We start from the raw sequence: 288358 nt of genomic DNA, 5'->3' as shown, positions 1-288358 counted from the left end.
GATTAGAGGGTTAGAGCTTTTATCCCTACCTCCACCCCTACCTCTGGGGAGAGGAATGGGGCTGGAGATCGAGTTCAATCACCAATGGCTATTGATTTGAGCAGTCATGTGCATATAATGAAACCTCCATTAAAAACCCTAAGTAATGGGGTTCAGAGAGCCTCCTGGTTCTGGCAGAGTGGTATGCCAGGAGAGGACATGGAAGCTCCACCCTACCTTCACCCTGCCTTCACCCTACCTCCCTCCATACTTTGATCTATGCATCTCCCCCATTTGGCTGTTTCTGAGTTATGTCCTTTATAATAAACTAGTAGTAGTAAATAAATCATTTTCCTAAGTTCTGTAAGTCATTCAAGTGAATATTGTATCTGAGGGTAGGAGTGTGATAAACTCCAAATTGACAGGCAGAAGTACAGGTAGCCTGGGAACCCCACCTGTAGCTGAAGTCTGAAGTGGGGGCAGCCTTAGGGGACTGAGAGCCCTTAATGTGTGGGGTCTGTGCTAACTCTGGGTAGTGTCAGAACGGAAATGAACTGTTGGACTCCCACCTGGTGTTATAGAATTGGAGTAGTGGTTGGTGTTGCAGTGATGTACATCATGTCAGAAAAAGCCACATAATTATCTTACCCTAAATTAACACAGAAGCTATGGAGAGTAAATCATATATCAGGAAAATAATATAGCTTTAAAATCTTAATATGGTAACTTTTCAATGATCTTTTTAGTAAGTTAAACTATTTTAGAATTTTTTCCTAATTTCTGATTCCACATTTATTAGTATATTATGCTTAGATATATTAGTTTTAAAGTACCAATCCTATATTCAAAGTAAGATATTTTAAAAATATTCACCACCCTCAAAATGTTCCATGATATCATGTAAGACATTTACTAACACAGCATCTATAGTTTATCTGCCAAGAATTCTTTATATAAATAGTTGGTAATAACTCCCAAGAAAGGCGATTGCCGCTTAGAATATTGCACCAGCAGAAATGAATGAGTAGCACATTTTTAGATGCTGCTATCCACACATTATCTGTGGGAGGTCAAGGAGAGTCCCGTAGTTTTTTCTTTACACACCATTTACTTCTTAACAGCACACTGACAACATGTGAACAGCAAGAGAGAATTTGAAGACTCAGTGCTTCAAAAAAACAAACAAAAAAAATTTGATACTGCAACTTATTCTAGAATCCCAACTCTTAAGGAAAAAAATTATAGGATATTTTCATATAAGTCAATGTCCCTTATCAGAAGCCTTTGTGACTGGATATTTAATAATTCAGAATTTTAAAAAATTTTAGAAATGTTATACATTTTATATCATATTTTACATAATACCTCAGTGGAATCTGCATGAATCAAGTTGTGTCCCCCTAAAATTCATATGTTGAGGCCCCAACTCCCATGCTACTGTATTAGGGATAGAACTTTTAAAGAGCTGATTAAAGTTAAATGAGGTCTGAAGGGTAGAATCCTGTTATGATAGAACTGGTGTACTTGTAAAAGAGGAAGAGCACCAGAGATCTCTCTTTTTCTGCTATGTGAAGACACAGTGAGAAGGCAGCCTCCTGCAAGCCAAGAAATGAGCCCTCAACAGAACTGAATCAGCTGGCAACTTGATCTTGGCTTTCCCAGCCTCCAGAACTGTGAGAAATTGTCTGTTGTTTAAGCCACCCAGTCTGTGGTATTTCATTATAGCAGCCTGAGCAGAACCACAAAAATAAATATATTAATATTTCTCAGTGAAATATATGACTTAAAATTAAGTGTGCTAAACACTATAAATAGACTAGTATTAGTTTATTTACATAACAATAAATTGGTAAGTGAAACAGTGAAATAAATATTAACCAATTTTTTATTTCTAAGAGAAATAATAAAATTATAATTATACACAGGTTAAAACTAAGGTAAAGGTCTATATATAAATATACACACACAAAGATATATATAAATGTGTGTGTATATATATGCACAAACACACATACAAACATTCATTAAATGTTCCTTATTTCTAGTTACTTGAAGATCTTGCATAAGAGGACACATCAGTCATCTATATACAGTAGATATCAGATGATGGGTCAGGAGCAAGATACTCAAGTGATGAAGCCACAGCACCTATCCAAGTCCTTTGAGACACTTCCACCAACTTCACTTCTGGCTATGATGGAGTAACGGTCCAGACTTGCCCTCCTGCTGTAAAGAAATAAAATAAAAGTGGGTAAACTATATTAAACAGCTGTTTTTGAGCATTAGGTAGGATTCACTACAAGACTGTGAGGTGCAAGAGAGCAAAAACAAGTCAGGGAGCCCTCTAATCACCTGTGCTTTCTCCTGGAGGCACCTTTCAGACCTCAGTGCAGGGATGCTAAGCAGGGCATGGCACCTCAGAGAAGTGGTAGTGGCTGGAATTTGTTGAAAGGTATACCAAAGAGGAAGGTGTCATGCAGAAAAAGAGCTCTAAGAATCTAATTTGGGCTTCTCTTGAGTCTTGTGCTGAAGAGTAAGCTGCAAATACATGGAGTGAAATTCCATGAGGTCAAGAAAAGAAAGACCAGGGAGCTATAAGCTGAACAATTCCCAGAGCTCACACAAAGGTCTGAGAATATCTAAACTAGCCTTAAAATAAAGGCTACTCTCAAACCCACTGTGATAGGCTTAAAAAAATAAGCCTTGAAACATTCAAACCTTGAAATGATCGAGCCTAGCACAACAATGGCAAACACTCTTTAAAGGAACCCCAAAAGATACAATTTTACATTCCACCATCCAATGTCATTTACTAGACATTTGGAAAAACAAGGAAATGAGATTCACACCCAAGAGAAAAGGATCAACCAAAAGAAACAGATCTAGAAATGACAGAGATAAGGAAATGAACATTTGGGGCTTTGAAGTAGCTATTAAAAATATGCTCAAATATTTAAAAGAAAATATCAACATAATTAGGAAAACAATAAAAGACATGAAAAATTAACTAGATTAACAGAAGATTAGATACTACAGAAAACAAAATCACTGAATTTAAGGACATAGTAATAAAAACTAAAGTGAAGGACAGAGAAAAAAAGGCCAAAAAAGAAACAAACAGAGCCTCAGTGCCAGTGGGATAATATCAAGCTAATACACAAGGCCTGTCTGGAAAAAAGTCCAGCCATTGTTAATATAATGAGAATAGTCTGCTCAACATCAATATAACCCAGCAGCCAAGGAGAGTGGACTGGAAGGCACATGTGTGAACAATGACGACTTCACTGTATTAGTCAGTGGGGGCAGTAGATGCCATTGACTGAGCATGTGTGCTGTGTGACCATAGCATTCAAAATGACTGAGCGAGTAGAGCAATGAATGTGCACCAAATTTTGTGTTAAGCTTCAACATTCCTCCACGGAAACGATTTGGGTGATTCAGAAGGCTGCAGCTAAGGACAACTGGTGATTGGTAGCTTCATTACAATGCCCCTCACTCATGCATTGTGTCTTATGCAGAGTTTTTTTGCAAAACATCAAATCACCCAGGTGACTCAGCCCTGCTACAGCCCACATTGGGCACCCTGCAACATCTGGCTTTTCCCAGAAGTGAAACCACCTTTGAAAGGGAAGAGATTTGAAACTGTTGATGAGATTCAGGAAAGTACAATGGAGCAGCTGATGGCAATTGGGAGAACTGTGTGAGGTCCCAGGGTGCCCACTTTGAAGAGGACTGAGACATCATTGTTCTATGTACATTGTTTCTCTTATCATTTATCTTCTTCAATAAATGTTTCTATTTTTCATATTATGTGCCTGGATACCTTCTGGACAGACCTCGTATATGTAATTGATATCCCAGAAGTAACAGAAGGACAAAAAAGTATTTGAAGAATTAATGGTTGAAAACTTTACAAAATTAATGAAAGCTCTAAATCCATATGCATTAATTCTCCATCACCTTGTAATATTTTACCACAAGCTTAGCAATTTTGCATCAAGATGCTGATATAGAAATCCTGTCTTGAGTTTCCAGCCTGTCAACCTGCCCCACAGATTTTGGAATTGCCAGCCCCCACAATCATTAATCATGTGAGTCAATTCCTTAAAGTAAATCTTTTCTATATATGTATATATTATATTAAAAGTCATATCTGATTGATTTTGTTATGCTGGAGAACCCTGACTAATACAGTGGCCTTCTGAATATTCACATTGCTTTCAATGTTCAATTTTTGCATATCTTGATTTATGACAAAAGTAGTTCACCTCTCAAATTTCAAATCAATTTTATCAGTGTGTGGTCATGCTTTGCATTGTTTACTCTTTGCAATGTTTTCTATCTGTTCATTCTTTTTAAAAAGATTTTATTTATTTATTTTTAGAAAAAAGGGAATGGAGGGCTAAAAAGAGGGAGAGAAACATTGATGTGTGAGAGAAACACTGATCAGTTGCCTCTCACACTTTCCCCAACCAGGACCAGCCCACAACCCAGGCATGTGCCCTGACCGGGAATCGAACCATCAACCTTTTGCTTTGCTGGATGATGCTCAACCAACTGAGGCCCATTGGTTAGGGCAGTTTTCATTAGTTTTTGCTTGCCACTGCACAGAAAACCTTCCACAATTTGCTACTTTGCTTTTGGTCATATATTGTTTTTGATTTGATATTCTATTTTTCACTAAGACACTGTGATGTGTCTTCTATAATAACATTCCTTACTGCATTATGGATTAAAACAGATAACTCTTTTTCCTCCTTTCCTCTTCTTCCTTGCTACCCACAAGGGCAGCTTTAACTCTTTTCAAAGAGCAAAATTAAACCCAAATTTTAAAATAAAAATGCATGTGGCAGATGTGATACTGATGGGTAAGAGCTCTGAGACACAACTATGGTCAGAACTGTTTTTGCTCCCAAGTGAAATTTCTCCCCGCACTTACAAAAAGCCTCCTCTTTTTCAGAGTTTTTGTGGTGTTGTAATTGCTGAGAAAGGATTGTGGACCTGTACCCACCTCCTGCTGAAATGTCACACATTTGGAAATGTACTTGTCCTTGTTTGACTAAGCAATAAGACAGAATGTTCTCCGGGAAGAGAGCTCTCCTGCCGCCCACTTTGGTTGCACATAGGACATAATAAGGTGATGGTGATCTCATCCTCCTGGCTTGACTTCCTTGGCTGGGCTGCCAGAGCAGTGGCGCTCAGAGCCTCTAGATCCATCAGGCAGAGCTGACTGATGAGCTGGCCTTGGCTCTCACTCCTCTTTGCTGGTCTAGCATTTTAAGCCCTGGACTAGCTGGCACGCAAAAGGAATCCCAACTCAAAACCTGTCAAAGCTTCTCTTGCTCTCTGAGGGCCTCTACTGTCCAAATGTTTGCCCTTGATGAATATGCTTTTTTGGTCCACCAAATCTATGCCACCTATTAATAATATAAAGTGATGCAGGGATCGATGCTAAGGAACCATGCACACCTGAATTCTCTTCTAGAGTGAAATGCATACTCAAAAAATTATACTGGTCAACCAAGCACGTTATATTCAGTTGGGATCTGGCCAAGCTTATGTGCACACCCACATGACCTGCAGCAGACCACACGCAACTTGGTGAGTGCATTTTGCCCACACTAGACTGAGCTCTTAGGCTTTTTGTCTTAGTTTCTGGCCCTATCAAGGAAAAGGAAGCCAGAGCCTGGCCACATTCTTCCCTGTTGAAGGTGAAATGAGGGGATGTGGGAGGCATGGGGGGAGCTGTGAATATCTCCTGTAAGAGCATCCCTGATTTGTATTCTTTGCCATATTATCCCGTAGACTTAACTTCTAGGCCCTGTGGGATGAAAAGTACCCAAAGAGTCAGTGTCAGAACATTTTCCCTAAAACAGACTGATTTCAATCCTTCTGATAAGATTATACTCCCCAGAAACCTGTCTAAGACTCTTCTTGCCCTTGGTCCTGTTCTCAAGGGAAGAGGAAAGGTCACAGAGGAAAGGTCACAGAGCTCCCCACAGGAAAGGGAGCTCTAAGCCTCACACGGCCAACACAGTGGATGTTTTACAAAGTGAGGGTGAACACATCAAAATGGAATAAGACTTCTCACAGTCGCAGTCATCCCCTAACTCGGAATGCAGCACAGAGGATGCTGATCAAGTCATCTGTCTACTTACTACCCTGGAGAAAAAAATAATCTCTTCGGTCTGAGGCTAATGGTGAACTGAAGCAGTGAGAGATGTAAATGTACTATGTGTTGCATTTGGAAACAAGGGATCAAAATAAGTCCCAACTTCTTCTTCACTTGTGTTTCTTTCTCCACTTTGGGATGTGAATCAAAGACATCAAAGATTTTGCCCTGCCAAATATATACCAGACCTGAACACATTCTGTGTAATAGAGGTCACCCTTTAATCAGAAAGCCCTACCTCACAGAGTATTTATTCTCATTCTACACTCTGAATTAAAATCTTGTCCTGATGTACTTGTCTACTTGTGTTGTTTTCAGAAGAGTCTAGACCTGAAATCTAATTATCTTGCACATCAGAGCACTCACACTAATGTTATTTCATCAAGGTCTGCCTTCCTGTATAGACTACACACCCTCATGGCTTAGATCTGTCTTCATTCACATGACTGTAGTCATCTTTTAAAAACTTTTTTATTTTTTTATCTTAGAAAGAGGGGAAGGGGAGATGAGGGAGAGGGAGAGAAACATCGATGTGACAGAGAAACACTGATTGGCTACCTTCTGTATGCACCCCAACTGGGGACCGAACCTGCAACCCAGCCGTGTGCCCTTACCAGGAATTGAATGGTGACCTTTCAGATTGTGGGATGATGCCCAACTGACCGACCTAACCCACACCAGGTAGGGCTTGAGCCACCTTGATGAAATGCTCTAAATTAGTCCTGGAGAGAGTTCATTCTGACATGTAGTCAGAATCAGACCAATTCCCAAGGCTCATCGAAATATACACAGTCACTTGATTGAAATATCACTGATTAGCCACTGTAATCAGTGATTGGTGCTATCACTGATTAGTGTAATACTATCTGTTTATTATCTCCTGACAGTAGCCTGAAACTATGCCCTCTAGAGAGTTAATTTAAAAATCCATTTTTGGTATTTATGCAAGTAAAGGATTAACAGCTTCCATGAATTACAGGTTAAAAAATGAAATGTTTTAATGTCAGCTTTTTACCTAGTGCCAAAAAATGTCAGAATTATCCCAAACCTAATTTGATATTACTAATCCCATTTTACATATGAGGACACTGTACAGAAGAGGTACAAAAAGGTAGCATAAAATGTTCAAGATCACATACATAGTAAAGCTAGCATTTGAACTTAGATAATTTGCTGACAGAAACTGTGTTCTCGACCATTATGTAAAATTGCATCTCACTAATATCCGCCCATATCAAAGCCCTAAGGCCTTCCATTATCTGCCCCCCTGCGCCGCCCCCCACCCCACACCTCTCTGGTCTCATTTACTGCCGTGGTCACTCCACGTCCGTCACACAGGCCTCCCTGCTGCTCCTGTAATATCTGGAATGCACACCCACCTTGGGCCTCTGAAGCTATTCTAGCCACAACCCGCTCTGTCCCTAAGTATCCTTATGACTCTCCTGCTCGTTTCTTTCGGTGTCCATTCAAATGTCACCTCAACCAAGCGGCCTTCCCTGACCTCCCTGTCCGTAAATGAATCCCTCTTGTCCTCTGCCTCCTCACTCTCCATTATCTTACCCCTGAGAGCTGTGCATGTTTACATAGCTCTGTCTAGAAAAAAGATAACTTTTTTCTATGGGTTGATTATCTAAATGTGAAAAAGAAAATAACACTTCTAGAAGATTTAGGAGACTGCCTTTATGATTTGGGACTAGGTAAAGATTTCTTAAGACACAAAGAAGCAGCCATAAATAAAATGATAAACTGGATTATATAAAATCAGAAATTTCTCTTCACCAAAAGACATCATTAAGAGAACGAAAAAGGAAGACACAGAGTGGGAGACGATGTTTGCAATACTTATAACTGACAAAGAATTCTTATCCAGAATGTACAAAGAATACCACAAATCAATATGAGAAAGACAGGTGACCAAACAGAAAAGTGGGCAAGAGACATAGACAGGTACTTCAGAAGAGAAGTCATCAAAATGGTCAATAAGCATATGTTTATTTATTTTTAAATTTACCAAACATGTGGAATCCCCAATTAAGATGCAAGGGTCAGAAAATCCAGAAGTCAAGTGTGGTGAGAATGTTGCCAGAGAATCAAGTATAAATAAGACAGCGTTCGTGTCTACAGGGATCAAATCCTTAAAATACACAACATAATAAAGTGCAAGGCACAAGGTGTAAAGACAAGGTTTAAAGCGCATGGTGGCTACATAGCTTAAATATGACTATAAGAAACAAGGAGGCTTCAGAGGAGGTGACACAGAGTTGTGCCTTGATGAATCATCAGATACATAATGTAAATATTGCATTTATTTATGCAATAAAATATGTACCTCCCTGAAAATAGGTACCTCCCCACTCCAAGGGACCTTGCAGGTGGTGCTCTGGATGGTGGCAAGGGAAGGAGGATATAGGAGGAAGTCAGTCAATTCTGAAAAAGTGGGACCCTTTCAAGGACTGATGAGACAGGGAGCTAAAAACATCAGGGATCACTTTGTAAGCACTCAAAGAGAAAAGTGACCAAAGTAAAATGAATAAGGCACTTCCTCATTCACTCACTTACTCCATCCAGCAGTAGAACAGACCCTGTCCCTGATTTGGCTCTTACTATCTGCCTCTCTCCCCCAACTCTCAGTCAGGCCTTTGCTTGCAAGCCACTGAAATAGATTCCTTTTTGTTGTTTCACATTTTTTTTCAGGGTGCAGGTTTGACCTGATATCCTTACAACTCATTTGGGTTTCATTTCTGCATCTTTAGTGAAGTCACTTTTGTAGGTTGTCAGCCTTTAGCCTCCAGAAGCTTTAGGACATGTAGAATATATGTCACTATTTCAGCTAACTTATTCTGGGCGTGGGACACAAAGTTCTGTTCCTTTAAAAGATTTCCAGTGTGAGGCTTCACAGAAATAACGAAAACCCTGTCAACCAGTGGGCAAGAATTTCAAAGCAGCCCTTTTATCTCTGGTGTGGGGGTGCTGAGGTCCGCCTCCTTGGCTGTCAGTCATTCCAGTTCAAGGCACAGTAGCTTTGCTGTTCTCAGAAAACAGTGAAACTCTCCTAGAGCCATTTGGCAAAGGCGTTAAAAAAATTACCTGACTTTCCAGAGAATGTAAGTCATTTTTGCAAGTGGGTCTTAAATGGAATTTCAGGGACACCTTCCTCAACAACAGAACCAAGCGCAAGTGTGTGATGTTCACTGGCAGGTTTTGCTCCAATTCATTGAAGTTGTAAGGCTTTGGGTGGGTTCTTTTTTCTTTTGGCATTTTCTGAGGAGAGGAATCTCTATAGATCATCTAAAAATAACAACTCCCTTTTTTAACATTTTCTTATAATTTTAATTTTTGATTTTAGAAAGAGGAGGGGAGAGGGAGAGAAACATTGATGTGAGAAAAACATCAACCAGGAATTGAACTGGCAACCTTTCGGTTTTCAGGACTTTGTGAGATGATGCCCAACCAACTGAGCGACATGGGGCAGAGCCCTTCTTTAACATTTCCTACGGTTTTGTGCAGGGCTGTGAGAAATAGGAAAGAATTACAAGACCTAAGGGAGATTTGAATAGGCTTTCTGAGGAACAAGGAAAACTTAAAAAGTTAAAGAAAGTGGATTAAGTTCATCAACAACAGATTAGAAAACACCCCGTGTGAAATATTAGTGGATGGCTGCAATACTAATAGTGGAGTGAACAGCAATTCAACCTTGAATTTCACCACCAGCCTAGGGGCATATTCTTTGGGTGTGTGGAGCCCTAACTGTGTTCTGTGGAGCCCTACGGTTTTCCTAGGGTTCCCCAGAGACAGAGTGCCTCAGGAGTGGAGGTATAAAACCTGGCCATCATCTGAGCCCTCATGTCCCACTTCAACAACAACATGGTCTGTATGTTTATATGTGTTTACAATTGATGTCTGTATGTGTTTTACAATTGATGTTCCCTGTAAAGTTTGTTTGACTATATATATAAAATGTTCAAGAGTGAGGGAGAGAAAAGAAGAGTTTGGAAATTGCTATTATGGACCATTTCTCTCAGCATCATCTAAAAGAATGTCCAATGAACCTCCAGCTCTTCAATAAAGTGCAAGCACCTCAAAACTGCAAGCACCTCCCTTAGACATGGGCATGCAGGACACCTGCCTATGGCCCTGTAAAAAAGGGGCCTCATGTTCTTGAGTGCTGTTCTTGAAATTTTTCTGTGTCTTCCCCAGTACCTGGGACTGGCTGGTTTCAGCAGTGCCATCCAGGTGAAGAACCCCTAGTTCACATGGATCCTGGGCCCTGTTTTTCCACTTCAGAGTACTTTCTGAAATTCTCTCTGGTATGGGTGGTTGACCAGTTGCCCCAAGGAACTCTGGAACTTGTCCCTATGGGTTGTCTGTTCTGTGGCTGGACCCCAGCTCCAGGAGCGCAGCCTGACCAGCAGATTGTTCCACTGGCCAGGGGAGTATTTCTTTCACAGGACTGTTTAAGATTGGGTGCCAGAGCAGTGCTGACACTCTAATTTGGGGTTAGTGACATTCACAATGGACATAAGAAGAAGTCAGGGCAGTGGGCAACTGACAGTCCTCTGCCTTTCTCTGAACTTGAGCTGCATGTGAGGCTCTGAGCCCTAACTCTTGAGTAGGCCTACAGTACCATTTCTGGTCTCCAGCACAAGATCTTCGACAGTGGTAGCAGGAATCCTTCACCTCCAACCCCTTGTTGTTGTACTCAGGACAGTCACCACACTCCTTTTGCAGGCTATGCACCGCATGTCAGGCAGTGCTCTGGGGGGCCAGGCCTATCTACTCCAAGGGCTTTTAAGATCACTGCTGTTCAATGGCAATAGACCCTCTGATCAATGTCTTTTCTTTCCCCTGATTCATATGGTGACATTGTTCTCTCTCAGGTTGGTCTTAAGGCCTGCCAGATTATGGATGGATATTCCTTAAATAAATGGAACTATGCTTTTCCTACTAGGCCAACAGACACCTACTATGCTTATTGCAGGTGGTGGTGTGGAAGGTAGGAATATGTTCAACTTTAACAAAGTTTGGGGCTTAAGTTATCAGAAGGCATAACAGCTTCTCCTGGTGTGCTTTGGAAATCCCTGAGCACTGTGTAAGATGCTCAGCTACCCTGCTAAAGAGACCGTGTGAGGAGGCCAATTGGAAAGGGAAAGACCTGAGAATACGCAGGGAGAGCAAGAGCCCAGCTGAATCTAGCTTCCTGCTGTCCTTGGCAAGGGGCTGTACTTGTGAATGAAGCATCTTGAATGTTCCAGCCTCATCCACAGCTGCATAAGGGTCCTGTGTGACATCCACCTAAGTCCCAGTCAACCCTATGGAATCAAGAGAAACAACAAAAAGGTACCAAGCCACTAAGTTAACTGATAACCAAACCAGAACTCAACAGGTGAGAATGGGTCTTGGCATCAAGCAAGGATGAGAGAATGTTGGGTAGGGGATGTGCAGAGAGTACCATTAGTAAACCCCAGATCTACAATCACAAAGCAGGGCTCAGAGCATGGATGGGTAGTCAGGGTACAACAGGAGGCATCCATATCTGTTACAACTGTGCCCATGCTTGTTAGTGACTTCGCCATCCCTTTCCACTCTCTGGCATGCTCACTCTGTCAGTTCACACTTGATCAAGAGAGCTGAGGCATCAAAGAAGTTCAGTGTGACATCTATCTATAGCTGGCCAGGCAGTAAAGCAAGGTGACCATTCAGCTGGCAAGAAGCTAAGGACAGGAAGCCAATACCTGATTAGATGTTGTAACAGAAATGGCCGAAGCTGATTACAGTAAGTCCTCTGCTCCCTGATCAAGGGCACAGATTTTATCCCAGTTAATTTGGCTTTATTCCATGGCCACAGAATAAACCTTTAACCCAGCCAGCTGTCCAAATTGGATTCCCTCCATATATCTTGGAAAAGAGGATGAAACACCATGTCCAATTCATAGCTTTTCTTGGGGAAACGCTGTGTTGTGAGTGAGCCCATCTGTAACAGTAGCATCTTCAGAAAAATAGCTAAGTTTAATAGTCATTCACTCCTCTCGTTCCTCCCCATATTCCAGCCTAAATTTGTTCCTTGGTTTGAGGTTCCTATGTATGTTAAAGGGATCACCCATCTCTACTTAGTCCCTCAAGTTTAAATTTTGACATCATTATGAAGTCTCTCTTCCTTCCATCCACTACACCCAATCTACATCTTGATATCACTTCTTCAGTGTTCCTTAACTCACTCTCTTTATTCCCACAGTCCTACTTTAAGTACACATAACTTAAATAGAAGTTTCCAGGGGCTTCTTAACTGATATTGCTGCTTCTATTCTCCCCCCCCAATCTATCTGTTGCATCTCTGCAAGAATAATCTTCCTAAAAGATGTTTTGATCATGCCATTTTTCAGCTCACAATCCTTCAGTGGTTCTTGAAGTTCCTGCAACAGAACTGCAAACGCAAATGCTTTGAGTTGACTTAAGTGTAAGATGCGACTGAATGTTTAGGGAGCTGTGTAGACCTGCTGGCAAGTGGAGAGAATGGACCCTGTTAAAGGAATTTGCATTTCATATTTTTAGAACTACTGTTCTGACCAAATGAACCACAAAATTTCACAAAATAAAGACCAGATTCTTCATTCCAATAGTCAAAGCTTTCCATTATTAGAAGTAGGTTTTCAAAACTACTTTTCTAGACCCATGTTTTCATTGTTAAAGTGTGGTGTAGAGATGGCACGGATATGGCACATGACCATTACTCTTCCATCTCTGGTCCATGATAGAACTGCCACTGGCTGTGGTCCTCTTCCCTATTGGATTCAGATACAGCCTCAGGATCCTCCTCAACACAGTGCTCTAGAGAGCCAGGTGGGCTTAGTCTTCCGGTTAAAACCTAGTTGCCATTGTGTGTAGCTCATTTCTGACCAACTCCTCCTACATTCACTGTATTGTACTTATCATGCAGACCAGAGCATTTCAGCATATTTGAAATAAACAGCTTATTTTAGCTGTTTTTCTCTGGCTGACATTCTGGACTACCTCATAGGCTCTAGGCTCAAACCCCTTTTTAGGTGAGTTGCCTTACCAGTCACTATAGGTCCTGGCAGGAGACTGATTCTGATCCTGGCAGTTTGCTCCAGAGAGAGTATTGGATGAGAAAACCATCTTAGCAAAAGCAGATTTCTTGGGGAGTCACTGATTCCTACACCCCACCCCAACCCTTGCAATGACAAATGCTCTCAAAAGACCAGATCCATGGTGACACTGTTGCTTTAGCAGGACTCACTCACAGCACAGCTGGCCCACTGTATTCAGACTGTAGGTTTTTAACAATGTTTACATAGGTTCAAGCCCTCTAGAAGCATCATAGCTTAGGCTGCCTGTTGGATTTGGCTCAGTGGTGTATGTGGCTTGTGGGAGATGTTTATACTACGGTGCCTACATCAGACTGCATCCAAGATTTCTCCTTTGAGGAGTTTATTTCATTTTGTAACCATCTCTTTACTTTTTTTCTATTTAATTGGGGCCTGCATTTTCCAAAGAGTCCAGTTTTCCTCTTTGTTTGGCAAGATGCTTATACTTTCTTCTGAAGCAAAAGACTATTCTTTGTCCTAAAAGAGAGAGTAAGACAGATTCTTATCACATCACACAGGCCAACTCAAAATCCCAAGGGAGGGGAAGGAGTAGAACCATCTATTCTACAACATACTCAATGGACCTCATGAACCACATGCACCATGACCTTGGCCCACTGAGTATGTTATACCTGTTTAGAGTTCTAGTTTTTTCTTTTATCTTGAGTTTTATTTTTGTCTTGACTTTTTAAACTTCGGAATAAACTCTCCTATGGACTGAATGCTTGTGCCCCCCCAAATTCATGCACTGAAGCCTTAATGTTCAATGTGACAGTATTTGGAGAAGGGGCCTTTAGGAGGCCTTGGATCATGAGGGTAGGGTGCTCAAGAATGGTCTTAGTCCCTTACAAGGAGAGTCACAAGGGACATGATCTCTCTCTACCATGTAAGGACACAGCAAGAAGATGACCATCTGAAAGGCAGAAAGAGGGTTCTCACCAGACATGGGATCTGTCAGCACCTTCATTTTGGACTTTCCAGCCTCCAGAACTGTGAGCAATAAATATCTGTTGTTTATAAGCCATCCAGTCTATGGTAATTTGTTAAAGTAGCCCAAGCTAATTAAGTTACCCCCCCCACACACACACACAAGTATTGGTTGTATTTGAAGAAAATGAAACAGGTAAATCCATGCTAAAGACATGTGCCAAAGCACCTCCCAGAGAGAGTGATCATTTCTATCAATTGCATCTCTACAAGGGGTGGCGGGAGACACCATACAGTGAGAATCCCCTAGCAGAATGGGAATGTGTCAAAGTTGGGTTTCTATCTTTAATAATGACAAAGATACCAGTGGGACTGTGTTTGTAACTGAGGTGGCTACATGTGGAGAAGGCAGAACCTGATGGCTCCTGTGGGGAAATGAGCCCTCAAACCACCCATGTTTCACCAAAAACTTGCTCCTCGCTGGGAATTTGCCTCAGCCATGGTGGGGGAAGCCCATCTGGTCCCTCCCAGGCTCAGGGGACACACACTGCTCCCAGGGCCTGCAGCAGAGGGGGTCTGTTAGCCTTGAGGTCCCCAGTGCATGAGGAAACTCATGAAGGATTTTAAAATGAAATTTTATTTTCATCAACTGTTTTCCCCAATTTAATTTATGTGATTATTATTTTTGTGGAGAAGAAATATAATTTTACCAGTGAGAGATACAATGTCATTCTTACCACAACCTCCCCGCTCCTCAACTGTCTGTTCAGTCGCCAATAGGATGTCACCAGATCATGTGACGCACCACCCAGTAAGGAGTCTTGTTGGAAACAGCCTCCCAGCTGAGTATCAGAGGACTAAGGATGACTATTTGACTGGTAAGGGGAGACAGGAACCTTGGATATTACCAAAATGTTTGCGAAAAAAAAAAATTAGTAGGTATGTTGAAAAACGGACAAAATTATGTCCCTTTCCTGATCATCACAGGGCATTTAGGGTTCTTTCATAGTTAAAATTGTATTAGGAAATAGGAGTACTCAGGAAGACTAAAAAAAATCACAAGAGAGCATGAAGAATTCATTAGGGAAAAGCATAGAGAGAAGGCTGTAACAAATAAGAGCATATACAATTTCTCTCACAGTATCAGTGGTCAATCTCTTGATACGTCAACCATTCTCAAAGCCACCTATTATTTTCATCATCCCAGAATCTACTTCTTAAGAAAATTCAGGTTTTTCATTATTGTCTTATATATAAAGTCAACTGTACATCTTCTGTGTTCTGTCTTGTCCTCTTCCAACCAAATGCTGCTGGAGATGGCAGCCCAGGATATAGGGTGTTTGATGTTCTCTGAGTTACCAGGAGTTCTGGCCTGTAAATAAATCATAAATGTACCACATCATTCATGAATTATGCATTTTCTCTTGTGCTTTCTATAGAACACTATGCATCAAAATTGAGTCCAACGTATTCAAATCTTAGGTGGTTTCAGATCATTAAAATAGCTGGTTATTCAGCCTTGTAGAAAGGTTTTCTTAAAAAAAAATCTATGCCTCTATAAAAATTCTTACCAGCTGGAAGAAGTACAGTCCTTCCTACATGTACCAAAGCCACAGAGAACACGAGGGGCTTAGAGAGGTAGAGTCCTAATATAATGGGGTATATACTTTAATTTTTTAGGTTAAAAATAGTGCTTTCTCATAATGTGCACCCTTTTCAGTCTTTGGGTTTATAGCCCAATTCTATGGGCTAAAAAGATGTTTTCTCCTTTTCCACAAATGGAACACAGGCTGCCCCAAACTTACTAAGTCCCCAACTTATTAAATTCCAAAGCTTCCTTCAGAAGTTGTTTGGTTGGAACAAATTAGATGCATATTCCTCAAGAAACATGAGGAGTAGTTCTGTCTCCAGAAGAGCTCACACACTATTAACCCATAAGTACCAGAAAGATGGACCTGATGCTAACTTAGAACATGATGAACAAATACAAGCATACTTCTGTGGAAAACCATGTTTTGTATTTGAACTTGGGATGGGAAGAACAGATCTCTTGACATTGCTTCTTTGTTCCTGTCTTCCTCAGATGTTATATCACATATGTCTGAGGCTGTTGCAGCCAGGCCAGGACTTGGAAGAGTGGGGAACCACCAGGGAGAAGGTCAGTATATTTAGGTGCATCCACATGGAGGGGTCATTCTTAATTCTAGGCGTCTTCAAACTCAAAATTATGTTTCATACATATGTGCACATACAAACATATTTTCTAGCAAGATAGGCTTTCCCTTTCATTAGATTCTTAAAAGGATCTCAGATCCTGAAACTAAAACAAATTTAAGAACCACTGCTCTAGTGGATATAAACAATGAACGGGACGAGACCTCTTGCCAGCACATGCCCTCAGCACTATTCCTCCATTTTGGGCAACCTCCCAAGACATTTAGAGTAAGTGAGAAGTTCTGCTCTCTGGGCTCCACTAACATCTTATTTTTAAATAAAAGTTATTTTCCTTTCTGAAACACTAGGAAACAGGACCTTCTGTTCTGGACACAGTTTTTAATAGTTTTTTCTGTCTGTAAAAAAGTGAAAGCAAACTCAGAATTGAAATTTATATCAACTACCCCCCACCCTCTCTCTCAAGGCATAAGTCATAGGAGGTTTGATAAGGGAGAACTCAGATAAGACCCACCTGTATTTCAGTGGAACATGTTCTAGAGAATTCTGTGATATATGTGTCATGGTGGTTTGGTGTTGGAGTGTGTCTGTTCTGCCAGTGAGAGTCTGAGGTCTGGAGGGTGGGGAAAAGGTGGAACTGAGAAAGCAGGCACTTCAGGTAGCCTGAATCTGTGCTGCAGAACTGGAGACTCAAACTGTTCATTCATTCACTCATTCATTCTGTTTAGTTACTGAGCACCTATAATATGTGGAAAATTATGCTGGTTCCTGAGGGGTGGTAAGAAGAGAAGATCTGATCCTCTTTTTTAAGAAACAATGTTATAGAAAGATAGACATGCAAACAATTACAAATTAAATGTAATTGCCACAGAGTAGGTGTGTACATTCAAGCAAGGGAAGCAAGAAAATAAAAAAAAAACACTTAATTCAGTTGCATTGGTGTGGTGGTCATAGTGTGAGATTCTATTCTGAAAGAAGATAAATCAAAGCCAGGAATATGCCAGTTTTAGTGCCAGGGCAAAATTCTAGGGTTGACCAGATCACTTCTAGGGTGAGCTAGAGAATTATGCTTGGGAAAGTAAATAAAGATTTTCTCATATTTTTTGCTCTGGACTTTTGTAGGAATTATGTTTGCTAATATCAGGGTTGGGTATAAATCAGAGGACTTTTTAAAAGCTAACAATTACTGAGCACCTGCTATATGAGCTAAGTACCACACATAGATTTAATCTTACAACAGCTTCATAAAGCAATTACTATCACTGCCCTCTGGATTAAGAAGCAGAACCAATAGGATGTAAGCTCTCCCTCTCTGTATATAACCTGTGTGTGACTATTGGCTTATTGAGGAGGTCTCCCCTGATAAACTTGGCATTGTGGAAAGACAAATTTGTGCAAGTAATTCTTTTCAGGGATATTTCCTTGCTAATGAAAGTCTGATTAGCTGGTGCCTTGGCCCCATTTGGGGTTAAATTTTTGAATCTCAACCCTGACTTAGCCCCTTACCCATTCTATTGACTGAGAGATAAATATCTTAACTTACTGGCCTCAGTTTCCTTTTCAGTGAAATGAGGGGTGAAAATAGTGCCCTGCTTGCTGATATAATGTGAGGATTAAATGAGATAGTGTAGCCTTGGCCATGTGGTTCAGTTGGTCGGAACGCTGTTCCATGCACTGAAAGGTTGGTGTTTTGATTCCCAGTCATGGCACATGCCTGGGTTGTGAGCTTGCTCCCCAACTGGGACAGAGCCAATCGATGTTTCTTTCTTGCATTGCTGTTTCTCTCTCTCTCTTCCTTCCTTGCTCTCTAAAAATAAAATAAAATAAGTGAATGAGAGAGTGTAAATTAAGTGCCTGGCATAGCTATCCTTACAAGGCACTTAGCACTGTGCATAGAGTAAGTGCTTCCTAAAGATGAGGTATCATCACCTCATTGTTATTTAGTGCTTATTGACATCTCTAGAAAACCCTTTGCTGACTGAAAACTGAAAACAAATGATCTCTATCTGCTAACTCAAAAATTCTGCAAATCTATGGCAGACATATTTCCATGACTCCAATACCAGAAATTTATGTGCTGTCAGAGATTCCCTTTAGAAGGAAATATTTTCTTGGGCTGCAGCCTGTGCCTTTCCACTGCTAATGGAATAATTTCATAAGCATTTGCATGTCAGGCAGCATCGCCCCTTAGAAGGCTCGTTGTACAATATGTTGTTTGTGTTCCAAGAGGGCAGGCTCAGGGATACCCTGATTGTGTCCAGGAGGTTTGGGGTATTTGTACGGTACTATGTCATCATCATTAAATCAGGAAACTTTCAACCAGGACAAAAAAATTCAAATCCTTCTTGGCATACACTTGTAATCTGCACACCTCGGTCCTGACCCTTCTGTGGATCTCCCTGGGCGTCCAGCTCACTCACAGGGATTGGCAGCACCCTGCCCCACCCACAACTCTCTGCTGCCTGCACCATTCCTGGCATCTGCATTTCTTGTTGGAATGATTCTCTCTTACTTAAGTGTCCCTCTTTTATCCATACAATTTTCCAAAAAGAAATAAATTATCTAATTATTATATAATAATATATTATGAATATTTATAATTATTAATTATAATATGGATATCATAATATGAATTCTAGTTATTATAAACTCTCACCTTGATTTTTCACAGCCCAAGTAAGGACCATAAACAAACTCCCTCCCTTGTGACAGTTTTTAGAACGTGTTTCCCCAAAATATGGCACCTTGACAGGCAGAATGTTTAAAGCTGAAGGAATCTGAGAAGCGATATACATAGGAAAGACTTTCCTCACTTTCCCCTGAAGCAGGATATAAAACTTTTTATGAGGAATGCTCTCCCTAAGTCCAGAGAAAAGCAACAAACTTCACTGTTTTCCCAAGTTTACTAGACTTTGCTCACACTTCTTCATTCTGTCACATTTTCCCACAACTCTCCACTCTTTGTTAAACATAGCATAAAACACTCAGGTTTGACCACTTCTTTGGGTCTTTGTTTCCTCATGGAGGTTTTCATGTCATGTAAAAATTATGTTAAATAAATTGACATGCTTTCCCTTTGTAAAACTGCCTTTTGTTATAGGTGTCTGATGCAGACCCCAGCTTGTGGGGTCTGCCACATTGTGAATGAGGCATGAGAAATTCACACAGACTACTGAGTCCTGTGGCGGAAGAGGGATGGTGCAGCTTCTCTCTCAAGAGGAGAACTCCCCAGACCCTTCCCTTAACAAGCTTTTATTGCTTTTCTGGGCACATTACAGGATAGTCCTCATTTACTATGCATAGGTTCACCTTAGGTGGTTACCTTTTGCAGAAAACAAAGGAGAGGATGCTGCTAATCACATCACAGAAAAAGGATATTTGCAAATACAAAGGGAAAAGTGGTTGAACTGGTTACACTCACCCTTGGAAGGTTTAGCATAGATTTTAGAAAGTTACTTTAAGCACTTGCTGCCTCAATTCAGGGTGAGGGAATTTTAGCAAAAGCAAGCCTCATAGCAGTGTAGGTACAATGCAGGCCTAATTCCCCATGGGAGAACCTATCCATGGGCATGGGTCCTGTCTGAGCCCACGACATGCAGAACAGTCCCCTATAGGTGTCCCAACCAAGAATTTAGAAAGCTACAGAATAAAGATATTTTTCCTCTCCTACACTTGCTTTTCTCACATTCCTGAGATATCTTAGAAATTTATCTGCAACCAGTTCATTGTCTTCTACACTGAACACAATTCCTCATCAAAACTTTTCAGGTCTAAGATGTTTCATAATTCTAACATGTTTCATAATTTAGAATTGCCAGGCTTTTGGAAAGGTAACATGGGACACAGGCTGTACTTTAAGTAACATACCCAGCAGGATCTGGGGAAGTACCCCATAATCAAACACATGTGTACTTTAGTATCAGAACATAAGAATAGTCAACCAAGAGTCAGGTGATCTTGTATCATATCTGGTCATATTTTACAACTGCGTGAGTTGTCCACAAATGTATAAGAAAACATTTTCTTTCAGAGATTTGGACTTTGAAATTGTAGTTATAGGATTATGGGCTTGCAATAACAATTTGGTTCATAAACTAACTTTGCAAGAGAAAGAATTCTTCCATTTTATGATTCTTTCCAAACAAATGGTGTCCCTATGGCCTTGCACTAAGCCACTGGGGAAGTAGCAGAGGAAGGTGGTTGTACAGACTGATTGACTTGATTGGTAACCTTGGAATAAACAGACTGAACATGCTCCACTCAGCCCTGTTTATTTTGCTCTGGGGAGGGAGCCAGTACTCTGCCTTATTAGGACTCGGCCCTCTGCCTAACTTAGTCATGATCCGAATTTCAACCTCAGAATTTATTTATTTTTATTATTATTATTATTAATGAAGATGATATTTTGATCTTCACTTGCCACCCTTTGTTTTGTTTCTCAATTGGTTAAGAATTCAGGTGAGAAGAGACTTGACCCTTCAGAGATTACAGTATTTGGTCCTTGCCTGGAAGTGCTGATATATTAAAACACTGGAATTTTGGTTGAGAACAACATACCTGTGGGGAGGATTAGGGGGATGCCCTGACCTAGTACTCTGGGGCCTAGATTTAGATGTGCAGGTGAGGCCTTTGACTTTGGTGGTTTGTAAAGGTTTCTTTAACCACAATAGCAGGGGCTAGTGGTCTTAAGGAAGCCACAGGTGTTTACTATATTTTGCCGTGTATAATGTATACCTTTTTTTGCCCAGAATTTTTTGGGAAAAAATAAAGATGTGCATTATACATAGGTATGATGATTACATACCATGGGTAATAATCCCTGTGTATAATGCACACAAAAATGTGGTTGTGCATTATACACAGCAAAATACAGTAATCTTTGCTCTAAGAGGTCCAGGTGGGATATCGGGTACATGTATCCCCAGCCCAGACTGAACACTTCCACATTACACTGTCCTAGGCTTGTGCTTTGGGCATACTTCTCCATAGCTCAATGCATCTCTTTCTTATTTGCTTATATACGAGGATTTGCCTATCTCAGGTATACGTTGGTCCTTTAAGACCTAGCATCCTTGTGTCCCAGTGTTTTGCGTGGTGCCTGACATTTAGTAAACACTCAATAAACATTGTTGAATGAATGAAGAAACACTGTATGCAGCTTCTAAAAAAAAAAAGGCTTTTTACCCTGGCCACATACACCATGTAGTTCAATCTTCATAAGCTGAGACCCTGTAGGGCAAAGGAGACCGGAGCACCCAGACTGGGTGTTGTAATCTAATTTTATTGCCTACTGCTTTGGCCCTAGGAACAGAGAGATTAAAATAATATTATTGAAAGAGAAGAGGGAAAGAGAGGCAGAGAAGGAGGAAGGAAGACCAGGTCATTGACTTTCAGGACTAAATACACATCTACCTGTCGAGAAGCACTTTCTCTCCTTCCTCACAGCTAAGGCAGAATAGAAAAATGATTATTTTGAATTATTCAAAATGATGTCCAGCCCATCAAATGTTATTTTTAAAAGGAAGAATGTAGAATGTGGAAGAGAGGCTGAGAACGTGTAAGAGTGTGTATGAGAGAGAAGTGAGCAAGCCTGTAAGTGAGGAGGGCAGCTTGCATGAGAAAAACAGAAACTGAGTGTGTGTGAGAGATGGAGACAGGAACACGAAGGAAGGGGGGCAGGAAGGAAAGTGGGGAGGAATGGAGAAAGGAAAAGACCTAATTCATATAGTACCTAGTATTAAAACAAGAGTTTTCTCATTATCAGTAGGAGCAGTAGAAGCTCTCAAAACAGAACAGAACAAAACAAACAGAACAAAACAAAGCAACAACTTCATAAAGTTTAAAACACAAACATCCCAGCTGCCTTTGGATGTAAGATGTGGCACACTAGAGTCACCAGGGAGCCATGGCAATAAGATATTCTTGGGCCACTGGCAGTTTTCCCCATAGACCTTGACCAAGAGGCCTTGTGCCTCAGGGCAACTTGAGGTTCAGAACATGTTTCTTGAATTAATTAATTAATTAAAATTAATTGGGACGACATTGGTTAATAAAATTATATAGGTTTCAGGTGTACAGTTCTAGAATACATTATCTCTATATTATGTTATGTGTTTACCATCCCAAGTCAAGGCTCCTTTCATCACCATTTATTCCCCCTTTACCCACTTTTTACCTTCTTTGCCCTTCCCCATCCCACTTTCCCTCTGATAATCACCATACTGTTGTCTGTGCCTAAGAGTTGTTTTTTTTTCTTAATCCCCTTACATTTTTTACCCAGCCCCTACAACACCCCCCACCCTCTGATAGCTGTCAGTTTATTCTCCGTATCTATGAGTCTGTTTCTTTTTTGTTTGTCAGTTTATTTTGTTTCTTACATTTCACATATAAGTGAAATACATAGTACTTGTCTTTCTCTGGTTGACTTATTTCACTTAGCATAATGTTCTCCAGGTCCATCCATGCTGTTGCAAAAGGTAAGGTTTCCGTCTGGTTTTTTGTTTTTTTTTTTATAGCCCATTTCTACGGTGTAAATGTACCATAGCTTTTTACCCACTCACCTACTGATGGGCACTTGTGGCTGCTTCCAAATTTGGCTGTTGTAAATACGGGTGCATATATTCTTTCAGATAAGTGTTTCAGGCTTCTTCAGATATATTTTCAGAAGTGGAATTTCTGGGTCAGTTCCATTATTGATTTTTGAGGTAACTCCACACTGCTTTCCACAGTGGCTGCACAAATTTGCATTCCACCAACAATGCACAAGGGTTCCCTTTTCTCCACATCCTCACCAGCACTTTTTTGTTGAATTACTGATCATAGCCATTCCAACAGGTGTGAGGTAATAGCTCATTGCAGTTTTAATATGCATGTCTCTGATGATTAGTGACATTGAACATCTTCTCATATGTCCATTGACCATCTGTATGTCTTCTTTGGAGAAGTGTCTATTCAGGTGTTTTGCCTATTTTTAAATTGGATTGGGGTTTTTTTGGTGTTGAGTTTTATGAATTCTTTACAAATTTTGGATATTACCCCTTATTAGATGTATCACTGGTAAATATATTCTCCCATTCTGTGGGTTGTCTTTTCATTTTGTTGATTGTTTCCTTCAGTATGTGAAATCCTTGAATTTCTTTAAGTCTCCTTCTGGACTAGCACTAGCCTAGGCTAGCAATGTCATCTGGGAAGGATACAGCAAGCTTGCACTAGATTCATGCCTTTGTGGACATCCTGGGATGTTGAGCCAGGCCTTAGTGCCAGAGGACAGCTTGGTGAGCAGATGTTTCTTTCATGGGGTCATATGTGACTGGTCCACTGGAGTGACCCTGACAAGCTGATTTAGAGAAGCTCTGATTTTAATATAAAAAGGGTCCCCACACACACTTGGGGTAGCCTACCCACTAGTTTTGCTCTTTTTGATCATGTTATTCTGAAGAAAGAAGTGGAGTCTACCTAAGTAGTTAGGAAGGGAATTATTGAAATAAGTGGAGACTTCTGGTCAAGATTGTAGCATGGGTAAACACAGCTTGCCTTCTTGAAAAACCACAACCAAACTATAGAATAGCTATCACTCAGAACTGTCAAAAATCTAGTTGAATGGAAATCTGACAACTACGGAATTAAAGAAACCACATCCACCCAGACTGGAAGAAGGGGCAGAAATGTGGAACAAGTTGTCCCATATCCACGTGTGGATAAAAATTTGAGAGGGATATCTAGGGAGAAAGGAGTCCTAGCTCTACACTGTGTCCCCCAGCCCAGTGTTCCAGTGCCAGGAAGATAGGTCCCCATAAATTCTGGCTGTAAAAACCAACAGGAATTGAGTCAGTGGAAGAAATTTCTGAAGTCCCAAGCAGTCCCTCTTAAAGAACCCCCTCCTCCCCACACAGACTTAATCAGACTCACTCTCTCTGAGCTCCAGCACTGGAATAGCAATTTGAAAGGCACCAGTGGCATAAAGTAAGAAACCTAAGTATCTGGCATCAAAGCTGGAGCTGGGGGACAGCTTTCTCCCAGACAGAAGGGCAGGCAGAGACCATTGTCCCTTTTCTGAACTCTCCCCCAACAGAGCCACAGAGCTAGCAGGCTAGTGCCATATCCGACTCCATCAACTTGGATAGTACTTTTTTCTGGTCCTGGGGGAGCCCAAAGACTATCCCAACCAACTTATAGCCCACCAAAAGTGTTCTCCCATATGAATACCTGGTTTTGGCTCATGCTTCACAGCTTCCTAAATCCTCTCAAAGAAGCAACAGCCAGCCTCATTGAACCCCCAGGCCCTGTACCTCTTGCTAAGTGTCCACAGGCCCAGCACTAGCAGCAGCCAGTGTAGATTCACAGCTTGGCTTAGTCTGGAAATCTCCAAGTGTAGCACAAGTAGCAGCAATCTCAGGTTGCTTTATAGCTCAGGCAGAATGACCCCAGGGAAAACACAAGTGGGGGCTGACTTTGACCTGAAGCACCCAGGAAACTGCAGGGCCTGGGTACCCAGTGCATAGTTACAGACCATGTTAGAGTGCGGCCACCCTGCCCCCACACAGCTGATCCTCCACAGAGGGCAGAGGTTGGTGGTCAGTGGTCACAGCCAGTCCTTGCAGCTGACTGGCCTGGGTAAATTAGGTTCCTCCCATTGACCTGCCAATGATAATCAAGGCTCAACTACAAGAGGTGTGTGCACTCAGCCCATGTGAAAGGTGCACCTTGAGTACCCAGCTTGAGTGATAAGGGAGGCTCTGCCACTAGACCCTACAAGACACTTACTAGATTAAGCCATACTATCAAGACAGGGAGTCGTAGCAGCTCTACTTAATACATAGAAACAAACACAGGGAGGCTGCCAAAATGAGAAGACAAAGAAACATGGCCCTAATGAAAAATCATATCAAAACTCCAGAAAAAGAGCTACACACAATGGTGATAAGCAATCTATCAGATGTGGAGTCCAAAATACTGATTATAAGGATGCCTAAGGAATTTAGTGAGGACCTCAACAGCATAAAAAAGATCCAGTCAGAAATGAAGGATATACTAATGGAAATAAAGAACAATTTACAGGGAAACAACAATAGAGAGAATGAAGCTGAGAATCAAACCAATGAGGTGGGACATAAGGAAGCAAAAAACAGACAACCAGAACAACAGGAAGTACAAAAAAAAACTCAAAAAAAAAAAAAAAGAAAGAAAGAAAAACAAGGATAGTGTAAGCAGCCTCTGGGACAACTTCAAGCATTCCAACATTTGCATTGAGAAAGAGCAATAAATTGGAAATTATTTTGAGAAAATAATGAAAGAAAACTTCCCTAATTTGATGAAGAAAATAGACATGCAAGTCCAGGAAGCAGAGAATTCAAAACAAGATGGATGCAAAGAGGCCCACTCCAAGATACATCATAATTAAAGTGTCAAAAGTTAAAGGTAGAGAATCTTAAAAGCATCAAGAGAAAAGTAGTTAGTCACATACAAGGGAGTTCCCATAAGACTGTCAGCTGATTTCTCAAAAGAAACTTTGCAGGGTAGATGGGGCTGGCAAGAAATAGTCACTTGAACTATAGTCAAGATTACTCTACCTAGCAAAACTATCATTTAGAATCAAAGGGCAGAAAAAGAGCTTCCAAGACAAGAAAAAAAATGAAGGAGTTCATCATCACCAAACCATTATTATATGAAATGTTAAAGGGGCTTATTTAAGAAAAAGATCAAAACTATGAACAATAACATTATGGGAAAAATACAAATCTATCAATAATTGAATCTAAAAAACAAAGTAAGCAAACAAGAAGAACAGAGACAGAATTATGGTTACAGAGAGCATTTTGATGGTTACCAGATGGGAGGAAGGCATGTGGGAATGGATGAAGATGTGAGGAGATTAAGAAGGACAAATAGCTAGTTACAGAATAGCCATGGGGATATAAAGTACAGTATAGGAAATGGAGTAGCCAAAGAACTTATACACATGATTCATGGACACGAACAATGGTGTGGGGACTTCCTCAGGGAGTGGGGGGTCCTGGGTAGAAGGGGGCAGAGGGGTAAAAATTAGGATAACTGTAATAGCATAATTGATAAAATATAATTTAAAAAATAAAATAAAAAATTAAAGAAGAAATAAATAGACTACATTTCCCAGAGGACATTGTAAGACTCTAAATGTATATACCCAGTTTGGGGCAAAAGGAATGCTGGAATTTTGCAGAGAAAATACTTGAATTGTGGAGTACTGTGTATGTTAGATTAATCTTGGCCAGAGTGCAATTGCTTTGGAATATAACATGAGAGCAGAATCAAGAAATTTCCCTAAAAATGGAGACAATGATTCTGCTTCACTCAATAAAACTATGCCCTCAATGAGTAGGAACTGGGAACAGTAAAAGATGGAAGAAAATAAATAAAAAAGAGGCTTTGGGTCAAGAGGATGTTGTAGGTTGGTAAATGCAGTACTCACATTTTCCCACAACCACATCAAAGTTAGAAATAGACTAGAATAACCATCATTGAGGCCACCTGATATCTAGCTAGACTTATTCAAACTCACTTCCTCTGAGTTCCAGCCTTGGGGCAGCAACTCAAATGCACCAGAGACACACAGGGAGGAACTGAATTATCTGGCATTAAGGCAAGAACTGGGGGCAGTTTTCTCTCAGACAGAAGTGCTGACAGAGGCACTTCTATTTAGTTCTTCTCTTTAGTTCCATTCTTTTGATGAGACCTTCACCCACAGAGCTGGCAGGCAGCCCCACATGTGACTGTCCATCAACCTGGCTAATACCATTTGCCCCACCCTGGTGATTACCTGAGACCCCTCCTCACCCAGCTTGTAGGCTTGCCCAACCTGTTTCTAGTGGCTTTTTCGTACAAATGGCTCAAGTTTCAGACTTTCTTAAAATCTCTCAAACAAGCAGCATCTAGCCTTAGACAGCCTTGCACTTCTCACTAAGTGGGCCCAGGCCATGCACTAGTGGCATCTGGCCTTGGTTCACAGCACATGTATCAGCCACATGAAGATCCCTTTGCAGCTCATGCTGGTGGCCCTGGGCCAAAAACAGGTCATGACTGACATTGGTCTGCACCTCCTGGGAGGCCCCAGAGCCAGTGTGTCCAGTGGACAGCTTCAGACCATGTTGAAGCACAACCCAAGCACCTCTACAAGCAACACACTTAAGGGTCAGACTCAGCGGGCACTCACTGAAGTAAGTCCTGCTCCATGGGATGAGCCCCTGCACAGCTAATTCTTCATGGCAGTCACAGCCAGTCTTTACAGCCAGTTGTCCTGGAGGTAAATCCCTTCACTAATGTACCAATAGCAATCAGTGCTCAACTATAAGAGGAGGGTGTACTCAGCCTACACAGGAGGGTGGACCTGGGGTGCCCAGCTTGGGTGTTAAGGGAGGCCATGCCACTGGGCCTTACAGGACATCTACTAGCCTGGGAAACATAGCAGCAGCTCTACCTAATACATAGAAACAAGCACAGGGGCCAACCAAAACGAAGAGACAAAACAGCATGTGCTAAATGAAAGAACAGAACAAAACTCCAGAAAAAAGAACTAAACAAAATGGAGACAAGCAATCTACTAGATGCAGGGTTCATTGGTCATAGGATGATCAATGAAGTTAGGGGAAGAGTAGATGAACTTAGAATTTCAAACAGCATGAAAAAGGACATAGAAACCATAAAAAGAGAAACAGAAATGAAGGATACAGTAGCTAAAATGAAGAATAATTTATGGGGAACCAACAGTAGAGAAATGAAGCCAAATTAGCAATTTGAAATAGAAGGAAGCAAAAACACCCAACAGAACAAAAGAGAAAAAGGGACTCAGCCCTGGCTGGTGTAGCTCAGTAGATTGAGCATAGGCTGCAAACCAAAGTGTCGCAGGTTCAATTCCCAGTCAGGGCACATACCTGGGTTGCAGGCCATAGCCCCCAGCAACCACACATTGATGTTTCTCTCTCTCTCTCTCTCTTTCTCCCTCCCTTCCCTATCTAAAAATGGATGAATAAAATCTTTAAAAAAAACTTATAAAAAAAAGGAACTCAAAAAACTGAGGATAATGTAAGGAGCCTCTTTATCCTCACCTGAGGATATGGTTATTGATTTTAAAGAGAGATGCAGGGAGGGAGAGAAGAGGGGAGAAAAACATTGATGTGAGAGAGAAACACTGATCAGTTGCACCTCATATATGCCCTGATCAGGGACTGAATTCACAACCTAAGCATGTGTCCTGACTGAATATTGAACCCTGCAGTCTTTCAGTTTATAGGATGATGTTCCAACCAACTGAGCCACACTTGCCAGGGCAAAAATCTATTTGAAAAAATAATGACAAAGAAATTCCCTAACTTGGTGAAGGAAATAGAAGTAAAAATCCAGGAAATTCAGAGTCCCAAAAAGATGAATCCAAAGAGACCCACACCAAGATACATCATAATTAAAATGTCAAAGGTTAAAGACAAAGAGAAAATCTTAGAAGCAGCAAGAGAAAGGCAGTTAGTTACCTATAAGCAAGCTCCTATAAGACTGTCAGCTGATTTCTCAAAAGAAACTTTTTTGGCCAGGAGGGACTGGCAAGAAATATTCAAAGTTATGAAAAACAAGGACCTATAATCTAGATTACAGAAAAGCTATCATTTAGAATCAAAGGACAAATAAAGTAGTTCCCACACAAGAAAAAGTTAGAGTTCATTACCACCAAACCAGTATAATATAAAATGCTAGATGATCTTCTTTAACAAAAAGAACAATAAAATGACAATAATTAAATCTAAAAAATAATAAAAGATCAAGGAGAACAGAAACAAACTCACAGATACAGAGAATATCTTGACAGTTGCCAGAAGGGAGGGGGTTTACAGGGATGGGTGAAAAAAGTGAATGCATTAAGAAGTATAAATTGATTCTTACAGAATAGTCATGGGGATGTAAAATACAGCATAGGGAATATAATCAATGATATTCTAATAACTATGTATGGTGTCAGATGAGTATGAGATTTCAGGATGATCACTTAGTAAGTTATATAATGTCTAGTCCCTGGGGTGTACATCTGAAACTAATATAGTATTGTATGTCAACTGTAATTGAAATTTTTTTAAAGATTAATAAAAGGAATAATTAGGGATTAGTGGAGAACAAAACATGACACTATTTTGTGAAAACAGGTTGTTAGGATGAAGAGGAAATTGAAATTGTGAGCTTTGGTGGTTTTGCTATAAGAAGATGAATAACCCTGAGCCTGACAATGTCTTCAGAGTGTCTGTGCCTACACTGAGATCATAACTTACAAGGAATCTCAAACTTAAGAAGTGGGAGGGCTTGTTGAAAATGTAGATTACTGGGTTCTGGTTCCTTGGTTCTGATTTGTAGTCTTACCTGAGGCCCAAGCACCTGCATTTAAACTTGCTCCAAGGCTGATTCTGATACAGATGGTCCATGGACCACACTCTGGGAAACAGATAAAGACAAAATTCTTTTTTAATGATTAAAAGAGAAACATGTTACAAATGCAAACACAAGCACTTCCTCCAAGTCACAAGGTTAAATTCCAGGCCCCTACAGAGCCCACTTTTCTATCCATCCCTGCAAACTGAGGTCTTGACCCTCTCCTTTTATGGGGTTTCCCAAGCACACAGCTGTTTAGATGGTAAGGAGGGCCTTGTATGAATCTGAAAGCTATTTTCTTTTATGCAAACAGTTCTTCTAGAACACTGTGTAACTTTTTTTCCATGAAGTGGTAGGAAATAGGGGAATGTGGTAGTCCTTTTTCTGGGTTCAGAAAAGAAGAGAGCAGTTGTCCAGCACTTGAGTCTAAGTTTAATTTTTGTACATGCACTGCAGCTTTTAAAAAAACATAAAAAAATGCTTTTGCAAGCAGTTGAAATGCAATTACTTATACTAGCATTTGCCATGTAATAAATTAAAATGAGCAAGGAGCCCTGGCCGAGTAGATCAGTTGGTTGGAGTATTGTTCCGTAGACCAAAAAATAGTGGTTTTGATTCCCAGTCAGGTACAAGTTTGGTCACCCCAGTCAGGGTGCAAATGGGAGGCAACCAATTGAACCAAATTGATTTCTCACTCACACTGATGTTTCTCTCTCTCTTTCAAATCAATTTTAAAAATAAAATAAAATGATCAAGGAAATATCTACCATAATTGATTGTAAAAGGCTACTCAAGTGGCTGCAGAACATACAAACAGCCCTTTTCCAATTTTAAGAGGGTGGGCGATAGTCAACCTGCCTATACAACTGCTCAGAGTATTTTTATAAGAGTAAAGTCCATTTTCTTTTTCTTTTTTTTTGTCAAAAGTCATTGCCTTTGCTATTTCATATTTATATGCCCAAAGAAATACATGGGTTTGAAGTTTATTTAATTCAACAGTTTCTTCCTGTTGTCTCAGAATTTCACCTGAAATCTAAAGCTGAGAACAATAGCTAAGGAGTACTATAAGTTCTAAAGAGAGAGATGTTGGACATACCTACTTAGGCTTTTTACAAGTGGCCAAAAGTGATTGTGTGACTCTCAGCATTTTACCCACCTTTAGCTTGTCTAAGGGAAGGCTAGAAATTTGGTGGAAGAAAGAGGCTTTCTTTGAAGAGAGTTGTTAGTTAGGAGAGTGGGCTCTGGACTGTTCCTCTACCCCAAGCCAAGTTAAGAAGGCATCCAGAGAATGCCCTGGAGCTGGGGATGTGGTGTCTGCCACTAGAGGAAAGGGCAGCTCAACTAGTCCTCAGCTAGATGCTCACTGAGGTGCAACAGTTCTCCTGCCAGAGCCAGGAGTCTGCATGTGAGCACAAGAGTTTAGGTGTAGACATGGTGACGACAGAGGCTGCCCTGGATGGCCCCCAATGGACTGACCTAGGTTTTAGTGGGGATGGGAGTGTGGGAAGTAAGCCTGTACACTATGTTCCAGGGGATCAGGTGGGTACCAGGGACAGACACTGGGCACAGGAGAATTGCATGGGAATTACCCAAAGAGTGCATTAGACAGAGTGGAAGTCTGGATGTGGTCATGGACAATGTCCTTCGAAGTACCTGCAAATGTTCCTCACAAGAAAAAACAAATCAGCCTTTGAGCTTTTTCAAGGAGAGAGAAGGCATTCAATGGTCAAGAGAGGTGTTCAAACAACAGGCTAAATCCTCACATTTTGCCCCTTTTCCTATCACCCTCTTTCCTTTCACCCCTTTCTCCCAGTGTGGAAGAGTCAATAAAATCCTGGAGGACAGGAGGGGATGTGGAGTCAGAACAGACCACAGCCTCCTCTTGGTTCCAGAGTTTGAGCATATGTTAGGCATGAGCAAGGAAAGGGAAGGTTTGAACCAGAAGAGAGAGCAAAAGTCTAACATGATTGGTCAGATTTTCTAATTACTGAAAATAAGAGCATTCTAATACTTGGGGTGGTAAAGCCAAGGATCTGCATGAGATATTGTCTGTGGGCAGGCAAGGGATGTTTGATGTTAGTAATAGAGGAAAAACAAAACAAAACAAAAATGTGTTTCTGATTGAATACTCCTGAGTCCTGCCCATTATTAAACCACATACCTTTGCAATGTGCATGGACGGCAAAGAATAGAAACATGAGTAAGGTTATTGCTGTCAAAAAATAACTTGAACAAGTGTATCAGGATTCCTTATTGAGACAGAATATGTCATTTGTTCACTGTGACTGTTCAGCCTCCCCAGGCTAAGAAGAAAGCTGGGCTCACTGGCTCTTTTCCCTCAAGAAGTTTGTGTTTCAGGGTAGAAAGCAAAATTACAGGAAGACAACCTGCCCTTCTAGCTTTTGTGAAAAGCTTTATAATTTTTTGAAAATATTAGGCATCCAGTAAAAAAAGGCAGAAGAAAAGAAATATATTTGAGGGCCAAGAGAGGGGGAAATTTTCCCTAAATGAAAAGGAAATAAAATTCAGCTGGATCCTAGGGCAGCTGGCACCTGCCCCTCCTTCCAACAGCAAGCTCCATAAATAGGAGGACAGGGCTTGGAGTGGACGATGGATAGAGGGCATATCCCAGATGTTGGGTTCCCTTCAAGGAACTATGAAGGCTTGTATAATGAGACCAAATGATGGGCTAGAAACTAGAGGCTCATAACTCTCACTATCTGGCTCAGTGGTACTATTTAGGTGCCTTAAATTCTCATTCATCCCTAGGGAAGATTGAATTCTCCAATAATCTGGAGGTATTTGGACATGGAATCAGGTGTATTGTTTTTTTTAATTGACATTCATTGGCCATCTGAATTTGTAGTTGAAACTTCATATCCACTCCATGAGTAAAGAAACAAGCCAAACTGTGCCTTGATAAATGCCAAAAGAGAGATATATGTTAAGTTCAAAGGAAAGTTTCCTAACAAATCACTGCAGGGAGAGGATAGGATTTGAGATAAACTTTGCATGATACACAGGATTCCAAATCACAGCAAGGGTGGAGGGATGAGTGTAAGGCATCAGTGTCAGCAAACACATGGAGATGAAAAAGTCCAAGAGAAACTGTACAGAAACACTTTACTGAAGGAGGGGTGGGAAACTGGAGGTTGCTGCTGGAATCCAGGTGAAAGGTCATGAAGGGCCATTGCAGGAAAGGCTGTGCTAGTCATCGAGGTGGTGGATCTTAGACTCGTGTGGGTGTGAGACAAGAGAAGCCTTTAGGCATCAAGCCCAGCTGACAGGAAATATTGTAATGCTATTATAGAAAGGGGAAAGAGTGGAAGAGGAGCTAGTTTACAGTGGACAAGTTCTAAACCTATTCTAGTTTAACCTGGTATATGGATTTACAGCTCAGTAGCAATGTCGGGCGAGATTCAGGAGGGCCTTAACGCAAAGTTGCCTGTCTCTCTTAGAGAATGTCTCAATGATTTGAAGATGGGGATGGGGGGCTGAGCTGTGGCAACGAGGCAAGGAAAACTGCAGTGTGGAGAAGGGGGGAAAAAAAGTGTGGTTCGGTCCAGATAGTGGACCAGAAAAGAGCAGGCTTTAAAGAATGTTCTGGTTTCCCTGGGACTTACCCTCATTTTCCGCAGTGTTCTCTTTAGCCCTGGGCCCATGTGTCTTTCCCAGCACCTTTCAGGCTTCCTGTCCCATGGACTTTTCTCAAAAAATGGGATGAATACACACCTGAGACCCCAGTATACTTCCTGAGTTTGGAGAAGCTCTGCCTCTTTTGACTTGGTGGACCTGGGTAGTGTTTCTTTAACCTACTTGGTCTCAGTTTTATTACCCCCTCCCCAATTGTTTTAATAATAAAATACAAATAAAAATGAAATTAGTAAGGTTTTTCTTGTACAGAAGAAATGAGATAATGCACAATAAGCACCCTACAGGGTAACTGATAAACATCAAACCCTCAGCAAACATTGCCCCCTTCCTTCTCTTGTGCCCTGCACCTGTCCGTAATACTTGCGGGCAGAGATGAGGGCCTTTCAGAGGAGCAGCCCTGAATTCCACCAGAAGGATGGATGGAGACCTACAGCACTACTCAGCTCCATTGGTGGCAGCTCCACCCTGTTGAGTTGCTCAGGCTAAACCTTGAAGTCATCATAGATGCCTCTCTCACTCTCACATCCTACACACATCCCTTGGCAAGTCCTTTTGGCCTTGGGGTTTACTGTCAAAATGTATTCGGAACCTGACAGCTTCTCAATGCCTTTGCAATAGCTACACACCCATCCACCAGAATCTCTGCCCTGGACAATTGCGGTAGCCTCCTACTTGCTCTCACAGCCTCTCCTCTTGCCCATTGTCCCCAGACTATTTTCCACACAGCAGCTGCAATGATCCTTGTAAAATATAAATCAGATCACATTCCTCTTCTGCTCAAAACTCCCCAGAGACACGTCACCTCACTGAAGATCAAATCTGAACGCTCGACTGTGGTTGATGTCAACTCAGCTCTGGCTCCGCTCTGGCATCATTTCCTGCCTCTCTCCGGTCCCTCTGACCTCCATGCGGTGTCTGGACAGGCCTGGCTCTTGCATTACCCACCCTTTGAATGTTCTTTTGCGATATCGTACAGTTCCCTTCAAGTCTCTCTGGGATATCTCCCAATCTCTTCTTTTTTTTTTAAAGGAAAAAAAGTCTTCGGATCTTATTTCATCAGAAAACTCCTTCTCTCTCCCCCTTAGACAAAGAGCAACCTCTCCCTAGCCCTTTACTCTGGTTTATTTTATCCTTCATAGCATTTATCATCACCTGCATTATCCATTCACTCATTTAGTTGTTTTTTAAAAGTCTCTTTCCACTAGATCATTAGCTCTATGAGACAGAGTTCCATTCCCCCCCACTCTACTTCTGTATTCCCAGTACCTAGATGAACATGGTGCCTCGTTTCTTTTCACCAAGAAAAACACCTCTGGACATGCCTCTCAAAAAGCCCTTCCAGGAAGGCTCCCACCCTAGTTTTTCCACAAGGCATGTTGATTTATTTCCACCACGTGGCAGTTGATTAGTGTCTTCTCAGACAACTTGAAAGTTGTCTAAACCGGCTGGCCCTAGTCTCTGTTGCAGGGCGGGTATCCCCCACTATTTGAAAGTTTGCTTTCCACCAATTTGCTTTAAGAGAAGACCTACATTAATACCTCATTTTGGTAACTAAAAGAAATCCAAAGCAGATTTTTGCTTTTACAAAAGGTGGGGAAAGGTGAAAATAGCAGTCAACTTTGTTTTGCAGTTAGCTGTTGGGGAAGCAGGGTACATGGGGGTGCAGGGTGGTGTGGGGAGCTGGGGGCAGTGCTGGTGTCTTCACCAAACTCCTTCCCAGGAACCACACTCAGCACCTCAGCATCAGTCTCTGCGGCTTTGAACTCTGTTTGAGCGTTTGTGCTATTTTGTGCATCCATTAGCAAGACACACCCCAGGATGTCAGAAAAGCCCGAGAGAGCTCATAAGGGTGTTATGCTTAGCATGAAACTGGACATAATTAAGCATATTTGGGGTAATTTGGTAGCTTATATTCTGGATCTGGGAACCCTAAAAATATTTCATATACATTCATGGTAATTGCTTTTTCACCTTTTTGCCATTTGAGGTTATGAATGTTTTCATAGGAATGCTCTGCTTTCAGACAGCACCAGCAACGTGCACCTACCTCTTTCATTCCAGTCCTTTATGATTGTCAATTTCTATTTTATTTGTCTGTTTACTCTTTTCATGCATCTCCTCACTAGAATGTGAGGACTGAGAGGACTGGAGCTGGTCACCTTCACTCAGGTCATGCACTTTGACATAGTGGCTCACACGCAGGAAACTCTTAATAAACTACTGTTAGCTGAATGATGAGTGAATGCATGTGAATGTAGTGGGAAAGGGAAAACTGCTGTTTCAAACAATCAAAAGAAAGTCTGGCTGTAGATGCTTCCAGCTTCTTAAGAGGTGGTGTATTTCTTAAGGGAGAATAGACTTTTATTCTGCTCCCTTCCAAGTTGAGGAGATTGGTGTGCCAAAGACTTTGATCTCATTCAAGGAAATATTCATTTCTCAGCTTCTGTGGGTACTCTGCACTACTGAAGGGCAGACATCCCAAGAGAATGGCCTTTTGTTTAGAAAAGCACCCTATTGAGGTCAAGGATTTACTAAGGGAGGCTTTCATGAGTTCACAGCAGTGAAGTGGAGAATAAAACTGTTCTACATTAAAATGAGTTGTGTATTAGCTTGCTAGGGCTGCCATAACATAATAAAACAGACTGGGTGGCTTAAATAACAGAAATCTATTTTCTCACAGTTCTGGAGGTCAGGAGTCCAAGATCAAGGTGTTGGCAGGATTGTTTTCTTCTGAGGCCTCTCGCGTTGGCTTGTTAGTTTGCTAGCTTTTCCCTCTGTCTTCCCATGGTCTTTCCTCTATGTGTGTCTGGGTCCTAATCTCCTCTACTTATAAGGACACCATTAATATTGGATTAGGGCCCACTTTAATGACCTTACTTTAACTTAATTACCCCTTTAAAGACCCAGTCTCTTCCCTGGCTGGTATGTCTCTGTGGATTGAGTACTGACCTGAGAATCAAAGCGTCACCAGTCCAATTCCCAGTCTAGGGCACATGTCTGGGTTGCACACTAGATCCCAGTAGGGGGCGTTCGAGAGGCAACCACATATGGATGTGTCTCTCTTTTTCTCCCTACCTTCCCCTTTAAAAATAATAAAAAAAAATCTTTAAAAAAAAGACCCTGTCTCCTTCTGTGACTGGCTAATTTTACTTAGCATGATGTCCTCAGGTTCATCTGCATGAACCTGGATTTGGCAGTTATACAGTGTAGGATTTCCATCTTTTTCAAGGCTGAACACACACACACACACACACACACACACACACACACCATTTGCTGTATTCATTCATTCATCAGTGGACAGATAGGTTCTGTGTCTATTTTGGCTATTGTGAGTAGTGCTGTAATGAACCTTGGAGAACAGACACCTCCTGAAGGTCCTGATACCAGTTCCTCTGGATATATACCCGGAAGTGGGATTGCTGGATCCTATGACAGTTCTATTTTTAATTGTTTTGAGGAACCTCCATAATGTTTTTCATAACAATTTCCACCAACAACATGAAAGGGTTTCAATTTCCTCACATCCTTAACATCCTTGTTTGTTTGTTGTCTTCTTTTTTTGGTGTTGTCTTTTGTTTTTTCTTTGATAATAGCCATCCTCACAGGTGTGAGGTGATACCTCATTTTGACCTCACTTATGTAAAGTATCTAAAATAGAGTCATAGATGCAGAGTGTAGAATGGTCATTACCAGGGGCTAGGGGAGGAGAAAATTTGGAGTTGTTCGATGGATATAAAGTGTCAGTTATTAAGATGAGTGAGTTCTAGAGACCTGCTGTACAACACACCGCCTATAACTAGCAGTACTCCGATGTGCACTGAAAACTGTTAAGGGGGTAGATCCAACTTATGTGCTTGCTACACACACACAGAAGGAGGGGAGCAGGAGGAAACTTTTGGAGGTGATTGGTATGTTTATTACCTTAATTGTGGTGATAGTTTCATGTGTGCATTCATATGTTGAAACCCATCAAACGGTATACATTAAATATGTATACAGTTTTTGTATATCAGTTGCACTTTGGTAAAATGTGAAATGTCTCTAAATATAGTCACATTCACAGGTACCAGGAAATTAGAATTTCAACATGTGAATTTTTGAGGTGAACACAATCCAGCCCATAAGAAACAGGTATCAGATAGAGGATGGGAAGCTGAGAATAGCAGATGGAGGATGGGACACAGAAGCCCCACCCATGGAGGGAGACCAGGGATCCTGTGGAGGGAGATAGACAAGGCGGTAGAGCCTGCTAGGTGTCTGCCCTTCTTCCAGAGGAATGCAGTTGGGCTGGGCATATGGCCACCCAGATAAAAGCTGCACTTTCTAGTCACACTGTGGCTAGGTGTGGACATGGACTACGCAATGTGAGTTCAAGTGAGGGATAGAATGTCTGTACTTAGAAACAATCTAATCACCTTGCATTTCCACTCTGTCTGTTACCTGTGAATGGGAACAGGGAGTCGTCTGCAGCTCAGCTCTGACTGTGCAGCCAAGGACAAGGCCCTGGGGGAGGCAGGGAGACAAATGCAAGGAGCTTGGGTACCTACGTGACCATGCAGAGTCATCCTAGCCATCCGACTATTCCCCTCAAGGCTGTTATGTGAGAGTGAAACAAATGTGTGCATTGTTAGGCCCTGTATTGGGGGTGACTGTATTATCACAGTCCTGCCATTACCCTAACTAATCCAGACAGCAAAATATCTTCCATGGCCCCATGGTTAAGGTTTTAAAAAAAAACCTCTTGTTATGAAAATTTGTAACTTAAAAATAGCAAAATGATATAATTAACTCACTGTAAACATCTAGTTTTATTTATTTATTTATTTTATTTTTTTATCCTCACCTGAGGAATGCTTATTAATTTTACAGAGGGGGAAGGGAGGAAGGAAAAGTGAAACACACCCACCAGCTGTCTTTCGTACTTACTTTGAGCATGGACACAACCCACAACCCAGGCATGTGCCCTGACTGGGAATTGAACTACAACCTTTTGGTTTGCTAGACAAAGCCCAACCTCCTGAGCACACTGGCCAGAGTGTAACCACCTACTTTTAGATTTTAGTAACTTTTAACCACATTTACTTCATCTGTTTTTTTTTTACTTCATCTGCTTTTTTTTACTTCATCTGTTTTTTTTAAAGATTTTTATTTATTTATTTAGAGAGCGGGGAAGAGAGGGAGAAGTAGAGGGAAAGAAACATCAATGTGTGGTTGCCTCTCATGTGAACCCCACTGGGGACCTGGCCCGCAACCCCGGCATGTGCCCTGACTAGGACTCAAACCAGTGACCCTTTGGTTCACAGCCTGCACTCATTCCACTGAGCTATACCAGTCAGGGCCATCTGTTTTTCTTTTTGTTTTTGTTTGGTTTTTTAATTTTAATAAGAGGCATATTTTATTTTGAATTATTTGCTAAACTGCTCAGCATTGTGAAACTATTGATTGTTTCAGACTTTGATAGATGTCGGCTACATGTGAACTTCTTTCACTGATGGAAAAAAATCAGAGAAATATGTGCTGTTTTCCTTTTGTAAGGTGTCAGTACATGAAGAAAAGAGAAGAGAAGAGAAGGGAAGGAAGGGGAGGTGAGGGGAGGGGAGGGGTGGGGAGGGAGGGGGAGGGAGGGGAGGGGAGGGGAGGGGGAGGGGGATCATAGGAAGTGGAATGTGAAGTGGATTGAGAGTTTAGTGGGACCAGGAAATCTGAGCAAAGAGTGAGCACAGCAATGGAAGCAGCTTGGCTTTGCAGAAATCTTGGGAAAATCACTGAATTTTCCACAGAATGTAGGATAGGGACTCATCAGTTTTTATTTAAACATTAACTATATAAACACTAAATATACAAGCAACTCCATAGACTAGAGGGCTTAGGGACATAAAGATGACAGTCAATATGTGTTTACACATACATACATGAAGAAATGGATGGAAGAATGAACCTAGTTCTGTGCTACTAAGTAACATGTCAGCTGTGGTATTTAAACCCCAGAGGGCCATCCTGGACCAGGAGGAAAGCAAAACAAATGGGTGTCACCTGTCTGATTCCTCTAAGTTTCTGACCCTTAATCTAGAATATTAACGGTACCCCTTCACCTGCCCTATACTGAACCTTCATTTGCCTTTGCCTTTGCCACTACTAACTCTCAGTGTGTCTCCGCCGCTCTCACAATGGTGAAGGGGGATGCTGTGCAAGAGGCTGACTTTCCACCTGCAGTGAGGTATTTAATTTGCTTTATTTGGCCATTTTTCTTTTCCTCCCAGTAAAGAGTACATAAATCCACTCTGAGCTCTGAGGAGCAATCCCACCAAACCATGAATATTTTGATCTCTTGATCCCTTTCCAAATGAAAATGTGCATCATGTTTCCTAATACGAAAAAGTCAATATGAAATGTCCAAATGTAAGGACCATGTGTTTAAGAGGCAGACAGGGGCCATGTAAGAGGGATACTGGTTTTTAAATATTTTCTTCATGGTTTTCAGCCTTCCCTAATTGGGGTACAAATCCACGTTTAGATAATCTGTTTTGTCTGATATAGGGAACTGTTCCACATGGCAGTGGTGGACGTAGCTCAGCCCCTGATTCGGAAAGGATATTTGCAAATATCCTTATCTTTGAAGTAATTAGCAACATCTTCTCCTTTGTTATCTATAAAAGGTAAGCACCTAAAGTGAACCATAGTAAATAAGGACCATTGTAATGTACCCAGAGAAGCAATAAAAGCCTGTCCAGGCAGGGGTCGGGGCCCTCTCTCTCACTTAGAGAGTGACCATGCCATCCCTTTTCTCCACAGGACTTCTGTAGTCAGTGTGAATTTTTTGTCACAGCCACAACCCATGGACCACACTGGCTGGAGTCTGCATCAGTCCGATTTTGAAATATTAAACCTATTTCCTCCTCCTATAAAAAACCTCATTTCGGAGATAATACTCCATCTGCACATGAATGTCAAGGTGGAGTGCCAAGGCTTGTGATCAAGTTTCCCAATAAGCCTGAACAAATTGCCCTAGTTAAAATTAGTGAAGAAGCCCTAGCCAGGTGGCTCAGTTGGTTGGAGTGTCATCCCATACACCAAAAGATTGTGGGTTATGTCCCTGGTCAGGGCACATACTTAGGTTGTGGGTCTAGTCCCCTGTTGGGGCACATATAGGACGAAACCAATCAAAGTTTCTCTCTCTCTCTCTCTCTCTTTAAAATCAATAAACATATCCTCAGCTGAGGATTTTTCAAAATAATAATTAAATTAAATTAAATTAGTAAGGAAAACCAGAAATTTAAATGGTTATTATGTTGTCACAATGCCCATAAATTGGATTGGGAAACTGTACGGAAATACAAGAATACTTTTAGTCTGGCAACAATTTATAGTGTCATATGTGGCAGGAAATTTCTCAAATTTGGTTATTCAAATATCATTTCTATTTTAGCCAGTCTGTAGATCCTGTGTAGAGGATCAGATTGTGCAGATAAAATTCTTAGCAGAATTGCTGGAAAAAGGACCCTTCCAAGATTATCTGATTCTACAGAGGTCTGTGTCTTTCATTGTTCTTGACTAATTTGCAGGTATGCAGAAATTGCAGCTAACTTGTGGAAGGCTGACAGTGATGCAACTAATTCCCATTCTTAGAAATACAAACAAATGTTGTCTAATGAAGGCGCACCAATTTCCAGTCTATGTAAGAGGCCAGTTTTGCATCAGTCAGCAAATTCAATTCAGGATTCCTGATTGCTTAGATACACGTTTTTCCTTTGGAATTTCCTCTGAATCAGTTTTTACTTCTTAACTGGCTTCTTCAATAAATATTGGGTGAAGTAAAAAAAAATCTTTGACACATTTATTTTATATTTGTATGAGTCACAATTTTGAAAAATCATCTTTTAGCATCCTGATTCTCCAGCCACTTAGTCTATCCCAAAAGTAGGGTTGGGGGGCGGGGCAAGGAGAGAACCTGAAGTTTCTGAGTATTTACCCAGAAGTGACTAGTTGAGTGAGCTACTAATCAGGGCAAGATAATGCTTACCCTCACTCCTGCACATAGAGGCACTAGATTTGGGTTTATTTCAGTACAGAGTTAAAAAAACACATTACATGTTTGCACAGGCAAATTTGAGGACTGCTGTCATTTTCTCTCTTTTTTTATCCTACATTTTAACAAGTTCACTTATATAGCTAATAAAAAAGGTATTAACAGATGTTGTGATGGCCTTAGAGAAACAGGATAGAAAGACAAATGCCATTGGATGTCTCTCCCCCTCACCTCCCAGCACTTATCTCTTTACCTGTTCTCATGTTAATTCTATTCTTCCAAGCTCTCTTTTCTACAAGTTTTGACTTACTGGCTGCTAGCACCTCAGTATCTCTTACTCATATCCTTTGTGGAAAAAAACAAAGGCGACATTAGCATAAGTCTTTTTTTCAAAACTGTCGACAGGAGGAGTGTTCTCACTTGGGAAGGAGGGTGGAAATTTTTAAAGGGCTTCAGCAGGCAGGGTCAGCTGAAGTTCAGCTGGTTTCAAGAATATTTGTTCAAAGATGGTTCTCAGGAAAGGGAGGAATTATTCTAACTAATTAGTGGCCACTGTTTGGACAATTTGAATTTACCAAGAGCAGTGGGAGGAATCATGAGGGGCTGAGCTCCTGTGCAGATGAGGATGCAAAGCTACATCGGACAAGGACACGGAGGGTCCCAGTGGAAATGCTTCAGTCCTCGAACCACAGAGGCCCTCCCCCCACATGCAGCTGGCTAAATCCTAGGAAAGGGTTTGTATCTATCTGAGTTGGTACATGTGCCTATCCCTGAACCACTCATAATGGTCAGAAACAGGGTCAACAGCAAAGAGCTGTTCTTGAGCCAACCTAAAGGCTAGAGCAGGGAGAGGAGCAGCTCTTGAAAGAGAGTAGCCTAGACTCGGCCCATGAGAGTATCACGGTGAGCAGGGAAGCCCCCACCCTTTCTTTCCATTTGTGTCCAGAAAATCCCCTTTTTTCTCCTTCCAGGTAAACAGCTCAACCTTGCCTTTAGGGGAGGACCACTCAGAGGACTCTTTGCCTAATGAGTGTGAAGAGCAAACCCAGTAGGAGAGGAGAAAGCTTCTTCCTAGAGTATCCCCCAACTAGAACCGCTGAGAGGCTGTTTTATTGTATTAAAGACAGAAACTGACACAGCCCTAATGCCCAGATTCCTTTTTCTGAAGTCCTTAGAACTTTGTAAATGATCTCTATGGTCACTTAGGGAAGATAAGCAGGTTTGATTGTAATAAACATCTGAGTATTGGCTGTGCTCTGTACCTCTTCATTCTTTTCAGTATCTTATTTTTGGCAACAAAACCCCTTTCAAGTATCCAATGCCCATTACCCCTTTTTCTTATAAAAATAAAACAGGTCTGTCCAGTGAAAAAAATAAATTACTGGTGAAAATATTAAGATTCAGAGGAAGGGGTACTTCCAGCCAAGATGGAAGTACAGGTAGACACACTTTGCCTCCTTGCACAACCAAAAGAAGGACAACAAAACATGTAAAAACAAAATATAACCAGGACTGCCAGAAAATTAAAACTGTATGGAAGTCTGACAACCAAGGAGTTAAAGAAGAAACATTCATCCAGACTGGAGGGAGGGGCGGAAACAGGTGGCCAGGGTGGAGAGGACTTACCACATAGCAGTGGCTGGCAGAGCAGGTGGTCCCACATTTTTGTGGGGATAAACCAGGAGGAACAATTGGGGAGCGAGACAGACCATGCAACCCAGGGTTCCAGCACAGGGAAATAAAGCCTTTAAACCTTTTACTGAAAAAATCTGTGGAGGTTGAGGCAGCAGGAGAAACTCCTGGCCTCACAGGAGAGTTCATTGGAGAGACCCACAGGGTCCTAGGACATACACACACCTACCCACCTGGGAATCAGCACCAGAAGGGTGCAACTTGCTTGTGGGTAGTAGGGGAAGTGACTGAAAGTGGGCTGAGAGCTGAGGAAGTTGCATTGTTCCCTCTCTGACCCCTCCCCAAGAATGCAACAAGGTGGGTTGCCTTGCCCTAGCAAATACCTAAGTCTCTGCCCCTTACTCCATAACAGTCTAATCAGTGCTCCCTTGTATGTAACTACCGGCTTTTCTCTTATGGTTTTTAGGATTCTCTCCTTGTCTTTATGCCTTGTCATTTTAATTATGATGTTTCAATGTAGGCCTCGTTGGGTCCAACTTGTTTGGGACACTCTAGGCTTCCTGGATTTGTGTGATGTTTTCCTTCACCAGATTAGGGAAGAGTTCAGTCATTATTTCTTCAAATAGGTTCTCAATCCCTCGCTCGCTCTCTTCTCTTTCTGGTATTCCCATGATGTAGATATTGTTACACGTCATGTAGTCCAAAATGTTTCTTAAGCTCTCCTCATCTTTAAAATTCTTTTTTCTTTTTGCTGCTCTGCCTGGGTGTTTTTTCCTACGGTGTCTTCCAAAACATTGATTTGATCTTCCGCTTCATCTAACCTACTGTTTATTACTTCCAGTGTAGTATTTATTTCAGACATTGCATTCTTTCTTACTTACTCATCCTTTTTATGGTCACTATGTCTCTTTTCATGTTGTTGAGTATCCTTATAATTGTTACTATAAACTCTCTATCTGATCAATTCCTTTCTTCATCTAATTCTTCTGGAGAATTCTCTTGTTCTTTCATTTGGGATCGATTTGTTTGTCTTTCCATTTTGGCTGCTTCTTTGTATTTTCTGCCTCAGCTGTTAATCAGTCATAAAACAGATTAGTTGTTGATCTAATCAAGCTGTGATCAGCAGCCTGGCTTAAGGTATCACACAGTGGGGCAGAGTAATTCACTATTGCTACCCCTCAGGCTGATGCCACTTAGAGAGGAGTGCTCTGCCTGAGAAAAATGGCTTCTATAGTGCAGGGACTCAGCACAGGGATCCTGGTAGCTCATTCTTCAGTTCTCTCCCCAGAGCCACCAGCCCCAGACTCTCCTCAAGCATTTCTAGTCCATAATGCCCTCCCTCTACCAGAGCCCAGGTTATGTGGCTGCAAATGAAATTGTGTTTGGCCCCTTAAGAGGCTCTCTGCATCTCCAGCTATCTCTCTCTGGCAGAAACCCTGCTGCTTTTCACAGCTAGATGTTATCTGGGTTCCTTTCCCACTCAGGTGCTGTAGGCTAGGGAACCCAGCTTGGGGTTTAGACCCCACACTTCTCAGGGGGAAATCCCTGGATGCTGAAATATCCCACTGGAACTTTAGCTTCTGCCTGTGGGAGCCCAGTCAGCCCTCTTACACCTCCTCTGCACTGCAGACATGTCTTGTTGTGGTTAAGTGGTTTCTTTGGTCTGTCCTTGGTTATAAGGCTTCTCTCCAGCTAGAGTTCAGTTGATTATTCTTGATTTTCTCTACAATTTAGTTGTAATTCCAGATTGGTCCTGGGAGGAGGTTAGTGTAGCTTCTACTTACTCCTCCACCATCTTAGATCTGAATTTCTTCTTTTCATTTTCTGAGTGCAGATTCTATCTGAATTGATGACTGAACCAAGGTAAGCAAAACTTTAATAATTGCGATGTCTTACCTGTCTACATTAAAGTTGTGTATTTTTTCTGTAGTCATGACTTCTGTCTTTTTGATGTTCAAATGCAGACCTCTGTTATGTTTCTCTCTCGTAATGAAGCCAACTCATATGGATATACAAAAAGCCTTGTTGGGATGTACTGTTTAATTAAGAGTCAGCAGGTCTGTAAGACCTCAATCCTTTCTCCAAATTTCACTTTTATTAAAAGGTCTCTGTGGAAACCATCTTTCAAAACTTCTTGCAGCAAAATAATTTCAGAGCAAGTGGCCCTTACACCCATGTCAGTAAGTGTGGCATTGAGGGCGGCAGCTGCTGTGTAGGTGAGCCCAGCTGACTCTCAGAGGAGCAGCCAGGCCACCACTCAGACAACCATGACCACAGCTGGAGCAGCCAGGATGCCAAAGAACGTGAGCCAGAGAAGAGCAAGCCTGGATGAAATGCGGACGGAGGAGCCTGCAGATGCTTCACGCCACTCTTACAGTGTGCGGCCAATGAATTAGTGACTGGGACAGAAGCCTACTTGTGCACATGTCTTTGGTCCCCACATGCTTTTGGTCCTGCCATTCCCTGCCACTACTCCTCACAGCCCTGGGGCCTGAAACTTCCAGCCTCTCCAGAGGCAGCAGTCTCGGACTCTTGTTTGCTTCCTAGATGCCACACCCCTTACTGTTCAGAAATTGAAAACTTATTTGAAAACATAATGGAGAACTTCCCTGATCTGGCAAAGGAAATTGACTTCCAAGAAGTCCAGGAGGCTCAGAGAGTCCCAAAGAAGTTGGGCCCAAGGGAGCATGTACCAAGGCACATCATAATTACATTAGCCAAGATTAAAGATTAGGAGAGAATCTTAAAGGCAGCAAGAGAAAAAGAGACAGTTACCTTCAAAGGAATTCCCATAAGACTATCAGGTGATTTCCCAAAAGAAACTGTGCAGGTAAGAAGGGGCTGGAAAGAAATATTCAAAGTCACAAAAGACAAAGACCTACTTTCAAGATGACTCTATCCAGCAAAGCTATCATTTAGAATGGAAGGGCAGATAAAGTGCTTCCCAGATAAGGTCAAGTTAAAGGAGTTCATAATCACCTAGCCCTCATTATATGAAATGTTAAAGGGACTTATCTAAGAAAAAGAAGATAAAAAATACAAACAGTAAAATGACAACAAACTCACAACTATCAACAATTGAACCTAAAAAAAAACCCCAAACCAAAAACAAACTAAGCAAACAACTAGAACAGGAACAGAACCACAGAAATAGAGATCACATGGACGGTTATCAGCAGGGAGGGGGTGGGGAGAGAATGAGGAGAAAGGTACAGGGAATAAGCATAAATGGTAGGTACAAAATAGACAGGGGGAGGTAAAGAATAGTATGGGAAATGGAGAAGCCAAAGAAATTATATGTATGACTCACAGATATCAACTAAGGTGGGGGAATGATGGTGGGAGGCAGGTAGCAGGTAGAGAGGAATAAAGGGGAGAAAAAAATGAGAACTTAATAGCATAATCAATGAAGTATACTTTTAAAAAGATTGAGAGGAAGGAAGTATCTGTCCTTATTTTTTATATTTTGCAAGAACAACGAGTTTGTTATATATTATGGTTTAAAGTCAAAATCTCCAGAATTTGAACCCTGACTTCCCACTTAACTTGCTCCATCACTGTGGACAAATACTCAACCTCAGTAAGTCCCAGTTTCCTTATTTGGAAAATGAAAAGTAACACCTACCTGTATGTGTGTAAATAGCATATCATTGAATCTGAAATATATTAAAATTCAATAATGATCAGTTTTTCATGATAATGAAGACGATGATAATTATGAAGGTACCAAAAGATACTCACCTATATGTTTTCACCCCCTAGTACTACTTTTAAAATAGAATTTCAGGGTTAGTGGGGAACTCACAGGAGACATCAGCCAGTGGGCAAACCTCTCTAAAGATACCTCAATTGCTCCAGGGCCAGAAAAAAAGAGAGCAAAGTGGGAATCAATGTGTTGAGCAGAGTAAATTTTTTCCCTGAACAAGGGGGCAAGAAATCCAGGGAGCCAGGGACAAAGGCATTCTCATTTTAGAGAGTTGGGTTCAGGCTTTGTCTTTTAGGGTGTGTGTGTTCATCTACGTGTACATGGATATATGTATGTTCATAAGATGTGATGATTAAACTGTACGTGACATCAGGAAATAACATTGACACTGATTACAGATGCTGGTGAATTACCAATGTATAAAGGGGAAATGAAATTTGGCTTGCCTATGAAAAAGCAATACTAATTACAGTCATTTACATGAGCCCCTCGCCATTTGTGCTTAATTACCACAATCACAGTCATGTGTATCATTAAATATGGGCCTAGTTAACTTTTATTTAAATTGTCTTGACTGAGTCATCATCTCTGCTCTGCTAAGATACATGTTCAGAGACACATTGCTTAAAGTCTCCCCAAATTGAGAGGCTATCAGGAGGGACCTGATTCCATGGAGTTGCAGAATAGACTGCAAGGTTGTATTGACAGTTACTCCAGTTTGAGAAGATAGCTACAGACCACATCAAAGCACCACCACCCTGCCCCTGCACAGTTGATTCTCCATGGAGGGCAGAAGTTGGTGGTCAGTGGTCATAGTCCTTACATCTGACTGGTCTGGGTAAATCCCTCCCATTGACCTGTCAACAGCAACTAATCTCAACTACAAGAGGAGTGTGTACTCAGCCCACACGAAGGGCTCACCTCAAGTACCCAGCTTGGGTGATAGGAAGAACGTGCTGTTGTACCCTACAGGACACCTACTACACTAGGCCACACTACCAAGACAGGGAGACATAGAAGCTCTGCCTAATACATAGAAACAAACACAGGGAGGCTGCCAAAATGAGAAGACAAAGAAACATGGCCCTAATGAAAAAACCTTATGGAAACCCCAGACAAAGAGCTAAGCACAATGGAGATAAGCAACCTATTAGATGCAGAGTTCAAAAGACTGGTTATAAGGATGCTCAAGGAACTTAGTAAGGACCTTAACAGCATAAAAATATCTAGTCAGAAATGAAGGATATGCTAACTGAAATAAAGAACAATCTGCAAGGAAAGAACAGTAGAATGGATGAAGCCAAGAATCAAATCATTGATTTGGAACATAAGGAAGCAAGAAACAGCCAACCAGAACAACAAAAAGAAAAGAGAATCAAAAAAAAAATGAGGACAGTATAAGCTTCTGGGACAAATTCAAGAAGTCCAACATTCACATCATATGGGTATGAGAAGGAAAAGGGAAAAAGCAAGAAATTGGAAATCTATTTCAGAAAATAATGAAAGAAAACTCCCCCAGTTTGGTGAAGGAAACAGACATGCAAGTCCAGGAAGCACAGAGAGTCCCAAACAAGATGGATGCAAAGAGGCCCACTCCAAGACACATCATAGTTAAAATGCCAAAGGTTAAAGATAAAGACAGAATCTTGAAAGCAGCAAGAGAAAAGTAGTTAGTCCCTTACAGGGGAGTATCCATAAGACTGTCAGCTGATTTCTCAAAAGAAACTTTGCAGGCTAGATGGAATTGGCAAGAAGTATTCAAAGTCATGAAAAGCAGGTACCTACATCCAAGATTGCTCTGCCCAGCAAAGCTACCATTTAGTATTGAAGGGCAGATAAAGAGCTTCCCAGATAAGAAGAAAACTAAAGGAGTTCATCATCACCAAACCATTATTATATGAAATGTTAAGGCGACTTATTTAAGAAAAAGAAGAAGATCAAAACTACGAACAATAAAATGGCAAAAAATACAAATCTATCAAAAATTGAATCTAAAAAACAAAGTAAGGAAACAAGAACAGAAACAGAAGCATGGATATGGAGAGTGTTTTGATGATTGCCAGGTGGGAGGAAGGTATGTGGAAATGGATGAAGAGGTGAGGGGATTAAGAAGGACAAATAGGTAGTTACAGAATAGCTGTGGGGATGTAAAGTACAGGATAGGAAATGGAGTAGCCAAAGAACTTATACACATGATCCATGGACCTGAACAGTGGGTGAGAATTGCCAGAGAGAGTGGAGGGTGCTGGGTAGAGGGGGGCAAAGGGGGAAAAATTGGGACAACTGTAATAGCATAAACAATAAAAATGTAATTAAAAGTAATAAATAATAGTTAAGGGATCCATGGTTTAAAAGCATCCTTGCTTAATGATAATTTATTTCAAGTTAACTCGACATGCAAGTCAATCAACATCCCCAGAATACAACATTTTCATTTCCATAAGACTTTAGCACCTTGTCAGCTTAGCAAGAGAAGAAGGGACAGAACTGTAGTGTTGTGGTTGACAAAGGAATAGAAGCCTCAGGGGTTTAGTTGCTTCATGACTGTCACACATTGAGACTGGCAGATTTCAATGTCCCTCCTCCACAGGTCCTACTTGCTGCAGTGAGTTTGGGTTTTGCAGTTTTTCTGTTGAGAGACCTTAAAAGGACTGGAATTTGGTTCCTCAGTGACTCCAATTTCCCCTGTAATAAAGAATGGTAATTTTAAAGATAAATCATTTGGTTATCATCCTTGGAGATTAATTGGGTAATTAATTTTAGCTAAGTGCTCTGAAATATAAAGTGCATGATACGTCTTAAGGATTGATGGCCCTGTGCCCTCGTTAGGCCTGGAGGACAGAAATCTGATTATAAATGCCATGGTTAGGGCTGCCTCTCACTGAGCTGCACCAACCCCCTTAGAGAACTCACTGTGAAGGCAGATGATAGTCGGGGTCATTTTCACTCCCAAGACTGAAACTCTGAACACTAGAAGAGCGAATTCATCTCCCTGGTGGCTCCACTGCAGGATGTCCACGCACCATGTTGATTTTCTGGGCGAGGCATCACTTTTGGGGTGGTGATGAGGCAAATGGCTTTTTATATAAATGGAACCCTTGGCCAACACAAGGATCTCAGAGACGATGGTGCAGCTGAAGCCTGTGCTTCCTTTCTGTAGCTGCTGGCTTTTGAACATATCGACAACTAAATTTTTTTTTCAGTTTGGAATTTTTTTTAATATGTTTTATTGATTATGCTATTACAGTTGTCCCATTTCCCCCTTCACTCCCCTCCACCCTGTACACCCTCTACCACCCACATCCCCCCCTTTAGTTCATGTCCATGTGTCATACTTATAAGTTCTTTAGCTTCTACATTTCTCATATTATTCTTACCCTCCCCCTGTCTATTTTCAACCTACCATTTATGTACTTATTTTCTGTACTTTTTCCCCCTCTCTCCTTCTCCCACTCCCTTGTTGCTAACCCTCCATGTGATCTCCATTTCTGTGGTTCTGTTCCTGTTCTAGTTGTTTGCTTAGTTTCTTTTGGTTTTGCTTTAGGTGTGATTGTTAATAATTGTGAGTTTTCTGTCCTTTTACTATACATGTTTTTTTAATCTTCTTTTCTTAGATAAGTCCCTTTAACATTTCATAAAATAAGGGCTTGGTGATGATTTACTCCTTTTACCTGACCTTATCTGAGAAGCACTTTATCTGCCCTTCCATTCTAAATGAACACTTTGCTGGATAGAGCAATGTTGGATGTAAGTCCTTCCCTTTCATGACTTGGAATACTTCTTTCCAGCCCCTTCTTGTCTGCAAGGTCTCTTTTGAGAAATCAGCTGACAGTCTGATGGGAACTCCTTTGCAGATTACTGTCCCCTTATCTCTTGCTGCTTCTAGGATTTTCTCCTTCATTTTTACCTTGGCTAATGTCATTATGATGTGCCTTGGTGTGTTTCTTCTTGGGTCCAACTTCTTTGGGACTCTCTGAGCTTCCTGGACTTCCTGGAAGTCTATTTCCTTTGCCAGAATGGGGAAGTTCTCCTTTATTATTTGTTCAAATACATTTTCAATCTGTTGCTCTTCCAGTTCCCCTTCTGGTACCCCTATAATTCGGATGTTGGAACATTTAAAGACGTCCCGGAGGTTCCTAAGCTTCTCCTCGTTTTTTTTTTTTGAATTCTTGTTTCTCCATTCTTTCCTGCTTGGTTGTTTCTTTCTTCCTTCTGGTCCACTCTATTGTTTTGAGTCCCAGTTTCCCTCCCATCACTATTGGTTCCCTGTGCATTTTCCTTCATTTCTTTTATGGTAACCTGCATTTGTTCATCTAATTTGTGCCCCAAATCAACCAATTCTGTGAGCTTCCTGATCACCAATGTTTTGAACTGTGCTTCTGATAGATTGGCTATCTCTCGGTTGCTTAAGAGGATGAGTTTTGGGGCACTGATTTGTTCTTCTGTTTGAGCCATCTCTCTCTCCCTCTTTTTATTTTATTTTTATTATTTTTTTGGTCTGGTCGCTCCTGTTATGGTAAGGGGTGGAGCCTTAGGTGTTCCCCGGGGCTGGGGACCCCAGTAGCTAGACTGTGACGTTGTATATGGGGGCGGGGGCGGGGGCGGGAGGGAACAATGGTGGTAGCTCCGGCCTCCATGGGACCTCAGTCCCTTCTCTGGGATCCTAGGTTGTGCGCTCTGCCCTGCTCCACAATTGCTGCCTCACTGGGTCTGCCAGCTGCCGCTTGTGTACTCAGGGTCCACCCGCTGCCATCTTGCATGCCCCAGGTGCCTTACACACCTCCAGTTGCCTTATGCACCCACTGCTCTCTGCTCTCCGTGCCGCGACCTGCACCTGGCTGCTCGTCTCCGCCCCTCATACCAGTCTGGATAAACAGGTCTACTTCAACTTCTTGGCTGTCCGACTTCCGTTCAGATAAATTCTCTATCAGTTCTGGGTGTTATTCTATCTTTAAATTGTTGTTGTTCCAATCTTGGTTGTGTGTGGAGGTACGGTGCGTCCACCTATCCCTCCATCTTGGCTGGAAGTCCGACAACTAACATTTTTTAAAGAGGGCAAGAAGGTGACAGGATTGTTAGTGATTAAAAGCATGAACTTTGAAGTCATCCAGCCTGGGTTTGAATCTGGCGTAACTTTTCACTATCTACATGTTCATAGCTTTAACTATTACTTCTATGTAGATAGCTCCTAAATTTAACTTAGATTTATTGTTTAAAAGTGACTATGCTAGAATCTTTACAGGACTTGGTGACTGGAGTAGACTAGGCCAAAAAGCTGTGTCTATATTCTAATCCCCAGAATCTATAAATATTAGCTTATGTAGCAGAAACAAACACACACAACTTACATGGCAAATGGTGAGATGACTTGAAGGAGGTGCTTCTCCAGGATTATCCATGTGGGCTCTGAATCCAGTGACATGTCCTTATAAGAATCAGTCAGAGGACTGAGGGTGATTTGACAGAGAGGAGGAGGATGTGACCAGAAAGGCAAAAGTTGCAACAATGTGGCCACAAACCGGAGAAACCCTAGAGCCACCAGAGGCTGAAAGAAGCAAGAGACAGATTCTCCCCTATAGTCTTTGAAGGAACACAGCTATATTGACACCTTAATTTCAGACTTCTGACCTGCAGAACTATGAGAGCATAAATGTGTTATTTTAAGCCACCCAGTTGGTGGTAATTTATTACAGCAGCCACAGGAGTCTGATACATGGCTAACTGGGTGCCCATAGGGTAGTAAGTCACAGTACAGGGCCTGACATAGTTGCCAGTTTCTGGCATAGCCCTTCACCAAGAGTGAAGACAGAAGTGCAGGTCTAAGGAAGAAGTTGATGAATGCTGTTTGGGACATGCTGACTGCTAGAATGCACCATGTCTTCTGGGTCGCTCCCCTATATCCTGCTCAGTACAGCACTCACTGCTCTTTACCTGGGCTAGCTTGTTTTTGCAGTGAGGAACCTTGAGACTCCTTCCAGGACAAAGGGCAGGCTTGCTTGCTGTTTGCAATAAAATAGCAGGTTCCTCAAGTCCAGCATCCCCTTTCTGTTACACAATCCACTGCCTATGAGGCATCTCATCTGGGCCTCCATTTTACCCACGTGGGCCTTGGGTACTGATGTAAGGGTACAGATGTCAACATGCTGATGCTCATGCTACTTGCTGTGCTGTGAGTACCTGGGACCTTTGTCTCTGAACCACAAGCCTTGTTTCTATTGCCTGCCCCCATATAACAGTAATAGGCTCACTTCTGGCTTGAAAGCAGGGTAAAATCAACCTCAACCAGATCTGAGTCGAGGGTCTTTGGGGTCCTTCTGGAAACACACAATAGGAATTGAGTAAATGAGTCTGCAGCTCACCAGGGACTTTTGGGCTAAAGATAACAGATTTGGAAATCATCATATGAAAAAGTCCTAGTCAAAGCTATGAATTTGAATCATGTCACCCCGGAAAATTTTATAAAGTGGGAAGGAAAAGGAAGAGAGGGGGAGGTAAGGAAAGAAACCTGAGGAACACTGGTGTTTATGGGGCAAAGAGAAGGAAAACTCAAAAAGTAGATGAAAATGATGCAAATATTTTCCTACCTAGTCTCCGAATCTCAGTAATCCTTCACTTATTATCTTCGATTCCTCTCCCTTCTCCTGCATCTGCTTGGTTGTTTCTAGTTAAACCTTGAATCACACTTTTTCTCACACCCATCTCTTCTTTCTATTCCAAGCTGATGTTCTAGCTTAGACTCCACATCTATTGCATAAATTCTTTTCAATAACCTCCTAATTGCTCTCCTTGCTTCTGTTATACCACACAGTCTGTCCTACACATTACTGCCAGATTACTTTTCTGAAAATATCACTTGGGTTGACTCACTCTCCCTGGTTAGAAATAGTGCGTAGTTCCCAGTATATCTGGGGTTCCTATTTCTTCTATACCCATTGACTCTGACTCTTATCACAGAACAAGAACTGGCATTAGGAGGGATAAAATTTAATTGTGAGAGAGAAGCAGCAAAAGAATCGGGGTGGGGAGAAAAATGAAAAGGACACTCTAGGCTCTGAGGAGTTGTCTTTGTCCAGTATTGGATGAGTCTTGTTCAGGGCTGAGTAAGCTATAGGCTGCAGGCCAAATCCAGCCAGCTGCCTGTTAGTGTAAATAAAGTTTTATTGGAACACAGCCACTTCTGTCATTTGCATTTTTTTTCTGTGGCTGCTTTTGTGCTGCAACAGCAGGGTTGAGTAGTTGTGGCATCGACTATCTGACCTGTAAAAGTCTACAGTATTTACATCTGGCCCTTTATAGAAACAGTTTGCCAATTCCTGGTCTAGTTACAGTTGCAATATGGGAGATATGAGAACTCAAGGAATGTAGAAAAGGATATTTTAAGAAGTGATGCTAAGGGTCACCAACCAGATGGATTCTTGCAGATGGCCTTTGAAAGGTTTCAGTAAAGATGTGAATTACTTTTAATGCTGGCCAGTTTCACTATGTGGTTTCAGAGATGGAGCCACAAGGCCATCCCAACGAAACACTCTTTGTGTACTAATCCCTTGGCATCTTTACTTACACCATTAATCTCCCTTCTGAAACGTCTCCTCACATTCCACACCTGCGTGATTCCTTTAAATTCCTTCCCTCAGACTCCAGCTCAGGTTCTGTCTCTTTGCCTCCCTTGTCCTTTACTGAACATAGTACATTCATCTTGTGTGCCAATAGCCGCATTTGATCAGAGCTCCCTCACTCAGACTTACAGACTGCTGTGTGTTTTTAGTTAATCTTTTCATGGTATGGAGCTACCTCCCTACAGATCACAAGCTTACTGAAGCCAAGGACTGTATCTTCTATATTTTTTCATCACTTTCACAGCTTCTGGCAAAGGGATTCGAAAAAAAAATGTGTTTGATACATTTGCTTATAAATAATGAAATCATCAGAAATACTAGAAAACAGATTATCTAACTTTCAAGCCCTACAGAAATGCTATGCCCAACATTTTTACACAGTGTGGGTCAGTTTTTAAGCCACTGGATTATTGTGTAAGATTCCCGACTAACAATGAGAATGTGAGGGTGACTGGGCTCTGATCTGTGTCACCTTGCCGATAGCCAGGTGTGAAGTGGTGGCCTTAACTCCTTGCCCCTCCCTGAGCAATGCTCCCTAAAGCCCCAGCTCAGAAAGGCCGTCTTCTCAGACAGGAGGACAGTTTGCTGGCCATGTGGTTGGTGCATCTGTGATCTTGGTCAAGTGTGGACTAATGTCCTAATTTTCTGTTTTAGGAAACATGTTTCCAGTAGTTGTTCCATATACTTCTTTCTTATTTAAAAAACTTTAAAAAAGGTTTTATTCATTTACTTTTAGAGAGAAGAGAAGGAAGGGAGAAAGAGAAGGAGAGAAATATCAACTCAAGAAACACTGATTGGTTGCCTTTCAGATGCGCCTGAATGGGAACTGAATCTGCAACCTGGGATGTGCCCTGACCAGGAATTGGACTGGCAATCTTTTACTCTACAGGACAACACTCAACCAAGTGAGCCACACTGGTCAGAGCTAAAAATACTTTTTATTTGAAGAATAACACACATGTATAAAAGTACATATACCATAAATTACAGTACATTGAATATTACAAACTGAAAACATCTGTGTAACCAGCTCTCAGATCAAGAAACGGAATGTTATCCACACCAAGAAATCCACACTGTGCTCTCTTTCAGTCACTGGCTCCCCGTCAGTCCAAGGGGCCCGCTCTGCTGCCATGTAACAGCATCGACTAGTTTTGCCACGTGTTGTACCTCATATAAATGAAATCATACGATCTGAGTGTTTGTACCTGGCTTCTTTTGTTCATGAGATTCACCTGAGGTGTCGAGAGCAGTTGTAGGCTATTTTTTCCCATTGCTTTGTAGTGAATAAATAAAATGTGGCACATGTATGCAATAGAATGCTATCCATTTCATTTCCATTAACAACATCTTACACTGGAAATCTCAAAAGCTCAGCTGTTGAAAGTGAAGTCCAATGCTGCAACGAACACAGCATTATTCTCAACTCTTTAATTTCACAGAAGCTTAATGGCATCAACGTCTTGCTCAGGATAATGTTACAGGCATTCTATCAGATTCTGAGCCAGGAAAACCTGTTTTGCTTCACGTCTGTTACTGTTTTTCTAACAGAAAATAGTCTCTCAAATTCCATTGTTAAGCATCATTGTTGAATTTGGAACTGTATTTGCACAGCAACATCTTTTCAGAATAAAAATAGAGCAACCAAAAAAGTCAGCATGTGCATTAAAGTAAGTTGATTTATTACCTCTAAAGATTTTCCTCCCTTCATGCTTTCCATAGCTGTAAAAAACATCTTACTTTTAATGACAAAGACTATACTGTATTTAGTTTACTCTGATGTGTTTTTCCTTCCACTGACACACACACTCAGAGACATACACAGACACACACACACAGCTCACTCTCACTGGCCAGAGGGTTTTAGTTTCAGCAGGTTAAACTTCATTGAGACAGTTGATCCTGCAGGAATTAATACTGTTTGGAATAAATTCAAAACCCATATTATAGGAAAATTCACAATGTCATGGTACTGCTCCATAAAAGTGCCTGCATAAAAGTATACTTCTTAAAATTCAGATGCATTGAGGTATAATTTATGTCTAATACAGTTCTATGAATTCCAGCAAACACCTACACTCTTGTAACCACTACTACAATCAATATACAGAATACTCATCATCCCTAAGAGCTTCTCACACACCTTGGTAGTCAACTCCTACTCCCAAATCCACTCTCTGGCAACCGCCTGTCTCATAAAGGTGCGTAAAATGGTTTTTTTCCCCTCCTTCATGGGACACAGAAAAGCAGAGCAGAGGCTCATTCCTTGCTACTTCTGCAGCCTTCGCCCGCAGGGCTTCCCCTGCCCCAGGCCCCCCACCTCATCCTGTGCCTTGTCCTCTCCGCGCTGCTACCCACAATGTTACCCCAGTGTTCCTTTTACCTAGAACCCTCTTCGCTTCCTTCCCCACTTAGTCAATTCCCACTGGTCTTTGAGATCTCAACACCAAGGGGTGTGAGAAACTCTTAGGTCTTAACACCATTTCCTCAGAGAAAGCTTTCCTGACTGGTCCCAATCCTTCCATGTTGCATTGTGCATGTGCGAAGCAGCAATTTGACATTGGTTTAGTATTATTTGATTAGTGTCTATCTTCCCATTAAACTGTGAGCTTCATGATGGCAGGGACTCTGCTGGGCTTTCTCATGGTCCTATTCTGAGCATACAGCTCAGCAGTAGGGACTCAGTGAAGACTAAGTAGATGAATACATACTTTGAAGCTAGCACTGTTCTAAATGTTTAACTTTGATTCTTCCAGGGGTGATAAAGTAAATATCATTCTTTCTGTTTAACAATCATAATGGTCTCAAAAACCATAACTTTTTTGCTGTTCCTCCTTCCAAAGTGTGGAGCCTCGTTCTTCTCTCATTGAATGTAAGGTGACTCAGTTACTCACTTCGAATGAATAGAATAAGCAGAAGTGACAGGATCGGAGAAGACATTGCACTTTCTGCTTGCTTTCTCTAGAGTCACTTGCTATGGAGGAAGCCAGCTGCCATGTTGCGCAGATGCCTCAGCAGCACTACAGAGAGGCCCATGTACGAGGAACCGAGGCCTCCTGTCAACAGCCATGTGATTGAGTGAAGCAGATCCTTTCACCCCAGTCAAGTTGTAACCGAAAACAGGTCTGGCTGCCTGCTGCTACGTGAGCCAATGCTCGAGAGACAGGTGCTGATATAAAGGAACGTGGTTTATTTGCAGATGCTGGCCACCTGGAAGATGGGGGCTCATGTCTCAAAGCCCATCTCCACCTCTCAGTGGAGGCAGAGGTTTTTATAAGGAAGGAGAGGGGAACAGAACAAAGAGATCAAGGGAGGGGGTTGAAAAGTTCTCCGCATGCAGATGAGCACAGTCCATTCGGATAAGGGAAGTGATGGTCCAGCCCATGTCTTCCTGCTTAGACACCCTGGCTTCACCTTATTCCCGGCTTCAGGTCATCCTGGCTTCATGGATGAAGGTCAGCAGATCTCTTGGAACTGGGATGCTTGAAGGTCAGGATCTGTATCTTTTGAAACTAGTTCCTAGGATTCTTAAACAAACATGCTGTTCATCCATCCGCCACATATTAGTCAGAGTCAGCACTGAGTCTGAAACAGACACAATGCCAGAAGAATGGTGGGGTGGGTTACAATTTCCTACCGTCACAATTTTCCACTGTTACAGCCTTCACATTACCGCAGTCCTGACCAACACCTTGACTGTAACCTTGTGAAAGACCCTAAGCCGGAACCACCCAGTTTAACCACTCCCTGATTCCTGGCTCACAGAAACCATGTGAGAGAATAAATGTTTGCCATTTTGAGCTACTAAGTTTGAGGGTAATTTGTTATGCAGCAATAGACAACTAAAATAACTGATGAGGGAAGTAAAGTAAAGCAAGTTTAAGTAGGTCGTTAAAGGTCACACAACTAGCATGTGGCACATCCAAGATCCACACGCAGGTCCATGTGGCTCTGAAGCCCCCGTCTCCGTCCCATCTGCCTCCTGAGGTTGCTCGGTGTGGCCAGTGCGGAGCCATTTGACTGTGTGGTCACAGTGTCTCTGCAGACCGGTTCACGTTACAGCATCAGGAGGTTGCTTTCCAGGTTTCCAAAGAAGCTGCTGACTGGAAGAATATCTAAAAGAATGATGAATAAAAAGGAAATTCTAATGAAGAAGTTGAAGGGTACTGTACTATTTAAAGAATTTCTGTGAAGACGTTTTGAAGATGAGACTGAAGCAAGTTTGTTAAAAATTAGAAAAGAGGTAAGTTAAAGTAACTTTTTTCCTTAGCTATATTATGGGTGTTGTAAAACAGTTTTCATAGAGTGTGAATGAATTATAGTAGATTGCTTGATTTTTATATATATTTGTGTTTAATGTTATTTATTATATATCTCTAGTATATGTATTTATTTAAATACTTATATTTAGTACTTATGAAGGAATAATCAAAATTCACTGTTTCCCTGTGATTTATTTCTTAGTTACCATTTCCAAGGCCCAAACTGAGGCAAAGACTTCTTAAATGACACAGAAAGCGCCAATCTTAAAATACAACCTTAATTAGTCATTGTAAGCTAATTATATGCATGCTTAGTGGTCTTCCAGTCTATGTTGATTAGACCTAATTATCTCCATCCCATCATCCTGGAATGACTCATTTCCCATTTTCTCTCTCTGCCTCCCATTTTCCTAACCAAATTAATAAAACATTCCTTTCATCTAATCACTCCACTAATCTTTATTTTCTTTCCTTATGAAAGCATAGCCTCTAGTTCCCTTCTCATGCAAGGACATTGCTGAGCCATGGCAAGTGCTGGAAGCATCTCTCTTGGTGATTCCACCTTTAAGTCTTCCGAGGGGGACTAATTGAAGAATCTCCAGTGGCACAGCACATAGAACACTTTGGTTCTCTCAATGACTCTGCTTTTTCAGAGTCTTCACTGACCCTGGAGCTGGGAAAAATGTATACTACCAAGAAACAGCACTTGGGTCTCTGGCCAAATGAAGCCCATTCTAGTGAATGCTTTCAAGGCCAATGTTTACAATTCATCTCCTGTCCTTTTCAGTCCTTCCCCTCGGAGGGCAGCTCCCTGTGTGTGCTGTGAGGCCTTGGCCTCTCTTCTGCCTCCCTTTTCGCGGCCTGCTTCTTGGTTGTGGGGCGAGTGGAGACTGGGGGACAGAGTTCAGCCATGCGAGCATGTGAGTGCTGGCACACTGGAGGTGACAGCGAGGACACTGTCCAGTTTCAGTTGGTCCTTGCTGCTACTATACCCGACACTGGCCATAAAAAGGTGGCAGTGTCTGTGGCAGGGATGGAGTTTTAGGGGGCCCAATAAGTAACTCCCCTGCCCCCTGAAAGGCAGACACTGGAGTCAGGCAGAGGGAGACAGAAACACCACAGTAACTCCTGGTAAGGCCGGCAGGGCTTAGAGAGCTACATGCAGCCGGCAGTTCAGTGCAACACCTCTGAATCACTCAGACCCACCCAGGCCTGGTTTCCAACACGACTGACTCTTGTCACAGGCCTACAGGTTTGAAGCTGACCATACTTCCTTTCTCTTAACCAAGAGAAGGAAGGGGAGTGCTGAGCCAGATTCATCCAGTTCCTCCACCCAAACGCACCAGTAGGGTAAGCCCCTTCACCTGCCTGGGGGACGGGGAGTGAGACAGAAAGATCAGAGGAATCTCAATCAAGTAGGTCAGAAACAACCCATTAGCACTTAAATATGTACACATATTTGTATATGATTTTATAAGCATAGTGAAAAATAGGAAAGGATACCTGGTAGGTGTTTCTTAGGATCACTGGTTTGGGGTGCAGACTGGGGACTGGGGTATAGTGTGAAAGGAGTGAGGTGATAAGCAAAAGAGGAAAAGAAAACAAGTCACTAAGCACAGTATGATGCGATCACTACATGTACAGAAACCTGGCGATGTCTGTGGCAGAGATGGGTTTAGAGGACTGTGTGTGTTTGTGTGTTTGCTATTGCATTAAGGGCTGATAGTCACAATTCTTCAATCTGCATTGAATGGTTAATACTTTGCCAATTAAGGGGACACCAAATAATTGGTTCATAAGTGTACTTTTGGAATGTGCACTCAGGTTAACCATACCACGGGGACTCATTTCTCTTGCTGCAGCAGGGGCTTCTGTATAGTTGGGGCACAGATCATGGAGTTCATCATAGTGAGAGCCCCCCTGGGGGGTTCATGGAGTGCACCCAATCACTAGCTAGGTGTGCTTAATCTGGGCGTGAGAACTTTGGTTGCAATGATCAGGGGAGATAAGAATGTCCCTCTTTTACTTGATGCTAAATACATCCAAAGGAGCTGTTGTGAATGACAGAGACTGCAGGAATTAGGCATATTTTATCATAATGTTAAGCTAAGAGAAATGTGATTAGATCATATTACAGCATCATCAATACATGGGGCTATAGACTGGGAAATAAAATTTCCTGCTGAAAGCTACCCTTTAAAACGAACAAATAATTGTTCAGAAAAGAGACATCAGTCACCTGGAAGAAACAGAATGGCTTCCAGGCTGGTGGAAGTTGGCAGTGATTTGGTATTTTAAGAAGAAACTGTCCATCTGAGTTGAGGTAGCATTGGCAACAAACAGAAATAGAGTCATTGAGGCACATGTTGGCTGGGTCTATGCAATCACCACTCAGGAAAAGGGAGCCTTAGTCATTCTTTAGGTTGGTCTAGTCCTATTTATTCATGGATCCATTGAACTTTATTGTGAGCCTACTAGGCCAGGCACTATGCTACATGCTGGAAAATGGAAATGAATAAATCAAGTCCTCATGAAGTTTGCATTCAGTGGGGAAGTCAGCCAATAAACACACACACACACACACACACAGTCTAATAACATGAGGTCAGTGCTCAAAAAAGCTTAACAGGGTAGAGGAGATAGAATGAATGAGGGAACTCATTGGTAGTAAACATTGCATTATTTCAAATTGAAAGGTCAAGAAGGGTATTTCTGAGGGGGTGATATTAAAACAGAGATACATGAATGAAGTGAGGAGTGAGCTACCTACAGATCAGAGGGGAAGAGAATTCTGAGCAGCCAGAACAGCAAGTGGAAAGCTCAGAGGCTGGAATGAACTTGTATGTGCTCGAGGAACAGAAAGGCTGCTAGGTCTGTGCTCATTAGTTAGTGCTGTTTGTCAAATGTTCTGGTTGTTTCTCCTTCCAAACACAAGGTAGGACCACACTACCTGGTTCCTCTGTTGATGGGTAGGCCATGTGATTAGCTGTGGATGGTGAGTCATGAGCAGAAATGATGTGCACCATTAATGGAGACCCCCAATGAAGGACCCTCTAGAGCACTTTCCTTTTCTGTTTCTGGCACGGTGATTGAAATGCTCTGGGCAGTGGCTGCTCCGTCAGCCTCACTCCGAGAGTGAGAAAGAAAGCCGTGTGGGAACAGCATCCTCAGCTGATCCCTAACAGACATGAATGTGAGCAAGAAATAAATTCGAGTGCCAAGCCTCTGAGACTTGGAGTTGTTACCGCACTGTGGCATAGCCTGTCCTGACTGATAGTGTAACCGGTGGGGAGAAAGCTGGAGGCACAGTGGGAGGAGATGGCATCTAAGGGACAGGCAGAGAACAGACTGTGCAGAGCCTTGTAGGCAACAATGAATGTGGATTTCATTTTCTGCGAATGAAAAACCTCTGGAGGACTTTGAGCAGGAACGTGACATGATTTGCATATGAAAAAAATCAGTCAGTCATGTACAGGCAAGTCCTTTTTATGGGAAACATATACTGAGGTATTTAGGGATAAAGTGTAAGGTCTACAAGTTACTTTCATATAGTTCCATAAAATGTGTGCTCCGTGTGTGTGCGTGCACATGCACGACGGGGGTAAAATGGTAATTGGCGTACCTAGATGAGGGGAATGTAGGTGTACATTGCACTCTTTTTCAAATTTTCAGAGAGTTCAAATTTTTTAAAAATACACAGTTGGGAGAAAATCACTTTAGAGAACTACAGAGGAAGGGAAGCAAACAGGGCCATTAGGAGGCTGCTGTGAGAAGGGAAGTGGTTTGGGCTGGAGAGGCCATGTGAGAACCGGGTGCATTTGAAATCTGTGTTGTGTGTGGAGCTGGCAGGCTTTGCTGCTAGACTGGCTATGCGATGTGAAGGGAAGAGAGGAGTCAAGGTGTCTCCTAGGTTTTTGTCCTGAGCAAGCGTGAGGTTGTTGATACCATTAACTGAGATGGAATCGCAGGGGAAGGCCTCGGTTTAGGGGATGGGAAATAGCAATTTTGTTTTGGAAACATCGATGGTGAACATCCCAGTGGAGACTGGGTTGGCAGTTGGACAAATGAGTTAGGAGTTCAAAGAGGTTGGCTGGAAGTGCACAACTTGGAATTATCAGCATGTGGTGGCACCCAAGTCATGGAGCGGCACAGAATCCCTTGTGAAGCAAGTGTTGGTGGGGAAGCGGATCAGGACTGAGCACCTGGCAGATGAGAAGGGCAGGACCACAAAGTTATTTTTCTCTTCAGATTGCATGCTTGCTGAGCAACCACTTGGTTATTACTTGACTTCACATATAAGTCACCCATAAAGGAAAGCTTGCTCAGATGAAGCTGGGATATTCTAGTTCCCAGGACAGTTCTCATAGTAAATAATTAAACTGATCACACAAGTTCGGCTGGAGTCAGTCCGAGACAGATCTGTCTCCAATGTGCTGACAAAATCTGATCTGGCACTCTTCATTAGCTCCCAGTAGCCTGCTAAGGAAGAATGTTTCCAGAGCTGATGAGAAAACCAAAAGCCAGGTGTAGCTAATAGAATATTCTGTTTTGGTTATAAACCTTTTCTTTTGTTAAAGTTCTATTATTGGTTTGTTGCTGTGTCTCTCATGCAGTTTTTCTTCTGTGCTTTTTCATTGTGGACACTAGCACAGATGGCCCCCTTTCCTCCTCTTTGCCTGCCTCCACCCTCCTCCCCACCCTTCCCTCCAGCCATCCTCCCCACCTCACTGTTGTTTGTGCATTTCCTTATATCAGAATCCCTATTACTTTATCACTACTTGGGGAGTATTCTAGATGTTTGCTCTAATATCTAAAAAATTTCATTTCAGTGTGGATAGTATTCAAAGGGTTTAAAAATCAAAATGACAAAGTATACATTGATAATTGACCTTCCCATGTGTTTCCCCCCATTGTCCCTGTCCACTTTGTGTATCCATCTAAAGTTTGGGTTGTTACCAATCTCTTGCTGTCACAAAGATGCAATGAATATAGGGTTGGGCAAAAGTAGGTTTATAGTTGTTCATATGGAAAATAATACAAAAATGAATAAATAGTAATATAAGAATAAATGGTTTCACAAACTCTCAACTATAAACCTGCTTTTGCCATACCCTGTTTACTTGGTTTCTGAGCTGTAGTTTTTGTGTCTGCTGTGCTGTGACGATGGGAAACACATACTATATTCCTTTTGGGAGGGTTGAGTAGTTTCTGATAAAAGTTCAGGCTCAAACTAACTGCATTCCTCTCCCCTTTCCTTTTAGTCTGAAACATGGACACCATGACAATTCCAGTAAAACGTGATTATGAATACACAGCTGCTCTAGCTAAAGCTAAATTTAGGGATGTTGAGGTTCAAGTATTTAATGTCTACTGTTTTGGGGATAAAAAGGGCTTGTGCTGACCCAATAGGGGAAAAAGGAGGTTCATAAAAGTTATTGGAAAATATGTGTTTATGAGAGGTGGCTTGGGATGTAACTTAAAAACTCGGCTAAGTAGTTAATGCATACAGTTGTCCTTGTTCCCCTCTCGTGGTCTAGCAGGTTGTATTTTCCAGAGACAGATACCCAGGAGAACAGATTAAAGATAACAGTTTTACTCTGCAAGCACTTCTAAATACTTGGAATAAACACAGCACTGTCTTAGGTGTTACAGAAAATTGCTAAAAGTAGAAGACACTGCCTTATCCACGGGTATTGCTTGCATTTATAAACCTTTAAAATAAAATAAAAACATTTAAACTTCCCATTAGAAATAATTCTTAAATTATTGTTACTATTGAATTCTGGCTATGCACCAAATACAAGAAAAAAAAAACACCAAACCAGTAAATATATTAGTTTTACAAGTTCTTAGGGACCAGGAGAAAATTAAAGTTTGAATTCATATCCTTTCTGGATTTAACTTTTAACTACAGAAATGAAAATATGTTCACAATGCACAAAGTCGTATTTTTGGTAGCATATATTTAATGGCATATGGATGGTGAGAATCCAGGGTTTCCACGTGAAATGGAAATAAACAAGGACCATATAAAACTAACAACCAATTTATGTTTTTTGAGAAAGGAAATAGAGATTTTGTACTCATTGCTTTAGAAATTATGAGTAGGAAAACTAAATTATTTTAAATGAAGCAAATATTTCATATTATAAACAATTAAAATAGGATGGCATTTGAAGACCGCATCCAAATCTGAGATTAAATGATTCTATGAACTAAATACAGAAAGGAGAGGCAGTAGGTGTACTTCTAAAGACTTTCTAAACTGTGCTTTTTCCTACCTTGACTGGACTGACTTGAGAATCAGTGGTAATACACCTGCTTTACTTTATGGCTTGAGCTGGATTATCTGTTTTATAAAGAAATCCCATCTCATAGCTCCTCTTCTGAATCTTGATCATGAATTTTCTGAGGCTGTCTCTTAATACTAATTACCAAATCAATGGTTAAAATTTTTGTCAAACACTGAAGAACTGAAGTTAGTACCTGGTATTTACCAGATACTGATTCCAAACCTGTCTGACTGCTCACCAGGGGCTGATTGGCTTGCAGTGCACGGAGAGTTCTAATATATATTTGTGGAAAGCTGTGATTTCCTTTCTTAGACTTATACAGGATTTGGGGAATGCTTAAAAGTGCATTAGCTATTATCACACTAACTAGGGTTGCTTCTGAGCGCTGGCTTTTTTTGGCATAGTTGAGGAGATAGTAATGTAACAAGATCTCAAAATTACCACCAACTGGTAAAACACAACCTGCTGGTATAGATGAGAAGCAGTAACTCTGGGAAGAGCTCACCTCCAGTGACTTACATCTCTCTGGTAACATATTCCCTATTCCAGAAATTTTTGTGATCGATACATTTTCATAAGAAATTTCTATTCTAGTATTTTCTGTTGTTGAATCAGTAGTAGGATCACTCCCAATAAATGGATCATGGTCATCAATCATCCTGGGTTTGTTTGCAGATAAACATCTCAGTGTTTCGTCTGCCTGGTATGTATCTGTTGGTGTCACTTTTGGTGTTGAACATGAAATACATGTTTCTAATTCTACACTTGGAACGACCACATTTGAATATACTTTTAAATATGTTTGAATTTTTGCCAGTTCATCTTTGTTCTTTACATCTATGCCTTGATATGGCCTTTGTATCGAGTCATTAACAAGTTCTGATGACTGATTACTTTCTCTGTTTTTATAAATAAGAGGATTTGATGTATAGTTTTGGTCACTGATCTGTGTCATGTAATTTAGATCAAGGTCTTTAAATAACTGCCGAAGCATTTTAAATGCTCCATGTAAAGCATCTTCATGTTGTTGAACAAGACCCTGCACTGGTCCACAAAGAACTATACAGTGTGGTATAAATGAACATGTGCTAATCAAGCCAAAATGAGCATACCGTTTGGATCTAAGTACAAGGGGCTTACAAAATTTTACCACAGCAGTATTCAAGACTTCATGACGTGAAGAGGCTTGTGGCAGTACAAAGGGAGAAAGACCGGTGATCCTCTGAATAAGAGAAATTTCTTCAGATGATAAACATTCCACCACTGATATGCCATTCAATTCTGCATAATAAATAACCAAGTCTGGTTGTTTCACACTAGATAGGAGGAGTTTTACATTCTGAGTCTGTAAATATTTCATTATTGCTTTTGTTCTTTCTACAATCCAAAACTGAGATGTCTGAAACTGTGCCTCTGAATTTAGAATAAACTCTGATCCTGAAGTTGAAAAGACGGGCTGAATGGTTTCTGTTGCTAGCACTATTCTTATGTCCCCACCTGCTGGACAGTACACAGAAAAGTCTCTGTGAAGCACAAGCCCAGCTACGATCCTGGAATCTGCAACTGGAAGGCCAGTGACACCAATGTTCAACTCTACGAAATAGTCATCCACTAACTCAAATACTTCTTCAAACCCACTTCCACAAGCCATACACTTGAAAAAGTAGTCACACATCAATTCTGAAATAAAGCTGTGGTTATTTCTTCCCACTTTTCCACAAAAGTATGCTTCTAAGAGCAACTGGAAAGAGCTCCTACACAACATTCTCTCTTCAGTGGATGAAGAAAAGATGGACAAAAAGTGTCTACTTAAGTAGTGGTCTATAACATAGTCTAATACTTGTGTTTGAAACGTTAGAAGAGCTTGGGAAATATATTTCCACTGACAACAATTTTTCCAATGCCTTTCATGGGTTTGAATATTTTTGGAAATGAAAGAGTCTTTTCCTTTGTCTGTGACTGCATGAAGTTCTCTGAGCAAATGGCAAAGAAAGATAATAAATGTCTTAGCACCATCTCCTGTTTTTCTTAGATGACTGGAAACACATGCCACCATCACCCTGTACAAAATAGAAATAAAACAACTCAGATTTTCAGTGGGCTGCCTTCCTACATCTAGATCAAGTTGAAACCACGTTTTTACAAGTATGAGCATAAAATGAGAATACGGCCCCTTTGCTATGTCCTTAGTTTTCTCTTTTCCAAGTTAGTATTTTGTTCTATTTCAAGATTCTAGGTGCAGGGGGAGGAGTAAGAAATATTCTTAAAAGTTGATACAATTTGATGATACAGTGTTCCCTAGGGCTGCGCTCTAACCCTGCACATACACTGGTCTCATCCAAAGTCAGTGTTTTCCACGAACACCGCCTCACGGGCACTAAGTTCGGGGAGATAGCCTGGGGTGACCGTCTATAGTACGCCCAAAAGGGCTGGAGTGTGGAACGCGGGTACCTGGCCATGGGATGGTCTAAGTGCAGCACCTCCAGAAGGCGACTTCCATCCCTGCTGAGCAGCACCTCGCCGGTGGGCTTCGTACACAGAATTTGCCGACCCTCAGGCCCCAAGCAGCTGCTCATGATAGTTTCCAACACCTCCGCGACCTGCAACGCCGCCTTCACAGACCCTGCAGCCGCCATAGCCCACCGGTTTCGAGCCCGAGCAGGTCGCTCCCAGCAGCAGACGACGACTTGCCAGGGGCGGAGCACTGTGCAACCGGAAGTGGAAAAGGCTGGGACGAGCCGGAAGTCGGGGCAGCTCGGCTTCCCGGTTGGACGAGGCTGCCGCCCATCCACTCACTCGTCAGAAAAGCGCAGCTGTGCTGCCAGTCGCGGGTAGCGGCCCTATAGTTTACGAAGATAGAATAGGGTCAGAGGGTTCCCGGGGAATTGCCCCTGGAGCGGAAACTGCAGTCCCTTCCCAGATCCCTATTTCCCCAAGTGGCTTGGCTTCAGCTGCCACCAAATCCCTCCGTGTCCCCAGGCTTGCTTCCAAAGTCTGCACGATAGTGGAGCCTGTATAAAAAAGAGGGAATGGGTACCGCGGGGAGAACTCGGCTGGTACCTACCCTCGACCAAAGCTTCTTGTCGTTTAGCAGCAAAACCTCTGCGTTGGACTCAACACATATTCTGTCCACTCTCCGTCAGTTGTCCTTCCACTCACGATAGCAGTTTGGGGATGTGAGACAGATAGCGAGAGCTGTAGGCTTTGTGCTCTTCGTAGTGGTCTTTGCCACATTTCCTGAGCTCAGATATCAATGAAATAGCGGCCACAAGAGTTTACTTGAACTTCAGCAGAGGTGACGTGTGAAGATGTGGCAACACTGATGGTCAACAGCACGTTTTAAAAATAGGCCATTATTGGAGAGGGAATTTCAGGGGAAAAGGGGAAGGGTTTACAGGAACGAGTATAAAGGACACATGGATAAAAACTAGGGGCGGGTGGAAACGGGAGGGAGGAGGGGAGGGCTGGGTGGGTGGGTTGGGATGGGAGTAAAAGATAGAAAATTGTACTGCAACAACAATTTAAATAAAATAAAAAAAATAAAAAAAGACCATTATTGGATACAATCTAACAGCAGGAAAAAAAAAAACCCTACCCTGTTAGGCAGAAAAAACATACTGTTTCATGTATTAAAAAAAAACACTCTCAAAAGATGCAATAGTCAGGAACATGGGCTTAAGATTTGGATATAGATTTGCTCTGCCATTTATCTGTGACACTCTGCAAGTAACCATTTTTGTCTCCAGTTCTCTCACCTTAAAAAATAGGAAATAATAGCTATGTAAATGAAAATTCTCAAGGTTTGAGGAGGGTGACATGGTTTACAAAGTTTTTTTGTTGTTGTTTGCATGGTGCCCCACATATATTAAGCACTGAACAGTCTAATTTTCAGGTCATCCACATGTCACTAATGTATGGGCCCCAAATCTGTGGGATATTCTGCAAGGGGCAGGGGTTGATTAGCATAATAGCACAACACAGGACACCTATGAAGAATGTGGTTAATATTAGGAAATTACCATGTAGATGTTAATCATTGACTTTGAACAGTGAAGGGCAATTTTCCTTATCCCTTATTCCTATGCTATAATCTGTAAACTCTTCCCTCCCTTTCCCCAATTGAAGAAGCAACTGAGTATTAGCCAGAAGCAACTGGACCTTGAGGAGAGAGCAAGAAAGGGAGAGGAGGAGGATGAAGAAAGCTGGAGAGGAATAATTTCTTGGAACTCACCTGATGTTGACTCAGTATAAACATATAGGTGTTCTGAAGGGGAAAAAACTTTTTCAAATGGGCCTTGTACATGTGTTTGTTTAACAGAAATGATTCCCACCCCCACCCCCCAGGGTTCTTCCCATCACAAAGGGGCTACATACTCAATATAGATTAGAGCAGAAGGTTATTCCAAACATTTAAAAGTGGTACGATCAGAGTTTCATTTAAGGGTACAGTGGAAAGAGAATGGACATTGCAATCCGAGTTGGACTCAAACTTGTGCTCACTATCAATCTTACTCAATGATGCTTTTGGAATCATTTAACTTCTCTGAGCCTCATATTCATCATCTATACATTTGGGCTAACTTCCACCTATCTTATTATTAGTACTCAAGAAGAATTAATATAAAGTACCAAGTACATTAGGGATTCTAACTGTTAAACTCCTTCCAAGCCCCAGTCCTTCAGAACAACGTTCACCAAAAATTTTAATTTAAAAATTAGTACTAAGTACTTTGGTCACTATATGTTATATTCAAAGTCATTTGATCACAATTTTCTTTTTAAAAATTTTATTTAGAATGCCTACTTGTAGAAGTTAGCATAATTTTACAGATCATTAGAAAAATTCAATTTTTCATCTCTGCAAACATAATAGGTTAGGAATAATAGATTAGAAAGGTAATACATTACAAAACAGTAGTCTATGACTATCTGTACATTTACGATGCACCTTAAGGAAAAGAAATTGACAGTGTGCTGTACTTACACTGTACATGTAACATACTTTTATTCTATTGTACAAAACTGACCAGTGGTAGTGTTTGACTTTATAAATGGCCATCAATCAGAATATTTCACTTTAGCATGCTAAAAAGTGAAAAAAATTTCAACTGACATTCTGTGGCTCATCAGTTCAAATGTTTTGTGGCATTTTTCTTTAAATTTCAATATTGTATATTGTAATACTAAAATAACTTTACATGATAAATGCAGAAATATAATATTCTGATATTTTAGAAAGTAATTCACATTCATTTTGTCATGGGTTTCTTGCAGATCTTCTAACTACATTAATCATATTGGGAAGACACTGGTCCTATGAAATTTTAACAGTCCATCTTCAATTAAATACTGTAACAAAACAAACAGTATGTTAAGAGTAACAAAAAGTAAATCAAATATACTAAATTCACACTATAGGTAAACAAAATGCAGCCAAATTATATAATAGTGGCAGACCACACATTTTTAAAGAATCTCTTTTTCCATGTAGTCAAAATAAGACAGAAGCTGAAATGTAAACTTAGTGATTTGTGTACACCTTCCCCCATCAGCTCAAATTGGAAAATTTGGTACAAATGTTAATTTTAATATTTTAGTTCTGACATTTAACATAATTCAAAATAATCTGCAGAGTCATGTATGGCTCATCAATAATGCCATTATTACCTATCAAACAAAATAAACCCCAAAATATTCATTGCTCACTAGAAATGCTAAACACTGGAAAAAATGGAATTTTATACATTTGTTTTCTTAAATATTTGACTAAGATATTCTTCAAAAAGTTAAAACTGCCTTTCAAAGAATTTTGTGTGTTTATGGCACAAGTTGACACCCAAAACAGTGTGAATTCCATCAAAAAGGCACTGTTTACAATACTCAGAATAATCTGACAAAGGGCTACTTTAATGATGTTTGAGGATGAAGAATATATTTGAAATAGGTAAACAGACAACCCTTATAAAAGTACAGCATTACCATCGAAATATATTTAGCTATATAAAAGGAAATAAGATGACAAAGAGAAATGACCCTTTATGACGTTTAAGTCTATAAACACTTTGAATCATATTGTACAGTTCTGTAACACAAAATGAGTAAAAGTATTTCTTAAAGGCACAAAAGCGTGAATACTACTAAATGAGGGTTATATTTTACAAGGCCAACTTTTTCAGTGGAATGGTGACAAAGATTACACTATATCTTCATAAGTGATACAAAAAACCGCTGATGTGAAATACAAGTAAAATATCTATTGCTGAAACTTATTTCACATGCCCTATTTATTGTCTTTTCCTGGCCAGCTACATCTCACTAAATAGTGAATGACTGAAGGCATAGTACATTCAACAACCAAAATAGAAAAGCACATGCCAATAATTCTTACTTAAATTTTCATGTGAAAAAAATAAAATTTTTGATTAAATGAAAAATAAAAGAAATAGGGTTTTAAGTCATACAGTTCTCAGACAACTGAGAACTATATATCACATTTATTATGAATCCATTTGTGAAGGAAGATTAATTTCAGAGAACATTCAAAGTCAATTACATATATGGCTAACTACAAAGTTAATTATGTGTTTTAAAGGATTCACATACTAAGCCTGGTATAAGCACTGATCTAAAACTAAGCCACCAATTCCTGAGTTTTGTGTTCAGTTTGCAGAAAGCAACTCATACAAATAAAAGCATAAGAAGACAACTAGATTAGATACATGCTTTTAGTGTAACAGTCGTTAAGTAACCCTGCTCTTTCTTATGAATTAGTTTTTGACTCTTTGGGTAATAAGAACCCATAACATCTGCCCTAAAAGGAAAATTAAAAAAAAACAAATTAAAGAAAACAACTACCTTCCCAGTCTTAGAAGATACCTATTCAAATAAACACTATTTAGACCAAATGTAAATAACCCACAAGTGGGTAAGGCTAAAACCTCAAAAAGGGGTTACCAACAAAATTTTCAGGGTTTAATGATGAAATGATTTTGTGATCGGCCAATCAAATTATATATAATATAAATTAATACTAATTAAAACATAAAAAAGATCAAATTGTACAATATTTACAAAATGTATATCAGTGAATAGGCAGTTGAGCATAACATTGGTAGCAGAATGTGAGTACAAAAATCATATCAACAAGTATGAAACACAAACAGAAATCTCCACTTGTTCTAGTGTAGCCATGTTATATCTATACTTATACTGGACATAGATACATCTTATTTATGTTTTAATCAATTTAAAAAATGTTTCATATGTACATATGGAATACAGCATTGTTTTGCCAAAAATACATGGGAAGTGGCTCTTCATAAAACCTAAGAATAATTAAGATAGCTATATTGGTTAGGGAGAAAAAGCAGGCTTTTTATCATTTTCAATTTTCATAATTTAGCAACCATCCTTTTACCTTTATATTTACCATGACATTAAACAGCTGATTGTAATTTTACTAGTGTCTGACAGTCTCTTCTTAGTCAAAGGCAAATGTAGACAGAGCAATTATTCTGACCTAATTTTCATTAATAACCATTTCAAAATCTATCCTTTTGGGATTCTAAGATATATATCTTAGAACAACATGTTCCTAAGCTTACCTTACATTTGCAAAAATTGCTTTTGAGGGCTACATTTATGTAAAAACATAAAGTAAAAATATTAAAGTAAAAAAGTTTAGGAAAAATTTTGCCTGTGACTGAACAAAAGGAATCTTTAAAGAGTTAGGGTTTTGCAACAGAGGTTACCAAGACCAAGGAGGAGAATAAAAAACTAAACTTCAGAACTTGATGATCTTATCTTCTTAGATGCTCAACTTACTGCACATGTTAAAGAAACCAATTTTACTGTACACATAAATGCCACCACACAAAGTGTCTTTTCTTACCACCTTTCTCCTATTTAGCTTTTGAAGTAAAATGTTGGTTTTAATTTCTTCTATTCTACTTATTCATGGAACACACTAGAGTCTAAATGAATGCTAAAATGAGTTTTTCATAATGAAAAGACATGAATTATTAGCATTACATATGTCCTATAAATATTTCTAAAATTTGGCCTGTGTTATTGGACCGAGTTAAAAAAATAAGAAATAAGGACAGCAATCAATTTTGACCACAGTTTTATCAACCAAGTGCTTAAGGTGCTGTTATATAGGTATAACAAAGATATAATCAACAGATCCAAGTAGCTGCATACCAGTTTTATATTGATATACACATATACCTTTGTACCTATATCTATAAATATTAAATTTGAGGGTGTTAAAAAAAAATCTTGTATAAACTTTAAGAAAAGCAATTTGCCACCTTGTATCTGTCAATATATCAATTTTGACCATACTTTTTTTCTTGCCGTTTCTAAGACAATTGAGCCGGCTGCATTGGAAAAGATTTTTTTTTAACAGTATAGTCTACTGAACTATTTAATATGTGTATTATCCCATCATTTCCCATTTTATAATTTCTTATTGATAGAAGTTTGTGCCTCTTATGTAGAAAATAGTTCATCATACATATATTTATAATATTGGTAACATTTTTCTTATGAACATTAGTACTACATCTCAGAACATACTATAGAATACAGACTTCTTACTATCAGGTATACATAAGACACATTGTGTATACATGTGGATTTATCATACTCACATGTAGACACATTCTCACAAAAGTTGGAAATGTTGTGGCACTTAACACATAGCTTACTTTAATAACCAAATAGAATAGCTCTTGCATCAGGTTAAGGATAAAAGGTATGAAAGGTCAAAACCTCTGCATTTGTCTCTAAGGTTTCGTTTCAGAATGATGTTTAATAAAGACCAAATCAACTCGAACATTGGTCCCAGGCCGGATCTGATCATTCCAGTCCATTGATTCAACTGTGAAGAACTATTTAAACATGAAATTTATTATGATTTGGAGCAAAATCAGGAGAAAAATGATGAAGTAGTCTTTTTGTTGCAGAAAATAATCCGTTGCAGGTGCACTTGAAACTAAATGATTTCGAAGAGCCATAATATTTCTACAAAAATAAGCAACAATAAATTTTTAAATTATTTGTCAAAAATTTTAGTACAGAACTTATAATTTGATCTATGGCCCACAACACTTAATTACAGTAACAAAAGGAACTAGCTCAATCAGTTACTACTACTTGAACAGGGAGCTGATTATGCTACATGGAGCTATTGTTAGGTCTTTTCTAACTCTATATTCCACATTATACCAAATATATTACTTAATGATGTGCATAAACATAATCATTAAAGTTTGATGATTTGAAATATATCACCTTTATTATTACAGTAATTTTAAAACAAAAATTTGCTTCTTAGTTGTTTCACTAAGATTTTTTATTTTAAGGGAGACAGAGGTGGAACTGGAGAAAAATTATAAATTACCCAGGAAAACAGAACTAGAAATAACATTTTTTATGAATCTGTGTGTGAAGGAAGATTAATTCCAGACAGAGACATGACTTGAGGTGGTGAACACACAATACAATATACAAATAGATTTATTATAGAATTGTACACCTTAAACCGGTATAATTTTATTATCCAATGTAACACCAATAAATTCAATAAAAATAAGTAAGTAAATAAAATGGGTTAATATGGGTTTTATAAAAGTTATTTGTGAAGTACTTGGAACAGTGCCTTGCACACTGTAAGCAACTCTATAAATGTTTATGATTATGAAACAAAATTTAACATCTGATACAGCAATGGGAGGCAATCAATCGGATGCTAGCCATCCATTGCTAGCCTTAGCAATGGCACAGGGTAAGCATCCTTTTCCCACCAAGGAACCCTCATAGACATTAATGTACTTCAGTTGCTGGATCATGGGGAGGGTGTTGGGGGGAAAGGTCTGGGACTGTTAGTGGAGCACTTGAAGGTCTCAGAGTAGTGGCTCTTTACCCACCGTTATGAAAAGATTTCAATATTTCAACAACTGGTACATCACAATTAAATATTAGCCATGAACAAAGGTGACTGCAGAGGCCTTTGTTGATGAATGTTCTCAGAAACCACCCCACTCCCACATCCAGCCCAGCTATAATACATTCCTAGTATACTACAGTAGTAAGATAAAGAGATTCCAATTTCACCCTCACAGCTGAGAGCAACCTCCCCACTTCCCCAGTATTTTAGCACTGAAAGGATTTCATACATTTGTCATCAAGTGACAGAAGCCAAGGCTCTATTTTAACGTAGCAATGATATTACAAATGTAAAGTTTGCACATGATTTCCTAAGCAACAGGATCCTTAACTACTCCTCTGACTCAAAGGAACAGTCACTGTCAGTATATATTACCTTTTAATTTCTTCCTGTGTTTGTTTTATAGATTCGATGGAATTCTGAATGTCTCCCAGTTCTATCCCTTTCTTTCTTCTTGTACTTGGTTTTACTGATTGAGCTAAAAGAACAGTTAGAAAAATGTGGTGAAAACAGTGACCATGTTTAATTATAAAAAAATCGACATTTCAACTTAATGATTCTCATGTAATACAAATTTTCCCAGGCATCATTTTTACGATTTAAAGATTAACATAATAATATGAATACTCTGCATTTTTGAAGTTTCAATCATATCCTTCCAAAACTAGAACACTATAGATATATTTAAAGTAACCATGAATTAGTTAAATTTTGGATGGTATCAGTTTTATTTTTTAACTAATTAAAACAGACAAAAATAGTTCATTGAAATAGATACTATTAATTTGGGAAAGGTAGTACCCTCTTCAGTCTCTTGCCCATTTCCCTACATCTGGGGAAGTCAGCTTTTTGAGCCACATTTTCAGTTTTATGTTCATTGTCAATGTTATCTTTATTCCCCTAGTCACCTAGACTTTAGGGTGTCCAACCTGTGAGCCATAAGCGACATGTGAGGGAGTTTTTGCTTATCTGTGGTGGCAGATATCACAAAAATTATTCACGGACCTTTTTTTTTTTTTCATAATTTTGCATCAGTTCTCATTTGTGTTTGTTTATTTAATGTGTGGTCCAAGATGACTCTTGTTCTTGCAGTGTGGCCCAGAGACACCAAAAGGCTGGTCATCCCTGCACCTTTCCAACTGCTTTTGATATCTCATCTACAAATTTTTATTGTTATCCTGCAAATTATATTGTTGTTTTTTTTCCCCTCGTGTAGCTTCTCCTTTCTTTCTGTTTTTGTTCAGATATCAACCTCTCTCCAGGTCTCAATTTTCTCATTTGTAAAATAGGACTAATAACATACAAACTTCATATGGTTGTAGTAAGGTATGTTTAAGTTCCAGTTTGGCACACATTAAATACTCAATAAATGTCAGGTAATATAGTGGAGGGATAAGAGAGTGAAGTAAAGAGCCAAAATATCTGCCTATATTACATACACATTGCCTTATGGGATATATGGCTTTAGGCAGGTCAACCTGTGCCTTAGTTTCCTTCTTACTAAAACGGGAATAACAGTGTAACAAATATTGCCTTCTAGCACATGGGTGCCATGTAAATCCTGCTTTTAAACCTTTATTCAGTTTATTTCTCTTTATTCCAGTAGCTTATCCACTACCTGCATTTCTCAAGCCTAGAACGTTGTACTGTAACTCATTATAAATTCATCAGAGTCCTTCTAAGAACACTCCCTCAGACTTAATTCAGCTACCTTGCCTTTCAACTCTTAGCTACTTTCCTTCTACTGATTTCCTGGCATTTATCATTTATTCACCTCTAGCATTCTGTAAAAATGAGCTCTCCAGTGTAGTGTGAGCTTAGAGACTATGCCTTTAAAGAAAAACTTTTTCTCCAAGTGTCTCAGATTTTACCTTAATCCTTTCTTGATTATATCTCAATGTAGTTCAACACGGTTTACACATTATCTGACTTGAACAGGATGGCACACTAGTTAATTTGGTTCCTAATTTTGATACAGTTACATTTTAACTTGTCTGTGATTTCTGAATACTACAATAATTTATTCTGAGAATGATAAACTTTTTTAAAGCCTGGAACTAAGCTCAAAGCTCAAAAAACACTTCATGCATTGAATCTACAAAGCCATCAACAACTTTTCAGAAGCTAACAAAGTATAAGAGCCACACTACAGTGTGGTTCTTGATTTGCACATTTCCCCTTTTTTCATACCCTGTGCCTTACCTGTGGCTTGGTTTTGCAATTGATCTATAATCTAAAATAGGGATTTTTTTTTGGCACGCCATTCCTGCCCCCACCAAAACTTTTACATATCTTCTTAAGTCAACATAAAAAACCAACTTTCATCTATCAAGCATAACATAGTAATATCCTTTAAAAATTTACATTCCTTTAGTGAATAATCTGCAATAATATTTTTACCTTCACTTCCAGATGAGTCCTGGATATCAGGTTCTGGGGATGAATAGCCTTTTGCCACTTTCTTCTGTTGTCTGGTTGGCTTATGTTTCATTTTGGGGACACTAACCTGAAAAAAAAAATTATGCTATTATGTAAACCTGACCTTTATAATTAAAGACCAATGTACAACTGTCAAAACTATCTGTTCAAAAGCATAATACATAGACATAAAAACAAAGATGAAATAGTCTAATTAAATTTAATAAATAAGATAAAATACATATATAGTCAAAGTATTTTATTTAACTTTAACAGAAGATATTAATTTGGCACAAATACCAAATGAAGATTGTATGTTTTTTATATTGTTTCCCTCTCACTCCTGATCCCTGTCCATTCAGCCTCCCCACCCCTACTAAGTAGATATTCACTGCTAGTTGTTTATATATCCTTCAAGAGACATTTTAATGTAAACACAAATATATAGAACTCCCCTTTTCTAACTGTATGAGAGTATCTCTAGTTGAAGGTTAAATAATAGTGTTTTTTTAATCATACTTACACCTTATTCCTAACATTATAAAATTTCCACTGAATGATGTTGGGTTTCCAACAAAATTATCTCCTTTTATTAATATCTGGATAATGTAGAAGGCATCTAATAGTAAATTACACTATTATTTTGCAGAGCATGATTTAAACTTACTAAAAGCATTTGAGCACATGAACAAAAGCATATCAAACCATCAACTAGGACTAAATTTTCCACAGAATAATAAATTTTATACTTTATTTTATAAATAAACTTGCAATTTTGGAAATATATCTTACATTTAAAAATGTAAGAAAACTAGAATCAAAAGGGCAACGTAAACTTACATGCTTAGAAAAACAGGAAACCAGTGGTCATATGCCTTTAATTCTGTTCTTACCTATTTTCTGTTCTTCACAGGAACTACCTCTAATTACCTAGTCCTTGAAATAATTTTGTAAAATATCATTCATGTGCTTAAAATAAAAATGTAATTTTTATAATTTTATTATAGAAAATAAATAATTAGGCAGGCTATGTATTTAGCCTACACTGTGTCCTCCTTCTCATGTGATGGAGACTTAAAATTCTGTAACATTTAGAATCCAAATCCACACCCTTAAAGTAGGTTCATACTGAAGATTGGTGACTGATGAGAAACTATTTCAAATGATAAGAGGAGTCAGCAATCTAACTTTTGATATATAGAAATTTATTGTGATCATAAATTCTACGTTTATGAGTAAATACAGATGCCCTGTGTGCCTCTATCTAATTAGTGTTGTTAAAGAAACAAAACTTAAGTATTTTTTGAATTTCTCAATTGTGACATGTATAGGTATATACATATAGGTTTTGCCACTTAATAATTTTTAAGTGTACAATTCAGTAGTATTAGGTACATTCACAATTTCTCCTTCCCTCAGTCTGTAGTAAGCTCCCATCTTTCTATGAATTTGCCTATCTTATATTAGATACCATATGTAGAATCATACAATATTTGTGTTTCTGTTTTCAATTTTTTTTGTAGTTGAACTGGAGTCACATGTCAAATCTATATTTAGCTTTTGAGGAACCACCAAATTATTTTTCACAGGAGTGGCACCATTTTATATTCCTGCCAGTAGTATATGGAGGGTTCTAATTTCTCCACATCCTTATCAACACTTATTTTCATTTTAAAATGATTACCATTTTAGTGGTGTGAAACAGTACCTGACCCCATTGTGGTTTTGATTTGTATTTCCCTCATGACTAATAATGAGCATCATTTCATGTGCTGTTGGCCTTCTCTATATCTTCTTTGAAGAAATGTCTATTCGAATCTTTTGCTTATTTTAAATTGTGTTGTCTTTTGTTGCTAAGCAGTTCCTTATATATCCTGGATACTAAACCCTTATCAGAAAAATGATTTGCAAATATTCTGTAGGTTGTCTTTCACTTTGATAATGTCCTTTGAGGCACAAAAGTATTGAGTTTTGATGAAGTCCCATTTATCTATTTTTTTGTTGTTCTGTGCGTTTTTAGTAACATATGTAAGAATCCATTGTCAAAAACAAGATCATGAAGATCTGCCCTATTTTCTTTTAAGAGGTTTATGGTTTTAGTTCTTATTTTAGGTTGTAGATCCACTTGAAGTTAATTTGTGTGTATGGCATGGGGTCCAACTTCTTCCTTTTGCATGTGGTAATCCAAATGTCCTAACACCATCTGTGAAAGAGACTATTCATTTCTCACTGAGCAGACTTGGCATCTTTGTCAGAAATCAACTGATCATAGCTTTGGGTTTATATCTAGATTCTCAGATCTATTCTGTTGGTTTATATGTCTGTCTGTAGGTCAGTACACACTGTTTTGATCACTGAAGTGTAGAAAACTTTCAAACTAGAAGTATGAGTCTCCCAACTTTGTTCTTCTTCAAGATTGTTTTGGCTATGAGGGCCCCTTGTAATTACATATTAATTTGAGGACTGGCTTCTCCATTTTGGCAAAAAGAGAGCTGTTGTAATTTTTATATAGAGAGCATTGAATCTGCAGATTTCTTTGGCTAGTACTGACATCTAAGCAATACTTAGTTTTCCTACCTAAGAACATAGAGTGTCTTTCCATTTATGTAGTTCTTCTTTATTTTCTTCAGCAACATTTGATAATTTTCAGTGTACAAGTCTTTTGCCTCCTTGGTTAAATTTATTACTAGGTATTTTATTCTTTTAGGTGATACTGTAAATTAAACTGCTTTCTGAATTTCCTTTTGGAATTGTCCAGTGCAGGTTACAGAGAAACAACTGATTTCTATATTCATCTTACACCCTGCAACTTTGCTAAATTTGTTCATCTAATAGCTTTCTTATATGGATACTTTGCGAATTCTACATATAGAATCATATCATCTGTGAATAAAGGCACTGTTATTTCTTTATTTCCAATTTGGATGCCTTTTTTCTTTCTTGTCTAATTTCTATGGCTAAAACTTACAGCACAAAGTAGCAGTGGTTAAAGTGGGCATGCCTGTTCCATTTCTGATCTTAGGGAAAAAGTTTTTAGTCTTTCACTGTTGAGTATTCTGATATATATTTTAGGGCGTTGCATTTTGTTAAATGGTTTTTCTATTGCAAGTGAAATGAGCATGTGATATATCCCCTCATTCTATTAATATGATGTATTATACTGATTAATTTTCTGATTATTTGAAATAAGCCAGGTGGTGAGAGACAAATACCATATGATCTCGCCTTTAACTGGAACATAATCAACAAAAGAAAAAAGCAAACAAAATAATCAGAGTCAAGAACAATCTAATAATAGCCAGAGGGGAAGGGGGAAAGGACAGTAGGGGAGAAGGGTTTTCAGGAACTACTATAAAGGACACATGGAGAAAACCAAGGGGGAGGGTGGAAGCAAGGGAGGGAGGTGGGTTTGGAGTGGGTGGGGGAAAGGGGTAGGGAGAAAATACAGACAACTATAATTGAACAATAAAATAATTTAAATTAAAAAATAATTTCCTGCCCTGGCTGGCGTAGCTCAGTGGATTGAGCGCGGGCTGCGAACCAAAGTGTCGCAGGTTCGATTCCCAGCCAGGGTACATGCCTGGGTTGCACGCCATGACCCCCAGCAACTGCACATTGATGTTTCTCTCTCTCTCCCCTTCTCCCTCCCTTCCCTCTCTAAAAATAAATAAATAAAATCTTTAAAAAATAATTTTCTTATATTAAGCCATATTTGCATTCCTCAGATAAATCCCACTTGGTCATGGTATATAATCTTTTTAATATGTTACTGGATTTGGTTTGATAGTACCTTGTGGAGGATTTTTAATATTTATATTATAAGTGGTTTTGGTCATCTGTAATTTTCTTTTTTTGTGATATTTCTATATGGCTTTGCTATTAGGGTAATGTTGGGCTAATAGAATGAGTTAAGAGGTGGGTTAGTAGAGGATATAAAGTTTCCTATCTCTTCTATTTTTTGGAAGAATTTAAGAAGGATTGGTGTGTGTGTTTTTTTAAAATGTTTGTAGAATTTACCAGTGAAGCCATCTGGGACTGGGCTTTACTTTGTTTGGAGGGTTCCCCCCACCCGCCCCCAAGGTTTTATTTATTTATTTTTAGAGAGAGGGAGAAAGAGAGGGAAACGTTGATGTGCAAGAGAAACATCAATAAGTTGCCTCTTGCGTACCAACTGGGGACGTGGCCCACAACCATGTGCCCCAATGGGGAACCAAATGGCCAACCTTTTGGTTTGCTGGGTGATGCCAAACCCAATGAGCTATATCAGTCAGGGCTGTTTTGAGGTTTTTTGATTAGTGATTCAATTTTTTAACTTGTTATAGGTCTGTTGAAAATTTCTATATCTTTTTGAGCCAGTTTATGTAACAGAGGTGTTTTTACGAATTTGTCCATTTCATCTCTGTTAATTTGTTGGTATGAAATCATTCACATTATTCTCTCATAATCCTTTTTATTTCTATAAGGTCAGTTATAATGGCCCCACTTTCATTTCTGATTTTAGTTATTTGTGTCTTCATTCTTTTTTTTCTTAGTCTAGCTAAAGGCCTGTCAATTTTGTTGACCTTTTCAAAGAAACAACTTTTAGCTTTATTCATTCTCTCGTGTTTTTACTATGCTCTAGTTTGCTTACCTCTGTTCTAAATTTCATTCTGCTAGCTTTGAGTGTAGTTTTCTCCACCCCCCCCGCCCCCGCTCCCAGCCCCCAGTTTCCCATTATTACATTAAGATATTAGCTTCAGCTCTTTCTTTTTTGAATGTAGGCATTCATAGCTATATATTTCACTTGGAGCACTGCCTTTGCTGCATCTTGTAAGTTTTGGTGGGTTATGTTTTTGTTTTCATTCATTTAAGTGTTTCCTAATTTCACTTCTGATTTCTAATGTGATTAATTGGTTAGGATGTGCCAATTTCCACATATTTGTAAATTTCTCTCTTTTCCTTCTGTTATTGATTTCTAGCTTCATTTCACTGTGGCTAAAAATACTTTGGATGTTTCAATCTATTGAAAATGTACTGAGACATGTAATATAGCTTAACATATGGTCTATACTGGAGAATGTTTCATGTGCACTTGACAAGAGTGTATATTCTGCTGTTGTTGGGTAGACTATTCTACATATGTCTGGTAGGCCTAGGTGATTTATTACATGGGTCAAGCCATCTATTTTCTTGTTGATCTTCTTCTGTCTACAGTGATCCCTCACCTATCTCGGGAGTTATGTTTCAGAGACCCCTGTGATAGGTGGAAATCTGCAAAGTAGCAGCATTATATTTATTTTATTATTTATATATATTTTAAGGCTTTATAAACCCTTCCCACACTCCTATAAACCTTTCCCACTCTCTTATTAGCCTTTCCCACACTCTTATAAATACTTCATATGCTCTTAAACACTTTCTACACTCTTAAACCTACATAATTTTAACAACATATAAAATTCTATATGGATGAAGTATACAGTCATCCCTCGCTATATCGTGGCTCACTTATTGCTGCTTCACTCTATCGCAGTTCTTAAAAAACCTGTGATACAGTGAAGCTGCAATAAGTGAACCGCGATATAGCGAGGGACAATTGTAGATGTTCTATTCATTAATGACAGTATTATATTAAATGATGTATCCATTGCTATAGAATGGTCTATTTCTCCCTTTATTCTGTCAATGTTTGAATCACATATTTTGGGGCTTCATTAATTTGTACATATATAGTTATATGTTCTTGAAAAATTGACTCTTTTATCAATAAATAACATCCTTCTTTGTCTCTTGTAACAGTTTTTGACTTAAAGTTCATTTTGTCTAATATTAGTATAGACATCCCAGCTTGTCTTTGGTTACTATTTGTATGGAATAACTTTTTCCATCCTTTCATTTTACTCTATTTATGTCTTTCAACCAACAATGATTCTCTCGTAGATAGCATAAAATTGGATATTTATCTTAATGCAATTTTCTAGTGTTTTTTGAGTGGAGAATTGAATGTATTTACATTTAATGAAATTACTGATTATAAAAGACCTACTTCTGCCACTTCACTGTTTTCTGTACATCTTATACCTTTTTTGTTCCTCATTTCCTCCATTTCTACCTTCTTTTGTGTTTAGTAGACTGTCTTGTATAGAATCGTTTTAATTCTCATTTCCTTTGTATATGTTTTAGATATGTTCTTTTGATCACCATGAGGATGATATTTACATCTAAATTTATAATAATGTAGCTAGAATTGATACCAGCTTAATTTCAATAGCACATAAAAACTTAGTTTCTATATAGCTCATCTTCCAACCCTTTACATTGTTGTCACAAATTGTATCTTTATACACTGTATGCCCAATAACAGACCTGTAATTATTATTCATTCATTTCTTTCAAATACTGTTAAGAAATAAAGAGTAAAGTTACAAATCCAAACTACAATAACACTGGCTTTTCTACTTCCCGTCTATTTATCTTTACTGAAAATCTTCATTTTTCATATGGCTTTCAGTGTCATTTCAATATGAAGAATTTTCTTTAGCACTTCTTAATTAGGATGCCCAAAAAGCCCATTTAGTTTTTTCTATAAAACAAAAAGACACATTTCTCACTTCCACCAATAACTTTATTGAGCATGTTGACTATCTCCTGCATGGTATTAACACTGATTGTCCTCAATGTTTCGATTTGATTGCTATCAACTTCAACCAGTCTACCTGACTGTGGAGCATCGTCTAGCAAAAAATCTCCAGCATGAAACTTCACAAGTTGCTTTTGACATGTTTGGTCACAGCACCTTTTCCATATACTGCACAAATGTTTCTTTTTTGCATTTCAGTTGCATTTTCACCTTTCTTGAAATAATAAAGCATAATATGCTGAAAATGTTACTCATTTTCTTCCATCTTTAATATTAAAATGGCAACATAAGAATTCACTAATTTTGGTATTTTTTAAAAATTCACGCTGTTATGACAGCTGTCACAGTACAATCTAACCAAATTGTTTTAAATGAAGTTCAAGACAATTAAGCACTATTAGAGCCATCATACAGAAAACACCAAATGAACCTTTGGCTAACCCAATACAACAGGTCTAGTGGCACTGAACTCTCTCAGCTTTTGTTTATCTGGAAATATCTTAATTTCTCCCCCATTTCTGAAGGACAGTTTTGCCAGGCAGAGAATTCTTGGGTGAGAAGATTTTTCTTCCAAAATTTTAAATGTGTCATTTCATGCCTTCTGGCTTCCATGGTTTCTGGTAAGAAATTGCCTATTACTCCTATTGAGGATCCTTCATATGTGACAAGTTGCTTCTCCCTGACCTTTCAAGATTCTCTTTGGCTTTTAACAGTTTGCTTATTATGTCTTGGTGTGGGTCTCTTTGAATTTATCCTATTTGGAATTTCTGGCATTCTGTGGACTTGTAGATTGGTATCTTTTATCAAATTTGGAAATTTGGAGGACTTCTTTCTTCAAATATTCCTTTGCTTGTTTCTCTTCCATCTATTTCTGTGACTCCCTTAAATGAACATGATGACTCACTTGATGGTAACCCATAGGTCCCTTAGGCTCTGTTTACTTTTCTTCATTCTTCTCTTTTTCTTCTTCAGATTACATAATTTCAGTTGTTCTCTTCTAAATTCACTGATTCTGCTAATAAATACTTCCAATGAATTTTTCATTTCTATTATTGTATTTTTACACTTCAGAATTTTTTTAGTTTCTTTGTACAATTTCTCTTTATTGATATTCTGATTTTTTAAATACATGTTTTTCTTGATTTCTTTTAGTTATTTGTTTCTATTTCCTTGAACTCTTTGAGGGTATTAATGATAGTTATTTTAAAGTCTTTTTCTGGAGGGGTCAATGATGGCAACAGAGTAGTGGGCAGCTCCGTTCATCTGCTCTCAGACACGGACCAGATTTGAAGTCAGAACAGAGTGGAGAGTAAGTGAAGCATCTGGGAGAGAGAGCATGGGTGGAGGAAAGCCCGTAGGAGTACTCAGGCACCTGCACACCTGTGGGGCACCTGCTGCCCTATGGCAAGGGCTTTTAGGTAGAGTGGGAGCTGAAAACCTGGGCTTTCTAGACAGACTGCTACTGCCACCCAGTCCAGCACTGCTGTCTGCACAGAGTAGAGGCAGCTGTAGAACAGCTCTGGACCCACAAGTTACCAGGGTGGTGAGAGAAGGAGGTGGCCAGCCCTGACTGAGAGACTGTGAATTTTGGGGAGAAGAGCGCGAGGAGAACAGGATCCCCAGGACCCATGCTATACCATGGGGGCCATAGAGAAACTCTTTTAAAAGGGGAGCTAAGAACAAAAAACTCACAAGCAGAGAAAATACTGAATGGAAGGACCCGACCTAACATGGCTCACAAGCAGAGGGCAGAGCAGAGTGGAGAATTTAGGCTGAAACTCCTGAGAGAGAACAGCAGGCTTAGGTCTGAAAGGCAGGAGCTGAATGCCTGAGATTTGCTCCCGTCAGCCAGAGCCTTTCACAGACAAGTAAACCCGACACCCAACTGCAGGATTACAGGCTCAGCAGAGTGGTGAGGTCTGGCCCAGTAGTTTCCTGCTGATGTGTACGTTTCCTCAGTGGGAAGAAGAAAAAGGCCCTGCGCCAGACACTACATGCTTGCTACACAGTTCCTCGGGCCCCGATTTACTAAACCCAGAGGAGTAGAGAAAATAGAGACAGGTGCAACACACTATCTTCTCTCCTGGAAAGCAGTTTAACGTTCATTTTATATCCTTCAAGTTTGGGCATAATATGGCACCAGATTTTATAATATAGTTAATTTCAAATCTCATATATTGCTCTTCCCTTCCCTACTCCATACTACCTCCTTCCTCCACCTTCATATATTTCTTTTAAATTCTATACTCTCTTGCTACAACTTGTTTCTAAACCACACTATTAGTAATGCTCCCTGTTGCAGCCTCCCCAAACCATTTGTGATTGTCATCAGCCATCTCACATTCCTTCTCCCATTCTTAAAATACCCTTATTCTTTCTACACCTTTATCAATCTTTGTTCACAGATAGTGGATAAGGTGGTGGTTATTATAGTTCTTCAATCTTATTTTTAGATGCTGAGTATCTTTGCATTTTAAATCTCACATTTCACTGTCCCCTTCTCCTACTCTATTTTGCTTTCCTTCTGTCCCTTTTTTTGTTTTAAATGGTGATTTTTCCCTGTCTTAGTCAGGATTCCATCCCTCAGTTTTAGTATTCCTTCTCCCTCTGTCCTCTCAAAATAACTTGTCTTTCCTCTAGACACATCTTAAGTTCTTCGGTCTTTCCTTGTTCCCTCTTATTTCTATTCCATCTGTATAAATCTTATCTCATTGGTTGTTGCTATCTCTGTGGTCAGATTTTTCTGCAATTAGGGTCATATATTTTTTTTATTATTTTATTTACATATATATTTTGATTGTTTTTTTCACACTAAATATGTACAAGTATATATATTTTCTTTAAATTTTGGTTTTAACCTAATACTGTATGCTTCTCCTCTCTTATTCCATTCACCTTCCTTTCTCCCTTTTGTAGTTATGAAGTAAATTTTATTTTCTTTCCCACTGTGCCTTGTCTCTATTCCCTACTCTTATTATTTGCCCCTTCCTCTACCCTCACAAAATCTCTTTTCTTTTAGCCATCTCATATTTGTTTTTCCTTTCTTATAATAGTCTCAATCTCTTTACACCTGATTAACATTGGCACATTGGCTGTTGATAGTGTAATTGTGGGTGGGGGATATCTTTGCAGGTGTGGATTCATTTCCTGGACTGTTTGATTTTTGTTCTGGCAGCACCTGTATAACAGGATGCAAGATGTGGAGGGAGGAGTGACTCTCAGTCTTTAGCCAGAGGGAAGAACCCACCAAAACCCAATTACAACCATATAAATGGCATAAAGGACAGCACAGGAGCATCAAGCTCAAGAGACCAAGGAGATTGCACCACTGAATCCCACAGGTCTTCTACCACAGAAGATCACATCATGAAGACAGGGAGTCAAAGCAGATAAATCTTACAAGCAGAAAAAAATAAGAAGAGTCATCTAAAATGGGGAGACAAAGAAACAACCCTCAATTGAAAGGAAAGGCTTTGTACCAGAAAGACGGCTAAATGAAATTGAGGCAACCAAACTATCAGATCTCAAGTTCAAAATAATGGTTGTAGGGCACTCAAGGAGCTCAGTGAGAACTTCAAAGAACACCAGGGAAGCTTCACAGAACTTCTTGCAAACTACACCAGCATGAAAAGGACATAGAAATGATCAGTAAGAGACAGTAGAAAATAAAAAATATAATATATGAAATGAAGAACACAGTAGAAGGAATTAAAAATAGGTTAGATGAACAAGAGGATCAAATCAGTGAGCTGGAGGACAAAGTAGAAAAAATACCCAGGCAGAGCAAAAAAATGAAAAAAAAAAAGACTAAAAAAAAAGAGGGGTTAAGGGAGCTGCAGGACAACATGAAACATAATAACATCCATATAATAGGGATGCCAGGAGAAGAGGAGGAACAAAGGATATAAACCTGTTTGAAAAAGTTATGATAGAAAACTTCCCTCTCTTGATGAGAGAAAATGTCATGCAAATCCAGTAATCACAGATGGTCCGAATCAAGATGAACCCAAAGCCCACTCCAAGCCACACCATACTTAAATTGGCAAAATTCTAAGACACAGAGAGAACCTTAAAGGTAGCAAGGGAGAAACAGGTAGTAACATACAAGGGAGCTCCAATAAGGTTAGCAGCTGATTTCTCAACAGAAATACTACAAGCCAGAAAGGAATGGCAAGAAATATTCCAAGTAATAAAAAGTGACAGCCTGCATCCAAGACTACTAACTCAGCAAGGCTCTTGTTTAAAATGGAAGGCAAAATAAGAAGCTTCCTAGACAAAAGAAGGCTAAAAGAATACAACTCCACCAAACCAGCCTTGCAAAACATGCTAAAGGGACTGCTTTAAGAAAATGGAGAAAAAGAGTGAGAGAGGAACAAAGGTACAAAGGAGGTACAATGGCAATGAATAAATACCTATCAATAATAACCTTAAATGTAAATGGATTAAATGCTCCAATCAAAAGAAACAGAGTAGATGAATGGTTAAGAAAACATGACCCACACATATGCTGCCTACAAGAGACCCACCTCAGAACAAAAGACCTACACAGACTGTAAGTGAAGGGTTGGAAAAAAATATTCCAAGCAAATGGACTGCAAAAAGCTTGCAGAGCAATATTTATTTCAGACAATATAGATTTCAAAACAAAGGCCATAAAAAGAGACAGAGAAGGTCACTTCATAATACCAAGGGTAGGATTCATCAAGAAGACATAAACATTGTAAACATATGCACCTAATGCAGGAGCACCCAAATATACAAGGAAAATCTTGGAGGATTTCAAGAAAGATATAGACAGCAACACACTTATAGTAGGGGATTTTAACACCCCACTAACAACAATGGACAGATCTTTGAAACAAAGAATCAATAAGGATACCTTGACAGTGACCAACACCCTAGATCAAATAGACTTAACTAGTATATACAGAACTTTTCATATCAAAGAATCAAAATGTACATTCCTTTCAAATACACATACAACATTTTCAAAGACAGACCACATGATAGGACACAAAACAAGCCACAACAAATTCAACAAAATTGAAATCATATCAAGCATTTCTTGGACCATACAGGCTTGAAACTAAAAACTAGCCTAAATGAAAAACCTCAAAAACAGTGAAACTCATGGACACTGAATAGCATGCTATTAAACAATGAATGGGTTAAGAATGAGATCAAGGAAGAAATCAAGACGTTTCTGGAAACAAATGAAAATGAACACACAATAGCCCAAAACTTAAGGAACATGGTAAAGCCAGTACTGAGAGGGAAGTTCATAGCAATATAGGCCTACCCAAGAAAGAAAAAATTCAAATAACCTAACCCTACAACTATAAGAAATGGAGGAATAACAACAAACAAGCCTGGAGCAAGTAGAAGGAAGGAAGTAATCAAGATCTGAGCAAAATTAAATGACATAGAGACTAAAATAACAATTCAAGGATCAATAAATCCAGGACCTGGTTCTTTGAACAGAGAAAATTGACAAGCCTTTAAGCAGACTGATCCAGAAAAAAAGAGAGAGGACCCACATAAATAAAATCAGAAACAAAAAAGGAGAAATTATAACCAACATCACAGAAATACACAAGATGGTAGAAATTACTACAAACAACTATATGCCATGAAATTTGAAAACCTGGGTGAAATGGACAAGTTTCTAGAAACATAAAATCTTCCATGACTGAATCAGGCAGAAGCAGAAAGCCTGAATAGACTGGTAACAGCTAGTGATACTGAAGCAGTAATCAAAATGCTCTTGACACTCAAAAGCCCTGGGCCAGACAGTTTCACAGGAGAATTTTACAAAACATTTAGGAAACAGCTAACCCCTATCCTGCTCAAACTATTCCAAAAATCCAAGAAGAGGGAAGACTCCCAAACTCTTTTTATGAGGCCAGCATCAGCTGAATTCCAAAACCAGATAAAGACACAATAAAGAAAGAAAACTACAAGCCAATATCACTGATAAACATAGATGCTGAAATCCTGAACAAAATATTGGCAAACTGCATCCAGCAATACATTATAAAAACCATACACCATGATCAAGTGGGATTCATCCCAGGGATCCAAGGATGGTACAATATTTGCAAATCAATAAATGTAATACATCACATAAACAGAAGGTAAGACAAAAATCACACGATCACATCAATAGATGCAGAAAAAGCATTTGATAAGGTACAGCACCTATTTATGATAAAAATACTCAGCAAAGTGGAGGGAGTAGAGGGAGCATACCTCACAATAATAATGGCCAGATACAAGAAACCTATAGCCAACATCATACTCAACAGGCAAAAACAAAGTTTTCCTACTAAGATCAGAAACAAGACCAGGATGTCTGCTTTCATGCCTTCTATTCAACATATTACTGGAAGTCTTGTCACAGCAATTAGGCAAGAAAAAGAAATAAAAGGCATCCAAGTTGGAAAGGAGGAAATAAAACTGTCATTGTTTGCAGATGACATGATAGTGTACACAGAAAACTCTACAGACTCCACCAAAAAACTACTTGACCTAATAAGTGAATTTCACAAAATGGCAGGATAAAAAGTCAATATTCAGAAATCAAAGGCATTTTTGTACACCAACAATGAAATATCAGAAACAGATATTAGGAAAAAAATTCTGTTTATTATAGCAACGAGAAAAATAAAAGTACTTAGGAATAAACTTAACCAAAAGACCTGTATTCAGGTAAAAGACCTGTACTCAGAAAACTACACAACACTGAAGAAAGAAATTAAAGAAGACACAAATAAATGGAAGCATATATTATGTTCATGGAGTGGAAGAATTCACATCATTAAAATGTCCATACTACCCAAAGCAATTTATAGATTCAGTGCAATCGCTCCTAAAATACCAATGATATATTTCACAGATATAGAAGAAATAATTCAAAAATTTATATGGAATGACAAACGACCTTGAATAGCCTCAGCAATTTTGAGAAAGAAGTACAAAGTAAGAGGGATCACAATGCCTGATACCAAAATATATTACAAGGCCACAGTAATCAAAACAGTCTGGTATTGGTATAAGAACAGACACATAGATCAATGGAACAGAATAGAGAGCTCAGAAATAAACCCTGTCTCTACCTATGGTCAATTAATATTTGATGAAGGGGGCTGGCACATAAAAATGGAGTAAAAATATCCTCTTCAGTAAATGGTATTGGCAGATCTGGACAGGTACATGCAAAAGAATGAAACTAGGCCACCAACTTGTACCATACAAAAAAATTCAAGGTGGATAAAAGACTTAAATATAAATAATGACACCATAAAATTCTTAGAGGAGAACACAGACAGGAAAATTTTTGATATCCCACAGAGCAATATTTTCACTGATATGTCCCCTAGGGCAAGGGACATCAAAGAAAGAATAAACAAATGGGACTATATCAAATTAAAAAGCTTCTACACGGCTAAAGAAAACATCAGCAAAATAAAAAGGGAACCAACCATATGGGAAAACTTATTTGCCAATGACACCTTGGACAAGGATTTGATATCCAAAATATAAAAAGAACTCACAGGACTCACATAAGGAAGACAAACAATCTAATTAAAAAGCAGGCAAAGGACCTGAGCAGACACTTCTCCAAGGATATACAGAGGGCCCAGAGACATATGAAAGCATGCTCAGCATCACTAGCCATCAGAGAGATGCAAATTAAAACCACAATGAGATACCATTCTTCAAACCAGTGAGAAAGGCCATCATTACAAATCAATAAACAAATGCTGGTGAGGTTGAGGAGAAAATGGATTCTTCAAATCTCTATGACAGTCCAAGAGTGGCTTAGAGGGTAAACAATCTCTGAATGTACAATAAGACCCCTAGTTTATTGATTACAACCTAATTTCCCTGGTGGTACACAGGCCTAAGTAACACTATCATGAGAAAAAATATTGGGGAAGTTATGGCCTACAACTTCTCCACTGGCTAAGATGTAGTGGAATTGACAATTTGTTTACACCCCTACTGGTGCCACTGTGGAATTCCTTAAAAAACTAAAAATACAACTGCCTACTGATTCAGTGATTCCACTGCTAGCATTATACCCTAAGAATCTTGAAACACCAATTCAAAAGAACCTATGTACCCCTATGTTTATAGCAGTGTTATTTACAGTAGCCAAGTGCTAGAAACAGCCTAAGTGCCCATCAGTAAATGAGTGCATCAGAAAATTTACATTTACACAATGGAATACTATGCAGCAGAAAGAAAGAAGGAACTCCTACTCTTCATGACAGCATGGATGGAACTGGAGAGTTATTATGCTAAGTGAAGTAAGCAAGGCAGTGAGAGACAGATACCATATGATCTCACCTGTAAGTGGAACCTGATAAAGAAAACAAACAAATGAGACAAAAAAAGCAGAAACATGGAAATAAACAGCAAACTGACAGGGACCTGAAGGGAGAGGGGAGGGGGACAATAAGGGAAAGAAGGGGAAAGTGTACAAAGGGCCTATGGACAAGGACAATGGAGAGGGGATTGTTTTTGGGAGCAGGGGTTGGACAGGGCAGGGGACAGCAATGGGGGAAAAATGGGGACAACTGTAACTGAACAATAATTTAAAAATAAAGTCTTCTTCTGGTAAATTTGATGCTTTGATTTGATATGGAATGGTTTCTGTCAATTAGTTTTGTTCCGTTTAATGAATCATACTTTCTTATTTCTTTGTATGCTTTGTAATTCTTTGTTGAAATTTGAACATCTACTTATTATAATATGATAACTCTGGAAATAAAATTTGCCAGGGTTTGCTGTTTTCTGGATTGTTGAATTTGTTTAGTGAATTACCCGAACTAATTTTGAAAATACCTGTAGTCCTTGTTGTGCATCGTACCTGAAGTCTCTGTTCCTTAGCCGTGCTAAACCAGTATTTTGACAGATTTCCTTGAACATTAAGAGCTAAACAAATAAAAGCAGAATACAAAAACAAACAAAAAAAAATACTTTCCTGGTCTTAGCAAACTGACTCTATGCAGGAACACTCCAATGCTAATAACTGGGTTTGCAATGAGACTAGGCATTAGCCTGAGATTAAAGCTTAGAATTTTTTCAGGTCTTTTTCTGAATATAAATATCCTGCCTTGGACATTTGCATGGCTTTATAAATTTCCCCAAACACATGGGGCTTTTCAGTGCTCTAGTTTGCCTAAGGATCTTTCCTCTGCTTTTGTTCCTGGGCCTTACATCATCTATTGTATGTTTCAAAGGTAATCTTCTGCCCTGGGTGTCTGCAGTTTGTTAGTCTGGCTAACAGTACTTCCATGCATTGCTTGCAGCCTCTCTAGCTGAGCTCTGAATTAGATGAACCAGAGATGTGGGCCCTGCATAAATCTTTCAGGTAGCCCCCAGACAGGTTATAATAAATGTATAGAACAATTTGTAAGGTCTGCTCTCCTTCTGGAACCGAGACTCACACTGAGAATGTAGGAAGCCTTCAAATGCTACTGCATCATCAGGAAGGGAATGGGGCCAGGGTACATAAAAATGCCATAAAGCTTTCCTATGGCTTTGAAGTCACCTCTTTCTTGATTCAGTGTCACTTAATTACTACAAACTTCTAAATGCTTTCCAGAATTCTGGGAAATTTGATTCTGACAGTTTCTGCTTGCTTTTTTGGGGGGGAGGGGGGGAGGGGAATAAAAGCTTGGAACTGCCTACTCTGCCATTTGCTGATTCCAAATCTTAAATTTTGAAACCAAATTTAAGTGCTGGTGGCCAAAGATCCTGGTAAGGATGTAAAACATTATATTTCTAGCAGATTTAGATACTTTTTTGTTACATACCATTGGAGTGCGATGTTTCACTTTGGTCTGGATAACACCATCTTTTTCGAACTGTACCATATCATTAAGGGGGTCCCATGGTCGAGTACTACGGAAGTTAAAAAAACACCATTTGTTTAATGACTAAACAAAACACTCAAAAACTTTTTCAAGGGTTCAATTAGATTTTCTTTAGTAATTATAAACAGAGCTGTAAGATTAAGATTAGTCATATATAATATTCTGATCCTCAGCTTATTTTATAGGCTAACTACTATCATGAAGTCAAATTTACAATAAATGGGACATCAAGTTTAAATCTCACACTAATATTTATATATATATATATATAAATAGATATATACATACATAGGCCATACATAGGCCATATATATATATATATATGGCCTATAAAAAACTAACAATAAACATTCCAGAAATAAAGGCAACAAACTAACAAACTATGCTGATAATTACTTACTCTGCAAACTTGTAATGCCATTCTCCCGTGAGTGGATCAAGTTCAAATAACTTGCAAGCCCACTCTTCATTTTTTGTTTTCCGATCTCTGGCAGATTGTCTTTGAGCTTCCTCTAAAATACACTTCTCTTGAGTAGCTTCTGTTTGGTCTTTCGCATTTATGGCTCGAGTTACTCGTTGCCAGAGTCTAAACATGTACAGAAATAGTATAAAAAAGAAACATAAAGTCAAATCTACATTAAATAGGTTTAATTCTCCTTGAGAGAAAATGATACAGAAGTGGGTTTTTGTCATTGACAAAGCTTATACTGAAATGCTCACAAATGAGTGCAGATATAGAAATGTGGTCCTTGAGTAGAGCGACAGAGTGGAGAATAATTCTTGTCTTGGCAAGAGAAATTCATTACATGGGTTTTTAAACACATGGCAATGAGTAGAGCTGGCCCAAGGTAACAGGAATGTAATAAAGGCTCCAGAATTTAAATTCTTAATAAACTCCCCAGATAATTCTTATACATACTGTTTAAGATCCACTGGCATCAAAGATCCAATATCGTAATGCCATGTTTCTCAATCTTGAATGTAGGAATTATCAGGGAACTGTTAAAATCAGAATCTCTGGGAGTAGGCCCAATTTTTTTTTTTAAAATGTCTCTCAGGTGATTTTAATGTGCAGCCAGTGTTGAGGCTGCTGATTTAACAACAACAACAAAAACAACAACAACAACAACAAAAGCCAAAAAAACCCCCCCACAAAAAACCCTGAAGTAAAAATCCTTTCTACTACTAAGGTTTAGTTTTATATCAGATAAACAAAAGCGTAACATGTATACTCCACTAATCTGGGAAGATAGCATGTTGGGACTGAAAGAACAAAGGCTTTGCAATTAGACAGACTTGAGTTGAATCCTAGATCTGCCACTTCTTGGCTAGTGGACTTAAGTTACTTATTCTGTCTAAGACTTGTTTTCCTTATCTTTACAATATGTTAAATTAGGTTCACACCTCAAAAGTTATTGTATGTCTTGGCAAAGCTTTACTCTGAGTGAAGAGCATTATGTGGCTACAGCTGAAACAGAATTTCAGAACTGGTCCATACATATTCTTTCATCTTTGACAACTCAATTTTGAGTGTAATTACACAAACATTTGAATCCAACTAGAGAGAATGACAGTGCATATGGCAGCCTGTAGAAAGGACTTGACTGTATAATGTATATAAAGTACCCAGCACAGTGTCTTTTACACAGATGCTCCCTTCTCCTAACACAAATATAGTAAGAATAAAACTGGACAATGTGTGTGCAAATATATTTGGTTCAAAAGTGTTACACATCTAGCAAAAATTTTATGACTTTAAGAGCAGAAACATGGCCTTAATTATTATCCAACTAATACAAGTCCTCTTGAAGCCTGCATGTCCACTGGCATTATTCATGTACTTTAGAATAATGAAACAAAAGTAGACTTTTGCGCCACATCTTTCAACTAGAGTTCTATATGACTTAGCCAGATTAGAAAACAGCTGCTAAATAAAACCCAAGAATCATTAATTAGTCCCATAATTGTATTCAGATAAACTAGAAATTCTTTTTATTTTATTTTACTAGCCCAGATAAGAATACTAGTGCAGATAAGAATAAAAAGGAAAAAGTTTTGATTTTGAACGGCAAAAATGTAGCATGATTTGTATTAAATTTCTTTGATATTCATATAAACTAAAACAGAACCCTGTCATATCTCACAAAAACTATTTTGCTGAATTAAAATATGACTGAAGGCAGAGAAAAGTGACCACACTTTTGAGGTTTTAAAAAAATACTCAGAGTCATCATAAAATTAGATGAAAAATGGTATACTTACTTCTCTGATTCAAATTCTCCCTGCTCTTCAAATTTTACAGTGTGCCTTATTAATCTCCGTTGCTTAATGTCTGGTGTTGGATTCCAGAAAATCTCTGAATTATCAGTCTTTTTGTCATTAATAAAAACTTCACTATCCTGTATTTAAAAAAATTAAACATTAATGTAGTAAATTCTCTTTATTTACAAGGGTGTTATATAGTTACTACTATAATAATACTACTACTTCCTGATATTTAATCCCACAGCTAAACACATTTTAAAAAACAAATATAACTAGCACTTTTCTAAAAGCCCCAAATCTTTTGTCACTTTTAGAAAAATACTAGGATTAAATATGTAATACTAGAATTTTAAAATTTGGCTGAATATACAGGAAGTTTGTGAGATTTGCAAGTTTTACTTAATATGCAAATTTCAAACATCTATGCAAAGCCTCCCAACCATCTCTGAATTGCCAAAGTGGATCACAGTGTTTGCTGCAACTACAAGGAGATGCAGGTGACTATTTACACATTCAATATATATAGAAAAACATGAAAGAGCCTTGTTCAGGATTAAAAACTTGAGCAAAATGTCAAAATGTCATTTAAGAAAATTTGTATCTTTTTGCCATATGATATTCAGATAGAAGTTAATTTTAAAAATTACAGAAGTATGTGACCTTTAGTTAAGTTTCTAGATCCAGTTTCTTTTTCTTATATTTCTTATAATTTTCTGCTTATTATAATGCATAAAACGCTATATTCAGTGTCCACAGTTAGAATGCTTTTAGGCATTAGCATGATGTGATCCTTTTTATTCATTTAAGCTTCTCTTAACAAAACTCCCTAGTTGTGAATTTAGGTCAACAGAGAAATAACTAAAAGCCATTGCTCTCACATACTACTATAGCCTTCCCATGTTCCTGATAAAGAAATATGATGCTAATTGGAAACACCCCTCCCTTCTAGGTGCCAGGCAGTATAATGCTGTAATAAGAGCATAGCCCTAGAGCCAGAGCCTCACTCCATTGCTTAATTTCAGCAAATTTTGAAACTGTGTCCTCTGTAAAATGGGGACAATAACAGTACCCACCACATACAGTCATTATATTAAATATTAAATGAGTTAATATAAGGAACATTTTTAAACAATACAGTATATATAGTAAGTGATACATAAGTGTTAGCTGGTTTTGCTGATTTAAAGTTTTGGAAATGTAACACATTACCTACAACTAGGTACTGTTAACAGAGCAATACAAAAATGTTTGTTAAGCTGAAGCTTAGGGTAAATAAAATGTGACTTCACCGCTTGATGAAGTTTATAAACTCACCCCATTGATGATTTCACCAATGGAGTGAGTTTATAAAATGTGACTGTTAATTTTTCCCATAGAATAAAATCCTTTTGTTAAGATAAAATATAAAAATACTTACCCAATGGCCTTCCAAAGTAGCTAAGACTTCTTTTCCCAGTTTAAGTTTCCCTGATATTTGGTTAACACAGTCACTACTACCTAGAAATGGCTTTTAAAAGAGAAAATGCTAAATAAACATTTTGCTTTTAACTTATATTTAGATACAGTGTAGGAGAAAAAAACAGAAAAAGTAACTGCATAGTAACAGTGCTGTTGAAGGAAGAAATGGTGAAATATTAACTCAAATTTTAGCTATAAATGTTCAATAAAAAGAAATTTGAGTTTGTTGTTATGGAAAAAATAGGTTTAAAAAAAACAGACTATGTGAAGTTCAAATAAACATATTGAAAACGATCACACTGGTGGAACTGACTGGAGTCCTGTGCTTTCATGTGACTCAGGAGTGCATTCTATCAATGTTGCAATGTATGAAGCAAGAATAACTCAGTAAACCTAAAGGATTTAACTAATCTATGAAAAGAAAGAACACCCCCTCCTTCAAAATAAAACAGTAAAATAATACTCAACCTAAAATCCCTCCAAAAAATAAAATTAGAAGAATAACACTTTGAGTTACTATGCTGTATTACTGAAATTTTTCCTCAGTCACAAAATTTTGGTGCTCCAATCTAATCCTTAAATGTGTCATAAATTACTTAAGACCTCTTTAGTATGATTTTCAAGTATTATTATCACCAAATATTTGCTAAAATGAAAAAAATCAAACAAATGACACTGCATCTAATAATAATACTTAAAAGAGGTCCTTATTAGAGAAAAGTTCCTAATCAGGTGGATATCAACATGGGAGCTAATAATAAATATTAAATAGTTCATAGAAATATTTTTATCTGAACATAATGTACTATCTTATACCAACCACTGAACTGTGAAAGGTCTTAAATTTCCCTTTCACTCTAAGGCAGACAGGATTTTCCAAAGTTTGTCTCATGCATATCTACCCTCCCCGCTCCAGCCCACATGCTCTTCCTCAATGATATCTTGCCATCCTCCACTGAGAAATGGAGTCTACATTCCTTCCCCTTGAATTTGGGTAGGTTTATAACTGGTTAACTAATAGAGGATGGTAGAAGTGATATATGTTGACTTCTGAGGCAAGGTCATGGATGGTAATGCAGCTTCCACTTTGCTCAAAGGACACTTGCACTTGGAACCCTGAGCTGGTAAGTAGTTAGTCTGATGCCTTGAAGCTGCCATGCTGTGAGAAAGCCAGGCTACATGGAAAGGCCATGTATACAGGTGTTCAGATTAGCAGTCCTAGTCTGTTAGTCACCCCAACCAGGCACCAGACATATCACTAAATGATGAGACTTCAGATGATTCCAGGCCTCAAATGAAGAGTCACTGATAGCCTGCAAGTCTTCCTCACTGAGGCCCCAGGCACTATGTAGTAGAGATAAGCCATTACCAATATGTCCTGTCCAAATTTCCAGCCCAAAGAACCCCTAGGGATCAGAAAATGGTTGTTTTCAAACTGAGTTTTAGAGTAAACTGTTAGGCAGAAATAGTAACTAACACAACTCTGTCTTAGTGTGCACTGCTATAGCGCAACCACTGAAAAATTTCTATCCATTTACTTCTTAGATCTCATGCCACCCATTTTATTAATTAAAATTAAAGAATGAAAAATGGCTTTTTATTGATTTGGATCCCCCAAGTGTACCCTTTCATGAATTCTGTGTCCTTATATTTAGTCTTTAATTAAAAACTAAACTGTGTTCTTAGTTTAATATTTATAGCACAGCTCCTCTTTAATTAGGTGATACCTTCTATCATTCTCTACTAACCTTTAGTTTAAATTCAAGTATTGCACTATATCCAGTTTTTTGACATGTAATATTGACTGTTCCACCAAGCTCCAGTGTCATTGTGCCATAAAGAATTCCTAAAGGAAAAAAAAAACAATTTTGATAAAAGGCTGAAGAGAGACACTGGCTAATAACAAGCAGAACTTTAAAATCTAATTTCCTTCTAGGAGAAACTAATAATGCAAGGATCTTTTACCCTTCTCAATAATAATCTATAATATACATATAAAGTTAGTCCTGTATAATTTAAATAGATAATAATTAAGCTACATTATTTGTAGATTCTGTATCTGCAAATTTACATACTCAAATACAGGATCTAGAACAAAAAACACCCCCTTTTTATTACAAAATCTTTTATTACAAAATCATAAGCATGTAATGCTATAACATAACAATATCACACTCAAGTACACCACATGACATTTTAGGTGAAATGTTCAAATTAAAACTATAAATATCGTACCCATATTATTATTACCCTACCAACCAGACTCAAGCAGGCCTTACTTCTGCCGGACCCTGTACATTAGTAATCCCCAAACCACCACCCACAGCATTTTTGAAGTCATTCATGGGCATGGGCATGGGCAGACTTGCGAAATTTTGAGTTGTCCAATGTGCATACTCTCAGCTTAAGTTGAATAAGGTGATATTCTACCTTGTTGTTTCACCTCTCAGATGGTAATAGGTATCCTTTTTGCAGTACAATTAGTGCCATTTTTCACATTTTTGTTGGTGATTTTACTGTTTAAAATGGCCCCAAAATGTAGTACTGAAGTGCTGTCTAGTTCCTAAGCATGGAAGGCTGTGATGTAATGTACCTCATAGAGAAACTATGTGTTAAAGCTCAGTTCTGACATGAGTTATAGTACTGTTGACTGTTAGTTCAACAGTATGTTAATGAATCAATAGTATATATTAAGGCATCTTTAAACAGAAACAAGACTATGGGTTGACTGGTTGATAAAAATGTGACAAGAAGCTCACCAGAAGCGTTTCTCCTAGGATCAATGGTTCAGTATTCATTAATTCAGGGTTTGTGGTGACTTTATAGAAGACAACTACTGCAAATAGCAAGAACCAACTGTATAAGACAAACAAATAAATCCCCCTAGATAGGTTCTTTGGCTAAAAGCTGGGGAAATTCTGAGTTGGACAAAGTTAAAAATTATGTGTGTGTATCTGTTCCTGGGACAAGCTGTTAAGACACTCGTGATATGCAGATGCACAATGTTCATTTCCAAGAGTAGAACAAACTATGCAATGCTTCTCATACTTATTCAGCTACAGAACTCTTATTTTATAAGACTATTTGTGACACCAGTGACTTGGGGAACACATCTTAGAAAATACACAGGGAAAAAATAATCATTATTTCCTATGCTCATTTACAAATGGTTATAATCATTTCTTTTTTCCATGGAATAAGAACAATACTATGAAAAAATTTTCCCCTGTTGCTAGTTGGGTATGGTATTGGGTATAATTTTATTTATTTCCAGTGACACAAAATTCGAAAATATATTTATCAATTCAATTAATAATTTCAGATATTTCACTTCATGTCTATCTCAAGAACCACACATGAAGCTCTAAGAATTATCTAGCCTTAGGCCACAAGTTGGCCATTCTTGTACTTAGTACTAGGTTGATTCATGGTACAGTAGATGGGAGTTGATAAGTCTAGAATTTAGTCTCAGCATTCTTATTAATATCTGGTTTGGCCTTGGATAAGATTCTTAACCCTACCAGTTTTCTCAGCTGTGAAATGAGGTCATATTAAATAAGTTCTATGTTTTCACAAATCTGTTCCTAAAATAGAGGATAATTAGCAAAAACAGTTATTTTTAAGAAATGGGTTGGGAAGGAGGATACAGACAATGACCAACCTGAGTGGATGCCCTATAGCACAATAGTGCAGATTGCAGAATCTTGACTCTACCACATCCTAGGTGTGCAATATCATGCCAAGTAACCTCTTTGTGCCTCATTTTCATTGTTCATAAAATAGGAATAACATAACCTACTTTATAAGGGTTGCTAGAATGACTGAATTTATAAACATAAAGTGCATGGACTAGTTGGGTGTCTGGATTGTTGAAAATTTATTTTAATACCCATATCTGTATCCTAAATAATGGGAGAGGGGAGAATCATAATACACTAAAGAAATTTCTAAATGAGGATGAGAAAAAATTTTAAGGTGATAAACTGAAAAGCAATACATTAAAATTTTAAAAAGAAGTGGTAGTATAAGAAGATGAAAATCACTTTCAAGGATTCTGAAATAATGGGTAGTTTCATCCAATTTTTAAAACCTGAATTTAAGGCAAATGAAATTCCATTACTGTAATTAGTACGTGTCACAAAAAGTCCAGTGTAGATTAATTAATTAACCACAGAAATACTCAGATGACAGCAATAGTATTAAGTATTGGTAAAACAAGGATGCTTTAAAACAAAAGACTGACTTCTTCAATCTCAAAACATAACAAATTATAGCTGTATACATTTATTTAAAAAGAAGGTTTTAGGAATATCTCACTCAAGTATGGAAACTATTTACCTTTACAATGAGCATATGGCATTGTCATTACATAATCTTCACCTCTATTCAAGAAAGTCAATCGTGCTTCTCCATCTAATATTGCAGATAATGAGTTCCCTGAAATAAATGTTTGTTAAATTTCAAAAAATTAATTCAACTAATTCAAAACAAATGAAATATATTTAGGACACCTACAAAATATCTACATGGTATGTCTTAAAAATAAAAATGTCTCAATCTCAATGTGCCCAAACATACATTTGTTATCTTATATCCAGAACATGTTTGATTCATATTTCCATTCTTATAAAATAAGTACTTTTAAAAGTATAGTTTTGTGCCCTGGCCGGGTGGCTCAACTGATTGGAGCATCATTCTGTACACCAAAAGACTAATGGCCTGATTCCCGGTCATGGCACAAGCTTGTGGGCTTGATCCCTGGTTGGGGGATGTACAGGAGACAACAGGTAGATATTTTTCTCTCACATCGATGTCTGCCTGCCTGTCTGTCTCTCTCTCTGTCTCTCTCCCTAAAATCAATAAACATGTCCTCAGGTGAGGATTTAAAAAAAAGTATAATTATATGCTCATTTATGTTAGTCACATGAGGCTCTTAAGAAAAATCCTAAACAGGACATGCAATAAAACACTATTTCACTGTATAGCTTAATTTGCCCATTTTTGAATGAAAACATTTTTTCTTCTGTAAGTCACATTATTTAAGTCCCAAGCTTTTAAGTACTTTTGACATAATAATGTTATAGATACTTAGAAAAATAAAAATATGCATAACCTGTGAAAGTAATGACAAAATTTCAGGGTGTTTTCTTTTAGCCGTTTCTCCCATATGTATTCCTCCCCCATCACCAATTTTATTGCAGTGTAACAAATTATATATAATAAGTGAGCCATTTTAAGTGTTCATTTTGATGGCCTTGACAACTGTATACAGTCATATAACTACCACAACCACAATCAAGACAGAATTTTCCATGACCCCCAAAGATTTCCGCTTGTTCCTTGAGAGGCAATGCTTTCCTCCATCCCCAAGAAAACACTAGTCTGGTTTCTATCATACCTATTCTAGAGTTTTGTATGGATGGCACCACAAAATACGTACTTTATTGTGTTTGACTTCTTTCAATTAGCAAAATGGTTTTTAGATTCATCCATGCTTTTGTGTCAACAGTTTAGGCTATTTTAACAATATTAAAAACTTTAGTTTATCTCTACAGTTATGTAAGCCTTCTTTAATTTTCTTCAGCAATGTTTTGTGGTTTTCAGTGTATAGGTCTCACATCTTTCATTAACTATTTTAATAATAGTTGTTTTTTAAATTTCTTTCTGCAAGTGTTCATTTTGTACAATTGATTTTTGTATTCTAACCTTGTATTCTGCAACCTTACTAAATTTACTTAATAGTTTTAGTAGTTTTTGATATATTTTTAAGAATTTTCTATACAGAGCAGGTATATGGTTTAACTTTTTCCTTTCTAATTTGTATGCCTCTTTAAAAATTTTATTTATTTATTTATTCATTTATTTATCTATTATTAGAGAGAGGAGGAAGGGTAGGGGAGAGGGAGAAAAACACTGATGGGAGGAAGAAACATTAATTGGTAACCTCACATATGTGCCCCGAGCAGGGGATGAACCAGCAACCCAGGCATGTGTCCCAACTGGGAAGCCAACCGGCAACCTTTCCCTTTGCTGGACAACACCCAACTAAGTGGGCCACACCGGTCAGGGCTAACCTGTATGCTTTTGAACTTGCCTACCACACTGGCTAAAACTTCTAATACAACTTAATACAGAAGTAGTGAGTGTGAACATCCTTACCTTTCTCCTGATCTTAGGTAAAAATTATTCAATTACCACCTTAGGAGTATGAAGTTGGCTATATATTTTTCATAAGTACCTTTAATTTAGTCCTAATTTGTTGTGATTTTATTGTGAAGGGGCAATGAATTTTGTAAAATGCTTTTCCTACATTTCTTAAAATGACACAGTTTTCCTTTACTCTATTAATATGAATTACATTGATCTTCAAATGACATGCCTACCTTGTATTCCTGAGATAAACCCCACTTGATTATGATATTCTTTTAATATATTGATGATACTCATACATATTCTTTTTATATATCCTTTTGTGTGTTCAAATATTATCCTTTATAATATTGATTTGTTACTAATTTGTTAGGGATTTTTACAAGTATATTAAAGAGATACTGATTTATAGTTTTCTTCCAATGTCTGGTTTTGGGGAATTGAACAATGCCAGCCTTATAAAATAAGTTGTGAAGTGTATTCTCCTTTCCTATTTTCTGTAAAAGGTTGGATAAAATTTATATTTTCTTCCTTAAATAAATAAACTCAAGGTATCTGGCCCTGAGGATGTCTTTGAAGGAAGATTTTATGTTACTAATTCAATTTCGTACACATTTTTATATTCTTTCTTGAGTCAGTTTTGGAATTTTGTGTTTTTCAAGGGATTTGCCTGTATCATTCTAACCTGTCAAATTTCTTGGCATAAAATTCCATAGTATTTCCTTATCATCACTTCTGACTCTAAAGGAACAACAGTGATTCTGCTCATTTACTTCTGATGTGTATTCTCTTTTTTTAACAATCTAAAACCAACTCTCAGATTCCTAGGATTTTCTGTATCGCCTTCCACTTTCTACACTGATGTACGCCCTTCATTATTTTCTTTCTTCTGCTTACTTTAAATTCAGTTAGCTCTTTTTCTAATTTTGTAAGGTAAAACTCAGATCACTGATTTAGATCTTTGCCCTTTTCTAACTTAAAATTATAAATTTCCCTCTAAACATATTGCTTTTGCTATATCACATGAATTTTAATGTTATATTTTCATTACCATATCATTTAAAATATTTAATTATTTCTCTTGTGATTTCTTCTTTGGCCCATGAATTATTTAGAAATGTGTTATTTAATTTCTAAATATTTGGAATTTATCTTGATATCTCATCATTTATATCTAATTCTATTTCACTGAAGTTGCAGAATATACTCTATATAATTTTAAGTCTTTTGAAATTTATGGAGTTGTTTTGTGGTCAAACACATGGTCTAGACCAGTAAAAACACTATACATGTATTTGAAATAATGTGTATGCTGTAATTGTTGACTGTAATGTTTTAGAAATATCAATTATGGTAAGGTGGTTGATAGTGTTCTTCTTGGTTATAAGCTATTTATGCTATAGTCAGAGTAAGGGTGTGGATGAAAGGAAGGTGCAATGGGAAGGAAATAACAAATATATGTAACCTTCAGAAGAAAGCAATCACCCTTTGAAACAAACAATATAAAATGAGGCAAAAACAAAACAAAACAAAACAAACTCAAATAAAATTAACATTGAGGGAAATAAAAGACATCTTGAAGAAAAATAAAGGCATACATCAAGTTCCTAGATGAAAAACCACAGCCAGATTTCCATGTTACAGACTCACCTATGGTTCTCCACCTTCTCAGGTAACCAAAGATTGCTTTTGGTTGACATATTGTATCTTCCCTATTTTACCATGATTATTTTTTCTTTCAAGTTTAAAATTCTTCAGTTAAAATTTACTTACTGATTTTTCTCCATTTAAAATTAATTTTAAAAACCAAATAAAAACATTTAAGGTTATAGATTTTTTACGGGTGCATAGTTATGGTCATGATTTATTTCAGATTGTCAGTTTTTGGATTAAGATTTCTTACTATAACTTTATTTCTATTCCCCCTTGTATTTAACAAAAGCTTTTACTGGTATGCTTTTGGGTGTAAGGCTAAATGTTATTACTAACTGACAATGGACCAAGTATTCTAATTGCACTTGGATTCTATCTCTCTCTAGTCAAAGACTAAAACAGAAAAACCAACTCCTCAGGTATATTAAGATGAAGAAATACATAATGTACTTATAAAAGGGCTACATAGTGGGCAATCATTATTCTGTTTTTTAATAAATGGAGTTTGTGATAAATTTACACATATGGGGTATATACTTATATAAAATGGGTCATACCACTATTTATGAATGGACAAAAGAAGACACTATAAAAGAAAAGTCTATACCCAGGTAAAGATGATGCCTAAAATGACATAAAAATTCCTTACTGAAAACATCTCAAGACACCACCTAAATAAAAGTTCACTGAAAAATACTACCTTTCAGAAAAGGCTGCCTCTTAAGACAAGAGGAAACTCACCATAGAACTTGGACTTAGCCAGGATACTACCACTAAGGCAAAATCCATCCTTTCGGTTACTAACATAAAAGGCAGATATTGGTGGGTGATGGGACACCTATTGAACACAGGCGAAAACATAGAATATAGTAAGTACATTATTGCAGTATTATCAAAAATTCAAATCTTAAAAGTATACTCTTATTAATAAAGAACAAAAATTTGGTAAGCAAAAATTAAATATTGATTATACTAATCCATCTCTAAGATGTTTCCCAAGGGACCTCACCTCCTGGTATTCACACCATTAAGTTGGGCTCGGCTTACACTGTACCACAGTTGGTTTATGTGGAAGGGATAGTATGTCATTCTGAAATTAGATTATAATGCAGCATCCATCTTGATGTGTTTCTCTCAGATCACTAGCTCTAAGAAGCCAGCTTGCGTATTGTGAACAACCCAATGGAAAAGCCCAAGTGGTGAGCAATTAAGTCCTATTGTCAAAAGCCATGTGATGAGCTTGAAAGTAGAATTCAAGTTCCAGCCTAGTTAAGCCTTCAGAGGACTACAAAACTGGATGACATCTTGAATGCAACCACATTAGAGACCCTGAGCCAGAACCACCCAGCTAAGGAGCCTCCAGATTCCTGAACTTCATTGTATGAGATAATAAATGCTGCTTTAAGCCATTAAGTTTTTGCAGTAATTTGTTATACAGAAACCAGTAACTAACACAGTGGCTATTCTTCACATAAATTATGAATAGGTGTAGGAAACTAACCAAACTTCAACAAGTACGTTACTTTAGAAATCTAATAATAACAATATCTTGTTTTCTGAAATGAGACAAAGCTTAAATCAAACTCTTCTCAAGAATTATAGTGAATTAAAATGTAATAATCATTTTAACATATTAAAAATTAATACAGATAAGTGGTTTCAATCTGGGGGGTATATTAAAATTTCTAAGAAAGAGGAAGATTTTTAAATGCCTCATGGTCTCCTCATCTTCCTTACAGTCCAAGTGATGATTAGTATCATAAGGATCCATTATTATTTTAAGAAAATGTCATATTCCTCAGGTTTGTTAGGATGAGAGGAAGATTAACAATCATGAATACAGATGTTCATAAATTTAAATGAATGAAAGATTAAAAATAAGTATTTTCTGACTATCTACTATGTGTACAATAAAGAGATGTATTATGGAGCTGTATACATTCAAAAAGCTAACAATTCATTGGGGAAATATTCTACAAAAAGTTAATATAAGTGTTAAAATAACAGCTTAATGAACAATCACAAAAAATAATAGAGAAATTTGAGAGGAGAGAAATCACTGGGAGCTGTAGTCATCTGGATCATGAAAGATGAGCAGGTCAGGGCTTATGTAGATGAAGAACAGCTGAGAAGTATTATTGGGATGGGAAAATTCAATTTAAAAATACTACACAAAGAAAGAAGTGTAATATTGAGTTACCTAATTGTGAATGGACAGATTTGACTCAGAAATGAATGTAATTTGAGGTAAATTTTAAAAGATATGGAAGTCCTTGAATGCCACACAAATGGATATAGGTTTGATTTAGGAACTGGAGAAATACTGAAGAATTTTGGCAAATGGGTGGTTGGGGAGGAAAAAATTATTTTTGGTTACAGAATTTTATGACTCTAATAGCAATATTTTTGAATATGGTATTTACTAGTACTCAGTACTAAAAGGAAAAATGATTATTAAATGTTCATTAATAAAGGTTAATCAATAGTGAGTTTACTGACTTAGTATTTTCTATAAAAATATCCCAGTAGCTTCTAAAAGTATCCCAATAATAAGTTTTGTTTCTGTAAAACACATTTCTAATACCTGTTCAGCAATATAAAAGGTTTTGCTGTTTGTCCTGGGATGAATCCACAAACAACGGAAAGTCTCACCAAGTATAGGATTATAAGGTTTCTTCAGTCCCTAGTAAAAAACATGTAAGTTTCAAATTACAAATATGGAAAATTCAAAATAGTTTAAACCGGTCAGGATGGCTTTAGCTGTATCTTGTGGGAGCCACCCTTACAAAGTTTCACAGTAGTGACATGAAATAAAGTTAAATAACTTCAATCACAATATAGGACTAAATGATGAAGTATTTTGCAATTTTGCTAACTCAGGGCCTTGCAATGCAATTATTAATAAATCTAAAGTTAACAAAAAATAGAGAACTCATATACATGAGGCTGAAAAAAGTACCTTTGGCTTTTTATAAAATCCTGACAAATACCATTTCACTACTTTCTTCAAACGGAAATAAGGATTTTCTTCAAGAGCAGTCCTAAAAAACAAAATAGCAAACACAAAAATTTTATAGAATATATGGCGAATTCTCCCTCATATTCATCAAGCCAATAAGTGAATATGAGATATGACTGAAAAGCATTATCCATATTTAAAACAGATGGCAAAATCAACCATGTACATCAATTTGTAAGAATTTTTCATAATCTTGTTACTTTCTTTGCCATTTCTCCTATTCTTTCACAACCTGCCCAGGTCTTTTCTCAAACAGTTTTTGAAAACTCTCCAAACCAAGATTTTTCAAATGGGGTTTTGTAGAAACCCTAGATGTTGCCAAGGCTTCTGTGAGAAATAGTGATTGAAAAAAAAAAAAAGGATTTTGAGATCCATGCATTGTTTAATGCCTAGCATTTGCAACCATGTGCCAGTGGCCAAGCAGCCTCATTAACAATTTTGTAAGAGGTCTTCAGTCCCATAGATCAGAGAAGGGCCATATCCACTTGATTTAGTCTATTCTCATTTGTTGATGTTAATTAGAGAAGGTCAGTGGTAACTGGTGAGTGCTATAGTACATGGAGGGAGGACAACGAGCTGATGTTAGCCTCTCCAGCACAAACCACCTCCCTAAGTATAGGATTGTATGTCTTTTTAAGCCCTTGTAGAAAACACAGAAGTTTCAAATAACAAATATGGAAGATATAAAATAATTTAAAACAATCAAAACGGTTCTTAAACCATTTTTAGCCTTCACTCTCCCTATGTGCTACCAACTGATTTTCCACAGCAAACAAATTCTACCTGTATAACATGTAATCAAAGGATAGTTTTCATTTTAAAGAAAAAAATATCTAGAAGTCTTGACTCAGGTGGCCCCTTGAGATTTTGCTGATGCTGTAAACATTGTAAAACATTGACTGTATACTTCAGAAGTGAATTCTGAGAAGCTAATTTATTATTTGTTTATTTATTTTAAAATTTAACTATTTATTATATACCTTTTAAGAATGTGTGAAGGTCCAAAGTGGTGATTTTTGAAGATAAACTGTAAGATGGAAGAGGCTAGTCCTAAGCTTACTGACGAGTGTGCCGAGTTGAAAGGTTGTACTTTTTGGGAGTACCAACCCTCCAAACACTCTCTTCCTACCTTGACTTAAATTCTCTTACTACAATAGTTTACTTTACATTTCACATACACATGGAACAAACAGTTTAAAACTCAAAGCAATATAAAAAAGTACACATGTCTTGCCATTGTCCCATTTCTCCATAGTCTTCCTACTTATGTCCTGCAGGCAACTTCTTTTAGCTTTGTTTAAATAAAGTTTTCTTTAAGCATGAAGGAAAAACTGTGTAGTCTTTTTCTTAAAAAAGAAAAGTATCAAACTATACACATTCTTCTGTATCTTGCTTTTCACACACACACACACACACACACACACACTGCTGAAGATCCCTCCTTACCTGTTTATAGAGTTTTTCCTTAAGCATGGAAGCACTATACATTATTAACCAGTCAGCTGTGGCTGGACACTTGAGAATCTCATCTTGTACTGCTGGGTTAGCCAAAAAGTTCGTTTAGTTTTTTCCATGCTATGGCTCTAGTAGTGTTTAGCTATCTTTAACTTCATTCAAACAACTTTGTTAGATCATATTGTGACAGCTGTCATATCAGCATGTGGTTTTTTAAAAAGTTACCAGAATTGGTGAATATTGGTAACACTTTTGCACAGCCATTTAAATAATGAAGATAGAAGAAAATATGCAATATTTTTGGCATATTATGCTTTATTATTTCAAGAAAGGTAAAAACATATCTGAAATGCAAGAAAAGATTTGTGCAGTGTATGGAGAAGGTGCTGTGACTGATTAAATGCGTCAAAAGTGGTTTGGAAAGTGTCTAGGTACCACTGACATTTTGGCCAAATAATTCTTTGCTATGGGGCTGTCTTCTGCATTGGAAGATGTTTAGCAGCACCTGTGTTCTCTACCCACTAGAAGCCAACATCAGGCTTGCCAACATACTCAAAATATCCAAATCAGTAAAGTTATTGGTGAAAATGAAAAAATGTGCCTTTTACGGAAAAAACTAAACAGACTTTTTGGCCAACCCAATATGTCATTTGTATATGTGGAGCTATATTTGGACTATAGGAGTGGTGGATCAAAGGACTCAACACATCTATAATTCTGGTAAGTATTCCCAGATTCTCTTCAAAGGTACTTGTAGGGGGGCTGTTTTGCGTGGTGTGGGAATGTAGCTCAGCCTCCATGTGGAAAACCAGTGGGGAGCAAGTCAGCACATAGGACCACGTTCACGGAGAGGATTTCCTGTGGGGAATCAGGCCTGCATTGTACCTAGACTGCTATGAGACTTGCTTTTGCTAAAACTCCCTCACCCTGAATTGAGGCAGCAAGTGCTTACTATAACTTCCTAAGATCTGTGCTAAACCTCCCAAGTATGGAGTATAATCAGTTCAACCACTTTTCCCATTGGTCTGCAACATCCTTCTCTTTGAAGTAATTAGCAGCATTCTTTCCTTTGTTATCTGTAAAAGGTAATCCCCTGCAGCACACCTGTGCATAGTAAATGAGGACCATCTTCAATGTAATGTACCCAGAGAAGCAATAAAAGCCTGTCCAGGCAGGGGTCGGGGCCCTCCCTCTCACTTAGAGAGCGGCCATGCCATCCCTTTTCTCCACAGGATTTCTGTAGCCCGTGTGTATTTGTTCATAGCAGCCACAATATACATAGATCCTGCCGGCCAGGATCCACATCAGGTACTGTGCTCGTTTGCATCACCCAGCAGTGTATGAGTGTCTGCTGCACACAACCTTAGCAATAAAATAGTGTGTGTTACCAGAAAAGTGCAACCTTTTAATTTGGGAAAAATGCACATTTCTCAAGATCTTATTGTGATTCATAGGAATCCATCTCACATTCTGAGAGAAATGACAGATAAAAAGAAATATAATAAAATATAAGTCAGAGATGGGGTATTAAAGCCTTTGGACTTCTGGTCAATGTGATAGATGAAAAAGTACTTTATGTCTGAATCTCATTTTTCTGATTTTATGTGAGGTGTGCATGTTTAGGGACTTTCTATTTCTTCATTTTTAAACTAGTCATTTCCTCCACTCCTTTTCTGTTAGGCTGTTGATTGTTTTCAATCACTTTGTATAAGCACTTTTTATTTTATGGAGATCAACACTTTGTGTATGAATCAATTTGCAAAAATCTCCCACAACTTATCAATGATTTTTGATTCAGTTTATCATTTTTGCAATGTTGCTAATACAACTAATATATTAATAATGCAACCAATAAACAGAATAGAGATTATGTATACAGAATCTAAAAATCAGGCCACAGGGCCAGAATTTAGAATCTTAGAAAACACAGTGCCTTGAAACACCACTGCAGCTGGAATGGCGAAACTTGGAAAGGTATATACAAAATCGCTGTTTTTTACTGCTTGTCCAAACAACTGTTGGGACAGAGATAGACAGTTCCTCTTCCACTTCCTTTCTGCCTGCCTTGTTCAGAATTACACCCAGGATCAGCTGGTAGGAAAAAAAGCAAAAGATGAAAGTGGGGATTTATGTCAAGAGCCAGCAACTGGCAGGCATTCCAGACTGGGTAAGCTGTATATGCCTCACAAGCGTGCTGAGATAGTAAGTATAAACAAAAGCACAAGCCCCAGAATGGGATCTAAACACCAGCTGAAGTGAGGGAGAACAAAGAATGCTAGCTACCTCTCCCTGTGAGAGCACTCAGGCCAGCGAGCACTCAGGGAGCCTATGAGAGCAGTGCTGCCAGGTGTGGAATAGAATTCCTGTCCTCTTCAAGCTTGTGATCTCTCAATTCAACTGAAAACAGTATGCCAAAGTATTAAATATGCTTCTTATTAAGGTCAACTATAGGAATGGTGAAAAGAGTGGTATCTCATTACAGCCCAATTTTGGTCAGGTGTAACCACTGAATAAAACTGAAAAATCTCTAAAACCATGAAGTTATCTTCTATTTTAAGAAATAAGAATCTACTTACTCAGATAAGAAGTCTGCATGATAGTAGTAATCTGAAAGTTTATCCAGGAAAGAACGAGGTTCCAAAATGAATGTAGGCAGAACCACCCTGGATAGGTCCATGCCAGGCCGGACTTGTTTCAGCAGTGTCCAGATAAGGCTTTTGTTTTCTTCAGACACAGTTTCTGTTTGAGAAGCCTCACCTGCCTTTAGCAATTAACAAAAATACTGAAATATTATATTTATTTCAGACACATAAATGTGTAGAAAAGGCAACTAATGTTGAAAGTCTGAACTCTCTTTTTGATCATTCTAAGCAATCTTAAGAAGTGAAAATAGCCCATTAAATAAATAAAGTCTACAGCTATGAAATTTAGGTAAAAATGAAAATGGTAAAAGACATAAAAGTGAATGATATACTCATAAATAAAGAATCCATTACAAAAATATTATACTCCGTTATACTGTTGTTAATTCTGTGCACTAGCAATAATAAGAAAGTGATAAAGTCATGTTTCCTTGCAATTTAGTTTCTATCTGGCAGAGACCTCTAGCAGCATCCTATTTCAAAAGAAAACCTGAAGGAAATGGAGACTTTAAATTTAATAAACTATATTCATATTTCTGAGTACTATGTTTTAATTGTTTATGAATCCTGATATATTTCATATATATGCAACTTTTAAAATAAAATGTCTTACAGAAATCTTTTTTGAAAAATAAATAATAGGCCAAATAAGTAATATATTCAATTTCATTTGAAAATTTTTAAGAATCGGAAACCCCAAATCTCTGAAAATCACAGACTTTTACCTCTCCTAGTTCCTCATGGCTCTGTTCAGTGTAGGTGGTCTCCTTTAAAGGCTCAACAGGCTCAGGTTCTATATATGAGTCATCTTGTCTTTCTGATGTGTCTGTGTCACTTTCTTCACTTTTCCCCATCACCTCATTATCAGATTCATCATGCTCTTGATCATTTTCTTTATCAGATTTATCAGAATACATATCTTGGTCCTTAAAATGCTGTCGTTCTATTTCACTATCATTTAACCTTAAGAAAAAGAATTATTAGAAGGAAGAATAAGAGAGGCTAAGAATATTTAATTTATCAATAAGAATGGATATGAAACATTTACTGAGAATTTACTATGTGCCAGGCATTGTTCTTAGTGTTTTATATAGTTTTAGTTATTTAATGGTCAAAATAACCCTATGAGAGAGGTAATATTATTCTCATGTTACAGATTAGTAAATGGCACAAAGAAGTTAAGTAAAAATCTGGAAAAATGTTAAAAAATATGATACTGAACTCTTTGGCTCTATACCACTTGGGGCTAAAACAGTCCAAAAGCAAAATTTTAGGCTATCTCTTGCTAGATTTTTTCTTTCCACACCAATTTTTTTTTTCCCAATCATCATCACTTGAATCAACCTCACTGTCACTTGTGGTCTGAAGGAAAACTTCAAGTCAAGATCATCAGAGAGTCTTTCAAGTGAACTGAAATGAAGTATGGCTTTCCACTTGTAAAGGTCTCCAAAGTTACTCAAAGTAAGTCCAAGAACAAGATTAGAAAATGTAAAAGGTTAAGTAATTATAGGTATTTACTACTTGACTGATAAGCTTAATCTTGAGAAAAAGGTCCAAGGAGAATTGGAAATGAAAATATTAGCCTAAAGAAATGAACCTGTAATCTAACATTGATAAGTGGCTATAACCAACCCTGTTTACACTAACCCTAAAGTGTTCAGGGTTAATAATCTGAACAAAAAAAGAATATTAAAAACACCTCACAGAAAGAATCAAATTTTTTAATTTAGAAATTTCTTATTTAGGAAAGTATCTGTGGGTTTCACTGAGCATAAAATTTTTATAGGGATGAACCCTAAACTACTTCACAAATGAATACATGATGGCATTATATATAATTGATATTTTAGCAATGATGAAATAGTTATCAGAGCAAAGAAGTCCTATCTGATGCCTATGTTAGGCTCTATTTTTCTAAAATCTTCATTTCTTTGGATTTTAATCAGAGAATTACTAATAGAAATTCATATTTATACACATATCATTTTCCTTCTTTCCCTTAATGATCATATATTTTAAAAAGTAGTCTCAAATTGCTATCTCTCCTTTCTTACCATCTATTGTCTCCTTTACCACTCACAATCTGGTTTACACTCCCCTTTTACACTCCCCTAAGTCCAGTGAATCTGTTTCCTTGAAGGTCACTAAATGATGGCTTAGTTAACAAATCCAATGGCCTCATCTAATCGTCACTTCCTTTGACTTCTCCGCATCATTGGACTTAGATGGTGATCATTTTCCTTGAAATAATCTTAATACTTGGGTTCCATGTATAATTGTAGTTGTATTTTTTAAGCTCTCCGACCCCTCTTATTTCATTCCACTCTTAAATACGTTCATCCTCCTTGCTTCTTATTTATTTTTTCTATCTTTTCTCTCCTTTGGCAAGTTATCCAATTTTTATTTGATCTCCAAACCGATGCATGCAGGAATAAGCTTTAGACCCATGTTTTCAAATGCTTGGCTGATATCATCTATGTCCTGGGACCTCAACATGTACATACATGTATTCTCAACATGTACAATATTTAATAAATTATTGTCCCCCAAACATGGTCCTTTGTTTTACTTTACCATCATCTTCCCTATCACTCAGGCTTAAAGTTTGGTAATCTTCTTTAACTTTACCCACTGCCTGTCCCTTACATCCAAGCAGACTTTAAGTTCCGAAACTAGGCTCCCACCACTCTTATCTCCGAATCTTCAGTTCCCAGCTCATTTTTTGTCATATAGCCAAATAAATATGTTGGTATGTTGATTCTACTTTCATATAAATCTGTTATATTGATCCTCTCCCTGATTCCCTAGAAAGATGCTATGTTTTAATCTTATAAATTCTGATCCTATATTACCCTAAAGCATCTCTCCTTTGGCTGTTTATGTTATTCTTTTCTCCCTAATATTTATAGTTATCCAGAATTTTATAGGTTCCAAATGATAAAAAACAACTCTTCAGAATCACATAGCTAATCAACTATTGTATTAGATACAAATTTAGGATCATTTTAGATTCATCTGCCTATTCACAATGTGGCAAATTATACAGAAAAATGTATGGTATCTTACACAGAAAAGGGGCTTCAAAATTTAATGAATAGGTGAAGCAGATGAATTTTTAAGGTCCCCAAATAAGGGCATTTAAAGGTTACCCAGTATGCAACAAAAACAATGAATAGTTTATAGCTGAAGACAGAGAAAAAAAATTTCAGGAAGAGTGTCCCCCTTCCCCAAACACCCATTTCTATATAAATTGTGCTCCCATCCCCAATCTAATTCCATTCAAACTTTTGTTCTGAGGGTTAAGAAAAAACTCCAGATTATAATTCTGCAAAGAATGGATGTAAAAGGTCAGGAAATATAGGTTTTCAAAGAGTAAAGGAAAAGAGTCAAGTAAAAGGATAAGGAGAAAGAAAATGGTCATCTCAGGTCACATGGAGAAGAATAGCAGTCTAACAACTTTGAGGACACCAACCCAATGCTGACAGTAATACGTGGCTACAGAGCAGAAACTGAACATTGGGACAAGGGAAGAAAAGGGAAAGTCTAATGTTTTCCTACAAAGCAACAAAGAGATCTGAACCTCAGCAAAGTATTGAGTTTCCCTGAAGAAATAGTTTTTAGTTTCCCTTGGAGAAATATTTTTTTTAGTATTAACTACTAGTATTTAGTATTAAATGCTTCAGGGGATAACACCACAATAAGAGACAATTCCAACTTGAAACACAATATAATAGAATTCCACAAATACCAGGAAGAATAAGTCTGGTGGTGGTATAAAAAAAAAAAAGTGCTATAGAATAGCAATAGAAGAGCAGATTATATTATTTCATGGTTAAGAGGCATGAGTCTTCACATACGGTCTGATATTTGAGACTACTCTTTAAGAATACATAGTTTTATGATAAGACAAAAGAGCAAGGAAGACTAGAAATCATTCTTAATGAAGGGAATACCATGCACAAAGACAAGGTAGATAGCATGGTTGCATTTGGGAAATAACAAATAATTTACATTAGCTAGGATCAAGGAAATAACTTTCTATACCTTATCACTGTAACTTAAATCTTAAACCTGGTCTTAGGCCATATAGTAAGAAGACAGCTAAGTTTCAATCCTAGATACACTACAAAAATTCTAAGCTTGCCAGCTAACCTAGTGAACAACATGGTCTCTAAAATAATCACCAAATCAGGGGTAATATCTACTTACTGGAAGTTGTCACCACTGTGGAGATTGTTAGCACGCAGTAAGCCATATAAAGTCACATGTGTGTTCTCTGATGAAATGCTTAGGTCATGTTCCTTTCCTTCCCTGATCATTGTACGTTTCAGAAGACTAGAACATTTCAGAGCCAACTCCAAAGCATCCATCCAGCACCTTCCTAGAAGAACACAGATGCATAAGCAATATAATTCAAGAAACTATAAAAACTAGCATCCATCTAAATTTAACAGCTAGCCTTTAAGCATACTATTATTTCTTTGAGAAAAATGCACTGGAAAAGTTATTTTGAGCATAAAGTTTTATACAAGGATTTTTAATCCAATTTTTCAGTTTATGATGTGATTTTACATACTACAAGTGAGTATTTAGAAACTACTGGTAAATGAAGAAAATATAGTACACATTGGTAAATAGACCTAATGAAAATACATGTATTTTATTTTTAAAATCTTAGAACATTAATATGTAGTATAATTTCAAGGTACCAAAATAGGTACATAAAATATACCGAAGGGGTTATTATGTTTGTACTATAAATAAACTATCTAAAATAATCCTTTGTTGTCAATAGTAGATCTATCCCCAGGTTTGGCATCCATTCTACTTATATGTATGAAAAATTTTAAGTCAGGAAAATGTCTATACAATACTGTCCTATTAGTTAGTAGAAACATTAGTAACCTTATTTTTTAAATTAAAATTTAGAACTATAATTAGCAGAAAAAAATTAGTTCACTTAAAATTCATACATATTTGTTTCAACATCTGCTGAAAATATCAGTCAAATAAAATACTTTCATGACAAAAGCTCATGCCTATGATATTTTAATTTTAAAAATAATTATCTGGTAAAAATAAACTTTGGAAGGTTACCCAATTCCCTAGGCTAGGCTAATCTAAATTATAAGACATAAAAGTGAGGCAGAAATCCATTAAGGTTTTAAAGTTACTTTGTTTTGAAATAAATAAGTTTTGTTCTCCCTGTATTTGCTTCAGGAATTAACTATTAAGTTAATAAGTACAGAAAAACATCTTAGGTTAAAAAAACTTAACAACAGTGGTATGTGTTTTATAAATGTTCATACTTAGTGGTACAAGTAGTATTAAATGTACCTCTCAAACAATAAAACTTAATGAGTTACCACAGAGAACACTAACTAAGTCAAAAAAGATGTTAAAAGGTCAGTGGAGGATTGAGAAGAAAACTCTAGGCTGCTAATTTAACAATTATCCAGTGCTTCCTTCCTATCAGATTCCTCTGTTGTCTACAAAGTTAATGAAATATTTGGTGTTCTAAGCAATTTCTGATTATAACATGCCTGCTGCAAATAGCATATTAAAGACAGTTTTTTTTTCCTGAAGGAAAACACACAGTGGTTTGTTAAATAAACACTTAAAAATGAAACCAAAATCCAATCCATTAAAACCTGTATTTACCATCTGACTCGGAAGTAGCTCGGATGATCAAGTAACTGCTGGGTAAGGGCTGAGTTATAGACCCCACTGCTTCGCCCTTGGGACCCTTAAAACAGCCAAATAAAATAAAAATAAGGAAAATAAATGGCATACAGTATTATGAGATCTCAACTTTGTATTATCCATTATTACTGGTAACGATCTAAGTTAGGCATGGATTATAATTTAAAAGCAAACAAGCTTTAATTTCATGCTTGTTGAGAAAGTCTATGTTGAGTATTAAGGAAAGTCTTCCTCTTCCAACAAATATACCTCCTTACCAAAAACTGAACACCTTATAATAGTTATCATTAAACATTATTTCTGTACTTTGTTCACATATTAAAGGGAAACCTAAATTTTACCATACTAGATAAAATTTTACTTTGAGAATTTCTATCCCACATATACTACTAGAAAAAAATACTTAATTTCTAGAAGCCCACGAAGAAACAGCTAGAAATATATGGTAGTTATAATTTATAAGAAAAAGAAAAAAGACTTTTTATTAGGTCTAGGGAAAAAATAAAGCTCCATTTTATAACCAATGATATACTTGTTTATAAATACCAACTGTAAAAGCTAATTTTACTTAACCAGAAACAAGAAAGAAAAAGGAATTTTATTGTTGTTGGCTGGGGTTATTTGTTTCAGAAGTATATGACACCAAGAGCTCTACAGTAATTAGTATCACCAAGGCTAACCTTAGGTGGACATAGTTCTTATCTAGAAAAGAAAATCCGAGGATTGAGAAGTCCTGGCTGGGTGGCTCAGTTGGTTAGAGCATCCTCCTGATACACCAAGGTTGCAGGTCTGATGTCAGGGCATATATAAGAATAGCCCAATGAATATATGAACAAGTGAAACAACAAATTTCTCTCACTCTCTCTCCCTCTTTCCTTCTCTCTCAAACCAATAAATACAAATTAAAAACAAAATCTGAGAATTGAATTTATAGTATAATTCTGATAGAAAAAATAATTTTTTGGTTGTCAGATGAAAGAAGAAAATGAACTTCAAGAAGTACATAAACATTTAAAAGGAAAGATGCAGGTTAAAAATGAAGAAACAGAAAAATCAATATGATTTTTAAAAATTTCTTAAATTCCTTAGAGTACTAGTAAAGAATAAATGCAATATATAAAAAGTTTTAAAAATAATTTTTTTTCACTTGAGAATCACATTATATATAAACACCACAGGTTATATGGCTTAAAATCTTCCCCTTATGGGAAATATCTAATTGCAGCATGAAACTAACTCTGTAATCCTAAATTTATTTCTGATTCCAGACTACTGAAATAAAGGTAAAAAGTCCAGGTTTTTTCCTAGGTATATGTATATTGCCTAATTGAGGAATACCAAAAGTATTTAAAAGCTGAACTTATTTTTACTTAGCCCTCATCTCAATTAGGTGGTTTTCCTGAAAGGAGTCCTAAACCCTTTATTCAAATGTAACTGACCTTTCAAATAAAACAATGATTACTTTGTAAAAACTTAAACTAGACTAATTTTATTCATTAACATATCTACTATTTGTAGAATTTCTTGGTAGTTAAACAAGGCATTTCTACTTCCATGATTAAGTTTCTGCTATTATAACACAGGAAAGACTACAGTAATGCTTTCTAGGTACAAAGCACAGGTGGCAAACACAATGCCCATGGGCTGAATCCGGCCCTCCACCTTGTTTTATCTGGCCTGGCACCTTGTTTCTACCCAGTGGCAGCAGCAGTGCTAAGCTCCCACTTAACTGTTAAGGAGTAGTTACATTTATATGGCCCTAAAATTACATTTAGCCCTTTGAAGGCAACTGCAGGTTGACGTGCTCCACCCCCTCCCTCCCGTGAAAATGAGTTTGACACCCCTGGATAAAGCATTAGAGCTCCATCTTCAAAGAAAGTTGCATCTCAAGAGTAAGTAGGACTGTGATTAATTACAGGCTTCTTCTTAGCACATATTTACATCACCACAGGAAAACCCCCCAAAATAAATGGCAGCTTCTGTTCTGGGGGATCTTTCAATTTTGATAAAGAGAAAAACACAGTAAACATGATACAATGTCACAAAGCAAGATTATTCATTGCAACTTTTTTTTTTTAAGTACAAACTGAATCCCCATTGCAAAGAGATAATAAGGTACAATATAAATTAGAAAAACATTTTCTGGAGAAAATTTTAAGTTAGCTCTTAAAGGTAAAAAGGACTTTTAGTGTGCATTTCATTGTGAGTAGAGACAGAGGAATAATGCCCTTGAAAACAAAAATAAATTTGCAAGTGTTGGCAGAGAAGAGCAATCATTAGATTAATTGATTTGTCTCTGTTCTACTCAAAGATTGTCATTTCACCTTTTACCTATATAACAAATGCTTACCTTCACGGCCCAAATAGACTGCTCCAAAGGATGAAAAAGTTTGAAACAAAAGCCATCCTTTTTTGATGGCCGCTCAATGATTTCACAGGCATTCAGAAGGACAGTTCCTACCCACTGACCATTTTTTTGGGTTTTATAGATCAGTAGCACCCCTGGTTTCAACACACACCACAACTTGGTCCAGCTCTTTAGAGTACCACGAATCTATAGAAAATGAATTTAAGAAATAAAGCTCTGTTTTTCTCTTTCTGCTCCACAAGATACAAACTAAGTAATGGTAAACAGTATGTTTTAATCTAAAATTTCCAGAAAAATGAACAAGTTAGAATCAATGGATATTTTTTTAAAGCTACTAAATAACAGGCACTGATAAAAAAAACAAAGAAAAAGAAACTCTTACCCTTTGTGGCAGCATGGACAGACCTGAAGATTATTATGCTAAGTGAAATAAGCCAGTTCGTGAAAGACAAATATCTTATGATCTCACTTATATATAGAATCTAATGAACAAAGTAAATTGACAAACACAACAGAGACAGGCATGGATACATGGAACAGAATGACAGCTGTCAGAGGGCAGGGGTTTGGGAGGACTGGATGAAGGAAGGTGAAGGGATTAGCCAAAGAACATACACGCACAACCCATAAACACAGACAACAGTGTGGTGATGTCCAGAGGGAAGGGGGTGGGAGGAAGTGGACAAAGGGGGACATCAGTAATAGTGTCAACAATAAAAATAAAGTTAAAAAAATAGTATGAATATTGCTTCTGAGGATCTTAAATTCTAGCAGGAGAACTGGGTCAATAGTTCCAAAATACTATATACTAAGTAGAATGGTTTTCCTAACCTTCCAGGTCAGGTCAGGGGCTACTAAAATATACTTCCCTGATATCAAGATTTGCCTCTTAGCAGCTAAAATAAATTATCAGCCAGGGGGATGTGTTGGGAAGATTTGGGGAGTTGGTTGGAAAATCCCATGTCAAAAGACAAGAGTAGGTTTAGCCCTGAAAAACCCAAGTAAGATCTGTAGCTTAATGTCTTTGAAGCAGAGCCAGAATTAGAAGGTGTTTTCAGCACAACATTGAAGAAGACCCTAGCATTACTTGAAACCATCACTAAGTTCTTCCTATGTTAGTAAGAGAACTTCAATGACAGATCTCATAAAGATTTCAGGTTGGAGACTGTACCAACTCTTTGGGAAAGTGAAAAGCTTTCAGGGCTGGGGTAATTTTTAGGTCAATGCCAGGTACCAAAACTTCTTCTTGTGTGTCGGGGTCTTTACAAGATAATACTTAAAGTTGGCCTTAGCCTAAAAAATTACTACCAAACATTCTTCAGATAAGAACGAGAAAGAGGATAGAGTGACAGAGATGATAAAAAAAAAGAAATAAAACTAAGTGGGAATAAATAGACGCCAAAAAAGGTAAGGTACAGGAACAGCGACATGTACATTTCTCTGAACACTAATTCTTTTCAAATGATAATTTTAGTATTAACTTTGTCTCAAATCTTCTCAATAATGTATATACCAAGTCTACAATAATGCTAAATGATAATTTAAAAAGAAAGCAAAAAATTACTTTACAGCATATTGATTAGTCTAATGTCATACAAATCAAAAAGCCTTTTTAAAAGAACTGCTATGCATATTTGATGTTGTGTCAAGAGAGACAACATTAAGGTTCCTTCTCATTAAGACTGGAACAGAGAACCTCTGGGGTACAATTAATAGTCTGTCAGTGAAAAACAATCATGCTAGTAGTTATTTATGTCTTGTAGGCTTTAGTGCACTCTGGGCTCTCCTATTCCAGTAGGTAAAGATTCAATACAAACTGACCTTCAACCAATCAGCCATAACAATAACAGAAGGATCTGTGATTGTACTGAGTAACTCCTTTGTGGCTCTTTTCTTTTCCTCTCGATAATTTTTCTTTTGTACCTATTTTATGGAAATAATAGAAAAATTAAAAATTCATTAGAAATGAGCAATTTCTCTTTAAAATTTTAGGCCTATAGAATGTAGAGTATAAAATTCGAACCCTCTTTTAGAAATCTACCATCTTAGGATAAAGGAACTAGTTTTTCTGTTTCGTTTTGTTTTTTCTTGAGAACTGGTAGAAATTTTTAAAGAAGTAAGGTTAAAAGCTATGTGTTCCTGATCACTAGTCCAGTTCTCTGTATCCTTTTAAAGAATTTTACAGTTTTAAAATTACACAATACATAAATATAATCTCATGATAAAAATTTTAAACAACACAAATAAAGCTAAAATGCCATCTTTATTATACCTATCTTATTCCAATCCACAGAACTGACCACTGTTAACCTTTTTGAAAACAGTATCTTTTCAGGCCTTTGCTATGTATATAGCCTATAAAAATATATAGCTTTTCCTTTTTTGAGTTTATAAACATATTCAATTTTTTTCTCCCATTCAATATTTTTTTGAGCATTTCCATGACCACCTCATTTTTTAAATTGCTACAAAGAATTCCTAGTATAAATAATAAAAGCTAACATTTACTGGGTACATTCTGTGTACCAGTAACAGTTTTAAGCACTTTACACATATTACCTCATTTAACCTTTACAATAACCTTGGGAAGTACGACTACTAGTATCCTTAATTTACAAAGAGAAAACTGAGGCACAGGTAGTAGCTTGCCCAGGATCACAGAGCTAGTAAGTCATGGAGGCAGGATTCAAACAGAGGCAGACTGGCTCTAAAATGCATGTTCTTAACCACCACGCTATACTGAGTGTGAAATTTTTCTTAATATATTAATATTCTCATACTGACGGAAATCTGTTAGCAGTTTTTTCATATTATGAACAATGCAGCCATTGTTTACAATGGACAATTTTGCTCTTTCCTGACACTAATATATAAAAAATAATTAAGAAACCACAACAAGGAAATTAATTCATTCAAAATATCAAAGTTTTACCTTCTTAAGCCAGTTCTGTGATAATATGGGAAAGTAGGAGTGAATTAATGTAGTCTCATTACTGCTTTGTTGTTATTACATGAATGGGAGAAGAGTGGTGGTAACCTATCTGTGATATATATACTTTATAACTCTAATACAAATCTTCCTATTTTCACTTAATGGTAAAGAGATCGCATACAAATAACAACATTTTAATAACTCTACATCCAAAACGCTGTAGACTTTTAGTCTTTATTATATGCATATCTGAATTAACAGTAGATTTAATATGAAATTGCAAATACATACAAAATGAGATATGGGGGTGAGGGGTGGGTAAAAGAGACTACACAGGGATCAGAGTCATTGGAAAGCATGTGTTCCTTAGGCTCCAGGATCAGTGGCCAATCTGGAAGGCAGCCCCCATATTGCACATTTCTTAAGAGAACCTGGAAATCTGAACTGGTGATTGCTGAATTTTCAAAACACTGTGTAGGTCAAACAAAATACAGCAGGCCCTCAAATAACATTTTGCTCAACACTGTTTTGTTATGATGGTGATGAGATGCTGTAAGAATTTAACTCTTGTTTATATTAATTAGCTTATGGTAAAATTGGTTTTGTCATATATCATTCATCACAGTTTCAAGAATCTACTGACAATGTTAGGTGAGGACTTACTATACAATCTACCCACGGGCCAATTCAGCCCATGACCCAGAAGTTGGGCTGGGAATTTTAAAGTGTACCAGAGCTGCCCATCAGGTGCCCCACAACCCACTGGTGTGCATGACTGGAGCACAGCTCTGCAGAGATAGCTACTCCTCAGCCACTTAAGGCATGGAGGAGCTCTGGGATAGTCATTATGCAGCCTTTTCAGTTGACTCTAGAATGTCATACAAATATTGATATTTTTAATGTGTGCCTGCCTGAATTTTTTTCGTCTTTCAGGAAGATACTTTTATTTATCTTGTTAGCCTACTTTCAAAAGCACATGTAAAACATAGTGTTAGTCATGAAATAACTGTGGAAACTAACCTTGAGAGATTCTTTTTTTGTGAGCTTGCTTGAAGCTGAACTGTCTCTCTCCGAGCCATTATAAAGTTTAGATTCAGACTAAAATCACATAAAAACAAAAAATTTAAAACCTTCATTTACTCTATACACATGACATAAAAATATTAATGTTCAAGCTATGCTTGTGATATTTTTCCCATTTATTGCTGTACTTAGGCAAATGCTGATTTTCAAATACTGATTTTTCCACGTAGTATAGTATTAGGATTTAAACATTAATTCACATTAAACCCACAACCAAAAAAAGTAATAAGTAATCAATAAATTAATCTACCGTGTACACACAGTAGATTAATTTAACTATGTAGATTAATTTAACTATGTTCCATGGCTTAATGGGAAAATTTGTAATATAACATACTTCTTAGATACTATTAAATTACAAATACTTACAGTATTAGTTTGAAAGTTCATGAAAATTAATGGCTTTTTACTCTTTACCAAGTACTATGCTAAACACTTTATGTGCACTACCTCATTTAATCCTCAAAGCAACTCTTTGAGACAGTAGTAGCACCCCCCTTTTTGCTAATAAGGAAATTAAGACCAATAGATTAAATAACTGACTTCCTAAAATCACACAGAGCAAATAAATAGATAAGCTGGATTTGTACTCTAGTCTAATTCTCAGTCTCAGGCTCTTAGCTATCTCACTATATTGATTTCTCACCTTTTAAAACTGTTCATATATAATCTCAATCAGACTCAAATATAAGAGTTATCTTCATGAGCAGTAGGAAATCTGTTTCCTAGATATGACAAGATCTGGCTTAGTAGTTCCCAAAAAGATTCAAGTATATGAGAGACCAGTGGGCCAGAAGGGTGTCATTTGAACTTGATAAATTAGAGTACATATACTTCAAGAAATCCTTGCCATATAGTATATGGCTAGTTCTGGGGGGGGGGGGGCGGCGGGGGGGGGATCCAGCGACCAAGAGTTCTATAGTATTTTAAATTAAATGGCTAATACAAAATGAAGGATAAAAACCATATAATCATATCAAGAGATGCAGAAAAAGTACTTCATAAAATCCAGCACTCATTTATGATAAAAACTCAGCAAAGTGGGAATAGAGGGAACATACTTAAACAAATTAAGGCCATATATGACAAATCCACTGCCAGTATCATATTTGACGGGCAAACTACAAGTGTTCCTCTTAAGATCTGGAACAAGACAGGGATGTCCACTTTCACCTCTCTTATGCAACACAGTACTAGAGGTCCTAGCCACATCAATTAGACAAGAAGAAATAAAAGGCATCCAAATTGGAAAGGAAGAAGTAAAGCTGTCATTATTTGTAGATGACATGATACTGTACACAGAAAACCCCAAAGATTCCACGAAGAAACTGTTAGAATTGATAAATGAATTCAACCAAGTAGCAGGATACAAAATTAATATCCAGAAATCAGCTGCATTTTATATGCTAATAAAGAACTAACAGAAAGGGAAATTAAGAAAACAATCCCATTTACAATGGTTCAAAAAGAATAAAATACTGAGGAATAAACCTAACCAATGATGTAAAAAACCTGTACTCAGAAAATTATAAGACACTGAAAAAATAAATAGAAGATACAAGTTAAGTGGAAGCACATACCATGTTAATGGATAGGGAGAATTAACATAATTAAAATGTCCATACTACCCAAAGCAATCTACTGATTAAGTGCTATTCCTATCAAGATTCAAAATACCAAAAACCATGACATATTTCACAGAACTAGAACAAATTTTCAAAACTTTATATGGAACCACAAAAGGCCCTACATAGCACCAGTGATCCTTTGAAAGAACAAAGTTACCTCCAAGTTTGATATCACACTGCCCAATATCAAATTATACTATAAGGCCATACTAATCAAAACAGCATGGTACTGGCATAAAAACAGACACATAAATCAAATGAGCAGAATAGAGAGCCCGGAAATAAAGCCACATCTTTCCAGTCAATTAACATTCAACAGGAGAAGCAAGTACATACAATGGGCTAAAGATAGTTTATTCAATAAACGGTGTAGGGAAAACTGGACAGATACGTGCAGAAAAATGAAACTAGACCACCTTCTTACACCACACACAAGAATAAATTCGAAATGGATCAACGAATTAAATGTTAGACCCCAAACCATAAAAATCCTAGAAGAGAACATAGGCAGCAAAGTCTTGGACCTTGCTCATAGCAATTATTTTATTGGATATATCTTCCCCAGGCAAGGGAAACCAATGAAAAAATAAACAAATGGGAACACATAAAACTAAAAAGTTTTGAACAGCAAAGGAAAAGATCAACAAAATAAAAAAGACAACCCACAGAATGGGAAAACATATTTGCCCATACATCTGATAAGGAGTTAATATCCAAAATTTATAGACTTACAAAATTCAACACCAAAAAACCCCTAACCCAATTAAAAAATGGACAAAATTCAGACCTGAATAGACACTTCTCCAAAAAGGACATATAGTTGGCCAATAGACAGATGAAAAGATGCTCAAGGTCACTAATCATCAGAGAAATGCAAATTAAAACCACAATGAGATATCATCTCACACCTATCAGAATGACTATCATCAATAAATCAACAAACAACAAGTGCTGATGAGGATGGGGAAGAAGGGGAACCCCTTTGCACTGTTGGTAGGAATGCAGATTGGTGCAGCCACTGTGGAAAGCAGTATGGAGATACCTCAAAAAATTAAAAATGGATATGCTGTTTGACCCAGTGATCCCACTTCTGGGAATATATCCAAAGGAACCCAAAACACTATTTGAAAGAACATAAGCACCCTTATGTTCACTGCAGTGTTATTTATAATCACCAAGATATGGAAGCAGCCCCAGTGTCCATCAGTAGATGAGTGGATAAAACTACTACACAATGGAATACCACTCATCTGTAAAAAAGAAGAAAATATTAACTTACATTACCTTTTGTGACAGTGTGGTTGGAGAACATTATGCTAAGTGAAATAAGCCAGTCAGAGAAAGACAAATACTGTATAATTTCACTCATATTTGGAATCTAATGAACAAACTGAACTAACAAGGAAGATGGGAACAGACTTATAGATGGAGAATAGGAGGACATCTGGGAGGATAGAGGAAAGTTAGGGGATGGAGGGATTGAGCAAAAGGGAAAAAGAACTCATAGACATGGACAACAGCGTGGTGATTGCTTGGGGGAGTGGGGCATAAGGGGACTAAGTGGTAATGGAAAAAATATAATAAAGATTATAAATAAAAAAATAAATTACTAAATTTTCAGAATGAACAGGTTACCTTTTAAATACCAAAAATCATAAACTATTTTTATTGGAAATACTTTACTAAGTTTTCCTTCTTTCATAACCTTACCACAATCATAATGATGAAGTCAAAATTCTAACTTACTTTTTTTGACTCCAAACCAACGCTGTCCAGTGAAGCTCTCTGAATGACAGAAATGTTCTATATCTGAGTTGTCTAATATGGTAGCCACAAGTCATATGTGGATATTTGAGCACTTGAGATGTGGCTAATGTAACTGAGAAACTGAATTTCTAATTTTATTTAATTTTAATTAATTTAAAGAGTCACGTATGACCAGGTGCTGTTCTACTGAAAGGGCAGTTCCAAAGCATATTGCTTCATTAAGGTATGTGAACTTTCTTTTTAGGCTCCCTGTTCCCCCTTCCATCCCACACCCACCCACCTACCACTAAAAGACTACGTATAGGTAGCTGTGGTATGTAGGTCTGGGGTTTAAGTGTTTAAACTTCTGAATAGGAAGGAATACCATTACACCATACATTCACCAATTCTGGTATTAACAGCTTGAAAATAGGATTTTAAAATTCCATACACTGCATTCTATCACTAGCCATGGCAGACCTAAGATAATTATTTCCTCTACAATTTTAATTATACATCTCATATAAAATAATCAAGGCATTTCTCATGTATAGCTACATATAAAATATATATCCATATATTTAGTACTTCTATCCTAAGTACTTTTACATATTTGATGGATGGATCTTTATATAATGAATACTTGAAAAATTAAGTGTAAATAAAATTTGTATAAAATTATAGATTAAAAAATATCATGGAATCTTCTCAACTGCTCCCAAGAACAGGAACAAAAAACATAGTTTTTAAAGTGAAACCTATTGCTGAGAATAGCAGAGAATTTACAAGCTTAAGAAATAGGTTTTCTTACTTCATATCATTGGTTCAAATCCACAAATATAAAAAGTTTCTCCTGCTATTAAACCTGACCAGAAATAACAGGCAAAAACCAACTCCCTTGACATTATGGAAATTTAGTGAATTACAAACCCTTAGGAAAACCAAGGCATCATATAGTATTTCTCAAACGTGTACTTTGAAAGAAAAAAACAAATCTCAACAGACCTAAGAATATATACATGTATCCCAGTTTGAGAAATATTAATTTAGGGAACTATACCTTTTTCTAAGAAAGAGATCTTTGGCCTTTTGTAAAATGTACATATTTTGACTGTCCTTCAAATGAACCCCAAATATTTAAGTTTTTTTTTTTTAAACCATTAGCTCTGAGAATTTCTCAGAAGGAGGGAAACTCTCAGGCTTCAGATTGAGGAGTACTGCTGTAGCAACCACATCAGAAACAATATAACTCTACAGAGGATACTGGTTACCAATGGGCTATATTTGCAAGTAAACAACATTAAATCAGCCCCAGTGAAACTTTCATTTTTTGATATATACTACATGGTTTAGATATACCAACATAAGACCATCTCATAAAAATCTGACAGGATTACAGTGTTAGTTCTCTCATCTTAAATATTAGAAAAATTTTATAATTATATATTTGGGGAAGATAATATGCTTACCTTGCTCTTTGACATAGAAAGTGAAGAGTCATCTTTATTTTGAGAGATGTCTTCCCTTCCTCTTTCAAAACCTTTAAAAACATTGTGATTATATCAGTATTGGTACTTTTGAAGATACGTAAGCATTAAAAAACAAAAGCAGGTAAGTCATACAATTTCAAGGAAGAATGTACCTCCTTCTCTGTTCCTAGAGTACTTAGCATGAATTCAGGCCTCAGGGAGCTTATAGTCTTCTTGTGAGCTGTTTCCTAACAAAGAATCCTGATGAACCAATCCAACATACTTATCACACCTCATGCATTACATCTGTATACCAGTACAAGAAACCTAGACCGAAAATACGATTTTAAACTATTCTAAGTTTAAAGATTTCTAGTATAATAATTCTTAGACTAGATTAAGGTTTTCAAAGGCAATGAAGTCTTTTCCTGAATCCACCAACATCAAGCTAAATACCTCCTTCTGTGCTCCTAGAGTTCTTAGCATGAATTCAGTTCTCAGGGAGCTTTTAGTCTTCTTGTGAGCTGTTTCCTAACAAAGAATCCTGATAAACCAATCCAACATACTTTTCACACCTCTTGCCAAACTGGAAAACAACTCCAGAATTGGTGATAAAAGATAACCAGGACAATAAATCTTGATTGAGGAACAGACTTAAACAAATCTAACAATGTGCTTATTGTGAGAATTAAATGAGAATGCACAGAAAGCACTTAGCATAATATTCTACACCACAGTATACATTCAATTAATGATGACCCTTATTATTATTATTGTCACTGACTATTGCTATGTAAATTCTAAAAAAATGAATCTAAAATACATGAATGTACTGGGACAAGCATGTACATCCTTCTAATAAACATGATTAACACATTAACGAACACTTTGCCAAAAGTAGTTAACAAATTAATGTTATAAGAGTACAATTAGAGAAATGTCAATACTGAGATTTATGTGACAGGCACGAAAGGAGCTGTACTCATTTTAATGAAGTTCTTTCTACTTTTGAGGGTAATATTAACTCTTCCCTAAAATTATTTGTTCTAAGGCCAATAAAGGTCTATATTAAAAATACTAGAAAATCATTTCTAGCATATCAGTGATACCATTTATTCTGTATTTGGTTTATATCAGGTAGAAACAAATCCATTCCTATATCAGAATTTTCCTATATCAGAAATTTATTGAATTTTTATGTAATTATAAATAAGGAATTTCCCCCCACCCCCACCCCTACTCCCATCCCTGGTAAGGAGATGATCACTCAACTCCAATAGGGGAGAAGAAAAAAACCTGTTTCACAAATGCAACATGAAATTTTAAATAAAAACTTACCAGAATTTGAATCTTTAGTCTAAAGCAAACCAAAGTTACATAATTCAGTTTAAAAATTCTAAAATATTTATTCAGAATAATATACTTGTAATCAGTAATTCTTAATATATGTACAAGAGCACAAGGATTTTCTAAAGTATATATGGTAAATTTACAAATGATGTCTTCTTTTATTCTCACAAAAATAGATGTTTACTTCAATTTCTCTAGTAAAGTTTTGTATTCAGCTGAATCTAGACAAATCAATTTATTAGATTAAAATTCTTCACTGTGTCTACATTCACATATTATTGTAAGAGCAGAACAATAAATTAAAACAAAACTACAAGTTTCAAGTTCAAATAAACTTTTCTTAACATTAAAATATGTCTCATGGGAAGTTTCAAATGTTGGAAAAGGACATTCATAAACCTGGGTTGTATATTATCTGTAAAAACCAATAAATAAATCACATTTTAAAAGATTCTCTATACCTCAGACTTGAAAATCAGATACTTATTTTAAAATAATGGTCCTGATGACTTCCAAGTTATTTAAAATTATTGAGGCATAAAGCAAAAATGCTTTTTAAGTCTGGTTAAATGCTTTGAGTTTCAACTCAGCGCAAATAAGGTTATAACCATAAAATACAAAGAACATAAAAAATGTTCAAAGGCCTTAGAAAGAAAATATTGCCATATTGAGCACTAAGTTTTCAAGGGTAATTCCAAGGAAAGCAAAATGTCACACTAGGGAACACTCTTTACTCTGGATAAAGCTGGTTTCCTGTGAGGACTCAAATCAACAATTTGGAACAAAAGGAAGACATAAACATCCAACTGGGACAGAATGAAGGAAAAAGAATTAAAAAAAAATGGGGAGGCTGAGGCACCTCTGGGACAAGTGTAAACATTCCAATATCTGAATTATAGGGGTGCCAGAAGGAAAACAACAACAGCAAGAAACTGGAAACTTATTTGAACAAATAATGAAGGAAAACTTCCCAGATTGGCAAAAGAAATAGACCTCCAGGAAGTCCACGAAGACCAGAGAGTCCCAAAGAAGCTGAACCCAAAGGAGGAACATAACAAGGTACATCATTATTAAGTTACCCAAGATTAAAGATAAAGAGAGAATCTTAAAAGCAGCAAGAGAAAAGAAGAGAGTTATCTACAAAGGAGTACCCATTAGACTATCAGCTGATTTCTCAAAAGAAACCTCGCAGACAAGAAGGGGCTAGAAAGAAGTATGTGAAGTCTTGAAAGGCAAGGACCTACATCCAAGATTACCCTATCCAGCAAAGCTTTCATTTAGAATGGAAGGGCAGATAAAGTACTTTCTAGATAAGGTCAAGTTAAAGGTGTTCATCATCACTCAGCCCTTATCATATGAAATGTTAAAGGGACTTATCTAAGAAAAAGAAGAAGATAAAAAACTATGAACAGTAAAATGACAACAAACTCACAACTATCAACAAATGCCCCCCCCCCCCCAATAAAAGCAATGAAAACAAAAACTAAGCAAACAACTAGAACAGGAACAGAATCAGAGAAATGGAGATCACATGGAGGGCTTTCAGTGGGAAGGAGGAGGAGAGGAATAGAGGGGAAAAGGTACAGGGAAGAAGAAGCATAATTGGTAGGCATGAAGTAGATGGAGAGAGGTCAAAAGTGGTATAGGAAATAGAATTCAAAGCACTTACGTGTACAACCCATGGACATGAACTAAGTGGGGGGATGCTGGAAGGTTGGGGGGTGTAGGGCAGAGGGAGGATCGAGGGGGAAAAATTGGGAAAACTGTAATAGCATAATCAATAAAATATACTTCAAAGAATTGGTTTCCTAAAAAAGTGTGCAAATCAGTCTTTATTTTAAAAAGTCAGTCACAAAAGTATATTTATTAGAAGCCAAAAGGGCTCTGACAAAATATTTGTTAAGCTTTTCATTTTCCACCATATGTGGAAACTTAAGATTACTTTAAAATTATTTTATTTAAAAAAGTGATAGATAAAATCCTAAAACCTACAACACATTATTGACTGTCACCAATAATGCAGAATAGTTTCAGATCACAACTTTTCACCAAGTTTGCTTGTTAGTGATTTTAGGTAGTAAATTCCTTTCCTACTATCCTCTCCCCACTGCCACAATGAGATAGAAACCTGTTACTCCATCAAAATAGCTAAAATTAAAAAGACTAACACCAAGTACAGGTAAGAATGTGGAGTAACTGGAACTCTATTCCTTATTAGTGGGAATATAAAGGGGCATAACCACTTTGTAAAACTATCGACAGGATCTAGTAAAGCTGGATGTATATACTCTAATACACAGCAGTTCTGATCCTAGATCTACCTAACAGAAATGAGAGTGTATGCTTACCAAAAGATAGGTAGAAGAATGTTCATAGTAACTTTATTCATAAGCGCCCAAATCTGAAGCCAACATAAATGGCTATTAATGGTAGAATAAATTAAAGTATTTACTTTAATGGAACATTACAGACATAGAATACAACCAATTACTAGTATACAAAACAAAAGACATAATATTGAGTGAAAGGAGCCACCTCACTCCTTCAAAAAAAAAAAAAAAAAGGAAAAACAAATACTGAATGATTCCATTTACATAAAATTCAGGAACTGGCAAATCTAATCTATGGTATTAGATGTTGGAACAGGGTTTACCTTTGTTGAAGGAGGAACTGACTAGGAGGGGCATAAGAGAATGTTCTGGGAATTGGTTAGTAGTTACATATATCTATACATATCTAAAAAGCTGTATACTTAACTATAGGTAAGTTATGCCTCAATAAAAAGTAAATTAAAAACTCAGATATCCTTCTCTATTCTTCCAGATTATTAGACCTCTTTTGTTTTGACATTCTTTCTCACTTAGCCTATAAACATTTAACCTATTCTGTACCTCATTAATTCTGATTAATTAATCAACACTGATGTTAATTATAATAATTAACACAATAATATTAATGAAAACAATAAAGCAACCACTATTCATTTGTAGGAATACTTGTGATTCTAAAATACTATGCTAGATGCTTTACTTACTTTCTAATCTTTAAAACAATGCCACAAAAAATTAACTATATTTTATATAATTGAAAAAACTAAGGCTCACAGAAATTTAGTAAATTGACTAATATTAGTAAGTGATAGTATGAGAGTTGACTCAAACTTAGTATAACTTTAAAAGTCATGCTGTTTCTAGAATGCCTGGCTGCCTCTTCTGGGAGGCCTTGCTTTAGTGTGTGACAGCATATAGTGAGCTGTACCCTCCTCTGAGTCGCATAGCACTTTATACATATTATCACAACATACTTCAATTACTTGTTTTCATGTAAATGTTCTGTACTTGACTGTGAGTTCCTGAAAAGGAAATAATCCTTATTCATCCTTTTAAATACAAAAGAAACTAATATAAAAATTAATAAAAATGGACTCCACTTATAATAGTTTTTAAATGTATTAAATATAGCACACCTTCAGAAAAATGCATAAAACATAAATGTGTAATTTGATGTATACAGTTAATATTTGCATAACCACCACCCAAATCAAGAAAGAATTATCAGCATCCCATAAGATTCCCTACAGTAGCATCATCTACTTGATCACCATCTACTTGATCACCATCTACTCTTTTTCTCCTCAAAAGTAACTGTTTTGATTTTTACAATTATTTTTTACCAGCATGTCACAGCAGGCAATTCATTCATTTTCACTGCTGATTAGAATTTCACTGCATGACTCTATCATTATTTACCCATCTATTGGAGATAGATATTTGGGTTGTTCTTAGTTTGTCCCTCTTGTGAACAATGGTGCTACAAATCTAGTAGGTATACATGTCCATGAGTTTCTATAAGTTTTAAACCTAGTAGCAGAATTTCTGGGTTACATGTTGTCTTCAACTGTAAGGATGCCAAATTGTTTACCAGTTTATTTTTACATTAACAGTGTGTCAGAGTTCTTTCTCCATATCCACGGTAACATCAATACTGATAAATTTTTAATTTTTTTTTTGCCAAGCTGTTGGGTATGTATCTATATATAATAGTATACGAATAAGACTTTATTTTGCATGTCCCTGGTTACTAATAATGTTGAGCACTTTCTCACATGTTAGATATTTTAATGCTTTCTTTGTGAAGAACCTCTTCAGATCTGTTGTACAGTGTTTAAAAACACATTGTCTATCTTTTCCTTGTTGAATTTTGTAAGAATTCTTGATGCATTCTCCCTCTTGGTCCTTCACTAGCTATACTGACTACAAATATCTCCCCACTCTGTGGCTTGTCTTTTTATTTTCTGCATGATTCCTGTTGATGTACAACTCAGTTTTTAATAAAGTCAAATCTAGCAATCTTGTTCTTTAACAGTTAGTGCTTTCTGGTCTTAAGAAAGTCTTCTCTAAATCCATGGTCATAAAGATAGTTTATTTTCTCTTACTAATCTAATAGAATATTATTCCTGAATTAGCACTCTGTCCTTAACTTCTAATTTCTTAATAGAATATAAGTGCTATTACCATTGATAAGATATAACCTTTTTATATATTTCATGAAAAAATTTGGTTTATTAATATTTAGATATAGTAAAGCAAGTTTTATGCTGCTTCAGTCTTATTAAAATGAAATTATATACCTATACCTGCAAATGCAGATTTAATAGGTATTTATAAAATATAAAATTGTTGCTATATTGAACATAGCCAAAATTTAAAAATTATACAAGAAAAAAAAATCTCTGAGAAGTCGAAGTACAAGAAAAGAACTCTATCTGTGCACTAAAGCTAATAGTATGTCTACAAATGATTTTTTTGCTCAAAGTTCATTTACTCCAGTTTTTAGGAATTATTTATGATTTAATGATCATATCTAGAAGTTTCATCTGAGATTAAGGAAAGAGACAATAAGTAAATATAAACTTAAAAAAATTGTACTGTGTTATCACTATGAGCACATGGGTGGGTGATACTAAGATTTTCCTAAGGAAAACTAAAATGAAAAAAGGTTGTGCTCAAAGTAGTAACATAAGTTATCTTTAAATGTCAGATTTATTTGGTCCAAAGGTTGTGGGTTATTGTTAAGCTAATTAAATGTCAGGTTAAATAATGCATCTAAAAAGTTTTTTCAGTACAATGAAATGACCAAGAAGAAATTTATTTTTACTTTTAAAAAAATACATAAAAAGCTGCTTGCTTCTTTGAAGTACGTGATGCCATTCTACGTCTTAGCTGATAAAACATATTTTAAACAGTTTTTTTTATCATGGCTGGTTATAATGCAACTGCTGGTTATATGGAAGCATCCTTATGAACATGATTTTCTCTATTTCAAGAATTAGAAAACAAAGCCAATCATTCACTTTTCCATTCAAACAAATGATCCCAAATGACATTCAATATATTTTGTGACAAGAAAAACTGATGGTTCTACCTTCAATTATCTAATTAATTAAGTAAATATCAATTTTTGAAAGGTGGAAGAGTATTCCAGTTTTTATTAGGGTCACATGATTCTTTAGTATTAAGTAGACTGAAGGCATGAAGGTCAGCCAAATGTGTTCTAGCAAGCTTGCTGGCTTGAAAATAGAAGAACACGGAGACAGAGACAAATAATAGAAATGGAAGTCACATTATAAAAGCAAGTAGAGCACTTAGCAACATTGAAAAAATTCAATATATTGTATTTTCAAAGCCACTTCAAACAACGGCAAATACCAAAATTTATACCATTTTGAGAACATAAGAAAGAAACATGACAGTAACCATGCTACACTGAGAAGATTGAATATGGATTATGATATTATTTAAAGCTTATACACTACTAAGGCAACAGTTCAGAACTATGGTTTCCAATTCTCGTGAGAAACATTGTTGGAAAAGAAAATGAAATCAGTGAATTTAAAATAATTTATTTAATTGCCCAGGTAACACCTTCTACAAGGTGTTTCACTACCACAAAGGAATGCATATACCACCTATCAACATGAATATTTGCAAAAAGCCAAGAATAAAGGTTAGTGTGAAAATAGAAAATATAATTCAAATTTAACAAAACATAAGTGTCAGAAAAATATATACTAAGCCAAGCACCAGTTTCAGTCAATATTTCCTTTTCATGAACATTAATAGAATATTTTTATTTTAAAAGAGAGTGGGTATAATTTGTATAACAAAAATTTATGCCAGAAGCACTGAAGATTTGTAGCAGTTAACATTTTTGAAAAGAAAAAATATTACTTTAAAATATATATCCAAATATGTGCTATAATAAATCTTTTTCAAACAATAAAAGATAAATTTATATTTACTTCTCACTGACCAATTAATTAATGTCTAAATCACAGCTGCCAAATACCTAATTTTATTTAGTAACTATAAAAACTTTATTTAGTTACCCTACAATAACGTAACATTTTCTTAGCAAAAACATATCACATATAAACACATCTAACAACAAGTAAGGCATTTTAAAAATTAGGCAGAAAACTTCACTTTCAAGTTAGGAACTTGAGCTATTAAAGCTTAAACTAAACATCAATTTTAATATAGTTACTGTTCTGCTGAAAATAGATAAACAAATTATCAATACTAAATATCTGGGTTTCATTTGCTAAAACCTCAGATTAATTTATTTATAGAATTTTACATTATCTCAAGTCCAGAAAAGGCTTTGATTTTATCAAAGGTTCATACTATTTATTTCTATAATTAAAACAAAAATTTATTCCAGAGGCACTGAAGATTTGTACTTTACTGAATCATTAGTTTTCAAGTTTGAGCTTAAGAGATTGTAAGAGAAAATAATTGAAAGACCAAGCAATATAGTAGCAGTTACTAAAACCTAATCTTTCATACAGAATTGTTGTGTTTAAACCAAAGCAGTTTTAAGATATTAAAATGTCTAATTTATTTAAATCAAAGCAGGAAATTAAGAAAAGAATGTAGACTAAAAAACAAACCTGGCAGCGAAGGAGAAAGTTCATTATATCCTCCAAATGAAGCATTCCGGGTAAGCTTTCGGCCATCAATTCGTGGAGGAAATAAAACAGGCGAAACCACAGTACAGGAGGAAAATCTACGTTGTTGTGAGCTCTCTTCTTTCATGCTTTAGAAGATCTATTTAATGTATATGCTCACTCAGAAGGCTAATTAGATCAGTATGGCAACAACAGGCTTCACCCTCACATCCAAATGTAGCAAAACCCACCAGTACAAACAAAGGACACACACATTTAACAGCAAAGGAGAAGGACCAGGGGCTGTCAGATCAGCAAACAGACAGAGAAAAGGACCAACAGAAAAGGCATTAAACCATGCTGCTGGGTTTTTAAATGACCTGATAAACAAGAAGCGCTATTCTGCTAATGTTTTACCTTCCTGCAATGCCCTACGCTGAACTGCGACTTTAGGGAAAAAAAGCAAGATCAATACTTAAGAGATTCAGGATGAAGTAATAAAACCAGTTTCTGTAGTATCCACCACACTACCCACCTCTTCTGATTCTTTCCTTTGCAGTGTTTGCTTACTTCAAAAATGGATATAAACATAACACTGTCTATCCTTCCTGTAGCCTCTAGATTTAGATCTAATCTACTGCTTGGTTCAGCCATAATTAAGAATTTATAAGGAAAGATATTCTTTCAAGTACAATTTTAATGTATTCCAACAGCTAAAGCAAATGATAAACATTTAACTTTCACCTCTAGCAGGGATATATGAGTCAGTAAGAGAGTTAATCCAAACCAATTAGCAGAGATTAAAAAGACACCATAATAATGCTGTATGCTCCAATATATGTTCCCTTGAAACAGGTATGAGTTGCTATAGTTCTTTATTACATTTAAACTTTTCAAAATATATAATCTATGAATGAGTATTTTCCACTTAAAATTCTTCTATTAAAAATGTACCTTATTATCACAGTAAAGGAAGGAATCTCTTTCTTTTCTTTCTTTACTAGGTTAAAACTAAATGACTGGTATGATCTCACAGTATTAAATCTAACAGGAAAGTACCTATAGCCAAAATGTTAAATTATGTCATATCTCTATAGCTCATCTTAAAATTCCAAAAAACGCTTTCCTAGTTATATTAAAATCCAATTACTTTACCTTAATTGAAGTGAAAAAATTCTAGTCAATTATTGTCCTTATATGTCCTAAAATTATTTTTCTAGTCATAGTTTTTACTTTCAACCTGCATATGCACCCCCTTAGTAAGACAACAATTAATTTGTTACAATTGATTTAGTGGTTCATTTAAGTACCTTCTGATGATACCAGTTTCCTTCTTCATTATGCATACACTTCAAGACTGGTACTCCACTCAAACACAACAGCATTCCCTGTAACCTAGGACTTTCTCTTTACTAGGAAAGACACTTAAAAACAAACTCGATTTCCTGTATATATTCTTTCTTAGGCAAAGGTATTTCAAAATCAATTAATGATAAAAATAGTTTATGGCTTATAACCACAACTACAGCAGGGTTTGGTTTTGGTTTTGCTTATCTCTATTTCATGAAATATAAATTAGCATTAATTATAGACAATAGAGAAATAATTATAATTAATTGATACAATGGTGCTTGTCTCTTCAAGGCATAAAGGACATAATACCACAAAAGGCATTATATTGTAATAATTCTGCAGGACTTGAAATTGAACTCCTTGGGTTCAAATCCTAGTTCTAACCTAGCTGTAATATATTTGAACAATTAACTTAATTTCTCTGGGTCTGTGTTTCCTCACCTATAAAATGCTAATAATATTACCTATATTATGAGATTATTATAAGGATCAAATTGGATGACATGTAAAATCTAGAAATGTACCAGGTTAAAAGACCAGAATGAAGACAGTGACCTAATGTGTTCCCTCCTAAATCTCAACTAAAATGACAGAAAAGGAGTATTTTTAAAAAATGATAAACATGTATGGGCATATATCACACAAGTATGTATCCAGAAAAGGATACACCAACAACATAAATTTGACACTGGAAAGTATGAGATAAGTAGTCACTGTCTTGCAGATCCAAGATAGCCAAATCACAAACCAACAGCAGTAAAAACTAACTGTATTTATACCAAAGGAACATTTTCGCACATAATTCACAGTACCACATTCCTCTAGATGAGGAATCAGATAAGCTACTGACATCAACAATAATATTGGAATCAGGACAAAAATATAAGTAATGCCTTCAAAACTGGAAGTAAAATGACTTCTAAATTAGGATTACATACTCAGCCAAACTACCAATAACATACTATGGTAAAATATTTTCTTTGACCATGCAAAATCTCAAAATTTTACTTTCCATGAATGTTTTTAAAGAATTTACTAAAGTAACTCTTCTCACCTGGAGTGGAGGGGTTACAACAGAATTAGGCCTAATGCACTAAATATCCACTCTTCAAAATGAATTAACTTTTTCTCCCTGTATCTATAATGGCTCTAACCACACACATATCCTTGGGCAAACTAAGAAAACAGTCACTTAAATTACTTTCTTTAGTCCTTACTTCTCTCATAGGACCCCAGTTGAGAAAGGCCATACTAGAGTATTATAGATTCTATTAAAAGGTGATAGCAAATTAAGGATGCATGGGCCCTGACTGGCATGGCTCACTTGGTTGAATAGACACTCAAAAAGCAAAAGGTCGACAATTTGACTCCTGGTCAGGGCACATGCCTGGGTTGCAGGCCCAGTCCCCAGTTAGAGCACAAGCAAGAGGCAACCAATCAATGTTTCTCCCACACATTGATGTTTCTCTCCCTCTCTTTCTCCATCCCTTCTTCTATCTCTAAAAATAAATAAATAAAATATTAAAAAAGAAAGAATGTATGGGATACAGGAAACAGGGCACTCAGCAGAAAACAGCTGTCATCATCAAGAAGTCCCCTACCACTGTACTATTCTCTTTTCAAACCAAGGACAAATTATTTCCATGAGCTTTACCCAAATTCTTTTCTGACCTTGGCTTGTCTTGATAGCAAGCTAAGGAAATTTCCTCTTTCCCCCATGACCTGATGCTTGGATAGGCTGAGTAAGATGAGGATACTTCCAATACATTGTTCTTCCTTTTTTTTTTAAGACTCTATTTTTAAAAGTAGTTTTAGGTTCACAGCAAAAGTGAAAGATACAGAGATTTCCCACAAACCCTCTGCCTGCACACATGCATGCTTCCCCTATTATAAATTTCCCCCACCAGAATGGTACATTTGTTAAAGTTGATGAACCTACATTGACATAGCATAATCACCTAAAGTTCACAGCAAACTTGAGGGTTCACTTTTGGTGGTGTACATTCTACGGGTTTACATAAATGTATAATGACATGCATCTATCATTACAGTATCATGAAGAGTATTCTCACTGCCCTAAAAATCTTCTGTGCTCCCCCTTGTCCATTCCTCCCTCCCCTGTAACTCTTGGAAACTACTGATCTTTTTTACTATCTCTATAGTGTTGCCTTTACCATGATGTCACACAGGTAGAATTACATAGTCTGAAGTCTTTTCAGGTTAGCTTTCTTCACGTAGCAATATGCACTTAAGATTCCTTACGGCTTTTCATTGTTTGACATCTCAATTCATTTTAGCCCTGAATAATATTCCATTGTCTGGATGTATCACAGTTTATCCATCATTCAGCTACTTGTTTGCTTCCAAGTTTTGGTTGTACCATTGTGCATTCCCATCAGCAATGATTTAGAGCTCCTACTGCTCCACAATGATAAGGTCAGTGTTCTGGCTCTTGGCTATTCTAATAGGTTGGTAGTGGTTATAGCACTGTATCTTTAATTGTGCAATTCTTTTCATATGCTTATTCTTCTGTCTATCTTCCTTGGAACTCCATCTTTCTTACTCCATCTGAATGGTGGTAAATAAATATGGTACCCATATTTACACAAACCTCACAAAGCTTCCATTAACATTCTTTAAATTAGAGATTTAAAAATAGTTGATAAACTCACTTGATGAAAATACACAGTAAAGTAAAAAAAGCATTAACTTCAAATAAAACCAGTGAAAACAACAGTAGGAGCTAATATTTCTGGGTCCTGCATCTGGCTCAATTATTATTTGCCTTGCCTCCACATCAAATAATTGTGAGGAGAAATATATATATATAGTGTTTTGATCAATATAAAGTGTTTTATACATGCAAAATAGTAACAATAACTTATATTTTCAAGTCTATAATCAAGTTCAAAGAAAACCAATATATTCTAATGATCTTAGGAAAGTGTACAAACTGATGGACATTAACTTCACAAGGGAAGCACAAATACTCTCTTCTTCAATAAAGAAAAAAAGACTTTTAGAACTTTTAGAAAGCAATTTTTAAAAGCAGCTGTTAATTTAAAACCAAAATCTAGTTTATTATTCTAAACCTAAGGTCTACTTTAAAAACATTTTTATGTATCTCTTGTGACATCAATTTAATTTTACAATTATTTGTAATCATTATGGATTTTGTATTAGTTTTAATGTCAGACTAGGGATCAAATTATGCTCAAAGCCTGATTTACCTCTCTTAAAGACCTATATAGCATGATCACATTTGCTATGTCATACTGGCTAGATTCAACTACCATAAAGTTTATAGCAAGGCTGAGTACTTAAAACATTATCTGGGTTTACACTTGAATTTCCATTTCTCCCATTTTACATTACATTATTTATATATTAAAACAAGTAAAAATTAGAAAAAAAATAATGTTGCCAAGTCATTAAAATAACTTATATATATGGTACACATACATTTATATTTATCCTCACAATGATTTGATGTGGAGGAAAGGCAGATAAGTTTGAAAGTCATGTGAGACATTTGTATTAGAAAAAGATTTTAACCTATGGATAAACCTACTTATTTAAAAATACTTTACAAAATTCAAGTCACTACCTCTTGGTAAGTCAGACAAATCAATTTAGTGAGTCACAAATAGTATTTTAAAAAATAAAGTTGAATAAGCTAAGGTAGGAAATATAGAGTGCATTGCATTCTGATATCAAAAGGAAAGTTGTTTCATAAATAATTTGTTTTATGCTTTTTATATAACATATATGTGTGTATATGTAATGTTTTAGATAGTGACATAAAATGTATTTCTTACATAGGTCATGGCCAAAACTGGAAAACATGACATAAACAATATTTTTTTTGTTATTCCTTAACATTAAAAATAACTAATTGCAAAACTTTATTAACAGCTTGCCACTAAAGAGAACTACATACATTATCTCTGGTCTAGTGGCTCTTTCAATATTCAAGTGGCAGACACCCAAACAGAGGCGAAAGCCACAAAAGGCCATAACAAAAAGATTTTCTAGATGTTCCTGTCCAAAGAAAATGCCCAGCTTTAATTTCTCTTCCTGTAGAGCCAAAAGATTAGGACTGAAGAAGGCATTTCACTGTAATACTAACTCTGATAGTTCTCTGAACAAATTCCAGACCATCTCTTTACAAAATGATGAATGACAAACAGTGTTGATGTTTTGAAATAATCTAATTTGGGAGTCGGAAAATCCACTTAAATTCTATAGAGTTCCACATGAATAGTCATGATAAAATACACTGGTTTAAATTAGGATGAAAGTATAAGAACTATATACTTTATCTCAAATTCCAAGATGATAAAACAAGGCTTTAAAAAATTTTAAAGTCCTTAAAGCAACAAGAAGAGTTGAAAAAAGATTAAAATACTGAAAACAAAAGCAATCAACAAGAATTTAAGAAAGTCCAAACCTGAAGAGAATCACTACCCTATCAAATGGACTAAATATATGAAGATGTCACTACACAAATTCAGCAATAAGTTCTGTTACAGTGCAAGCAATTCAAATAAAAATATAGTTCACACACTGAAGTAGCACAGGCTTAGCAAACAAGTCTGTTAATAACCTTTCAAAGAACATATAAATTGAGATAGGAGATAATGACCTTTCCTTTAAAACAGAACAAAGCTCAACAATAGAGCTCTTTGTCAACTTCCATCCTCCAATATGGCAAAGTAGTTTCTTAGCTGTAATTAGTAATTTCTTGTTGCTGATTACATGACTTAAAAATTACATAAAGCAATTTTATTGTCCTACATTTCCTCAGAAAATAACTCTGTAGATTCTCAACATTAACTGGGTTCTCAACATTAACTATGTTCTCAACATAAAAGCACATGCAAATGCAAATATAAAATTGAAAGGATGGCCCAAGATAAGTGAAAAGCATTCTTGTCTATAGATTCACATTCACTGCAATAAGTATAACATAGTACTTTCTGTTGGATGGCAAGTTCTTTATAATAATTTATGCATATTATATGATCATTCAGCAAAAATTTAGTGAGTACCTACTATGTGTTAGCAACCATATTAAGCACAAGATACTTATGAACATAATAGTCCCTAGTTGCTACTCTTATCATTGAGCTTTCAATATATGTGCGAATGCATGTTCATTAAAAGCTGATTTAAACTCAGAGACTACTTCTACAAAGTAAATGTTTAATAACATACTTAGGTTTATAAGACTGTCCACAAAAATCTGTGTAACTAAAAATGTACTAAACTAACAGTACCCAAGAATGCAATCACCACAATATTACCTCATCATTATACAGTAATTAGCGTTTTCACATATGTTCTCAATAGATTTAAATACCAACAATACAATGTATAAAATGAGTAGTACAGTGATTTTATAAATAAGGTAATCAGGCTCTGAGAGACATATGCTTATGGTCACAAAATAAACTAGAATAGAGCCAAGGCTAGAATCTAGGAATGGGGGTAGTGTTTACCTCCCTACTCCTCCTCACTTTCCTTTTCCTAAGCCTATCAACACAGACGCAGCATCAGGCAGTTTTGTGGTAAGGTGAGACTCAAAGAGCAGGGATAAAAACAAAGGTCCCAGGCAACAATAGGGTCTGTGGTAGGAAGGGGGAAAAGTTTAATGATAATGATGAGGTACAGTTTAATGATAGTGAAGAAGAAAGGGGTACCTATAGGATAGTTCACTAACTGGACCATCCTTTACATCTAAATATAGTTTGTAAATCAAAGACTCAACTCAAAACTTAAAAAACAACTATGTTTCAAGGATTCTTCCACTAGAACTCTGTGCAAATATTGAGTTAAAAAAAATGCTACTGCTCTTTCCTTCCATATAACTAGGTTCTGAAAACATAGCACATAAAGAAAATTGCATTCCCTACTATACCCATTTGAATCTAAGTGTTCACAAAAGTAATGCAACTTCTAGTCCTTTTCTCTAAGCATAAGATCCGAGTTATAAGACAATATTGTCATTTTAGCATGACAAGCACGAATACTGATCCTCTCCATTCCCTCTTCCAGCTGTTAATCAAATATTGGTGCCAATGCTCACATCTTTTTACTTACCCACCAGAGAATCCACCCAACCTAGGAGGGCTTTGAAGTTGGACATAAATTAAGTTACAGGCTACCTCCTCTAGACATTTTGTAATGATGAGGCCAACAAGGTCCTGACGAAGCCATTTTGGTTCCACAGTTGTATCCACATATCCAACTAACTTCATGTTCTATTACTCCATTTAATGACAAAAATTTCCTTATCTTTACCATATATCCACAATCTCCTCACACAGGTAAATGACACAAACCTACAGTTCCTAGATTTAAATGCTGTGGACCACTAAAGATTTCCCCTCAAATTGTGGCACTACTATCAGGGTTTTCATCTAGATAAGACATTTTTAAACACCTGTAATTCACAATCTCTATTAATTTATAAAGGGACATTAAACATCAGATAGCAAGAACACTACAATCTCATAATGAAGGACAGTTCTTTACACTGAAGGAATTCAACCTAATGACAAACTCTTATTAGTGCACTTATTTTTCTCATTTAGTTATAGAACTAGGAAAGAACCACAGGGACATGTACCACTCCACTGTAAAAAAAGAGTGATGCATTTATTCTATATATGCATATACAAGAGTGTCTATAACATATGTACATTTTAAACATCATTAATAAAAATGAAAACCTAGCTAATGACCACCAAGTTAAAAAGAAATAGCATTACAAGTGCCTTTGAAGGTTCCCATGATTGCCTGATTGCACCCCCTTTCTTTTTTTTGTTTTAATTTTAATTATTGTTCAAGTAGTTTTCTATCTTCTACTCCCATCCCAGCCAACTCTCCCAGCCCTCCCCACCTCCATCCCATTTCTACCCCCCCTAGTTTTTGTCCATGTGTCCTTCATATTTGTTCCTGTAAACCCTTCCCCCTTCCCCTGAAATTCCCTCCCCTCTCCCCTCTGGTCACTGTCGGACTGTTCTCTATTTCAGTGTCTTTGGTTATATTTTGCTTGTTTGTTTGTTTGTTTGTTGTTTAGGTTCCTGTTAAAGGTGAGATCATATGGTATTTGTCTTCCACCACCTGGCTTATTTTACTCAGCATAATGCTTTCCAGTTCCATCCCTTTGCTGTTGCAAAGGGTAGGAGCTCCTTCTTTCTTTCTGCTGCATAGAATTCCATTGTGTAAATGTACCATAGTTTTTTGATCCATTCATTTACTGGTGGGCACCTAGGTTGCTTCCAACACTTGGCTATTGTAAACTGTGCTGCTATGACCATTGGGGTACATAGGTTCTTTTGGATTGGTATTTTAGGGCACCCTCCTTTCTAACCAGAGTTAACCATTTTCCCAAATCCTGTTTTACTCATTCTGTTTTTTACCATGTTTCTATCCCTATACAATGTATTGATTCATTTTACTTTCATTCATTTAAAGTTTTTAAAGTTTAAAAACTTTACATAAATGTCATACTGCAAAACTTTAATTTGTTTTGTATATTCATCCATGTTTATGTCTGTAGCTTTAAATCATTCATTTCATTGTTATATGATGGTCTACTTTACAAATATAGCGTAATATAGGTATATTTATTTCACCGAAGTTGGCACATTTGGATTTTTCCAGATTTTTTCCTCTTTTTTTAAAAAATTTTATTTTAATCATTGTTCAAATACAATTTTCTCCCTTTTACTCCCAATCCAGCCCCCAGATTTTTTCCTCTTATAAACAATCTGCTAGTATTTTTTGAGAGCTTCACGAAGTCTAGGGTGTACTATAGAGTATAAAAGCTAAGTTAGGGTGTCTAATCTTTTGATATCTCTGGGCCACACATTAAGCACACAAACACTAACAAAAACTGAGAAGCAATAAAAAAGGTTTTAAGTAAACTTATGATTTTGTGTTGGGCTGCATTCATAGCCATCCTGGGCTGCATGTGGCCTGTGGACCACGGATTAGACACCCCTGGGGGTTTTGCTCTTTATCACCTTTACTGTGTAATACCAAAACTGTTTTTACAAAATCATCCTACCAACTCATGCTTCCACCAGTAGTAAATGAGAATTCCTGTCATTTCACATCTTCACTGACATTTGTAATCGTCACACTTTAAAATTACTTCAATCTAGTGGGTGTGAAATTTACCTTTGCCAGCCAGTTTCATAATAATATAAAGCATCTTTTCACACTTTATCACCATTCCTTTTACCTCTTCTATAAATAGCTATTCATGAATTTTGGACATATTTTTCTAGTGGGTTTTAGTCTTTTGGTTGATCCACAGAATACTTTACTTTGTCTGAATATTTATCGTTTGTCAGTTACATGCATCAAGATCTGTTTCTTTACTATTTTTTATGGTATCTTTTAATGAAAAGATGTTTTTAAAGTCAACAAGGCAGAATGTCAGTCTTTTAGGCTTTGGGTGCGTGTTTAAACCACTTCTTCCACCAAAGATATAAAAATATTTTTCTGTAGTTTGTTAGCTTTAAAAGCTTTATCTTTCAAATTTAATCTGGAATTGATTTTGTAAATATTTGGAGAGATCTTTTTCATTTTTTCTCATATAAACTAATTTCCCCCAATGATTTATTGATAAATGTTATAAATTGAGTTTCCATATATTGGGTGTGTTTCTAAGTCTCTGTTGTGTTCCCTTTATCTCTTTGTCTGTTTGAACAATAATACCTCTTGCACTATTTACTAGAACATTATAGTACGGCTATGTAATCCTCAACCCTTACTTGGCTCTGCTTCTTCAGGAATGTCTTAACTCTTTTTTTGCCCTTTGCTCACCCTAGAGAATTAAAAAAGGTCTTATCAAGGTACTACGATCATTTCAAGTACCATGAAAATCCTGTTGAGAAATGGACTCAAAACACATTGAACAGGTAAAATCAATTTGAGAAGTGACATGCCAGTAATACTGAATTTCCTAATTGGAAATATACACAGTATATCTCTCCCAATTTCCCAATTGGAAATATCTCAGTATATCTCATTTACTGAAAAGACTTAATGTTAAACTTAGAATATGTACAGATATTTCACATCTCTTGTTATATTTATGGCTATGTACAACATGCCCTGTTATTTTAAACAATATTTTTTGAATTGCATTTTTCTAACCATTTGTTATTGGTACATAGAACTGCAGTTAATACATATCCAGTAACTTCTTAACAATGTTAATAATTTACCTGTGAACCTATATAAACAATTATACTAGCTGTAAAGAAAGAAAAATTTCTTCCTTTAGTTTGATTACTTTTACCTTATTGACTGGCTGAATTTCAAGTGCACTGTTCAAATGAAGTGTAGATGGTACACACCTTCTTCTTGTTCCTAATTCAATACATTGTTTGTTTATGCTATTACAGTTAGTTGTTCCAATTATTTCCTCTTTGTCCCTGTTCCCCCAGCCAACCCCATTCCCAGTCAATCTCCACAGCATTGTTGATATCCATAGGTCCTTCATATAAGTTCTTCGTCTAATGCTATTGCCTTCTTTCAAACAGTCTCCACTTTCCCTCTAACAACTGCCAGTCTATTCTGTTTCTATGCCTCTAATTCTATTTTGCTCTTTAGTTTTTGTTCATTAGATTCTAGTAATAAGTGAGATCATATGGTATTTGTCTTTCATTGACTGGCTTAATTCATTTAGCATAATAGTCTCCAGTTCCATCCATGCTGTTGCAAAGGTAAGAATTCCTTTTATTTTTTACTGCTGCATAGTATTCCATTGTGTAAATGCACCAGAGCTTTTTTATCCACTCATCTTACTGATGGGTCCTTTGGCTGTTTGCAAATCTTGGCTATTGCAAAAAAAATACTGCTATGAACATAGGGGTGTGTATATTCTTTTGAGCTGGTGTTTCAGGATTCTTTGGATATATTCCCAGAAGTAGAATCACTGGGTCAAAAGACAGTTCCCCTTTTAATTTTGTGAGGAAACACTAAACTGCTTTCCAGAATGGTTGTACCAGTCTGCATTCCCACCAAGAGTGTACTAGGGTTCCCTTTTCTCCACTTCCATGCCAGCACTTGATGTTTGTTGACTTATTAACGATAGTCATTTTGACAGGTGTCAGGTGATATTTCCTTGTTTTAATTTGCATCTCTTTGATGGCAAGTGATGTTAAGCATATTTTCATGTCTATGGGCCCTCTGTATGTCCTCCTTGAAGTCTCTATTCAGGTCCTTTGCCCACTTTTTAAATTGGATTATTTGTCTTCCTGGTGTTAAATTACACGAGTTCTTTACATATTTGGTGATTAAACCCTTGTCTGATGTATCACTGGCAAATATGTTCCCCATACAGTTGATTCTTTTTCATTTTGCTGATGGTTTCTTCAGCTATGCAAAGCTTTTTAATTTTATGTAGTCCCACTTATTTATTTTTTCCTTTGTTTTCCTTGCCCTAGGAGATACATCAGCAAAAATATTGCTACACAAGATATGTAAAATTTTACTGCTTATGATTTTCTATAGGATCTTTATGGTATCACAACTTATGTTTTTAAGTCTTTTATCCATTTTGAGTTTATTCTGGTACATGGTGTAAGTTGGTGGTCGAATATCATTTTTTTGCAAGTACTAGGGCAGTTATCACAACAGCATTAATTGAAGAGACTGTCTTTACTGTATGCTCTTGCATTCTTTGTCAAATAATGACCATTATGAAGTGGATTTAATTTCTAGACTCTCTATTCTGTTCTATTCATTTATGTGTCTGTTCTTATGCCAGTAGCAGATTGTTTAGATTACAGAGGCCTTGTATTGTAGTTTGCTATCAGGTATTGTGGTCCCTCCAACTTTGTTGTTCTTTCTCAAGATTGCTGAGGCTATTCAGGGTCTTTTTTGGTTCTATATAAATTTTTGAAATATTTGTTCTAGGTCTGTGAAATATGCTATTGGTATTTTAATAGGAATTCCTATGAATCTCTCGATTGCTTTGGGTCATATGGACATTTTAATGGTGCTAATTCTTCTAATTCATGAACACAATATATTCTTCCATTTATTTGTATCTTCCTCAATTGCTTTCTTCAGTGTCCCATAGTTTTCCAAATACAGGTCTTACTTCCTTGGTTAAATTTACTCGTAGGTACCCCATTTTTTATTTTTGTGCAATAATAAATGAGATTGTTTTCTTAGTTTCTCTTTCTCATAATTCATTATCAGTGTATATAAATGCCACTGATTTCTTTAAGATTTTTAAAATTTATTTTTAGGAAGAGGGGAAGGGAAGGAGAAAGGAGAAACACATCGATGTGTGGTTGCTTCTCATGCACCCTTACCTGGGGACTTGGTCCACAACCCAGGCATGTGTCCTGACTGGGAATCGAACCAGCAACCCTTTGGTTCACAGGTTCACATGCTGGCACTCAATCCACTGAGCCACACCAGCCAGGGCTAAATGCCATCAATTTATGAGTACTGATTTTGCATGCTATTACTTTGACAGATTAATTAGGTCTAGTAGGTTTTTGGTGGAGACTATATGGTTTTCTATGCACAACATCTTGTTATCTGCAAATGACACTTTTACTTCCTCCTTTCCAATATGGATGGATGCCTTCTGTTTCTTTTTCTTGTCTGATTGCTATGGATAGAACTTCCAGTATTCTGTTGAATAAGAATTGTGAAAGTGAAAATCCCTGTATTGTTCCTGATCTTAGAGGAAATGCTTTTAGTTTTTGCCCATTGAATACGATATTGAATGTCGGTTTTCCATATATAGTCCTTATTACGTTGAGGTATGATCCTTCTACTACCACTTTGCTGAGAGGTTTATGATAAATGGGTGCTAGGTTTTATCAAATGCTTTTCCTGCATCTGTTGATATGATCATGTGATATTTATCTTTCATTTTGTTTATGAGATATATATCATTTATTGATTTGCAAATAATGTACCAACCTTGCATTCCCAGGGTGAATATTACTTGATCATAGTGTATGATCTTTTTAATATATATTGGACCTAGTTTGCTAATATTTTGTTAAGGTTTTTAGTATCAATTTTCATCAGGGATATTGGCCTATGGTTTTCTTTGTTTTGTCTTTACCTGGTTTTGGAATTTAGATAATGCTGGCCTCATAAAAAGAGCTGGGAAGCCTTCCCTCTTCTTGAATTTTTTGGAATACTCTGAGAAGGAAAGGTGTTAGTTCTTTTTTGAATGATTGGTAAAATTCACCTGTGAAGCCATCTGGTACAGCACTTTTGTTTGCTGGGAGTGTTTTTTTTTTTTTTAACTACTGCTTCGATTTCATTAGTTGTTATTGGTCTATTCAGGTTTTTTCCTCCTTTTTGAATTATTTTTGGGAAATTGTATGATTGTAGAACTTTATCCATTTTGCTCAAGTTGTTCAATTTCTTGGCATATATTTGTTCATAGTGTTTTCTTACAATCCATTGTATTTCTGTGGTATCAGTGTTCCTTCTCTTTCATTTCTGATTTTATTTATTTGGGTTCTCTCTCTTTTTTTTCTTGATGAGTCTGGTTAAAGGTTCATCAATTTTATATTCTTAATGAACCAGCTCCTGGGATTCACTGACCCTTTGAATTGATTTTTTAGTCTGTATGTCATTAATTTCTGCTCTGATCTTGATTATTGTCTTCCTTCTATTCCCTTTTGGTTTCGTTGTTGTTTTTCTAGTTCTTTTAGGTGTAGGGTTAGATTGCTAAATATTTGATATTTTTGTATCTTCTTGAGGTATGCCTGTATTTCTATGAACTTCTCTTTAGGACTCCCTTCACTGTCTCATATAGGTTTTGGGTTGTGTGTTCATTTTCATTTGCTTCCAGGTACTTTTTATTTTCTTCCGTGATCTCACTGATAACCTACTCATTATTTAATAGCATGTTATTTAGCCTCATGTATTTGAATGACCTTTGAGTTTTTTAAACTGAAGTTTATTTCTAGTTTCATGCCATTGTGATCTGGAAAAAAAAGACGATTTCAATTTGCTTGAATTTATTAAGACTTATTTTGTGTCCTACCATGTGGTCTGTTTGAGAATGCTCCTTTTGCACTTGAAAAGAATGTGTAATTGGATGCTTTGAAATTAGAAGTTCTGTAAATATCAATTAAATCCATTTGATCTAATGTCATTTAAGGTCACTGTTTCCTTCTTAATTTATTGTCTGGAATATCTATCCAATGGTGACAGTGGAGTGTTAAAATCCCCTACTGTGACTGTACTGGGGTCAGTCTCTTCCTTAAATTCCACCAAGATTTTCTTTATATATTTAGAGGCTCCTACACTGGGTGCATACATGTTTATAAGGGTTATATCCTCTTGTTGGAATGATCTCTTTAGTATTATGTAATAACCTTCTTTGTCTCTCTTTATGGCTGTTGTTTTAAAGTCTATTTTATCAGATATATGTATTGCTACCCTAACATTTTTCTTATCTCCATTTCATAGAATATTTTTTTCTAGCCCTTCACTTTTACCCTGTGTAAATCTTTTGTTCTGAGGTAGGTCTCTTGTAGGCAGCATATATATGGGTCATATTTTTTATTTATTCAGCTACCCTGTGCCTTTTAATTGGAGCATTCAAACCATTTACATTTGAAGTTCTTATTGATAGGTATTTGTTCATGGCCATTATATTCCTTTATATCTATGCTCCTCTCTCTATTACATCTTCTTAAAGCAGCCCCTTTAACACCTCTTGTAATGCTGGTTTGATGTTAATGAATTCCTTTAGCCCTTTTTTGTGTGTCTGGGAAACTCTGTATTTAGCCTTCAATTTTAAATGATAGCCTTGCTGGATAGAGTAGTTTTGGTTGCAGATCCTTGCTTTTCATTACTTTGAATACTTCATGCCAGTCTCTTCTGGCATGAAGTTTTTCTGTTGAAGAATCAGTTAGAAGTCTTATTGGAGCTCCCTTGTGTGTAACTGACTGTTTCTCTCTTGCTGCCTTTAAGATTCTCTCTTTGTCTTTAAGCTTTGCCCTTTTAATTATGATGTATCTTATGGTGGGTCTCTTTGGGTTCTCCTTTATTGGGCTTCTCTGTGCTTCCTGAACTTGTGTGACTTTTTCCTTTGCCAGCTTAGGAAAGTTTTGTCATTATTTCTTCAAACTGGTTTTCTATTCTTATTCCTTTTCTTCTCCTTCTAGTATCTGCATGATGTGGATATTGGGATGTTTCATGTTGTCTAAACGTTCCCTTAAACCATTTCATTTTTTAAGTCTTTTTTTGTTGTTGTTATTTTGATAGGGTATTTTTTTTCTACCTTTCTCTTCCAAATTGCTGATTCAATCGTCTGCTTCATCTAGTCTGATTTTAATTCCTTCTAGTGTATTCTTCATTTCAGATATTGCATTCTTAATTTCCAGCTGGTTATTATTCATGGTTTCTATGCCCTTTTTCATGCTGATGTAGCTCCCACAAAGTTCTCTGTACATCTCACTAAGTTCCTTGAGTATCTTTATAACCATTACTTTGAACTCCATGTCTGATAAATTGCTTGCCTCAATTTCATTTAGCTCTTTATCTGGGGATTCCTCCTTTTATTTCATTTGAGGGTTGTTTCTTTGTCTCCCCATTTTAGCTGACTGTTTTAACAATTTTAGCTGACTGATTAACAATTGCTAATGTCTGATGCCGTTCATGTCTAGTTCTAAGCAGCCAGTTCGAAGCTACAAGTGATCCACAGTTTTTGGCTAACTCTTTCAGGCTTGGCTGTGTCTGGGATGGCGCTTGCTACTCTGCAAGGCTGGCTTTTTATCAGCACAGGGCCCAGTGGTGAGTCAACTAAGGACAGAAGGCACTGCAGGATCCACTTACACCTGCACCTGCCTGAGGTCCTGTAGTCAATCTAGACACTAACCAGTCTGTTTCTGAGAGGGCTTCTGACAGAATCTGGAGGCTGGGACCCCTGGATCTCCCATAGGAGGTGCTTCCATGAAGTTCAGACTACAGGAAAAATGGTACGTGTGATCCCCCATCCCCGTGCCACATGTCTGAGTCTGTCTTGGATTATTTTCCCAAACTTGGTAAATAAGCCCCTATTAGGAAAGCAGGTAGGGCCTCCAGGGCCCAGAGTTTGGTTCTGCTGGAAATCTGGAGGGTATTGCTAGGCTCTCCCAGGAGGGGAAAGCACCAGACTGGTTCCCAGGAAAAAGTATGGAATGGCCACTTGAGAAATGTAAGGGTAGTTTATGTAGATTCTCTCTCATGGTGGCTTGTTATACCATGTGTTTACTGATCTTTCCACACCCTTGCCAGCATTTGGTGTTCTCATTGTTTCAAATTTTAGCCCTTTTAATAGGTACATAGGGCAACTCATTGTTGTTTATTGATTTTTAATTATGAGCTCATATTTAATTCTTTGAGGCCTGGGTTTAAAATACTCTTTCTCTAAAAAGAATCTGTGTCAACTACTCTGAGCACCTATGAACACTATTATAACCCAATATTACTTTAAACCAAAGTGGGAAGTATTTTTGTTTTTGCCACAGAGAGTATGAATTCTGGCCACAGGCCTACATTACTATGTACTTGTGCATCTTAAGGAAGAGTCCCTCTCTCCTCCATTCTACCTAGAAACAAGCCCAACACAGGGAAATACAGCATCAACTTCCTCTGAGGGCATTTTTCCAGTTTGGGTTTTTGTTTTTTTTTTTTTTTAAACTAAGAACGCAGCCTTTCTATATGGAAAGATTGGAGATCTTTCCATATAGAAAGATCTCCAATTCAAATTTCCATCATGGATGAGCCATACGCCTTTTCTCCTTTCTCCTGTTAAAGCCTAAGCTTTAGACTTTCAGATATTAGCAATTGTTAGGACAAATGCTGGCTCCAGAGCTCATCAGGGTTCCTACTCTGTCGATAATTCTGCCACCTCCTGTTAGTTTTGTTACTTCACTGAGAGTTCAACCACACTTTAAAAATCAAATTTCAAAACACTGTATCTAACATTTTGATGTTCTTACTAGGGAGATTTTTTTTTAACATCCAGATTGTCATGTTACTGGAACTGAAAGTTCCCTTACATGTTTTCATGGTTCCTAGTTTTTGTCCCTACATTTTCTAATTATAAATTAAACTCTTGAAGACAGTGGCTGATTTTTGGTTTGCTCTTATTCTCTACTATGGAACTATGTATTGAGCAGGCTAAGCAAGGGCCAGTTCCATAAAGGCGGCCATTGGAAAATACTCCACAGGGGTTATTTGTCCATCTGTCATGAACATCTTCCCTTCACTTAGAAAAAGATAAGTTTGCTGGACTTTCACTGTTTCATCCTTAAGTATATTTCAGATATGTTCAAAATTACAACAACCAAAGGAAATAAAAACAACAAAAGTACTCCCAGATGTATTATCTTCTCTCAGAAAATGTGCAAATGTTACTTTGTAAGTTAAATTGATATTACCTTGCTACATATTTATCAAAAATACAGAAAACTTGCCTCTACATGCATCAAATAAGAAAAGGAAAATTGTACCAGTAAACTGTATATTTGAACTTCTTTTACCACTCTTGCTAAGAGTTATCAACCTCTCAGACTTTGGAAACAAATGGGGTAAAATCTCAATAGAAAAAAGCTGAGAAACTAGTGCACGTGACATTTGATAATCTTTTAATATTGTCTTAAGTAAACAAACAAACAAACAAAATATATATATGACATTATAGGGGTAAATTATCCTTCAGTGCCCTCAAGGTTCATTTTACTGCTTTGTTAAAGTAATAAATTACTTTGTTAAAAAGTAATAAGGCCTGGCAAGGATATGACAGACTCCTTTCTTCTTTGTAAAAATACTTAAAGCTAAATTATTCTTTCTCACTTTTCAATAAATGCTTTCAAAGTGTTAGAGTAAACATAGATATTACAACATTTTAGAAGAGAAATTTGAAAAAAACATTTTATTCTGGTTTTTAAGTATATTTTATTGATTATGCTATTACAGTTGTCCCAATTTTTTCTCCCTTTTATCTTTTCTTAATTTGCCAAATATTACTGTATATTCTTTCTTATTATTTAACAAGTACCTTCATAGCTCTTTGAAGCAACTACCCAAATTCAAAGAATTTCAAAACAAAACAGCAGTGTCTTAAGAAATAACTTCAGAAATCTGATATATTTTGAGGGCTGAAAACTAAGTAGAAAATTACCATGAACTCTAATTCATACTAATTCCAAAAAACAAAAACAAACAAAAAAGCCCCTATAGGTATAAAACCAAGCACAGAATTTGGGGGAAAAAATAAAAAGTAGTGGAGCTGGGGAGGGGGAGATAAATTCAAGCTCTCTTTTAGGTAAAGCAATTTTCATGGAATATAACACACATATTCAGGAACACACTCAATATGCGTTCCATACACATATGGTTGCATATATATATGTTCAGAATTGATCAGAAGAATGCCTTACCAAGGAAGGAGGAACTGCTTCGGTTCATGGAAGAAACTAACACCTGGGTCTCCCTTTGTCTGTGGACCAGTTTAATGAAGGTACACAGTGTTAGTCACCTGAGATTATACCAGCAGTGTCTACAACTGTCACCCTAGGGAATTTGGTACATCTTCATACTAGTAAATTCTCTGTCAAAGAAAATCCTTTACTTTAAAGTTTTCTATTAAGTTGTAGATGTGTCATGTTTAAGGCTGCCACCGCATTCAAGGGGACAGGCTTCCCAGGTTTAAGAGAAGTTTCTAAAAGATAAACACAACACTAAATATTGACATTTTAATTCCAGCCTAGATGAACCAAGCATGAGCTAAAATAATTTTAATAAAACTGATTAAGTAGGTAAAACTTTTAGTTTCTGAGTTTTTAAAATTTTAAATACTTAAAAATTAACTTGAAGTGAACTCATTTAAGTTTTGACAAAGCAACATTTCATATTCTCTCACAAAGTAGCACAATTAAAAATAATTTTTAAAAAATAAAACCATGCATAATATCCTTTTATGACCAAAAAGTGAAAGGGTTGCTACAAGATAAATTATATTAACTCAACAAACTTTGATAATAACCCAGCAGATGAGCTATAACTGAGTTGCTAGGCTCCTGTGGCTTTGCCCTTATTCAAAAGCAGAGAGAATAAGGGAGACAACAAACCTAATTAACCTATGTCTTTCTTGAAAACTGACATACATTAAGCTCAAAGAATTCACCATACATTAAACAAATACAATCCTACTGAAAAGTCTATACTCACTTTTCAATAAATCACTTAAGTTAAAATTATTTTGAAGTAAACTGGTACTTCGTCTTTGAATAAGTGAACAAGTCTGACAAATAGACAATTTTTGGAATAATCTCAATCATGATCATAATCTAAATGTTTAACAAATAAAAGAATATCTTGATGTCTGTGGGCCTTAGTGAGGAGAGTCAGAATCACCCCAGTTCCTCCAAAAAAAGGAAATCCTAAAATGATGGAAGGAAGACACTACAAAAAAATTGTTTTTAAGGGATAATGATCTACTATAAATTAGTATGAAATAATAAACATGAAAGAGACTAGCTAAAAAACAGAAAGAATGAAAATCTTTGCTATTTTAAAGCACTGGCAACACATAAATTTCTAGCACCATAGCATGTGTAACACAAAACAGAAAATGGCTGACACTGTAATTCACTCCAGTATAGTGGACCAGTTAAAAATATGGGCTTTGACAGTCCTGAAATTAAAATCTGCCTCTGACATTTACTAGTTTTGTGAATTTAAACATTTTTTAATTCTCATTGGAGGACATGCTTATTGATTTTAGAGAGAGGGGAAGAGAGGGAAAGAGGGAAAGAAACATTGATGTGAGAAACATCAATCAGTTGCTTCCCATACTCATCCCAAAGGGGAATGAACCCACAACCCAGGCATGTGCCCCAAGTAGGAATCGAACGTGCAACCTCTCAGTTTACAGAGCGATGCTCCAACCAACTGTGCCACACTGGCCAGGGCTAAACAAATTTTTAACATCCCTCATCTTTAGTTTTTTCACTTGTAAAGCAGACATAATAACTGAGCCTCTTTTTGTGGGACTGTTTGCACATACAACTTCTGGCATGATAGCCAAACTCAGTAAGTGCTCAACAGATGGTAACTATTCGTGTGAGTCCAACAAATATCATCAAAGCAAATGCCATTACTTTCCTGCTGTATGGTCATCCACTCTCCTACAGGATTCCCTTTTAGCCAACACAGGAACAATATTACATGTGAGGTTCATGTTGGAGAACAGCTACCAGCACATGAAGATCATCCCCAAAATTGCATTTATTCATCTGAAAATGAGACTGTAAACTTTATAAGGGCAGGAACCAACAGATAAAAGATGTACAGGGTGAGTCTAGATTCAACAGGGGTAGGAGGTGAAATAGGAATAGACTCCACTTCTTGGTGGGCAAGGTGCAATGACACATAGAAAAACAGCATGTGAGATAAAAGATGTTGTAGTTGTCTTTGAAAATGAAATATAACACAGTTCACCTAATTCACTTCCACATGCAAAATATTATCAATGCCTTCCCTCACCTCCCAACCCTCACCAACATGTCATCCTACTGCAGCACTAGATGTAAGGCCAGGATCTTGTTACCTTGAAACCAGGTTCAAATGCACATGGTTCTCCTTGGGTTTAGTTCCTCACATAGAGCTTACATACAACTCCTCTTAAACCAAAATACCATCATCTCAAAAGATAACCTATCTGCCCCACTGCAAAAAAACAGGGACAGGACTGAAATACACTCTTGAGTTCTAAAGATGTAGGATAGAGTGTTACACAGAAGGCACATAATAGTACCATATCAATTGTGAAATCTGCTCAGTTTATGTCATCAGCAACTTGATTAGAACACAATTTCTGCTCCCTGAAAAAGAGCCCTCTGTGAATCTTGACTCTGCTTCTGGAGTCCTGGCTCCATCCTCGGAATCATTCTTCCTATTTCATAAGAAATAGTCCATGTTTCTATCAGCATAGCTCTCTCCATCTGCTTTCTGAACACACAGGATTAGAATCCCCAATGCACACAAAAGCTCTTTTTAGTTGAAATATGTCTATTCTTTTCTGTGTATGCTGTAATGCTTCCTTCCATTAGAACCACTTTTATAAAAACTGTGGGTTTCCTATGATTTTCACTGAAATTAACTCCATTATACAGATGACACATCTATAAATCTCTTTGAGACAGACCAGTTTCTTTCTTTTTTAGGCATACTGATTTTACTGATTATGCTATTACAGTTGTCCCATTTCCCCCCTTCACTCCCCTCCACCCTGCACACCCCTCCCATCCACATTTCCCCCCTTTAGTTCATGCCATGTGTTATAATTTCTTTAGCTTCTACATTTCCCATACTATTCTTGCCCACCCCCTGTCTATTTTCTACCTACCATCTATGCTACTTATTCTCTATACCTTTCCCCCTCTCTCTTCTTCCCACTCTCTTGTTGCTAACCCTCCATGTGCTCTCCATTTCTGTGGTTTTGCTCCTGTTCTAGTTGTTTGCTTAGTTTGTTTTTGGTTTTGCTTTAGGTGTGGTTGTTAATAATTGTGAGTTTGCTGTCATTTTACTATACATGTTTTTTATCTTTTTCTTAGATAAGTCCCTTTAACATTTCATAAAATAAGGGCTTGGTGATGATGAACTCCTTTTACCTGACCTTATCTGAGAAGCACTTTATCTGCCCTTCCATTCTAAATGAAAGCGTTGCTGGATAGAGCAATCTTGGATGTAGGTCCTTGCCTTTCGTGACTTGGAATACTTCTTCCCAGCCCCTTCTTGTCTGCAAGGTCTCTTTTGAGAAATCAGCTGACAGTCTGATGGGAACTCCTTTGTAGGTGACTGTCCCCTTATCTCTTGCTGCTTCTAGAATTCTCTCCTTCATTTTAATCTTGGATAATATAATTATGATGTGCCTTGGTGTGTTCCTCCTTGGGTCCAACTTCTTTGGGACTCTGAGCTTCCTGGACTTCCTGGAAGTCTATTTCCTTTGCCAGATTGGGGCAGTTCTCCTTTACTATTTGTTCAAATAAGTTTTCCACTTGTTGCTCTTCCTCTTCCCCTTCTGGTACCCCTATAATTCAGATGCTGGAACATTTAAAGGTGTCTTGGAGGTTCCTAAGCCTCTCCTCATTATTCTGAATTCTTATTTCTTCATTCTTTTTTGTTTGGTTGTTTCTTTCTTCCTTCTGGTCCACTCCATTGATCTGAGTCCCAGTTTTCTTTCCATCACTATTGGTTCCCTGTGCATTTTCCTTCATTTCACTTAGTGTAGCCTTCATTTTTTCATCTAATTTGTGACCAAATTCAACAAATGCTGTGAGCATCCTGATTACCAGGGCTTTGAACTATGCATCTGATAGGTTGGCTATCTCTTGGTTGCTTAGTTGTATTTGCTGTGAAGCTTTGATCTGTTCTTCCGTTTAGGCTGTTTTTTTTTTTTTGGTCTTGTTGCACCTGTTACTTAGTGAGGGGCAGAACCTTAGGTGTTCACCAGGGTGGATCAGCCCAGTTGCTGGGTTATGGGTTATGGGTTATGGGGCTGTTTGTGGGGGAGGGGTACAAGAGGGAACAATGGTGCTTGCTCTGCCCTCTCTCAGATTTCAGTTTCTTCCGTCACTTTCCACAACCAAACTGGGCCCTTCTGGTGCTGATTCCCGGGTGGGTGGGCTTGTGTACATTCTAGAACCCTGTGGTTCTCTCCAACGAACAATCCTGTGAGGCTGGGAGTGTCTCCCTGTGCCTCAACTCCACAAGTGTTTTCAATTGGTGTTTTGAGGCTTTATTTCTCCGCTGGGGCCCAGGGCTTCTCACTCCCCAGCTTCGCCTGGTTTGTCTGCGTGCGAATGAGGGACCGCTTAGTCAGCCAGCCGCCCTGCATGCCTCACTGGGTCTGCCCACTGCCACTGCCACCCTGCACCCAGGGTCTGCCAGCATGCCCGGGGCCGCAAGCCACCACTTTTTTTTCTTTTTGCTGCGACCCCTCTCCGCCTGCTCCTGCCTCCACCCCTCCTACTGGACTGGATGAATATGTCTAACTCCTTGGTCGTCGGACTTCTGTACAGTTCAATTTTCTATCAGTTCTGGTTGTTTTTTTTTTTTTTGCTTCTAATTTCTTGTTGTCCTTAATTTGATTGTGCGAGGAGGCACAATGTGTCTACCTACGCCTCCATCTTGACCGGCAGTCCAGGCCACTTTCTACTTTGGGCTGAGTGTCATGGTGCTCTGGGACATCAGACTTAAGAGTCCTTAGAAGGTTTTTTGACTAGCTGAGACATTCTAAAAAGGTATACCTTTAAGACTCTAGTGGAAAAGCTCTAAAAGGAGTTGTCTTAAATCTTTCTGAGGTCTCAACAAAAAATTTTACAGAAACACTACTGATCTAATCTTTACTCTGAGGCCATTTTTCACTAACAACACCCTGGGATTTGAGAATTATTAGATGAGCAAAGTGAAGGGGGAGGATATTCCACAGTGGAGAACCAGAATAAATAAAAGCATAGTCTCACTGGGGAACAGTGAAGAAAGTCATTTATCTGGGTTCATTATGTGAGGAAACACAAAGCAAAAATAGAAAGATATAGTAACAGCAGGCATATTAAGAGCACTGACAACCTTTATTATGCAGTCTACAATTTATGCTCTCGGCAGCCAGTTTCTACTTGCTTGTCCAAATGTTACTGCATCAGAAGTACATGGAGAGCATTATACACACACAGTCTCACCCTAGAGATTTGAAAAGGTTGCAGTAGAATCTGTATCTAAGCAAAGTTCCCAGGTGATTCTCAGAAACAGCCAGAGTTAGGAGCCACTGCCCTAGGCAGTGCAGTTGACTTCTCGAGAATGGGAATGACATAAATGTAAGCATCTAAATGAAGTTTTTAGTTACAAGCATGAACAATAAAAAGTGCTGTGGTTTGTTTTATACCTATAGGTTGTTTTTCTTTAGTAGAAATTAGAGTTCATGTTAATTTTCTACTGAGTTTTCTCAACCCTCAAAAATATGTCAGATTTCTGAAGTTATTTCTAGACACTGCTGTTTTCTGTTTCGAAATTCTTTGAATTTGGGCAGTTGCTTCATAGAGCTATGAAAGTACCTGTTAAATAATATAAGAGAATACACAATAACGTTTGGCAAGTTAAAAAAATCAGAATATTTTTTCAAAATTTCTCTTCTGAAAAGCTGCAATATCTGTGTTTACTCTTCAGCTTTTCCAATGCTTCTATAGAAACTGAAATACTTTGAAAGCATTTATTGACAAGTGAGAAAGAATAATTTAGCATTGTTTTAAGTACCTTTACAAAGAGGAGAGGAGTCTGTCTTATCCTTGCTAGGTCTTATTAGTTTTTAACAAAGCAGTAAGATGAACATTAAGAACACTAAAGGATACTTTACCCCCATAAACATGTCTCTCTCTCTCTCTCTTACACACACACACACACACACACACACACACACAAAGGGGCACCACCAAAATATAATTTATTTACTAAAAAAGTATGTATTTCTACTTACATATTTATTGTTTATACCCACAAAAACATGTTTATTGAAGAATTCAGAAATGGAATAATAGTTAGGATTTTCTTCAAAGCAACCCAGTTAGGTGTATGAGTGGGAAGGAATAAATGAAATAAAATTGGCCATGCACTGATAGTTACTGAAGACTGGTGAAGTTTATACAGGGGTTCATAACATTATTCTCTCTGCTTTTAATATTTAAAAAATCTACTTAAAAAATATATTCAACCAGCCAATTTCACTTTTCAAAGATACTGAAGCCTAAACAGGAGAACTCTAATACAGAGCAGTAGTTTATTAATGTATATTTTAATATATTTTATTGATCATGCTATTATAGTTGTCCCACTTTTTTCTCCTCTTTATTCCCCTCTGCCCTGCACCCACCCTCCCACAAACATCCACCCTGCCTTAGTTCATGTCCATGAATCATACATATCAGATCTTTGGCTTCTCCATTTCCTATTCTATTCTTAAACTTCCCTATTTTGTACCTACCATTTATGCTTATTCCCCGCACCTTCCCCCCATCCTTCCCCCTCCCCCTCCCTGCTGATAACCATCCATGTGATCTGCATTTCTGTGATTTTGTTCCTGTTCTAGTTGTTTGCTTAGTTTTTGCCTTTGTTTTTTTAGGTTCAGTTGTTGATAGTTGTAGGTTTGGTGTCATTTTACTGTTCATAGCTTTGATCATCTTTTTCTTAGAAGATAAAAAATCAAAAGATAATGATAAATGATAAAGTTTAATATATATCTCAAATATAGTTTAATATATATTAAACATTAGCAGATTATCAAATGTCACATATACTAGTTTCTTAGCTCTTTTCTGTTGAGATTTCCCCCCATTTGTTTCCAAAGTCTGAGAGGTTTTAACTCTTATCAAGAGTGGTGAAAGAATTTCAGCTATACAGTTTACTGGTACAATTTTCCTTTCCTTATTTGATGCATGTAGAGGCAAGTTTTCTGTATTTTTGATAAATATGTAGCAAGATAGTATCAATTTAAACCAAATAACATTTGCACATTTTCTGAATCTTACTTGGATCCGGCCTGAACAAGCCTGCTGAAAAAGACTTGGTGACAACCTGAGGCATTTGAATATGGAGTAGGTGTTATGTTATGTTAAGTAATTATTAATTTTGTTAGATGTAACAAAGGTTTTGTGGTTATATAAAAATGTTCTGATCTTTAGTGATGCATTAAGTATTCTGAAGCACACATCATGAGGTCTATAATTTACTCTAAATATTTTAGTTCCACCCCTAAATAAATGAAACAAACACAACAAAGCTAATTGCTCCAATCTACTTGGTGGGTATATTAGTGTTCATTGTATTAGTTTCTCAAATTCTCTCTTTGCCTGAAAGTGTTCTTGATAAATACAAAATGAGGGCAAATAACTAGTAATTAACCCTTTTGTTCCTTAAGTTTCAAGTTAAAGGATTCCCCTAAATATTCTAGTGCACAGTTAAATGATCAGATAAACCAAATCTAAAACAGCAAAAATTCTGGTGCACAGAATGAAAAAACCAGGTAAGACGTATCCTTTCAGAATTTTGTCTTAATAAAACTTATTTGTATCAGTGTACCATATATGTATTTTCAGGCTTCAAAAAACATTTTGGCAACAAAAATCCCAGCTTTCCAAACATATATTTAAGAATTAAGCAATAAATGTTAACATAGCATTGTTATCTTCTGGCACAGTTTTCCCAGTTCTAACAATGCTATATATAAAAATGTTTCCATCTAGCCCTGGCTGGTGTGGCTCAGTTGGTTGGAGCGTTATCCCATAACCAAAAGGTTGCGGGTTTGATTCCTGGTCAGAGCATATACCTAGGTTGCAGGTTTAATTCCCAGTCTGGGCACACACAATTCCTGATCTGAGTTCACATGGTAGGCAACCAATCAATGTTTCTTCTCTCACAATGATATTCTCGGTTTTGAAAGCAGAAGTCTTTTCCCCACAACTATTAGTAGTACCACAGACGAGTTCAAAGAATTTGACTAAATAAACTTTAGCTAAGGAGTAGAATCCAATATATAAACCTTATCAATGAAGAATAAAGAAGTGAGATCCATGATCCCCAGGACTCCCCAATACTTTTTTAGAGGGTCTAGAAGGTTAAAACTATTTCATAATAGTTTTTCATTGCATTAACATTCCCACTGATGGTACAAAAGCAATGCTGGGATGAACATTCTCAGAGGGAAGAGGGAGGCTTTACTCTAGGCAGCGTTTTTCTCGGCTTCTGTGAAGAGGGGGAAACTCGGGGATCGGTGGAGAGGTAGAGCAAGTGGGCTGGGTTGCCAAATCACTTTTGAAAGCAGGACATCAGAAATTATTGCACTCACTGGAAAACCAGACGGTAAGCAGTCTGATACAGGACAAAAGGGGCCCAGGGATCAGCGCGGGGTCTGGGGGTGCGCAGACCCCAGGACCGCCTGGTGCTCCGGGCTCTGCCCCAGGGCTCCCAGGAGAGGGAAGCCACTGCTCCCTCCCTCCCCCAAATACGGGGGTGAGCAACTCCAGGGGCGAACGGGTTGCTAGAAGGAACAGATTGGCCAGTTGGACTGAGAAAAAAATCACCCAGGGAATATGAACAGCCTCCCAGAGACAGAGGAGAAGTGAGAGCCTCTAGCCGACAGGACCAGGGGCTTCTCTAGCCCGGTCGAAGTGCAGGTTGGTGGAGAGTACGAGCCTGCCGCGCTTGGCTCGGCCCCATAGGGAGGCCGGAATCTCGCGCTGGGATCCCGGGAGGGACTTGGTGCTGGGTGCGTAACTGCAGTGGTGGCTCAGAGATTTCCAGCCAGCCTGACTGGGGGAGCCGGAAAAGGTGCCAACACCTGGTTGGAGTGCGGTTCGGCGGGGAACACGGAGCTGGAAACTGCTGGGCTCCCGCACCGTCGTCAGGAAGACTGACTCTCACGCGCCAGTGTGTTCAGGAGTGCCCAGGGTACCTGACAGACTTACTGAGATCTGGCTGGGAAAGAAAGAAGCATTTCAAAGGCCCCTCAGCCAGCTGAAGCCAGCAAGATCAGAAAAACTGGTCTGGCCAGTTAGAAACCAACAAGAGGTGTTTTTCTGTTTGTTTGTTTGGGGGTTTTTTGGTTTTGTTTGGTTTCTCTGGCTGTTGTTGGTTGATTGATTTTATCTTGTGTTTTATGTGACTTTTTTTTCAATTCTTATTTTTATCTCGCAATCCCTTATGTTTCTCTTCCATTCAACCTAATATTATTCTTTCCACTCCAAATTTATCTCTCCTGCACTACATCTTCTGCTTTTCTTTCTTTTTTTTTAATCTTGCAAGTTACTGTAAATTTGTATTATCTTTTTCTCACTTTTCCGACATTTTTTATTTTAATAATATTTTGGTATTCTTTTTTCTCTGTATAATCTTCTTTGCTTGGCTGGTTATACTGTCATTTGATAGGTTCCCCCTGGTATCTCAGTCACAAGGTGTTGATAAGTTACTATCCTTCATCTGTGTTCCATTAATACACCTCTCAAGGTTCTATACTCTTTATTCTTGTTATCTAAACCTCATTGATTCTGCCACAAGACTGTCACTTTACTATTACTGCTAGTAAGACCTAGTCTATACAATTGTAAATGCTTCTCAATGCCCCTACCTGATCTCAGCCCACTTTGCAATTTTCTGAACTATACTATTGTGGGGGTTGTCTCTATTCTTGAACTCACTACTCCTATATACTAATCTTTAGTCCAACCCTACCTTAAAAGCTGACCTCCCACAACCTCACAGCTTTCTAGATCCAACTAACAATCCTCTCGGCCCCAATAAGAGTTTTACCTTCTTTCCATCCTTTCTAAAATGTGGATAGTGGGGTGGAGGATCACGGTTAACACTATAAGGAGCCAAAGGATAAACCATCTCTTCTCTACTGGCTGCTAAAGTAAATATCATAGTATACTGTCTTGCTGTTTTAAACCATTTTGCCTTACTCCTCCAACTGATCCCAAAAAAGAGTAGGGGGAAGCTGTGAACACCAGGATACACAAAGGAGATTGCACCACTGAAACACACAAATATTCTACCACAGAAGTTCACACCATAATTACAGGGAATCAGAACAGTTCAAATTAACAAACAAGAAGAAAAAAAGAAGAAACCCACAAACAATGAGAAAACAAAGAAACAACCCCCAACTGAAGGGAAACGAAGAAGCCTCAGGAAAAATGCTAAATGAAATAGAGGCAACTCAACTATCAGATAGTGAGTTCAAAACAATGATTACCAGGAAGTTCAATGAACTCACAATGAGCTTTCAGAAATTAGAGGGAAACTACATCAATCTCACTGCAAACTATATAAACATGAGAAAGGAAATAGAAACTCTCAACAAAGGTCAAGAGGAAATGAAGAATACAATTTCTGAACTGAAGAACACAGTGGAAGGAATGAAAAGGAGGATTGATGAAGCAGAAGATCGGATTAGCGAGCTGGAGGACAAAGTAAAAAACAGCATCCAGAAAGAGCAAGAAAAGGAAAAGAGGCTCAGAAAGAATGAAGAGGGATTAAGAGAAATGCAAGACAATATGAAACATAATAATATCCGTATAATAGAGATACCAGAAGGAGAAGAAGAAGAGCAAGGGATCAAAAACCTAGTTGAACAAGTAATGAAGGAGAACTTCCCTAATTTGATGAGAGAAAAAGTCACACAAATCCAGGAAACACAGAGAGTTCCAATCAAGAGGAACCCAAAGAGACCCACCCCAAGGCACATCATAATTAAAATGACAAAATTTCAAGACAAAGAGAGAATCTTGAAGGCAGCAAGGAAGAAAAAGGAAGTAACATACAAGGGAGCCCCAATAAGGCTAACAGCTGACTTCTCAATGGAAACACTTCAAGCCAGAAGAGAATGGCAAGAAATACTCCAGGTAATGAGAACCAGAGGTCTGCAACCGAGGCTACTTTATCCAGCAAGGCTCTCGATCAAGATAGAAGGCCAAATAAGAAGCTTCCCAGACAAAAGAAGTCTAAAAGAATACACCTTGACCAAACCAGCTCTGCAAGAAATTCTAAAAGGACTGCTTTAAGGAGGAGAGAAGAAAGAGAGAGAGAGAGAGAGAGAGAGAGAGAGAGAGGAACACACGTACATAAAAGACAATGAATAAGTACCTATCAATAATAACCTTAAATGTAAATGGATTAAATGCTCCAATCAAAAGACATAGAATAGCTGATTGGATAAGAAAAAAATGACCCACATATCTGCTGTCTACAAGAGACCCACCTCAGGATAAAAGACCTACACAGGCTGAAAGTGAAGGGCTGGAAACAAATCTTCCAAGCAAATGGACAGGAAAAAAAAGCCGGGGTAGCAATACTCATATCAGACAAAATAGACTTCCAAAAAAAGATCCATAAAGAGAGACCCAGAAGGTCACTTCATAATACTCAAGGGAAGAATCCATCAAGAAGATATAAATACTGCAAAAGCAATGCTGGGTAAAACTGCTAGCACCTTAGCACAAATCAAGGCAGAGGCACCAAACTATAGTAGTGGGCACTCATTTCTTCACTGCCATGAATTTGCAGAAATTGGCCAGTTTCACTTACGAATGTTTTTCATGAAAGAGTAAAAATGTTAACTATAAACCTTGAGTTCAGGTGGTTTTAATATTCTATGTGAAAAACGAGAAGTATGTATAAAGCACCCCCTTACAGTATATTTTAAATTGCGTCAACACTTGGTAGATCTGCATAATTTAGTCAGCAATTATTTTCCACATGACTAATGCATAATATTGCAAAATCATGTATGCTTAAAGAGCCACTCAAAGTTCAACATAAATCAATGAATTTTAATTCAAAAGTCCAAAACACTTACTGATATGGTTTCATATTCCATATTGTAATGAACATTTAAGAAAGTCCCACTTGTCAATTTTGGTGAGTATCAAAGAAGAATTAGCCACAATTATGTATAAAAGCTATTATTGCCAATGACACAAGCGTGAGGCCAAACTGTCATATCAAATCATCACATCACAACAGACTGACTGCAGAAACAGATATAAAAATTCAGGTGTCTTTTTTTAAAATCTATAAATCAAAAGGAGTTTCTCAAATTGTAAAGTAGTAGTTCTCAACTAGAGATGATTTTTGTCCCTCAAAGGACATTTGGCAATGTCTAGACATACTTCTGATTGTCACAACTAGGGAAAGTGCTGTTGATATCTAGTGGGTAGAGGCCAGTTGATGCTGCAAGACATCCTACAATGCACAAGACTGTTCATACAATAGATCATCCAGCCCGAGATATTGATAGTGTCAAGGCTGAGGAACTTAAAAGAATACCATCCTCACAGAGTAATTTTTTCATAAAAATATGGTATTCATAGTCACATGGTTGTGTTTCTTACTATAATATTAAATGAATAGTAAACAAAAAAAATCCTAGTTTTAATTTACAATACAGTAAATATCAGTAAGTTAACCCACATAAACAAATCTCTTTGGAGTCTGCAATAATTTTTACCAGTATAAAAGTGTACTGAGACCACAAAGTTTGAGAATCAATAATTTGACGAATGGTATAACTAACAAAGTATGCTGGAAAATAAAAGAGAAATTAAGGAACTCTAAAGAAAAATGTACTCATTTCAAGAGTAGCATGGATGACCAAAACAAACAAAGAACACTATAAAGTCAAAGGTTCAAAACAAAAAAGTTATGATCGACCCACAATGTCATTCTTCCCTTAAAAAAAGGCCACCGACAAAAAAAACATTAAAACTACAACTCTTACCCTGGCTATGAGGACTTGCTGGACTAAAAGATGGCTGATACAAATCTTTGGTGGGTGTTGGATAAGCTTCTTTCCCTTGGCGATGACTCATCTTTCCTGGTGTCAGAAGTTGAGATTCTTCACTGTTTGTTATCACAGCTCAAGAAAAAAAGGGAAAAAAATTTAGACTTCAGTGCTAGATTTACATAAGTGCATACTTAATAACATGGAATAAAAACTATGACTGGACCTGCCAGAATGGTTACATTATTTTTACCAACTCATACTTGCATAATTGTTTTGTTTTCTTTTCATTTGTTATCAATCCCAAAGAAATTGATAGGTATGTATGAGTAAATTCTACACATTTTGGACATTATAAAAATGAAAATATATATTCAACTGATAAGAAAAAGAGCTCCAAGGTTTACTGAGCTATTAATACATGTACTAACTCTTTATATTTACCAGCAGAACAATAAGCAAGATAGCCATTTTGCAGAGGAAATATAAATGGTCAATAAACATGAAAGGATACTAAACCTCGTAAGTAGTCAAAACAAATACCAATTAGTAGCAGTATAAAATAATATTTTAGATTCACTGGAATTTCTAATTTTCATGGACAGTAGCTATAATTCCTATTTTAAAGATGGGAAAGTGGGAAAGTTCAGGTTCAGAGATTGCCTTGCCTAACACTAAGTAAAAGAGGTAAGATTCTAACTCAGGACAATTTGCTTCCAAAATCTGGCTCGGAAAAGGTTGCTCCTCAATAACCAATTTAGTGTTTCAGGCTGCTATTCACCTACTTAGCTAAGTTACTAATAGGAGAAAGCAATGTCCCATTCCAGAGAGAACAGAAAAGAGAAAAATACTCAGAGGAGGAATAGGGCAAATAATTGTAAGCAACAACACAATGTCCTAGGATCTTTCCACATCTTATGTTTCTGTGCTTTCAGCCTATAAAGCTTTACTTTTTATTTCAGCAAGAATTAGTCTGGCTTCACTCTATATTAATTTTTATCTTAACCAGAACTTCACATTCACATTTTTATCATGGTATGTTTTAACCAAATTGCATTAATATGTTTCCTATTGTGCTAAGTTTTCAAAATTATATTTTAACTCCTTAAATTTCAAAGCAAAAATTCAAAGACTTTCATTTATCATCCAGGACATAAAAAATTTATTTTTACATTGTCTTTAAAAAAAAAAAAAACTACTTACTTGTTGACTCCTAAATTTATATCTCCTCCTGAACTCACACTCATATATCCAATTGCCTGCCTTAAAATTGCCTCTGTTCCTTAACAGGCAACTCAAATTTATCCAGAACATAATTTTTGATTCTGCTTATCTTCCAAACCTGCCTCTCTCCTACTCAGTTAATGGACTCACTATTTCTCTCCCCCACTTTCTCAGGCAAAAAACAAAACAAAACAAAACAAACTGCTTAGTGTATTACTCAGTTTTTCTCTTTCTCTCACTTCACATCACACTTATCTCTGAGATATTCATATTTCACCTTCAAAATTTACCTGGAGTCTTTCTGTGTATCCCCACTTTTACAATTACTACCTGTTCCAAGCCACTATCACCTTTCCACTGGATCACAGCAGATTTCTACCTTGTCTCCAGACTTAAAGTTTGCTTCTTGCTTGCACAGAGTTCATTCTCTACGCAAAACCCAAGCAATCTTTGTAAATCATAAATCAGATTTGCATCATTCAGAAATACCATCAGTGGCTGTTCATTAACCTGCAATGAATTTCATGGTCTAAGGATTCAACATTGTCTGCCCCACTGCTTATCTTCCCAACCTCATTCTCTACCATTCTCCTCTTTCCTCCCTTGGCTCCAGTCATAATGGCCTTCTTGGTATTCCTCAAAACATATCACCTTGCCCTAGTCTCTGGGTCTTTATACTTCTTGATCCCTCTACCTGAAATATTCCTGCCCCAAATCTCATCATTAACTCCTCTCATCATTTTTTGTTGTGTTCAAATGTCATCTCTTCACAAAAGCCCTTCATGGTGCCTTTTTATAAATAGGTTCCTATTTTAATATAGTATAATTTATCAATTACTTTGTTTTTTTTTTCATTAGTATGCACTCCACCACAGTTATACTCTATCACTTTACATGATTTTTAATATAGCTACTATCACTATCTGAAATCATGTCATTTATTTGTTTATTATCTGCCTTCATTAATCCATAGATTCCCTAAGAGAAAGAAATTTTGTCTGCCTTATTTTCCCGTAAGCCCTGAAGTCCTGGTAGGGTCCTGGCTCACTGAAAGTGAATGTGTGTGTGTGTGTATATAAAACTTATATAAATATATTTTAATATATTTTATTGATTATGCTATTATAGTTATCCCATTTCTTTCTCCTCTCTATTCCCCTCTGCCCTGTACCCCACCTCCCACCAGCATTCCCCCACCTTAGTTCATGTCCACTGGTCATACATGTAAGTTCTTTGGCTTCTCTACTTCCTATACTATTCTTAAACTCCCCCTATTTTGTACCTACCATTTATGCTTCTTATTCCCTGTACCTTCCCCCCCCATTTCCCCCTCGCCCTCCCCACTGATAACCCTCCATATAATCTCTATTTCTGTGAATTTGTTCCTGTTCTAGTTGTTTGCTTAGTTCATTTTTGTTTTTTTAGGTTCGGTTGTTGATAGTTGTAAAGTTTGTTGTCATTTTACTGTTTGTATTTCTGATTTTCTTCTTTTTCTTAGATAAGTCCCTTTAACATTTCATAAAATAAGGGCTTGGTGATGATAAACTCCTTTTACCTGACCTTATCTGAGAAGCGCTTTATCTGCCCTTCCATTCTAAATGAAAGCTTTGCTGGATAGAGTAATCTTGGATGTAGGTCCTTGCCTTCCAGAACTTGGAATACTTCTTTCCAGCTCCTTCTTGCCTGCAAGTTCTCTCTTGAGAAATCAGCTGAGAGTCTAGTAGGAACTCCTTTGTAGGTTACTGTTCCCTTATCTCTTGCTGCTTCTAGAATTCTCTCCTTATCTTTCATCTTGGTTAATGTAATTATGTGCCTTGATGTAGGCTGCCTTGGGTCCAACTTCTCTGGGACTCTCTGGTCTTCCTGGAAGTCTATTTCCTTTGCCAAATTATGGAAGTTCTCCTTCCTTATGTTTTCAAATAAGTTTTCAATTTCTTGCTCTTCCTTTTCTCCTTCTGGCATCCCTATGATTCAGATGTTGGAACGTTTAAAGTTGTCCTGGAGATGCCTAAGCCTCTCCTCGTTTTTCTGAATTCTTGTTTCTTCATTCTGTTCTGGTTAAGTGTTTATTTCTTCCTTCTGCTCCAAACTGTTGGTTTGAGTCCTGGTTTCCTTCCCGTTACTGTTGGTTCCCTGTACATTTTCCTTTATTTCAGTTTTCATAGTCTTTACTTTTTCCCTCTATTTTGCGACCATACTCAACCATTTTTGTGGGCATCCCAATTACCAGAATTTTGAACTCTGCATCTGATAGGTTGGATAGCTCTTCATTGCTTAGTTGTATTCTTTCTGGAGCTTTGATCTGTTCTTTCATTTGGGCTGTACTTTTTTGTCTCAGTGTACCTGTTATATAGTAAGAGGTGGAGCCTTAAGTATTTGCCAGGGCAGGGCATAATACTTTGCTGCATTATGGCGCTGTATAGGGGAAAGGGTTCCAGAAGGAACAATGCCATTTGCTTAGCTCTTGGTGGACTTTTAGTCACTTTCTCCAATACCCACAAGCAAATTGGGCCCATCTGGCGCTGTCCCCTAATGGGGGGTTTGAATACATTCTAGGACCCTATGGGTCTCTCCAACGAACTCTTCCATGAGGTCTGGAGTTTCTCCTGCTGCCTCAACCCCCCACAGGTTTTTTCAGAGGTTTTGAGGCTTTATTTCCCCACACTGTAACCCTGGGTTACACATCTGTCTTTCTCCCCAGTTGTTCCTCCCCATTTATCCTCATGCAAATGTGGGACCACCGGTTCCACCAGCCACTGCCTTGCCCACCCAGGACCTCCAGCTGCGCCTTGCCCCAAGTCCCTTCCACCCAAGCTGCCCATCTCTGCCCCTCTTACTGGTCTGGATGAATGTTTCTTTAACTCCTTGGCTATCGGACTTCTATACAGTTTGATTTTCTGGCAGTTATGGTTATTTTTTGTTTTTAAATTTGTTGTTGTCCTCCTAGTTGTGCAAGGAAGCAAAGTGTATGTACCTATTCCTCCATCTTGGCCAGAAGTCTCAAATATTTTATATGTTCATAAAATTTCACTACCAAGAAGTATATGGTGGCTCCTTCAGTTACTAAATTAAGGCCCATTGAACTCCTAAATGATGTTATTGAAAATTAAAAATGTATGGTGCTGATGTGCAAAGACAAACTGACCTAAAGAACATAATAGAGAGCTCTCAGAAACAAACCCAAGATTATGTGGAGCACAGATATACAATAAAGGTAGGGAAAGAAAAGACTATTCAACTACTGATACTGGAAAAATTGGTTATTCATATTGGATGAATAAGTCCCCATCCTTAAACCACAAAGAACAATTATGAAATCAAAGACATAAATGTAAAAAGCAAAACACAAAAGCTTTTAGAAGAAAATATAAGAGAATATCTTTATAGACATGGAGTAAGTAATGATTCTTTAAAAAAATAAAATAACCATAAAAGAAAGAATTGATAAATTCCACTACATTTTTAAAAAATTAAGAATGTAACAAAAGATACCATAAAGAAATTGAAAAAACAGAAGATATTTGCAACATGTACTTAACCAAAGGTTAGTATCCAGAATGTTTTTAAAAATACTCATAAATCAATCAGAAAAAGACTAACACTGCAATATAAAAATGGGGTGTGGGGGTGCATCAAAAAGAACAAAATACCAAGAAATAAATTTAACCAAGGAGGTGAAAGACTTAAACAATAATTCCCTCTCATCCATGGTTTCTAGAGTCTAGAAATCTTCATCATTCTATAAGTAAATAATTCATAACTTTTAAGTTGTGTGTTATTCTGAGCAGTGTGATAAAAACTTGTGCCATCCGGCTTCATCCCACCTGAGACATGAATCATGCCTTTTTCCTGTATATCCATGCCGTATGTACAAAACAATGTTATTTTGAAAGACCACATTCATATAAATTTTATTACAGTATATATTATAGTTGTTTTATTTTATTATTAGTTCTTGTTAATCTCTTATTGTGCCTAATTTATAAATTAAACTTTATCATAAGTATGTATGTATGTATGTATGTATGTATGTATGTATATATGGGAAAAAACATAGTACATACACAGTTTGATACTATCCACATTTTCAGCCATGGGAGTCAGAATGTATCCCCCATGGAAAAGGAGCTACTTTACACTGAAAACTGTTATGACACTGATGAAAGAAACTGAAGAAGATACAAATAGATAAAAAGATATTCTATGGCTGATAGAAGAGAAGAATTAATATTTTTGAAAATGTCCATACTACCTAAAGCAATCTATGGATTCAATGCAATCCTTATCAAAATTCTAATGGCATTTTTCACAAAAATAGAGCAAACAATCCTAAAATTTGTATAGAATCACATAAGACCCTGCATAGCCAAAACATCTTAAGAACTAAGCTGAAGGCTTTAAGCTCCCTGTTTTCAAACTATATTATAAAACTCTAGTAATACAAACAATATGGGTAGGTATTGACAGTACTGACATAAAAAAGACAAAGATCAGTGGAACAGGATCAAGAGCCCAGAAATAAACGCATGCCTATATTGGTAATAAACTTATGACAAAGCAATCAATAATATCAGCTGTCTGGGAAAAGAACAGCTTCTTCAATAAATGCTGTTGGGAAAAGTATACAGTCATATGCAAAAGAATGAAGCTAGACCACTATCTTACACCATACACTAAAATTAACTCAAAATGAATTGAAGATTTGAATGTAATATTGAAGTCATAAAACTCCTAGAAAAAAGCATAGACAGTAAGCTCCTTGACATCAGACTCTGCAATCATTTTTTGGATCTGACTCCAAAAGCAAAAATAAACTACTGGGACCATATCAAACTAAAAAGCTTTGTACAATGAAGAAAAACCATCAACAAAATGAGAAGGCAACCGACTGAATGGGAGGAAATATTTGCAAATCAAATATCTGGTAAGGGGCTAACAGCCAAAATATATAAAGAACTCATACAACTCAACAGGAAAGAAAAAATCCTATTAAAAAATGGACAGAGTATCAAAAAAGACATTTTTCCAAAAAAGACATGTAGATGTGCAACAGGTACAAGAAAAGGTGCTCAACATCACTAATCATCACAGGAATGTAAATCAAAACTACAAACTGCCATTAAGTTATCACCCCACACTCCTTAGCATAGCTATTATTAAAAAATCAAGACAAAAATTGTTGGTGAGGATGTGGAGAAAACGAAATCCTTTTGCACTGATGGTGGGAATGTAAATTGGTACAGCCACTATGGAAAACAGTATGGACGTTCCTCAAAAAGTTAAAAATAGAACTACCATCTGATCTAGCAATTCCATTTCTGTGTATTTATCTGAAGAAAACAATAATACTAAGTTGAAAAGATATATGCTCCCCAATGTTCACTGCAGCATTACTTATAGTAACCAAGATATGGAGACAACCTAAGTATCTATCAATACATAAATGGATAAAGAAAATGCAGTTCACATATATAATAGAATATTATTCAGCCATAAAAAGAATGAAATCTTGCCATTTGCAACAACATGGATGGACCCTGAGGGCATTATTCCACTAAGTGAAGTAAGACAGAGAAAGACAAGGTAGAATCAAAAGAGACAAAGAACAATAAAAACTGAACTTAGAGATACAGAAAACAGACTGGTGATTGCCTGAGGTGAAGAGGCTGGAAGGGGATGCACAATGGATGAAAAGAGGGTCAAAGGTACAAACTTCCAATTATAAAATAAGTCAGTCAAGTGGATGTAATGTACAGTATGGAGACTATAGCTAATAATACTGTACAGCATATTTGAAAGTTGCTAAGACAGTAAATCTTAAAAATTCTCATCACAAGAAAAATATCTGTATCTATGTATGGTAATGGATGTTAATTAGACTTGCTGTGATCATTTTGTAATATATGCAAATTAAATCATTATGTTATTTACCTGAAAGTAACAGAATGTTGTATGTCAGTTATGCCTCAATAATAAAAAAAAAAATGATACAAAAAAAGGAGGGAGACTTGAATGGTGATTTCATGGAAGAAAAGATACAAATTGTCAATAAATATACAAAAATGCTCACTCTTTTAGTAATAAAAAACACAAATCAAAACCACAAGAAATATTTTCCACTCACTAAAATTGACAAAAATTGCTAAGTCTGAATATAGATGAGGATGGGATCCATGAAACACTTTAAGCACTGATGGTGGAGTATAAACTGATACAAGCACTTTGGAAAACTATTTAGATCTGTCGTATTAAATTTCACCATATTCTATGGGTCCAACAATTCCACTCTTGGCTTTATAACTAGAAATACTCTTATATGCGTGTACCAAAAGGCAAAAATTAAAATGTTGATATTAATACTGTTCATCGTAGCAAAAATTAAAACTTTACTCATCATTTGAAAATAGAATACATTTATATGTGGTGGTATACATACATCATAAAATAGCATGTAGCACTAAAAAAGGAGAGATCTACAGCTATACTCAATGACATGGTTGAATCTTAGAAAAAGATGTTAATTACAATAGCAAGTCCTAAAAGATGACATGTTACCATGCTACCATTCTGATAAAATTAAAAACCAAGCAAACCTTAATGATACATACATAATTTTAAAATAACACAAAAAAGCAAAGAATGATAAAAAATACAAAACAGTCATCTATGGGTGGCAGGCACAGGGAAAGAAGAGAGAAGCAGCACATAGATGGACATGAAATATTTTTAAAGTTCAAGTTCTTAAGTGGCAAAAGTTCAAAATTTACTGACTGTATAATTATGCTTTGTAATCTACCTATGCTACATTTTTTGTAGTATCAGACAATATACTTAAGGTTAATTTAAAATACATTATGAGAAATACAACTAATAGAATTAAAGTATGCTTAAGTATTCCATCAGCAAGACATAGGTAGCTACGTTTTGAGTAACTTTAGTATATACAAAAGGAAATAGTCTAAGTGTACATTTAGTTCCATTCACCCATTTCTAACTTCTTAGTGGCTGAGATATTACTGTTAAGATTTTGATAACCTTGAAGTGAGGTTTGTAGAAATAGCAATATACAGAGTATACTTTAGGAAAAAACCAGAAAGCCTTTTTTTCTATTTTTCTCTCACCCCATTCACAAACATTAACAACTATACAAACAAAAAAGGATTTGCATAATATAAAAATCAGTTTGCTATTCTCCATCATTTGCAGAATTGAAGACTAGGTAAGTATAAATTTAAAAAGAGTAGTGACTTTGTTTTTATCTGTATCCCTTGACATAAAAGTGACAATAAATACTTGCTGAATGACTGAATAAATATTTGATGAATGAATCGCTTCATGATTTCAGTGTAGTTTCTGACATTATAATCAACTGCCTCATCTACTAAAAATAGCATTATAGTGCCCTCTCCCGTTTGTACTTTGTAATGAAAGTAACCTACTTGGCCTTTCATATTGCTTTACTATCTTAACTACAGTAGAAACTAATCACACTGGAAAAATTAACATACCAGCTGGAACTTCTAAGGAGACTATGACTCTGTAATTACCATTCTTTACCTTCTGAATTCAACTCATCAATATAAAATCGAAAGAATTTTATAAGCCTCAGAGTCTGGTGTATGACCTTAATCTAAGTGAAACCTAAGATAAAATGAAGTTAAGTAATTATTTTAAAGCCTTAAATAATCTCTATGTAACTTGGATGGATCTGGAGAGCATTATGCTAAGTGAAATAATCCAGATGGTGAAAGACAGATATCATATAATCTCACCTATAAGTGGAACCTAATCAACAAAACAAACAAGCATGCAAAATATAACCAGAGACACTGAAATTAAGAACAAACTGACAGTACCCAGAGGGGAGGTGGGAGGGGATAAAGAGAGGAAAAGAGGGAAGGGTTGTCAAGGAACATGTATAAAGGACACATGGACAAAGCCAAAGGGAGGTAGGATTGAGGATGGAAGGGGGAGGTGGCTGGGGAGGGGGAGAAATGGAGACAACTGTATTTGAACAACAATTAAAAAAAAGAAAAAGAAAAAAGTAAAAACTAAAATAAATAATAATAAAAAATAAATCCCAAGTCTCCCCTTACAGATGATACACCTTTTCTCAAATACTTGAAGAATTTAAATATGTTGGTAAATAGTATAGATCCTAATGAAGTACTATACAAAATTACTTTTTATTCCAAAAGATATACTGTTTCCAGGAAATAGTTCTAACAGTCCATTTTTACCTATTGGCAGAGTACAATATAAACTCATCCCTAATATATGCTGTATATTTTTATTTATATAGGCTTAAAACATATAACCACAATAAATTTCCTCTATTCCAAGTAAAAATTAAACACCTCTACTTATAAAACCCTGTTTCTAAAATAGAACCATTCAACTGATATTAAAAATTCTATTTGTAAAGTTCAGCAGTGGCCATCAGTTCACCTGAGCCAACATTTGAATGTATGAACTAATGAGAGTAACTGAAAAATTCATAGAAAATATCTGCCAAGTATTACAGGTAAGGCTGAATAAGAAAACAAAAATGTTTTGGTATTTGTGTACTTTACTTTCAAAATCTCTACTATTCTAATAATGCTGTTTATATAATAAACTATATTTTTAAAACTATGTTACAGTTAAAAAGGAATTTTAGCATATTACCTTAATCATCTCTCTTTATAGGAAAAATACATATATATTATAAGCAGTATCAGAGACAAATAGCAACTGTTCTAAAACATTTTCATAACCATATTATCTATTATATAAAAATTCTGACAAACTAAACCCATTTTCATGTGGCAGTAAATTTCTTACACGATGTTCAGCCTCAAAGTAGTATGACATGCTTTGTGGTGATTGCAGGAAGAAATACTATGAAGAAAAGGTCCTAAATGATTAACTAGATCATAGATTAAGTAAATACTCTTATCTTTAGATAGTCAAGATGTAAATATACAAATACTATCAATCTCTGATGGACACTGACTGACCATTTATATTCTTTACCTTGTATTTCAATGCCTGGAAAAAAGTAGAATGCTTAAAAATCAAAATAAAAATACCATATGCTTTTTATAAGTATACATCAAAATATTATGTCTCCAAACATGCTATTCAAACTTTAGCTACTTACTTGATGGTGCAAGGACATCTTTGCTATCACCAAGAAGCTTTTAATGCAGGGTAATTGAGCAGCAAACAAATACAATCCAAACAAGGAAGAAGCACAATGCATCAGGATTGAAGCAGCAGTGAAACAAAAGGACAAGGAAAATAGCATTAGTTTATAAGTAGAAAGCACATGCACATCAATCCTAATAATCATAATTCACAAATAATTTCCTTTTCCACACATAAAAAGATCCTGGCTTAGGCATTATCCAATATTTGTTCTATTCTGTAAAATGAAGGTAGAAAGAGAAAGATAAAGTCACCCAAGTATTGTTTTGAAAATTACTGAAGTCAAAAATTAGTTTGAATTATAATTTAAGATTTGGGTTAGGAGCAGTAAAAATTATTTAGAAATGTAAGGTACAGCCAAAAGTTATTCATTCTTAAATTTAAATGGTTTAAAAATATACAACACCCATGCACTATTAAATATTAGTTCTGCATGCCATGAAAGCATTTAACACTACACAGAAATTCAGTCTATTTTTTCTATAAAAAGAAAGGAACATTTACTGAATTCTTATTATATTCCAAGCATTGTGCAAAAGACCTTTTACAAAGACACCAACAAAGTAGAACAATTATTTTCTCAAATGGCAAAAAACAAAGAGGAATACTGATTAGAATGATTTATTTTATTAGCTCAGACAAAATTTTCTTAGATGAGTAACTTGCAATCAACTAAAAGAAACAGAAAAAAAGATCACTGGCCTGTTGTCTAGTAACTATTTTAACACACAACATTACATTAAATGTCACTTATGGACAAGTGTTTTGGTCTCCCTTGGTAGGGACAAAATCCTTAGCTCTCCTTCATTTCAAATACCAAGAATGGTAGTAAATCAAAACTAAAGTACCAAAAAAAAAAAAATCCCACCAATTACATTATTGCTTGGCTTTATTTAAAGAGGATGAGGGAATCTTAATTGGCTACAACAAAAGAAGAAGGAGAAGGAGAAGGAGAAGGAGAAGGAGAAGGAAGGAAGGAAGGAAGGAAGGAAGGAAGGAAGGAAGGAAGGAAGGAAGGAAGGAAGGAAGGAAGGAAGAAAAATAGCAGTTGTTTGCTTTGGGCTTTTACTGTCTCCCAAGAAAATATCTTGGCCCTGTTAGTTCCCTGAAGTAATGATTATCTCACAACACTTGAAATTGTGTTTTAATGCCTTTTAAAGGCATTTTGCTAATAAACAAATAAAGGCACTTGTTCATTATTCTGTAGTTGCCCATTTATGCACATTTTTCTATAAGCTAATTTTAATTTCACAGAATAAACTTTAAAAAAATACAGCTTTAGTGACAATGAACTAATTGTGCTCAAGTCCTTATTACCCTGTGAGTACAACTAGCAAGTATGTGGGAAGAGATTAAAGCATTTATGGTAGGCAATCTCTAAAATGGCCTAGAGATCCCCACTTCCTGGTACACAGTCTCCTCTTTGAGTGTAGGCTGGACTTGCTTAAATCACTTCTAATGAACAGAATATGGCAGAAGTAAAGGCATCTCACTTCTGAGATTAGACCATAAAGAGACTATGACTTCCCATCTTGTTTGCAGTCTCTTATTCTTACTAGATAGATCGTCCTGGGAAAACCAGCTGCCCAATAGTGAGGTAACCATACAGAGAGTCTCATTATGTAAAGGAACTGAGAAGTCTGTCAACAACCACTAAGTGAGCTTTGAAGTGAATTTCCTGCCTTGACCCTTTTCCCCTCCCCTTCCATCCACTCAGTCAAAGCTTTCAGAAAGACTGTAGCAGACCACCTCTCTCCAGTAGCTTGACTCCTACTATATAGAGAGTTTGTGCCAGAGACAACTAGCAAAACTGTTCTTAGATCCCTGACCCACAGAAACTAAGATAATAAATGGTTGTCATTTTATACCACTTAATTTTAGGATGATTAACACCAATAAATAATTAATATAATATTGGGAAAGTGAATGAAGTTAAACTGATAGATACAACTGTGGCAAATTTTACAAATGTTTCACAGACATCTTCTTTAAAAAAATGTTCCTGTACTGATATAAATAATTACTAGTTTCCCTAGATTTACCAGCAAGTTCCTAAAGGAAAGTATGGTTCTAACCATTTATACAAGGTTGGGAGTATTTAATTTCACAGGGCTGATCATATTTGAAGGTTTTGAGTTGGTCTTCTATGTAGGACTAAAGATTAAATTTACTTTCACTGTACAGGTGTTAAATTCTCAAATACTGTTGATTAACAGCATTAGCTTCCATGCAGCTGTACCCCTTGCCTGCGTATTCCCAGAAAATAATCCCTAGCATATACGGCAACTCCTAAATATTTTTTTCAAATTATGCTGACTTTCAATTTTATATCCCCAACCATGTTTGGGCATATAAATCTGATTCTATTGAATTAATCCAGTATTTTTTCAAATTGAGACACTAAATACTAATCAAAATAAACATAGAGTATTCCAATCATAGATAATCCATCCATCCAAATATTTACTGGATACCTACTATATAGATAGGTATCATTTTAGGCACCAAGGAGCAGTGAGCAAAACAGACAAAAATTCTGCCTTTGTGGTAAAAATGGTTTGGTGTGGAAGATGAACAATAACAGAATAAACAAGTAAAAATTTGTTATGTATTATATAGGATAAGTACTAAGGAAAAATAAGCAGAAAATGAGGACATAAAATATTAGGGAAGTAGGAGTTAAAATACAGACAGGGTATCCTACTGAGGCTTCACTCCAGAGTTGACTGTGTAAAATGAGGTGACTTACCTTAGGACATAAAAAGGAAGAGTATTCCAAGCAAAGGGAGGAATAAGTATAGAGGATTGGTAAGGGAGCCAGTTTGGAGTGTTTGGGGAATAGTGAAATGGCTAAAGAGGTGGCAATCCAAGGCAAGTATGAGTGTAACAGATGAAGTCAAAGAACTAAAGGGGTGCCAGAGTGTGTAGGATTTTATAGGACCCAGACAGGACTTTGATTTTATTCTGAATGAGACAGGGGCCACTGAATGGTTCTGAGAATAGAAGCGATATAATCTGATTATGTTTTAACAGGATTGCTCTGGCTGCTATGTTGAGAATAGACTAGAGGAACAGGGTATAATCAGTTAGGTTACTGCAATAAACCAGGGGAGAGATGAAGGAGACTTGAACCCAGGTGGTAGCAGTGAGGGTGATAAGAAATAGTTGAGTTCTGAATATATTTTTAAGGTAGAGCCAACAGGATTTCTAAATAGACCAAGCATGGGAAAAAAGAAAGAGGAATCAAAATGATGTCAAGTGTTGAAGTCTGAACACCTGGAAGGGCAGAGCTGCCATTATCTGAGATGCAAAAGGCAGCGAGAGGCGCTAGTTTACAATGGAGGAATATAAGCAGCTCAGGTTGAAACAGGTAAAGTTTGAAATACCTATTAGATATCTAAGTCAAAATGTCAAACAGGCAATTGGATAAACAGACCTATACAGGGTAAGGTATAGGCTGGTAAAAAATATTATAAATTATGATATGTGTAAGAGTTAGGATGTATGACCTCAATGGCTTAATCATAGTACATTAAAAAATGCCACATAATGAAAGAACAGGCATTAGAAAACATGATGAAACAACAGAACTAAGAACCAAGCTGAAACACTCCAAATAAAAGCAGAAACACAATAAAAAATAAGCATTTCCTCAGAAATCTTCAGAAGGATGTGGATACAAAAGCATTAAATTGGGATGTAAGTGAAATCTTCCTACAGTTGCTTTGAAGTGATGTTAACGGGAAATAGGATATAAGTAATAAAAGATTACCAAGCAATTTTACTGAGTGACTTACCTCACGAATTCCTTTGCACATAACTAAACTGCACACTACTAACTTCTTACCACTTTTAGGACCGGGGTCTAATTTTTGTGGTTCCATATTGTATACACATGAATAAAGACAATGTGAAATTACTGATGTGGAAACATTCTACACAAGTATCTTGTAAAATATTTTAAAAATAAGAAATAAAAAGCTAGCCATTCTTTTTGTTTTTTGTTAGCAAGCCAAAAATACAATATTACTATAATCTCAAAGAATCCAGGAACTCTTCCTCAGCTTGTTCAGAAAAAGACCATTAAGATAGGACAGACACATTTTCTCTATTTGAGTAATTTATCATATTTACCATTATCCCTTAGACAATGTCCACACAGTCATTCTCAGTAATTTCTTTAACATATAAATTCTCTATTTTAAAAATAGTAAAATTATAGTGACATGCCAGTATACTACTACCAATGTACTTTAATTAAAAGTATGAAATATAGCCATTATCTACTGATTAGTCTACAAATCTCAGGAAAAGAACATTATGCAAAAAAAATGTGATTTTGTTTTAATGTACTTCTGTATTTGCCATGTATAATTAGCACTGAAATCTTTGAGAAATGTAAAGGAATAGGTAGAAGTTCATAATCAATCACACCTTTTGTCCTGGGAAACCTCTCAGTCCTGAGTAATCTAGGACAGATGGCCACACTATTATGCAGAAATAATCCCATGAGATCTAGGTAGTAGCTTGATTCCATTGCCTTTAGCACAGCACCTCCTTAACATACATATTGATTTGACTTAAGTCATCTTTTGAGCTTAAATGAAAGCACAAAGAACTTATCAAGCACTGCTATGAGTACCACTGGAAAATAAAGATTCAAGCAGGTGGCACCTCTCCCCCAATATAGCTTATCAAGTTGTATTCCTAGAAGCAATCCTGCCACAGCTGTCAGAGAAGCCACAATTCAGATGGAAGGTTATATAAAGCACCCCAAGAGTGTTCTACTTAGTGTTATTTTTGGCTCTTACTGTAAGAAACTTCAGTGAGGGATATACCATATTTTGCCATGTATAATGTACACCTTTTTGCCCAAACTTTTGAGGGAAAATTAAGGGTGTTCATTATACATGGGTAGTGCTAATTCTGTATCTATATAAATGTTTTTAATTCTTTTATTTATGCTTATGCGTTAAACATGTAACTCTAGAAAGTAGTAATGATATCCACGTGCAAAATAATACCCTGGAGATGACAGTTTTGTTTCTAAACGTAAATAAATAAATAATTTAATTAAAATATTAAAATGAAAGGTTTTTTTCCTGAAAGTTTGGGCCAAAAACATGTGTGTGCATTATACATGGGAGTGCATTATACACAGCAAAATATAGTATAATGCAGCTGAGCTCTCTCTGTTCTTTCAACAGGAGCCATCACTCTACACGTAACTGAACTTTTCATATTCCTGCATCTCCTGCAAAACATACATGTGCACATTTTACCCCTGAGTTTTACAGGAGAGATTTTAAGGAAATATTTTTTTCTGGGAAACAGAGCTTATTACTGCTAAGTAGAAAATTTGATCTGGCTGGCCAGGCATCTATTTAAAAATGACCTATCATACATTTGATTCCACTTCTAGGAATGTATACTAGGCTGATCATCCAAAATGGTCATAAAGATGTGCCTATAGATAAGTACCATAATATCATGTATAATATCAAGATGGAGGCATAGGTAAACACACTGTGCCTCCTCGCACAACCAAAATAAGGTCAGCAACAATTTAGAAACAAGATAACAACTAGATCTGACAGAAAATTGAACTGTATGGAAGTCGGACAACCAAGAAGTTAAAATATACACATTCATCCACACTGGTAGGAGGGGTGGAGTCGAACAGCAGAGCAGAGAGGGGTCACGGCACAAAACGCAGTGGCACCAGACGCGTAACGCATCCCGGGCACATAAGGCATCCCAAGCGCAAGACCACAGCGGGTGGACCCTGGGTACACAGGCGACTGGGAGATCCAGTGAGATGGCGACTGTGAAGCCAGGCACTGAGCACAAGGTGCCTGGCTGTCCAGGCCACATTTGCGCCCAAATAAACCAGGCGAAATTGGGCAGTGAGGTAGACTGAGCAACCCAGGGTCCCAGAGCCAGGAAACAGAACCTCAGGACACTGATTAAAAACACCTGTGGGGGGTTGAGGCACAAGGAGAGACTCCCAGCCTTACAGGAGAGTGTGTTGGAGAGAACCACAGTGTCCCAGAATGTACTTAAGCCGGTCACCCACAAGGGAATTAGCACCAGAAAGGCCCAGTTTGGTTGTGGAAAGTGACGGAAGAAACTGAAATCTGATGAAGAGAGGAGCAAGCAGCATTGTTTCCTCTCGGACCCCGCCCCCACATACAACGTCACAACCCAGCAACTGGGTTGCCCTGTCCGGGAGAACACCCAAGGCTCCGCTCCTCACTAAATAGCAGGTGTGACCAGATTTTAAAAAAATGGCTCAAATGTTAGTACAAATCAAAGCCCCAGAGCCAATACTTTTAAGCGACCAAGAGATAGCCAACCTATCAGATGCATAGTTCAAAGCCCTGGTAATCAGGATGCTCACAGCATTTGTTGAATTTGGTCACAAATTAGATGAAAAAATGAAGGCTACACTAAGTGAAATGAAGGAAAATGCACAGGGAACCAATAGTGATGGAAAGAAAACTGGGACTCAGATCAATGGAGTGGACCAGAAGGAAGAAAGAAACAACCAAACAGAAAAGAATGAAGAAATAAGAATTCAGAATAATGAGGAGAGGCTTAGGAACCTCCAAGACACCTTTAAATGTTCCAGCATCTGAATTATAGGGGTACCAGAAGGGGAAGAGGAAGAGCAACAAGTGGAAAACTTATTTGAACAAATAGTAAAGGAGAACTGCCCCAATCTGGCAAAGGAAATAGACTTCCAGGAAGTCCAGGAAGCTCAGAGTCCCAAAGAAGTTGGACCCAAGGAGGAACACACCAAGGCACATCATAATTATATTATCCAAGATTAAAATGAAGGAGAGAATTCTAGAAGCAGCAAGAGATAAGGGGACAGTCACCTACAAAGGAGTTCCCATCAGACTGTCAGCTGATTTCTCAAAAGAGACCTTGCAGACAAGAAGGGGCTGGGAAGAAGTATTCCAAGTCATGAAAGGCAAGGACCTACATCCAAGATTGCTCTATCCAGCAACGCTTTCATTTAGAATGGAAGGGCAGATAAAGTGCTTCTCAGATAAGGTCAGGTAAAAGGAGTTCATCATCACCAAGCCCTTATTTTATGAAATGTTAAAGGGACTTATCTAAGAAAAAGATAAAAAACATGTATAGTAAAATGACAGGAAACTGGCCCTGGCTGGCGTAGCTCAGTGGATTGAGCGCAGGCTGCGAACAGAAGTGTCGCAGGTTCGATTCCCAGCCAGGGTACATTCCTGGGTTGCAGGCCATAACCCCCAGGAACCACACATTGGTGTTTCTCTCTCTCTATCTCTATCTCCCTCCCTTCTCTCTCTAAAAATAAATAAATAAAAACTTTAAAAAAAATGACAGGAAACTCACAATTATTAACAACCACGCCTAAAGCAAAACCAAAAACAAACTAAGCAATCAACTAAAACAGGAGCAGAACCACAGAAATGGAGATCACATGGAGGGTTAGCAACAGGGGAGTGGGAGGAGGAGAGATGGGGAAAAGGTACAGAGACTAAGTAGCATAGATTATAGGTTGAAAATAGATAGGGGGAGGGTAAGAATAGTATGGGAAATGTAGAAGGGACACAAGGACATGAACTAAAAGGTGGGAATGTGGGTGCGAGAGAGTGTGCAGGGTAGAGGGGAGTGAAGGGGGGAAATGAGACAACTGTAATAGCATAATCAATAAAATATATTTTTAAAAAATGACGTAATCATACATTTGATTCCACTTCTAGGAATGTATATTATTAGGCTGATCATCCAAAATGGTCATAAAGATGTGCCTATAGATATATACCATAATATCATGTATAATATCAAAACAAAAAACAATTTAAAATGAGGTATTAAATAAAAATACATTCACACAATAAAATACTATGTATTCATTAAAGTTTTTTTCCACTGACTGAAAAACATCCATTATATATCGGCTTTTTAAAAAAAATTTTACTTATTTATTTTTAGAGAGGGAAGGGAGGGAGACAGAGAGAGAGAGAGAAACATCAATGTGCGGTTGCTGGGGGTCATGGCCTGCAACCCAGGTATGTACCCTGACTGGGAATCGAACCTGCGACACTTTGGTTTGCAGCCCACGCTCAATCCACTGAGCTACGCCAGCCAGGGCTTATATCGGCTTTTTTTTAAATCCTCACCTGAGGACATGTATTTTTTTTTAAATTGATTTGAGAGAGAGAGAAAGAGATAGAGGGATATCAGTTGCCTCCCATACATGTCCCTACTGGGTATCAAACCCTCAACCTAGGTATGTACACTGACCAGCAATCAAACCCACAGCCTTTTGGTATACAGGAAGATATTCCAACTAGTAACTAAGCCACCTGGACAGGACATATATTGGCTTTTAAAAGGAGGTTATAAAAATACTTTGTATAATATGCCTCCTCCACTTTTAAAAAATTTCGTATGTAAGATGTACACATATGAATACACTTAGGAAAGAGGTCACCAAAATATTAACAGTGGTTTGCCTTATAATGTAAGATTTTACTTATTATTATTTTTTATGTTGTTTAAATATGCCACATTAGTATGCATTATAAAAAAAGACTAAATCTATTTACATTTTAGAAAAAATAAAAATGTTTCAAACGGATATTTTCAATCTACACTAGCTACTTATAACAAAATCCTTTATGATTAAAAACAGTGAAAAATGTTTTAAGAATCCAATTTGAAATCCTAAAAATATATAAAAATGTTAACATTTCAAACATAGCACCATATATATTACTCACTGTCTCTTGAACTTCAGCAACTTCTGAATATGGCAAGATCTAAAAAAGAAACAAATTTTCTCAGGAGTTATTTAATCTCATATACCAGGATCTGAATCTAAAGGGCACCCACAGTTTATCAAAAGAATTAAGAGGTGTGTTAATCCTTTAAGAAGTAGCAAAGAAAAAAGGTACAATATTAAGTTTATACTGGAAACTGAATCCTTTTTAAAAAAAAAATCCCAAGGCTTCAAGAAATTATAGTCAATCTTCCAACCTGTGCAGTTCTTTCTGGAATCTTCTTTGTTTTTTCACAGACCTAGTTTTTTTCTTCAGGCCTGGATTCATTCAAAAACTTCATTCCAAAGCACTGCTACCTATATGTTTGGGCATTATTGCAAATTAACTTCTTTGTTCTAAAATTCTATTAACAAAGGAAGGGCTTTAAACTTGTTTTATAAAATACCTTTATGTAAAAAATAGCACTCAGTGGTTTCCCTCAGAATCAAGTTTCCATGCCAACTTGCCTAATTTTCCAATGGTACCATCTTCCTTTAAATCACTCAGACCTAACCCCTTGAATCATCTGAAACTCTTTTCCCCCAACATCCGATCAAGTCATTAAATTCTGATGATTTTTACCTAGACAACGTCTTTCTCACGATCCTTTCCTTCAATTCCTGTTAATACCATGTAGGCCAGACCTACATTACCTCATTTGTCAACTTTTGCATCTATCTCCCTTTCAATAAATATCCCTGTGTTCACTCTTGCCTCACTCATTCATTTACTATGTTAGACACTAGAATTTAAAAACATGATAAAGACATGGTTCTTACTGCCAGGAAAATCACTGTATATTGAAATTTGTATGTATTGTACAGTAACTTATTTGATGTTGAGATAAGTTATCTCTAGTCTACCCAAATTACTCATTCTTGAAGCTAGCCCCATCGTTAGCAAGTAATTTAACTTCTCTGCGGTGTACTTTCTCCTCTGAGAATACAGTTATTAAACCTTACAACTTTCCAGAATTTACTTTACAGATTTTTTATTTTTATTTATTTTTTAAATGAGGTCTAATTAATAGATTTTTAAAAAGCAAATATATAGACATCAAGCAAAATTGCTAAGCAAATATATAGACATCAAGCAAATATATAGACATCAAGCAAAATTGCTAAGTAATACAATAGATAACAAAGACCAAGAAAGGACCGATAAGGGAATGATTAATTTACCAGCTATCACTTTAGCTATGTTGCTCCTCCACGTAAAAACATTCGATAGCACCAATTCTTTACAAAATAAGCTCTTGAAATGTATTTAAACCTTCTACAATTTTGGCTCAATTATCCATACCATGGAAATGTTTTGATTTCCTATGACATAGTCTCACAACTCCAAAGCTCCATTTATCCAAATTCAGTCTAGTAAAATTGATTGCTCAGAGCAATCTGCAGTTCTGTACCTACTTTCTTTCTGCTTCCCTGCTCAGTAGCTCAAAAGTTCACTGACCCTGAAGGCTCAAATCAAACTGCCAATTCTGTGACCAAACTTCAAGCTTAAGTTATCTTTCCCTAACTCTGATCTTCTACTATCAGTTTTTTGACAATGTATAGTTCACTATCTTACAGTATTTTCTGTTACCATTAAAAAAATTAAACTGTTATTTAACTTTTCCCTAATATTATAATTGTCTAGTACAGTACTGTCAAATACAACATTCTGCAATGATGGAAATATTCTATACCTGTGCTAATCAATAGGCTAGCTACTAGCTACACATGGGTATTAAACTGCTGAAACGTAGCTAATAAGACTGAGGAATTCAACACTTAATTTAATTACTTTAAATGTAAATTAGTCATAAGTGACTACCCTTTTTGTACATATCAGGCCTAGTACAATCTGATCCTTCCCCAGTTCAACTTAACTGGGCATTTGCTATCTAGCATTTGCCACTGAAGACCAACCTTTTTCTCAAACTCTTCCCTTAATTTCCCAGCCATTTTCTCTCCATTCTCTTCTTCCCTCTCTCTGCTTAACTCCCTTCCCTTTCTGGCCCCCTTAAGATAGTTATTCCCAAAGGCTGCATTCTAGAATCCCTTTTGTCCTCCTTCAACATGCTTTCCCTAGATGATTCCATTGACTTGATTTTTAAATGGGCTCTATTCAATGACAATTACCCAGGTGGGAATTTATTTCCCACCTCTTCTGAGCTCTAACCCCTTAGTCCATCCCCATCACCCTCCTGGTGCACTCATTCTTTTTACCCCAGATCAGATATCACATCCTAGCTAAGGGCTTTTCTGACTTCCCAAGTCAAGTATAACAAAGGGATACTACATCTTCACCAGGCCCAACAAAGAGATACTCCATCTGCTTGTCACTGCATCCTTCTATCAGGCAGAACTACAGGGAAGAGTCCACATAGCTCCGTATATTTCTAAGGGCGCTGACCCTGCATCTCTGTCTTCCTGAGACTAAGGAAGTGGAAAGACCATTCACTCACCTTTCCCCCAAACCTCAAAACTTATAGCCTAAACACCAGTCTGCCTCACAGATCTGCAAGGACCACACATGGCTCTTATCTCTGCCTAGAAAACTACCTTCAGGGTTCTGTTAAAAAATCACTTCATCAGAAGACTTCCATGATATTCCTAAAAAACAGCAACACCCATCCCCCTTTGACAGTACTCTTTATTCTCACCCTACTTTATTTTTCATCACAACAATCATCACATAATACAGCATATAATTATGGGGGGGGGGGTTTGGTCCTTGTCCACTAGAATGTTAGTTCTACTGGAGCAGAAACTTCATCTATTTTGTTCTCTCTTGTATCGCTTAAAACTATATGTGGTAAACACATGGTAGACACTCAACAAATACTAAGTGAATGAAAAATGTATAAATGAAAAAAAGGCTTAATCATTATTGTAAACATGTAGTTTGCTAAGTTCCTCTGTGTACTAAATGAATTAGTTTAAATTCTCTTATGCCAAAAACAAGTCTTGCTCATCTTCATATTTTACAAAACTTACCATTCTGCACACTTAATATAGAGACACAAAGAACTAATATGGACTACAATCATGAAATCTGATCTAAGCCTAACTGTACAATATTCCTTGGGCAAATCTGCATAAAGATCTTGAATTTAATTATCTTATTTGTTCATGAGATCTGCCCTAAAATTCTGTTATATTCAAAATTCAACCCAGAGAAGTACCTCAATGCTAAGAATATCCTTAGTTGTGCTTAAAGCATATTCATATTTTCTTCAACTATCAGTCTTGGCCGTCATCTGCCCAAATTCCATTTTTAGTAATTCTCCCATCCTTTCTCTTAAATAATTCTGTTCTTTACATATAATATTGTTACAGATTCACCATCAGTTTTTAGTAATGGAACATTAAGTTACATTTGTCCAATAGTGGTGATCTCTTGCCAAGGTTACATCAACCTCCTTCATCCAGGTCTTCATATACAAGAAAATTTCAAAATCAATCAATGTCAATTGTAACTAATGTCATGCATCTAATGAGACTACCAGTGAAGTATGTGGTTATGAAATCAGAAAATAAATGATTATCTACTAAAAAAATTAAACTCATAACCTTGGCCTTTGACTTTATTAACATTCTCCTCTATATCTGATCTAACCATTCATAGTTACTCAAAAAGGTTACAAATTAATGGCACAAAAGAAACCATGTTATCATCTCAATCGTGCTAGGTTAAGTGTGAAACTGGTTATATGAGATAGCTCATGCATATAAATATTTCCATATGTAATGCATACTCTTATGACCTGTTTAAATAATTTTGATTTTCAGCCTGAAAATCAAACTTGGAATTTCATTTTAGCCAATTCTTCACACAGATGAATTAGCCTACGTCATGACCAGGATCTGAATTAAGACATAAGGACTAGTACAGCATGTACATTTCCTAGTACATTTCCCAGTACTAGGAAATATTTGGTAATAACTATTGTAATAACTATGTATGGTACCAGGCAGGTGCTAGACTATCTGGGTATCACTTCATACATTATATAAATGTGTAACCACTACACTGTATATCTGAAACTAATATAATATTGAATGTCACCTGTAATTGAAAGACAACTTAAAAGAACTGCATATAAATACCTTCCTTCTATATTTTCATTCTAACATATGGCTGATTACATATTATGTTGTTCAGTAACAAGCCACAGACAAGACTGCTAAAAATAGTATGGAAACATCAACCTCCAAGACTCATAATATCTACCACACATAAAAATTCAGTTAGCAACTGTTCTTCACACCTCAGCAACACTTGGTGCCTAAATGACAAAATATTCACCCTGAGAGAAAAGTCAAAATTAGTTTCAAACTGAATGAGGGTTAAATAAAATAAACCATGTATTACATATTTTCAGATTATATATTAGTTAATGCATATAAAACACCTTAAGGATGCTTTAAAAACTAGGTATAATATAGATTAGTTTGTAATAGAAACACATTAGCCTTTATAGTCAATGACAAGAATAAGAGAATTAGAGCATCTGCATTGAAATCCTAACATAGCCCACTGACTAGCTATGTGATCTTTGGTAAATTACTAACCTCTTCAGAACCTCAGTTTCTTCATTTCTAAAAACAGAATAATATATATTATATACTTCACATTATTATGGAAAGGACTAATGAGAAAGTGTAGGAGACATCAAGCCAAGGTCAGGACTCACAATATGTATGCAAAAATTTTTTTTCTCTCTCACACAAATATAGGAACCCAAACATGGAACGTGCAGATTCTAGAAATCTAGGGAAAAAAGCAAAATCCAGAAGAGACATATTTTCTAGTCTGGTACTACTACTACCCTACAGGCTTAAACTACCTTTTACCTAGATAATACAACTGCATGCTAACTTGTTCCCTGGGCTAACTTTCTTTATTTCTACAGTTCTCAACCTCAGTTCCATATGTACATCACCCAGGAGACTTTAAAAAGTACTGATATCTGCGTCTCAGCCTCTAAGATTCTAATTCAATTTGTTAATAGAGTACTGTAGCCTGAGCACTGAAATTTTTCAAAACACCTCAGACAACTCTAATATTCAGTTGGTTCCCCCCTACAATATTCCATAATTCTGCCAGGATAATTTTCCAAACCTACAACTCTGAACAGGTTATTTCTCTGCTAAAAAAAATAAAAATAAAAATAAATCAATGGTTTGACATACTTTAAGATCTTAAGAAAAAACCCCCAGACTGTAAAATTTGTGTAATCTGATTCTAACATAGGTGAGGTGCAGTATAGAAAAATGATTGAAGCTTGGCCTTTAGAGACAAAATGTATCCCAGTTTGCCACTTACTAGTCATGTGACCTTAAGCAATTTACTTATCTCTGTTTTCTCTCTATTAAAGGGGGGTTAATAATACTATCTCGTAGGGTTATGTGAAGATTACATGAGTCTACATGCAAAGTACTTGGAATAGCCCCTGGTACATAATAGAAATTTAATAAATGTTAGTTGTTACTCATTTCCTCTAGGCTTATTTTCTACTAATTCCCCTAAGGCAGCAAACAATATTGCCTGTGAAACCTAAAACCTGCTCTGAACATAATGTAAGAAACCAAGTATATTCAATGAAGGTAGGGTAGCTTGCTAAACTCAATAAATGTTTGACCAAAATTAAAGTTGATGTGTATGTGTGCATCTGTGTATACCGATACATTAATATAAATTCATATAACTATACACACATACATAAAAATTCATTCCCGCCCCCAAGCTCTTTCTTGTTCCATTGCTGATACTTGTACTATACTCAGTTTAAGGTGGCTTCTGAAATGATAAGCTAATGAAAACCTACTAAGGTGATGTGAAGTCTAAATAAAAATCCTTCATTGTTTTATCCTCACTAAATAATTGGTTTCGTGAAGACTTCTCTAACTTTTAATCAAATTTATCTTTATGTATTTCCAACATGCTAAAATCCAAATCCTTTCCATAAAACCACTTTCTTGGGTTTATGGGACTCCCATTTTTTTAAAAAGTAGGAATAAATTTATTTTAAGATTCTTAATGCACATAATTTTAATTAAGAGTTAAATGTAGAGCTGTGGGACTCTTGGATTTCATTATATTCTGCTTATAAAATGCACCTACATGTCTTAAAAAAGAGAAACAGCAAGTGATAATGCTTATGAAAAAATCTTTAATCCCTACTTTAAAAATCTGAATGATTGCATTTATGGATATTAAAAGAAATAATAAATCTTTAAAACCAGTTTTCCTCCTGAAGTCTAGTTTAGCAAAACAAATAGCTTTCTATTGGGTAAATGACATAATCTATTCACTTGGGAGTTAGTTAAGTTAGTTATCTTAATAGTTCTACTTTTGATCTTTAAGTTGTGCGCATGTCAGAGCACGCAAAGATCTATCTTATATTAATGAACTGTGCAATACGGCCACTATTCTTTTGAATCTTTGGTACATTTTCAGCCACCACCTTAGCCACTCTAAATGCAGGGAAGACAAAGCCAAAAAGAAAGTAATCGATTTCTCTTGCAAATGAGAACTGAGTTACTCATTAGTGAAATAACTAACACCCTTCCTAAACCCATGCCTAGTGATGGACAGGGAGCAACCTTAGAGCTGAAGATAGTATAGTACCATGGATGGAGGAAAAGTAAGCGGGCTAGCTGTAAGAAGGGGGATTGGGAGCCATCTTTCTGTGCCCTTTTCTCTTTGTAGTCCTGGACAGATCATTGTTCATCCTGCCTTTACCACGAGGGCAGAAAACAATTTAAAACCAACTAGAGGCATTAAACACAGTTCTAAAGACTTTTGTTTTTAAACTGTGCACATGTGCAGTCACCGTGTGCATATAAGTGCAAGAGAAAACACTGACCACTACCTTGCACTGCACTTTCCCCCAAATCAGCTAAATGATTACAACTAAGGGGGCAGCTTGTGGAAAAGAACTGTGGCCCATAGTACAAATACAAAAAAGTTTCATAAGAAACAGAACATAGGAGTGGAAAAGGCAAATGAGGAATGATGAAGCAACAATTTAAACAAGAGATTCTCTATCCTAACACATGTATTATGCCCTAGAGAAAACAAGTGTCTCTGTGTCCTTACCTTTCTATCTAGGGCAGTATGAAACAAGGCAGTTAATATTCCCAAGAGAATATTTTTTCCAAGAAAGTATAACCTCACAAACAAATAATTAATGTTCTAAAGAGACCAAGTGTTGTTAGAGCAAACAACTTGTAAAATCTCAGTAGAAGGAACAAAAATTAGTGAACCAAACTTATTTTAAAAACCTTAAAATAACCATAATAAATATATTCAAAAGATATGGGAGAATATTTTTTTATAAAAAAAGCATAACCAAGCAATCACCAAAAAATAGCTAGAAATACTGGGTATAAAAATATTATGGTAAAATAAAGTATACAGGAGGTTTGAACAGAAAAAAGATACAATAATAAGTGAGCTGAAACAGTAATAAAGGAATTCAACAACAAAGTATAAGGAAAGAAAAAGGTGAAAAAAATGAGATAGAAGATAGAAGCAAAAATGCCACATTCACAGAATAGAAGACCCCCAAAGAAGATATGATAGATTTTTAAAATAATATTAAATAAATTTAAAACCTATACAAAATGGGTAAATTTCTGAAAAAAATATGAAAATGTGTAGACTCTACCAACTCTCACCTATAAGTATACACACACAAAACCACAGGCTCAGCTGCATATAAATTAAAAAGAAAGAAAAACAATTACTTGTATATGATATAAATCAGACAAAATATTTAAACCTAATAAAAACAAAGTAAGTTGGCATGCAACAGATACCTGTCAAATGTCAACATGAAAAAAGAAACAAAACAAAACAAAAAACAAAACTCCTTGAAGGTACAGATCATGTTTTAACAGTAGGTAAAATTATGAAATAGGCAAATTTTATTTTGGTCATCACTCCCTCATTTCACACCCCCTCCCTCATCACCTTCTGGGTCTCCTCTTATCAGGTAGCTTTCAATTATTTTTCCTTAAATGTTAGTTGCTGAAGGTTTAAACAAACAATTCTCAAACTTTTGGGTCTCTAGATTCCTTTACTAACACTATATTGCAAACTAACACTAACACTATATTCCCACTAAACTATGTTCCTACTAACACCCTGAAAATATGTTGTTTGTGTGGATTGTGTCTATTGAGATTTGCTGCATTAGAATTTAAAAGTGAGAAATTCATTATCTCAACTAGGTGATAAAGGTCAACATCAATGGTGGTAAGTCATGTTGATAGTATACCAGGCCTGTCCAGAAGGTATCCAGGCATGTAATATGAAAACTAGAGACATTTATTGAAGAAGATACAAGATACAAGAAACACTGAACACAAGACAATGACACTTCAGTCCCCTATAAAGTAGGCACCTTGGGATCTCACACAGTTCTCCCAATCACCATCAGCAGTCCCATCATATTCTTGTGAATCTCATCAATGTCTGAAATATCATCCCTTTCAAAGGTGATTTTAATTTTGGGGAAAGCCAGATGTTGCAGGGTGCCAAATCTGGGCTGTAGTGGGGCTGAGTTATCTGCATGATCTGATGTTTCGCCAAAGAACTCTGCAGAGATGTGATGCATTAGTGGGCGCATTGTTCTGATGAGCTGCCAATCACCAGGTGCCCAAAGCTGTAGCCTTCTTAATCATCCGAATAGTTTCCGCAGAGGAATGTTCAAGCTTAACAGCAAAATATGAAGATTTGTTGCTCTACTCAGTCACTTTGAATGTGACAGCCACATAGTATACATGCTCACTCAACAATGTCTACCACCCACACTGACTAGTATAGTGAAGTCATCATTGTTCACTCATGTGCAATCCAGTCCACTCTCCTTGGCTTCCAGGTTACATAGATGTCGCACAAACCATTCTTGTTATATTAACAATAGCTGGACTTTTTCCAGATGGACCTCAGTATACCCTTGATAATGTGATAAAATGGCATTTACCTTTGTGGATTCCTCCAAAAAACCTGTAAGTCCAGTTTAATCATGAGAAAAGCATCAAACAAATCCCAACTGAGGAACATTGGGCAAAATATCAGATCACTACTGCTCATCACCATCAAGGTCATCAGAAGACAAGCAGAGTCTGAAAAACTAGCACAGCCAAGAGGACCTTAAGGAAGCATGCCAACTAAATGCAATGTGCTATCCTAGATGGGATACTAGAACAGAAAAAGAATATTAAGCAATAACTAAGACATCTGAATCAAGTATAAACTTCAGTTAATAATGTATCAATATGGATTCATTAATTATATCAAATATAGGATACTAATGTGCTAATAAATGCAAAACCTGGGGACAAGGTATTCAGCAACTGTGTAACTATGTTCACAATTTTTCTGTACAGCAGGTCTTGGAATAATGTGGTTGGTTCAACATTATATGTTGATAAGCTGCCACAGGAACTTAATTCTTTTTTGTATTAGTTAGCCTATGGTAATACTGTCATTTTGTCATTTTGTTTAAAGTGACAGAACCTATCAACAATGTATTTGAACTTACTGTAAGCTTACTGTAAGACTAAAAGTATTCTAAAAAATTAAATTCATTATAATAAAAACAAGAATACACAAGTACACACTCCATTATTCAGAAAAATGATATCACACTTCATATAGTCTCTGAAAAAGTACAGTATACACTCATGAGAGAATGAGAAAAAAAGGCAACTAATATCAAATGCCATCATATTACTACCAAAGTAATTTTGACCTCATGGATTCTATGAAGGGCGCTTGAGGAGTTCCATAGTCCTGGGAACAGAATTTGAGAAGATCTCCAAGCATAATGGAAACAGAAAAGATTTCTGGCTTGCAATTCTGCTGTTATACTGTGTAGAGATGACTGGCTAGATATTTTACTTTTTAGAAACTAACTCTTGCCCTGGCTGGTGTGGCTCAGTGGATTGCGAACCAAGGAGTTGCCAGTTCAATCCCCAGTCAGGGCACATGCCTGGGTTGCAGGCCAGGTCCCCAGTAGGGGACGCAAGAAGCAACCACACATTAATGTTCCTCTCTCTCTCCCTTCCTCTCTCTCTGAAAACAAATAAGTAAAATATTAAATAAAACAACAACTAACTCTTTCTCCAACCCAGTTCTCAAAACTTATTAAAGAGTCCCATAATATATCAGTAATTTTTTTCACCTTATTCAAGCCTCTACTAAGAACAAAAACAACTTCTAATAAGTCCAAAAAATGACAATATAAGATAGAATTTAGGTACCCTATAAGCCCAGACTAATCATGAGAATACTGAGAAATATTTCCCACTTGGGTAGTTCAAACATTACAAATATTGAAATACCATTAACTTGTAACTTTCAGAAGTTAATATAAAACATACCTATCAAATTCTTTTACCCTTTTTGTAAATGTCTCCCTTTAGTAAAAGGTTCAATAAAGTTGTAAAATGGCAGAAAGATAAACACCTAAAAAAATGTAGGTTGGTTGGTTTGCTTTAAGGTAGAGGCCAGCCAATCATTCCCTCCAGCTCCCATTTATCTAAGCCAGTTAGGGTATTATTTGATACCCCTTGAGAATTAATAGATCTAGGCAATGTTAATCAATGGTTGCTATTATCACAAATAGACAGACAGACTAATTGTATGCCTCTTCATGGTAATAAACAACACCATCAATGAAGTTGGACCTGAATATGAGCAAGCCTCTAACTCTAATAAACAATTTATAAGAAATATAAGTGACTGAAGAACACATTAAACAATCACCACAGGAAAAATCCAGATTGTGAAAAACTCTAGGACAAACTACTTTATTTCTTCAACATACTGAAAAGAAAAATTAAAAAATTGGAAATTGGCTCTGGCTGGCGTAGCTCAGTGGATTGAGCACAGGCTGCAAACCAAAGTGTTACAGGTTCGATTCCCAGTCAGGGTACATGCCTGGGTTGCAGGCCATGACCCCCAGCAACCACACATTGATGTTTCTCTCTCTCTCCCTTTCTCCCTCCCTTCCCTCTCTAAAAATAAATAAATAAAATCTTAAAAAAAATTGAAAATTATTGCCCTGGTTTGCAGGCCAGGTCCCCGGCTGGTGGTGTGCAAGAGGCAACTGATAGATGTTTCTCCCCCTCCCTTCCCCTCTCTCTAAAAATAAATAAATAGAATATTTTTTAAAAATTAAAAATTATTGACAGATGGATAGGAGACTTAAAAGATCATAAAAGACTTAAGTAACTCATCAACCACATTGAACATAAAGACTTTTAAAAAATTTGTGAAGCCATCTGGGAAGTTTAAGCACTGATTAGTTGTTTAATTATACTAAAGGATACTAAATTTTTAGGATAATAATGGTATTTGTGGTTAAGAAAAGTTTATATTTTAGAGATGTATACTGAAATACTAATGAATGAAATGATTTACAAGGGACTGGTTCAAAAATAATGGAGTGGAAGGATGGGCATATAAATGAAACAAGACTGACCCAGGTTGATAATTGTTAAAGATGGGTGATGGGTACATGAAGATTCGTTATATGAGTTCATCCTTTTGGAATATACTTGAAAATTTTCATAATAAAAAGTTTAAGAAAAGATAACTTCTATTAACATTCTTGAATGTGTGATTAATATAAATTGTTGTAGCATGTAACTACTGGGAAAATGAAGCTGTTTCAATATAAGAGAAAATGAGTAAGTAGGTAATAAATTGGTGACTAAAGTTTTTAGTTATTGAATTACTTTATATAACAAGATCTCTGCAAGCTAGGAATTATATAATTTAGGACCCCATTTCTAACCGGAAACTCTCCAGGTGAGATGCTCCACCAGATCAAAGATTTTAGATTATCTAGCAACAGGACCCATTTCACTACACTGCAAAGCACAAGGGGTTAGTACTGCAATGGTAACCAGCAGAATAGCCTTCCAAAGATATCCACATCCTAATCCCTTGACCTATGAATGTTATCTTACATGATACAAGGGACTCTGCAGATGTGATTAAAGTGGAGGATCTTGGGATAGGGCAGTTATCTTGGATTATCTGAGCAAGCCCAACAAATCACAAGGGCCCTTTTAAGAGGTAGGCAATACAGTCAAAGTGAGTAGTAGGAGTTGTGATGACAAAAGCCAGTAGTTTAAGTAATGTGAAGCAGGGACCACAAGCCAATGAGTGAGTGTAACCTCTAGACACTGATAAAAGCAAGGTAACGACATCTCTCTTTCCCTCAGAGCCACCAGGCTGCTTCTGATACCTAGAAATGACGGATAATAAATTTGTGTTGTATTAACCACTGAATTTGTGCTAACGTGTTACAGCAGCAGTAGGAAATTAGCACAATGACCAACAGTAAAATTTAACAAAGAAACCTCTTTCAGTTCAAGTATAATGATTTTATCTGCCTTTTGAGACACTGAGTTACCTACAAGTACATGTGTTCATGCCAAGCATGGACAACCAGCTGTAAGAAAATACTGTAGGTGGAATTCTTACATTAGGCAGATCATCTAGCTAAATAATCTCTAAATTTCCCACAAAACCTAAAGAGGAAAAGTAGCCACAGGACTGAGAGGTTTGCAAAGGCTCTGCTGGTAGCGTAATCGTTGTTAAACAGGAAGAAGAGCAAACAGGCCTCTATTGAGGCAATCCTGAAGTATTTAAAATTAGCCAAACACTTAAGCAGGCAGGTCTCAAAAAACATTCAAATACTAGATGAGAATATGCACCAGATTTGGTAATCCTCAAACTTTGACTAAGACCCATTTATTATAGATGAGACAAGAGACTTCACAGCTCTTTTGCATTCATTCCCATTGTACAGTAATACTTTGGGAAGACTGGTAATTGGTATACGGATAACATAATTGATTTAATGCATACATCTCTTACTGGCCAGTTATTAGAAAACTGTACACCAAAAATAATGTCATTACAAATATGCTATGAGTAACAATATATAATATACTAAATCAATAATGATAATGATGAAGCTAAATTAACAGTATTTATAACAAAAATAGCAGCATTTAAAAACTGTGACCCACTCAAAATAATACTTCATGTTATCCCCAAAGGCAATTCCATTAATTTTCATGCCCATATACAGCTATATAATATTACCAAATGTTATATATTAGTCACACTTCTTAGACTATGATTATTCCTCAATAAACTCATACCAATTTTACTTTATGAGCACCAAATCACAGTAATTATGAAACATCTTAGTAAGCATGTAAAAATCAAAGTTTCAGAAAGCTGGATTATCTTCTAGGCCCATGAGGAAGACAATGATTTACTACATTTTGAGAATTACTGAACTAAATCATCTTTGCAGTTCCTTCCACTTCAGAAAGCCTTTGATTACAAGTACCCAATTTAAACTGCAATCTCAAGAAAGATTTTAAAAGACATTGTGATTTTCCTTAAGGTAAGGTACATATTCAATTTTTTCCATCTGAAAGGATATTTCAGTTTAATCTACCTCAATTATTTAATAGAAATTTGAATCCTATATTTTAAGTATTCTTACTGGTTTATTTCTAAAGTTATATAAATTCTGGACTTTTACAAAATGTTTTAAGACATATTAAATGTAAACTTGTGTTCTAAAGTGTATTTACTACCACATATAGAGAAAGTCAATCCACATTTTTCAATATTTACCACCTAAGACTAACAACACTACCACAAAAATAGAACTACAGTCAACTGGAATAATGAATGAACAAATAAATTGTTTAAAAAATAGAGTAATCTCAGGTGGAAGAGAAAATTAAATGGACACTAAATTCAGACTGAGTCCAAACTTTCACAATTCCACACCAAAACTACGGTAATAGTATCTTAATTAATAAATGACTTTATCTCTCCTCCAAATCATTTTATATACTGCTTCATTCTCTACAGCTCCCCATCCAACTACATAAAAATATTTGATGGTTATACCATTGCCTACTGAACTAAGCTCAAAACTCCTAGTCTGGCACTCTAAGCTTTCCATAAATTTGGTCTCTACCTGCCACATTGGTCATTATTTCTGTGAACACCACTCCCTTCTAATCTACCTTAGTCAAATTTTCTACTCATTTTTCCCTGAATAAACCATGGGCAATCAGTTCCCAATTTAGCCTTGCCTCCTGCTATTCTCCCTTCCTAGAATGCTCTTTTTCAATCCTATGATCCATATTACTGTTTCTGTTGTCTTAAGAAAGCTTCTCTAACTATGCCAGTGCACAGCAATGGCCCACTTTTCCCAATTCGTGAGCTATGCTTTGTTTATGTCCCTCACTTAACACTTAGTAAATGCTGTTACTGCCTTATCTATCTGTCCCACTATCTAGTCTTCCCCAAAATTAACATGATTCAAAATGACTACATTGTGTATCTCTCAGCATTACCTGTCACAGTACTTAGCACAAAGGATATATTCAAAAAAAGAAGTTTACTAATGATATTTTTAAAACTAGTACATGCAATCAGATTTTTTTAAAACACTGCCACCTCATACTGACATGCTGCTTTTTATTTTCAAAGAACCTGCTTGTTTCACTGGATCATACTGTCCCTATCAAGATGCAGGGTGAGTATTCTGGCTTATATATTTTTTATTGAAATAGAATATTTGCCTCAATATTTTACGCAGAAAAACTGAGAATCAGAGAAAGTGTAAAGCCAAAATAACCGAATGGCATAGGGCTTTTTTCACTGTGGTTTATTGCCTCTCCTGCTTTCTAATTATTTATCTTTTTGAAGAGAAGTCTTAATATTAATACTTATATTAACAATAACAGTAGATTTTATTTATTGAACATTTACAATGTGCCCAGGTTTATAATAGGCACTTTATATATAATATATTATCTCAAAATTCAAAACAATTTGAACAACTTGATATTACTATTATTTTATTTAATAAATGAGGAAACTAGAAACCTGGAGAACTTAATTAATTGCCCAGGTTATACAACTAAGCAACAGAGCTCAGATTTTAACACATAGCTAAATGTCTATAGAGCCCATGTTCTTAGCCCACTTTTCCTAAATCTAAAGAGTAACTAGTTTAGGCCATGTAGTTCAGAGGTGGTATTTCATAAATAAGTAACTCAAAAATAGACCTCAAAGATTAGTTCAAATATAGAGTATTTCAATTCTTCATATTGAAATTATAGTATTCTCTCAAAAATAAGCCAGAATATATCACAGAAGAAACTTAATGAACAAGTAGAAAAAAACTGCTCTTACTGCTTTTTAAATAACTTGCTCCAACTTCTCAATATCAACAGAATTTAGGAAAACTTTATTAATACAGTTCCAGTATTCTGGTATAGAATTTAATGCTATGCACTTGGATATTTATTTTAAAAGGTAACAGTAAATTTTAAGCACTTCTATTCAGAAAGACAGGTACATAGTCGATACCTTGGTCAGAAAAGACAGTTGCACTACATAAGCTGTAAGTTCTTAAGAGATGATAAACCCCTCTGAGCCTATTTCCCTATCTATATAAATGAGGATACACAAATATCTACCTTTAATGGCTGTTATGAGGATAGTCCAACAAAGTATTGACTTAGAATATAGCAATTACTATTACTAGTGTTTTTATTATCACTAAGAGTTTTAAAATATTTCAACTAAAAGAAGTTAAAATCTATGAGCTTTAAAAAAGATGCTATTTATGGAAAAATAAACACATATTCTAAGACAAAACTTTACTTTTAACCTTTTTTATGTGAAATTACAGTGAAAATAACTTACCAGCAGTTTTCCATTTTAACCATGACAATAACCTTCATAAATCACACTCCATGCTCATTTTATTCTTTATTAACGTTAGCTATCATGTGGAAGTTTAACTTTTATTTTGACCATTTAAGAAACTAAAACAAGTTTGAACCAGAAATTCAAGAAAGGTTGAGACCAGGTTAATACAGATAAGCAAAACTGCATTTGCTGTCAATCATTACACTCTTTCTGCATCTGGGCCTGTACAAAGGACATTCACTAAGTTAAAATTTACAAACAACTCAGTGTAATAGTGACTCCGAATTTCATAGCAATGTGAAGGATAGAAAAGTTGGCCTCCACATTATTCCAACAATACAAAATTCTTCAAGAATTTTTCACCTAACAATCATAATAGAGCTACCAGCTGACATTTTACGGTTAGCACCCCTACTTTAGATTAACGGAAACATTCCTAATAAAGAATATATAAATCAATTATTTAATGGAATCTCTCAAAATACAATGTTGGGAACCGCCCTGACTGGTATCAGAGGCTGAAACCCCCGCCTAGCTAAGGCTAAGGGAACGCCCTTGGAACTGTAAGCTGGCAAGGAGACAAAAGCTTATCTTCCTGGCAGGAATGCTGCTTCTGCTGCTTTATTCATAACTGAACTCCCAAAAGCTTGGTCGGTTAGCCAAAGACAGGTAAGATTCCCCACGGGGGGAACGACCCAAGACAGGCACGATCACTTTGGGAGGCCCCCCCAAAAGAAGGACTTGGGGGGCTGCAGCAAAAGGGGGTGATGGACCCTCGCTCCTTGGCTCTGACATAGCCTGAGTTCTCAGCATCTGGGAGAAAATCTCCTTATCTCTCGGTTGTCTTAGTTCCCTTGCTCCACCTAAGCCTGAAACAATGACAGGGTGGTGCAGCTCTGTACTGAGAAGCGCGGATTCCCCAGGGTGATCAGGCCTAAGAAAGAACAATGTAAATTACTGTGAAACCTTCTTTGTTTAGAATGCTCTCAGTTGAATGAGAAGGGTCTTAGGAGGAAGTTATTTTGTTCCTCAGTCTTACAGCTCTTTGACCCCAACTCAATAGACTGGCAGAGTTCTTTGTTTTCTATGGTTCCTTACTTCCCCCTAATGAGTACTGTACTTTACCTGAATTATTATGCAAAATGAGCCCAATAAAAGCAGGTATGGACGGTAAATCAGCGCGCTCCCCACTAGGGGGGTGGCCATTCCGTCCCTACTTCCCCACAGAAACTAGTCTGTCTCTGTGCATGTTGTTATTTCTCGCGTGTTTATCGTCGAGCCATCCACAGCGTTCCGTGGTCACTGCTGGCCGGTGACCCACGCGCAACAATACAACAGAATTTAAAACTAAATTATCATGGGAGAAAATTTCTTTGTACAATGACAAATCATCATTTAATCTGTCCTGCTGATGGGTTTTACTTTTCCCTTATTGCATAAGGTATAATTAACCACTATTCCTACTTATTTGTTTTATTTTCAGAATACACTTCAATCATAATCATCAGGCAGCAATGTTTCTTAAATCTTTATACTTTCATAGAAAGAATATATGTGGCAACTGCTCTTAATAATTATTTTAATTGTTTCATTCCTTCTGCCTGCTCATAGCTTCACATAATGTAAGATTTGGAGGCATTTAATGTCCTCAATTTAGTGAAATCCTCTTGATTTCCCTAAGGCAGAAAGTTTGGGGGGAAAACATAAACACAAACTATTATAACCATATGTCTTACACTATACAGCTGGGAAGGAAAGGGAAAAGAGGGAATAGATGGGGCAGAAAAATCAGAAAACTGACTAGGTTGTGCTCCAACATGATTTAAACTATCTGTAATTTTCACATCAACAGAGGAGTGAAAGTTTTATTTTAAAATACTTTCTTCAAAGTTTGTTTTAAATACATTTTTAAAATAAAATCAAGGCTCACATCAAACATAGCTGTAGATGATAGTACCTTATTATGCTGTATTTGAACCACTCACCGAAGCTCGGTCAGGTTCTCCATCTGCCAAGCCTGCCTCCATAGTGAGAGAAGATAGGTTTATGCTTCACTTCCCATTAATGGTTAGCCATTCTGTATATCTGGAAATCCTAGAAAAAGAAAACCATGTGTATTAGGGGTGGTATAAAATTGTGATAAGTGGAAAATAAAGCATTAAGTATTTTAGGAGGGAGAAATTATTTTACGCTGAGGTTACTAAGAAATCCAGTAATACAGGGAAAAAACAGATTTTGACATAGGCTTGAGGAATGATAAAGGTTTAGAGAAAAATGTTAGAAGGAAATATTCCAAGTGAAGAGAAACAGCAAGAACAAGGTTAAAGACATGAGACTGTTCAAAATTTGAAAAGATGCTTAAATCTGCTTTTAAGTAATGAAATATTACACATAATTTGTTCATTATTACACTGGCAACTAAGGAGTGTGCTAATATTAACACTGGGGAGCATGTAGGAAAATAGGTATTCTCATTCACTTTTGTGATAAATTATAACATTTTTTGAATGACAACTTAAAATACATATGCTTTCATCCAACAATTTCAAGGGTACGAATTATTCTACATATATACTTCTACAAATGCACAAAGATACATAAATAAACACATCCAACAAAGTAATAGATATGATGGAAAAACTGAAAACAACCTTAATGCTCATCATTAGGAGCTTGCTTAAACTAAGACAGACATGAAAAACTAAATGAATTTTTCGACCACCCCCCAAACCCGCAATTCAGTAGACTTCTAGTCATTTCTTAGGATTCCAAAGTCATTTCTTTTTTCTGTAAATATAAAAGGCTGTACTAACATATAAATACTGGTGAAAATAGCTTTTAATTGGGCTTTAAAGAGACGTCATTTGATTTATTTGATATACCAAACTTAGCCCAAGCTGTATTACATGTCTGTGTGTGTGTGTGTGTGTGTGTGTGTGTGTGTGTGTGTTAATTTTTTAAAAAGACTGGGAAAGGCAGGAACTTAGAAGGTTTCTGCCCTGAACAAATCAAAGAATAAAACTGCATTAACAGATGTGGAGTACTTTGTGAGAAGACTTGGAGAGAGAAGGGATGAATGTTAGGAGCTCCTTTTGGACATATACATTTGAGATATCAGTTAGACATCTGAGTAAAGATATCAAGGAAGCAGCTGGACATGCAGATGTGAGGTTGAGGAGAAGAAGTCATGCTAGGAATATGAACTGGCAATCAGCCTACAGATGGAATTTAAAACCATGACACTGGATGAGATCTCCTTGGGAATCTGTGTAGACAGAACAGAGGACCAAGTTCAGAGTGCACAGGTACTTCAATATTATAAGATCAATATTTAAAGAATGAATGAATGAATCCCAATTTCTGGTTTTCAATTTTCAAAATGACTATATATAATTACTCTATTTAGGTAAACACAGAATTACTCTATGTAAAAAGCAAAGGCAAAACACACAAACACAAAGTAAAACTCAAATTATAACATGACTAACTTTAAAAGGGAGCAGGGAGAAGGGAAAAAAAATCAAATTAAGGATAAGTACCAAACACTCCTCACCTTTGATAATGAGGAGTTAAGAGACATTGCTATCACGTTAAGAAATGAGTTTTTAGTATTTTCTTTAAAGCCAAAGACTTGAACTAAAAATATGTAACAATAAATCCTGGAAGGAGAGGGTGATTGATTGGATGCTTGAAGTACAGGGTGGGGCAAACACAGGTTTACAGTTGTGAGTATGCAAAACACAGAGTTTATTCTTGTATTGATTTATTAATTATTGTATTACTTTCCATAAGAACAACTGTAAACCTACTTTTGCCTACCCTGTATAAGCACACTAATTTCCTCATGATTCAGAGGTGGAAGCCAAAAGATTCTTAAATAATATGGGAATAGAAAAGTATTTTTTTTAATCAAAACAGTAACAACAAACAAACTCAATGGCAGCTGGCTCTAGGGGGTAGGCTTGAAAGGAAGTAAGGCATTTTTTTCTGCCATTTTAATTTTTAAAACACTGTTTATTATTTCTATAACCAAAAAGAATGTCTAATATAATTTTTGTAAAGGAGTACAGTGCATCACAATCCTGAAGACTTGTTTTTTTTTTCCCCCCTCAATTGTCAAGCTAAAGCTGGGCCTGCATCCTAATTTAAACATAATTACTAGTTGAATTCAAAGTTTAAAGAAGACTATGTTCCCTCCTCTGTTCTTTTTAACCAGTACTCTAGCAATTATTGAAGAACTGGTGCCTTGCTATCTATACTTAAACTTACAAAGTTTGTAGAGGAAGTAATTTCTATAAAAATTCCTCTCTATTTTTGGGCTTAGATTGTTATTTCAGTCACAGAGAAAAGGAAAGTATCTACTAAACAAAGCCAACATATTTAACCCATAAGGTTGTTTAATTCTAACAACCTTATGATAATGTATTGAATGATGGCTGCCTCTAAAGGCAGCAACAAATCATGTAATATTAGCATATGGCTTCCTATCTCAGGATGCCTCAGAACATGTACATTGTTCTATTAAATGTACATGTAACAAAAACAAAAATGCTCAAAAGCAAGAGTGTTACCAATGAACACACCACAGTTCTAAACTACGACATTTTATCACTGGGAACTGAATAAAATTCAATCATCTTAATCTCAATGCCATTTTGAACAAAAATTAGGTTGTGAATAAGTACAACTTCATTAAGCTAGTCTGAACTAATCTATAATATTTATACTAGGTCAAACCACACAGGAAAAAATAACATAATAAGAAATTAATTATATAAATTTGACAGTCCCCCCAAAACTAGCTAACACCAAAATCTTATTCATGAATGCTGTGAAAAAAAGAAAAAAATCTAACTGCTTGATTAAAGCAGTCTATCTACCCAAATGGCTTTCATCAAAATTATTACAAAATGGTATAATACACATGCTTTCTGAAGTAGGATAATATTTACTATTTTGGCACCTACGAATTATGTAAAGATTCCCTTTAGTCTAAAAATGTAAACAACAATGATGATGTTGATGATAATGGAAGACCAAGAGTCAGGCAAAAAGCTGGACACTGATGGGCAAGGGGGAAGTGGGACAGAAATATGCAGGGCAAGTTATCCCACTATGGCTGTACAACTTCAGGGCAATTGATGAGAAGACACCAATCAGGGAGACAAAGAGAAGAAACAGATTGAACTAATCAATTTAACTCTTAGAAGAGGAAAAGGCATAGTAAGTAAATGACCTATGATATAAAAATGAAAAAACATTCTAAATGACTCCACTTCTCTGGAGAAAACTTCTGGCAAGGTATGAAACAAATCCCATTTCCCATTATCTCTGGACCAAGCACTCATATACATTATTCATAAAATTTATGGTTTATAAATCTTAATACCTATTGTTGCTGCACATCAATTATATGTCATTCATAGAGCATAAAACACATTAATAAAATATTTACTTAAATCTTATCATGTAAAAGACATTACTTAAATTCCTCATGTAAATTAACAATACACATCATCCCTGTCCTAGACAAGAATAAACTGGCTAGTATATTACAATGTAATGAGACTTCGACAAAGGTATGTGCTACATGATGTTACCTATAGCAGTTCATAAGGATATTAAACTCAGAGTTCTGGAGGTGGTAGCATGAGAATACCCAAAAAACAAAACAACAAAAAACACAAACAACCCAGTAGCAACCAGATCCCAGAACCCAATCTACAGTCTTTAAATATTACTTCTCATTAAAAGACACCAGAGCTTCTTGGAGAATACCCAGGTCTAAAAAACCAAATGTCCAAGGTCAGCATAGAGTACATTACATATCTAAGTAAAAAAGCTATGGAAGAGTCCTGAAGTCATCTAATGAACTCAGGAGTCATCTTGAAGGGGATTCTAAAAGTCAAAGATGGAGAAAATTTGTAACTATAAAAGGCAGTTTAAAATCAAAGAGCTAATCATCATTTCAAAAAAAACTGGAAACAAAGTAAATTAAACCTAAGCATTAAAAATTAGATCTTTGAAAAAAATAAAATTAATAAATGCCAGATAAGACTAAGCAAGGGAAAAAAAAGAAACAACAGAAATAACAAATATTATGATTGATAAAAGACATCACAATAATATCCCCAAACTTTTAAAATGTCCTAAAATGAAATTATAAACACTACACCAATAAATATGAAAATGTCTAAAAAACTGACAAATTTCTAGAACAATCCAATTTACTGAAAAGTCCACAAGAAGAAAAAGAAAATCAAAATAGCCCCATTAAATCCATAATAATGAAACTTCTCAACAAAGAAAATTCCCATTGCAGATTACTTAAGTAGTGAATTTTACCCAACGCTGGGGTGTGGAAGGGACAGAAATCTTTAAAAAATTTTTTTGAAAAAGTAAAAATAAAAGAACACTACTTAGTGTTCCTTTATAAGACCTGCATAAACCTGATTTAAAACTAGACAAGGATTACGAAGATAGGAAAATTATGACTCAAGACATGGATATCAAAATCCTAAACAGATAGCCAGAGGGGAGAGGGGAGGGGACATTGGGGAGAAGGGTTTTCAGGAACTGCTATGAAGAACACATGGATAAAACCAAGGGGGAGGGTGGAAGCAACAGAGGGAGGTGGGTTTGGAGGGGGTGGAGGGGGGTGAGGAGAAGATACAGACAACTGTAATTAAACAATAAAATAATTTAAATTAAAAAAATTTTTAAAAATCCTAAACAGACTATCTGAAAACCATATCTACATTTATACATACATATATACATATACACATACCAATAATTGAAAAAATACATTTACAATTACACCTAGATATATATTCAAAATGTTTATAGCAATATTATTTGTAATAGCCAGAATCTAGAGGGGGGAATATCCATCAACAACAGAAGACACAAACAACTTGGTAAATTCAAATAATGGAATATGATATAGTAGAAGAAAATGACAATTATATGGATTGCCCTCATCAACAAAATATTGTCTTACATAACAGTGTATATGATATATAATACAATTTACACACAGTTCAAAAATAAGACAAATCGATCAATGGCACAGAAATCCAGATAATGTTTTATGCAAGAAGAAACTGGACAGGGTAATGATTAGGATGAGAAACAAAGGGTTTCTGAATGCTATCAGTGCTCCATTTCTTCACCTAGTCAGCGTTATCACAAGGGCTGGCTTTATGACAGTACAATCAACTCTACATTTATTGTACATATGTAAAGTCATTTTTTACAATAAAAAAAATAGTGCTTTCTTTACAATAAAGAAATTAATAATTCTAAAGCAAAAACCATTTAAATAAGAGGTAGGTGCAAAGGAATAAAATTCCTTTTAGAGTTCTCAAACTCTAAATTTCTGATAAAATCAATAGCCCACTAAATCTAATATAATATGCCATAATATATTAGATGACAGTTTAGCATTCTTATAGCACAGTGAGTTGATGTCCTAATTTGATTTATCGGATACATGTAGAAACACTTTTTAAATATAACTGCCTTACACCGCAACAGCTCAACTGCCTGAGTACAAGCTAATTTGGATTATCTTCATACTTTACTGCAGAAATGAAAAGGGTAAGGTGACAACATAAAAGCAGGCAATAAAAAAAAAGCTTAAAGGTTAATAAAATCATTTTCGTGCTCTCTGGAATATTTCTGGAATTAATTATAGCTTTAAAATTTCAGGTGAGGTCTTGAAAATATTTTCTGCTAATTACGTAATAGAGATGAAATTTTAATTATAAAGATAATAGTGCTTTATCAAATATCTATGACAAATATTAAATATAAATATTACCTATTTATTAATGTATTCACTTATATTCTTCCATCACATGGTACTTAAACTAATTGTTTTAAGAATGGTAATTACTATTTTTATAATTGCATATATATGACACAGACAGGTTACAGGTGATCAGATAGATGACAGTGGTAAATTTCCAATACTTGGCTTCAAGAATCTAAAAAAATGAAAATGACATACAAGAGCTTATTAGCTTAATAAAAACTACGAGAAACACAAATCACAGTTTTACCTCTCACTTACTCCCACACACCACCCTGTAAAACATTTCAGAGAAAACAACTTTAAACAAAAGGCTACAAAACGGAAAATAGGGATAATTTAATTGTTTTGGAAAGCTTTATTAGGAACTTTTTGGCATCAACAGATATTCCAAATGTTTTTAAATGAAAAAATTAACTTGAAAAACACATACTAACATCACAGTAGTTCTAAAAAGTAACAGACAAGAACAAATGGACTCCACTTCTTCTCTGCTGAAGAGTTGTTTCCTTCTCTGTGTACACAAACTGCATCTAGTACAGAACTGAAACACCATATTTCTAAATTTATTTATCCATCTGCCTCCACCATTTAGATCCAAAGCTCCATGATGATAATTCATACCAATTACTGAGTGCCTGATATGTGCCAAGATGGACAACTAAAGTGCACAAAACACATGGTCCATGACATCATGGACTTTACATGAGATCATGGGAAGCTTCTCATACAAAGTGATGTTTTAAGTTGAGACCTAAAGAATTAAGTGACACCTAAACAAAGAATGGAAAGAGCCCTGGCCAGGTGGCTACTTGGCTGGAGCACTGTCCAATATAGCAAAAGGTTGCAGGTTCAATCTCCAGTCAGGGCACATACCAAGGTTGTGGGTTCAATCTGGTCAGGAGGCAACTGGTCATTGTTTCTCCCTCACACTGATGTTTTTCTCTCTCTCTCTTCCCTCACCCACTAAAAATCAATGGACATATCCTCAAGTGAAAATTTAAAAAGAATTTTTTTAAAAAAGAATGGCAAGAAATACATTCTAAGTAAAGAATATACAAAAGCCCTAATGCAAAAAGCCACCCCTATATTCTTCTATATTTCCAATAGCATTGCACAATGCATAGCAGATATATTAATTAGTGATAATGAGGTGATGCAGGAGATGTGAGCTGATGAAAGAATGGAAAAGAAAAAATTAAGTGTATATAAAATAGCCTTATTTCACCCAAATTTGTGTATTTTGAATTTGACAATACACATTTAAATATGCTATTTAATTAGATCTTTTAAAGAAATTAAACAAATTACTGGTGAAGGTCCATTCCATAGCTGCTTTTCTTAGCCATAGTAGATTAATGTGAAACAGAAGTAATTAGAGAATGTAAAATCTTGACATTCCTCTACTTTAAAAGAACAATTTTTTTTGAAAAACATTGCTTTACTTAACTGATATTTTCTTCCTACAAGCATTTCTTGTACTTTAAGAATCCAAGTGATCAGTACTTAACACAGTGTGAATAATAATATCCTTAACTGTTCATAAAAGGCACCTTGGGTTTTTACAGTAGCCAAAAAATGAATTCCTAATTATACAAACATGGTGTGACTGCAAAGGAGTGTAAATAACAATACTAATGTCTTTGCCTACCAAAACAAGTGTATTAAAAAGTGGCGTGTGATACTCTTATTTCTCTTCAGATCACATAAATCTTCCGCCTTTTAAAAAGTGGTATGTGGCAATATCTGGGTTAGATGGCAGCACAGGTAAATGTATATCACCTCCTCCCACATAAAAATTACAACTAAACTACAGAACAACCATCATTCATCAACAACTGCCTGAAATCTGGCTGAATGGAAGTCCTACAACTAGAAAAATAAAGAAGTCACATTGAGATTAGGAGGAGGAGCAGAGACACGGAACAAGCTGGTCTCATCACACATGTGATGGATAAAATTTAGGAGGGATATCTCACTGGCTGCAGAGATCCCTCCTTAGGAGTGAGGGGCCCAAGCACCAAGCAGGACCCCACCTAAGTATTTTGGTGCCAGGAAGAAAAGTCCCAAAAACTTGTAGCTATAAAACCAGTAGAGATTGAGGCTGAGGGAGACCAAGGGCTGCTAAAGTCCCAGATTATTATTCCTTTTAAAGGGCACATATGTGGACTTACTCAGACTCACTCCCTCTGAGCTCTGGCACAGGGGCAGCAGCTTCAAAGTGACTAGAAACATACAGGGAGGAACTGAATTGTCTGGTATCGGGGAGGGGAAGAGCTAGAGGGGCAGCTTTCTTCCAGACAGAAGTGCTGGCAGAGGCCACTGTTCCTTGATGAGCTCTCCCCCACTAGAGCAGGCAGGTGCACACCATATCTGAGACTCCATCAACCTGGCTCAAACTGTTTGCTCTACTCTGGTGATTCCCAGCTTTTCTCACCCAAACAAAGAAACAAAGAAAAAGTTAAGAGATGTCTAGAGGAATGGGAAGTGATTTTGAAATGATAGAGAGAGAGGGGATAGTAAGAGCAAGGAACAAAATCCAGGGTAAGACATGGAAAAATTTAAATTTGAGACAAAAGGAAAAAGAAGAAAAAAGGAGGTGAATAAAGAAAAATAAAAGGGCAAGTTAAAGAGAAACAGAAGAAATAAAGAAAAAAACAGGATAAGACAAGGCAGAATTAAAAAATGAGAAGAAAAAAAGAGTAGGAGAGGGGACAAGTAAAATCTGAGATTTGAAATACAAAATTAGTGAAGATCTAGAAATGCAAATCCATCCACAACCAAGTAGCAAAGATTGCTAAAGGTGGAGAGAGAATGAGGGTATTTAAGAGTGGGGAAAAAAGGATGTGAAATGACCACTGACAAGAAAATTGGTTTTGTGTGTCCAGACAGGGGAGAAATAGTAAGAGTGTGGAATGGAAACAAGTTGTAGCAAGAAAGAAAACAAAATTTAAAATGAAAATAATGAGATGTAAGAAGAATGTAAAATGCTGTAAGAGAAGGGAGGAGCAAAATATGTGAATTCAAATAAACTATAGTATAAAATCTAGTGACTTAATATGTAAAAACTTGCTAGACAAGAAATGAATGTTAAAAAGCTATGCAGGAAAGAAAATATTGCAAATTATGGAGAAGAGCTCAGTGGATTTCACTTTGGTAGCCTCTAGTATTTACCACTGTTTTTTTTTTCTTTCTGGATCTGCCTCTGATGTCAAATGTTGACACCATCTGACCTTAGGTAGCCAGTTAGAGACTTCCAGGGATCTACTGTCTCTAGCTGTCTCCTTCAGTTATTAATCTAAGTCACTCTGCACTCAGCAGTCTGGCTTATGTACCATAGGGTTGGCTGAAGCCCTCCTGGGGTCAAGGCTATTGTTTACCCCCAGGATGCCCCTGGGAGGGGAGTGGTCTGCTTGAGTAGGATGGTTGCTGCCCTTTAGGGAACTCAGCTGCAAGATCCTGGAAGCTACTCTCTCAGTTCTCTCCCCAAAACATCTGTCCCCAGTCTCTTTTCAAGCATCTCTCTAGTCCCCTCTGTGCCCCACCTGCCTTTACCAGGGATCTGTCTGTGGCTGTCTCCTTCAGTTTTTAATCTAGTCACTCTGCACTCAGCAGTCAGGCTTAAACACCAGAGGGTATGGTAGAGTATTTCCTGGGGGTAGAGCTATTGTTTCCCCTCAGGCTGCTGCCACTCAGGGGAGTGGTCCTCCTGGGCAATGATGGCTGCTGCTGTATGGGAAATGATTCAGCACCAAGACCCCAGCATCTACTCTCTCAGTTCTCTCCCCAAAGCTTCCATCACCAGTCTTGTCACCAGTCTTTCCTCAGGCGTCTCCAGCCCTGTCTGTCCCTGCCTTTGCCAGAGCCCAGGATAAGTGGCTGCAAGTGAAAATTTGTGCATTGGCCCTTTAAATAGCTCTTTGTGTCACCAGGGGTCCATCTCCAGCAAAGAGCAACCCTGCCACTTTTTGCCACTGGTTGCTATCTGTGTACTTTTTGGGCTCTGGTGCTCTAGGCTGGGGATCCCAGGTTAGGGTTTAGACCCCACACTTCTCAGGGGGATCCAAATGGTCACTCAATTATCCCTCTGGTGCCACTGCCTGTGGGTGCCCAGCCAGCTCTCCCGAGTCTCCGCCACACTCCTTACCAAACAGGTTGTGCTGAAGCTGCTTCTTCTGTCTGTCCCAGGTTGTAAAGGCCACAATTATTTTAATTAGAGGAAAGTAGAGTGAAATTTTCCTAGTTAAAATTACCATAATGTGACACCAGATTTAAGACATACCAACTTTCTTCAACAATGACAAATTTGTCTGGTTCTGTTTAGAAATAAATCAATTAGAGTGGCATTGTGATCCCTCTCCTTGATGTAGTAGTTATTCACACTGAATCATTTGAAACTGATGATTTCATTTGTGAGCAAATGACCCTGCACTGTAACAGGTTAAATCTTAAATCTTTCAAGTAAGCTAGACTATAAATTCGCTGCTTCTTAAGGATGGCCCATAAATTAAGAAGTTCTAGAACGCCTGAAGTTTCCAAAGAGAAAAAAAAGTGCCCATATAAAACCCAACTAGAACATCTGAAAAAAAAATCTGATATGATTAAGGAATATGGGCATGGTTCTAAGCCAATGTTTTATTTATTTGAACTTTAAAATATCTACTTTAAAATTGGAAACAAAATAATTCAGGACTGCAACATAATTAATCAGAGACAAAATAAGAGATATATTTTAGGCCAAATTATAAGGGGGGACTGAAAATAAAATATTTACCTAATATATGAAGAAATAAAGCATCTTATTTTATTTTATTTTTGGTTTTAGAGAGAGGGAAAGGAGATGAGAAAGATGGAGGGATACACAGATGTGAGGGAGAAACATTAATTGGCTGCCTTCTGTACATGTCTTGACTGGGGACCACACCTGCAATGCAGGCATGTGCCCTAACCAAGAAATGAACTGGTGACATTCCAGTTTGAGGGCCAACACTCAACTAACTGACCCACATCAGTAAAGCAAGAAATAACTTCTCTATGAAGATGTGTAAGAAATACAGAAAAATGACTAAATGTAATAACAATTTAAACATTTGAAAAACATTATAAAGGGAAAAAAGGAAAAATTATAAAAGGAAAACTACAAGGTTAATAATAATAATAACAATGTATAAAGGAATCCCTTAAAGCATATATATATGATCTTAAGATTTCATTCATTTACTGATCTAATATTTTTCAGCACATACTATGTGCCAACTATGCACCACACACTGTTTTAGGGACTTAAGATTTAGTCAGAATAAGTGGTCATTTTTGTTATCTTAAGGATATGTAAGGGGGAGTTACTGACCAGAAGGGGGCATGAGATTTCTAGAAATGTAATATAACTTGACTTGAGTGGTAGTGACCTGGGTATATACTTGTATGTAAACATTCATTGACCTGCACAATTATGATTTGTGCATTTTAGTATATGTAAGTTGTATATCCCCTTTTTTATGAAAGCTCATTTGTGTTGCCTTTCATGGTTGCTAACTGTTCTTCTTTATATGACTTCAATTTGAATTCAAAGAACCTTAAAACAAATTTCTGGCATAGCCAGAGTGCTACAGGTCTCACTGTGATGACAGATGTTTTAAATAACCCAAAAGGAGAAAAGAATTGAGAATTAATAGGCAAATACTAAATTAAATCATTGGGCTCTACTCATCAAGAGATAGCTCAAAAATCTTAGCTGAATTTTTTCAATGCTTATTTTTGTTAGCCAGATAATTATGCTGCCAGATATGAACCTAACCATTTTTTCTATATCAGAGTTTCTCAACAGTCACTGATGTACCAACAGCACAGTTTTCACCATGCACTAGTAACAGTTACTTAATTTTCTCACCTGTATCTTTATTAGCCTTATCCAATAAAAATCCATGAATTTACTCGTTTGGCCACAGATTGCATTTTTTCCTAATACACATAAAAATTGAAAATGTTCATCACTATAAAGGTGAAAGTCATCTCACATCACCATACTAAATATCGGGAGACCTAGCCACAACTGCTTCATTCCTCTGTCCACGTTCTCAAGACATTCACTTTCCATGTTCTCACATAGCAACATGAGATAATAAAGAATATTAGTAAACCTGAGTGGTGAAGATAGCAGCGTAGGTAAATACGTATCACCTCTTCATACAACCACATCAAAATTATAATTAAACTATAAAACAACCATTATTCAGGACAGCCAGAAATTGAGCTAAATGGAAATTCTAGAACCACAAAATTAAAGAAACTACACCAAGACTGGTTAAGAGAGGCAGACACATGGAATGGGCTGGACCTGTTCCCACTGTGGCGCATACTAACTGGGAGGGATATATTGAAGCAAGGGGTCCCAATCCCACACCAGACACCACAGCCCAGGGTTCCAGCACCAGGAAGATAATTCCTCATAGCTTCTGGTTGTAAAAAACAGTGGATGTTGAGGCCGAGGAAACAGAAACCGCTGGATTCCCAGGCAGTTCCCCTTAAAGGGTCCACATATCAGCTCACTGGACTCACTCCCTCTGAACAGCAGCACTGGAGACATATGGGGAGGAACTGAATTGACCAGCATCATGGCAATAGCTGAAGGGCAGATTTCTTCACAGGCAGAATGCTGGCAGAAGCCACTGTTCCTTTATGAGCCCTACCCCCACAAAAGCTCAGAGCCACAGAGCCGGCAAGAGGGAGGCACATCTGAGACTCCACCAACCTGGCTCACGTTTTTGCCCTACTCTGGTGTTTCTCTGAGGCTCCACCTACCCAACTTCATACCCACCCAAGCTGTTTCAGTGGCTTTTCCATACAAATAGCTTGTCTTGCTTCATGCTTCAGATATTTCTGAATTCTCTCAAACAAGCAGCAACTGGTGTCACCAAGCCCCATGCCCACTGCTGAGTGGCCCTAGGCCAGGCAGTAGCAGTAACTGGCCTTGGTTTACAGCTTGGCCTTGCTTGGGTGCCTCTAAGCCCAGTACAAGTAGCAGCCATCTGCAGATCACTTTATAGCTTATGCCGGGTGGCCCCGAATGGAACACAGCTGGTGGCCGACCTTGACCTTCACTTCCAGGAAGCCCCAGTGCCAGTGCACCTAGTGGACAGCTACAGACCATATTGAAGCACCACCACCCAACCACCTACATAAGTGACACACTCAGGTGCAAAGCACCAGAGCCCTGGTGAAATAAGCCCCACTCTATGGAGTGAGCCCCTACACAGCTGATCCTCCACAGTGGTTGGAGGTTGGTGGTCAGTTGTCATAGCCAGTCCTTGCAGCCAGCAGGCCTGGGAAAACACTTCCCACTGATGTGCCAATAGCAATCAAGGCTCAACTACAACAGGAGGGTGTACACAGCTGGACCCTGCAGGACACCTATTACATTAGGCCACTCTACCAAGCCTGGGCGATGTAGCAGCTTTACCTAATACATAAAAATAAACACAGTGAGGCTGCCAAAATGCAGAGACAAAGGAACGCAGCTTAATGAAGGAACAGAACATAACTTCAGAAGAAGAACTAAGCAAAATGGGAACAAGCAATCTACTGGATGCAGAGTTCAGGACACTGGTTATACGGACACTCAATGAATTCAGGGGAAGAGCAGATGAACTCAGAGAGAACTTCAAAAGAATAAAAAAGGACATGGAAACCATAAAAAAAAAACAGCCAGAAATGAAAACTATACTAACTAAAACAATTGTAGAACAATTTACAGGGAATCAACAGTAGAGTAGATGAAGCTGAGAATCAAAGCAACGATTTTTAGTGTAAGAAAGCAAAACACCTATTCAGAACAGCAAGAAGAAAAAAAATTAAAAAAAAAAGAAAAGAAAATGAGGACATTGTAAGGAACCTTTGGGACAACTTCAAGCATACCAACATTTGCATCATGGAGGTACCAGAAAGAGAAGAGAGCAAGAACTTGGAAACCAATTTGAAAAAAAGGATGATAGAAAACTCCCCTAATTTGGTGAAGGCAAGAAACATACAAGTCCAAGAAATGCAGAGAGTTCCAAACAAAATGAACCCAAGAGGCCTACACCAAGACACATCATAATTAAAATTCCGAAGGTTAAACATAAAGAATCTTAAAAGCAGCAAGAGAAAAGCAGTTAGCTAGTTACTTACAAGGGAGTTCTCACAAGATTGTCAGCTGATTTCTCAAAAGACACTTTGTAGGCTAGAAAGGAATGGCAAGAAATATTCAAAGCAAAAATAAAAACAAGGACCTATAATACAATAAGAATATGACAAGTGATCTCTACCTCAATTATCATTTGGACTTAATATTGAAGTTGCTTCCTATGGAACCCCTGCTTCATATTATCTCACTATCAAATAGAAGATTTGTGGTCACAGGAATGATCAGTATAAAGATTTAAAAAATCTAAAAATATCTACTGGAAGAGCTGACTGGCAGTTCCATTTATCTGACTGGTCTAATAATTTACTGCAGTCTTTATAAAGCAAATGTAGGAGCAGAATCAAGCAATGACCAATGTTCCCAAGGACCTGGACCATAATCAACCTATACTAATAACTTAAAATGCGGAAGCTATTTACTAACCACCTCTACCTCATCACATACCTGGTTTCTAAAATTCGAAGTTATGTCCAGTGCAAAATTTAGAAATGTCTTTTTAAAAATAAATGTGATTTCAATAAGAAGAAAAAATACAAGGTCTGTTCAGAAGTTATCTGGCCATGTAATAAGAAAAATAGAGCATTTATTGAAGAAGATACAAGATAAAAGAAACATTGTACATAGGACAATGACATCTCATTCCCCTTCAAAGTAAGCACTTTGGGACCTCACACAGTCTTCCCAATTACCATCAGTTGCCCCATTATATTTACCTGAATCTCATCGACAGTCTGAAATCTCTTCCCTTTCAAAGGTTATTTTAGTTTTAGGAAAAGCCAGAAGTCACAGAGTGACAAATCTGAGCTGTAGTGGGGCTGAGTCACCTGGGTGATTTCATGTTTCATCAAAGAGCCTGCACGAGACATGATACATGAGTGGGCGCACTGTCATGATGAAGGTGCCAATCACCAGTTGCCCATAGCTGCAGCCTTCTGGGTTATCCAAACTTTTCACGGAGAAATGCTCAAGCTTAATGCAAAATTTGATGCAGATTTGTTGCTCTACTCGGTCATTTTTAATGTGATAGCCACACAGTACACATGCTCACTCAACAGCATCTACTGCCCTCAATGACTAGTAGTTATCACTGTTCATGCATGTGCATTCCAGTACACTCTCCTTGGCTGCCAGGTTACATCAGTGTTGCACAAACCATTCTCATGATATTAACAATGGCTGGACTTTTTCCAGACAGACCTGGTGCTATGCATATATTTCTACTGTAGCCTAGGATTTATTATTCACTCTAACAAGTAATTAAAGTGCAATACTCAGGATTCCTCAACATTTCTAGTATGTGAAATGTAAAGTAAAAAAGATACAAATTAAATAGAAAATAAAAACTTTGTCCAGGAAAGCACATTATTTAATTAGAAGAACCAAAAACACACATGAAAAAAATCCTGATAAATTAAAAATCAATAATTGAATACATGTTATATTTACCTTTTCTCTTATTATTCTTATTCTAAAGAATGGCAGTTTAAGAACAGGAAAATGAAAGCATCTGGGTGCTGTTTTGAAACCAAGAATTATATTCCTTAACCAGGATTTTTTACTTCCATTTACATATATAGTCGAAAACAAAATGAAATGCAATCTGTATCTAAAATTTTTCTTCAATTCAGTATGTTCCCACTAAGCACACACTATAGTTTTGGCAACTGCCAGCAGAGCTACTCAAATATTCATGCAAAAGACTGCTTTAGGCAAGACTAGGATGTTTCTGTTAAAGAGAGACAGAAAAAGGAGGAAAAAATATGAGTTTAACATAAAAGTGTTTCAATTTCATTTCCTGTCAAGTTTTAGACTTGATATTTAGACACTTAACTTCTGGTACACACTTTTGTTATTGCAGCTCCAATTTAGCTAACTTCTCAAACATCATACAGATGTACCATTGGAACCTAGAGTTGTTTACTAATAGTGATAGAGAGACAAAGGGAGAACATCAATTGCTAAGCCCTTCTAGCCAGCTGAAAGTACTTAGTATCTTCCTTAATACAAACAATATCTGTCCTAGAAAGTACAAGCCCTTGTCGAGGGCAACATCTTTGAACGGAGAAACAAAAACAAAAAGCCACAGCACAAACACAAGCAACCAGAGCAAGAGAATAAAGAAAACAAAGATTTTTTTTTCTATTTTCAAAAAGATGTTGGGTTGGGGGATATACACTACTTCCAAAACATATTATAAGAATAGAGTAGACCCTGGTCTGGTAGCTCAGTTGGTTAGGGCACCTACCCGATTCACTAAGGTTGTAGGTTCAATACTGTCAGGGCACATCAAAACCCAACCAATGGATTCATAAAAAGTGGAACAAATTGATGTTTCTGTCTCTCTCTCTCCCCTCCATTTCCTCTCTCTCTCTAAATTAAAAAATAAAGTAAAAGTGTGATATTGGCATGCCTCATATATATCAATGAAACAGAATAGGCAGTCCAGAAATGGAACACACGTACACGGTCAATTAATTTGCAACAAAGGCACAAAGAAAACCCAATAGAATAGGCACCAATGGAAAAGAATAAGATTTTCAATAAAAAAATGTATATTCATTTAAAAAAATCTTCAGGTGCTTTTCTCATATCAGCCAGGGACAAACTAACTCCTTGTTTATTCTAGGTTGGCTTTTGGTCTGTGCCCATGCCTGGTTCATGCCTTGGAGACATGGTGGGGGGCGGGGGAGGCAAACCTTGACTCTAACGCTAAACACAAAAATTAACTCAAAATGATTCACAGACCTAAATACAAAAGCCAACACTTATAAAACTTTTAGAATAAAACATGAGAGAAAATCTTCACTAACTTATATTTGGGATGGGCAAAAATTTCTTAGGCAACTAAAAATGCAAACCATGAAAGAAAAAACTGGTATGCTAGACTTCATAAAAATTAAAAGCTTCTCCTTTTTCAAAAGCAGATTTAAGAAAATGAAAACACAAACCAAGTAGAAAATAGGCACAATACATATATCTAACAAAGAACTATGATCCAAAATATCTAAAGAACTCTTAAAAGTTAACAATAAGAAAACAAAATTTTTCAAATAGATAAAATATTTAAACAATTTGCCAAAAAATGATATACAAAATGACCAATAAACACATGAAAAAATGTTCAATACCACTGGTCATCAGTGTGGTACATGTGAAAAACCACAAAGAGACACTACTATATAACCAACTAAATAGCTAAAAGTATTTAAACTGACAATCTAAGTGTTGACAATGATGGGAAGCAGTTGAAATTCTCAGGTATTGTTGGTGGGAATGTAAAACAGTACACCCACTCCTGGGTATTTACCCAAGAAAAATGGAAAATGTCCACTCAAAGAGTTGTGCATGGATTTTTCATAACAGCTTTATTTGTAATAGCCAAAAACTAGAAATAAGTCAAATGTCTATTAATAGGTGAATGGACAAACTGTAGTATATTCATTCATATATTCATAATATATTCATTAATATATTCATAACAAAGGAACAATCTTTCCTTTTAGTTGCCAGACAAGAGTACATAGTCTAAACTTCCATTTAGATGAAATCTGAGAACAGAAAAAACAATATATAGTAGACATAATCCAGATCATTTGTTGCCTGGGGAAGAGTTGGGAATATATGGAAGGAGAAACATTAAGTGGAAAAGTACACAAGGGTTTTGGAGACTAAGGGAAATGTTCTGTATTTTGATTGTGACAGCAGTTACATGGGTATATTATCTTTGTCATATGCATCAAATTATATCTGAATAAAGTAGTTTTCCTTTATTTTTAAGTGACATTGGCAGGTTAAATGGTAGAGAGCAAAAAAGTGAAGACTACAGAAATAGTTAAACATAGAATGACATTGTAAAAGCAATTATAGCACAGTTAAAACTAGGAATATAATGATGAATGTATTTAATTCCATCTATAAAATAGTAATAATAACTCACAGGATAGCTGTAAAAATTAAGTAAGATAGTTAACACAATACCTAGTACATTACAGAAACACAACTCTGGTTACCTGAATCTGCTGTATCTACCAATGTTAAGTGTTAAGGTAAAGCCAAGAAAGTAAGTAATAGATATGTGGACTAAACAATGAAAGAATTTCTAGAAAAAAATAATTTTAGATGTCAGTTTTAAAAGGAAATGGATGGAAAGGATGGACAGTACCACAGGTAGAGGGAATGGTAATATGCAGAAGAACAGAGGCAGAAAGGAGCAAGCCATGTGCAAGAGATGGCAAAATTAGCACGCCTGTGGCAGCAAGTCTATATAAGGGAGTATGGAAAAAAGGTATCCTCCCATTTGATGCAAACATTCATTTAAATTTTACAGTAGGATCCAGAATAGTAACTTCATCCAGTTGGTGCTATGACACAAGATAAATACATTCAACTGTTTAAAGTAGGAAAAAAGAAGAAGTTCTGTTCTGTTGAAAAAATACAAATGCCTAACAATCATCTGCTCCAGTCTCTTGGAGGTTACCCATAGCTCTTTCTCTAAAGAAAAAATAATTATTAAAATATAATTATAGCTAAGCAACATATGGACTTGCTGTGCAGCTGTCACTGCACCCCTAAAATTATGAAAGCGTTTACATTTCCAGAATCTGAATTCTCTAAGTGATTATTTTGAAAAACAAGACATAAAAAAAAATCTCCTCAGAGAACTATCCAACTACGACAAGAATTGTCTTATAGCATGTTATTAAAAGGTATCAAAATGCTCAAACTGCATTTCAGGAGACCTAATGTGAGCAAGATCAGGATTCTTGAACATTTATAATTTTGAAGTATTTTTACATGTATACATTTAATGTGTTAATAAAAGAATGTAGGATTAGCATTCTTATGGCATTCAAACTAACTTAAATCTTTATTAAGATTCTACATGTTTGGCAGACTGATTCCTCTCTCTCTCTCTCTCTCTCTCTCTCTCTCTCTCTCTCTATATATATATATATATATATATGTATGTATATATATTAGAACTGAAAAGTGTCATTTCGACATTTTCCATTTTCTCTGGGAAGAGATAGCCAAGATAGCCAGTAATAACTTAAACTAATTTAGTTCCCAGAATGAGAGAAATGTAGAATGAGAATGCGATGCACAATGAAAGGCAAAATATTAAAGGGTAATAATACTGACCTTTAAACAGAATAGCAGCAATGTAGCTATGGTGAGGACAACAAAGCTACAGGATTAAATTAACTCAAGTCTCTTATTAAGAAAGGATGTTATGTAGTAACAGCTAATAAACAAGGTTTTATCTGTTCCATCTAACCCCAGAGCAATATCCAGTTAGAGACTTTGGCTCAGAATAGGGCATGTGGAGACTAAAGAATAACCATATCTACTATTGCTTTCCTGGGCCCATATGTTATACATCATTGTAATAGCTGGAATGTTTATAAATACAAAAAATGGTTGATGTGTTATATCATTCAGAATCATAAGTAATTTTCCATTTAAAATTTTATTTTCATGATGATATTATTTTATACTATGTAATACTTTTCACCCTAGCCAGGAGGCTCAGTTGATTGGAGCATCATCCTGTACACAAAAAGGCTCTGGATTCCATTCCCAGTCAGGCAGCCAATTGATATTTCTCTCTCACATCTTACTTTTTTCCTTTCCCTTTCTTTCTTTCTCTCTTTCCACCCACCCTTCCTCTCTCTCTAAAATCAATAAACATATCCTCAGATAAGGATTACAAAAAATTTTTTTCAATGCCTTCCCTATATATATGTATACACTAAAAAGGAAGTATCTATTTTAATAACTATAAATAAGAAAAAAATTAGTAGATTAACAATAAAATACTAGTTAAGACCCACAACTGCTTTTTTGTTTGTTTTGTTGTTGCTGTTGAAAGGAGATCTTAGGAGGTTGATATCGTTAAAGATTATTTATTGTTTTTAAAATGAGGACTATAAATCTTTTTGTATCAAACATCTTCAAATGGCTAAAGAGATAACAAACAATGAGAGAAGTCGCTTTAAGTATAGTTCAAAGGCTTTATTGCTATAAATTAGCTTATTTTATTTAGAGATGGGAAATCTGCCAGTGGTACACCCTATGTACTCAGATTACAGCTTAGACAAAGAGGTTCAACTTTTAAAGGAATAATAAAGGTTTTTATTGAGACATCCTAAGAGCTAATACTGGATAAGTGGGAAGGGAAAAACCATCTTGAATCTCTTGCTGAGAATGTGAAGGATATTTTAGGCAATCTACCTTTGAACCATGCAAACCAAACATGAATGTATATAGAAAAAAACAAGAGAATAAGAAGCATAAATGGTAGGTACAAAACAGACAGGGGGAGGTTAAGAATAGTATAGGAAAAGGAGAAGCCAAAGAACTTACATGTATGATCCATGGACATGAACTAAGGGGGGTGAAATGTGGGTGGAAGAGGAGTACAAGGTGGAGGGGAATAAAGGGGAGAAAAAAATGGGACAACTGTAAGAGCATAACCAATAAAATACACTTAAAAAAACAAAAAAGAATACACATATATCAATAAAAAGTAAATTTAAATTAAAGCTGTCCCTGGATAAACTGTTAGAGTCATTAGTTTTTCTCAATGATTCTTCTTTACATTTTTTTGTGTCTCTCTGTCATAATAAAGTCTTATTTTTTTAAAAAAACTATATTTCTAGAAAGAGTTTAAGCAAAACATCAAATGAAATGGGCAAAGAAATTTAAAATATATAAAGGTGACAAGAAGCTATTGGAAAAATAGAAACTAAAGATTAGGAATAAGAAGAGTACATAAAATGTTAGTGGAAAAAGAACACTATGAAAAAGATGAAAACAACTAAAATTGGATAAAAATTAAAAGGAAATAAAATCAGCAACTTAGGACACTGAAAACTGGGAAACAAAAACAATCTTTAAAAAAAAATAGGCAGTGAATTTTTTAGAGATTTTATTTATGTATTTTTTTTAAAGAGAAGGGAAGGGAAGGAGAAAGAGAGGGAGAGAAACACCAATGTGTGGTTGCCTCTCACGTGTCCCCAACTGGGGACCTGGCCCACGACCCAGGCATGTGCCTGACGGGGAACTGAAGCAGCAACACTTTGGTTCACAGACCCATGCTCAATTCACTGAGCTACACCAGCCAGGGCCAAAAACAATCTTTTAATCAATGTAATATTCTAACATAGCAAAGTTAATTCAAAAGCTGAATGCTTTTACTCGAAGATTCTTCAAACTGAGACTGCTTGGCCATTTTGAGTTTTCATGAAAAATTCACTTAGCAAAGAGTCTCAGGCTGGAAAGCCAAAGAGCAGAGAACACAGTTTCTGCCCTCATACCAATGGCTTCTATCCCTAATGCCCTTAGCTTTTCTAAGACACTTATGTGAGAAGATGACGAATGTTTTAAAGAATTCTTAACAAGGAGCATTTGTCTTACCTCCCATGAGCAGTCAATGAGTACAACCACACATAGACCACCCACATCCCACAAGTAGTGTAAATTTTCAAAAAAAATCTTAATTGGCTCTAATAAAGCTTTTTTTCTGTCAGTGCTAACCTGAAAGCAGAAAGTAGACCTACTGAGTACACTAGTGATTCTTGTTTCTAACACACTTTTCCCCCCACTATTATGTTTTTAACCTGGCAAGAACTTATCCCTATAGGTGTTTACAGGTGGGTTAAGACATTCACATAAAATTCAAGGAAATGTATGCCCTTTGAAAACCTGGCATTCCTAAGTAAATGTTAGAGCTATTAAAATCTTCAAATGGGAGGACTTCCCATCAAAATGGAGGCGTAGGTAAACATGGCTGGCATCCTCACACAACCACAGTAAAAATTACAACTAGACTACAAAACAAGTGCTACCTAGAATCATCAGAAAAATTGAGCTGTATGGAAGTCTGACAACCAGGATTTAAAGAAGCTACATTCATCCAGAAGCGTAGGAGGGACAGAGAAGCCAAGAGACACAGACAAGCAGAGACTCGGAACAGGGGGTCCCAAACCCATGTATAGGGGATAAAAACCAGGAGGGACACCTCCAGAAAGAGGGGTCCCAGACGCACCCCAGACCACCCAGCCCAGGGTTCCAGTGCCAAGAAGGTAAGTGCCTATAATTTCTGGCTGTAAAAACCAATGGGGGGTGGGACAACAGAAGAAACTGAAGGATTTTCAGGAGACTCCTCTTAAAAGGCCTGCAAGGGACTTAGGACTTGTGCAGATTCACTCCCTTTGGGCTTCAGCATTGAGGCAACAGCTAGAAGGCCACCAGTGGCATATTGGGAGAAGCTGAATTGTCTGGTAGCAGGGAGAGTGCCAAGGAACAGCTTCCTCCTAGACAGAACTCCAGAGGCCTGGCAGTGGTCATTGTCCCATTTCTGAGCCCTCCCCCACACAGAGCAACAGAATGGCAACACTATGTCTAAGACTCCAACCTGGTTCACACAGGTTGCACCACCCTGGTGATTACCTAAGGCTCCCCCACATGCAACTTACCAGTATGCTTTTCTACAAAGCCACACTGCAAAGGGAGTCAAAATCAGCTCTACCTAATACATACAAACACACAAAGGGAGGCTGCCAAAATGAGGATACAAAGAAATATTTCCCAAATGAAAGAACAGAACAAAACTCCAGAAAAAGAACTAAACAAAAGGGAGATAAGCAATCTATCAGATGCAGCGTTCAAAACATTGGTTATTAGGATGCTCAAGGAACTGATTGCGTACTTCAACAGCATAAAAAAAACCCAGGGAGAAATGAAGGTTGCACTAAGTGAAATAAAGAGAAATTTACAGAGGACTTCCAGTCAAGATGGCAGCATAGGCAGACATGTCTTACCTCTTCACATAACAACATCAAAACTACAACTAAAATGTAGAACAACCATCACTCAGAACCATCAGAAATCGAGTTGAATGGAAGTCTGAGAACTACAGAATTAAAGAAACCACATCCATCCAGACTGAGCCAGCAAGGTTATGCCATATCTGAGACTACATCAACCTGGCTAACACTGTTTGACCTGCCTTGGAGATCCCCGGAGACTCCACCCCACTCAGGTTATGGACCCACACAAGCTGCTTTCCCATATGAATGTATGGTCTTGGCTTAGGACTCACAACTTCCTAACTCCCATGAAATAAAAAATAGCTGGCCTCAGTAAGTCCCAGGCCCAGCACTAGCAGCAGCCAGCCTAGATTGATAGCTTGACTTCTCATAGGTATCTTCAAGCCCAGCACAAGAAGCAGCCATCTCAGATTGTTATATAGCTCAGGCAGGGTGGCCCTGGGAAAAACCCAGGTAGGGCCTCACCTTGGCATGTACCACCTAGGAACCCCAGGGCCAGTGTACCTAGTAGACAGCTACAGACAACATCTGAGCACCACCACTCTGCCTTTGCATAGCTGATCCTCCACGGAGGATGGTGGCTGGTAGTCAGTGATCACACCCAGTCCTTGCAGCTGACTGGCCTGTGTAAATCCCTCCCATTTACCTGTCAGCAGCAACCAAGGCTCCACTACAAGAGGAGGGTGTAATCAGCTCACAAGAAGGGAGTACCCAGCTTGGGTGATAGGGAGGCTGTGCCATGGACCCTGTAGGACACCAGCTACACTAAGCCATACTACCAAGACAGAGTCAAAGCAGCTCTACCTAATACATAAAAACAAACACAGGGAGGCTGCCCAAATGAGAAGACAAAGGAACATGGCCCAAATGAAAGAACAGTTCCAAACTCTAGATAAAGAACTAAAAAAAATGGAGATAAGCAATCTATCAGGTGTAGAGTTCAAAACACTGGTTTATCGGGATGCTCAAGGAACTTAGTGAAGACCTCATGAGCATACAAAAGATCCAGTCAGAAATGAAGAATACACTGCTTGAAAAAAAAAAAAAAAAGAACAATTTACAGTAGAGTAAATGAAGGCAAGAATCAAGTCAATGAAGTGGAACAAAAGGAAGCAAAAAACAACCAAGGAGAACAAGAAGGAAAAAGAATCCAAAAAAAAAACAAGGATAGTATAAACAGCCTGTGGGCAAGAGGTCCGACATTCACATCATAGCGGTGCCAGAATGAGAAGAAAAAGAGTAAGAAATTGGAAATCTATTTGAAAAGATAATGAAAAAAAAAAAGTTCCCTAATTTGGCAAAGGAAATGGACATGCAAGTCCAGGAAGCACAGAGAGTCCAAAACAAGATGGATGCAAAGAGGTCCACTCCAAGACACATCATAATTAAAATGCCAAAGTTTAAAGATACAGAGAGAATTTTAAAAGCAGCAAGAGGATTGCAGATAGTTACCTACAAAGGAATTCCCATAAGACTGTCAGCTGATCTCTCAAAAGAAACTTTGCAGGCTAGAAGGAACTGGTAAGTATTCAAAGTGATAAAAAGCAGGGACTTACAGCCAAGATTGCTCTACCCAGCAAAGATATCACTTAGAACGGAAGGGCAGATATAGAGCTTCCCAGACAAGATAATGCTGAAGGAGTTTCTCATCATCAAGCTATGATTACATGAAATGCTAAAGGGAATTATATAAGAAAAAGAAGATAAAAACTATGAACATTAAAATGGCAATAAATTCACAACTATCAACAATTTAAGCTGGAAAGCAAACTAAGCAAACAAGCAGAACGGAAACAATCATAGATATGCAGATCATTTGCAGGGTTATCAGTTTTTGAGGGGGGGAAGGAGGAGAATGGGGAGGAAGGTGCAGGGATTAAGAAGTACAAATTGGTAGGCACATAATAGACACAGGGATGTTAACAACAGTGCAGGAAATGGAGATGCTAAAGAACTTATATGCATAACCCACACACATGAACTAAGTGGGGCGGAGGGATTGCCAGAGGGAATGGGGGTAACTGGGTGGAGGGAGCAAAAGGAGAAAAAAATGGGACAATTGTAATAGCATAATCAATAAAATATATTTTAAAAAATAAAAATAATATCTTGGAAAGATAGCAAAATAAAAATCCAAATGAACCACTCACCATGTCTAAATTTTATAGATAAAGAAAGTAAACTCAGAGGGTACCGATAAATGGTAATTTTTAAAAAAGGAGGAGAAGGAGAAACAGAAGGAGAAGTAAACTTAGAGGTGTTGAGTAGCTTGTCCAATATCATGGAGCCAAGAGAGACCAGAACCCAAGTCTCTTAAGTTCCAGCCTAATATTCTAAGAACAAAATGTAAAGTCAATGGGAGAAATTATTAGGATTCAGTCTTTTAGATTTCAGATGTACTAATTAGTGAAAAAACTGCAAAACCACAATACGTATAATCCCAGTTCTGCTTTTTAAAAAACTATATGGTGGAGGGAGTGAAGGAGGAAGTGGGACAGAAGGGAGGGAGAGAGAGAAAGTAGGTAGGTAGATTCAAGGTTCTGAACGATTCATTCATTTAACTAGAAATAGGAAACAAATCAAGTGTCAATAGCAAGAAAACAACTAACCACCAAAAAAATCCCAAAACACACACAACAAAATAAATACCTGGGCCTCTCCTTTCCTTATCCTCAGATGTACTGCAGCAGTATCCTTAGGGAGTCTATCACACAGTCCAACTCTTACAATAATTCTGGGAAGGGGGATGGATTTCAGGCCCAATAGAAATGGTATAACCTCTCACAGGAGGCCAGTGGAGAAAAGGGAGAATTTCAGCAACTGGGGTGTATTAGCAACAGAAAACTAACTTTGAGTTTCTGCAGCTGTTGTATTTTACAGTAAGCACATGTTGATATAAAGGTCCCAATTTTGTTTATGATATATTGCTACTTGTGACTACATAGATGGTTCTTGAGACTATTATGCAAAGTGAAACAAGTCAAAAGGAAAAGGACAAGAATCATATTATTCACTCATACACGGGATATAAAACAGAAAGCAACAAATGAGCACACAACAGTATGGTGGTTACCAAAGGGGAAGGGGGTTGGGTTGGGAGAAGAATTAAGAGGGTAAACAAGGTAAAAAATATGGTGACAAATGAGACTAAATTCTGTGTGGTGAAAACACAGTGCAATACACATATGTTGTATTATAGAACTGTACACCTGAAACTTATATAATGTTATTACCCAATGTTGTCCCAATAAATTTAAATACATAAATAAATGGGGGAAAATCATTTTTTTCTTTAAAACATTTTTAGATAAGCAAATACATATATCACCCAGAAAAGAAAATGCATCTCAAAATGGCTTAGTCTCAGTCTCCCTCTCTGCACCTCTCTTCCTGTCCCCATTCATGTCTGTGCACACACAGACACTCCCCAAAGATTTTAAGATGTAATTGGGGTTGATCTTGAAATTACCTTAATTTGTCTTCACATTAAATGTGGTCTTCCTTTTGGAATAGTGTAACATTAACGTGTTAGAATAATTCTAATAATTGAGGTAATTGAAAAAGTAAATGTCTGATTATAAAATGCATTTAAAGACATTTTCCTTTAGATACATAATAATAATAGAAAGTGAATTAATGTAATTGAAATGAATATTATAATTTAAAAATTATTTTTATATAAATGCATATTGCTAAGGCAGTTTTTAATCATGTTAAAAACAGCACTGTTGGTAGACTAACCATTCTCAAACCCCTTTTCATAAGTTTATTATCACACTATGACATTCTCTGCAAGATGGGTAAAGACAATGCTAAACTTGAGCTCATTCCTCTAGGTAAATTATGAATTTCAAAATCAATAGGTCCAAACAATGAGATTTTATTATACAGTTCTTGGTAGAATCGTATGCTGGTTAGCTGCCCCTCAAAGCTATTTTAATTTCTCATAGTTTTTGAATATTAAATATCTGTAAATTATATTTCCTTCCCTCCTTTTCTCCCTATTTCCTTCTCAATCCGGTGAAAGCTGGTGTCCACCTTGGTAATTCTGCTCCAAATACATAAAGATCACTCACTGTCAGAGTTAATGCTTACTTCCCCACGCCCTTATTCAAACACTCTCCTGAACCTGGTGTTCCCTCTAACCAATCCTTTTTTTATTCTTTCACAAGCTTCCCTCACTCTGTCCAGGAATTTGACACTAAAGTATCTCAGGCTTTCACTCTGCCACAGCCTCTTCTCTTCCTCTCACTTTCAACTATCACTTTCTTCAGTACTACGGCCTATCCATACCACCAACCTAGAGCTTTCTCCTACATTCAAAAATCATATATCTAATGACCTGCCAGAAAGGTTCAAAAACTTTAGGGTACACCAGAAGCAACTGGAGAGCTTATCCAAAATCAAATTTCTGAACTCCACCTCTAAAGCTTCTGATTCAGTAGGTTTGGAAAGAACCCAAGAACCTGCATTACTAACAAGTTTCCAGGTGACACACCCTTTGAGAACCAATGACCTACAGATTTCTCCCTTGGAAAAACCACAGGTACCTTAATTTCAACAGGACGTAATGGATCTCCCAGCATTTACCGTAGTCACCTCCAAACCATTCTCTACACAGCATCCAGAGTGATCATTGTAAACATGATAATTTCCTGATCCTTTTTAAAAAATATTCTAATGGTTTCCAAGGAATCTTACAATAAAAAACAAAATCCTCAACATGGTTTATCAAGCCTTGAATGACCCAGTCTTTGCCTATTGCACCATATGCTATCATTCTCTCTCTCATTTTCTTTACGCTCCAGCCACAGTGGACTCTCTCAGTTTCTAGCAAAAGCCAAGTTATTTGCAGTTCCAAGATACTTCAACAAGATGTGCTGCCAGAAATATTTTTTTTCTCAGCTCAAGTCATCTTCCTTGCCTCCTCTCCATTAGTAAGTTGGCAAATTCTTATATCACCTTATAGTTCTTAGCACTTTCCACAATGGTGATTACACAACGGATTGTGCAATTAGCAGTTTACTCTGCTCCCCACCCTTCCCACACACATAAGCTCAAAAAAGTCACATGTCTATGTAGCTCCCATTGAATTTTCAGGCCCCTGGAATAGTGATTTGTACTTAAATTATCTGTTGAATTAAATATCTGTCTTATGACATTAAATTATTTTGGAACCTCAAAAGGAAAGGTATTATTTAAAAGGGAATATATATATTATATATATATATAATTGTGTATATATACAATATATATTATTATATAAATAATATATTTATATTATATTTAATATTATATAAATATAATATATAATATATATATAAATTATATATATATATATATAATTCTGTACTGCTTACAAATGAGGAAGCTTCATTAGATTCCACAATTCTGGGAGTTTGAGAAAAATAATACCCTAAAAAGATAAAATAAAATTTCCGTATCACGAGCTCTTCTGTGCAACAAGATATATAGGTATATCCACACCAACAGAGTACAGCACTGATTTTCAAAAGCTATTCAGTAATAAGTGTATAAGGCAGCCTAAGATAATTTTTGCAAAAAAGAAGTAATAATTTACTTGTAAAACTGCATCAAAGAGTACACACAGGCTTAGCAACAGAAGTGGTTTTAGATCATGCTGAGAAGTAAGATGGGGCAGCTGCCTGGGATTAACCCTCAACATGAATAACCATAACCACAAATTACATAATAAATATGAATATAACTAAGAATTAAAATATTATGCATATAACCAAAATCTCAATTATGTGTAAACACATAATCTATAGATTATGATCTCCTTTAAAGCAGAAAGAATACCTGACATCTGTAATTCATTCACCAACTCTTTTTCTCTAAAGTACACGCTAAATTAGCATAGCACTGGCCTAAGTGGCAAACACAGAATATATATAACTATCTTAAGATGTAATTTTAACTAATATAGCAGAATTTACATACAAATAAAGGTTATCTTCATTCAGAGCACTCATTTTTAGAGACCATTTCAAGTTGCCACCACACAAAGCAATTTTGGAACTCCTATCTCCAAATCACTTTCTTAACCACCTTCTAGGTTTCATTCCTTTGGTTACTGCTTACATTTAACTGAAATAGCATTTCTCATTTTGATCCTTAATTTTATATATGGTATGTGGTTCAAAATGACTTCCCACTTTTTCCAAATATCAAATCCATTCTCAAAAGATGTCATTTGCCACCATAATATGTAGGTTAAAAGAATGAAGCTGAAGGCACTTGAAAAAATGACAAAGGAATCATTCCAAAAGTGTTTTTTGACCAGTCACATTACTGAAATAAATTCAAGCTAATTCTTAGACACATAAATTCTAGCATGTTTATTTAAAAACAGGTCACATTTCTACTTTGGGCACTACTCATAGGTATGAACCCTGACTTCTGGATTTCCTGAATAAGAGATCCTGTAATGCAAAAGTACATTTACTATAAACTACAGACTAAGAAATGGAACAAGTTTTAAGAATAAAATCTGGTGGTCTACTATAGCAACATGGCTTGAGAGATACTTTAGTAAACAGATAAGATCATGACTGTAAAATGACATAGGCCAAGGTTCAAATTCTTGCTTGGTCTCTTAGTAGCTACATAACTAAGAATGTTACTTGAACATGGAGTTTGTACAACATGAATAAGTCCATCTGTAAAATGGGAATAATGTCATCTATTTCAGAGATATTATAAGTATTATACTACATAATATATTATTTTATTGGAATTCTAGCCACTAACATTTTCAAGGGTAATCCTCAAAAGAACCCAAGGGACTATCTGTTCCAAACTCTCCATTTTACTAAGACCCACAGAGACCAAGTGGTTGCCAAGGTCACACTATTACTTAACAGGGAAAGATAATACTTCTGGCAAGTTCCTTATTTTCCCCAGTACATCTATTTACTAAATCAGTTGGTGTTTGTAATTCTAGGTTGCATAAGCCTGTGACAGAGGGTCTCGAAGAGAGTGTCTGAGATAGTAATAAATCAAGTCCACCATATAATAATAAATCAAGGACAGTGCAAGCAAATATGATACTGGCAATCATATAGTAATAATCTAGTCTTATATGTTAATTTACAGCTAAAACTACCTGATTCTGTATAATTTTCAATTTTCTTGAAAGATCCTTTTCTAAGAATAATATGAACATTGTTTTAAATCAAGATAATAGAAAAAAATGGATGTGTTTCTCATTTATTAAATATGTAACTGGTTATAATAAACCAAAAGAGTAACTCAGTTTTCTACAAGTAAAATCCATACCCATGCTTAAACCAAGGGTTCTTTATTAAAGGATCAAAATTTGAAATGCAAGATCTCAAGTTAATTCAAGACAATCTAAGGAATTTTATTATTGCTTTTCTTACTCAACCTCAAAAGCAACTTCTTCATATTTTAATACAGATTAAGAATAGCCATCTTGAACATGAAAGAAGAATGAGTATTTGAGTGCCTCACTCTGGCCTAGATGCTTCTGGGTTTTGAATTCTAGGTATAAATTACAACAACCAAAGTATTCATCATCTTTAATTTATCATTCAAGTAACCAAGACATAATTACACTTCTGCATGCCAATTCAAAAAGGATCTATGAAAACCAACACAATATTTAATACTTGAATTGAGTCTCACTACCAAAAATGAGAAACTATGGAGATAACTGTTATACTGAAAGCCTGTTCCTAAAAGAAAACTGATCTATATAACAATAAAATAATCTTAGAGAATATAAAAAAATCACACATTTTCTCAATTTAATTAAAATCATAATTTGATAGTCACAGAATGTATCACTGCTTAATTTCAACTTCGAGTTTGAAGAAGCTAATTACCACTGTGAATTAAGAAGAAGCTCCAAATAAACAAGACCTTGCTAGTTACAGTGCTGAATATGTTAAGTAATCAATCTCTTTAAATGAACCTCTAATTTTACAGAAGACTTTTTCATCAATAATGACAGGGTATTGTTTTTTCAATTCCTACATCCTAATCATAAATTATTGGGGAAATAAAGATATAAAAACCATAACTTCCCAAATAATGAATCTTTTGAAAACAGCCAAAGTATTGTTTGAAGATAATGCTGAAGATTCTATTTTAAAGTTTCAGGAACAGTGAAAAAATGTATCAAGACTATAAACATAATAGAAACAATAAAAGATATTGTAATGAGCCAATCAAAAAGGAAATTAATCATCATGACAACAGATATCTGAAAATGCTTAGAACACATGAAAAAGGTAAAGCAAGAAATATCTAATTACTATCTAATCCAATCTCTGGATGCTAAAATCAACAGTTTCACAGAAGATAAAGTTCACAAAATATTCAGTGAATAGGTGTCAACTACATTAGGGAATATTTACAACTTTGACTTTCTCTACATTATGCAAATAAAGAAATTTCACAAGAGCCCATTTATTTACTAAGGCTTCTTTAAATTTCCAATAAGTATATACTACATGGGTTCTATATCTTATATAATCAGGCCCAATCTGGGAATTTAAGCCTACCAAATCAAAACCCTTCGGTCAGGGTTTCAACTTCAAAATAGCTAGCATATTTAGAATATGGATTGTAAAAATTTCTGATTGCAGAAGAATTATAATTTCAATCATAAAAGATACACACTCCAACAGTTGAAACCATAGCTGTAGATGAAAGAACTACAAAGTCTCTTGAGAGAAGAATTGAACAAGATTAATAGGGAGATGCAGCAATATTATTATTGGAAAAGAGGGGAAAAAATTGATAAATTTAAATTTAGTAGCCTAGGGTAATTTATAGGCAATAACTATGAAACCTGAGTATTCAGGAAAGGAGACTTGGAAATAAAAACACAGTAAGTTAAAGAAAGTTTAGAACAATGCCTGGAAATTTTGAAGAATATAAAATGAAAAGAGGAGATGAAAATTAAGGCCCTTAATAAGCTAGCTAGACAATCCAAGCTCAAAATTTAAAGTGTCAAAGCTTATAAGGCAGAAGAGAAGGAAAAGAAAAAGTAAAAAATATCATAAGTAATTAACCAAACTAGCTATAACTATTATGGCAGAGTAAATAAAAAAGAGTAACGCCTCACCAGTCTGTACACAGTAGTAAGTAAAATAAGTAAAGACTTCTAAACTATTGAAATGTCACAACAGCCACAAGCATAAAGGTAACATGCCATTCTCTAGACCAAAGTCACTATTTTATGCACAATTCTAAATGGTCTCATTCAGTTCCCAAGTAGCAAACTAAAAATGGCAAGTGAATCATAATGACACGTACAAGTTGAGGTTGATGACAAGCAAACAGAAAAACTAAGAAGCAAACAAGAATTCAAAAGAATACAAGTTTTAGGACCATTGGCATAAAGTCACACACGTATATAAATCAATAGTGAAGTAACGTCACTGTATCAATATCACAATTTTTACAACTAAACCTGTGTTAACAAAAAATATAGTTCAACAGTTCTAAACCTTCTGTTTACGAAGCAACAAAAGGACTCCAATAAAAACTAGTGGACTAAATATAAATTTTCTTGCCAGTTACTCCAGATATCCCATTGCAATTAAAAACAATTCATACAGAAAGAAATAAAACCATAAGAGCAAAGACATTAAAATTGGGGATAAGAGTGAATTCAACAAATTTCTAAAAGATGAAAGTAGATGTGAGATTGACACAAGAAGCAGAGAAACCCAGAGCCTCCTTTTACCCTTCAAGAGTGATGCAAAACAGTGGGAACCCATACAGCTAACAAAACCTGAGAAGCATGATCACAAAGCAATGGTACAGCGAAGGGCAAGAATGGAGAGGGGCTAAAAATAGGAGAATTAAATATCACTTGATTGACTGTATAAGGGACAACTACATTTCCCATCCCCTATTTCCAAGCAGTATCTAAACAACTGATATTTACCCCCAAGAAAAAAGATAGTTGGCTTTTCTTAAAGAAAATGAATGAGTTATCTTCCTCAGTAGAGAAAGATAACTAGGGATGCTGGGACACAGTAAGAAACCTGTCTCATCTGACATTTAGAGGACCCACAATCTGGAAGCTAGCTCCCTTCCCTCTTACTCTAAAACAATGCTTGCCAATTGACAGTCCCTAACCTGTACTGCCCCGCCCCCTAAGTATTTCAGTCAGAATTTCTACTCCAAGGGAAAACCTAATAGGGAAAACAGTACAAGGAGCAGGGTGGCAGAGGACAGACCCAGACCAGAAACCCAGTCCTTTTTTTGTGGAAACATGAATAGAAAACTAAGGATCACCAGGCATGTAAGAAAAACTTACATTAAAAAGAATGACTACAAAACAAACATAATAACTGACCAAAGAAAAAGAGACAACTAAGGAAACACAAGATGTCTTTTAAAAATATACTTTATATATTCTGAGACTAAAAAATGTATTACAACATAAAACAAGAATGGTAGAAAAAGAAAAAAAAGGACAAGAAAATTCATAGGTTATCCTCCTCCCACAAAAAAAATCAGCCAGAAACTATGGGGAAAAAAATACCCTAAACACAGAGCAAAGAGAATCACAAAATATGAAAGTAAAAATGAGACAAGGAGGATCAATTCAAGAAAGAAAACATCAGCTTATTGAAGAGAAAACAAGCAAAAAAGAATATGAAGGGAAGAAAATATCAAAGACAACAGAGAATTTCCTAGAGTTAAAGAAGAATCTGATTCCGACAATAAGGGCAAGTGACTGCCTAGAACAAATAACTGAAACAAAACAATCTATATATGTCATTATGACTCTGTAGCAGGAATGTAAAACAAAGAAGATCCTAAAAGCTTTCAGACAATATAAACAAAATATCTTAAAAGGATAGTGAATTAGATGACATGTGGCTTCTATTAACCATCCCTGGATGCCAGAAAAGAACCAAACAATGCTTTCAGAGTTCTAAAGGAAAATTATTTGCAACCTACAATGTTGTACTCAGCCAAACTATCAGTTTAATATGAGACTAGAATGAAGACATTTTTGTACATTGAATAAATCAAAGTTTGCCTCTCAAACACAGTTTTTAGGAAGTTACTTGAGAATGTAACCCAGAAACAAAGATTGAGTACATTAAAGAAAAAAAAGGAAGACGTATAATAGAATGAATCCAATGTTAAGAGTACAGTGAAAGGAAAGGAGGTTTCAGAAAGAGACCCAAAACAAAAGCAGTCCAAACTGAGACAGAAATACAGGGAACTACACATAAATAGGGAACACAGTGCAACAGATACTATGCTCAGAAGTATGGGATGGGGGCAGGGGGACTGAGAGACTATAATAAAAGCACACAGTACAAGAAAAGGGGGCAATTAGAAACACCAAGAAAACAGAAAGTCATGTCCAACTTTTTTTAATTCAATGGCTAGGCTTTGAGTAACTGATAATATAAGTAAAATAAAATGTTATTTTATTGTACTGAAACTTGATGCTATTGACATTTTTCCTCAAGTAGCCCATGGGCTGCTTAATACGATCTGTAGAAAAGCAATCACAATCTAAGCACACTACCTGGCCCAGCATTAAATAACATTTACATCATCATAATGTCAAAATTATTTACTGGTTTTCATTATTTAGAGAGATTCTATGGACATGACAGCTGGGGTTATTTGGGTAGAAGAATGGGAGATGGATATGTTTATTTAAGCAGTAAGAAGTATAGCTACCAGTTAAGAAAGAAGAAAAAATGGAAATACAGATGTCTAAATTGATAAATTAATAGAAATGTGGATCAACATTTAATATAAACCAGTATATTTCATAAAAACAACATAGCTTTCTTTATTGCATATTCATAAATAAGCCTCCCCCCATGAACGCTGCCCATCTCCTAAAAGGGGAAAAAATCCTTTAATTAAAGATAAGTTTCTTTCAGTTTAAAATAATTTCAGGTTAACTCAGTTTTTAAGACAGTGGTTCTCTATTAAGGGTGAGTTTGTCCCCAAAGGGACACTTGCAATGTCTAGAGACATTTTTGGTTGTATAACTTGGGAAGGTAGTATTAGCATCTAATTAGTAGAGAATGAGGATGCTGCTGAACATTCTACAAGGCACAGGCAAGCCATTCACAAACAATTAGCTAGCCCAAAATGTCAACAGTGCCAAGCTGAGAAACCCTGCTTTAAGGGAACTCTTCAGACTTTTATAGAAAATTTTTTGTCATTTCTCTCGGCTCCTGATTCTAATGATGGTATGTGGTCATACAGAAAAGCTTCTGTGGGCACAGGGATTGTTATGATTGGTGTGAATGCAGACCTGAAGACTGCCCTCTGGGTCCTCATGGCCTCTGAGGTTTGGCCATTGGCGCTCATTGAGTCATAAAGGCATATGCTAGCCCTGGCTGGTGTAGCTCAGTGGATTGAGCGTGGGCTGCGAACCAAAGTGTCGCAGGTTCGATTCCCAGTCAGGGCACATGCCTGGGTTGCAGGCCACGGCTCCCAGCAACCGCACATTGATGTTTCTCTCTCTCTCTTTCTCCCTCCCTTCCCTCTCTAAAAATAAATAAATAAAATCTTTTAAAAAAAAGGCATATGCTGCTGTGTATGTTGGGACAGTATCCAGTTAGGGATTTCCTAACTTGGTTCCACCTCAGTTCCTGATGGTATGAATATCCTCAGGGCCTCAATGACCTCCTCTATGCAGCCCATGCTTATAGTTAAGGCAACATTAGCTGCCCAACAAATAAACCCCAAATTTTCAGTCATTTCACATAATTAAAAGTTCTCATTGAAGTTACAGTCTGGAGTGGGTGCTTCTATTTGGTGCACAGCTTTCTCCCACATGGTAATTTAGGGACTCTAGATCCTTCCAACCTCATGGCTTTAACATATCATAAGAGACCCTCCCTGCCTCTGCATCTGGCCTGTGGAAGGGAAAACAAGAACACTTCAACCCAGAAGTTACAACATATTTTGAATTCACATTCCATGGCAAAACCTGATCACATGGCCCCACTTCAATGCAGGATGGGAAGATGCGGGTAGAGGAGAAAATGACTGAGAAATGCATTATTGGCTGAGCAACCACTTCCCAGTGTAAACTACACTACATGAAGAAGCACAAACTATGGTGTGGCAAAGCTGAATCTGCCAGTCACCCTCCCTAAAACCTCGTTCAAATGGCCCCTCCCTTCACAGTAATAGCCTCATGATAGGCTTGCTGGCTCTCTGCTAACTTCTATTTCCTTCATTATGATTATGTGAGAACTTCCATACCACATAAGAACCTTGGAAAACTCATAGGATGCACCTCTGGGCCTCATTTTGACTAAATACATCATTTTCTTCTCCTGCAGCCACCTCATGTCAGCATAGGACAAGGCAATAGGCTAAATAAATGGTAAGTGGCTGCACAGGTACTGAATTTAAGCAGTCATGTTCTACGGCCTGTACTAATCTGCCTCTCCATACTTCTAAAATAATAGGTAGTAAGAGATTCTTTCCACCATCATCAATGAATATTTATAAAGGATCCATACATATCTTGCAAAACAGCCTAGGAACTATTACAAATTCCCCACTATGGTACATTGTACTGTTTTCTTTACTTCTGGATTGCTAATCTTAAATGTTATAGTCAAAACAATAGGCAAAAGTATACAGTAAGCAAAGCTAGTCTTCAGAAGTCCTTCACTTTCCTCTGCACTTGAACAATGTCCCTGTGCCCTCATGTCCAAGGCACCCTACCTTATTACTCTAACTCAGTAATAATGTTACTTAGATTGGACTGCTCTCTCCCCAGATCTACCATTTCCCCAACCCCATCAAAATATACCTACACAGATTTTGTAATTTCCACAGGGGTCTGAGCCTTCTTTGTTAGAAACTGTATAAGCTGATAAACTATTATACTTCTACTAATATGTGGCATTTGGCAATCAAAAACCAAGTTAGTTTAATGGTGGAAAATTCAGCAGCAGAAGGCTTAAAAAAACTTAAGTGACTTGGATTGGTCATGGAAAAAAAAGGATAGATTTCATTACATATATTTGTGATCCTCAAACAGACTACATAATAAACATCCACACCAACTAAAAATTTAAAGTATTTATTTTAAAAATTGTAACAAGTCACCTTGAAATACTGTAACTAACATGTTCTTATATTTCTAGTAGACCCTGGAATTTCCTAGTGAGAAAAGGGCAACTGAATAAATATTAAAGAATTATTTGACTTACTATATTTCTTAAATTTAAAAAAAAATAGGATGTCAAATACACACAAAATAGAAAAAAAATGAGGTTATATGCCATCTTATTACAAAGTGGGTTTTCATCAGATCATAGTCAAAGCAGTCTCACAAATATCATAAGGTCAAGACCTGTTATAAGGGGCATCTGCACATAAACTCTACAAGTCAGTGTAATTCAGTGGTTCAAAGGAGAAGCTTTGAAGTCAAAGATTTCCTTAAACTTCAAATTAAAATCCTTTTGCTAGGCTCCACCACCTGGGCCAGAAGTTTACAAAGGACAAGAAAACAAGAAAATAGCCTGATTTGAGGGGAGTGATGGTGGGGGGGCGGGGCAGGAAGGAGGTCACTGTGAGGAATAAATATGAGAACATGACAAGTAATCTTAAAGTGGAACCTGGGTTAACAGTCACAACAAATTAGCTACTATGATGATGATGATGATGATCAGCCATTCCTACTAAGTCAACTTTGGGAGCTATAACAATCTCCCTTTGAATCTATCATGTTTTTAACAACCCTAAATCAAAAAGTTTCTCCTCTTATTCTGAGAAGTCTTCAAGCTCTAAAACTATTTCCTCTTTTTTTTTTTTTTTCAGTCCTTTGTGAATATAGAAGATATATTCTATCTGGGTAACTGCTTTCTTTACCATTTCAAAATTCAGACTCTTTTTAGTGTTTTTATAATGAAAATCCCTTCCAAATATTATACAAATAGACTATTCCATGGGTTATAAAGACTTCACAAAGTATAACAAAATTTTGAGATTCATAAAAGAACAAACAGCTACTGGAACAAAAAGCTTAGAGAAGAAACAATACAGAAGTCTATTAGCCTGCTCAAAAAATACTGAGTGTTTTACATGACTCCAATCCAGGAAGACAAACAATCCAATTAAAAACTGGACAAAGGGCCTGAACGGACACTCCTCCAAGGAGGACATACAGAGGGCCAAGAGACATATGAAAGGATGCTCAGCATCACTAGCCATCAGGGGGATGCAAATTAAAACCACAATGAGATACCATCTCACACTGGTCAGAATGGCCATCATAAACAAATCGGCAAACAAGTGCTGGTGAGGTTGTGGCAGAAAGGGAACCCTAATACATTACTGGTGGGAATGCAGACTGGTGCAGCCACTGTGGAAAACACTATGGAATTTCCTCAGAAAACTAAAAATGGAACTGCTGTTTGACCCAACAATCCCACTGCTGGGATTATACCCCAAGAATCCTAAAACACCAATTCAAAAGAACCTATGCACCCCAATGTTCATAGCAGCACAATTTACAATAACCAAGTGCTAGAAGCAGCCTAGGTGCCCATCAGTAAATGAGTGGATCAGAAAACTATGGTACATTTACATAATGGAACACTACACAGCAGAAAAAAAGGCATTCCTACCCTTTCCAACAGCATGAATGGGACTAGAGAGCATTATGCTTAGTGAAGTAAGCTAAGTGGTGAAACACAAATACCATATGATCTCACCAATAAGTGGAAACTAATCAACAAAACAAATAAGCAAGCAAAATATAATCAAAGACACTGAAATTAAGAACAAACTGACAGTAACCAGAGGGGAGAAGGGAGGGAAATTACAAGGGAAAGAAGGGAAAGGAGTGTCAAAGAACATATATAAAGGACCCATGGACAAAGCCAAAGATAGGTAGGATTGAGGGTAGGAGGAGGGGGTGGGTGGGACAAGGAAAAGTGGTGGTGGCAAAATGGACAGAACTATATTCAAACATTAATAAAAAAATTTAAAAAGAAAGGATAAATGAAAACCTGCACAGTTTTTAAAAATAAAAGTGAGATTTCAAAATAAAAAAAAATATTGAGTTCTAAAATAAAGCGCAACAGGTAGACATCCTTTACAGTTTACAATCACTCAGATCACTAGAAAATATAGAGGACTTTTTTGGTAACTTTTTTTCTTAATAGCAGGAAAATCCCATTTCTTCACAACAATGAATAGATAGATGGCGTGACAAGCAAGAGCAATTTCTTCAAAAACAAATTCTGTAGAGAAGAAAAACCTAAAAGGCTCAGATTTTCAGGCATACATACCCCTTACTTGATACTTTAAAAATCTGAGGGGTCTACCATTATTTGTGTTAATATTTAGAACACAAACCTCCTTTCTATTAGAAAACATATACTTGATTGAAAGAAAACTAAGCATCCAAAATTTTGAAACATAGTAATACGTGGGTTAACTCAAAGTTCAAGTAGATATTGAATTTTTTGACAAATACACCAAAATAATTCTTAAAAATCTAAAGACAAAGAAATGTTTTAAATAATTTAATGATTGTTGATTTCTCCCATGTGTTAGATATTGAGGTAGGCACTTTCATATACAATATGTAATTTCATTCTCCCAACAAGCATATGGGATAAGGATTATTATCCTCCTTTTACAAATGAGAAAACTAAGGCCCAGTTTTTTTGCCCAAGGACACTTGCTTACGTAAGATGTAATTAGAAATCCAATTCAAATTTTCTGATCCCCAGTTCAATTTTCTTGCTTTCACTGTACCACTGTCACTTTCAAACTCAAGCACTCTAAATCGCAGCTCTTCTAAGGTGTGTCAACCTATTTCTCTGGGAGAGGCAATAGTTGTGAGAGAAGAAAAATTCTTCATGTTACCAAAAATAACTCACTCTACTTAATCTGATGTGATTACCAAGTCTCATTTAAATGTTTTGGTTCATGCTGTCTATCTCCTGAGAAAACTTGCTTACCTTCAGATATTATAACCATTTCTATAAGACCGAACTCAAGAATCACCTCCTCCAAGAAAGTTTCCCTGATTAAATGACCTGCTCCCCTCTTCCTAAGCCAACATCCTTCTTTATCACCTCACTTCTTATACAGTATCTACTTTGGACTACATTATCACATACACCTCTTTGTTTTCCAGTCATATGTCTGGAACTACATTTTTTCTTTCAATGACTATTAAGCATTTTCAGGGTCAATGGTAAGCAAAATAGACAAGGTCCTTGTTACCATGGACAGATTACATTGTTTGCAACTTTAACAAAGGTAAAAATAACACAGAGTAAGGATATGATGTTTTAGGACAAGGATTCCTTCCCTACAAGGTCTCAGAAGAAAGCCTGCAAACTTGACATTTTTTAGGGAGAAAAAAAATCCCTTCTATTATGTCTTCCAGGTGAGACCCTCAACCTCATGCCATTGAGAAGGTATATGAGGGGGTGAGGGACCAAGGTGGAAGGAAGGAGAGATCTAAAATCTCTCAGGGGTTTCCCACATACTGACATGAAATCTTTACACATGAGTCCAGACATCTCTTTCTGTGCCCCATCTACAAGAAAACTATACTTCAGCCACAATTGCTACAATCAAGCACCTCCATCAATCTCCTTGCACACAACCACCTTCATTAATGAAGTACTCAGAGACTTTTTATGTAACTTGTATTTATGTAATATTTGTAGGTCATATTCCTAAGAATAAAGGAGAGCCTATGGTCTTCTATTTTGACTCTCCCGATGCTCGGATATCTTTGCTACAAATGTGTTTGGATTGAAATAGTATAATATAAATATTAAAATATAATACCTCAGGTATTGCTATTAGGAAAGAATTTTCCAAAATAATATTAGAAAGCTACATTTAAGTATCAATTCTTTATTCTGTCTTTCATGTTTCAACACAAGTAATCTGCTCTTAGAGGATTATTTATAAACAAACCAAATTTAAATGTACTAAAAGCATTCCCTAATTGAAAAAATTCTGCAGTCTGTCCTTTAAAAAAAAGACCCTTTGGTAATGAAGATTTTATAAATTCATTAATTTTATCATTTTTTTCTCAAATCAAAACAAACTAAAACATAACTACATTACACAGAATTACATATTTCTTATTTTTTCATGGCTTAGGTGCATTTTATTAATTTTCTTTAGAACTGTATATTTCTCCCCAAAGTATACTTTAAGGTTTTTCAGTTCAAAATGAGCCAAAAAACTAGATATTGCCAAATTTCTAAGTGCCATAAATGTGTTCTAAGAAACATATTTGATTGCCTCTAAAATGTAATAACGTTATAAATGAAAAAATATCTTTTCACAGATCATAGATACAATAATATTCAATATTCGGTATTCAATAACAGAAATAAACCATGACCATTTTTAATTAAACAGGCATTTCTGAGCACCCGTGTAGGATGTACTGCAGCTCAAACTGTGCACATGGAATTTGACCACAAAGACTTAATCTGCATAATTAAAGACCTAAAAGGTAGTTCTTATGTTTCATCTGGTCCCTTTCCCAGTACTCTTAACAAGCATATTATAGTCGTTCCATACACAGTTGTTATCAAAAAAAGAGGTAACAAATATTTTAAATTAGTCATACTTTCAATAGAGGACAGACTGCATACCCTTACTCTTCCTTCCCCAACCTGTTTTGCAAAACTAGCATGATCTTAATAATTTCATTGCAAAACAAGTTCTGCAAGCACAGAAATTGACCATACTCTCTGTGTGATCAGTTTAGATGCCTGATGGGATGCAGAAACCCTAACAAGCAATTCACCCATGTTTCTCCACAATCTTGCTCTCCTTGGAATCCTAAAAAGTGGGAAAATGGTTTAAAATAGTAATTTTAAAAGATTTAAGAGACACTAATTTGAAGCTAAGTTTCAAAGGAAGTTAATAATACTACCATAAAACAGGACAGCCTAATATTACTCAGATATCATTTTAGTCTTCCAGCATCAGAAAGGCAAAAACTCCATTAAATTATGTATTTAATCAAATATGCTTATATCATCAGTTAGATAAGTTTGAGTAGGAACCCAAGTTACCCTATTATTTCACACAGCATCTAGATAAAATGAAATTAGGTGTGTTCCCCAGAGCAGATGTCTCCCGAAGAGTGTTAAATGGCTTTTGTGAATGGAAAATATGCATATACAGTTGCTTCGCCTCAGTTGGTCTTGAGTGGGTGTCTCAATGAACCAAAAGCACACTCCGTATGTGAAGCTCCTTGGAACCTGCTCCACTCATGAGAATGGGCTTTGAAACAAACTTTACATTAAAAGTACAGCAAAGGCTTCGCGCTTCTCTTATGTTGCAAGAAGGCCACAGGTACCGAGGTTCAGAGGGACAACACTGTGTCATCCAGCTCTGCAAGGGCGGGTGCAGCCTGCGGCGCGCGCGGCACAGCCTCCACCTGGGCTGTCACAGGAAAACCGGAGCCTCGCCTTAACCGCCACAAAGTGACAGCACCAGCTCCCCTGGGCGCGGGGGCTCCCGGCGAGACTCGACTGTCCGCCCAAACTTTGGGAGGAGGCAGACATTCAGGGCGGCTAAAATGCTTCTACCTCCCCCAGCCCCTGCCGCGGCTTTGTATGGTTTCAGACGCACTGTGGCGGGCCCCAAAACACTCCACCACTGTGGCGGGCCCCAAAACACTCCACCGTCGCCAGCCTTCGGAATACCCCACTACAAAAGGGGACAAAGGAGCCAAAGAGAAACTCCTCGGCGCGGACTGCCCGGAGTCCCCGCTGGCCCAAGCTCAGAATGTGAGGACAAGGAGGTGCAGTCGCCGTAGGGGTGTGAACCCACCGCCCCCTAACTCAGAAACGCACGCGACACTCACCGATGTGGAGTCCCCGGATTGGCGGGGCTCCGGGGCTGTTTCTCCGGGGGCCCTGCACACGTCCGGTCCGACTTCAACTTCTCCCCGCCGATGTCGGCAGCGGCAGGAGGGAAGAGAGCCCTGAGGGCTTTGTCTCACCGCTGCGGAGGCGCTGCAGGCTCGACCCTTCAAGGGGGACGAACACTCCGGCCCCCGCAGCCCACCGGTGGGAGCAAGACCCCACCGTCCCTCTGTCTGCGGGGTACCGGTGGAGGCGGCTGCCGCGGCGAAAGCTAACACTACAGCCGTTGAGGTAGCCGCTACCACTACCGCCCGGCCCGGAGCACGTCGCGGCCTAATGTTGTCATCTCCCTTGTCACCGCCTCTCTGGGCAGTCAGTGCATCGGCGATCCTTCACAGTAGAGGGCTCTCTCCTCCTGTTCCCGCCCCAAGGCGCGAGGGCTCAGGCCACACCCCTTCTCGTCACGTGACGGGGAGCGGAAGTGGCAGCCAGAAGGCCTCTCCTGCCGGGCCGGCGGCAACCGCGCCCAAGAGACTGGCAGCACCTTGTGCTGCTAGGCTTATCGCCAAATGGAAGCCTCCGCACACCCGAGAGCTGCCGCGGGACGCGCGCCCACCGCCTCCCGCCCACTCCTGAGACGGGCTAAGGCAAGGCCTTCTGGACCGGTCGTACAGGCTCCTGCCCAATCTGAGGCCACTACAGGGTGGAGCTCCCAGCTCAAGGCTCTGGAGCCCACGCTCCTTTGGAGGCCGGAGCGTGAGACCCGCCTCCCCACCCTTGGGCTTGGCTCAAGTTTTAACCAACCAAAGGGGGAAAAAAAGTCTCGGTGTCTGGCTTGAAAAGCAGTAACTGCTTGTTCCAATTTCTAGTAGCACCTTAGTTATGGCTTTTAATTTACTGTTTTTCATTAGGGGTTTTTATTTTTAAGGACAGGATGGTACATTTCAATAAGACTAGGAGGAAAATAGCCCTAGCAAACCTTTTTTTGTTGTTGTTTCTAGTCTTGTTTCAGGATCCTTCATGGCAGATTTACAGACATTAAGTTTTACAATGTGCTAGGTTGGTGGCAGTTTGAAATTTAGCAGTCCGTCCCATTTTTATGATAAATGTTAATTCTTGATTCAAATACCTTAATTTTGGACATAATCTTTTGCCTTTTTTTAAACCATTTTTGGAGCAACTGTGACTCTGAACCCTGTTGATGAGAGGAATCAAGTAAAATGTTAAAGTAACAAAACAGAAATAAGGTAGAAAGAAAAGCAGAAAGTTCATGATCAAACTCTAACAAGAAAACACATGAGAAAGCTTTCTGTAATATTAAACTCCATTTGTAACATGTTTCCTTCCAGGCCATAACCAAGACTCTTTCTTAGGCAGTTTTCATCTCACTACATTTTCTCAACAAGGTGTCAAAAAAATGTTCTGATCAACTGGATACTTAGAAATGAATAAGCAATGGAGTTCAGCCTATGTAATCCTTATTATGAATACATTTCATAGAAACTGTTAGAAGAAAATGGAGTTTAAGACTCACCATTATTTCATGTTACCCAAGAAAGAAAAGAAATACTATCAATTGAACTACGCCATGCCATTGGTTTTTAAAAAACCATCTTGAATTTAGAGATGTTAAAATATGAAAATAAGTCTTAGAATCTGTGAGATATTGTGATGAATTGGTGTTCCAATGAGGAAAAGATTCTACAAACTCTGGAAGTCTGAGAGTTGGTACTTGTGGTTCAAATGAATAGGAGGGAAGTTTATTATTCTGTGAATGTCATCATTTCAACAAAGCTAATAACTTTGCAGTTTGTCAACAGACTGAAACCTGTCTTATTTTCCAGGGCAGTTTTGTTTCGAACTGACTCAAAAATCAATTTTATTTTTTAAAATGTATTGATTTTAGAGAAAGGAAGAAGGAGAGAGAGAGACATCTAACTAACCTGGTTATGAATTCATTTATTGATTCTTGCATGTGCCCTGAGGGGGGATCTAGCCCACACAGCCTTGGTATATCAGGACAACACCCTAACCAACTGATCTACCCAGCCAGGACAATTTTATGTTTTAATGGAATAGAATAATGTATAAAATATTATAGTGCGTATCTACTAAGGGCAAGTATTGCTTTATGGAACTTTTATGAGGGAGGGGAAGAGTGGGTTGTATGTTGTGATTTAAACTCTATTTCCTATTGCAAGTTGCAATCAAATTTGATAAAAATGTTCCTAGAGCATAGATAACATGAAATATACCATCTGGGCTCTGCTTTCTGGTACTTTTATTTTGTTACTGAGATGAAAGATTAGAAATAGGAGGCAAATTGCCATGTCTAATCCTCTCCCGCCTTAACCCTACATTCTTATATTGGCTGTTGAAGATGAATGGCCATTTATTGTAATGGAAAGTATTGTAGTGGAAGCAAAGAGGTCTAGATTATAGATTTAGGTCATTAGATGTATGACTAGATAAATTATTTCCTGCATTTCAAGTTCTTTTTTTTTTCTTGGACTTCATGCTTTTTAAGGAATGATAACCTTTTTCTCCAATTGATGATGATTTGAAACAAATCATGATGGTATACATAGGATTATTCAAATTCTTGTCAAAATAGATGCAACTCCTTTCACCACACTTAAGAAACCAGAATGCAAGTAAGTGAAAATGAAGATATTATAGGGAAATATATGTAAGTATATCTTTCACAATCTGTAACTGAGAAATTTCTGATAACACCCATTTGCTATGTTAAGACATACCTTGTCAATTTGTTACTGCTAAAGTGATTTTAAGAATAAAATTTGAGCTCTGGCTGGTGTGGCTCAGTGGATTGACTGCAGGCCTGTGAATCAAAGGGTCACTGGTTCAATTCCCAGACAGGTCACATGCCTGGGTTGCATGCCAAGGCCCCAGTAGGGGGTGCATGAGAGGCAGCCACACATTTATGTTTCTCTTATTGTCTTTCACCCTCCCTTTCCCTCTCTCTAAAAATAAATAAATAAAATCTCTTTAAAAAAGAATAACATTTTACAATAAAACTTTTTAAATATCCAATTTTAAAAAATATTTATTTACTTATTTATTTTACAGAGAGGGGAAGGGAGGGAGAAAGAGAGAGAAAAATCGATCCGTTGCCTTCTCATACAGACCAGGGACTGAACCCGCAACCCAGGCATGTGCCCTGACAGGGAATCAAACCAGCAACCTTTTCCTTTGCAGGACATTGCTCAACCAACTGAGGCGTACTGGTCAGGGCTAACTATACAGTTTTAACTCCAATAAAAATTCATCTCTTTTGCCTAGTATTTAATTATTCATTTCTAAGAATGAGAAGGGTTTTTTCCCAAGTCAGTTTAACTACTAGCAGTCAGGATAATCTTTCCCACGGAATGTATTTCAACCCTGACCCAGAATGAGAGATTTGGCTTGAGGTTTTTTCTTTTCTTAAGCCTAATAAGAATCCATGGAGATACTTATGTTGCCAAAGGTTGGTAATGAGGATTTCTCTTGAAGGTTAAGATTGAAAACAACCTCAGATATAAATAAGGTATTCAACACAAATTTGAATACTGTGGTCAATTGTATTATTATTCTTGGTCATGTGACTTGCCCTGGCCATTGGTGTGTGAGCAGATGTGACATATGCTAACTGCTTTAAATCCATGTGCTATATTCAGGTCAATCTTAGTCTTATAAGACTAAGACCTGCCCTACACACACACACACACACACACACACACACACACACACACACACAAGACTGTGGATCCAAGAATTATTCCTTCAGTGTAGAGATGTGCTAGAAATAAACTTGCCCCTAACTAGCATACACATCATTCTCTACAAAGAAAATTTAACTGTCTTAAACCTTGTCAGCTAATGGACAGGGGAAAAAACCAAAATCATATGTGAGAACTTGGAGTCACAATCCAGCTCTCCCTCAAAAATGTAGCTTGAATTCTTACTACCTGGGTGATTCCAAACATCTTAAGCTGATAATTTTTAACTGATAGTGCTTTCAGATATGGCAGAAGCAAATGTCAGTCATCTCTGGAAGAACTCATCTTCATCTTAAGAGTTACAGAATGATTATAAATAAAATTCTGAGGAAAATTAGCAGCTCACATTTCAAAATATAATTAGTAATAATAAGACATCATTAGTGAGAAACACTATAAATGTAAGACTGCAGAAACAGATTCAAAAGGACGTCAGGCACTGAAATTACCAGGCACAGACTATGAAGTAATTATATAAAATATGAATGAAGAAATAAAAGACAAGTTTGAAAAACATATGAACAGAGAACAATAAACTATAAAATATGACTGAAAATATTTGGGAAAATAGAACTTAAAGAACTGAAAAATATATATTATTATTAAAATGTAAAACTCAGGGGACAGGTTTAACAGTCTGTTTGGCACAGCAAATGTATAATCTAGTGAACTGGGAAGTAGAGTTGGAGAAATGATCACAAACACAAGAGAAAAAGAAAAAGAAATGAAAAATATAAAATATACTTTAAGTGACATAGAAGACATTGTGAGATCTAAAACAAATCTAATTACCTCCAGGAGAATAAGAAAGAGAATATAAGGCAGAGGCAATATTTGACAAGATAATGACTGAGAACTTTCCAGAACTGATGAAAGACTCCAACCCACAGACTTAAGTCTCCCAAATCCCAAGCAAGCTAAAGAATAATAAATTCACACTTAGGTACACCATAGTGAAACTATATAGAACACCAAAAACAAAAAAGAAAGCCTTCCAAGTAGCAGAGAATAAATACAGATTATCCTCAAAGTGTCTGGTAACTGACTTATATCAGTAACAACAGAAACCAGAAGACTGGACATCTTCACTGTGCCAGAAGAAAATGACTGTCAATACCCAGTGGAAAGATCTTTCCAGAATGAGGCCAAAATAAAGGCATTTTCAGGCAAGCAAAAGCAGAGTTTTCTGCTAATACAGCCTCACTAATACAAATTCTAAAGAAATTTCTTTCTTTAGACAAAAATAAAATGATCTCAAGTGGTAGGTCTGAGAGGTGAGACTAAAGGAAGAACACTGAAAGTGGTAAATATTAACAAGTTTAAAAACCAGTGATTATACAAGAGACATTAAATTATTTTAATAATGTTTTAAAGGAAAAAATAACAATCTCTCATATGCCTAACATCAGAATAAGTCCAATAAATTTTTTACTTTATACCTATTGACTTCATCAGATCAAGTATTATACCCATTTGTATAATTATTTCCATCTAGTATATGCCTTTAGAAGCAACAACATTAAGCATTCCCTTTTTCTTTTCTCATCAATGTAAGTAAAATTTTAACATTTTATTGGTATTTTCTTTTAAATAGGTGTACTGGTACAGCATTTTACATTTTTCTTGATAATGGCTTTATTGTTTAGATTTGCATAATGTATCAGTGAACGTAATTTATTAATAATTAGACTAAGAAATGAGTGTATATTTAGGAGACCATGATTTAGAGTAACAAAAGGCAGAATAATATACAATATTCACATACCTATGAAGCATTAGTGATTCCCACCATAGACATCTAAAAATGAAAGTTCATCATAATGAATTACATAATTATGTATTCACAGATAAAGGACAATGAAGTCTTACTGAAAAGCTCTGCCTACTCTTTCCACCCACCTTGCCTATTCAAAATTAGGTGCTATGACTTTTAACACCATTTCTGGAAATAGTTAGAAATTTATGCTCAGGATATAAGAACTGGCTCCTGAGTTTTAATTCAACTCAGAGGGCATCCTAAACTCCAAATAAATTTAACAAAGAGGAGCCCATTTCTTTCTGATACCTACCCATTTCCAGTGTAAATATGTTCTTCATTTCAGTTTCATGAGAGTGTATAAAAAACTGTTTATCACAATGATGTAAATGTAGGAAACATAGAACAAATAAATAAGCCCTTTCACTTTCAAAGTTTTAACTAATGCAAAGAAATTATGTGTGTCTTTTATTTTACCAAGCTTTACTCTCTTTCCCTCAACCACATGAGATTATTCAAAATGTAATTCTGTAGTACTTTCTTGATAAAACCAAATCTATCGTTCACTGCAGAATGTCCAAGTGACTTTTATGTCTATATCTTTAAACATATAAAAGATTATATATTCATATTACTAGTGTAGATTATCCAGTTAGCTTTGTTCAACCCGTATTTACACATCTATAGACTTTCTGAGAAGTCACAGTAATTCAATTTATATTAACCAGATTGTACATTGTCTTTCAATTTAATAAGCTATTAGTTTTTCTGGGTTGAAGGCCCATCCCATTACAAAAACATTATCAAGTATCTGTAGGTTACTCCACCTCTTTCCTGAAATGGATGCAAAACCAGCAAAGGGCTTGTCCTACCTATAAAGTAGTGTGTTTTGAACTGTCATTTCTGCTGTTCCCTGCTGGGAGTGAGGGTTCCATGCATACTCACAGCATTGTCAGGTAGCAGCCATCTAGCACCACCCCTCCTAAGCAATGACAAATCCTGCCTAGATGCCTTCCTCCAAATTTCCTAGGTATTTACTATCTCTTACCACTCCAGAACACTGCTGCCCAGAGATGACAAGATGGCAGAAGAAGACACGTACCCTATGTTCCAAAAATACCTATTCACTTTAGGTTCCTGTTAGATTCATCTCTCATCTGGGCCCTCTTGATATTCTCCCCTCATTTTTCAGTCAATTCCTGTGGGAGCCATACTTTTGCCCATATTCTCACATACACAGCTGAGACCAGGCTCTCCCTACCAGACTTCCTCAGTCATTTTATTTAACCCTTAATCCCTGTTAACACCCTCCTGGAAATGGACTGGAGCTGGCACGCCTTTATTTGAGACTTCATCTTTGAATGTCAGCTCCTTTCCAGAAATGGCCAAAAACTTCTCCCCTGGTGGTCCCACCTCGTTGATTACTCCCCACTGACTTCCTTTTTCTGTCAGCCAAATACAGGTAGTCTTGGACCTGACCGTTTACATCCCAACAGTCCTTAAATTATTATAAAAGTAGTACACCATATGCATACAGTGATCTAAACTAAGGACAGGAAAATTCTAGAAGAAAGTGACCTTTATTCAACAAATAAAGGCAAGGAAAACAAAGGAGGGCACTGTTTATAGATTAAAATAAACTCAGTAGACATATCAACCGAATGTAACGCATAGGCTTTTTTAAGATTCTGATTCAAACAAATCACTGTTGTAAAATACATTAATAAGACAGGGAAATTTTAATACTGATTGGGTGTTACATGATATTAAAGAATTATTGGTCTTAGGTACGATAATATGTGATTATGTTGGTTTTTTTTAAATGTCTCGTTCTTAGAGACCCACAACTCTAAACTATAACTGGGCCTCTGCTTTAGAAAAAAAAACCTTCAAAATATGTTTTTTTTTTCTCCAACTGTAGGCTGCGTGGTGGGAATGTACTCTACCACTACTACTTGTTATTTTCTACCCTTACCCAAATACAGAGTTTGGCACAAATAATGCCCCTTTTTTATTACATAAAAGATCTTTTATTACAAAATCATAAGCATGCAATTTTGTAACATAACATCACACTCAAGCACAGTGTATGACATTTTAGGTGAAATGTTCAAATTGCTGTTCATCTCATGTGAGACATTCACATACCCCACCAACCACACTCAATGGCATCACTTCTGCCAGACTCTGTATAGTTATCTTTCTCTCCTTATCATGTCAATGCTTTTCATTAGTAAAAGTATTCAACCCCAAAGCAACTCATGCTACTTGTTATTTGCTGCAAACTTCTTTAAGCCCCGGAGAAAGGCTACCATCACGTGGCCTATGGTAAATAAATAAGATTGAGGACGTTAACTTGTCCAAATTTATATAAAGCTTTCTGCAGATGCAGATTACCCTAGAGATGCTAAGAAGCAAATGTACTGATCTCCTTGGCATTCAAATGATTCAGCTACAAATAGAACTTGAACAGATTCCAAATGTGCAACTGTCAAATTCATAAAAAGTAGAAAAACATGTCAAGTACAAGTTTAGGCTTTGCCTTGAATAGCATTGACTATTACCTGAAAAAGAATCGAAAGTGTTCAGTTAATGTTTTATTTTTGTCAGTGCTAATATTTGACAAGAACTAAGCACTTTCATTTCATGCACAGATGTTCCCATCAGGTTAGCAGTGATAATCCAGAAACTGTTATCAGTTAGTGTTACTATCAGGTCCAAAGAAAATCTCAAAATCACTTCAATAATATTACAAGGTTCATTAACACAAATTTGACTCACTGAAGTAGTATAATGTAGAAGGGTTGAGCTCAACTGTAAAGTCAGACCTCAGTTCTAATCCTAGCCTTATCATTTACTAGCTGTGTAAACCTCACCAATGCTCTTTTTCTCATCTGTGGAGTTTTTTAAAAAAGCCAATTTTACAATATTGCTATAAAAATTAAATAACTCATGGAATATACACTATTATGATTACTGTTTGGGGATTGTTACATTCTACACGATATCACTATATTTTCACTCCACTCAATTGTAAGAAAATTACATATAGACTGTACACTCTACCAACCCCCCACTGATACCAAGACTTTTGCAGAACTGCCCTCATTCTGAGAATTATAGAAGACATGGACACAATGTCAGGTCGTGAAAGCTGATATATTTAAGAATTTACACAATCCCCAACTCAAGTAGGATATCCCATGTGACGTGAGAATGAAAGCCACTTCTTCAGCAACCAGGAGCCAGGCTGGATTTCAGAGTTGTGTCTTCCATTCATGTAAGACTATCAACCAGGCCTCCTCCTCCACAGTACATGGAGTCAACTGTCTCAGCCAATTCACTCTTACCAAACTTATTATGTACAATAAATCAAAGTCAAACAAAATATGTCTCTAAGCACAATACAGTAGTGCATGCGTTTCCTTATTCTTCTGCCTTCACAGTACTGCTTAGCAACCCAGAACATCTTATCTATGATTTCTTATAAATGCAAAAATGGCTTTTCAAAAGCTAATGTTGTTGAAAGATATGAGAGGTAAAGACTTAATGAACTCAAGTTAAACATTTTGGGCTAGAATACTTATGGTTGATGTATTATATTTTTACATGGCATCTTTCATGCTATTTGCTTGATGTTTGATAATGGAATTAATGATATGACAGTCTCATTCCTACTTTGTAAATTAGTTGCCAAAAAATAATTTGTTTAACATTAGTTGGATACTATACAGATGTCTAGTTCCCCTGCAGACATAAATTTTAAGCTTTAACACCTGTTGAAAACCTTTACACAAGTCAATAATTTCAATGAGAATTGCAAAATAATTCTAATTCCATCATTACTTCTATATTCTGACTTTCTATTACCTGGAACTGTTTGGTTACCCTGAACTATGGTTCCTACAGGAAAGGAAAAATAAATAGTAATTGTTTATTTTTACTTACTAGTTTTTACAGTAGAGATATTTTGGAAACTAACAGGAAAATCTGAATTTGGCTTTTAGGTTAGATGAAAATTTATTGACTTGGAAAGGTAGAGACTGTTGCTTTTAAAAAAGTAAATAGGTTACAAAACTGCACATTGAATATGATACCATTTTTGTTTAAAATACATATTTATTTATATGCAAATATAGGGAAAAGTAAGGTATACAATAAGCTATTAACAGTGGTAATCATTGGATAAGGAATACGATTGTTTTTATTTTTCTATTTTGCCTATATTTAGTTTCTGATTTTCTACCATGCATATACTATGTTTATAATAACAAAGGGTGATTTTGAAAAAAATCACTATTTTCTACTGAACCTACATAAAGCTTCTGAAGCATTATCAGCACAAGCCTGTGTATTTCAGCATGGGGGGCTACCAGAGCACCAGCCGAGCTCATTACTTCTGCAAAGCCTTTTGACTTATTTTGCCTTCTGATTCATTTTGCCATCTGACTTAGGTTGCCTCTGCATCTTAACCATGGCCAGTAAGAGCTACCTTAGAGCTAGATCCACATAGCCTTTTCAGTTTAGCAGTCATCACCAACTGGCAACTTCTTAGTATGCCTCTTGTTTGCTTTGGGGCAGAAATTGTCTTTTTCTTTAGTTTTTTTTTTTTTTGTCATTGTACTCTCTCAGCTTTCCTCTTATCTTTCTGACTGCTCCTCAGTCTCCTTTGCAAGTTTATCCTTCTTTATTTCTTTTTGCTCCAAATTTTATACTTGGCCCCTTTCTCTTTCTGCTCTGTATATCTTCCTAGAAAAAGAAGGGGAAATGAATCTTGTGTTCTTTTTAATCTACCAGCTATATCTCTAGCCTAGTCTTTTCTCCTGAGCGACAGGACCATACATTTACTCACTAATTATTGTAGTGTCCAGCTTGATGTTTCATCACAAATACATTGAATATCTAAAATTTAAGTCATCATCTCTATCCATTAATTTTTCAATAGTTATTGAGTGACTTTTGAAAATCAAATTATGCTAGGAACTGAATATATGCTATACTGAGTAAAACAGACATGGCTGGAAATTAAATTTAAGCAGTTAATACAGACCAGATCCTACAGGAGTCTACATGGCATGGTTAGAGTTTTAATTCTATTCAGAGTGCACTACACACTGGGTTGTTTTAGCAGGTAAGTGACATGACCAAATTTGCTTTTTAAAAAGATCACTGTAGCTTCTCCTTAAGGGCTTGAAGAGGGTAAAGGGGGAAGCAGAAAGACCAGATATTAGGGCTAAAGTCCAGGCAAGAGCTAAATGTGGCCTAAACTAGACTGGATCTATATTTTGAAGAAAGAATAAGTTTTGATATTGGCTTCATTTTGAGGTTGAAGTAAAAGGAAAGAATTTATATATATATATATATATATATATATATATATATATATATATATATATATATATATATTTTTTCTTTCTTTTTTGGAGAACCATGACTAATACAACAACCTTAAAATTAGTCTCTGTAAAAGAAGATTAGTAAATGATATTCTATGAAATTTTAGATTAATAACAAGATCCTGCGTACACCCTATTTACTTTGACCTCAGAATGTCAAGTGAAATTGCAGAATCCTAGAATAACCCATAGAAATAAGTCAATATTTATTATATTTTCATATATGAGAAGTCTTCCAAAAGAGTCATTGGTTACAAAATCATAGAATTTTACAGAGAGCCTTGTAGACTGAAAAAACAACCAACATAATCTGCCACATATATGCCTTAGACTGTGGTTTTATAAAATGTCTACTTAGGACAGTGTTCTAATTGTCTTCACAAATTCAATGTTGTGAAATGTGTGGCTGGGCATTAATTACCATTTTAGAAAGTATTCAATTCTTCTACACAACTGGGAATGCCAAGTCTTCAATTTTAATATGTTCTTCTGTACAAGATGCTATTTCTAAAGTATTTAGTTGCCCCCTGCTGGTTACACAATTTTAGAATTCCTAAAAATACATAGTTCTCAGATTACATGTGATGACAAACTTCTAAAAGGATAAATTGAACTTTTTTATCAGAGGATTCACAATGGATTTCCAGTGCTCAATTGACATACGTTAACCCAGAAGTGATATTTTATGTCTGTTTGAATCCTTTTCAACCATGTGGGAATAATTTATAAAATTGAAGGGAAAAATATGTTTTAAAATCTTAAAAACTGTATTTTTATTGTGTCTCTGCTACCACCTTTCTGGCTAATCTTGGCCAAGACATTTTCACTTGTTGATAACTACATTTGCATCTGTAGTATGCAGTATAATTGACATTCAATAAGCTGCACATATGTAAAAGATAATTTGATAAATTTTGACATATATACACAATGGTGAAACTATCACTGCAATCGAGATCATAAAAATATTTATCTTTCAGCCCTGGCAGGCGTAGCTCAGTGGATTGAGCGCAGGCTGCGAACCAAAGTGTCGCAGGTTCGGTTCCCAGCCAGGGTACATGCCTGGGTTGCAGGCCATAACCCCCAGCAACCGCACATTGATGTTTCTCTCTCTCTCTATCTCCCTCCCTTTCCACTCTAAAAATAAATAAATAAAATCTTTAAAAAAAAAATATTTATCTTTCCCTAATGTTTTTGTGTGCCATTTTCTTTCTCCTTCCTCCTGCCCCCCACTTCCTCCCTACCCTTTCCTATCCTCAAGTAGCCACTGGTGTGCTTTCTGTCACTATAAATTAATTTGCATTTACAGAGAAGAACATAAATTTTAAGCTAACTAGTTTAGGAGACTAAAATGAGATATGGAAAAACTTAAATTCTTTTTAAGTATTAAAAAAAACAGTTTTTGAGATTTCTTGTCTTGAAGCCTGAGGAGTAATGTGATGCTATAGTTAAAGACCTTAACTTTAGAGTCAGCAGCCATGAACTTAGTCTTGGCTCTGTCATTTACTGGCTGTGTGACCTTGAGCAAGTTACTCAACATCCTAACTGGAGTTAACAGTTTCCTCATACTTAGGGGAAAGGATAATAATAACATCTATCCTCATAACGATGTTGTGAAATTGTATGCAAAGCAATTAGCTCAGTGCTGGGTCTGTATATAAAACACACTCAACCAAATGATAGCCACCTGTCTTTAGACATTTCAAAGAGCACCCATGTAATGTCAAAAAAAGGAAATGATGACTCTGACCATGTAGCCAGCTTAATCTTAAGGCAATCCTTTTAGAAGGTGTACGTGAGGATTAAAATGATTCACTGTGCAGATAACTCTGACTCAAGTCCTTTTCCTAAGCACCCATTAGTTCTCCTTCCTAGCCATACATGGTTTTCCTCATAACTCTTTTCCCAATTGTCAGGTTTTCTTTACTTTGTGTTTCCATCCCTACCCCACCCCCAAACATGCAACCTGACTGTCATTTCAGCTTTATGATTTGACAAATGCCTTGGCCAAAGCAGAGTGAAAGACAGTTACTCCACCAGAGTAGAGTGAATGGTAGTCACTACTTGAGGTGACATGAAGGCAGAGATAACGGAAGGAACTGCTGTTTTGTGATAAATGCTCCTTAATAGTTTTCTACCTTATGATTAAATATTTCTGTTGCTTTCTTTGAGTTTTCAAGTTCTGCCAGATTGATATTTTATAAAGTTCTCCCTCTGCAACAGAAACTAAGTGAGCTCCACTTGCCAGCCTAGTCCAATCTAGTGTCCAGTGAAAGTTCTGGCTTTCTGGATGAGAGAGTTAAGATACTATATCTTGGAATGCTTTTGTGTGCTTCATTAAAAATAGTCTAGGGAATTTATATGGGAAATGGGGTTAGGGGTGTCATTTTGTGGGGGGAACTTTCTGTTTACCATCCCTCCTATTTTGTAGCATACCATTTATGCAGGTTTATTCACTCCTTCTATCTTAATCTGAATTTCACAAGAAATCAGAGTTTGAGACAATAACTTGTGTGTAGGTAGTTGACTTTGGGAGGGGATCCTAGTGAACAAGAGTGGAGAACTGGGAAACTAAAACATGGACGGAAAGAAAGCCATTCCAGGGTGCATTATCAATCTAGGTGTTGCTCTAGGCTTCCATGCCTTGGTTTTCTAGATCTTCAATTAGTTGTTTAGAATTCATCTAGAATTGTCTGCCTGAGTGAAGAAGCAGGGAGTATTTATCCACTTGTTTCCATCCCCATTGCTGGGTGTGGCAGATAGACCCTAAGATAACTCCCAGTGATCTGTGCCTCCTGGTATTAAGGCTCTTCTCTAAGCTTCTACCCCTGAATGTAGGTAGAGCCTGTGAATTGTTTCCAACCAACAGAATATAGCAAAAGTAATGGGATATTACTACCATAATTACATTACATTATATGCCTGATGGGATGGGATTCATTGCTCCCATCATTATGCTACATCACCTAAGAATCCATCCTGCTGGTGGAATTGTTCTGTTTCACTTTCCTGCTGGCTTTGAAGAAGCAAGCCACTGTATTGTGAACTGCTTATGGAGAGACATGAGGCAAGGAACTCAGCCTCTAGAAGCTGAGGACAGCATCTGGATGACAGCCAGCAAAAATCTCTGAAGCTCTCAGGTGCGCAACTGCAAGGAAATTAATTCTGCCAACAACCTGAAAGAGCCTGGAAGCAGATTCTTCTTTCAGTCAAGACTCCAGATGGGAGCACAGTCCAGCCAACACATTTAATGTAGCCTGGGGAAGTCCAAAAGTGGAAACCCCAACTAAGCTGTGCCCAGACTCTTTACTCACAGAAACAGAGGTAATAAGTGTGTGTGTTGTTTTATGCTGCTATGGTTATGGGATTTGTTACACAGAAATAGAAAACTAATGCAGGTTTTGGTACCTAGAAGTGGGGTGCTATTATAACAAACACCTAAAACGTGTGTCTGTGGTTATGGAACGGAGCAGTCAGTGGGGCAGGAAGAAGGTGAAGTGTGTGATGGAGGAGGCCTAAATCACCATGCCCAGATCATCAATAGGATGATGGACACTGAGGACACCGCTATGGAAGACTCAAAAAGAAAGGGGAGAACATGTTCGTGGGGACTAGAAGAAAGGGAATTCTTGTTATGTACTGTCAGAAACCTAGTGACGTCTTCTGCAGTTCTATTGAAAGCAGAACTTGTAAGTAATGAACTTGGTTATTTAGGTAAGGAGATTTCCAAGTGAAGTGCTGAAGGTGATAACTGGTTTATTCTGGCTACTTATAGTGAAATGAAAGAACAGAAAGACAATTTAAGGAAAGAACTGTTAAGCAAAAAGGGATCAGGACTTTATGATTTTGAAAATCTTCATCTTCCCCAGGTAGTATAAAAATACTTACACTAGGAGATGGCTTCTGAGCACTGTCAGGAAATCCTGCTCTAAAGAAAGTGTCCAGGGAGTTAACTCCATTACCTCTTGTAAAAATTCAAAACTGATTCAAAGGTCAGGCAGCTTACTTATTTATACAAAGGGACATTTCAAGAGATTAAGGATGTGCCTCAAATACTCTCAACCAAACCATTGGCCCTCTAAGAAATTTAAAAGCGTTTTCCTCAGCTTTAGGTTCTCAGTAGGAGCCAAAGGTAGAGAATGGATTATTTTCTAAACAGTCTGTGGATTGTGTGGTTTTTATTTAATGGAGTGGAGTCAATTGAAATATAAGAAGACCCATAAAGTTCTTAAGAAATTTATTAGCAGAAATGATGCCAACTTGAAATTGGAAGGACAGAGAGATACAAAACAAAAGAAGGCTGTCAGACCCCCTGGTTTTACTCACAGGAAGCAGGCTGATAAACCTACTCATCTTTGAATATATGCTACCTTCCATGAAAAGGAAGGATGACTCCATGACTCAGTGCTGAGCCAAGAACCCAGAGGGCAGAGCCAAGAGCAATGGAGGATTATTCCCAAGTCAAAGAACTTAATTAAGGAACTTCCAACATTCACCCAACTGTATTTCAAAACTATTGTGGACCAGAGACTCCTTTTACCTTCATTTTTTAAAGATTTTATTTATTTTTAGAGAGAGGGGAAGGGAACGAGAAAGAGAGGGAGAGAAACATCAATTGATTGCCTCTTGCACACCCCTAACTGGGGACCTGATCTGCAACCCAGGCATGTGCTCTGACCAAAAATAGACCCCCTGACCTTTCAGTTAGCAGAACAGCACCCAGCTCCCCTGAGCCACACCAGTCAGGGCTTTACCTCCATTTCCCCCCTTTTTGAATTGGAATGTCTATAGCTGTTATCCTGCATCAATCTCACCACTGGATTTTGGGTATGTCAGAGGCAGATAACTTGTTTCTTTATTTTCACAGGTCTAGAGATGAAGAGTAATTATACCCAGGAGCAAACTCTTTTTCTGAATTCAGTCAAAACTGGCAGCCTTCCAAGTCACTCAAAGTGTTGTATGTGATGGTTCACTGTGCCTTCCTAGTGGCAAAATGCTTTTCCTTTCATCCTCGCCTCCAGTCTCCACCAGTACTTTCTATTGCCTGAACCTAAACAGAAGCCAATTGGCAAAGCATAATGAGAAATATAGTTTAACCTAGACCTGTTCTGTGATTCGGAGTAGAGCAAGGAAAGGGCTTGGAATAATGGATCTCACAGCAAATCGGCTAATGACCACCACAGTCTGAACTTAGAATGCTTTTGACATCTAGAAATTTGATGCAACTCAGCCCTAATTTGATTTATTTCTCTTCAGAAAGATTGATCCCTCCTTCCCATTTCAATCCATTTCTTTTCAGTGTCCGTTTACCTCTTTCGTTAACCAACACTTGCTTTTCCTTTATTAACTTTGTCTAATTGAGAGGACCATCACCTATCATCAAGACAAATAACTAGACCATTTTTCCTTTTCATTACTGAACCCCCTTATAACAATAACAGAGCTGTGGCCTTGCCAATGTCAAACTTCCCTTTCCCATAGGCTGTGTTTTTTATTTTACATGTCCTTACTTCCTTCACTGCATTTTGTCATGCAGGACTAATTTGGGGACCTATAAACCATTTGAACTGATGTACAAATGCTCAGTCATCAAATAAAGCAGTCCCTAAGATCTAATCCAAATGAAATATGGAAAATTCTTGCAGACAGGACACTATATTTGGGGCTCTTTATTATATCTCATTCCTAATACCATCTAAACCAGGGATATCAAACTCATTTTCACTAGGGGCCACATCAGCCTTGAAGTTGCATTCAAAGGGCCAAATGTAATTTTAGGACTGTATAAATGTAACTACTCCTTAACTAGGGGCAAGGAACTCAGCACTGTCACTGGGTAGAAACACAATGCGGGGTCGAATAAAACAAGGTGGACAGCCGAATTTGGCCTGCGGGCTTTGTGTTTGCCACCTGTGCTCTAAACATTATCCAGTCTCTTCTTGGGCCTCCTTCTCACCACCAAGATCACAAAACTGCATCTCCTCTCCATTTTCTACAGGTGTCCCATATTTCACCAGTGTCTCCTCTTCTAAAGCAAAAAAAGCACCCCAGTTTCTTGCAGTGCATATTCTTTATTCCCATTCTGGTGAATGATATAGATTGTGAGTTTAGGCCATCTAATATCTAACTATAGTGAAGATACTTGTAGTTTTATTAACTAGAAAGGATATGGTTAGAAGAACAATATTAGACCTTCAGCACTCAAATATATACATTGCAACTAGTCTGGGAGACTCTATAGCTATTAAGCCCAGGCCCCAGTCTATCTTCTAGAGGCTAGCTGGAGGAGGGGGCATCTGAAGTCTGATCCAATAAAGCTATGGTTTTCATCAGACATCAATAAACCAGGGGATGCAGGTAAACCTAACTTGATCTGACTCTCAGATTCTCTGCTACTTCAGCAAAATATATATTTGAACAATTTCTGGACCAATGAATTTAATTCTTGAGCTTGTTACAAGCAATCACCCTGAAGGCAGGGCAGAGTTTTATTTCATTTATACATGCATTGATTAATTTATTTAATCAATGTAATGAATACATTCATTGAATTTAAAATGATTTTTTTGCAACTCTATTTCAATTTCTAGAAAGACGACATTGCTTTTGGCCTTAAAGGGTGACATGATTTAGATAAGTGAAATAAGAGTTTAGGTTTCTAAAGCATAACAAATAATAATAGATTTGTAGGGTTCAAAACAATAAGGGGAACTTCTTGGGGAAAGGTAAAGGGGATGCAGATGGTAGACAACGCCAGGAAGGCAGTATAGAGCCACCTTGTGGAAGGTGTTGCATGTCCGGATTTCATTTGGTGAGCAATGGGGAGCTACCAGAAGTGTTTGAGCAGAGGCCAAGGTAATTGGGTGTAAAAGGCTAAGTAATTAAACATTAACTTAATATTTATTTGGCAACTATAAATAAAAAGTGGAGAAAAAAGACTTGAAGCAAGAAAACTAGGTTGGAGGTGTGAACTAGGGCAGTGGCCCTAGAAATGGAGATGCCTGGAGATAGATTTTGATAACAATGAGGAAGTAAGGTCAGTAGGTGGTCGTGAGGGAAAAGTAGTTGTCAAAATGATTGAGTTTCAAGCGTGAGTTACTGGGAGACTGGTGATACTATGCAAAGAAATCAGGAAGTTGAAAAAGAAAAGACTTGTGTGAGGCAAGATGATGAATTCAATTTTCTACTTATTAGGCATACTAGTGGCTATAATCTAGGAGGAACTAATTTTATAGGACTTACAAAAACAGGAAGCTAACAAACATTAGGAGATTGTGGCCATAGCTGGATTGGCTTTGTATTTTCTCTACAATAAAATGTAAAGGAGAAAATGAAAAATGCAGTCAGTATTGTAAATATCCATAGAGTTTCTCTCTGGACAAAACTAGCAGGGATCTGTAGCTTTTCTGTGGTCCATGTATCACAAATGCAGCTCCTATAAATTGATATATATTTTCTGAATAATTTGTGTTATTTATTATGCTAAAATTTCACCAGTTAATCCTCACAACAGCTCTCAGATATTATTATCTGGATTTTCAAAAGAAAAATCAAGTTGCAAATAGGTGAAGCAACCTTCCCCAAGGTCAAAAAGGAAGTGATGGAATGGCATTTGAAATCAGATTCTGTGAGGCCAGTTTCAAAGTCTTTGTCCTACTCTATATAGCTGAAGTAGTTCCTCCTTTTTTCTTTTCACAGAATGAAAAAGGAAAGAATGTCTTTTTAAAAAAAGATTTTATTTATTTATTTTTAGAGAGAGGAAAAGGGAGGGAGAAAGAGAAGGAGGGAGACATCAGTTAGTTGCCTCTCTCACACCCCCCAAATGGGGACCTGGCCCCAAACCCAGGCATGTGTCCTGACTGGAAATTGAACCTGAGACCTTTTAGTTCTCAGGCTAGTGCTCAAACCACTGAGCCAAACCAGCCAGAGCATAATGCCTTTTAATGTGAACTATTATCTTTACTATATGATTTCATTCAGAGATTGATTTAATGCCTGCATAGATGCTTAAATCTATCTTAAGAAAAGTTTGGGCTTGGAGCTCTCTGGTTTTTCCCTTAGATTTATTGAGGTATAAAACGGTACATCACTGCGTAAATTTAAGATGTGTAGCATAATGGTTTAGCTTACATAGATTAAATGGAAAATTCCAAAGAATGAACCGTTATCATTCTCATTGTATTGGTACATAAGAATCTTTACTAATGGAGGCTGAGAATGACTGGATAATTCTGCAGCACGGTCACTCTAACCTGAATGTTCTGGGTCTTCAGTCCCCCTATAGGAATTGATCATGTGTTTCTGTGAACATCCAGCTGAGATGATAAGAGAACATCATTGTGATAGGAAAGGTCTTCTTGTTTGAAGTCTGAACTAAGCCTGGACCCCACAGAAGGAAGGACTCTTGACACTTTCTCTGTAATCCCACTGAATTTCCCTCCTGCAGCAGCTTAGAACACATATCCCCATGGTTGAATGGGGACATTTTGTTTGCAAAAACATGCCAGTTGTTTGATTTGACAGAGTTTACCAAGAAAGTCTCATGGAAAGCCTCAGACGTGAGATAGAGTTTCCATAACTGACAGCATTTGTATAGATGAAATTTTTTAAACGTTTATCAGACATGCAGAAAGGCAAAAACATGGTATGATTATGTCACACAAAGGAGACCAGTCTGCTGATAGTGTGAAGGGAACAGGAAGGAGATAAGCTCAACTTGATCCTCAAAGTTCAGATAATAGGGGATATTGAGCAAGCAGTTGATAAATTTTGACTATAACTTAGTTAAGAAACATTCAGATATTAAGAAGGGAAGAAACTATTTAAAGAACAGCCACATAACCTTGCCTAAGACATATTCTTCTGCTCTTATTTCAGGCTCCTTCATTCTGTGAAAAGGGAAGGCAGGGGGAATCAATGACAGAGTAACTCAGGAGAACCATAGACCTCATGTTCTCCAAAGAAGAGTAGGGAGAATAACACCCTAAGCAGTATAGGTGAATTGTTCTCCCCTCAGTTAGTGTGTGGCAAGAATCCTAGAAACTGGAAAATGTCCAGTTTTTCCTACTATATTTCCACTACATTTTCCACTACATTCCTACTACATTTTCCTACTATATTTCTTAGTAGGAAAATGTCCCTACTATATGCTAAATTTACTCTTACAAAATCAAAATCTTGTATATTATGAGATAATTGAATAAGGCACCCTAATTTCCTTTACATAATCACTGATTAAAAACAGAATGGCATTCTAGGTAAGGCAGGCTATCTGCAAAAAAAAATTTAAAGCACCTGTATCAGATTTCATATCTATTAATATCTGTATATCATATCTAATATCTATATTCTACTTGTTCAATAAATATTTATGTATACCTACTCTATGCCAGGCACTTGGGGATATAGTATTTATAAGGCAGGCACAATTCTTGACTTTATGCACTTGTAGTCTCCTGGGGAAAACAAGCATTAAATAAATCATTGCATTAATTTTTACCTGTATAACTTTGTAAAAAATGAAGAAATATTTTTAAGGTGTTATGCTAGGTGAAGGATATACAAAAATAGACATCCTCAAGAAGTGCAAATTGAATCTACCTGGCTGTAATGTACTACATTACCATCAAACGTGTCCAGCTGTCACCTTTAATATCTAATAATGCGTCTCTTTCACCTCCTAACATGATTCAACTCATATCCCCTTTCTGTTAGAATCCCCACAATCCACTTGCACCAATGACAGAATACCATCACTTACGTCTGAAGGCCAATCAAAGGAGCCTGTGAATTCTTCCACTAAACGGAATTTCTCGGCCATATTGAACCTCAGCTGATGTGAAACAGGCCAATTCGTTCCTGCTTCAGAAAGCAGAGGGCTGCATTTTCTTTGATCTGAGGGTTTATGGAACCCATGACATCTGAAAATCCTGTTTTAGAATGTGGCACAGTAGAGAGGTTTATGTCTAGGACTTATCCTTCAGCATTAACAAGAGATTTGGATTTTAAAACATGAATTCCCTCACATTTATCCTTTAGGCGTCTTTATGGCAGTGTAACTAAAGGTAAAGGTAAGCTGATCACCCTGCCCTCAAAAATCATCACAGGAAATACTTCTGAGTCATCAGACAAATACCAGAAGAACTTACATCTCTGCAGTCCACCCCTTTAAAAACAGACTAGAAAAGTCTCCAAGCATGTATTTCTCCATTGAAGTATATATAAAGCTTTTAGATTCCTGGGTCCTAATTTTGGAGCTGTATAATCATTGCTCAAACCTATTAGCTGACAATCATCATTACAAGAAATCCAAATGCCAAGACTGGTAATGGTTCTACTAAAATTGCCACAATTTGAGATATCTTACTTTTATGTACTAATTTTAATAACGAATAATCTTAAAATTCAGTTGGGCTCCTCCAATTAAAAGAAAAAATATAGAAAACTAAAATAGCTTTTCCTAAAAGATTTCATGGTATCCTAAATTTTGAAATGTGTGTTTAAGTAAAGTAATTTTTTAAACAAGTATTTCATGGGATTTTTTTTAATTGGTGGGATTTTGAGAAAAGAGATATATGCACGGTGTGCTGGTAAACTGATCTCCTGAACAACAAAACTCTAGTTTGAAATTTTTGTTGATTTGTTTTAGTATAAATACTTCTACTGTGGCCAATTTCAAGCTATCAACCCGAACTCACTGAACTCAGGTTTGGGAGGAGATGTGCTCTCATGAGCCAGTGTGAGCCAGTTCCCTGGCAGACTGGCTGCTGCTGGGGTGGTTGGTTGCGGGAAAGGGCGGGGGAGGTTTCCTGTTAAAGAGCCCAAAGGCTGCATCCTCTCTGATGTAGTTCCCAGAAAATCCAGTTTTTGAAATTATACTTATATTTGATTTTATAACTATAAAACTACAGATTCCTTTTGTAAACCTTCTCAATGCTGCACATTTTGATATGGCTATCAGTTTTCCTTAATGAGAGATATAGATCAAGATGTAAGTGTTTACTAGTAAGGCAGATATTAAAAAGATTTGTGTTATTCATCTTGGCAGTCACGTTTTGTTTCTATCCCATTGGATGAGGTAAATGCATAGTGCTCTCCGTGACTGTCCACCAGATGGCAGACATTCCACAGCAGCCTTAAATGAAGCACATCATTTCTGCGGCTGAACAGTAATTTCTGAAGATGCGAAATGAAATAAATAAAAGCCCATCTGATTAAACAACAGCAAAGTCAGAAGCACAGTTACAATTCGAAAGTGCACTCTCATTTTTGTTCCCTCTTCAGCACATACCTCTCTCTGGGGTTCTAGAGGGCTTTATCCGACTGCGCTTTCCCGACGTTTTCATCAGGAAACATCTGCATTTGAACATGGCTACAACTGAACTTTTGATCTTTCCCTCCCGTCCAGTTCCACTTCTCGTTCAGCCTTTACTTCCAGCTGCTCATCCCAGAAACGTGGAACTCATCTTTAATTTTACTGTTCTTACTTTTCATAGCTAATCCATCGTCAGATCCTATTGATTCTTGTCTACTGTCTTTCCTTGGGATTACTGCACCATAGCCTCCCGACTCCCCGCCCTTCTATTTTCTACACCACAGAAACAGCATTATTCTAAAATGTAAACCAGAACACGTTATTCTTTTGCTTCAGTGGTTTTCTTTGACTTTATTTTTAAAGTAATTAACATGTTACTTCTTGAGGCAAAGTCTCAGAATAAACTAGCAAATGTGAGTAGATAAAAGCAAAAGCAAAAGACTTCACTAGCCCACTGGATACTTAGTTCGTTAGCAGAGTGGGGATGCTTTCAACATAAAATAAGTTGATACTTAGTGCCCTCAAAGTCATGATCTACCATCCACCTCCCACAGGGAAATTATCTGCTTGTTCACCTCAAAGAGGTTAAAGGCAGAACCTAGGGTCTGATTTTGAAGGTGTAAAAGTCTCTTGAGGGGAATTGTGAAAGGAACTTTGGGATGATGGTCAGATCTGAAGGCAATAATATTAAATGTTTCTTCCGTCCTCTTCCCCTTCCCTCCTCCACTCTTCCCCTGCCCCTTTCCTCCCAGTGCTTATCAGCTTGAAAACACACTTTTAATTTTTTAGTGAGAGTTCATGTGGGTCAGAATTACACATTAGCTCATGAACTTATATTTTCCAAATAAATCAGTTGAAATGTGAACATTAATTTATTTGAGTGGGGCTGTCCATGCTGAGCTAAAAACTAAACCATCACAAATAAGTACTGATGATAAGCTTGAGATGCTTTGATACAGATATATTTATGTATGTGCTAGGGTGACTTTACCCATGGAAGGTAGAAATGTAATCACCTGCGAGAGAGTCAATTTGCAAGAATCTGCCTATGAGTCGGAGGGGCATCCATAGGATATCTGCCATGCCCAGCCCTCCAGCTTCCTGGGAACTGTCCTCTTCCTCCATATTCTGAGAATCTGGGGCTTGCTTTCCCACACCATAGAGAGGTACATTTTCCCTAAACTGTGATGCTCTTCCCCTCTCTCAGAGACAGACACTTAACCTGGGGATTGGGCTGGACCAATGATGCTCCTCCCTTGGAGATTTGGAATCAGGGACAGAAGATTTCAACAGTCTAGAACAGAGAGAGAGAGATAACCTAAAAAGTGATTCCTTGGTGGTGGATATTTTCTACCCTTGGTTCTGGAGAACAGAGACAGCCAGTGTGCAAGGAGGAGAAGAACGGAGTCTTGGAGAGGAAGCAGAGACCGGGACGAAGAGTTTCTCCTGATTTCCCAGGTGTGCTCCGGAAGCTGGTTGCAGTTGACTAGCGAGGTCCTGCTGCATGTCTGCCTTTGGGTTCTGGGAGGCAGTCTCATTCCTCCTAATGAGTTCCTTTGTTCCCTCTTCATGCGGCTCTGTCTGGTCTCTATCAATTCCCACCAAAGGTTCTAACAGGCATGCTTTTCTTTAGAAGTTTAGGCTTCTCAGGCCCACCCTTTTCTCTCTAACTGTCCCTGAACATTTTCAGAAAAGCAGAGGAGGCTTTCTTTTTCCCTTACAGAGAAGCAGAGAGTGGTCGGCAGCATAAAGATATTTTTAATAACTTGTAGACATATTGCAACCTGTATTGCTTTCTATTATTATACAACAAAACTCTCTTTGAAAGATATCTGTAGAAAGGAGTCTTAAAAACAGCCAGACTGGAGGAGAGATTGTTGCTGTGTACTCTGAAAAGCTCCTACAACAGTCTGTGATTCCCTAGTAATTGTATTAAAATTGATAGCTCTACATTTTAGAAGGCAATTAACTGTTTGTGAGATTTCTTTGTTAAGCCAAAGAAGAATTTTAGAATGTTCTTTACCCGATTTGTACACAAGTGAATAGTGCACCCATCACTCCTGGTTTCTTTATTCAAACAACTAGGTAAAAGCTTTTGTTCCCTTCACAGACAGGGCCCGGTCAGAGCTGCCACTGCTTTCTGTCCCAAACCCATTCTCATTGCTGTCGCTCAATGTATTTGAATGAACTGATCCTCTAAAACTGGCAAAAGCATTTTAATTCTACAGGTATTTATTTCTATTGCTTCCCATACAGTATTAAAAGTTGGGGGTTTTCATTTCTGTAGTATAAACTCACTGCTTATCAAAATCCTGGGGGCCTAAGCATGAGTGCTGGTGGAAGAAAAATAATTTGATTTCTGTGGTCTCTTAGGAAAGCAGGAAATGCTCTGTGAAATCATTTGTGAGAAAAGCAAGCTCAATTTTGGTTTGGGTGCATTTTCAAGTAATATTTATCTTATCTTGTGTGCTTGAATGGCACCTCTTGAATCTGAGAGATTTGCTTGGTTCTGTGGGCACTGGATACACAGTCCAGGCCTGGACACACGATGTGGAGAAGGGGGCTGACCCGCTGCTGGTGAGCTGAGGTCATGCGCCCTTGATGAACTTGGGGCGGTGTGTCCCTTCTACTAAAGCTGCCTAGGGTTTCTTAAGTCTTACTTTTTTTTTGCCATATTTGTCAGAAAGTGGGCTTTGCCTTCTCTTCTCTTCATTACCCTTGACACATACTGGGTCATCCATCTATCACATTTCAGCCAGGCATTTAAAAAGGCACAAAGCTGTTGGCTGTGGGTGAATCTTGGCGCAGACATTACATACACAAAAGCAATCAGATTCACAGACTCTAATTTCTTCATTTTCCTCCAGTCTGTGTAGAGAACTCTCTTTTCCTGATTTTGTAGGAAATGAGATTTCTTTCCTTCACTGTTTTTCTAGGTTAATTTGCAGGTTCAGAATGAAGTTTATTTTATGACAGCTTGTAAGCTCCTGTATATTTATATCCTTTTACTCTCTCACTCACTGAAGCTCCTCTTAATCATTTCCTCATTTTCCTGGGCCTGTGGGCTCTGGATAATTCTCTTTATATTTTCCCCTTTTAAAAAGAATTTCCCAGTTGTTAGACCCTCAAGACCACATCCCTGGTAGATGAGGAGGCACAAATTTGAAACCAGGCAGTCTCTTTCTAGAGGCCAGACTGCTACTCCCTGTGGCGTGTTTCTAAAGAAGGAACCTGGGGAGGGAGGAGGCCTAGGCCTGTGGGGGAGGGCGGTGCCAGCGCAGCAGTTGCAAACTCAGGTTCAAGGCTGCTTTTGAGAGCAGGTGGGTGATACAGTCAGGCTGGCTTTAAAGAAACGAAATGAGACCATGGGCAAGGTGGATATGGTTTTTTGTTTCCTCACTGTCTTGTAGTAAGTATTAAACATAGTATATTAGGAACCTTAATGTCAAAGCAAATTGTTCTTACACTTTCTTCCTCTAGGCCTTTGAGTTCTAGTAAAACTAGAATTCCTAGGCAACCTATTTTTTTGAAGTTCCCAAAGTAGAGCATGCAGATCGGCAACCCCTCCTCAGTTTGGCACACTCTCAAGCACACATGCGCGTGTGCACACACACATACACACACACACACACACACAAATCCATTTTCTATATGAAACACACTGTAATTAGCTCTGTAAAAACTACCAAAACACAAAATTTTCTCCTTTTCAGATCTTTCTTTCCCAGGTTTTCCCAGTCCTTGCTTATTTTGTTTAATAATACTCACGTAGGTACCATTGCAGTTACAATTGCTCTGTAACAAACTACCTCCAACTTAGTGGAGTAAAACAACAACAACCATTTGAATATTCTTATGGTTTCTGTTCCATGAGTCAGGTTCCTGGGACCTTCAGGCTGACTGAAGCTGTAACAGCAGATCGGGCCAGGGGGTGGAGCACTGCTGCAGCTGGGGGCTGGATGAGCACCTCTCCCTCTTCGTGGAGTCTCAGGGTTCCTCATGCAGCCTTTCTGAATGAGTTAGTTTGGGTGTTCTCATAGCATTATGGTCTCAGGATATTCAGATACCTTACGTGGTGGCTCTGGGCTGTAAGGGAGAGGCTTCCTTTCCATCCAAGGAAACAGTAGCTGCATCACCTTTAATGACTTAGCCTCAGGGGTATCCTATTGGTTACATGCAGGTCTGAAACCTGCTCGGATGTTCTATCCCACTGTTTCTGCCTCTCAGTTGGTACTAAAGTAATGATGCAATACTAGGTACCAACACCCTCAAAAACAAAAACTTAAAGGTCACATAGCCCACTTCCCTGATACAATGGCTAATTAACCTCTTTTTAAAAAGTTTATCATTTAGATTGACTTTCTTTACAAAGTTCAATTTTTTTAAAATGTAAATTCTAACAAGTTTTAAACTTTATTTTTAATAATCTTATATGTTTTTACCAAAACTACCAAGAAGCCAGTAATTAATAATAATTATTTTCAAGGCATTGATGGTTTTAAAGAAACAGGAGTGAAACACACAAGGGAAAGACAAAGCAGAGGCCCATTGATGGATAAGTGCTGAAGGGAAGAGCGGTTTAGGGAACAGTCAGTCAGAAACCTCTGCTGGGCGGTGTGTCTTTAAGCTTTCCTTTAAGTGAGTGGCTCAGTTGGAGAGATGGAATGAAGAATGGACTTCACATAGAACTGGGACAATGGGACCCAGACTCAGAATGGAAACAAGAAAATCATGAAAGGCTAGGGTGAAAACACAGGAGTGACTCCCACCAAAGTCTGTATCACTCTGAGTTGGCAGAAGAGGTAGTGATCCAGTAGCCAATTGCTAATTTCCCAGAAGACTAAGAAATACATTTGTAAGGAGTAGGAAGCATACAGACCTGGGGTTTAGGAAATAGAAAGCACCAAATTCTAGGACAGATGATGGTTAAATGTTCCAGCTGTGCCATTGGATTGACCTGGATTTAAATTCCAGGACTTCTTCCCACTAGCTATGTGACCTCAGGAATATGCTAACCTCTCTCAGATTCTGTTTTCTCACTTGCAAAATTATGTGTACCTCATAGGCTCATTGTGAAGATTAAATAGCGTGTTGTGAAGTATGGTAGAGCAGGGGCTGGCATAAAGTAAGTACTTAGTAAATGGTAGCTCTGGTAGCTCTTATTATTATTTCCATGGAATCCCCAAAGTGTTTGAAGATGAGCTCCCCCCCACCCACCCCCACAGTATCACATTGGAGAAATGTCTCCCAACTTGTGAACTTTTGTCCTGGTTATTATTAATTAGCATTCATATAATTTAATATTATCAAATGACTGAACAATAATTTATTTGTAACTTTAATACCTCTCCTGATAGAAGGTAGGTGCTACAGCAAAACAGAAATAAGGAGAGTGTGATTAGAAGAGCATATTAATGAGATGAGTAATTTGAGTTACTCAGAGTACAGATCTGAGCAGTGAACTAAAACCATGGGCTGAAAAAGACAAAAAAACTGTGGGCTGATGATGGAGCAGGCTATTCTCCTTCCATAGCATTCCCTCACCTGTTGTGCATGCATTATCCCTTCAGAGGAAAGCCTGGAACTTCTTTGTTTCCATGTAAGAATTTTACAATATTCAACTGTTGTCCTGAAATCTTTGCAAGGTGTTACATGCTATTCCAAAGGTTTGTAAGTGCTATGAACTGAATGTCTGTGCCCCTCCAAAATTCCTATGCTGAAGGCCTAACCCCCAATGTGATGATATTTGGACAGGTGTCCTTTGGGAGATAATTAGGTTTAGATGAGGTCCTGAGGTGGGGTTCTCATGATGGGATTAGAGCCCTCATAAGAAGAGACCAGAAAGCTTCCCTCCCTCAATCTCCATATAAGGATGTGGTAAGAAAATAACCATCTGCCCATCAGAGGGTCCACACCAGATGCCAAGTCTGCTGGCACCTTGATCTCAGACTTCCCAGCTTCCCAAACAGTGAAAAATAAATGTCTGTTGTTTAGGCCACTCAGTCTGTGGTATTTTAATGACCCAAATTGACTAAGATAATAAGGAAATTGAATATTTGTATTTAGAAATACAATTCTAATAGAAAACTGATTTAAATAATAATTTACTTCTGAGGGGAAGCCATTAACTGAATCTGTAATGTCGTTTAAATATCAAATATTTTTAAATGTAAAAGCATTTTTCAAACTGGTACAATAATGTTTTTTAAACAAAACAGGGAAAATAAGGCACTAATCTATGAAACAGGAGCCCTGTGTTCAGTCCTCTACTCTGTTGCATGGATCTGGCCACATCATTTACCTCTCCAGCCCTCAATTTCTTTATGTGTAAAAGGAAACAGTAGGAAAAGTTTTGATAAAAACATTATAAAAAATGTCCTTCCCATTCCTATACCCACTAAGAGGAACTGAAGGAAGCTCACTAGAGAAGGAAGCTGGATACTGAAACTAAGAAAGGCCCTAACTTCAAACTACACACTCTGAAGAACATCAGCAATGAATGCCACTTGAAGTAAGCAAACCGAGAAGCCAGGGTTGAAACCGTTGACACAGGGTTCCCTTGCTCCTGGACACGTGTGAAGTGTGGAAATGAGACTGAGGCACTTCTAATTCTATTCACTTTAGAGAAATGAAGTCTTCAAAGGATGGGTGGGCTTTAGCAAAACTCCTGTTTTGAGTCATTTTTCTGCTAAAGTTATTCAGGAGGTAAGAGCATGTCCAGAAATTCTATTTAGGATGGACTAGAGGCTTCAGACTAGTTAGAAGAGAAGCCATAACACTGATTTTGCAAAGTATTTTACATTAGATGGAGGGAGTGTCAAAGGTCACTATCAAAGAACTGAGGAGGGAACACTGATGAAATTATTGGGCCATCAACCCCTAAGCATGCTTTGGCTCTGCCATTGCCAAAAATAATGGGACAGGAAAAGATAGCCCTCAGTAAAGGAAACTTTTTTTTTCTTCTTAGAAACTACTTGGAGGGTGGTAGTGAGAACACACTGAAGCTCCAAGCTCAGAGCAGCTGACAGCTGTGCCATCTTTTCTATCTCACATGGTGTCCCTACTGTGACACAGGATTAGGGAGCTGCGACCACAAAAGCTTAGCACTTAACTGGTCATTATTAACACCCATCAAATATCTGGATGGGAGAGTTTTGCAGGTTTTGGCATGACTCAACAAAATAATTGTTTCTGACTTCCGGCCAACATGGAGGCATAGATAGACACACTGTGCCTCCTTGCACAACCAAAATAAGGACAACGAAAATTTAGAAACAAAAAAACAAGCAGTACTGACAGAAAATTGAACTGTATGGAAGTCCGACAACCAAGCAGTTAAAGTAAAAACATCCATCCAGACCGGTAGGAGGGGCGAAGTTGGGCAGCTGGGCGGAGAGGGGTCACAGCCAAAAAAGTGGTGGCTGGCAGACTCAGTCCCACATTCACGTATAGATAAACCAGGTGAAACTGGGAGTGAGACAGACTGTGCAGCCCAGAGTTCAAGCTTGGGGGAATAAAGCCTCAAAACATTGATTGAAAATACCCATGGGGGTTGAGGTGCTGGGAGAGACTCCTAGCCTCACAGGAGAGTTCGTTGAGAGACCCACAGGGTCCTAGAATGTACACAAGCCCACCCACCCAGGAACCAACACCAGAAGGGCCCAGCATGCTTGGGAGAAGTGGCAGAAGTGACTGAAATACAGGGGACAAGTGCCATTGTCCCCTCTCAGACCCCTGCCCTACTTATAGCATCACAACCCAGCTACCGGGTTGCCCTGCCTAGGTGAACACCTAAGGCTCCATCCCTCACTATATAACAGGCATGTCAAGATTAAAAAAGTGGGCCCTGGCTGGCGTAGCTCAGTGGATTGAGCGCGGGCTGTGAACCAAAGTGTCGCAGGTTCGATTCCCAGTCAGGGTACATGCCTGGATTGCAGGCCATGACCCCCAGCAACCACACATTGATGTTTCTCTCTCTCTCTCTTTCTCCCTCCCTTCCCTTTCTAAAAATAAAGAAATAAAATCTTTTTAAAAAAGTATACTGTGCAACCATTAAAAAAAAAAGTGACCCAAATGAAAGAACAGATCAAAGCTCCAGAAAAAAATACAACTAAGCAACAAAGAGATAGCCAGCCTATCATATGCACAGTTCAGAGCACTGGTGATCAGGATGCTCACAGAATTGGTTGATTTTGGTCACAAATTAGATGAAAAAATGATGGCTATACTAAGTGAAATAAAGGAAAATATACAGGAAACCAATAGTGATGGGAAGAAAACTGAGACTCAAATCAGTGGAGTGGACCAGAAGGAAGAAAGAAACAACCAAACAGAAAAGAAGGAAGAAACAAGAATTCAAAAAAATGAGGAGAGGCTTAGGAACCTCCAAAATATCTTTAAATGTTCCAACATCTGAATTATAGGGGTACCAGAAGGGGAAGAGGAAGAGCAACAAGTGGAAAACTTATTTGAACAAATAATAAAGGAGAACTTCCCCACTCTGGCAAAGGAAATAGACTTTCAGGAAGTCCAGGAAGCTCAGAGAGTTCCAAAGAAGTTGGACCCAAGGAGGAACACACTGAGGCACATCATAATTACATTACCCAAGATGAAAATGAAGGAGAGAATCCTAGAAGTAGCAAGAGATGAGGAGACAGTTACCTACAAAGGAGTTCCTATCAGATTGCCAGCTGATTTCTCAAAAGAGACCTTACAGGCAAGAAGGGGCTGGAAAGAAGTATCCCAAGTCATGCAAGGCAAGGACCTACATCCAAGATTGCTCTATCCAGCAAAGTTTTCATTTAGAATGGAAGGGCAGATAAAGTGCTTCTCAGATAAGGTCAAGTTGAATGAGTTCATCATCACCAAGCCCTTATTATATGAAATGTTAAAGGGACTTATCTAAGAAAAAGATGATAAAAAACATGTACAGTAAAATGGCAGAAAACTCACAATTACTAACAACCACACCTAAAACAAAAACAAAAAGAAACTAAGCAAACAACTAGAACAGGAATAGAACCACAGAAATGGAGATCACATGGAAGGTTAGCAACAGAAAAGTAGGAGGAGAAGAGAGGGGGAAAAGGTACAGAAAATAAGTAGCATAGATGGCAGGTAGAAAATAGGAGGAGAGTAAGAATAGTATGGGAAATGTAGAAGCTAAAGAGCTTATGACAGATAAACATGAACTAAAGGGGGGAATGTGGGTGGGAGAGGGTGTGCAGGGTAGAGGAGAGTGAAGAGGGGGGAATGGGACAACTGTAATGGCATAATAAATAAAATATATTTTTTAAAAAAGAGAAAAAAACAAAATAATTGTTCTTGGAACTGGCAAAGAGTGAAGCTAGAATTCCAGCCCCATTAGGGTTACCCCTTTGGCAACTGGTGAGCAACAGCAGAGCTGTTTTCCTATTTCTAGCTACAGCCACGGCTGTGTGGTGAATGAAAATGGACACACCCTTCTTTCTGTGTGGAGACTGCTGGACACCCAGCTGAAATTGTTTTACGCCTGAAGAAACCACAGCTCTGGCTGAAACCAAGATGAAGACCCACTAGAGTTGTCCAATGAGAGCACAGCCTGCTCTTGGTGGCCTACAGGAACATTGTTGGGAACCACAGGTCACCTGGAGGGCCATTTGGAGTTTCAAGCAGAAAACCAATACCTCCAACAAGGAGTTACATCTGATTAAGAACTATCTGGAGAAAGTAGAGTCTAAACTGAGATCTTTCTGCACCACCATCCTGAGATTTTGGACAACCAATGCAAAGAATCCAGAAAATTTTATCTAAAAATGGAGGTTACTTCTGGTACCTTTGTTGCATGGGATGATGATCAAAACAAACTGTAAATCATTCCCATGGAGCTTCCCAAATAGCATTTGCTATAAACATGAAAGAGATGCAACCCACACCCCCAGTCCACTTTGGGCTGGCTCTTAGCTTTTGTATGCTTTACTGTGAGATCCTTAACAACCCAGAGCTTGCTTTCACACTGGCTAAAACCATTTTTGATGAAGCCACCACAGAACTTTATGCACTGAGTGAAGACTAATACAAAGGCAGCGCCCTTATCCTGTAGTAGCCTAGAGAAAACAACATCATGGACATCAGATGATGCAGGAGATGAACATGAGGCACAAAAGGAGCAGAAAACTAAATGTATATAGAGTGTCATCCTTTTTTCCTTCAAGAACCCTTTTACATATCTCCATTTTTCATTCCACTTAGATTCTCTATAACAAAGAAACATATTTGTGTGTCTGAAATCAACTTAGAAATTTCACAATGGATAGACTACATTTCTTAGAATACGTGTTGTACTATAGATAAATCTCATAAACCACCTCTTCTTCAGATGCAAATAATATGTGTTAAGTGTTATGTGGAATAAAGTGGACATTTTTAAACTAGGAGAAAAAGGGATGCAGGACAGAATTCCACTAGAAGGAGAAATAAGATTATAGCAGATATGGATTCCATTCCCTGTGCTGGTCAATAGGTGGCATTAAAGTAGCTTGGATGCCAAATGGAACAAAGGGTGGAAATAAATATTCAGGATAAAGGCAGCCTTTGGGTGAGTATGTGGGGTGGTGGTGAGAGTGGATGTTCATATTTGAATATATCTTATCTCTCTCCTACAATGTTAAATCTTTGAAGTGAGAAATACTTCCAGGTAAAACTAAAAGTTGTACTCAACTTTACTGTGCCCTGGTTTCCTCCCTGTAAAATGGACATAGTAGTGATGCCTACCTCATAGAATTATTGTGAGTAATAATGAGTTAATGCATGTATTGGGTTAGTCAAAAAGTTCGTTCGTTTTTTTCCATAAAATGGCTCTAGTAGTGCTTAGCTGCCTTTAACTTCATTTGAAACAATTTTTTAGATTGTATTATGATAGCTGTCATATCAGCATGCATTAAAAAACTTATCAAACTAGGTGAATTTTTGTGTAGCCATTTTATTATTATTGAAAATGGAAGAAAATATGCAACATTTTCTTTTTTTATTGTTGTTCAATTACAATTTGTGCTCATTCCTGTCCCCCCATTATTCTCATATGCAACATTTTTGGGATATTATATTTTATTATTTCAAGAAAGGTAAAAACTCAACTGACACACAAATAAAGATTTGTGCAGTGTATGGAGAGGGTGTCAAAAGTGATTTGCAAAGTTTTGTGCTGGAGATTTCTTGCTGGACGATGATGCCCCATGGTTAGGTGGACCAGTTGAGATTGATAGTGATATAATTGAGACATTAATTGAGAACAATCAATGTTATACTATGTGGGAGATAGCACACATACTCAACCTATCCAAATAAATAAAGTTATTTATTTGGAATAACTTTATTTATTCCAATAAAGTGAAATAAAATAAAACGTGGAAATGAAAAATGTGTCCTTATTTCATAGGAAAAATTAAACAAACTTTTTGGCCAACCCAATAAATACAACAGAGCAACTTAAAGAGTAAATGCCCAGTAAATGTCAACCATTACAATTCTGTACAATGGTCATGATGCACATAGTTAGCTTATGCAGTGTCAGTGGGTACCCGTGGCTGCATAATTGGATGAGATGCTCACAAGCCTGATATTTATCACCCAGGGACCAGGTAGCATTAAAATATTCATAGAAGTGATTGGTAAGGTAAAAATAATTTACATTGGTGATGTAACTCTTTGTCTTAAAAAACCTCAAGAGCTCATTGAAATAGTATCTCTCTGATTACCATTTTAGAAGTATACTTCACTGAGTTTTTCCAAAGAAGTATTGTATGAATATTGCAAAGCTAGGAAGTATCAGTCCTTACCATGTTCAGCTCTGACCAGACATGGGTAATACAGGCCTTCCACTTTGTGAACTCAGTTCTATCATTACCTAGATGGTCACTAAGATAATCAGAATGTAATTAGAGAGAGGCTGAAATCAGTCTTGCTATCTAATAATCAGTGAACTAGAGGGGAACTCTGGAGTACTTGTTCAGCCACCAAGCTGCATTTTGCTTTTCTCACTTTTGACTCTAGAAGTTCAGGTCTTGCAGTTGGGTTTCTGCCCATGTTCCTGGTTTTCATGTCAACTTTCCTTGACAATGTACGTTGGTCCTGGACTTTGACAACCTGCTTATCCATTTCGCACTCTCTTATCCTGACACCCGGACTCTGCTACTACCTCTCAGATGCTGGATGAGCTTCTGCTTCAAACCCTGTTGATCCCCTCGAACACCTGTCACCACCTCTCGGACAAACACTTCTATAGTCTGGGAGGCAGCCACAATCATTGCATCCACTCTTTGATACTGACCCCAGCCCAGATTAACCCTACTCTCCCCACAACAGACCCTATTATTGGGACTACTGACCAGGTCACCAAAATCTGGCCAAGCTGTGGGGTTATTCTTCCCTTGTCCACTTCTGCCTTCATTCCCTTCTTTCCCTACTGGCTCATTTGTGGCTAACAGAAAGGGAAGATTAGAATGGAATAAGAGAAAAGCAGATAGTATAAAGAAGGGGAGTAACAGAAATAATTCTAGCTCCAGAGATGTAAATGCTATATGCATAGGAAATAGAAAATAAAGTGATTGTGAAATTTTGACATGGTGGGGTGGGGGATAAATGTCACAGAGGCAATGTGGAAATAAAATGGGACTTAGCTCTGTTTGAGTCCTGCCTCTCACGAACAGATTATATGACTTTGAGCAAGTTAAGCTCTCTGAGTCTCAATTTCCTCCTGTATAAAATAGGATTATAAAAATTTTTATTTTCCAGGGTTGTTGTGAGGATTAAATAAGATAAGGCTTACAAAAATTCTCCATTTTGGGTGATGCCTATACTACTCATGACCATTCTTAGATTAGAAGTTGAAAAGTAATACCTGTGAGCTGGACTTGGCTCAAAGATAAGTTTTGTTTGGCCTTGTGTCACAGGTACCTGAGACTACCCCCAGGTTCGATGATTCATGAGGAGCACACATGTAGTTGTATTCATGGCTATGATTTATTTTGGCAAAGGATGCAAAACCAAATCATCGAAGGAAAAAGCAGGTGGGGCAAAGTCCAGGGTACACCAGGTGTAAGCTTTCAGGGGTCCTGTGGAGTCAGTTGCCCCAGCAATAGATAGTGACAACATATGTGGAATGCTGCCGACCAAGAAGCTTATTAGAAACTCAGCACCCAGGTTTTTATAAATGACTGGCCATGTGAGCAGCCTTTGCCAGGCACATACCAAAACTCCAGACTCCCAGAAGAAAACAGGTTCTCAGTATAAACCATGATGTTTGTGCAAAGAGTTTAGGTCCTGTGAGTTACTCTTATCAGTTCTGGGAATGGTGGGAACCTTCCCCAAATTCAAGTTTCCAGATACCAGCCAAGTGTTGACTGTGTAAGTAGGGCTTTTTAAGAATAAGCAGTTAGACACCATACAGTCTACAGATGATGTAACAGAATTGTGCACCTGCAGCCTGTATAACTTTGGTAACCAGTGTCATCCCAATAAATTCAATAAAAAAAAAAAGAATAAGCAGTTAAGCCTGCTAAGTTAATCTTTTTGCAGGGGGAAGGGGGGAGGTGGGCACAGGGCCGAACAAGTTTTGCCCATGCAGGTTTTTAAATGTAATTAATTTTTTTTTTTTTTACTTAGTTGTTATCCTTCAAAAGCAATGAAGAAATTTCGTTCAGGATTTTCAGCTTCTTGTGAAAAGTAAGATATTGTGGCAAAAATATATCTGTATATCCATATGACAACAATTGATAGTCCCTTTTAAATAAGACAAATTTCCTTAAATTCACCCCATCTCCAGCACTGTCAATAGTCTTTTCTGCACTGAGTACCAACTGTCATTTAACATCATGTGCTTGTCACTCTGGCTAAGGGCTTCTTGAGCCAGGAGTGGCCAACTGCCCAGAGGATAAGAGAAAGAAGCAGGCATGTGGAATGTCACGCAGTCATGATAATTAACAATAAAGCTAAAGGGTCATGTTCATGAATTCCTGCTGTTAGGTCTTCAGAAATGCCTTGAATTTCAAATTGCACTTTCTATTACAGCAGTTACTCATGGGGATCCTTGAATTGATATAACAACACTTTTATTGCTATTTACAAGCCTCTTTTAAGTTAGCTTGAATGTGTCTTTGTTCCTACCCACCTAGAGATTATTGACTGGAATAGTGATGATACAAATAAAACATCATATATGTATATATGTATACACACACATATATATTGATATGAATTGATATGACAACACTTTTATTGCTATTTACAAGTTTCTTTTATTTAAGTTAGCTTGAATGTATCTTTGTTCTTACCCACCTAGAGATTACTGACTGGAATAGTGATGTTTTATATAAATAAAACATCATATATGTATATATGTATACACACACATATATATTTACTAACTCAAATGTTTAGTGAACACCTACTATGTGACAAGATAATGCTAGATAACAAAATATTTCATCTTTATATTTCTAGCACCTACAGAAGTACCAGGCACAGAGTTCGCACTCAATAAATGCTTCCTGACTTCATGAAGTTCAAGTATTCAGAGATCTAGAAACACAACCTTAGAGATAATGAAAACAATTTCCTCCAGGATAAGAAGGGGAAAATGAAGTGACATTATTGTGAGAGTATGCTATTTGTTACTCTAAGCAGACAGACGTTCTAGATGCTGCTATTCAAATTCCAGTTGCAAAACTCACACAGGGGCAAGCTGTAGAGAAGGAACTGCAACTCTTTCGATGTCTATTAAAGGGTCCATTCCACTGAAAGAAGAGAATTTGAAAAATTCTTTATGGTCTCCTTGATGATTTTATCACTCAGAAGACTGAGGAAGCAAGTAGGAGAACTTATAGATTGACTTGACTCTAACTAATAAGGAAGCACTAGTTGGTGAAGAATACAAAAGCTACAGGAACATCAAGAAAAAGAGGTAGTGTCATATTAGAGTTGAACACTGGGAGAAGAGTCTGTATCTGTGAGTATTGTGTTAGTTATAAGTGGCAGGAATCCAATTTCAAATTGACTCAGGCACAGTTGGATCCAGGTTTTAAAATGAAGTAATCAGGAGCCAGTGTTTCTGTGTTGGTATTAATTGTGTTGCTGTGTGCTGGCTTCATTCTCAAGACAGGTTCACCTCTCACAGTGGCAAGATGACTTCCAATAGCTTGAAGCTTATGTTCTACAAGGTTAGTAACCTCATTTAAAAAGAGAGATTCTCCTTCCCTATATAGTTTTAGCAAAAACTCTGGGATTTGAGAGTCATTTGACAGACTTGCATTATGGGCCCATCCCTAAACCAATTATGTGACCTGTATGGGGGATGGGAGTAGGAATATACCAAGAACATACTAGGTCTGAAACTGAGGAGAGAAAGTCAACAGTAATCAAACCACATGGACTAAAAAGGAAAGAATAGTTCCACAAAGGAAAATCAAGGGGCTACCACAAGAATTAAAAGTACAGAGGGTTTACTCATTTATTCATTCCATTGACAAATACTGAGTGACTACAATTTATAGGCCTATTTTAGATTCCAGGTATGAGACAGTGAATAATCTAGACAAAAATCCTTGTTCTACTGGACCTTGCATTCTAGTTGGGGTGAGAGAGAGTTAATAAGCAGCTACATTAACAAAATATGTAATATTTCAGGTGGTGATATGTGGTGTGAAAGAAAGCAGGAAAGGGGAACAGAGACAGTTGGGGCGAAGGAGTGCTATAATTTTATGTGAGGTTATCAGAGAAGGTTTTATGGAGAATAGGACATTTGATTCAAAAGAAATTAGGGAATGAACTCTGTAGATATATGCGTAAGAGGGGCAAGGAGACGGCAATCTATATGTGTTTGTATGTTGCACGATGAGCCAGAGGAAAGTAGGGGATGAATTCAAAGAGTGTAAAATGTCTTGTAAAATCAAGATTTTGATTTTACTCTGAGTGGAAAAGCCATTGAAGAGCTTGAGCAGAGTAGTGGCTTAATCTAGCTGACATTTAAAGATGTAGACTGAAGGAAGAAAACATTAGATAAGAGATTAGTGCAACAACCCAGAGTAGAGAGGTTAATAGTTCAGATCAAAGTGATAACAGTGGACTTGAAGGTAGTACGTAGCACCATGATTGAATTGGAAGGATGGAGTTGCTATTAACTGAGATGGAAAAAACTGTGGGAGAAACTGGTTTGTAGGAGAAAAACTAGGAGTTCCATTTTAGAAATACTAAATTTAAGTTATCTATTATTACTCAAAGTAGAGACGTTACAGGCAAATCTGGAATTCAGGTGAGATTCCTTATTTGAAAGTTCTTAGTATGTAAGTGGTATTCAAAGCTATGAGTCTGGGTGAGATTATTGAAGGAGAATACAGAAGAAAAGAGTTCAAGAATGAGGTTCTTCAGAGTTTACATGTCAGAATATGTCACAGAATCAGCAAAGGAGTGTCAGGAACTGCCCTGCCTGGTTTCAGAAGCTGTAACCCTCCCCTGGCTAAGGCTGAGTGAGTGACCTTCAGACCATAAGCCACTAAGGAGACAAAGCTTATCTCGCTGGTAGAGGCACTGCGTCTGCTCCTTCTACTTCACCCTGCCTGTCCCCCAATGCTTGATCAATTAGCCAATGATGGGTAAGATCCCCCAAGGGGGGAACAACCTAAGACAGGCACAATCATGGGGAGGCCCCAGGGAAGGACTTGGGGGGTTATAGCAAAAGGGGGTGATGGACCCTTGCCCCTTAGCTTTGACATAGCCTGAGTCCTCAGAGTCCTCATTCTGTCTTTGAGAAGTCTCCTAATCTCTTGGATGCCTTACTTCCACTGCCTGACTTAAGCCTGAAACAATGCCGGTGGTGGGTGCAGCCTTGTACTGGAAAGGGCGGGTTCCCTAGGGTGATCAAGGCTAAGAAAGAATATTCGAAATCCTGTGAAACCTGCTTTGTTTGGAATGCTCTCAATTAAATGATAAGGGTCCAAGCAAGAAGTGAGTTTGTTCCCCAAAGTTTTATGGCCATTTAACTATCTGACCCTGACTCAAAATAGGCCCTCAGAGTTCTTT

At 37.1% G+C, this 288358-nt stretch overlaps 2 protein-coding genes and 2 pseudogenes across 12 annotated transcripts; 2 read left to right on the top strand and 2 right to left on the bottom strand.

Moving 5' to 3' along the window:
• Positions 1-55301: 55301 nt before the first annotated feature.
• Positions 55302-67627, bottom strand: BBS10 (Bardet-Biedl syndrome 10). 3 transcript variants are annotated; one of them, XR_006784628.1, is made up of 2 exons: positions 67380-67518; positions 55302-58488 (listed from the first exon to the last, which is right to left on the bottom strand). XR_006784628.1 is itself a non-coding variant. In XM_045829760.1 (2 exons), the coding sequence occupies exons 1-2, from the start codon at positions 67562-67564 to the stop codon at positions 65008-65010; spliced, it is 2166 nt and encodes a 721-aa protein (XP_045685716.1). In that variant the 5' UTR covers positions 67565-67627; the 3' UTR covers positions 64278-65007. The 3 variants fall into 3 exon arrangements, 2 of the variants coding, with proteins under 2 accessions (XP_045685716.1, XP_045685717.1); XM_045829760.1 differs by lacking the exon at positions 55302-58488 and adding an exon at positions 64278-66988 and having other exon boundaries at positions 67380-67627; XM_045829761.1 differs by lacking the exon at positions 55302-58488 and adding an exon at positions 64278-66988 and having other exon boundaries at positions 67409-67546.
• A 2071-nt stretch (positions 67628-69698) lies between these two features.
• OSBPL8 (oxysterol binding protein like 8) lies at positions 69699-249650 on the bottom strand. Of its 9 annotated transcripts, XM_045829129.1 has the most exons (25): positions 249061-249650; positions 206338-206446; positions 188540-188578; positions 179722-179758; positions 169353-169490; positions 129373-129443; positions 124467-124544; positions 122336-122437; positions 120497-120700; positions 118105-118189; positions 116653-116824; positions 113169-113406; positions 112378-112562; positions 108287-108368; positions 107912-108010; positions 106069-106165; positions 101863-101961; positions 99273-99370; positions 97484-97573; positions 96064-96200; positions 94202-94387; positions 93742-93829; positions 77281-77386; positions 75256-75358; positions 69699-73955 (listed from the first exon to the last, which is right to left on the bottom strand). In XM_045829129.1, exons 2-25 carry the CDS (start codon positions 206377-206379, stop codon positions 73823-73825), a joined length of 2709 nt encoding a protein of 902 aa, XP_045685085.1. In that variant the 5' UTR covers positions 206380-206446; positions 249061-249650; the 3' UTR covers positions 69699-73822. The 9 variants fall into 9 exon arrangements, with proteins under 9 accessions (XP_045685085.1, XP_045685086.1, XP_045685088.1 ...); XM_045829130.1 differs by lacking the exon at positions 188540-188578; XM_045829132.1 differs by lacking the exon at positions 249061-249650 and having other exon boundaries at positions 206310-206430.
• On the top strand, positions 222928-223025 carry LOC123813152 (annotated as a pseudogene).
• LOC123812531 lies at positions 249631-281475 on the top strand (annotated as a pseudogene).
• The last annotated feature ends 6883 nt before the right edge of the window (positions 281476-288358 follow it).

This window comes from Phyllostomus hastatus, unplaced genomic scaffold (genome assembly GCF_019186645.2).
Source record: "Phyllostomus hastatus isolate PE091 unplaced genomic scaffold, TTU_PhHast_1.1 phas_scaffold_93, whole genome shotgun sequence".
Taxonomy (NCBI): Eukaryota; Metazoa; Chordata; class Mammalia; order Chiroptera; family Phyllostomidae; genus Phyllostomus; species Phyllostomus hastatus.
Note: the sequence above shows the minus strand (reverse complement) of the source record. Positions and strands in the feature narration are given on the sequence as shown.

What these genes read in the sequence shown, in the direction of transcription:
- OSBPL8 (XM_045829129.1), bottom strand. Translation starts at nt 206,379, where the DNA reads ATGGAGGCAGGCTTGGCAGATGGAGAACCTGACCGAGCTTCG. An exon ending in TTGCTGAAGTTCAAGAGACA is followed by an intron (nt 179,759 to 188,539) that starts GTGAGTAATATA and finishes CTGCATTAAAAG; the next exon opens with CTTCTTGGTGATAGCAAAGA. An exon ending in CCTTTTATATTGCTGAACAG is followed by an intron (nt 106,166 to 107,911) that starts GTATTAGAAATG and finishes TGTGTTCAATAG; the next exon opens with GTGTCCCATCACCCACCAAT.
- BBS10 (XM_045829760.1), bottom strand. Translation starts at nt 67,564, where the DNA reads ATGGCGGCTGCAGGGTCTGTGAAGGCGGCGTTGCAGGTCGCGGAGGTG. An exon ending in TTAGACCATCCCATGGCCAG is followed by an intron (nt 66,989 to 67,379) that starts GTACCCGCGTTC and finishes TATTTTGTACAG; the next exon opens with GGTGATGGTGGCATGTGTTT.